Raw genomic sequence first — 284,547 nt, 5'->3', positions numbered from 1 at the left:
CGACTCAGCTTTAGCTCATTGTTTCCAGCAACAGTGTGAGCCCAGAATTGCCAGACATTCCAGGGTTTTTATTTTTTTATTTTTTAATTTGAGAGACAGTGTGAGTGGGGGAGGGGCAGAGAGAGAGGGAGACAGAATCCCAAGCAGATTCTGCACTGTCAGCATGGAGTCCGATGCAGGGCTCGGACTCACAAAACCCTGAGATCATGACCTGAGCCGACACCGGCTCAGTGGGACGCTTAACCGACTGAGCCACCCAGGCGCCCCTAGATATTCCAGTTTTTGAAGAGAAGCTGGAAATCCAGCTGTCCTCAGCTTCCATTGCTGGCGACTGATTTCCCATTTCAGTTTTTTTCTATACTTTTTTGGTGCTTACCTATTCAAAACATTTAACTAAAAAGTCTACTTCTCACCCAAAACATATGCGTGGTTCTCAAATTTTTGTTTATCCTTCCGAAGAATGTTAATGCCTTTCTCACACAGATGGAAGCATATCACACACATTCTCCTGTACCTTGGCTTTCGTATCTTGGTGACGTTTTCATACCAACTCACAAGGAACTCCTCTTTAAGTTTATTTATTTTGAGAAAGACAGAGAGGTGAGTCTTAAGCAGGCTCGACACTCACGTCCTGGAGCATGATTTGGGGCTCAATCCCACGACCCTGGGATTACGACCTGAACCAAAATCAAGAGTCTGACGCTCCTCGTAAAGAACTCATCCATTCTGGGGGCACCTGGGTGGCTCAGTCGGTTAAGCATCTGACTTCAACTCAGGTCATGATCTCGCGATTTGTGAGTTCGAGCCCCACTGTGTGTGGGGCTGTGTGCTGACAGCTCGGAGCCTGGAGCCTGCTTCCGATTCTGTGTCTCCATCTCTCTCTGCCCCTCCCCTGCTCACACTCTGTCTCTATCAAAAATAAATAAACGCTTAAAAAATTAAAAAAAAAAAAAAAAAAAAAAAGGACTCATCCATTTCTACAATTTCATGGGATTCCAGCCGTCTGAGTGTGTATAGATGTACCAGAACTGAACCAATCCCATTCTGATGGACACTTAGGTTCCTTCCAATCTTGTGTTATTTCCACATGTGGAGAAGAGCCTTTCGCATTTATCATTTGTCTCCTGTGTGTGTGTATATTGGGAGGTGGGATCCCTAGAGGTGAAATTACCAGGTTCAAGGGCGTCTACACTTGTCATTCGGACAGGGACCGTCCAGAGACCTCCACCAGAACGGTGTCTCACTGCCCATGCATGAGAACGCTTCTTTCTTCAAAATTTCACTGTCATCAAAAACTTCCGTGTTTGCCAGCCTGAAATCGTGAAAACTGAGGAATTTCAATATTCTTTCATACTTACTGGTACGGATCGAGTATCTCTTCACAGGATTAAAATGTCTCTTACATTTTCTTTTCTGTGAAATGCCTGTTCATATCCTTTGCTCATTTTTCTACTTTTTCTCTTATTTATTTGTAGGAGCTGTTGAATATTAGGGAGACTTTCTCTTTATAATATGTGCTGCACATATTACTTTCCCAATTTGTCATTTGTCTTTTTGGTCACTCGTCTTTCAAATTTGCTTAGGATTTATCATACTGTATGGATTTTTTTTGGTCGAATTTTTTATTTGTTTTTGCCATGCAGAGGATTTAACTCTGGTTTTAAGGCTTCTGGATTTCGAATGATTCTCCAATGTTTCTGCCTCCTCGTATAAATTCATTTTATACATCTAACTCATCCTTAATCCGTTTGGAATTTTGGAAATGTTCCTGGTGTACAGAGTGAGGTATGGAACTCACTTTATTTTTTCCAGATGGTTACCCAGTTGTCTCAACATGAAAACATTTTTAAACAGTTCAGGGCAAACCACACATTTCTGCCAACCTGTGAGCCACCTTCTTGGAACCTCTTGCTTTGACAGACATGAAGTTCACGTCTGCTGGGAAAGCAGGGAGGTGACTGACCAAAGAGCCTTGCTCTTAATGAAAACTTGCAGTGCCCTTTATACTGGCGCCCCACAACAGAACCTCTTCCCTGGCTGCAAACTGACCCCGGCAAGGGCTGTGGGGCCTCCTCGAGCCAGTAGTCAAGGCTTTCCTTTACGTGACAGGACATCAGGTCACCTCTCCCAAGGACAATGCCTCCAGAATATCAGCAGCTCAAAGGACTGAGGTCAGAATTGCCAGCAGGCTCTGTGTCCTGGCCTTCCCTCCCCCCCCCCAGGTGTCCCCAAGTGTCCCTAAAAGCTCCATTTAGCACTACAACTCCCGGAAAACTCGGAATGGCCAATCCTAGTTCATTAGTCAGCTTTCTCCACACATGTTCTCATGCAACCTCTCCCTTCCTCGCTGACGCTGGGGAAAGGGGGGGGGGGTGTCCCTAAAAGAACCCCAGGACAGCAAAACGCAGAGAGGGCTAGTTGGCCTTGCCAACTCTTCCACAGCCTGTTCTTACTCTGAAATTCAAGGCCGGTCCCTAAGGCACTCACTGTTGATGCTCTTGAATGCCAGTGATTGACGGAGAAAGAGCACACAGTCAGCCCTTTCCCCACAGAGCCAATCACCACAACAACGTCACCCATTGAGGTGCTCGTGGCCAGCCCTGAGTCAAGCGCTCACACGGGTCACCTCTTTTCACCCTCACGAACACCCAACGGGCAGGTGCCATCCTTCTCTGCATTCTTGCGGAGGACGAAGCTAGGCTCAGAGAGGGTAAGCAACTAACCCAGGGCCACACAGCTGAAGCGTGCAGGAGATGATGGTGCCACCCAGGCAGGCTGACCTCAGAGCCTATAAGCTCTTGGCCACAGCCCTGTGGGTCTCTATTTTAGGACACTCGGGCTGCTGCGGCTTGGTCACATGGCATTCCCTTTCACCTCTCCCTGGCCCCTGCGCCAGGCTCGGAAAGGAGAAAGCAGCCTAGGCGGTTCCGGCAGTCAACTACTCGGCCTTCTGGAAATGGGTGTCCTCGCCTCTTGCCTGAAAAATTACCTTTCCATCGAATCTATGCTTTCCCTGAGCAGACACAGTGGTGCACAGTGAGTATCTGAGCCTCCTTCATTAAAACCAGTCCCGATCAATACAGCACAGCCACGAGAACGACCAGTCTGCAGCTACGTGCCAGCCAGGGAAGCCGGACACAGAGACGACACCACGTGCACACCATCCACCCATCCTCCGGCTACAGGAAGTACAGACACCAGCAACACCTGTCTCCGTTGACAGATGTCAGGATGCTGTTAGCCCCGGGTGGGGTTTGTGAAAATTCAGTGAACCTTACACCTAGGTGAATTTTTCTGTATACAAACTATACCTCAGTAATTTAAAACAATGTACACAAGTTTTTACTAAAAAAAAAAAAAATCTCTCTATATATAGGTGATATAGATACATATAGATATAGAGATATAGATTACATATAGATATAGATATAGATATAGATATAGATATACTCTACGGAAAAATACTGGCTTTTCTCGGGGCACCTGGGCAGCCTAGTCAGTTGAACATCTGACTTCAGTTCAGGTCAGGGTTCATGAGTTCGAGCCCCACATCCGGCCGTCTGCTGTCAGCACAGAGCCTGCTACTGATCCTCTGTCTCCCTCTCTCTAACCCCACCCCTGCTCAGGCTCTCTGTCTCTCTCGAAAACAAATAAACACTAAAAAAAAAGAAGAAGAAGAAAACGAAAGGAAAACGCTGGCTCTTCTTGAAATAAGATGTCTGCCTACAGCTTTAATTCCAAGAAATTGCCCTAAAATTGTCAAGATGCAGCACTCCCCTTGCTTTTCTACTGCTCTGTCTCCTGATTCGTTAGGTTAGGTTTCCTTGAAATTCTAGTGCGGGTCTGCCGTTCAGCTGGGCGAGTGTGTGTGTCTTCTTGGCCCTGGGAGGAATTCCAGAAAAACCAGAATTATCCATCACCAAACTGAGAAATCGGGAATTTCAGGACAAGAGCAGGAAATTCAATCGCATGAAATCTACCTTTGAAGATCCCTGGAAATCCTATTGACCTCTTGCATTCTTTTTTTTCTTTAAGTTTATTTATTTTAGGAGAGAGAGAGAAAGCAAGCACGAGCAGGGGATAGGCAGAGAGAGGGAGAGACAGAATCCCAAGCAGACTCCTCGATCAGCAAAGAGCCCGACGTGGGGCTCAGTCTCACGAACCTGAGATCATGACCTGAGCTGAAACCAAGATTCCGATGCTTAACCGACTGAGCCACCCAGGAGCCCCACCCATTTTTTTTTTTTAATTAAAAAAAAATTGTTTTTTAAGTTTATTTATTTTGAGAAAGAGAGACAGAGAGCAAGTGGGGTAGGAGCAGAGAGAAAGGGAGACAGAGAATCCCCAAGCAGGCTCCCATCCTCAGCACAGAGCCCTGTGCAGGGCTTGAACTCCCAATAGTGAGATCATGACCTGAGCCGAAATCAAGAGTCCCACGCTTCACCGACTGAGCCACCCAGGCACCCCATGACCTCTCCATTCTTTTCTTTAAAAAAATTTTTTTTTAATGTTTATTTATTTTTGAGAGAGAGAGAGAGGCAGAGAGAGAGGGAGACAGAATCCGAAGCAGGCTCCATCCAGGCTCTGAGCCGTCAGCACAGAGCCCGGCTCGGGGCCCGAACCCACGAACTGCCAGATCATGACCTGAGCCGAAGTCGGACGCTCAGCCAACTGAGCCACCCAGGCGCCCCGTGACCTCTCCACTCTTACTGGGACTCTGATGACCACCGCCGCCCCCTCCCCTCAGGCAGGGCTCCCTGAGGAGCAGAGTGGGAGGGGCAGGCTGGCCTAGGGGGCAGGTGCTCCCTTCCAGAGGACATTTGCACCCAGACCACACATGAGCTCTTGACACCTTTATTGAGATGATTCACAGGCCCGTGGGCACGGGGCTTGGCAGCCAAACTACCCACCACAGACAGACCTGGAGCCACGCACCCTGGTGCAGGAGCGCCCCCCCTCCCACCCCACCCCATGATGCCCACGCAAAGCCGGGCACAGACCGACAGGGAGATCGAGTCCCCGGTCCCGGAGCCCCGAAGCTCCCGAGACCCGCGCGCCCCGTGTCCCAGGACACCAGGCAGACCCGACCCGGGTGGGACCCGCCGGCCGGCTCAGCGCGGCACGCGTGGGGGCTCCAGATGCTTCTCCGAACCCCGCCGTTTCACATGAAGCGAGAGAGGAAACTGAAAAACACAAATGCACAGCGAGAAGACCAGAAAACCCGAGCCGCTGCACGCACGCACTGTCGCTTTCCGACGACCCGACGGCAGAGCTCACACGCGCCTGTGGCGGCGGCGACTGGGGGTCCTGGGCGTGTCCCCCGCGTCCCCGGGGAAGTAGTCCTCCGTCCGGTACAGCGCGGGCAGCTCGAAGGGCAGGGGTGCCGGCGTGGACGGCTTCTGGAACGACAGAAAGCGGGGTGACCCGTGAGCCATTTCAGCGCTCTTGTTCTGTGACCGGAGAAGTCCGGTTGTGGGACCGGACGCATCCTGCAGGGGACGTGGCCCGCGGGATGCTTGGGGGGCACTGCCCGTGAGAGCCAACGCCGGCCCCCACGGACGCGGACAGGCAGGGCCAGGTTGTGACGGAGAGTCACCGAGAAAGCAGGTGTCCCTGGTGCGAGGCGGGGGTCCCTCCACACGTGTGTGCACAGGAGCTCGGTGCACCCCCCCCTTCCCACCCGCCCCAGCCCAGCCCAGCCCAGCCCAGGGCCTGCTGCTGGGCGACTGGGGGGCAGGCTGCGCATTCCTGCACCGGGTCCCCATCTGTGCCGCCTCAAGCTGGTGCCATATGAATGTGTTACTTTAAAAAAAAAAACAAAACTAAACCATTTTAAGAAGTGCTTGCTTATTTCTGGTGTGGATTTTTGTTGAGAAGGGAGGGGAGAAGAGATTTTCCGTCCAGCAGCCCTCCCTGAGCTCTGGTTGGTGAGACCCGTTCTCAGGGTGAAACCCCAGTTTCACCGAGGACCGGGTCAAACAGCGCTTCTCCAACGTGGCCGCACCCCCCCCACGTGGCTGGAACCCCCCGGGAGAACTTCTGCCTGGGGCCCCCCCACCCTGAGTCTGATGACACTGGTTTGGGGGCGTGGCCTAGCACGGGGGTATTTCCAAGCCCCCAGAGGACTCTCCTGCAGAGCTGGGGCTGATTCTATGACGAGGCCTCTGAGCCCTCAGGAGGAGGGGGGCCGGGCTCCGCTGGCAGACGGGCAGGTACGTGGGGCTCGGGGGCGCAGAGGGAGGAGCGGGGGTCCCTCTCACCACTCTCCCGGTTTCCCCCCACACTTCCCTGGACCGTCCGGTCTCCTGGACCCCAAGCTGAGACCCGGCTCGGGTGGGTCTGCAGGTGCAGGGGCGGGGGCAGCGGGTGGGGGCTCTGGCTCCCCGCCAGCCACAGCTCTCCCGAAGCCCGACGCCCGCGTGTGCCCCGCACCACGCTGGTGCACACTCGGCCTCCCCGCACACTTGTTCCCCACAGTGACGCCCTGACCGCCATCCCCATCGTGGAGGCGGGGACACCAAGGACCAAGGGGGTCCCATGTGCTCCAGGCGTCCTCCCGACTCCATCACCACGTCCCGAGCACCCGCACCAGCCAGGCCCCTTCTGCCCACATCCCGGGCTCACTGGCGGGAGAGACAAAGGAACCCACGGAACACCACCGCCGCGTGATGGCTGATGGTGGGACGGCACGGGCACCTGTAGAACCCAGAGGTGGCCCAACTCCTCCTGGGGGGTCGGGGAGGTTTCCAGAGGCTTGAAACTCCCTGCTTCCAGGATGGGGCCTCCAGGCTGAGACAAGAGCATGTCACACGCCGTGGCAGGAGGCGGGGGGCAGACCTGGGGACTCCAGGGGCTCAGTCTGGAATGGGGCCAGGTCGGGGCGTGGACAGCGATGAGGCTATAAACCAAGGCCAGACCACATGGGCTCTTGGAAGCCATGCCAAGAACTTCATCCCAAGAGACCAGGGAGCCATTTAAATCACTAACCGGGAATGTGTGTGTGGAGTTCGGTATGTGTCTTAGAAAGAGCAGAAATGAGGGGAAAGAGGGGACCAGGGAGGGGGGCTGTGGCCAGTGTCCCCTAAAGGTGAGCAGTCAGGCTTAGGGCAGAAGTGGACAGACTCTCATGTCGAAGCCCCAAAGCCCTGAACGTCCCCCCACACCGAACCCTCTTTCTCTGCAGAAGGAAACCATCAAAGTATTTCCAATAAGATGGAATGTGCTCGGGGTGTAAGGACTACCTCCCTCCCTGCGCCACCATACCTGGAAAACCAGGATACGCAGTTCACCTTGGCCAAGGGCCAGCCTCACACAAGGGCAACAGAACATTCTGCCCGGCAGCCCCGGGGCCGCCATTCTTGGCTCAGCCTACTTGGGGGTACTTGGGGCCCAGGCCTATCCCCTGCCTCCTTTCTCTAGCTCCTTCCTGGGACGTCCCCTGCCCCCCTGAATAGGAAGCAAGTCCTCTGATAGCTCTGTGACCAGAGCACAACTGGGAAACGAACCCCAAGATACGTCTCGCAGCCTGGGGGATGCAGTCTGGGGATAGCCCAGAGGCTTAGAATCTCTTCACCCCATTTCTCCTGAGTGCCGGCCATCGTAGTATCTAGAAAATGGGCGAACAATGACAGCTCAAAGACCCGCTCCCTCACCTGACACATGGGGGCCAAAGAGCATTTTGTGATCATGAAGAGATAGGTCCCTTCTCCTGGCCCCCTGGTCGCAGGCAAGGGAAGGGACCCATGAGGGGTCAGTGGCCGAGCTGGAGCCACTGCCCTGACCCAGTCATGTGGCCTCATCCTGACCCCCTATTCTTTTTGAAATAGTCCTACCATTCAAGGGGGGGGGGGTGTTTCTGAATGGGTAAGGCATCCCTGTGAGAGATGGGGCTTCTGTCTCCTCCTTCGGGGAGAGAGACTTCCAAAAAAGGGAGAAAATCAATATAATTAAGACAGGATCAAGGAGAAGTCATCATAAGAGCCTCCCAGCAGCCCTGGACCAAACCCCTGCCAACATCTTGGAGCACGTGGGCAAGTGTGGGACGGTGACTCATAGCTGGTTGGAGAACTGAGCCTGGAGTCACAGGGACGGCCTATGATGAGCCCAGGGGGCCCCGTGTGGCTCAGGGCACAACTCTTGGAGAGCAGGGGAGGCATGGAACGGGCACGGGCCCTCTAATCTCCACCGCCCAGTCTCGATCTTCTTGCCGGTCACTTGTGCCCGTGCCCACCCTACGGCTCCAGTGGGGGCTGGGTGGAGGCCTGACCCACCCCAGGCATGACTGGTGGAGGGCTGAGCCTGTGGCCGGCGGCCGTCAGCCTTGGGACCTTCACTGCTGAGACAGGGATGCTGTCTCTGCTTCCCGGCCCCCAAGTTCCGGAGTGGATGGCTGTGAGCCTGAGGGCCACCGCTGCCACCACAGCGCAGGACCTGCCTGGGATTGAAGCCACCAGGGGAAGCAGAGCTGGGACAAGGTCCTGACGTTATCATTCGAGCACCTGAATCTGTTACTGCCTGAGGCTACAGTTTCCCTGGGACATTTCCCGTCCATGGGCCACGGAAGCCTCTTTTTTGCTTAAGCCAAGATGACCTGGGTTGTTGTCACTTGCAACCAGGTGTCCTGAAACCAGGAACCCCCAGGGGAGCCAGCGGCTTGAATCAGCAGGTAAGGGCTGGAGTGTGAGGCTAAAACCAGCCAGACGCCCCAGCTGCTGCCAGGAAGAAGAGACCACATCCTGGAGGCCAGGCCCCCAATCACAGCCATGTCAGGACGCCACAGAAGCCCAGCCCCTCACACCCATTTTCCCCCGGATTCCCATGGCAACCTGCAAAACCGGGGTCATGCCCATGTCCCAGAAGTGGCAGGAGCCAGGGGACCAGGGAGCTGGAGTCCAACCAGGCCTGTCTAGTTCTAAGCCCAGCCTTTGCCCATCATCAGACAGGACCCAAGTCTTTGGGGACAGAGCAGCAAACCCAAACCCTTGAGAATCTCAGTCCTCGGAGGGGACCTCAGAGACCTCCACCTCCCACCCCTCCCTCTACAGCTGGTAATGAGATTCCCCTCCGGGGGCTTCCAGGTGAGCAAAGAGGAGTGTCCACCTCCTGGCTCCCCAGCTCCCAGCCCGCCGGCAGGAACGTTCCACCAGCCTGGGATCGGTTGGGAGATGCGGAAATCTGACACCGCAGCTCCAAGACTCTGCCCCGCCCCCTCTGAGTCTCCCTCCCTGGTCCCCCGCTGCCCCCAGCGGGAGCTCAGAGCTCCAGCCTGCTGGCTTAAGGCGCTGGGCCTGGCCTGCTCTCCCCAGTCTACCCACATTCCAGAATCCTCACTTCTACCCTGGACACCGGAGTTCTCAAACCCGGAACCCACACACCAGACGGATATGCGCTTGGTCTGCTTCATGATTTTAAAAAAAAAAAAAAAAAAAAAAAAAAGGAATTAATTGCAAACATGTAACAAATCAGGAGATTTCTCATGAAAACCAGACTGCCAGCTTCTCTCGGAAAATCAGATGATCTGGCAGCACTGGGCCCACAGCTCCTCGTGGCTCTGGGTGGCTGAGCTGAGGAACAGGGGGTACACTCTCCCGGGGCCCCAGATCGCTCGTGGCCACTTCACCATTTCTATATCCTGCTGCTTCCAGCAGAAACCCCGAAGATGGCCACCCTGGAAAGCTTCTTTTCTGATAAGCCCACCCCCCCCCACCCCCCTGCCAAATGGCTGCTGCAGCACTGGGTTCAGGGCAGATCATTGTCTTCTAAAGCTAAGCTCACCCACCCCAGGGCCTTAGCTCGTCCTCTACCACCAGCCCACTTGTTTCCAGAAATCCCCACAGCCCCTTGGAAGTCCTGGCCCGCCTTGTATCTCCCTCTTGGGAAGCCCTAAATGCACATTCCTAATCCTGGTCTGCTTTCTGTTCTGGCCAGGGTCTGCAAACTTGTTCTGTGAAGGGCCAGACAGAAAATACTTTGGGCTTTGCAAGCCACATGGTCGCTATGGCAACTACTCAACTCCGCCCTTGTAGCACAACAGCAGCCACAGATAATATGTAAACTAACAGCATGGTTGTGTGCCAATAAAACTTTATTTACAAAAATGGAGGCAGGCCAGATTTGGACCCCCAGTCATGGTTTGCCCCTGAATCAATAGATCAGGACAACAAACCCTTCCCTGTAGCTCCCATTCAATGGGCACTGAGTCACCACGTGGGCTGTAGGACTCAGGGACAGGCCCACCTTGCCCACTGTCCCAGAACTCTGTGCTATTTGGTTGGCTGTTCTTGGGCCATCACTGCACCTCCAGCCTGTCCTGCCCCACCCAGCATCCCCGCACCCCTACCCCCACCCCACCAGAAGCAGCAGACCACATGGCATCCCACTCAGGGGCTGGCTTCTGAGGAACACAGGGTCAGCCCCAGAGCCTGGTCAACCCCTGGGGGGCTGAGGCCCCAGGTTGACCTTGCACAGGAGCTCAGCTGCCCAGAGGCCCACACTCCTCCCCCCAGGTCACCAGGCCCTCCCAGCTTGAGGGCCTTGGGAGAGGTACCTCCCGCTGAGAAAACAATCATTACACCTACTGTGCCCAGGCTACACTCATTGTCTGTGACCCTCACAGCCTCTTTAAGTAGGGCTTTCTCCTTTTGAGCCTCACTTTCCTCTCCGTAAAGTGGGGATAATGCTATCAATTTCACGGAGTCCTGTTTGGAGCACAGCAGTGATGGTGGAGGTGCTGCAGCCACCTTGGGACCATGAGGACAAGAGACACGTGCTAAGAACGGCAGACCAGCAGCCAGGAAAAGCCTGGGTCCCCAGTAGCCTCCCTGAGAAGCCCCATCAGCTCCACTGGCCACTCAGGACTTCTTGTCACATGAAGACCACTTGTCATGTGTTTTGTGTCACAAAACACAAACCCTATTTGGTTAAACCACTTTGGTCAGGCTTCTGAACGCAGCCTGACACAGGCTGCCTTATTCTCATCATCACCCCCTTTGACAGTGAGTCACTCAAGGCCAAGCAGATAGTTAAATGGGTGAGAACAAGACTCAACCCAAGTTGTTTAGGCAATGAAATACAGTGGTCTCAAAAAAAAAAAAAAAAGTGAAAACTGCTAGACATAAAGACAGATAGAGGAGAGATACGAATCTCAAACCAATTCCAAATGACATCAAAGATTTCCCATTGGCTTCTACATGTACTGCCCCCCTCCGGGAGCTCGGGCTTAGCTGGCCCTCCCCTTGATGGGGCTGCACTCAGCCATTTGCTTTCAAAGAGCAGAATATGAAAAGGAGGAAAAGTAACTGCTCAGGAAAAACCTGGCAGACACCACTCAGTCCGGGGGTCAAGGTCAACACCATCAGCGATACATCTTGTGGACAGCATGTGCCCTGGATGTGACGCGAAGTCACCTCACCTCTGTGGTCTTCCTCCCCAAACCCGTAAGCCCAATCAAACCACAAGAAAAATATCACATCAGCCCTAACAGAGGGATATTGTGCAAAATACTTAACCCATATTCCTCAAAACCGTCAAGCTCATCAAAAACAAGGAAAGTTGGAGAAGGTGTCATAGACCAGAGGCAGCTGAGGAGGCAAGGTGACTAAATAGAGTACGGTTTGTGTCTTGGATGCCATCCTGGGACAGAAAAGGACACCAGGGAAAAACTAGCAGAATCTGAATAAACTGTGCAGCTTACTTATTAGCAAGCAATCCATTGACGTCGGTCCCCTGACTGTGACTGCACCACAGTAAAAATAAGATATTAACAATGAGGGAAACTGGGTGAGGGGTACATGGGAACTCTCTGTGTTATCACAGAAACCTGTCTCTAATTCTAAAATTATAGAACGTATTTGGGGGCTGGGGGGAAGCAACGGACAGAAGAAACAGCCCTATCTGCACAGACCAAGCCCCCGGCCTCTCCACAACCACAGCGACCTGGTGTTGAGCACTTTCTGGGCACCCAGCCCATGATGGGCCCTATGGATTCACAGCCTGTCTGTTCTCGCAGCTGCCGACAGAGGCAGGTATCCCTAATTCCATTTTGCAGAAGAGGAAACTGAGGCCCAGAGAGGTACATGCCCAAATATTCAGCTGGGAACTGGCAGAGAAGGATTTGAATCCAGGACCCCCCAGGCCCGGCACGGAGCCAGGACAACAGAAAGTCCCGGGACTGAGTGGGGCCGGGGGATGAGCTCTGAGTGCAGGACTCAGGAGGTCCCTTTATCACCTGCTTCCCAACCTTAGCAACTTCAGGAACCGCCCCCACGCCCCCGGCTTCAACGTACTCGGAGATCGCAAACCGGTGGCCTTTGCTTAGCATCTGGCCCGCAGACACGGCCGGTTTGGCTCGTGCGAATTTGAAAACGAGTTAGCTGCCAACAGGGAAGAGCTGGGATGTTTCAAATAAATACTGAGTTCCTATTTCTCTTGAAGGGAGCGATCTGGCCACTCTGAGCGCGCATTCCTGTGGGGTGCCGTGAGCTGGCCCCTGCAGACAGGGCATGTGCTGTCCGGTTCGCCACCGCCCCCACCCGGCCTGACTCACTGGTCCGCAGGACCTGCCGAGCCCTGGGGGGCATCTGAGCCGGCAGGGGCTCCAAGCTCACGGCACATCACTGAGACACAGGGCTGTCGAGGACCTGGATGGAGAAGGTGTCGCTTCCAGTCCCTTGCTCTGGGCCCCACGGGCTGGGGACCGCCAGCGGCCGCTGCCCTTCCCACCGTCTCCCCGGGAGCTCGCGGAAGCCCTTGAGGCCGGCACTGCGACGGTGCCCGTCCTGTGGAGCAAAGAGCAGGCTTGGAGAGAAGGTAGGTCACACATCCAGGGTCACACAGACGGTGAAAGGCCAAGCTGGGAATCAGAGCGGGCTCCCCTGGGCTGTGGGCACTGCCCCCTGCCACAGCCAGCCCACAGGACGGTCCCCCTTGGTCCCAGCCTCCCTCCTGGGGCCTGGGGCCTTCTGTACGTCAGGCCACGCCTGGCTACACTGCCTGCAATGTTCCGCGTTTGCTCCAGGGCCCCCAGTCTTCCAGAAGGCTCTGACAGCTGTGAGCAGAGCTCCACCCACTTCTCTGCAAGCAGCCCCTGCGTGTCCAATCCCGTCTGCAGCGCTGGACTGGCAGAGCCCTCCCACCCAGCTGGGCCACCAGCCCCAACCCCTGCCAGCCCAGTGACCCAGAGCGGCCGGTGGCAGGAGGGGGCTGCTGAGGCTCTGATGGCAGAGGAACAGGGCTGGAGGCTCCCGCGGCGCGCAGCCCCCACCCAGAAGGACCCTCGCAGCAGGGACCAGCTGGTGAAATCTCGCTATAGGTGATGCTGACCCTGGGCAGCGGCTCTAGAAGGTTCGTGGCTCCCCCGTGGATTCTGCTTTTAGCTGGAGGAAAAGCGTTAACATGGAAACTAGCAGAGGAGGAGCCCCTAGACGTTCTGCCAAGATACCGGCTCCTAAATCCAAACTCACACACAGTCTGGGAGGGGAGACAGGACAGCCGGCGGGAGGAGTCATGTCACGGCCTCCTCCAGAACTAGACCGAACGGGGCGGGAGGCGGGGGTGCCCAGCCCCTGAGCCAGAGTCTGATCTCTCTGTCCCCGGGGCCAGGGCTCCGCTGTTGCCTGCTTGCCCCCTCCTCCCTCCGGCCGCTCCACCCTCGGAGCCCCTCTTCGTGGAGCCCCGGCTCCCCCTCCACTTCATGGTTTGCATCAGAGTCGTCCTGTTTCGACACCGAGTCACTTGGCCTTCGCCGCTCATCATCACACAGCCACTGACAGAACTGTCCGATGACCATCTACTTACACGCGTGTTGTTAACTGAGCACCTGCTCCGCGTGGGTGTCGGAAGGCCCTTGCACGGAGGAGGAAACCGAGGCTTTCAGCGGTCGCGAGACTCACTGTGGGGCCCACCCACTGCCCAGACTGGACGCCCACATCCCACGGGTCCTCAATCCCTTCTGCTAATTCCTCCCAAACCCCTCTCCCCATCACCACTGGTGTCCTGTCTGTGCCACCTCTCAGGGGCCGCTCTGGCCCTTAACCCATTCTCCGCACGGCAGCCTGAGGGATTGTCTTAAGAAACAAATCCGATCCGGGGAGCCTGGCTGGCTCAGTCGGTGAAGCATCTGACCCTCGATTTTGGCTCAGGTCATGATCTCACGGTTCCTGAGATCGAGACCCACGTCGGGCTCCGTGCTGCTGGGGATTCTCCCTCTCTCCCTGCCCCTCCCCAGCTTGTGCCCTCTCTCTCTCTCTCAAAATAAACAAATAAAAATTTAAACATAAAGAATACATTAAAAAAAAAAAAAGAAACTTGATCCTCCAGTAGGTACCTTGTGATGGTGAGAATAAAGTGAGACTCCTCACTGCTGTCTTCAGGCCCTGCCACTAAGGTCACCAATGGGCCCAACCCAGACCCACAGGTGCGTCCCACTTGGCCTCCACTGTGCTGTCTCTTGCTCCTTTGGTCTGGTTGTGTTCCCAAGTTTTTGAATGAAATGCCTCTTCTCTTTAAAAGATGGATTTCAAGCTTCTTGTTTAAAAAAATGGAAAGCTAGGGGCTCCTGGGTGGCTCAGTCAGTTGAGCATCCGACTTCGACTCGGGTCGTGATCTCAAGGTTCGTGAGTTTGAGCCCCGCGTCGGGCTCTCTGCTGACCGCTCGGAGCCTGAAGCCGGCTTCGGATTCTGTGTCCCAATCTCTGCCCCTCCCCCACTCACATTCTGTGTCTCCCTCTCCTCCTGCCCCTCCCCTGCTCACAGGCATGCACGCTCTCTCAAAAATAAATGAACATTAAAAATGTTTAAATAAATAAATAAATATAATAAAGCACATCCGTGGCAGCATATGCAAAGCACTGAGGGAATAGCACAGATAAGAGCTACTAAATAATAATATCAACATCACCAGTCATAATAACAGCCACTGACCCTTATGTTATCTGAATTACTGCTCACGACAATCCTGTGCAGAGGCTGTAACTGTAAATCCCGCTACACAGATGTGGAAACTGAGACTCAGCAGGCTTAGGACCTCACTCAAGGCGTGACACTTGTAGGGGACAGACAGGGCCCAGCTCGTGGGCGTGCCATCCACATAGACACACAGGCCCGCACTTGCTCTGATGCTCTATCGCTGGCCTGAAATTCTTAATAAGCTGTGACAACGGGGCCTGCAGATGTTGTAGGGTCTCTGGGCTCCCAGGGTCGGTTGTCTCCATGCCTCAGAAAGGTCACTCATGGAAGATATTTGCAGAGGACATATCAGATAAAGGGTTAGTATCCAAAACCTCTAAAGAACTTATCAAACTCGACACCCAAAACACAAATAATCCAGTGAAGAAATGGGCGAAAGACATGAATAGACACTTCTCCAAAGAAGACATCCAGATGGCCAAGAGACACATGACAAAATGTTCCACATCACTCATCATCAGGGAAAGACAGGTCAAAACCACAATGAGAGACCACCTCCCACCTGTCAGAATGGCTCACATGAACAACTCAGGCAACGACAGATGTTGGCGAGGATGCAGAGAAAGAGGATCTCTTTTGCACTGCTGGTGGGAATGCAAACTGGTGCAGCCGCTCTGGAAAACAGTATGGAGGTTCCTCAAAAAATTGAAAATGGAACTACCTACGACTCAGCAATTGCACTACTAGGCATTTATCCAAGGGATACAGGTGTGCTGTTTCGAAGGGACACGTGCACCCCCATGTTTAAAACAGCACCATTCACAATAGCCAAAGTATGGAAAGAGCCCCAATGTCCATCGATGGGTGAACGGATAAAGAAGATGTGGTATATATATACCATGGAGTATTACTCGGCAATCAAAAAGAATGAAATCTTGCCATTTGCAACTACGTGGATGGAACTGGAGGGTATTATGCTAAGCGAAATTAGTCACTCAGAGAAAGACAAATATATGACTTTGCTCATATGTGGCACTTAAGATACAAAATAGATGAAAATAAGGGAAGGGAAGCAAAAAGAAAAACAAGGAGGGGGACAAACATAAGAGACTCTTAAATACAGAGAACAAACGGAGGGTTGCTGGAGGGGGCTGCGGGTGGGGGGATGGGCTAAATGGGGAAGGGGAACTAAGAAGGCCGCTTGCTGGGATGAGCACTGGGTGTTATATGTAGGGGAGAAATCACTGGAATCTACTCCTGAAATCATTATTGCCCTAGATGTTAACTAACTTGGATATAAATAGATAAATAAATAAATGCTAAAAAAAAACAAGTCACTCGTGGATGGCTTCGTGGGCAGCATGAGGCCAGCACTCCTGGCTGAGAGGACATCGTGGGGCAAAGGGCACAGCAGGAGCAATGGTGGATTTGAGGGGGGACATCAGCGAATGGATTTGTCTGGAGCCAAGACTGACCCACTCCTGGCACAGAGCAAGGAAGGGAAGATCCTTCCCCGGCCCAGAGCGTCAAAGCAGCTTCCTGTTCCCAGGGGTCTGCTCAGCTTAGCAACCTCCTTGTCAAACAGATTCTCCACCGACCCACAGGAGGCACGGTTGTGTCCGGATTCCAGCCACTGGCGGGTGGTCCGCCTCCAGATGAGTGTCCGTGGCCTGAACCAACAGCTGGCTAAGGTTCCCCAGCTGGCTACTGTCATGTGGGAGCTATACATTTCTCACTCTGATGCCGGTTAGCAGTAGAACCCCGGGAGGTTCCATTGCCTGGCCTTGAAGGTGGCTGGCTCCACAAAAGAATGTTGAAAATAGCACCGGTTATAGCTCTGGGGAGCAGAAAGCAAACACAGCCTCAATTGACCATTTTGTCAGGGTCCCCAGTGTGGGCAGCTGTTCTCCATCAGATACACACGCTGTTCGGAGGTGTCCAGAACCAGCAGGTGCTAAGAAGCCGCCTACATGCCTGCCCCCCACCCCTGCCCGGGCTGGAGAAAGACTCCCCAGGGCTGAGCGGTCACCTCCCGACAGCTGAAGGAATCTGCTTCAGAGGCAAGGCCCAGACTGTCACCTGTGCCCATTCTCCCCCATCCCAGACATCCAGGCAGCCTTGGGAGTCTCCTTTCAATCCACCCTTTCCTCAGACGCAGGTGCTCTCAGAGCTCTGGTCTGGGCCCGCCAACCCCTCCAGCGGGTGGCCCGTGCTGCAGCCACCACACTGATGTCACCCTGTCACTCGCCCTGGGAAGCCCTTTTAGGGAGCTCGCCTCCCGCGCTGTCCTGGTCTGATTAAGACATTTTATCCACTGGGCCCCCTGAGGGTGGCAATGGATGATCTCCAGGGTCTGGAAAAATAATACTTGAGAGTGAGAAAAAGAAGAAAAGCTCGAGATGAAGACAGCAGGGATGGGACAGAGCAGGAGGTAACGAGAGACGGGGTCGGAGACGCAGACAAAGGGAAAGACACAAGAGGGACAGACACACACAAATGGGAGAGAAAGAGCAAGAGAAAATGTGGAAACAAGAGGGGGGAGGGGACTGAGAAAAAGCAGAAATAGATGGAAAGGAGGAGGGGAACGTGTGGTGAATGGGGAGAGAGGGAGAACAGAGATAGAGAATGAAGACGGACAGAGTGAGGGAGTAAGACAGAAAAGGAGAGGGAAGCACGGGGGCCGAGAGAAAAGGGAGGCATGTCCCGAAAGGCGGTGGCAGGGGTGGGGACACTTTGGGGACAAGGACCCGGAGGGGAGGGGATGGTGACAGGAGGGCACGAGCTGTTCCGTGCATTCAGGACCTCTCCAAACCCAAGCCAGGCTGCTGCACCAGATACACAAGAAACCCCCGCTCCGGGCCCCCACCTGCCAGCCCCATCCCTTTGTCAAAGAAATCATATTCTTCCCAAAGGACGGAGGCCATCTCGGGAGTCAGGTCAGTCTTTGTTGAAGGGACTCTATCTCACCTTAGGGGCAGCGCTTTGCCCTTTTCCCATTTTATTCAGGACCCCTGGAAACCCTGGTCTAAACCCTCAACAGGGGCCCAGCCCTCTGGCTGCAAAGAGAGAAAGGGGAGGAAGGGGGAGATGGTGAGTGAACCGCTTCTTCCATGCCCACCGCAGACACCCAGCCCCGAGGCAGCCTCACCCCAGCTGCAGGGACATCATCTGTCTCCAAGGGCTGGCCACATCCCTGCGCCCGGTACACTAAGATGCTTAATCGACTCGCGCTCGGTCATCGACCTAGATCCCCTCTGTCTCCTGGGGTGATCTCGTTCAGCTTCTGGCTCCATGCTGGACACCTCCAGCCCCGAACCCCACACTAGCATCTCCAACTAGGCCTCTGCCCTGCAAACACATCCAGACAAACTCTTGAGTCACGCAGCGACTTGGATGTATCTACAGAGAATAATGCTGAGCGAGAAGAGCCAATCCTGAAAGGTTACATGGTGTAGGGTTCCATTTCTAGAACATTTTTGAAATAGCAACATTTTAGAAACGGAGGGCAGAGTGGTAGCTGCTGGGGATTGAGCAGGGGTGGGATCCCGGCAAGATTGGAACTGTTCAGTGTGGACCCTAGTGGTGGAGACAGGAGGCTAACTAATATAAACGCGTAGAATTTATACAACTGTCTAGAACCTAAAACACCTGCAAATGAGGACAAGCAAAATGGGAGCCCTAAGACCAGCTGATTGCATCAATGTCAGTACCTGGTCATGATATTATTATACTAAAGTTTTGCAAAATGTTTCCACTGGGGGAAAAGGGGCTAAGCTTCCAAGAGATTTCTCTGTATTCATTCATTCATTCATTCATTCATTCATTCATTCATTCTTCCTTCCTTCCTCCCTCCCTCCCTTCCTTTTTACACTTGATCTTAGCCAAAAGGCTGAGAAGCGATGCCCTTCCTTCCTTTCTAATGCTTATTTATTTTTGAGAGAGAGGAAGGGGCAGAGAGAGAAGGAAACACAGAATCTGAAGCAGGCTCCAGGCTCTGAGCTGTCAGCACAGAGCCCGATGCAGGGCTCGAACCCCATGAACTGCGAGATCACGACCTGAGCCGAAGTTGGACACTTAACCAACTGCATCACTCAGGCACCCCCCCCCCATATTATTGCTTAACTGCGTGTAAATCTACAATTTTTGCAAAAAATTTCAATTAAATACCCTGCCCCGTGCACACACGAGGAATAGACCCTGTTTCCCCAGCTCCATCCTGACCCGCCCTGGTCCAGGCCAACAGCATCTCTCCCTGGACCATCGCAGGCCAGATCCCGCCTCAAGCCCTCCAGAGCTGAGTCCCAGCGCTGGCCCCACACCTGCTCCATCCACCCCCTTCACCTCCGACTTCCAACAGGCTGCCCACTCAGGTCTCGCTGCTCCCACAGCCGCCCAGGACCCCTGCGCACGCCCTTTCTACCTCCTTCAGCGAACCAGCCACCTCCCTGACCACATCCTACCCTCAGACACCCATCTCCCTGTGCTTCTTCACTTTTCCATCTCCCCCGGGGCACACTAGACTGTCACCTGCCAGATGGCAGGAATATTTTCTGTTCTCCATGGGTTCCAAGGATACAAAATAGCGAACAGCTCATCCAGGTCAGTGGGTAAGTATCGGTGGGTAAGTATTTGCTGAATGAACGAACAAATACGTGAATGTATGGATGATCAAAAGAACAGAGGGGAGGCCCATGGAGATTTGGCATCAAAGGAGTTAAGCCCGGCCCAGGGACTGGGGTCCTGGTGCAGCCAAGGAGGACTTACAGGGAATGTGGGGGAGGAAGAGGCCAGGGTGGACCTCAGCACAGAGGGGGGATGGGCGGGGCTGTCTTCAGGAGGAAGAGCCCAAGGTATGAGGGAAAGAAGCCCGGGAGAATACCTCGCAGGCTGACCATGCTGGCCACCCCCCAACTTGCTTTCGAGAAAACAAACATCTTGGGTGGAGGCCGAGTTCACTTTCTGGGGCCTCCGGGGGACCTATGGGCCAAGCCTAAGGGGCTTCCTACCATCTAAGGGGCCCATTTCCTCCAAAGTGGCTCATGCTGCCTGGGGAGTGAGGGTGTGAGTGGAGGTGGGGGGGGTCACAAAGGGCTTTGGATCTGCACTGTGACATGCCCTCCGAAGCCCCACGTGGGGCTGCCAGCACTGAAAGCAGGTCCCTCCATCTAGCACAGGAAGCTGCCCATTCCTACATCTCTCAGACGGCAGTGGTCCCCCCTCCCTAGCTGTGTGATCTTAGCCAAGTTACTTAACCTCTCTGTGCCTCAGTTTTCTCACCTGGTGAACAGGACTAACGACAGTTTCTTACTTCAGGGGGTGTTACGCCCATAGAACTGCAAAGTGCTTAGAAAATACCAAGTGCTCACTGAATGCCGGCTAATTTCATTATTATTATGGCCCCCTGAATTCATATTCTTTTTAAACACCGTCAGTAGCTTACAAAGAGCCCAAGCGTACAATTTCGTAACTTTGCACTTTTAGCATTAAATGCATTTCAGTTTCAAAACACGAACGTTTAAACTAAATCACAGTTGTGGGAGCCAATTCTGGGCACTGCTTGATTCTTAATAACAAGGAGCCTCAAAACTTGTACGTGCCGGGACATCCTCCAGCCACTATAAGGCATGGCTCCTATATCGACCGAGGCAGCTGGCTCAGAGAATACTCAGTGGACGCCCGCTGGCCAGTGACAAGTTGCAGGAGGCCACACCAGGCACAAATGCTCTGGCAGCCAGCCCCAGCAGCAGCCCCCGGCGTGGTCTCCCACTTCTCTCGAACCAGTGACTGATGCCATCCGAGCCGCTCCTTTCCCCCCACTCTGCCCCACACACACTCCTTGGGGTATCGCCCGAGGCCTCTGGAGCCTGGTCCACACCAGCTAAGAAGCTTCCAGACACAGGACGAGAAGAGCTGGTGCCAGGGCCACAGCGCCAAGATCCCCAACCCAGGTCCCGGCGGGCACCTCCCCTCCGGTGCTCAATGATGTCCGGCCTGGAACGAGCTCCCTCCCTGCTCGGGCTCCTCATCGCGTTGGAACGCCGGAATTACCCCCTCTGCCTGAGGCTCCAGGTTAATTATTAGGACTCTCCAAGTAACGGGAACTTTGGCCTTGACTTTAGGTCTGGCCGCATCACTAGGTGCAATGGCATCAGCCAGAACAGGCACCTGGATGAATTTACTGCTTAATGGGACGTGCTTTATTCTCCCTCGAAGAAAGCGGGCCGTGAACAGAGCCAAGTTCAAGAGCCTCCCGGGCTCCTTAGGCATCAAAGGGGTCACGCTTCCTCCAGAAGCCCCAACCCCGGCTGCGGGCGTCACACAGGTGCCTGTGCTAACGAAGGGCTGCCCTGCACTCGTCACGTCCCTCAGAACCTGCCCGCCCTCTGCCAGCCGGGCCTCGGCCACGGCCACGCCACTCCCCTGACCTCTCTTTCCTTTCCGGTCACGTGCCGGAGCCGGAGGCACGCAGCCCTCCTCAGATCCACCTGCTAAGAGCACCTGCCTGGGAGCTCTACTTTCTGGGGAGACTGTGGGGCTCAGTTCACAGCTGTTATTACCGACGGCTCCCCCCGCACCACTGCAGGACTCCCCCTGGGTGTGCTTATGTCCCCAAGAACGGCAGGGGACGTCCGCGGTGCAGCCCAGCCAGCGGACGCAGAAGCAGATTCAGACCTCGTGGTCCCTCCGCTCCGCACCTCTCTCCATCTGAGGAGGGTGGGGTCCTGGGGAGACCCCTGGGTGGGGGAAGAGGTGACAGGGAATGGGGGCAGGGGGCATGGTGAGGCGTTGTGCCTTGTGTGCGAGCCAAGGAGAGACGCAGGAGACAGAGGCACAGAGACGCATGGAGAGAGGCAAGCAGAGAGATGAACAATTCGGAGAGGGGGGTCCAGATGGACACAGAGCCTGACGGGCTGACATCTCCACGTGGCAGCCAGTACGGCCCCCAGTGTGTTGAAAGGGGTGGGGACTCAGAGGGGGGACCCCAGATGCCCCCGGTGCCTGTGTCCCCCGATGGCCCAGCCTCACCTGGGACGTGTCCTCGGGCAAGACCTGTGCCCGGGAGTCCCACTCCGAGCCGCCACCTCGGCCAGGCCGGGGGTGGTCCTGGCACGAGCAGGGGGAGGCTGGCCCAGGTGGGACAGGGGCCCCGGGGCAGAGCGAGCTGCCCCATTCAACTCCCGCTGGTGGGATGGGCAGCGGCTCCGCACAAGCTCGTGGGGGTGCGGGCGGAACCCTCGGCCGCTCCAAGGGAAGTTTCTACAAAACGGATCCCCACAGCGCACGCTCAGAGCAGCTGCTGAGTGCCGCCCACGAATCCCGATCTCCGGGGGCAGCAGGCCGCCCCGAACGCGCTCCAGACAGCTGCGGCCCCCCGGGCTGCTCTCTTCCCTGACCACGGGCAAGCGACCTCACCTCTCCCCGCCCCAGCGGCCCTTCTCCAACACGGGCCAGTGATGGCAGCCCGCCTGCCCACGGCAAGCAGGAACTGAGGAAACGAGTACCGAGTTCAGTCCAGGGCACCCAGGACGGGTCCCGCCGTGCAGAAAGTCCTCAGGAAACCCGGCTCCTCCTCCAGTGATAGAAGTCAGTGCTCACGTCACAGTCGGTGCCTGACACGAGTTTGCCAAGGGCGGAGGGAATCCCGCACGCTGATTCCACGGGGTTCGAGCACCGCTACCCCACTTCACAGACGGGAAAGTTGAGACCCCGTTCCAAGGCCACGGGGCTAGTAAGCGACTCCATCAAGGCACAAACCCGGGGCTCTTGGGCTCTAGAACCCATGTTTTCATGTGTTTTTAAACGTTTGGGAATTGTCCGTATTTATAGGAGACACGCAAAGGCAAAGGCAATGATGTGTCCCACACACGATCATCGGTTCTGAGGACGGTCGTTCATCTGGGCCAGTGGTTCCTAACCCAGGGCAATTTTGCATCCAGGGACTTTTGTAATTTCTGGACTTTAATGATGGTCCTGACTGGAGGCATCTGGTGGGCAGAGACCAGGGACCAGATACCATCGTATGATGCACAGGACCGTCCGGCTGCAAAGAACGATCTGGCCCCACGTGTCAGTAGTGCTAAGGTTGTGAAACCCTGATCTGAACCCATGCTCTCAACTACCCCTTCCAAGAACCACGGGAGTTTGGTCTACACTCTGGGGGGGCGGGGGGGATGGGAACTGGGAAGGCAGAATCTATGAAGGGTTACCTGGAGGGGGACAGTCCGACTCCTTCAGTAAACAGGCTCGGACCCCACCCCTGGCCAGGCTTGTGGAGGCCTGTGGGCCAATAGGTCCCCTGAGATTTCTTTGGAGTCTCAGATTTATTTCCAAAATCAATTGATTTCACATAAGTCTTTACTCCCAACCTCTCTTTTTATTTTTTTTTTATTTATTTTTTTTTTTTTAATTTTTTTTTCAACGTTTTTTATTTATTTTTGGGACAGAGAGAGACAGAGCATGAACGGGGGAGGGGCAGAGAGAGAGGGAGATACAGAATCGGAAACAGGCTCCAGGCTCCGAGCCATCAGCCCAGAGCCCGACGCGGGGCTCGAACTCACGGACCGCGAGATCGTGACCTGGCTGAAGTCGGACGCTTAACCGACTGCGCCACCCAGGCGCCCCTCAACCTCTCTTTTTAAAAAAAGACCAAGGTCAGGCCACTCTGAGCCTCTGTTCCTGGCTGGAGTTGAGGGCGCCTGCCTCCTCAGTTGGCCGTCTCTGCCCGGCCCCAGAGCCTCACTTGGGGCAACCTGATTCCAGTGTTTGGATTTTGACCCTTGGAGCACGAAGAACATGGGGTCGAATTCAAATGAACCAACCCCTGGCTAAGTCGAGACGTTCTAGCTTTCTTAAGCCTCAGTTTCCTCATCTGTCAAGGGGAAACGGTAACAGTACGTATGAACAGGTGAGCCCAGCCAGGGCAGGTAAAGTGCTAGCTTTTGCTGGTCCAATGAAGAGCCCAGAGGGCTCGGGCTGCTACTAAGTCAAAGACAAGACAGTCCCCAGCCCCGAGAAACTCTCAGTCTTGGGGAAGAGAAACTCTCAGTCTCGGGGAAACAACATGAAAAAACACAGCACCCCAAGGTGCTGTGCCAACAGGAGAACAGACAAGGGAAGTTCAGAGGAACGTTGCCTGGGGGCATTCAGGCAGCTTCCCAGAGGTGGTAACATTCAACATGGCCTTGAGCAATGAATAAACATTATCAGGCAGGGTACAGGAAGGGTATTCTAGGCAGGGGACCAGCATATGCAAAGGGCACAGCATCTACCAGCATCCCATGGGGACGATGGGGACGCTGCGGTCACAGGGATGCTGCGGTCACAGGGATGCGGGGAGTGGATGCCAAAGTTGGTGGCTGTGTTGCTGGGGAGGGGGGACTGTGTCCCACCGACCACGGAGAAGTTGGAATGCTCCCACATAGGCTTCAGCAAACAGTCCCCCCGAAACAGAAGCCCCTTCTTGTTGAAAGGAACTTTCTTGGTCAACTTCAAAATCTCAACAAGAATGCAATGCTTAAAAAAAAAACAACAAAAAAAAACGGGTTCGCAAACCAGCCTGCTCAGAGCCCTCTGTCCCTCCCCAGCACACAGGCCAGTGTGTAACTCACAGGGCCAGTTTGGTGTGGTGGGGGGGGGGGGGGAGCAGGGGGGCTGGGGACCAAGCGCCACTCAGCCCTCCACTGTTGCGTTAATATTTGCCAACTGCTCATGTTGTGTTTCTACCGAAAGGGATGAAGGGCAGAAGGAGAAGAAGCCAGTTCGGGGCCCCGGAGAAGGAGCCTTGGAATCTCCTCTGCCTCCTTTGTGTTGGTGCCTGGCTCGGCCTCCACCGCCAGATAAAGCCCCAGCCAAGCCTTGCCTCCTTCCGGGAGTCACCCCTCCAGGGGGATTGGGCAGAGGGAGGGGGAGGTGCCCCAGCCAGGCAGAGCCTCCCTCCCTCTACAGGCCTGGGTGGGGAGGGAGCTGGGGGGTGGTGCATAGGGTGAGTGGGGAGGGGAGGAGACACCGAGCCTGGCACTGCTGACTCCTACAGGCCAGCCTGGGCAGGGCTGCTCCGCCCACAATCTCCATTACCTTCTTGAAAGTCCCAGAGGCGGCCCCAAGCTGCAGGGGAGCTGCAGGGGAGAGGGGCAGGACAGGACACTCTTCCGGGGGCTCTCCACTGCCTGGAGACGGCCTCCAGAGATATCTGGGGAGGCCGTCAGGGGCCACGGAAGCCTTACGAGCACCCACTGATTCATATTTACTGAACACCTACTATGTGCTCCACCTGGGTTGGAAGAACAAACGCCCAGAGGCAGGTGCTGAGTGTGGGCAACTCTGGCCGACGACGGTGGTGTGGCAGGAACGCTTCCCAGGAGCCCAGACCTCTGCTTTCTCAAGAGAAAAAAAGTACAGATCCTTATGTGAAATTAGTTTTTTAAATGCTGGCAACTGCAGGGCGCCTGGGGGGCTCCGCCGGTTAAGCGTCTGACTCTTGGTTTCAGCTCAGGTCATGATTTCGAGGTTCATGAGTTCGAACCCTACTCCGGGCTCCGTGCTGCCAGTGCAGAGCCTGCTTCAGATTCTGTCTCCCTCTCTGTACCTCCCCCACTCGCTCTCTATCGCTCTCAAAAACATAAATAAATACACTTAAAAAAAAAAAAAAGGCTGGCAACTAATTCCAACTGAATACACACGCACACAGACACGCACACCCCAAGTGGGGCGAAGACCCTCCGTGGGTAGGGCACATTTGACCTAAGGACCTTCAGTGTGCAACCATGACCATTGAGGCTGAGGTCTGCGCCCTTAGCAGGAGCACAGAGCAAGGGGAGAGACGCGCTGAACAAGGTCAAAGCTGGATTAGATCCTTGCTTTACCACTTACGCTCCGTGACCCTGGGCAAGTAAATAGACCCCTCTGAACCTCCGGTCCCTTCCCCACGAACCGGAATAACAACAGCCACCTCCAGGCTTGTTATGGGGAAGCGGTGACAAGGCACAGAAAGCCCTTCGTATACGTGCTCAATAGAACCGTGATCGTTGGAGCGAGAGCGGACACGCCACTACGAAAAGGCTGAAGGGTCCCTGCAGGGGCTGGTGCAAAGAGGCAAAGAGGATGCCTCCTCGCTCTTCCCTGCTGCCAGAAGCCCCTGGAGAGGTGACGTCTGTGGGGTACAGGCCATCAGCCTAAAACCCAGAGCTGGGAGCATGCAGGGCACAACTCACAGCTGCAGCACGTTTCCCCCCAGCGCTCAACACTTACAAGAATGACTTACTGACTTTTTGACGTCAGAAGGTTCATGTAAGACTCTCGACGGCCACCTTTCTCTGAAATAGGAACATCTGGCCACGGTCGGCCACCACTTCGTTCCCGTGCAGGGAGCTGCGGACGCTCTCTCCTCCTTTAGAGGAGCCCCGGGCTCTGCCATGTGCCTCCCTTCCCACCCTTCCTTACTGGCCCACACCCGGCAGACACGCTCCTTTACACTACTGGCTTGCCCGGCGGGCATCTGTCGGGTGAAGAGGTGGGCCGGGCAGGCTAGGCCGGGCCAGGCCGCAATCTAACCGGGCAGCCCGGCTCTGTGTGGGCGTCAGGCCCCAAGCGGTGCTGCCATTAGCCCAAGAGATTTCCTTGGAAAGCATCGCACTCTTATCCATCGGAAACTTAATCAGAATGACGCCTCGTGAGCAAGATGTTTCGGCTCGGCAGAAAACCAAACAAACAAGTGAGTGAGGCGGTTCTGTGCCTCCGGGCACAGGCGCAGAAGAGCGAGGCCCGGTGCGGTCAGCAGAACACCAGGGGTGGCCACTGGGCCCCGTGCGACCGGGCCTGGGCCAAGGGGACAACAGCGACACCCGACATGGTCTCCCTTGCCCTTCGGAGGCCCGAGCCCCCCCTGGCTCCAGTTCCACCTCACGCTTCCATTTCCACACACGCCGAGAAAGATCTCCGGATGTGAAGGGCCCTGTGTGCCGACCTGGGCTGACAGCCACGTCCTCGGGCGGGGTCTCTGGAACCCAGACACTCATCCAGGAGGCCTGGGTCCCCCACCTGGAGCCTCTGTTCTCTCTTCTGATTGTGGGGGAGGCAAAGATCGGGGCGCTCAGGGCACCACACGTGACGTTTCTAGGCTGAGGACACTCCCCCTACCAACTGAAGCCGAGAGCTTGGAGGGCACCCTTCGCCCCACTCAATTCTCACATCCAGGTCTCAACAAGACAGTGCTGACCCTGGATGCCAGCCCTCGCTCAGGGCAGAGGAGGAGCCCTGGCAGTTCTCCGAGTGAAGCAGGCTTACCGTGACACTCCCCTGCTGTGAAGCCTTCCATGGCTCCCCATTGCCCTCGGAATAATGTTAAACTCCTCTGTGTGGCCTGAGACCCTGTCTAATCTGGCCCTGACCTCATGTCCCCCAACTCCCCGCTTTGTCCATTCAGCCGGCCCACACCGCACTTCTGACCGCTGCTCGGCACTGCGTGTGGCCCCTTCCGAGGCCTTTGGGCCCACGGTGCCTTCTGCCAGAAGCACCCTTTCTCCTGTCTTCAGACTGACTTACTCCCCATCCAGGCCCCAGCCTACATGGCCCTTCCTCAGAGGCCATCCTTGACTCCCTCAGAGCAAGCCGGGGTCCCCTTTCGAGGCAACTATATACTGAATTTTCTTAGGATTTGGTCACTGTGATCTCTTCCCCCTAGACACAAGCATGCTGGGGGAAGAGATCACAGTGTTCTCTGAAGGCAAGAGGGGACAGCGTTAAGAAAGTGGGCTAGTATCCTGATGCCCAGCTGTGTAACCTTGGGTAAGTTACTTAGCCTCTCTGTGCCTTAGTTTGCTCGCCTGTACAATGGGGCTAAAAGCAGCACTCCGGCCTTGCGCGGCGTGGGGAGGTGGAGAATGGTGCACGCCACTGCAGGGCTGGCTCTGTGTCACCATCCCCACGATACCTGCGCCCCCCTGGATGAGGAGGCGGTCTGTCCTGAATCGCTCCATTATTTATAGGCAGCGCTGGCTTTGCAGATCTGCCAATGCCCACAGAACCCTCCTTCGGACAGTCTTCCTCGTCCTTTCCATTCTCACTGCTTCGGTGGAGGCCCTCGTCCCTTCGCATCAAACCCAAACCAGTTTCCCAGCGAGCAGAGCTTTTGTGATCACGCCCGTGTCCGCGAACCAGCAGCTGAGCGGCCCGGGGCTTACAGCGACTCGCCCACGGACCCGCGGCCAAAAGATGCCAGAGATGGGGCTTAGCTACAGGGGAAGAGAGGCGCGATGCTCGCTTCAAATCCACAAGGCAGAATCTTGGAACGCTGTAAGAATCCACGTAAAGGTCTAATGGAAAACGTTCACGTAGCGCAGGATGAAGAGAAGGACCGTGGACCAGAGAAACACGTGCATTAGCATTAAAATCGGAGCACGGACCGTGTACGTTTTTGTACCTGGGCACGGAAGGCCCGGGGCACCAGTCAGCCCTCCCCTCAGTCTGTGGATGGACTGCCTGACCCCACCCCCAGCAGCTTGGGTCAGAGGTAAAAGGCCTGGGGTTCAGGGGCTCGTGATGGAGGTGGTACCCGCAGGCTGGCACGCCCGGGCGCCCTCAGCCAGCCCCGGCCGAGCCAGCAACAAGTCACACGGGCAGGGGGCAGGTCTAGGCCCCTGGTGCTGGGCACAGGGGTGGGGGGACTGTTTCCTGGCCCTGCTCCCGACGCGCTGGGAGACCCCAGCCCGGCTGCCCTGCACCCTCGTCGGGCCTCCCCCCACACACGCAAACCGAGGAAAGAGAGAGAGGGAGGAGGGCAGGACGGAGGGCAGGTGGGGCTGGCCAAGTTAATAAAAACAAGGACCCGTTTTCTCTCCATGCCCCCCTACCCTCCCCAGGAATTCCACTCCAGCTAATGGAATGGCAGGAAGGGTGGGAAACACACCCCCAAAGGCCCCTGCCCAGCTCCAGGCTGAAAGCAGAGGGCCCTCCCTCCTGGGCCCCATGGGGGGGGCCGCCATACCTCCTTGACTCCGGAAGGGTCATGGGGGGGCAGTGATGGGTGCTGGGCTTTCAGGGGAGGGGTAGGAGGCTCACCCCACAGGGAAAGGACCCCTTGTCAGCATTTCCACGGGGCCAAGTGAGACCCAAATACCTCTGCCCCACTCTTCACTCCACGGGGCCCTCGGGGACCCTCGGGGACCCTCAGAGTCATGAGGAGGGCGGGTGAGGGCGGGAGGTGGAATTGGGGGCTGGCGGGGGCTGGGGAGGAGGGAGGCCTCTTGTAGGCTCACTGAGGGAAGTGTGCACCTGAGACAGACACTGAGGGGAACGGGCTTAAGCCCAGCTGAGTGGCTTTGGGGGAACCCATCCTGACGCTCTAGGAGAACCCCCACCCCCCAGATGGAGGTTCCAGCGGCAGAGCGGGGCACAGAAAGGGCGCGGGGCCAAGTGGCGACCCAATGGGCCCAGGCATCACAGATCTGAGTCCCAGCTTCACCACCTTCCGGGTGAACAAGCAATTCGACTCTTTGGTGCCTCAGTTTCCTCATCTGTAAAATAGGGACGATGACCCGACCACCTCACAGGGCGGGATGTCTGGTGCCCGCCGAGTCAGGGCTCCAGCGTGAGTTGCAACGACCATTATTCTAGAAGGACTCCTCCAGCTCACACCCTGGGTGCAGGTGCACATACGCACACGTGTGCACACCCTCGCCTGCACCACCTGCCCCAGACAAAGCCCTCCTGGGGCCAAGATTGATATGCTGGGTTGCTGAATGACTCACCACGGCTGGCTGGGATGCACTTCCTGGAACAGGTCACCACAGGCAGGCCTGGGGCCCCCCCGAGTCTGGTAGAGATGAGAGGGTGCAGGTTCCGGCATGCCCAGCCACACCCAGGTGGGATCCTGCTGCGGGAGGGGGCAGGGGAACCCCAGTTTCAGGGGCCTGCAGGCCTGAGCTCCAACCCCAGCACTGAACTCAGACGCACGACTCACCATCTCTGAGACCTGGTCTCTGCCTCTAAATGGGGACGCTAGTGCCGACCACATGGGGACAACTGCAGAGCACAGAGAAAGACTGGAAAGTGCAAAGACCAAGGGCCTGACAGGTCCCACTGTTAGGATACTTGCTGGGGGCCAGGGGCAGCCACGGTCCTCTGATCTTCCTCCCCCGATGTGCTTCTAAGCCCTCAGTGGGCAGAGCACTGGGTGCTCTGGAGGTTCCTGGGGGCGACTGGGGGTTCCTGTTTACCTGGGAACGGTCATCACATCTCAAGGGAGAGGAAAAAAAAACAACAACAAAAAACAAACAGCTCCTGACTTCATCATTGTTGGAAAGCAGAAAGATAGCATTTCTCTGGAGATGGGGCAACCCTGGAGGGCTTCTGAGAAGAGGTGGCATTAACTTAGCCTCTGAAGGATCAACAGGAGTTTCTAGACCATGAGACAGGTGAGGCCATTGTCTAGCTGTTACTGGCCTTGGGCAAGTCACTCACGTGGAAGCACATGCCTCGGGCAGGTGTAAAAGAAGACGGAGCAGTGGGGTCCTGGCAGGGACTAGACAGCGAAGCCCAGCCAGGCACCCCAAGGCACACTGTTCAAATAACACTGCCTGGCCAAATAGAACGAGTTCACCTGCTCCATTCTGTCCGTGGGCGATAAGACCGCAACCCCTGAAACCTACCAAGTCTCCATCCCCCTCCCTATCAAATCGGAATAACGCTGATGCCCAGGGCACACACGACGTTTGGGAAAGGTAAATGAATCAGCGTGTACGAAATGCCCAGTGCAGCGCCTGGCACGCAGTAAACACAGTGGAAATACGCAGGCAGGCAGCAGACAGAGGCGTGGGAGGGAGGGGGGCTTCCCGGGCAGACCCAAGGAACAGTGAGAAACCCCTGGGGGGGCAGGACAGGGTGGCTGGCTGAGCTGTAAAGGGCGAGGCCTCAGAGAGGGGCCAACCAGGGTCCACCCCAGCCTCGTCACACCAGGTCGTGTGGCCCTGGGCGAGTCCCTTCACCCCACTGAGCCTCATCCTTCCCATCTGTAGATTGGGGGTGGTATAAAGGTCCCTCCTCCAAAGCCTGGCATGGGAATGAGATGCCACATAACCCAGCACACAAAGCACTTCGAACAGACCCGGCAGAAACCGTCGCTGCAATTATCGAACGCGGGGCGTTCTCAAACTAGAGGTGGGGTTTCTCAAACTAGAGAATCTCCTGCCGTGGTGGGGGGGGGGGGGGGGGAAGCGGGGCTGTCCTGCACACCGTAGGGTGTTCAGCGGCATCCCTGGTGCCTAATCACCAGATGCCAACAGCACCCTTCACATCTAGTCACAACCAAAATGTCTCCGGACGTTGTCCCGTGTCCCCTGGACCGGGTGACCAGCACATAAGTTGAGAAGACGGCTGTGTTTTAAACATTGAAGGTCTCCACTGCAGGATCAGTCTGGCCTCAGTTTTTCCATCAGCAAAAGGGATACAATGATCCCTCCTTTAGGGTCGTAGGGAGGATTCCGGGAAAGCAGAGATGTGGAGAGGAGAGGCCTCTGTAAGTCACAAAGGGCCACATGCAGGCTGGCCCTCCGTCCCCAGACCTCCACCGCCCCCGGCCCCTCTGGTCGACTTGAGGCCGACTCGTGCCTCCAGAAGGACCCACCCTGAATTCTGAATGTCACCCTGAGCACGTCCTTATGTGTGCAAGGACAGGACAGGAGGGAAGGGGCTGTCCCTGCTCACTTCGGTAACCCCGAAGTGGGTTCAATAAATAAATGGTGGATGAATACACAAGCGGCCACAGCACTGAAGCTCCAAGCTCAGAGCGAGAAGAGGTGCCCCAGGGACGGACGGAGACACTCCAGCCACCTGGGCCTGCCAGCCAGACACCGTTTCCTGTCTGTGCGAGTGAGACATGCCCTTTGAACTCCCACTTCCTGAGCCCCTCTCCCCTCTCTGGGGTCTGGGAGGAGGCGGGAGGCGGGGAGATACTCACATTCCTGAAGGAGGGCAGCCCCGAGGAGCCCAGCCACCTTCGCAGAGCCTGCGAGAAGGCCCCGTGGTCCCGCTCGGCCTGAAGCACGTGGGCCTCCAGGAAGGAGACGTGGTGCCCAACCATCTTGACGAAGGCCTAGTGGAGAGAAGAGACAGACGGGGATGCCACACTGGCCACGGGCTGGAGCACGGTTTGCGTAGACACCCGGCCCTCCATCACCGCTGCCCTGTGGGCTCCTGAGGACGCCAGGCAGGGCCTGCTCAGCGGGGGCACCTTCAGACACCCTGACGATAACAGTAACGGCCCCACGGGGGGCCTCGCGGGGCCTCTACTTGTGACCTCTCACCTTCTCCCCATAGGGACCCTGGTTTTAGCCTCTATTTTGCAGAGGAGGGAAACCGAGGTTCAGAGAGGTTAGGTCACCTAACCAAAGTCACACAGCCAGTGGGTGGAGGAGAAGGGACTCGGGTGCACATCCGTCAGACTGCAAAGCCTTCTTAATTAAAAACAGGGTTTAGATTAGAATCCAGTTCTGCTCCTTAAAAAACATTTATTAAAGATATTTTTAATGTTTATTTATTTTTGAGAGAGACAGAGCTTGAGCAGGGGAGGGGCAGAGAGAGAGGGAGACACAGAATCCAAAGCAGGCTCCAGGCCCCGAGCTGTCAGCATAGAGCTCAACGCGGGGCTCAAACCCACGAACCGCGAGATCATGACCTGAGCCAAAGTCGGACGCCCAACTGACTGAGCCACCCAGGCGCCCCTAAAAAAATTTTTTTTTAATGTTTATTTTTGACAGAGAGAGAGAGACAGAGACAGAGAGACACAGCATAGGGCAGGAGGGGCAGAGAGAGAGGGAGGCACAGAATCCCAAGTAGGCTCCAGGCTCCGAGCTGTCAGCACAGAGCCCGATGTGGGGCTGGAACTCATGAGCTGTGAGATCATAACCTGAGCCAAAGTTGGACACTTAACTGACTAGAACCGCCAGGTGCCCCTAAAAACAGGTTTTTTTAGAAATTGCCAAAATGGGGGCACCCGAGTGGCTCAGTCGGTTAAGCGTCCAACTTCAGCTCAGGTCAAGATCTCCCAGCTTGTGAGTTTGAGCCCCACGTCGGGTTCTGTGCTGACAGCTCGGAGCCTGGAGCCTGCTTGGGATTCTGTGTCTCTCTCTCTCTCTGTCCCTCTCCAGCTTGTGCTCTCTCTCTCAAAAATAAATAAACATTAAAAAAAAATTGCCAAAACACTCACTTTAATAGTTAGTGAACATCAGAGAGTCTCAAACTCAGAGGCTGCTTGCTAAGGGGCAGACAGGTGACAAGCAGGTAAAGAGGGCTGCGTGGAGACTGGGGTGACCCGGAATGCAGGGTCCAGGCCCAGAGAGGCTGCTCGCTAAGGGGCAGACAGGTGACAAGCAGGTAAAGAGGGCTGCGTGGAGACTGGGGTGACCCGGAATGCAGGGTCCAGGCCCACAGAGGCTGCTCTGCTCCAGGCCTTTGATGCAAAATACCCACTTTCAAAAAAAAAAAAAAAAGAGAGAGAACCTGGGTCAGACTCTCTGGATTAGAATCCAGTTCTGCCCCTTACAAGCTGTATGCAACTTTCTACAAGCCTCAATTTCCTTATCTAGTAAATGATAATAATGATGATATTACTATATGGAATACGAATAATACCAACCTTGCTAAGCAGGTGAGTGCTTACTTAGCACATACTGAGCTCAATAAACGTCAGGTATCATTTCGAAAAGAAAAAAAAACTGCAGATTTTATGACAAGCCTTGAGTTTTTACCCATGTTAGCAATAATTCCCAATTAAAAAAAAAAAAATTCCGTGCAGGCGCAGACACGTCGAACCTGCTCATCTGCAGCCTGTGGTGTATCTTCACCTTTCCCTTCACCCAGCACACGGGTGTTCCCGCACTCACGTGTGTGCGTGTTCACGCGTGCGTGTATTTAAGCGTGCTCGTGTGCCTGTGCTCGTGTGAGCTTGTGTGTTTATACGCACGTGTATTCGAGTGCGCGGGCATGTTCGCGTGTCGCGAGTACAGAAGGCGAAGGCCACCAAAGGAAGCGACTCCAGAGCCACGTCAGACGAGCCACACCTCTGTGGGCCTCCCTCGCTCCCGCTCCCGCAGTAGGCTAGCAGAGATCTTCTCTCGCCAGGAAGAGGAAGGAGACTAGGAGGGAGCCTCCCTCCACTGGAAGGAAGTTCATGGCCCCCCACTGCCTACAGGGTGCCCACCATCCGGCCCTGCCCTCTCCTCCTCACACTGGCCTCCCCTCCTTCGGGTTCCCTGGAAATGCCAGGCCCCACTCACCACAGGACCCTTCCACCTGCTGTCTCCAGGCCAGGCCCTGCTCTCTGTTCTTGATGGGGTGAACGTCGCCCAGCTTTCAGGGCCTGGACTGACAGTCCCCTCCAGAGAGAGGCCTTCCCCGGCCGCCTAATCTAACGCAGCCCCCATCACCGTGGAGACTCCTGCTTTCCCTGTCTCCTTAGCCCTCCTCGCCCTCCGAACTTCTCGTCCACTGCCTCCAGAACGTAGGTTCCAAAGGAAAAGGTGCTGAGTCAGTGTTATTCACAAGGCCAAGACCGGAAGGTGGGCTGCACGGGGTTCCCCTGGACGGCAGGTGCCTGAGAATCCACGCACGAATGGGCACATCCGTAGCAAAAAGACACCACATCGTTGCTCCACTGTGGCCCCAGGGTTCTGGCAGCTGAAAGGCCGAATAAGCCACATCAGATGTGGCGGGGGGGACAGAAGACAAGGGGCCACGGGGCCAGGAGGCTTCCCCTGACCAGGGCTCCAGCCCTTGGGCTCTGAGGCCTCCCTGGGCGGCACAGCTACTTGTAAAACACGGAAGACGGCCCCGCAGTCCCTGTCCGCCAGCCGATTCCAACTGTATGCACCCCCTGTTCCCTCCAGTCTTGGGGGGAGCTGAGGAATGCACGCTCGCAGGTCGGAAATGCCAGCCAAGGGCAGCCCAGGAGAGACCTGGTTCGGGGAGACCAGGAGAGATGCAGCCACCAGAGCGGATGGGGCTGGGGGACAGGATGGTGACCACTCTGGTGGCTGCGTCTCGGGAATAGGGGGGACTCGTACATAGTCTTTTTTTTTTTATTTATTAAAAAAATTTTTTATGTCTATTTATTTTTGAGAGAGAGGGACAGAGCACGAGTGGGGGAAGGGCAAAGAGGGAGGGAGACACAGAATCTGAAGCAGGCTCCAGGGTGCTTGCTGGTCAGCACAGAGCCCGACATGGGGTTTGAACCCACGAACTGCAAGATCATGACCTGAGCTGAAGTCGAACGCTTAACCAACTGAGCCACCCAGGCGCCCCCTACGTAATCTTCCCTACGTGAAAATATACTACTTTTACTAGCAGGAGGGAGGGAGGGAGGGGGGAGAGAGGAAAGCCCCATTGTTTTGTTTTAAAACATATTGGTCAGTACTGACGTGTATGGTCGCTTCGGGCAAAAGGTCCCCGCTTCAGACCGGAGCACTGTCTGCAGAGAGGTGCCAACATTTGGCTCTGGGGAGCACTCAGGAGCAGACTTCTGCAACCCCCACTCTGCCGCTCCCTAGCTGTGTGACCGCGGGCAGATCACCCCACCTCTCTGTGCCTCCCCTGCTTTCTCGGTCGGGTGGGACGAATAACGGGATTGTCCTCCGGGGCGGCCGTGGGCTGGAGCGCCTTCTCCCGAGGAAAGCACTTCGAGTCCCTGGTGCCCTGTGTGTGCTAGTTTTTATTACCAAAACTAAGAAAGGCCCAAGTGCTGCGCTGAGAGGTCACCCTGTGGTCCCCAAGCCCCTCCTGGCAGGTGGCACTGATCTGAGAACAGGGTGGTCCTGGGCACCCCGGGAGGCCCTGACAGCGAGCAGCCGTCCCGGATACGCTCACCCCTCAGTCTGTGGCAACAGCCAGCAGAACAGTGCTGGGCTTCACCGAGCACCTCAGGGACCTAGTGCCAGCTGCTGGCCTAATGCCCCATGATGACTGCCAGGAGGGAAGGCATATTCCCAACTTACAGAGGAAGAAACAGATTCTGGAGGGTGACAGAGCTACCCAAGGGGCAGTTCTGGGGCCAGGGCCACATGGCTCTGGAATCTACCTGTCCCGGTCCAATGCACATCAGGTTCTCATAAGCTCCTAAAGCACACACTTCATAGTGGGAAATATGTATTTTCGCACCGGCTTCTCGTCCAAGACCCCCCTGGACTAGCTCAGTGTTTCCTCCTTTTAACAGAGACCCAGTTACAGAGAAATACCTCTACTCTAAGGAAAGCAACAGCCCAGGGGAGGCTGATACGAGGCAAATGCCACTCAGCCTCAACATTGGGGAGACTCTAGGGCAGAGTGGGGATTGTGGCAGCCTGGTGATCCTAGCCCACTGAAGGGGACGGGTGCTTCTCAGCTGCAGCTGTTGGAAGGAATGGGGGAGGGGGCCTTGGGGTTGGTCGTGTAGCACCCGGTCACTCAGTACGGCCCCGGATCCTGCCGGCATCTGAGTGTGCCATTTCCATCTAAAACTCGTAGTAATCGCTGGTGCGAGCGTAAAATGCCGTAGTCACGTCACTTTGGAACACGTCTGGCAGTTCGCCAAAAGAGTTCTGGTATGACCTAGCATTTCCACTCCTAGGTTTCCACCCGAGAGGAATGAAAATACAGATTCACACAAAAACGCAGACGTGCGTGTTCACAGCATTATTCATAAGAGCCAAAAAGGGGAAATGACCCAAGTACCCATCAACCGATGAAGGATAGACGAAATGTGGCGTGTCCATCCACACACTAGAATATTATTCAGCCAAAAAAAGGAATGAAGATCAGACACATATTACGGCCTGGATGAACCCCCGAAACATCATCCTGAGTGAAATAAGCCAGGCATTGTAGCCACAGGCTGTATAATACCATTAGTGTGAAACATCCAGAAGAGGCAGATCCATAGAGCCAGAAAGTGGATGTGTGGCCGCCAGGGGCTGGGGCGTGGCTGCTGGTGGTTACAGAGTTTCTTCGGGGGACGATGAAAACTTCCTGGAATCAGGTAGTGGTGATGATTGCACAACCATGTAAATACACTCAGTTCTTAGCACGTGTTCGGTGTTCCATGGGTTGTGAATGGAACGCTTCAAAAAAGTCTTTTTGGATTTTCTCGGGGTTGGGGAGGGAATAATAGTATAGTATTTGCAATCACTTTTGAAGGGTCCTGTCGTTCTCACCACGGGGTCTGAACTCCACGACTCGGCCCAACACGGTCAGTCTGTGCCCACCCCTAACCTTGGGCTCTATCTACACCACCCACAACTGCCTGAAAGGCCTTGGTCTTTGCAGCCTTGGGACATCTGCACAAGCTGTCCACCCCCCCACCAGGCTTATTCCTTCATTTCTCAGTCCTTCGTGTGAAGAGACCCCCAGGAAGCGGGTCTTTCTTACAGGTCTGGCCAGGCCCCTGCTTTGCAGGTGCTGACACAGCCAACCTATCTCATCCAGCCCAGGTCCTCACCCAGCACCCCCACAGGCCACTAGCAGGGGACCAGGACGCTCATACCCATATCTCAGGGTAGCTCATAACGAGCGTTCAAGTAATGTTGGCCAAGTAAATACTGGTAAGATTTGGGTTCAAGGGGGCAGCTGGGTGGCTCGGTCGGTTAAGCGGCAGACTTCAGCTCAGGTCATGATCTCACTGCTTGTGAGTTCGAGCCCCACGTCGGGCTCTGCACTGACAGCTCAGAGCTTGGAGCCTGCTTTGGCTTCTGTGTCTCCCTCTCTGTCTGCTCCTGTCCCGCTCATGCTCTGTCTCTCTGCCTCCCAAAAATAAATTAAAAATGCTAAAAAAAAAAAAAAAGAAAAAAAAAGAAAGAAAAGAAAAAAAGATTTGGGTTCAGGAACCTCACTACTGTCACTCCATTTTACAGGGGAGCAGAGACTTGGAATTTGCCAGGGGGGTCACACAAGGAAAGAGACAGCATCAGGATCTGAACCCAGGCAGTAGGACTCTAGAGCCAGGGTTGAGGGGGAATGCTATCTTGTGGGTGGAGACCCGGACGCTGCTACGTCACAGGATGCCCCACAACAGAGAATGTCAGGCCCGAAGCGTCAACAGCACCAACACCCTGCCGTGGGGACTATCCTGTCTCATCAGTGGCTCCCCATCGCTTGGGATGAAGAGGCCAAAATCCTGACAACAGGGCTCCTGCTGCCCGATTTCTCCAGCCCCACTCTGGTCACGTTCCCATCATCAGGCCATCCCGGGATCCTCCCAGCGTCCCCATGTCCCTCCTGCCCCCGAGCTCAACTCCGTCCTGCCTCTGAGCCTCTGCCTGAGCTGTCCCCCCTGCCCGTCCCCCCTCCACCTAACATCACCCCTTCCATTCTTCCTCCAGGGGCTTTTTCCACTCCTCGGGCAGCACCTTCCTCCAGAGCACCTGCCTCCGTCCCTCGGCCACTGTGGTCAGCAGGAAAACGGCCCCCAGAGAGGGCACATCCTCATTCCCAGAACCTGCGAAGATATTATAGGGGCAAGAAGGACTCTGCAGATGGGACTGAGGACGGGGAGATGATGCCGGGTGACCCGGGGGACTACAGGGTCCTTGTCAGAGGGGAGCAGGAGGGTCAGAGCGTAAGAGAGACTGGAAGGCGCTACAGGTGGGGTGGATGTGGAGGTAGAGGCCACAAGCCAAGGAATGCGGGCAGCTTCTGGAAGGTGGAAAAGGCCCCCCCAGAGCCTCCAGAAGGAACCAGCCCCGCTAACACCTCAATTTTCAGCCTATAAGACACATTGGGACTTGCAACATCAGGAGCTGTAAGATATAAACCCACGTCGCTTGACGCCCCTAAGTTTGTGGGCATGTGTTATGGTGGCCACCGGGAACCACTGTGGGAGCGCTTTGCGGCCGGGCCCCTCCTGCTGGAACACGGCCGCGGGCTGCACCTGCCTTTCTCCCCGTGAGAGTCCCGCAGCGCACACAGTAGGCCCTCAGTAAGTCTCAGTGGGCTGACTGTTAAGGGAAGCGCTGGGCTTGAGAGCTGGGCCAGGGCTCCAAACCTTCCCATTTTCTTTCTTTCCTCGGTCAAACGTGTGGAATAAAATTCAAATGAATCAGCGATTCCAAGGGCAAAGTTTTAATTATATTCCTGCCTCATTCTCTGCTGACAAGAATGTTAACTCTGCCAGCTCTAGTGGTGACTGCCGTGCTCCCTTCCTCCGTGGCTCGGAGCGGCTCACGTCCCCTCCGTCCAGGTGACCGCTATTTAATTGCAAGCTCCCTCAAGCCTCCCGGGCTTTCGCTGTGTAAGGAGCCAGGATCCCAAGCTGAGGGCCCCGGTACGGGTAAGAGCTTGGGCTCCAGGGGACGCAGGCTGAGGTCCCAGCTTCAGGGAATGAGCTGTGTGACCTTGGGAACGCTGCTTACCTCTTGGAGTTTATGCTCTTCCTCTGGGAAATGGGACAGTGAGGGTACCGTGCAGCGAAGAGAAAAATGAGCTACGATGCGCTTAGCCTGGTGCTCACACGGGAACAAGGCAGGTGAGGGAAGTCAGCAGTGAGGCAGTAGGGCGTGGTGGGGATTGCGGTATGCTGGAGAACACGGGCCTTGTCTGAGGGGCAGGTGCCACCCGGCTCTACAAAATTACAGCCCGGGGCTTAGAAACGTTCTCCTTCTCAATTCGGGTCGTCCTCACATGGGGGTTTTGTGTGTAAAAATTCACTGAACTATACACGGAAGATGTGTGTACTTCAGGGGCGCCTGGGTGGCTCAGTTTATTAAGCATCCGGCTTTGGCTCAGGTCATGATCTCACAGCTGGTGAGTTCGAGCCCCGCGTCAGGCTCTGTGCTGACGGCTCGGAGCCTGGAGCCTGCTTCCGATTCTGGGTCTCCCTCTCTCTCTGCCCCTCCCTCACTTGCACTCTGTCTCTCTCTCTCTCTCTCTCTCTCTCTCTCTCAAAAACAAACATAAAAAAAAAAGATGTGTGTACTTCATGTATTTACACCTTGAGAAATACAACCTGGAGATTAAAGTATTTAAAGAAATGTGAGCTAAGTGCTATCAAAGCTTTTGAATTTCCAAAAGCAGCTTAAAAGCCAGATCTTTAGGGGCACCTGGGTGGCTCCATCGGTTAAGCATCCAACTTCGGCTCAGGTCACGATCTCACGGTTCGTATGTTCGAGCCCTATATGGGGCTCTGTGCTGACAGTGCTTGGGATCCTCTCTCTCTCCCTCTTTCTCTACCCCTCCCCCCCAATCTCTCTCTCAAAATAAATTAAAAAACCTTTTTTAAAAAGTCTGATTTTTAAATTTTTTTAATGTTTATTCATTTATTGAGAGAGAGAGAGAGAGAGAGAGAGAGAGAGAATGAGTGGGGGAGGGGCAGCGAAAGCCCAACGCAGGGCTTGAACCCACAAACCGTGAGATCATGACCTGAACTGAAGTCGGACACTTAACCAACTGAGCCACCCAGGCGCCCCATACCTGGACTTTTAAGTGGGGTACTTTATATGAATTCATGTTTGTCACAGCTTTTACAATACCGTGTAAGTACGCCCTCTTTCGCCACCAACCCCCTGTACTGGGTCTAACACCCGACGCTCTGGAGGCCCAATCAGCACTTTGGAAGAGAGGAGGAAGGAACCAGAACAGGCCCACAGGTCTCACAAAGAAAGCTCATCATCTCAGACACACCTCTAGCTGGTCCACTTTGGCATAGATGCCACGCATTTCTGTCACTTTGGCCTTAAGGAGTGGGATGTTTTCCTCCAAGATCTGTGAAGTGTCGCTCCTGATCTGCAAGAAACAGAACAGCTCGTCAGGCCCTCTGCCCCGTTACCCCGGCCTCCGGCCTGCCTCCGGGGTCGCCCAGGGTCTGCAGGGACCTCGCGGATGGCCACGATGTCGAGTGGCATCCTGCACAAGGACAGACCCGGGGACAACCCAGAACCCAGAGTCCTGAGTGGGGACCCAGACCGACCCATGTATCGTTTACTGCCGTTTCCCCCGCGAACACCTGCCAACACCAGTCCCAAAATAAGATCTGTTTTCTAAACCACTCAACTGGAGCAAAGGGAAAGACCCAAAATCTCTTCTCCAAACCCAAGTCGGGTAAGTCACATTTTCACTGCCCTGAAATTAATAATACCAACAAGTTAATGATCATTAACATTCATTAATAACGTGAATGAAAACCACAGATCCCAAGTATCAAAGTGCTTCCCATATGCAGACACCGCGCTAAGCACTTCCCGCACACCATCTCATTTAATTTTCAATTTCTTCTGCTTGGAAGGGCTCCCAACGTGGCTATGACCTTTAATGAAGCCACACCTCTCCCGTGATCCCTGAAATCGGACACCTCTGCCTCTGTTTTTGTCCTCAAGAGCCAAAGACCACGCCTAACCCGTCACTGTATGAGAGAGAGAGAGAGACACGTCATCTCCGTGTTATCATGTCCTTAGGATGCGGGAGCTGCTCTCAGACTCCAGGGAGCATCGGGATCCCCCACGGCAACCTGCCCGATGCTGATTCCCAGGCCCCTCCATGTCTGGTTTAGTCTGCCTGGGGTCAGCCGGGAATCTGCGTCTTCAGCTAAGCTCCGAGGCCAGGCTGGAGCTGGAGTGTGAGAGAAGTCGGGGAACACCAGCGGGCACCCTAGAGGCTGGACTCAGGCTGGAGTCTGAGCTGTGTGACCTCGGGCGAGTCACTGCACCTCTCTGAGCCCTCCTTTGCTTATCTGGACGGCAAAGCAGTGACAATGGCTCCAGCTTCCTTGGCAGGCGGTGAGGACAGACCGTCCGGCAGGGTGTTTGGCAGGGTTCGTACAGGCGGCTCCTGACACACTCCCCAGTGACCGCTGCCTCCTGCACAGCCGCTGCGTGACCCACCCCCCACCCCCCGGGACCGTGAACTGGCCCTGGCGATTCGCTTCTAACGAAAGGGACTCGGCCAAAAGGAGAGATGGCACTCTGGGGACAGGGTCACACAGAGGACTGTCATTCCAGTTTGTTCTCTCTCTCTCTCATTGGCTCGCTTGTGCACGCTCCCTCTCCCCCCCCACCTTCCTCACCTGCCTTCTCAGCCACCAGTAAACTGAGGCGACAGAGAGGCCCACGCAGCTGGGGACGGAGGGCAGCCTCCGGCACCCGCCAGTGGGGAACCGAGGCGCACCCCCGCCGACTGGGCCGGATGCGGTCCTGCCCCGGCTGAACCTCGAGACGAGAGCGGCCCCAGCCGACTCCCTGTGGGCAGCCTGTGCGGCAAGGGCCACCGAGCCACCTGGCGGGGCCGTACACACTCCCGACCCACAGGCGCTGCCAGGTGGGGAAGGCTGTCGTTTCACGTCACCACGTCTCGGGACCCGGGTTCAGCAGCGACAGACAACTGATGCAGGGAGACAGCTCAGCACAAAGTTTTCATGTTAAACATGATCTGAAAACCGCATCTGTTCGCCTTTCTACCCAAATACACGAGACCTGCCTGTGGTCCTCCCGGAACCCGCTCCCACCGCCCTGCGGGCTGACACCACCCTCCCTGCCCCAGGTCTCAGATGCTACCCCGTTCCCCGAACGTCCCAGACCAAGCTGTCCCCTCCTGCTTCTCCTCCTCTGGTCACAGCGCTGCCGCCGTGCTGCTTGGGTGCCTGGCTCCAAGCCCACTGTCCTGGGTATCCTCCTGCCCCACATGCCCTGACCCCACGAGGGCACACACGGGCCCCGAGGGTGGCATGTGGCCTCAGTCTTTGCCCTGACCTCCCTGTGCCTCGGTTTCCCTATCTATAAAATGGGTACTACACAGGTTCTTCCCTTCAAAGAATGTTCTGGAGATGAAACAACACCAGCTATGCCTGGATGTGGCCCACAGAGTGAGTTTTGTTTTTTGTTTTTTAAGTTTTTTTAATGTTTGCTTATTTTTGAGAGAAAGAGTGTGAGCAGGGGAAGGGCAGAGAGAGAGGGAGACACAGAACCCGAAGCAAAGCCAGGCTCTGAGCTGTCAGCACGGAGCCCTACGCGGGGCTCGAACTCACAGACCGCGAGATCATGACCTGAGCCGAAGTCGGACGCTTAACCGACTGAGCCACCCAGGTGCCCCTTTTTAAATTTTTTTAACGTTTATTCATTTTTGAGAGAGCATGAGTGGGGGGGAGGGGCAGAGAGAGAGGGAGACACAGAACCCGAAGCAGGCTCCAGGCTCCGAGCTGTCAGCACAAAGCCCGACGTGGGGCTCAAACCCACGAACCTCAAGATCATGACCTGAGCGGAAGCCAGGCACTTAACTGACTGAGCCACCCAGGCACCCCAAGTTTTTTAATATATGACTTAATTTCTAACTTTCCTAGGAGAAATGGCTGTTTCTAGGGCTGGGGCAGGGAAAATATAGTGCCTGGAGAATCTTCTAGTGCCAGAATGTAAGGGAGTATTTATTTATTTATTTAAACTTATTTTTATTAAGTAATCTCTATGCCCCGTGAGGGGCTCAAACTCACGACCCCAAGATCATGAGTTAGGTGCTCCTCTGACCAAGCCAGCCAGGCACCCCTGTAAGGGAGTGTTTAAGAAGATATAGGACAGGGGCGCCTGGGTGGCTCAGTCGGTTGAGCGGCCGACTTCAGCTCAGGTCATGATCTCACGGTTCACGAGGTCGAGCCCCGCCTCAGGCTCTGTGCTGTCAGCGAGGAGACTGCTTCTGGTCATCTGTCCTCCTCTCTCTCTGTCACTCCACCACATGCTTGCTCTCTCTCTCTCTCAAAAGTAGACATTAAAAAAAAAAAGATAAAGGATGGGGCATGTCAAAGGAACACAGGAGCCAACCTGAAAGAGACGAATGGTCAAATCCGGAACAATCTGGACAACAAAACACGTAATATGATATCGGACTATAACCCAAAGCACAAGATGGACACCACAAACGATGGGGAAGCAGAAATGGTGACATCAGCTAGGCGTGTGGGTGCCACGTGCCCCAGACACGACGTGATGAGAAGGCACCTCACCTGTGTGGATTCTCTCTAGAAACCCACAACCCCCGTCTCACCATAAGAAAAACACCGGACAAACCCAAATGGAGGGACCTTCTACAAAGTACCTGACCAGGGCTCCTCGAAACTGCCAATGTCGTGAAAAGCAAGGAAAGACCGAAACTGCCACAGAGGAGGCGACTAAGCAGACATGACGACTTAACGCGATGTGGGATCTCACGTGATCCTGGATCGCGTTCATCCTGGACGTTAACGGGAAACTGGCAAAATCAAAATCTAACGATGGAGAGTAGTGAATAGCAATGCGCCCGTGTTGGTTTCTTAGGTTTTTTGTTTGTTTTTTGGTTTTTTAATGTTTATGTATTTTTGAGGGGGGAGGGGGGAACCAGTGGGGGAGGGGCACAGAGGGAGACAGAGGATCTGAAGCGGCCTCTGTGCTGAGGGCAGAGAGCCTGATGCGGGGCTTGAACACAGGAACCACGAGATCATGACCTGAGCCGAAGTTGGACGCCTAACTGACAGAGCCACCCAGTCGCCCCTGGGTTTCTTAGTTTTGACAAAGGTCCTGTGGCTGACGCGAGATGTTAGCACAGGGGGGAGAAACTGGATGAGGGGCGTGTGGGCACTCTCCATACTATCTTCTCACTTTTCCTGTAAATCTAAAACGATTCCAAAATAAAACACGTAAATACGGCTTTAAAATATTCAAGTGATTAAGTGGGGATTTACAACACGTCTTGAAAGTCAGCCGCTTTGGCAACACTGGGCCTACATCCCCCAGGCACCGAAGGCCGGGCTGAGCCGTGGCTGCTGGCTCCGGGTGGGGCATGGGCTCTCTGGTGTCCTCAGTCACCACCCCTCCCTCATGCCTCGCCCCTGCCCCCTTCACTCCTGTCCAGATCCTGCCTGGCTCCCGCGGGCACATGCGTTTGTTACCCTTGATAGGAAAAAGCCCTCAACATCTTCCCTTGGGCTCCCCCAAGGCCAAACTTCTGGAGACATACCCATCCCTCCACAAGGCTGAACTCTCGAGAAATTGCTGTGATTCAGTAATGCAACAAAGAGCAGATAACTCCCGGCAAGGTCAGAACACAGTAGATCAAACGCAGATCTTTTCTTTCTGCTCATTTCTCAAGAAACGAATCGGGAGAGAACAAGGGCAGTCAGGAGGGCCTGGTCCCAGTGACCCACCCTGAGGGGGTGAGGGGAACACTGCAGAGGGGAGAGTGATGACGTGCGTCCCTGCCTCCCTCTAGCTTCGAAGGAACCCCAGGAAGAGGGGGTCTGTGGCTGGGCAGGCAGTCCCCTCTCCACTTGCTGAAACTGTGGATAATGGGGGGCTGTCTACCCCTGCCCGCATGGCGGTCTGTGCGTGCATGGGGGGAAAGTAGAGAGTAATCCTTGGGGTCCAAAAGGCCCCCAACGCTTCCTCTTGGTTCCCCCACGTGCTGGGAACTGTAAGGCGAAAATGAGGGCGAGGAGGGGCATGATGCCAGCACTCTGTAGGCTTTCGCCTGGTGCTGAGAACAGACCCTGTGAATCAGAAACGATTTTATCTTTAACCTTTCATGGGTGGTGATGCTGCACAAGACGGAAAAACAAAATGAGCCAGCCCAAGGTCGGAAGGCTACAAAGTGGGAGGTGGAAGGTTACCATCCAGGTTGGTCCGGGGTCACCTCTAATACCAGAGGTCTGCAGACGCGTTCTGCCGAGCCAGCCCACATCATGTCTAAAAAAAACCAAAGCCCACCCGAGCGAGATGCCAAGATCTGAAAACAAGGAGGTTTCCCTTAGAAGCCCAGATTTCTAGCTCCTTGTGAAAAATCGGAAGACCGGGCCACCCTGAGACCATGTCCTGTGTGGAGCTGTGACAGCTGTCCCCTCTGGTTAACTGTGATCTCTCACCACTCCCTAGAGTCCCTCGAGCAGGGCGTCTGTGGCCACGCTGTGCCCTTCTCTTCTTCCAGGGGAGTCCAAGGAAAGCAACACATTCTGCTTCTCACACCTACTTTGCATCATCATGGAATCTGAGATGGCACGTTTCGTTCGCGACCGAGAAGCACACAGAGAGGTCAGCGACGAATCGATCCTATCTGAGCCTCTGCCAGGACGAACCCCCAACCCGGCTGATTGGCCTGGCCGACCCTTCCCCAGCCCAGTCTGCCACCACCTCCCCAGAGCTGGCCTCCGGAGCCCAGAAGTCTGGGCAGCGGATGTGGGGGTTATCACCGAGCAAAGACGGCTGTCCAGGATGATTCAGGGCCCCCAGGAAGGAGAGCCAAATGCACTTGACCCAAGAACACACACCAATGCCAAATGCAAGTGCTGGCCCAGGGCCAACAGGGAATTTTCTCCATCTATGTGAGCGAAGAAAGAGTCCGCTCCCTGCCAGGGGTGGGGGTTCCCAGGGCCCGGATGAGCCACCTGAATTCCAGAGGGCACAGGGCTGAAGGCCTTACAAATCCTCATCACTGTCACCACCTCCCGGTGCTTCCGTAATGACGATGTTGACCCCAGGAGCCACCATTTACGCAGAGCGGCATACAGAGCCGGCACCCTGCTAAGCAATTATTTTTAACTATTTTTAATCGAATGGCAACGACATACAGCAAAGTGCTGGGGCCTTCAGTGGGCAGTTGGACGTATTTTGTGAGCACGTTTCCATCTGGGTAAACACCACCCAGGCCACCGTGTGGAACATCCCATCACCCCGGAAGGCTCCCTCCTGCCTCTTTCCAGTTGTGACCACGCCCCCAAAGCCAACCACTGCCTGACTTCCCATCACCACAGACTCGTTCTGCATATTTTTGAACTTCGGATCATGGAAGCCACCACAGCTCGCATTCTGTGCCCGACTCCTTTCCCCGGGCCTCACGCTCGGGAGAGACCTCACTGATGTCGTGTGCAGTTTGTTCCTTCGCGTTGCCGTGAGGGCCAGGGTGTGAAGAAACAACAGCTGATTGCCTCGTTTCTACTGCCGATGGACGCCGAGGTTCTTTCTGGTCTGGGAGCGTCGCGAATAAAGCTGCTGCGAACATTGGGGTGCGAGGCTTTGCAGTCTCTGCTTTCCACTTCTCTGGGGTAATTATCTCGGATGACAGTCGCCAGGATGCAGGGTCAGTGCATGTTTGACTTTCTGAAAATCTGCCGAACGGTTTCCAAAGTGGCTGTGCCTTCTTGCATCTCTGCCAGCAAGGCGACGAGCATTCCTGTTGCCCCACATCCTCGCCCACACTTGCACTGCGGTCACCGCAGGGGAGGGGCAGCGCGTATCCCCACCTCATCCGGTCCGCACGGTAACTCTTGGGAGACAGATACCATTTGCGTAGATTGAAGAGGGCCACAAGTCCTTTGCATTCCTTCTGTGAGCACGCGGGGTCTGTGTCCTCTCCCCTTGGATCTGGGTGCCCTGTGGGACTGGTCTGACCGGTAAAATAGGACAGAAGTGACGCTGGCACACCCAAGCGTCCAGACACCCGGAGGCTCCCACTTCCCATCTGTCAGAATGCCTGCCCTGGGAGGCCTGACGCCATGCCAAGGGAGCCCGAACTAGCCCCGAGGACAGGCTGCATGGGGAGAGGGGACACCAGCCGGTCCCCGGCCATCGGCACTCGCAGCCCAGACGTCAGACAAGCGGGAGAAAGGGCCACGGCGGACATCCCCGCCCCAGCAGGAACCACATCCCCTCTGTGCCCTGCCCTGGCCCACGTAATTAACGGGTGGTCGTTTTACCCCACTGCCTGATGCGGCAACAGACAGAACCACGACCTCCATTTACAGGAGAGAAGAGAAAGGGAGGGAGAGGGCACGTGCTGTGCCCGAGAACCCGCAGCAGCAGGATTCGGAGCTTGAAGTGGCAGCAGCGAGCCTCACGTCTAAGGTCTAAACAGGTGGCAGGCACAGGCTGGTGAATTCCAGTCACACAGGGTGATCAAGGGCAAGGGCAGGCTGGCAATGCACTTAATGCATCAGACAGGAAGCCGGACTCTCGTTCCTAAGTGCCTGATTTTCCCGGAAAAGGCGCGGCTTCTCTCTGGACTATGCACCAGGGAGCCTGGCCACTCTCAGGCCTCTAACTCGACCACTGTTGCCAAAGGCCAAAGCAGGGAGCTGGGGACAACGTCCATGGGGTGACATCACCTGCCCCCCAGAGGTCCCCACTCATCCCTAGCTTGCACCAAAAGAGAAAAGGAGGCCCCGAGCTGGACACCTCTCTCTGCCACGCGTGCAGGCGCACCAGGGAAACTAAGCATCAAGTGTCGGGGCCAAGAGGGTCTCCGTAACTCCGCGCACTGTTGCAGGGGCCACAAAAGCATCGTACCAGGCACATTCTCTTAACGCAGGCACGCTCGTTTGCGTATGAACACAAGAAATGGTCTTCACTCCGGTGGGAGACGCACTCTCTTCCCTTTCTTGAAACACAGGACCCTCTTGGTCTGGTGTCATTTGCCCTTTTTCAGTAGGACGCCAAATACAGAGAAACATACTCTCGGCCCACAAAACATTTGCGCATGGGATAGACGTACCTGGCAGGCGGCCACGGAGTCAGGGGGCCCCACAGGAGCAGTGGCCAGTGACAGGCTGAGAGCTCACACGCTGTCCAGGGTGGGGCGGCCACTACACAACTCCGGCCGATGCTGGCCAGGTGGGACCAAGCACCCAAGGGAGCCAGAACTTTGCTCTTCCAAAAGAAGCCAGAAACCCTGATTTTTTTTTTTTTTTTTTTTTTTTTTTGCATGACATTCTATAAATGTCAGCAGTGAATTCCTTTTTCTTTTCCTTCCAGAAACAGTCAACATATCTGCAGGCGGGACCGGGTCCATGGGTCATGTGTGTGATCTCGGTATTAAAACCTTTGCATAAATGCATCTCCAGGCTTCCAGTTAGAGGAGGGGCTTGTCAGCACACTGCCTGACGCCTTGGCCTCTAGGCGACACACACAGGCTCCCCCACCACAGGAAGCCTTGATGGTTTCAAAGGCAAGGTGGCCCGACCCCTCTCCCGATCCAGGCTGACTCTGGCCCCAAGATCGCCCCTTAGGCAGATCGTGGGTCTCCTTTCAAGGAGGAGGGTGGCTGAGACTTGAGAACAAAACGTCCCTGAGTCACCAGTCCACCCATCTTCCAAATCTACCCCTTTGGCTTTGGGCCCCCCAGGTCCACACTGTGCCCAGCACACCATACCCACGGGCCGGTGCCTCTGCCTGGACACTCACCCTCCCCAGCGGCGGAATTCTTTCTGTTCCTCCTTCAAAGCCCCAAATTAATCACCACCTGCTCTGCAAAGCCTTCCCAATTTCCCAGGCAGAATCTAACGCCTCTGCTTTTCTTTCTTTTTCTTTCTTTTTTTTTTTAAACAAATCAAGTCTTAGGATCATGTGCCCAGTTCCTTCTAGACTCTCCCTCTTCAAAACCTTTGCAGTCTCCTTTTGCACCTTGAACACACCTTCAGGCGAGGGCTGCCACACTGGATGACAGCGCTGGTCACACACAGTGGGCTCCTCTCACAGAGGGAAGGGAGACACGGTCCACTTTCTTCTCATCCTCGGGCTCACCCCGGCACCCAGTCAGGGGCAGGTGTCCAACGGCCGGTGATGAAGAAAGGGCTGTCCGGGCTGTTCAAAGTCTGCCTCATTACCCAGCTCCCACCCGGACCCTCACCCAAACTAGAAAATTGGTTCTCAAGAGCGAAACACACACAGGTCCTCTTGGGAACACTTCTGTCTTGTTCACTGTTGTGTCCCCAAGGGTGGCGCAAGGGAGGCCTATTGAATGAATGGGGATGACGGGGTGCCTGTCACGTTGGCCTGCTTCAAGGAGAAATGGGCTGATACGGGAAATGCACTTTGCACTGTGCCTGGCACCAAGTAGGTGTTCAATAAACGTAGAGGGCTGCCGTGACCGTTCCTCCCCTGGGCTCTCAGAAACACTTCTCCGGACACGTGCTTCACAGGCGCACAAATCTACCCCACTGGGTCCAGCCGAGACACAATATGGAGCTCTACGCTTTGGGCCTTCAGGCCTTAAACCGAGGGTGCTGGGAGCTTCCAGAAAGTTCTATCACTGCTCCTCAGGGGCCCACACCTGGCTGGCAACAATGCTGGGGACACAAGGATCTGGAGGAGATTTTTGCAAAATTTGTAGTGGAGACCTTGTCTTCTGGGCCTAAGGCACCATCTCCCCCACCCAGCCAAGAGGATTTGATCCAACAAAACAGAGTAAGAGGCAACAGCAGAGACGGCAAAAGGATCTGAGAAGGAACCCGATGCCCAACCCTGCCTCGGGCTACAGCCTGGGCAAGAGGCTCCTCCCAGGCCTTGCAGGCCTGAAGCCATTTCCTGGCTGTCTCCATGTTTGCCTGGCGGACCGCGCAGAGCCGAGGAAAGTTAAATATAGTCTTAGCATCCCCGCTGAACGGCTCCCCGCATCGGTGCCCGAGAGTGCCACCTGGTGGCCCACTCCTGGCTCCTCTGTGGAATAAGAGCCATCTGGAGGGGGATGGGCACGATCAAGATGGCCGCCTCAGGAAGCCTTGGTGTTGAGAGACCGTGGGAGAGAGTGCGCGCGCCTGGTCCTGCTCTCACCGTCGGCTGCTGCCCCCATTCCTTCTGGTTGCCAAATCGCCACCAAAATGGCTTCCCCAGAAAACTCCAGGAAGGACCTGGAGTCTGGCCTGGGCCTAAATCCACTCCTCCCGGGCAGACACTCACCATGTCGGTCAGGCTGCAAAACTCTTCCAGCCTGAGGAGCATCCCCTCGATGGTCTCCTCCACCTCCTTCGCCTGAAAAGAGACAATATCCTGGAGATTAGCAAGTGGTTTCCAGGGAGAAAAACGCCCTTCACTTTTTTTTTTTAAATTTTTTTTTTAAGCAAACTAAGGATTATCTGCCCAGTTCCCTTCAGACCTCCTTTCCCTTTGCAAAACGTCTCATAGCCTCATTTAAAGTAGTGGTGATCAGGCAGCAATCGTGACACCTGTGGACAGAGGCCTGGCGAAAAGCCACCACAGCCCATCCACTCCAGGCAGCGTTCAAAGGAGAGGAGATAAATAAATATGAGCAGGACTAGAACAAACCTAGCATTACCATCCCGCTGTTCAGATAAGGAAACTGAGGCTCAGAGAGGACAGGTAACCCTGCTTGAGGGCACACAGCTAGCAAGGGGTGGGGCCAGGATTCCCCGGTAGGTTTGAGTTCACAGCCCCAAAGCGTGCTCTTGACAAACTCTGAGAAATGCCTCCTGGGAAACACGATGGACGGTTCACACAAGATGTAGAAGACGTAGAACGTAAACCTATTCTTGTGATGACACGCAAACAACGTACATGGCTTGACAGAAAGGCCTGGAATGATACAGACCGAAGTGCCCAGAGTCAGGGGATGTACTTACACTAAATGATGATTCAATCTGAAATTCAAATTTAACTGGGTGCCCTGGACTTCACCTGGCAACACTATTAACAGGGTTTACTTAGCCCTGGGGAGCACAAATGGGGAATGGGGTCTGACAAGGGAGACTTGAAGGGTCCCCAACTCGAGGTACTAGGGCTGGGCAGTAACTTAACGAGTGACGTAAGGCAGCCCGCTGGGGCTTGTGGCAATCTGAGGAGCATTTGCCCAAGTCTAGAACAGCCAGCTGCCAGCGGCCATCAGTAGACACGCTCAGCACTCCCAGAGCCTTCCATTTTGCAAGAGAAGCCAGAAATTGTAACTTTAGGGAAAATGTCCCGATTTTTAAATGGTAGCTCAAATTAAAAAAAAAAAAAAATTTAACACTCCACAGGCCCAGCCAAACATGACCGTGAAAGGATCTGCCAACTTACAAGCCCATTTAAATCCCTCGTGTAAAAATTAGTTTGAACCCTTTTTCCCCTCAAGTATTTACTATTTTCATGACTTAAAAATAGCTGGGGTTTTATTTATTTATTTATTTATTTATTTATTTATTTATTTATTTTTAAAGCTTATTCATTTTTGAGAGACAGAGCGTGAGTGGGGGAGGGGCAGAGAGAGAAGGGGACACAGAATCTGAAGCAGGCTCCAGGCTCCGAGCTGTCCGCACAGAGCCCGATGCAGGGCTCGAACTCGCAAGCTGTGAGATCGCGACCTGAGCCGAAGTCGGACGCTTAACCACCTGAGCCACCTGGGCATTCCAATTGGTATGTATGTATGTATTTATTTATTATTTTAATGTTTATTCACTTTTGAGAGAGCATGAGTGGGAGTGGGACAAAGAGAGAGGGGACACGGAATCCGAAGCAGGCTCCAGGCTCCGAGCTGCCAGCACAGAGCCCGATGCCGGGTTTAAACCCATGAACCGTGAGATCATGACCTAAGCCGAAGTCAGACACTTAACCAAATGAGTCACCCAAGTGCCCCTGTTGTATGTGTTTTTAATTACCAGGCATCTAGGAATAAAGTTCATCTAGAACATGGCTTACCAGGCCAGATCATTCTGTGCCAGGGAAGTGACCCCAGACATTTCTGGGCAGGCCTGGTACCTGCCCCCCCACCCCCGACCTGAAGGCTCCCCTTATCACCCACTCGTCCCCCGAGAGATGTTTATACAGTGCCACAGCCTGCTGCCTGCGGCGGGAGCCGTCGCTACCACAACAGCATAAACGAATGTGCAGAAAAACATCTTTCCGGCTGGAGTAAAAATAGTACCAAGTTGCAATTTTAAACTCTGGAACCTTCATCTCACAGCTGGGACTATTTCTGGGCCTGAACGGGGGAGGCTTGTCAGAGAAGGGGACCACAGCAGAGAGAGGACTAAGAGACTCACAGGACGTTCTCTCTGCCCCCCAAAAGGAAGATCGCGGTAAAAAATTGCCCTTAATGCACTAAGAGGGGAAGAAGGAGCCAAGAGAGGCCACAGGGACAGGAGAGAGGCAGGCTGGTCGCTTTCCTTCTGCTGCAGAGGCGAGGGAGAGGGGCACAGAAGGGGGCAGAGGCTCCCTCCAGAGTGCAGGTGTACAAACCCCAGACGCCAGGCCGAATCAAAACCTGCAGAGGGACATGAGAGCCCAGGGCCCGGCTGGATGGGCCGCCTCCTTCTCCAGAGGGGCCCGAAGAGAGGAAGTACATCTCAGCCTATGGCCGAGTGTTCAGGAGGGAGGCCAGTCAGCCCTGGGTTCAGATCCCACCTTCTCGTTTGCCAACCACGTGACCTTAATTGAAGGGCTTACCTTCTGCATTTCGGTTGGCCCACCTGTAAGCCACACCACTCGGCAGGGTTGTTAAGAGGTTAACCTCACGTAATAAAGGTGGTTCAATCGTTTGACAGAGTGCTGACATACAGTAGGTGCATAATAAGTGGCTGCTTTATGTGTCTCTCTCCCTAGATAACAAACGCGGTGGCCAATCGCCATATATGGCTTATTTCATTGGAGGCTCACAAGAACTTTATACAGTAGGTGCTGTCGCTTGCCCCTCTTTCATGGACAGAGAAACAGAGGACCAGAGAGCTCACATCACTTGCTCAAGGTCACATAGCTAATACGTACTGAAGCCAGATCTGACCCTGAGCACTCTCAGTCCAGAGCTGAAGTCTGTAAGTTCCAAGAGGCTCTTTGGAGAGGGGGCAGCGTGTCCCCTTTACGGCCGTCTGTCAGCTGTGGTCTCGACCCCCTCTCCCCCACCTCCCGGTACCAAGGGCAAGCGCCCCAACGCAGGAGAGGGTAGAGAAAGCATTTGGCGACTGGCCAGCTAAGGAGGAACGAGCCCCGAGACGTTCCCAACCAACAGGAAGGAGCTCAGGCTAAGCCAACCCACCACGCCCGCAAATCATTCACGGGACAATTTTCTCTCAAGATAATCCCCTAAGTGGCCTCAGAAGCGAGAGTCCTGCGGGCTGCAGCCCACACGCCTTTTTAACCAGCCCATCAGCAAAATGAATGCCCTCGTCATGCTGTGCAACTCCCTGGGCATAAATCGTCCCCCTCCCAGGGGAAGAAGGGCAAATGGCTCACTCAGAGTGACATTCAGGGCACCGCCGGTGGGGACAGCAGGTGGGCATTGATAACACGCGGGAATCATGGCCTCTGCTTCTTCCTTACGTAAGTCTCCCAAGATGCCAATCGGAGCCTCCCAGCGGGGCAAGGCCCCAAACCCAAAGTGGGGCTGGCTTCCCGCCCGTGAGTGACGGGCGCAAAACCCCACAAACAGACCCCCCGCCGTGGTCTTCTCCAACTCGGCGGAGGCGCCACTGGCCCGTTGCTCAGGCCGAACACCTGAGAGCATCCTCGAGGTCGTCCTTTCTCGGCCCACCCCGTCCACTGTGTGTGCAAATCCTCTCTGCTCCGCCTCCGGAATGTGGCCCAAATCCGACCGCTTCTGTCCACCCCTCGCGCCACCGCCCTGGCACAGGGCGCTGTCCTCTCCCACCGGTCCCTGCTTCCTCTCTGGCCCCCCTTCGGTCTCCTCCCCCGAAAGACCCCGTCAGAACCCGAGCCCTCCCCCGCCGCCGGTGGGGATGGGACACGGGGCAGCGGCTCCGGAAACCAGTCCGGCGCTCTTTCAAAACGTTACACGCAGAGTTGCCCTACGACCCCGCAAGAAAGCCAAGAGAACGGAAATCATGGTGTTCTTACAAAAACTTGGGAGGTATTCACGACAGCCAAAAGGTGGAAATGACTCAAGGCCCATCAAGTGATGAATGGACAGTCAAGACGGGCCATAGCCACGCTACGGAATATTACGCGGTACTGAAAAGGAATGCCAGCCCGACACCTGCTACAACACGGACGGTCCTCGAAAACATTGAAAGAGGCTACACACAAAGGCCAGGTACTACGTGATTCCTTTTCTGGGCAGTGTTTGCAAGAAGCAAACGCACAGAGACCGAAAGGAGATCACGGGCTGGGGTGGGGGGTAGGGAGGGAGAAGGAGAGTGCTAATGGTCATGGGGTTTCTTGGCGGGGGCAGGGGGGACTGCTGTGGAATGAGGTCACGGCGATGTTTGCACAACACAGTGAGCTTATGAAGAACCACTGAACGTACGCTTCAAAACGGTAATTTTTTTACATTACGTGAATTACAGCTTAATTAAAAAGCAGGACTCCTCTCCTGCCCCCCACCTCCCTCAGCAAACACCTAATGGAGGCCTCGTTAGCCCTACGCCACCTGGACCCTCCATCTGTTCTCCGACCTCGCCGCCTACAGCCCGCTCCCCACCAGCCACACCAACCGCGTCGTCACTCCGGGGCCTTCGCGCCCGCTGCTCCCATCACGGACAAAGCTCACCGTGCACCTCCTCCCAGCCTCGGCTCAAACGTCTCTCCTCATCGAGGCCTTCCCTGGCCCTGCAGCCTCCCCCGCTCCCTGTCCCGCACCAACTTCTTTCTGGCTTCAGCCTCCATCCCTGTCTAACATCTTACATGTTTCACCTGTCCTGTCCTCTTCTGCCACCAGAATGAAAGCTCCAGGGGTCTTAGTGCCTCTCACTCACCGCCGCATCCCCAGGGCCCAGGGCGATGCCTGGCACATAGCAGGTGCTTACGCTTCTGAAGATGCCCCCCTCATTCCCTCCCATCTGCATACCTTTGGGCAATCGGACTCCGCCCCCAAATCTGGCCTGGCCCTGTGACTTGCCTTGGCCAACAGAATGGGTGGAAACCGCTCTTTGTGACATCCGGCTCTAGCCTCAAGAGACCCGGCGGCATCTGAGTCACCCTCTTGGAGGACAACAGCCGTGTGAAGAAATCCAGGCAACGCGGCTGGAGAGGCTGTAGGACATGAAGGGCCAAGTGGAGGAGAACCGAGACGCCCCAGGCAGCACCAACCGCCCGACGTGAGCGAGGCCACGTTGCAGCGCAGCAAACCCTCCAGCCGAACGCAGCCCCGTGACTCGGCCCGGCCGGTGCCGTGGGAGCAGACCCGCAAAACCACGCATCCCGCACCATCGTACGGTAGTTGTTTTCAGCCACTAAGATTTGGGGTAGTTTGTTACCTGGCACTTGGTGACCAATACGGTGCCCAGGGCGTATTTGTTGCAGGAAAGGAAAGGGGGAGGGAGGGAGGGAAAATGAGCAAGGGAAGGAGGAAGAAATATGCCCTCCTGGAGAAGCTGTAGCCTGAGAAGAGCAGCCTAGACCACTCTTCGGTCCCACCCTGGCATGTCATGCTGTGTGGTCTTAACTACACTCTGACCATCTCTGTGCCCCGGTTTCCCATTTGAAAATCGGGAGAAAACGAGCCTCAGACTCTGTCTCAAGATGGAAGCAGAGGAGAGTCCGCTAAGTAATTTCCCTGGGTTACTCTCGGTGAGGGGCCAGACCCATACAAAGGACAGTTGTAGCTGGGACCCAACCAGGGTCTCCACACTCAAATGGAATGGACACAAGTGAGGCAGGAAACGAACACACCACACGGGAACATGTTTTCTGCACGCTGTTGACTTTCCGTTTCTCACTTTTCCAAGAGACCTTCTACTTTTCTCTAAGAACCACAGCGGCACAAGCAAGATAACGAATGGAAGTTAATACTCAGCTTCCCGCCAGAGAGACAACAGGGAGAGGTGGGGACTGTGGCCAACAGGAGGCCCCTTCTCCATCGGACGAGGGCGGCTGCTACTTGACCCCAGCAGAGTGAGCCAGGTGGAAACGTGCCAACCCGGTTTTGTTCAAGACAGACAGTGCTCCAGGAGTTGGCGCAAACCAGTTTGAAAATTCAAAACTAACGCCCCAAATTAAAACACACTACAATGGCCAAACAAACCTGTCTGCAGGCTGAATGTGACCTTCACACCTCTGGCCTATTTGTATCTTTAAAACAAGCACATATGGGGGCACCTGGGCGGCTCGGTCAGTCGAGTGTCCAACTTCGGCTCGGGTCATGATCTCGTGGTTCGTGGGTTCGAGCCCCGCGTCGGGCTCTGTGCTGACAGCTCGGAGCCTGGAGCCTGCTTGGGAGTCTGTGTCTCCCTCTCTCCATGCTCCTCCCCCACTCACAGTCTGTCTCTCCCTCTCTAATAAATAAACATTGAAAAAAATGTTAAGCCATTAAATTGTACACTTTAATTGTATGACTTGTATATGGCATATGAATTCTATCACAATAATGCTGTTTACACACACACACACACACACACACACACACACACACGGAAATCCTAGGAACCACAAGGTCCACTCAGCCAGGCCACGGACAGGGCCACTGAAGACCTATACCTTCTGCAGCAACACTTTTAGAGAAGCCAGACATTGGGTTTTTTATGAGAAGACTCCCACTTTTTAGAACGTGGCGACTACCTGCCGTCCAGAGGACACCCACGGGCAGCCCCGCCGAGTTCCAGGTGGGTTTTTCGCCTTTTGCCGACACCAAGAGCCGCTGCCTGCCCCCGCCCCCCCGGCTTCCTCCGAGGTCCCCGAGTACACGGTGGGGGTGAACATGAAGAGGCCCGAGGACTGTGGGGCCTGCCTTCACCCTGGGCACGCAAGTAGGAATGTCACCTCTTCTCCAGAAGCGGTCACGGGGGCCCCTTCAGATGACAGCGGAGTAAAGGTCTTTCCAAGGTGGCTGTCCGCCCCTCCACCAGCCTGACCGGAGGCAGAAAGAGCAGCCTCAACCCTGTGCACAGAATGGGCGGGCGAGGGGGAAGGGAGTGGGGGCCTGCTGCGGGGGGGTGGGGGGGAAGCCCAGGGAGGAGCAGACGAAGGGGTTCTCCAGGCGGCGCTGGTGGGACCTGCAAACCAGGAAGGACCCCCCCAGGTATTTATCCTACAGACATGTTGGCACAAATGCAAAAGGAGTACAGAGATTCCTCCTGCAACAGACTTTGTGAGAATAAAAGGATGCACGTAACCCAAATGCCCATCTATAGAAGAATGGCTGCCTGAATTGTAATCCAGACTGCGATTCTGTTTAGCAGCTAAAAATAATCGGGCAGCTCTCTACGTACTCATACGGAAAGATCTCCAAGACATATTGAGTGAAAAAAGCAGGACGCACAAATGGGAGGTAACAGGTGGGGATGGGAAAGGACCCGTCATGCTGGAAGGGGACAGAGACAGGAACAGAGGTGGGTAGGACGGGGTTCTGTGCCACTCCACGGCCACTGGGACCTGTGGATTTTGTAACATGTTCATATACTTTTATTAATTTTTTTATAGTTTATTTTTGAGAGAGAGAGACAGAGCGTAAGCAGCGGAGGGGCAGAGAGAGAGAGAGAGGGAGACAGAATCCGAAGCAGGCTCCAGGCTCTGAGCTGTCAGCACAGAGCCCGACGTGGGGCTCGAACCCATGAACCATGAGATCCCGACCTGAGCCGAGACCAAGAGTTGGATGCTTAACTGACTGAGCCATCCACGCGCCCCACAAAACTTATTTTAAAAGCAAAACTGGGCACATTTCGCTAACAGTGCAGAGCCTGCTTGGGATACTCTCTCTCTCAAAAGAAATAAACTTACAAAAAAAAAAAAGAAAAAGAAAAACCAACTCCAATTCATTTTTTTTATTTTTTTATTTTTTGTTAAATGTTTATTTATTTTTGACACAGAGAGAGAGAGACAGAGCATGATGGGGGAGGGACGGAGAGAGAGGGAGACACAGAATCCGAAGCAGGCTCCAGGCTCCGAGCTGTCAGCACAGAACCCGACGCAGGGCTTGAACTCACAGACCGCGAGATCATGACCTGAGCCGAAGTCAGACGCTTAACCGACTGAGCCACCCAGGCGCCCCTCCAATTCATTTTAAAAGACCCCACAGGCCAAATTTCCACCACACCTGCACCAAGGGATAATTTCAGAACGCAAAACAGCGTAAGGGGGACCGGTGGTTCCTTTGGACCCCGGGCTCAGCAACTGTGTTTTGCAAAGCAAAAAGTACCATCGAGGGCTGGCCTCACGTACGCAGGTCAGGAAGTTAACCCCGGATTTCTCGGCCTACAGGAGGCCGCGCTGGGGAGTGAGAACTTGTGACCTTCGGCACAAGTGGAGGCGAAAGGCTGAAATCCCCACAGCCGGACACTGTAGAGAAGTGAGTGTGCGACCCGCTCTGTCCCCACGGACAGAAGTGTCCCCCGCGTATTCTCCCTCCCAGCGCCTGGCACGACGTCTGCCCCCAGTACCTGCTCCATAAACATCTGCAGAATGAGGAAGTGAGCAATCGTAGCTGACGTTCCCAGCCTGCTAACTACGGGCCAGACCCCGCACCAAGCGTTTCCTGCAGCTCACCTCATCCGACCGTCCAGCACCGCGGGAGATGAGCAGACAAGGCAGGAAGGGGCCCCGAGCACAGGGTCGAGATCCGACCCCACACCTCGTGGCTTCAGGGCCCAGTTCCCCCCCCACCCCCAACCTGAGCAGGAGGACAAGGGGAGTCCGCACCTCTATAAAGGATGTTTCTTTAACTGATACGTACGAAGTCACTCAGTGCCTCTGGACAAAGGAGCAGGCAGGACAGACAGGGTCCCTCAGGGGGCTGCGGCTGGACACAGGGCATTCATTCACAAAAGAGAGGAGCTGTGTGGGCCCTACCGGGTTGGCCACCGGAATCACCAGGGGAGTGTTGACCAGGCCAGGCCCCCAGGCCCGGGCCTTGCTCGCAGGTGCCCCTACAATCAGCAACCACAGTGATTTTCCAACACACCAATCCATCCAGGTCACTCCGGGCTTAAAACTCTGCTGGAGAGCTTTTCGAATCCCCGTGGGCAGGTGGCACCCACACCAGTGACATTAGAATACTTGGGTGGGCGGGCAGGGGTGGCAGAGGCCGCAGGCATCAGAATCTTTTCTGGAAGATCCCCCGATGACCCCAACCTGTGGCAAAGTCTGGGGACCCCGCGCTCCAACAGAGCTCTCAGCCTTCGCTGCGCCCCACCCAACCCCTGGTGGCCGCTCCAACTTCATTTACAGAGGCTCCAACGCCTATTTAGAGAGGTGTGAAATACGTGTCTTCGCCTTTTAAGCTGTTACACGCACACGCACACCTCCGTGCACCTGGCCTCACTCCCGCGTGAGTCTCCCGTGCAGAGCTGACTCGCTCCGCAGCCAGGACCTGTCCACTGGGCACAAGCATCGCCGTCCACCAGCCTGTGCGACAGCACTGAGGTCATTCCCAATCTTTGGGAACCTCTCTGTCTTCAAGCTTCTCGGCTGGTGCAGGGGAACCTTTAGCCAAGGCTCTGGGCTGACCCAGGGATGGCTCCTTCCACCGCTGGGCAGCTCCGCGGGGAGAAAGGCAGGAACTTCTTTCCGAGAAACACGCTCCCGCTGTGGCCTGGGCTCCTCACACCCCGGAAGGTTCTGATTCAGGGAATGTGGCCAGCTCAGTCCACGTCCACTTGGACAGCCACGTCTGTGGTCTCCCTGCGGCCCTTCCAGCACCTTCCAGCCCTGCAGCCGTGAGTGTGAAAATCGGATCATGTCTTTCCTCTGCTCATGGCCAACTCACCCCCGCTCGTGGCCAGGACCCCGGAATCAAATCCAGAGTCCTCCCCGTGGCCCTAGGTCCCGGTCTACTCCTGCCCACTCCTGCCCTTGGCCGCTGAGGTCCACCCACGTGAGCACCTCTCTGTTTCTCATGTTTCCCCCTCGGGCCATGCCCCTGCCGCTGGAACTTGGCCTGGCTGTTCCTTCCACCCCCCCTCCCCCGCCCCACGCTGTCTCCTTCACGGCACTGATCACCATGTAGTTGTTCCGCTTGGTGGTTACTGGTCTGCTCATCTCCCTGACCGCACCCCCAGTCCTTGAGGGCAGGCACCCCCTGTGCCCCACAGGCCTCTCCGCGGGACCCAACACAGTGCCTGGCACACAGCAGCTTCGCCATAAGGATCCGAGGAGTAAACGAATACAGAACTACATCTGGAGACAGGGCATCTGAACATCCCAAACCTGAAAGCCGAGAGCAAGCCAGCAGCTCACGAGGACGGGACACGCGGTGCATGCAGGCTGGACATAACGAGTATCCTCTGCTCTCGCAACGAGGCAGCCTCTTGTACGTTTTTCAAGAAACTCAAGGCATCTTTGGCTAGTTTATGTTTTTCTTTAGTCGAAACACATGGCTGGGAGAAGCTCTTCCGTTTCCTCCCCATACGACGACAGCAAAATCAAAAGTCCAAGCACAAGGGTAAATGGTAACGGATGCTGGCTTCAGTACAGGAATTACAGGGAGGAGTTGGGGGCGGGGGGGACGCCCGGGTGGCTCAGTCAGTTGAATGTCCGACTCTTGATTTCAGCTCAGCTCATGATCCCAAGACTGTGGGGTCGAGCCCAAGGTCACAGGATTGAGCCCTGCATCGGGCTCTGTGCTAACAGCACAGAACCTGCTTGGTATTCTCCCCCCACTCTCAAAATACATAAATCATCATTTACAAAAATTTTGTTTTAAATAGGGAGGAGTGGAGACTATGACAAGGGGGGCCCAAACTCAGAAACATAGACCTAGATTTACCAGATCAGCTAATATTTTTTTTTATTTTTAAATGTTTATTTTTGAGAGAGAGAGAGAACGCGTGCAAGTGGGGGAGGGGCAGAGAGAGAGGGAGACACAGAACCGGAAGCAGGCTCCAGGCTCTGAGCTGTCAGCACAGAGCCCTACACAGAGCTTGAACTCATGAGCTGTGAGATCATGACCTAAGCTGAAGTCAGATACTTAACCAACTGGGCCCCTTATTTTATTTTTTAAAGTAAGCTCTATGCCCAATGTGGGGCTTGAACTCATGACCCCAAGGTCAAGAGTCACATGCTCTATCGACTAAGGGGTGCCTGACTGGCTCAGTCGGTAGAACATATGATTCTTGATCTTGCGGTCGTGAGTTCAAGCCCCATGTTGGGTGTAGAGCTTACTTTAAAAAAAAAGAACAGGGGCGCCTGGGTGGCTCAGTCGGTTGAGCGTCCGACTTCAGCTCAGGTCACGATCTCGCGGTCCGTGAGTTCGAGCCCCACATCGGGCTCTGGGCTGATCGCTCAGAGCCTGGAGCCTGCTTCCCATTCTGTGTCTCCCTCTCTCTCTGCCCCGCTCCCGCTCATGCTCTGTCTCTCTCTGTCTCAAAAATAAATAAAAAAACGTTAAAAAAAAAAAAAAAAAGAACAGATTGATGTTTTAAATAAACAAGAAACTCAGAATTTTTCATGAAAATTCTCTATTTAAACAACCCCCTGTGGACTGATCCAATCACATCAGTGTTGGATTCGACCCCTGGGCCTCGAGTTTGCAAACCCTGATCTAATCCACCTGTGGTTAAAAGACCCAAATGTTTTGTCCCCTGTCATCCTCTGCTCACTCAAGCAAAGCCCCTGGGCATGAGAAAGTGCTGGCTTGACTTCCTTCCATCTAGGCCATGAACCTCATCTGTGGGCCAAGCCCATCCTATGTCCCAGCACAGGTACCAAACAGGATTCTGAAAGAGCCTGGCCAGGAAGTCATCCGTGGGTGGCTATCGGCACCCAGCCTTTCGAGAGGGCCCTGAGCTCCCTCCCCCCATAAGCCAGAGGGCACCCAAGAGGCAAACACCTCTCCCTGCCATCGTGGAGCAGCTTCTGGAGGCCACCCTGACACCTCCCCCGAAGAGGAAGTTCAAACCAGAAAAAGAAAGTAAGACACAAAAAACCGGGCTGAACAGAATACCCCAAAGGCGCCGGAAACAGTAAAACACTCACCTGCCAACCAGCGTCAACACGCCTCCGCCCTGTAGCAGCTCCTTGATCCCGGCAGACAGAGCACGGTGCCGGGCTCGGCTTCCGCCCTCCTCGCCGGCTGCACCTCCCTCTGCTCCCCCTCCACCTGCTCTTCTGTCCGAGTTGCACCCTGCTTCGTTCCACCCCAGGGCATTTGCAAGTTTTGTTCCCTCTGCCTGGGACGCTTTTCTCCGCTTTGCCTGGCCAACTCCTATTCACACTTCAGGGCTCAGCCTAAAATGTCGCTGCCTCAAGGAAGCCCTCCCTGACTGCACCCCCAACAGAGTCAGGTCCCTGTGCTTCCTCTTCCCTGCACATTCACAGGTCCCAGCTTCCTCAGAGAGACCTTCCCCACCCCTCGTCTCCCCGACTCACGCAGATACCCTCTACCTCACCACCCCATCTAGAGGGGTTGTGTGTTATGTGTCTGTTGTCTGCCAGTGTCCTGAAGGCAGGGCCCCTGCGTGTTTCACTGCTCTCCCCCGCTCCTGGGCCCCGCCGTCCAGTCCTGTTCCCAAACCGGACCTCCCTTTTCCAGATTGCTCACTGGCCCATCTGCAAACAGCCTCAGCGCGGGGAGCTGCCAGTGGGTTGAGCCTTAACCAGAGGCTGCAAGTGACTGTGCTCTGGCAGTTTCTGCTGCTTCTGGTAAATAAAGTTCAGCAAGCACTCTAAGTGGGTTTATTGCCGCTGGAGCTGCAGGGAGTTGGGCTGTTCATTACATCCCTTACAAATGAGCGTGAGCCAGCCCGTGTCTGAGTTAAAGAGAGCCCTGAGTGAGAAAATGAAGTTAACGCATGCAGTTTCTCTCGAAGGCTGTCCCTAATAGAGACAAAATGAAGCTGAGGTCTAGCCGCTGGGCACGACATCTCTCTGCTGAGAGCAAGGGAGAGAAGGAACGAGGACGACGCTCAGGCTTCTTACACCAGTGAAAACCCGGAGACAACCCAAATGCCCATTCCTGGGGGCACGGTTCATAAGTTACGGTACCTCCACGGGACGTCACTTATTCCGTGTGGGCCTCAGTTTTCCCAGCTATGAAATCAACCAAACAAGGGGCGCCTGGGTGGCTCCAACGGTTGAGCGTCCGACTTCGGCTCAGGCCGTGACCTCACAGCTCGGGAGTTCGAGCCCCGCGTCGGGCTCTGTGCTGACAGCCTGGAGCCTGGAGCCGGCTTCACATTCTGTGTCTCCCTCTCTCTCTGCCCCTCTGCCACTTGTGCTTTGTCTCTCTCTCTCTCTCTCTCTCTCAAAAATAAACATTAAAACAAATTTTTTTTTTTAATTAACCAAACAACCTCCTAGCCCTGGGTCACTGCCAGGAGCAACGACACAGTCTGTGAACAGGGTCCGGCACGCTGCTAGCACATGGCATGGGCCCAGGAAATAGGAGTAATTATCATTTAGTTGTGGGGTACGGGGAAGCCAAAGAACGATGGAGCATAGTCTCCAACATGGAGGCCGCCGGCCTCACATGACTATTGAACACTCACAACGTGGCCGGTCCCAACTGAGATATGTTGTAAGTTCAATATAAAAGCCTGATTTTGAAAACCTAGCACCAAAAAAAAAAAAAAAAAAAAGAACGTAAAAATCTCAGTAAGATTTTTACATGGTCATTGTTTACATGTTGGAGTGATTGATATTTTGGAGGAACTGTTACTTTAAATATATTGAGACTACTTTCACCTGTTTCTTTTTCTTTTTTTTTTTTTTTTTTTTTTTTTTTTTTTTTTTTTTGTGGCTCCCAGAATATTTAAAATTACAGGAGTGGCTCATATTTGTGGCTCAGATTATATTTCTATTGGACAGCTCTTACGGATACATTCAGACATGAAAATATGTCCATGCGATTTTGTAAAATTGAGATGTAAGTCACATACCATAAAAGTCACCCTCTACGAGCACACAGGTCTGTGGTTTTCAGTATATTCACAAAGTTGGGCAGCCACCACCACTAATTCCAGAACATTTTCGTCACCCCAAAAAGCCCTGTACTTTATCACCAGCAGTCACTCCCCACTTGTCCATGCTATTTTGAGTGGGGGGAAAAAAAGCCACTTGGAGAACGGTATTACTAGGTCAAGCAGAGTTTTATAAAAACGAATACCTAGTATTATTGATACATGCACACCCGCACTGGCAAATGCATTTTCTAAGCGTTTGGTTGGGGTGAGGTACAACACCACACGGCTAGTGATGGTTATCTCGGGGACCCGGAGTCGGGGCGCAGAGAGCAGGAAGAGGGGTGCTCCCTCTGTATCTGATGTATTTCTGTCCTGCTTCTGAGATTTAAAAAGAGAATGAGTTGAATTGAACCCTTAAATAACTCCTGGTGCACTTGGGTAAATAACTTTCACGGCACTGTTAACAGACTGGCTTCGGCTGGAAGATGAAGGGCCTAGTTTCAGATCTACTTTTTATTCTGTGCTTTTAAAATAGAAAGTACAGATAGAGACGAGGTATTTTCCCTCTTAGCAACAGCAGGACCGAGGAGGCCTGGTACTTCCCCGCACAGACGCAGGCTGCCCGCCTCCTCCCGGGCCACTGGCACCCGGCTCTGAGCGCAGCGGGCCGAGCGCTCGGCCGGGGGCAGGACCGGGGGCGGGGGGCGGCCTCCCCAGAGCCCGGCCGATGCTGGGGGCCCGGGTCCGGATGCGAGGCGACTCTGGGCCCCCGGGGGGCCTTGTGGCCGAAAGAGGGAGAGGCCAGACCTGCCGCGCATCTCTGGGTGGCGCCAGGCAGTCATCTCTCCGCAAGGCGGGGATCCTCGGGCCCTTGGCGCTGGGCGCGCGAGGATGCTGCGGGGACGCCGAGGGTTCGGGTTCGGGTCCCCGCGCGCCGGAGGCCGCACCCACCCTCTCCTCCCCCGGGGTGCCAGGGCGTAGACCGCCGCCCCTCCCCCGACCCACCTCCCCTACCTCCAGCCCCCGCTCCCTACCTCGGCCGCGGGCTCGGGGGTCAGGAAGAGCGCGAGCTCGCGCGCCCCGCTGCGCACGGGCTCCGGCCGGTCGGCGTCCAGGAGCAGCATCAGGAGAGCGGCGGGGTCCAGCTGGCGGAGGCTGCCCGAGAGCCGGTGGCCTGGTCCCGGCCTCGGAGCCCCGCCCCCGACCGGCTGCATGCCCCGCGGCCCGCCTGGAGGAGGCGGGGCAGGTGCGCACCCGGACGCGGCCCGCGCCTCCCCGAGCACCGGACCGAGGGGGGCAGCGCCACCCAGTGGCGCGCGGCGCTCACTGCGCCCGGCCCTCGCACCACCTGGTAAAGCCGAGCTTCTCAACCTCGCTTGCATATTGTCATCACCTGGGACTCTTCAAACTTCCAAAGTCCGGCCCAGCACGCGGTCCCTGAGGTTGGGACCTGAGCACCAGCATTTTTTGAAGTTCGCCTGGGGATTCCTACAGACGGCGGAGTTTGAGAACCGCCAGTATAGACCACCCCTTTTCATTGGAATCCGGGCGGAGCCGTGTCTCCCAGCCCCCACGGCACTTTAGAATGCCCTGGGGAGCTTTCAAAAGCCCGGAAGCCAGGCCTCACCCCGGCGGATTCAGCCGGAATCCCTGGGGGTGGGGCTTGGGCATCAGTAGTTTTTTAAAGCTCCCGGGGTGTTTCCAGCATCCAGGATAGAGAACGGGGTCCTTTCCTTTAAAGACCAAAGTCCCCGCCCCCAGGGCCGTCCTAATTCCAGCATCTTGTTTGCGCCCGGCGGAGAGATCTGGAAATTAGAGAAGCCGGTTGTAGCGGTCCTTTTCCTCGCTGGGGCAGCTTGTAGAATAAACTCCCCAGGGAATCCTTAAGCTCACTGTTTGCCCGCCCCCCCCCCCCCAATACACACACCCCTGGGAGGCTTGTCGAGACCCTCTAGAGGCCGAAGAGGGCGGGGTGCATCCGCCCAAAGCAATGCTAATAAGGAAAATCCTAAAAATGGGGAAGAGGTCCAGGGAAGTCTAGAAATACAATTTTTCCTATGACGTCTTTTTTTTCTTTTAATGTCACATTCGTTTAACAAAATCAAGCTGGGCTTAGGGGTGTAAATAAATGTATGCAACGTCCCTCGTCCCTCGCCCCCCTCCCGGCCCCGTGGAATCTATAGTTTACGTGACCACCTGGGTAGGGGGCATAACATGTCCTCCATCTGTCTTTGGGGAATTCCGTCACTTCCACACCTGCCCTCCGCTCATTGCTCCACACCCCTGCCCAAACATTCAGACCTGCAGGTCAGAGTCGCATTCTGGAAAAATCTTGGCAAAGATTCGGGCCACAGGTGGTTAGTTACGGGATTGGATAGGAACCCACAGAACCTGAACTTGGCTATTCATTACTGTCCTGATTTCCCCGACGCTCAGAGCCCTTCAGTTCATCACACAGACACGCAGGAACCAAGCTCAGACCCTCACTGCTGCAGGCAGGCTGGCTGGGGGCCCTCCCTCTGAAAAGCCAAGAACTGGCTTCAGATTAGCCGAGGAGACCTGGGCACAGCAGAATTCCCCTGATGAATGAGATTCACAAACATAATGCTAAGAAGAAGAAAAAAAAAAAAAGACAGACAAGTTGCAGAAGGCACACTTAGGGCACACTGCCATTACCATAAAGTTTTAAAAACATGCAAAACCACACTCTGTATTGTGTATGGATACAGACATACTGAGCAAGAGTATAAAACTGTGCATGGGGACCGGGCAGGCCACGTTCAGGGAAGTAGTTACAGGGGGATTGAGATAGCCAACCCAGGAGGGTTATGAACAGGGTTTGATGGTATTTATAGTGTTTTATTTCTTCTGCTGATGTTTGTTGTAACACTTAAACCTATTGAATGCCCAAAATGACTCATCAAAAGTAAAAGGAATAAACAAAAAAGGCTGGGATATTATCTAAAAGTGCAGATTACCCAGCACCTCCCCCCACCCCCGCCCCGGCTTTCCCGGGGGAGATGGGGTGTCTGGGGAAGGATCCATACCCTGGGCTGAGTTGGGTAGCCAACAGTCACTTTGTTTTCAGTCTTTTTTTTTTTTTTTTTTTTTCTCCCTAAATGTGTGATTATGCCTTAGAAACATTGTGCTACAAATACAGATGCCCGGAGCCCTCCCCCAACTTGCTGAATCAGAATCTTTGGGGGGCTGAACATCTGCATTGTGACAGCTGTACCAAAGTCGGAGAATGACCCCCATTTAGGGGCTCCCGCTTGCCGCAGGCATTTACCCAGGGATCCCCCCATGGGAGGCCAAATCAATGGTTTTCAACAAAGGGGATTGAAGGTGTAAAAATCTCCTAGCCTCTCAGTGGCGCTTGGCTATGTCCCAATGCCCTGTCCCCGGTCCTTAGCTCTTGGGGAGACCCTGGGGCAGAGGCAGCAAGCCTGAGGCCTGGCATGCAGCCTGCCAGGGCCGCACCCTGCCCAAACCAGTTTGAACCAGCCGCAGGGATGGAGCTGTGGAGCGTCCCCACGAGCTCCCTCTGGCGCCCAAGCCGGGCTCAGCTGCCGCTCTGGTCTCCTGCGTGGAGTCCTCTGCGGGTGCAGGCGGCCGGCCCCAGCCCGGCCTGAGGGTGGGGGCGCCAGTGGCTGGCAGGCTGGCAAGGCCCCCCGGAGCCCTAAAACGAGTGCCTGGCTGGGCCTCAAGGTCACACGCCCTTCCACCCCCCACCCCCCACCCCCATCTGGCTTCACCTCCAGCTACAAAATGGTTGCCTGTCTGTGTCTTTTCAAGGTCAACGCCAGCCCAGGCCTCAGGCATACGAGGTTCTAGATTAGCAATGGTTCCCAAGCTTGGCTGCACATTGGAAACACCTGAGAAGCTTGCGGAACATACTGATGCCCAGCCCCCGCCCCAGAGATTGGGATTTAATTGGTATGGGGTGTGGCCGTGGTTTGGGGAGGTTTAAAAGATCCCCCAGGGAATATCATCTGTTCCTTTCCAGTGCGTGCTTAACTCTGTGGGCGCCGGTGACCCTGGGGTCCCTTGGCACCCACCACTGTCCTCACTGCTGCTGCGTCCTCGGCACTTACCATGTGCCAGGCGCTGTTCACATAGGTGGCCTCATTGAATCTCTGCCACATCCCGTGAGGTAGGCCCCTGCTGCGATGCCCATTGTACAGATGAAGAGACTGTGACCAAGAGAGACAGATTCATCCGCTGGCCCAGGACAATAACTAGTATAGGCAAGAGCCAGGATTTACACTTGGACAATCTGATTCCAGGACCCAACTCCTCACCGGCCACTCACACCAAATACTCTGCCTCCAGCGAGACAACCCCTCTTGGTTCCTGCTCCAGCCTCCCCCCTCTAACCTGGCCCGTTAGGAAAGCCCTGCCCTGCCCTGCCCCTGTGCCAGCCCGCCTTCTTCACTGTCCTCCTGGAGCACATTCTAGTCATCTCCCTTCTTGCTCGTAAACCTTCACGGGCTCCCCAGTGCCCACCGCGTGAAGTTCAAAGACCATACCCCTGGCCCTACCTCGCCAATCTGTTTTCGCGGCTTTTCTCTCTGAGCCCTAAATTACAGATGGGAGCCCACGGAGCACGGCCAGGCCTCGGGTGAGGCCAGAGAGGCATGTGGGACAAACTTTCCAGGGACAGCAGCAAGCGAGGGTCTCCTCACAAGGTGTGCCCTGGGCTTACCTGAGTCCTGGCCCCGGCCATACAGCCTGCTGCATGCGTCCCTCCCCAGATTCCTACGTTGAGCCTCGCCCCCCCCAGTTTGGGGGGTGGGGGGGCCTCCGGGAGGTGATCAGGTTATAAGAGTGGAACCCTTGTAAATGGAATTAGCGTCCTTCTACCCCAGAGGGCTCCCTTGCCCCTTCCACCGCATGAGGACACCCTGACAAGTTGACGGTCCACAACCCAGAAGCGGGCTCTCACCAGAGCTGATTTTGGATTTTCCAGCCTCCAGAACCATGAGAAGTAAGAGCTGCTCATATGTCACAGTCTATGGGATTTTGTTCTAGCGGCCTGAATGGACAGAGACATCTACAAACGTATTTGTTTTGGATAACATTATGTTTAAGTATCTATATCTTTTTTTTTTAACATTTTTTAAATGTTTATTTTTGAGAGACAGAGAGAGAGAGAAAGAGAGAGATAGAGCATGAGTGGAGGAGGGGCAGAGAGAGAGGGAGACACAGAATCTGAAGCAGGCTCCAGGCTCCGAGCTGTCAGCGGGGCTCGAACCCACGAACTGTGAGATCGTGACCCGAGCCGAAGTCGGACGCTCAACCGACTGAGCCCCCCAGGCGCCCCTCTATATCTTTTAATGTGATAGCCTTCTACGGTTCATGTGGACACTCAGACTCAGTGGCTTCTCTTGGAAAGAAAGGAAAGATTAGGGAACCATGAGCCGGCACTGTGGCATGGCCATACTTGGCCAGTGAAGGACCTGTCCCGGTTTGCCAGTCTTCCACACTGGGTCCCAGTCTTGTACTGACCTGTTGGTCCCTGAAGGTGTCCAGGTTCCTGAGCCCAGGGACCCCTGAACGTGTCACATATCTGCCAGGCCCCCCGTCTGTGTCCAGCATTTCCCGTCTGCAATGCCCTAGCTGGGGCACCTGCCCCTGACCGCCACCCCCGCCTTCCGCCAGCCTTCAAGGGCCCTTCTTCTGCCCCTCAAGCACATGTGCCCTGTAAGCTCGCCTTCTGATACCTTCTCCCTTCTGCGACAGCAAGTTCCTGGAGGACAGAGAATATGTCTGATGTATTTGTTGTTGTTGTTGTTGTTGTTGTGGGTGTTGTGGGTGTTCAGCCGACTGCCTTTGCACACAGGAAGTCCTCAGTAAACACATCTATCTAAAATTTGAAGTCGCTCTCCTGCTTCACATCTGTTTCCCTGCTAGCAAAATAATTTAGCACCCATCTTCAAAGAAGCACAGCGAGGGGCGCCTGGGTGGCTCAGTGGGTTAAGTGTCCAAGACTTCGACTCAGGTCATGATCTCACAGTCTGTGAGTTTAAGCCCCGCGTTGGGCTCTGTGCTGACAGCTCAGAGCCTGGAGCCTGCTTCGCATTCTGTGTCTCCCTCTCTCTCTCTGCCCCTCCCCTGCTCACACTCTGTCTCTCAAAAATAAATAAACATAAAAAAAAAAAAAAAAGCACAGTGAAAAACCAGGTTTTGAAATTCTCACACTACAGTGGCAGGAAATAGCAACAACACATTCCCCTTCTTTCTCGGCAAAGGACAGCTTCTGGAAAATTCTCTGCAGTAATTCGATATTTTTTTTTTTCCTACCTCCTTCCCTTCCCGAACAGAGCTACACAAAGGGTCTCAGAGCTTTGGAGGCAAGGGTCAAGGTTCAAACTGCTCTGTGCATGCCAACACTTAGCTGTACAGCGAGAGCCACCCTGGATTTGAGATGTAAGAGGAGAATCACGGGTTTGGAGGAATGAGGACTTCTCCCCCTTCCAGCTGCTGAGATGTGGGTCCTGGGTTGTTTTCTCTGCCTCCATCTAAACAGGCGTGGGGCGGCGGGGGCACAAAGAAGCTGCCAGACGTGAGGAGATCTGCCGAGCCGGCCTTGGGTCAGTGAGGGCTGAGCTTAGTGCTTCCTGTCACGTCTCATCCAGGGCTCACAGCTGCCCGGGACCTGCCGGGACCACCGCCCGATGCTAGGGCGCTGGGGGGCACCGGGTTTCAGAACGAGGTATTGGTGGGTTTCAGGATGCTAACACAGAGCACGCCCGACATCTCAGGGCGACTCCCGGGCACGCGAGGGCGGCACCCCATTATCACACTGGACACTTCTCAGCAACACGTGTGAACGTTCACCTCAGGCGAGTGGATATGGATAAGGCCTTACATAAACCTCAGGTCAATTCAGCCCAGGTTCTGCTGGCCAATGTGTCTGCTGCCCTCATCGGGGTGGGGCGTCGGGAAAGCCGATGGTTTTTAGAGTTTCCTGAGTTGCCAAATCAAAAAAAAAAAAAACAAAAAAACAAAAAAAAAGGAACTGTGGACTCATTTTCCTATTTCCCATCTGGGGAAACTGAGGCTCGGTAGTCCAGACCTACACATGTAACAGCGAAGTGGCATCGAGCTTCGGACCCGCAGGCTTTCTAGGATATCACGTTGAGACGGATCGGAACGTGTCAGGAGACGTCAGAAGGTTAAGTGCCCTGGCAAAAACAGCGTTCTTTAGCCTATTTGGGACATCTGAACACATTTGCTTTCTTGTTTCAGGAACGTGTACCTCTGTTCACTAGGACTCAAAGGTCCTTTTCTGTCTTTGGAGTAAATGGTACAATGCTGTGCATACAGTAGGTACTCCATAAAGGAGATACTGCTCTGTACCTGAGAGCAGCCTCTGGTTGTAACACAAACCTGAGAGCGGCCTCTAGTTGTAATAACGGCCAAAAGTAAACGCCGTGAGACTTCGGGGGAGAAAAATGCATTTATTTATCTTAACGACGATGCCGGAAACCGTGTCTTCAGCAGCGCACGTGACAAACACAGGGCATGTTGAAATTCATCTGGAGTTTCACTTGAGGCCGTGAAATGACACACCCGCTATAGCACAGAGTCCGAAGTCCAACCGTCGGGCTTCGAATTCTGGCTCCCCGCCGAAGAGCTGTGTGACGTCTCTAGAGTTTCTTAACTTCTCTGTGCCCGACTTTCCTAATCAGTAGAGTGACAGGCTGCAAAGATTCAACGAGCTAACCTCTGCCAGGGTCTGGAAGAGAGTCGGTGCTCAGTGGACACCGCCTTAGATGTGGAATATTGACACGCTGAGAGCGTTGCCAAGGGAAGGCACAGAAAACTGACAGGTGAAGTCAGGTACTCCTCACCGAGTAGGCGCCTGATCTCTGTTGGGACAGACCGAGTATGAAGTCTTGTCACGTGACGCCAGTTGGAAGGCGCTGCAGCTGTTTCGCACGGAGAAGGCCTGGATTAGCGAAAGGAAGATCACGAGGAAGGAGGCCGTGAATTCGGCCAGAGACAAAGAGCCGGAGAAACCCCACCCGCAGGCCTGTGCGGGCTGGTCCTCGCCGGGCGTTGGCACACCTCTGCGGGAACGGCGCCCTCTGGTGTTGGCGCTGCGCAGCAGCAGCCGACGGAGGCTGAGTTCTAAGATGGCCCCAAGATTCCTGGCCGCCGGTGGTGCCTGCGCCCCCCGTGTCAATGCCCACGTGTGGCTGGGATCGGTGGAGGTGACGGGATATGGCTCCTGTGATGGATTAGGTTGCCGATTAGCTGGCCTCGCGTGAATCAAAGGGAGATTATCCCGGGTGGGCCTGACCTAATCAGGAGGGCACTGATGGAGGGTTTGGAGGTCAGAGGTGAGAGAAGTCTGAGGGAGCCGCTCCTGCTGACCCAGAAGAAGGCAAGCAGCCCTCCTGCACACTCCCGGGGTGGGGGGGGGGGGGGGGGACACGGGGCGGGGAACCGCAGGTGCCTCTAGGAGCTCAGAGCTTCAGGCCGACAGCTGCCGCAAGCACAGCCTCAACGCGCTTGGATGAGGATCCACGCTGCAGAGGGCCCAGCCGACGCCTGCCTGGTAGCCTGGTGAGACGCTGAGCCAAGGACCCAGGTGACCCGTCATGTTCAAACTGCGTGGAAAGCGAGAAAACGAAGGCGTGTTGTTCCAAGCCTCTAAGACGGTGGGACGTTGTTATGCCAGGATAGAAGTCCAATGCAGGGGCATCCACTCAAGGGGGGCCAGCTCCGCCCGGAAATGAGGGGAGAAGTTTCTGAAGGTGAGACTTCGGTCAGTGAACAGTCAGTTCTCCGAGTAGCAAGGCCCCACTGATGGGACCGTTCGAACCGTTGGACTGCTAGCCGCCTGTCCCTGTCCTTGGCACTTCGGGATAATGTAGATGGGGTTTCTGCTTTGGGTAGAGGGTTGACATGGGCGTAGTGTAGACAGGGTTTCTGCTCAGACGAAGGTCGCCATGTGGATCAGGGCTGGTCACACTTGAAGGTACCAGGGAATGACACATCACCTGGGAATTTTGGTCAAGTGCAGACGGTGACTTAGCAGGTCTGTTCAGTGACCCAGAGCCTGCTGCTCTCCAAGGAACGTGAATTAGAAGCCCGCAGAATTTCTGATGGTCTCAAAATGTGTCTTCCTTCCAGCATTTTCTTTTTATTTTCTTTCCAAGGAGGTAGTGTGGTATCAGGTACAATATTAGCTCCATGAGGACAGGGGCTGTGTTTTCTTGTTCACTGCTAAGACCCCACCACATGCTACACAGCTGATGTGTTTTGAATGAACGAGGTTTACTGAGAGAGAGTGAGTGCAAGCTGGGGAGAGGGGCAGAGGGAGAGAATCCTTTTTTTTTTTTTAATATCTTAAATTTTTTTTAATGTTTATTGATTTTTGATAGAAGAGGGAGGGAGAGGCAGAGCGGGAGCAGGGGAGGAGCAGAGAGAGAGGGAGACACAGGATCGGAAGCAGGCGCCAGGCTCCGAGCCGTCAGCACAGAGCCCGACGTGGGGCCCAAACTCACGAACAGTGAGATCATGACCTGAGCCAAAGTCAGGTGCTCAGCCGACAGAGCCACCCAGGCGCCCTGTGAATCACTATTTCATAGTTTTATTGAACTATAACTCACATGCCATTCAATTCGTGTATTTAAAGATTCAATGGCTTATACTAAAGTCTATTCAGAGTTGCGTGACCATCACCACGGTCAGTTTGAGGACATTTTCCTACCCCAGGAAAGAAACCCCACCCTCCTTAGCCATCACTCCCCAGTCCTCCCATCGCCCCCTCCCCCCAGCTCCCGGCAGCCACCAGTCTACTTCCTGTCTCTCTGGATTTGTCTGTTCTGGACCTTCCATGGAGTATATCCTACGGTAGGTGACCTTTTGTGTCTGAGAGCTTCTGCTTGGCATGCTGTTTTCACATTTCCTCCACGCCATGGTGTATATCCAGTCTTCATTCCTTCTTGTGGCCCAGAGCTACTCCATTACGTGGATGTCCCACAGGCCGCCATTTATTCCTCAGTTGATGGCCACTCGGGCTGGTTATGGATCACTTTTTAACGGCCACCAAGGATTAGTAGACTGTCTTCCACAGTGATGTTTGTCTTTCTTCCCACTATTGTCTTACCTGTTGCCACTCATCAAAATGTCACCATATTAAAGGGTTTTTTTTTTCTTTTTTTCTTTTCAAACAGCCTTTTACACACTGATAAAAGATTGCAAAAGGATGATGTCTGGTGTTGACCAGAATATGGAGAGGTGCCTGGACCACCCAGCAGAATATAAACTCAGCACAACTTTCCTGGAGGGAAATCTAACAATCTGTATCAAACATTTTATAATTTTTGCACAACCCTAGATCCAGGAATTCCAATTCTCCTAAGAATATAATCACGGTTGTGTGCAAATCCTTGCAGAGCTGCAATGGGAGAAAATTAGAAATCATTTCAATAGTTAATGACAGGGGCACTGATAAGATAAATCAGGCGATGCCCATATATAGATAGGCCTTGTGCAGCCATAAAAGAGAAGTTGAAGAAGAATATTTAATAAGTTCAAGAACTGTTCACAACATGTTGAGTTAAAAAAAAAAAAGCAAGTTATGGGACTGTATTGTCAGATCTCACTTTTATAAAAAGAGAAAACTCTATGTATCCACACACAACAAAATGCTAACCGTGGCCATTTCTAAGTAGCGGTAATGCGATTTAAATTTTCTTCTTCTATATTTTGCCTGCAGTGAACATATTAATTTTGCAATGAGAAAACTAAGTGTCTTATTTAAGGAAGTTATTCTTGGGACTCCTGGCTGGCTCAGAGGAGCGTGCTACTCTCGACCTCAGGGTCATGAGTTTGAGCCCCATGTTGGGTGTAGAGATTACCTCAATAAATAAAACTTAAAAAAATAAAGAGGGGCGCCTGGGTGGCCCAGTCGGTTGAGCGTCTGACTTTGGCTCAGGTCATGATCTCACGACTTGTGAGTTCGAGCCCTGCGTGGGGCTCTAGGCTGACAGCTCAGAGCCTGGATGGAGCCTGGATTCTGTGTCTCTCTCTTTCTCTGCCCCTCTCCCGCTCGCACTCTGTCTCTCTCTCCCTCTCTCAAAAATGAATAAACATTAAAAAAAATTAAAAAGGAAGAAAGAAGGAAGAAAGAAAGAAAGAAAGAAAGAAAGAAAGAAAGAAAGAAGAGTTATTCTTAATCATGAAATACCGGTGACATTTTTCTAAGAGGAAGCATCATCACAGTATTATCCTTCTGGAAGGATTATCCAGTTACAAATAGTGAGCAAGCTCTTTACTAAGAAACTTTATATCAGAAAAACCCCAACAATAACTAGTTAGAGAAATGAATGGTTACAGTAACTCCTTCCTAATAGAACAAAGAGCAGTACCTAGAAAGATACTTAACAGAAAGTGTGCAGGAGCCCGAAGAAGGCAACTATAAAACTCTAGTAGAGAATATGGAAGAAGAAGCAAGTGGACAGATACCACATTCGCTGAAGAGGAGAATCCGCGTCCTAAAGCTCTTCTCCCGTAAAATAATCTACACATTTAACAAAGTGCCGATCTAGGCTTGCAATGGAATTTTCCTTCTGAAATGTAACGAAAAGACCCCACTGTCTAGATGAGAGAATAAACACACAATATTTTGCTGATCCTCAAACACGCTTTTCTTTCATATTTAAAATTTTTTGAGATTAGGTGCAGTGAACTAAGGTGTCAAGATTAACCAGCAAAGTTTTGAATAAGAGTCATTGAAATTAAAAAATTACAATAATTACCCCTCTCGTTCCGTGGCAGATCCAGGAGACAGAAATAAGTAAGAAGGCAGGAGAATGTAAAAGTTTTCAAAGCCCTAAAAAATATTTTTGCCCATATTTGACATTTAAAATGTGGAAACCTAGGGGCGCCTGAGTGGCTCAGTCGGTTGCATCCGACTTCGGCTCAGGTCATGATCTCGCGGTCCGTGGGTTCGAGCCCCGCGTCCGGCTCTGTGCTGACCGCTCAGAGCCTGGGAGCCTGCTTGGGATTCTGTCTCCTTCTCTCTCTGCCCCTTCCCCGCTTGCAGTGTGTCTGTCTCTCTCTCAAAAATAAATAAACATTAAAAAAAATTAACATTGATACTTCATGGCCATGTAATCCTGAGTCCCCATTAGAGTGTTGCCAGTTGCCCCAATAATGTCTTTTATATCAAAATAATTAACAGTTCAGTTCATGGGATGCCTGGGTGGCTCAGTCGATTACATGTTCGACTTTGGCTCAGGGCATGATCTCTGGGTTTGTGAGTTCGAGCCCCGCATCGGGCTCTGTGCTGACAGCTCAGAGCCTGGAGCCTGCTTCGGATTCTGTGTCTCCCTCTCTCTCTGCCCCTCCCCTGCTCGTGCGCTCTCTCTCTCTCTCAAAAATAAATAAACATTAAAAAAATTTTTTAATAATAAAATGTGAAAACCTGGGCATACAGTGGACCATTTCCTAGGAAAATATAATTTGCAAAAATACCAAAAAATCAAAACAAACTGATTTCCCCAGAAGAAACAGAGACAGTTGTCAAAGATTTATGCCCCCAAGAGCACCACGTACAAATAGTTTCTTTCGCAAAGGAATCGTATAAAATCTTTAAGGAATAAAACATTCCAACATTATTTGAACCGCTTGAGAACACATAAAAATTTCTTTTCCTTCAACATTATCTTCAAAAGTAAGCATAACATTGATGCCAAAACCTGATAAAAGTTACACAAAAAAGGAAACAAAAATTTTCTCTTATGAATATTTATGCAAAAATGTTACAGAATGAGGCTTATTCCAGGAGTACTAGCTCGATGTTAGAAAAGGTTTTAAGACAATTAATTATATTAATGGATCCGAAGAGAAAAGTCATAATTTTTTTAAAACTGAAAAGGCATTTAATAAAATTTGGCATCCTTGGGGCACCTGCGTGGCTCAGTCGGTTAAGTGTCTGACTTCGGCTCAGGTCATTATCTCGAAGTTCGTGGGTTCGAGCCTCGCATTGGGCTCTGTGCTGACAGCTCGGAGCCTGGAGCCTGCTTGGGATTCTGTGTCTCCCTCTCTCTCTGCCCCTCCCTGACTCAATCTCTGTCTCTCTCTCTCTCTCAAAAATAAATAAATATTAAAAATTTTTAATAAAAAAAATAAAAAATAAGATTTGGCATCCTTGTTTGATTGAAATACACTCCAAACACCCGAATTACACAAATACACACACTAATAGGAATTGTTGGATTTTAAAAAACTTATTAAGGGGGCGGGGGGCGCCTGGGTGGCTCAGTCGGTTAAGTGTCCGACTTCGGCTCAGGTCATTATCTTGAAGTTCGTGGGTTCGAGCCTCGCATCGGGCTCTGTGCTGACAGCTCGGAGCCTGGATGGAGCCTGCTTCGAATTCTCTGTCTCCCTCTCTCTCTGCCCCTCCCTCACTCTCTTTCTCTGTCTCTGTCAGAGGGTACTCCCCATCATCTACAAAGGGTTTCTGGAAACTGATAAGAAAAACACCAAATGGACAAAGTATATGAAACAATAGTTGGAAGAAAAGTTCATTCAAGAAGCTCAGAATCACATGAAAAGAGGTTCGGTTTCACTCATAATAAGATCCGTCCTTCAACCAACAGATGGGTGAAAATTCACAAGATTAGCAAGGTTGTGGGAAAACAGGCACTGATACCCATTGTTAATTGGAGTATAACTGGACACACCCCCAGGGAGGACAAGCCAGCAGTATCTATGAAGATTACAAGTGTGTGTGCTTATTCCCTCCATATTTCCGTTTGGGGGAATTTATATCGATATATTTCAATATATGCAAAAATGACCTATGAGTACAGTTATTGCTACTTAGCTGCAATGGTAAAACATATTGATACAAACTAAAGGTCCATCGCTAGGAGATTGTTTAATATATGAGACTGGTTTTATGTTAGGGAGCTATAGACGTGAATGGGGATTAAATGCAAGGTGGCACCCCAGATTAGATCCTGGAACAGAAAAAAAGGCAGTAGTGAAAAAGTAGTGAAATCCAAATAAAGTCTAAAGTTTAGTCAAGAGTAATGTTCTGTTATGGACTGAATGTTTATGTCCCCCCCCTCCCCTTACACACACACCAATTCATATGTTGAAGAAGAAACCCCCAGGAGGCGGGGCCCTGATCCCATAAGAGTAGTGTCTTTAGTGTCCCGAGAAGAGACGCCCGAGAACTCTCTCTCTCCAACTCTCTTTCTTGCACAGAGGAGAGGCCAGGGGAGGGCGCAATGAGAAAAAAGTGGCCATCTACAAGCCAGGAGGAGAGGTCTCACTAGAAACTGTGCCAGCACACCTTGATCTTGGGACTTCCAGCCCCCAGAACTATGAGAAAAGAACTTTTCGTTGGTCAAGTCCCCCAGTCGGTGGTATTTGCTAAGGTCGCCCGAGCAGACCAAGACCCGTACCATTGGTAATTTCTTAGTTGTGACAAACAGCACCACGTTCTGTAAGATGTTAACATCAGAGGGAGGTGAGTGAGGCTGTTCTCTCTGTGCAACTTTCCTGTAAATCTAGAATAATTATAAAATGGTAAGTTTATATTTAGAAAAGAATGAAAAAAAAAAAGAATGGGGAAGGATTTTATCTAGTGGTATGGAAAAATTACCAAGATATATTAAATGGGGAAAGCAAATGGTACAACAGGGCTGCTGTTTTTATATAATAAGGGAAAATAGGGGCACTTAGCTGGCTCAGTCAGTACTGCACGTGACTCTTGGTCTCAGGTTCGAGCTGCATGATGGGTGTGGAGACTTTAATAAAAATAAAGAAAGAAAATGGGGCACCTGGGGGGGCTCAGTCAGTTGAACAACCGACTTCGGCTCAGATGATGATCTCACAGTTTGTGAGTTCGAAGCCTGCATCAGGGTCTGTGCTGACAGCTCAGGGCCCGGAGCCTGCTTCAGATTCTGTGTCTCCCTCTCTCTCTGCCCCTCCCCCACTCATGCTCTGTCTCTCTCTCTCTCTCTCTGCCAAAAATAAATAAATATTAAAAAAAAGTAAAAAAAAAAAAAAGTACTGTAACACTTGGGATACAATCTGGGTAAGTATTTATGTGATTTTGAGATTGAAGCTATTAGAGGAAAGAATGAAGGGATTTTTTTTTTTAATTTTTTTTTTTTTAACGTTTATTTATTTTTGAGACAGAGAGAGACAGAGCATGAACGGGGGAGGGTCGGAGAGAGAGGGAGACACAGAATCTGAAACAGGCTCCAGGCTCTGAGCTGTCAGCACAGAGCGCGACTCGGGGCTCGAACTCATGGACCGTGAGATCATGACCTGAGCCGAAGTCGGACGCTTAACCGACTGAGCCACCCAGGCGCCCCGAAGGGATTTTACTATAGAGATAAGTAATTTATCTCTATAAATCAGAGATAATTTCAGAGATAAGAGATTCTTGTACAATAAGAGATGCCTATACATCAAATACAAAAACCAAAGATAGACACAGTAAGAAGCAAATGACTAATTAGGAAAAAATGAGCCCAAAGGCTTCCTTAATATATAAAACAACGTGTGTATATCAAGAAAAGGCCACAGCGCCTGGCTGGCTCAGTCGGTAGAGCATGCGACTCCCGATCTTGGGATCATAAGTTCAAGCCCCACACTGGGTATGGAGGCCACTTTAAAAAAACAAAAGGCCAAAAACAAAAGACCTCGATTTGTTCGATGTTGTACAAAGGACCCAAATAGAGAAGATAATAAAATAAATACAAATAAACAATGAAAAAAAAACCCCTTGTACTAATAATAAAAAATCTGCAAAGTAAAATTATGAGCTTCTTTCTCCCCCCTATTAAATAAGGAAGAGCTTAAAAACAAATCTAGTGGTTGGGGAGGGAAAAAGATTCACACAGAACCTTGGTAAGGATGTCAAGGAGAGCAGCCTTTCTGGAAGAAAAGTGGATACTTTCTTGAGCCAGATCTCCTTTTCCAAAAAAAACATGTATGCTTTGACGTGAGGATTCTTCATCTGGGAATTTATCCTAAGGAAATAATGGAACAAAGAACAAAAAGGTGTATTTACAAAGCTGTTCACCCCAGCACTGTTTAGAATCGAGAAAAAATGAAAACAGCTCACAATAGGGAATTGGTCTTACAAAATGACGGCTCATCTATACTATGAAATACGATGAAACCATTATAAATGATGCAGAGCGATATTGACAGAGCAAAGACATTCCCAATATATTGTCCTCCGAAGAAAGCCAACTACAGAATAATTTATATGTTGCTGTGGATCCTGTTTTGGTCAAAATACATGCCAGGTAATATATCTTGATGTGCATATGTACTGAAAAACTTAAGGGTGGTTATCTCTGCAAAGTGATTTTGGGGAAAGGTGACTTTTTTCTTTTATATATACGCTTTTTTTCCCTAAGATTTCTCCTGAAATCATATATCACTCCAGTGGACACACGGCTTCCTTAAACAGTCTACATAAGCAATAGTTATATGTACAAATATATTTTTCTCCTTCCTGGGTACATCTCTGAAATTCTGAGTAAACTCCACACCCCCCACCCCCACCCCAGGCCCAGAAATGACCACACGCAAAACCTTGCCTGCATATGGGTTTTACTTTCGTTTCCTGTTGATGAAAACGACATCTAGGAATGAGTACTTCAACAAGAAAAATTAAAAACAATGAGTCTTAGGAAGAAAGGAGTAAAAATAAGCAGAATGTCAATTTGCCAAGGAGACAGTGGTTTGATGTTCTGAGAAGCCCTAATTGAGAGGCAAGCACTGGGCTGGAAATGAGCACCCACTCAGGGATAAATTATGCATGGCCACTGTTAAATATTTCATCCATCCTTAACCATTATTTGCCTTCACATGTCTAAAAGAGGAAAGACATCATAAGCATTATCAGTCCGGCCATCCATCTGTCCTAGAACGGCCACCAACATTCAAACACAAACTCTTCTAAAGAGGAAAAGCTCTAAACCATGATTAAAATAAGAGACGACTTGGCAGGCTGAACTTGAACTTCACGGCTTGATTAAGGGATGTCAAGGTGACTTCACCTTCTGCATTGTTTCCGTCATCCCTCAAAACCATGGATGTTTCGCTCTCTCCTTACATGCCGTTTGAAAAACAAACAATTATGAGTTCTCGGAGGCGCCCCGGCAAAGGGGTTTTGTGTCCCCTTGGTGTCCACGCAGGGAGCGGGAAAGGACAACAAAGATATCTGAAGAGTTGTCAGCAGCTGATGTAGCCCATTCAGCCCTCCCCAGCCGTTCTGCCTCCTCTCCTGGCTCTCTCCCTGACTGTCCCCTCCCTCTCCCCTGGCCCGGTCTGTTTGGCTGTTGGAGGCACATGCCAGCCCCACTGGGCACAGGTCCTGTGAACACCGGCCAAGACACCCTGGGGGTGCAGGCAGGACGGCCAGGCCAGCTCACTAGAAAAACCCTCTTGTGTCGCAACTAAATTGCCGAGGTTTTACTGTTGCCTTCCACGGGGGACTGAAGGATTACGACGATGGCCATTTTGGGGAGAGGTTTGTTTGGAATCCCTTCTCAAGTATCGTGTGGCACTGTGTGTGTGTGGAATGCATATACCCCATTTTAAATCATTTTATCATTATTATTTTTTTTGCATATACCCCATTTTAAATCAAAAGTTGTGTGTAGGTGTGTTTTTAAGTCAAGAAGCCTTTTGCACGTTTTTCTGCTGTACCGGATAGGAATTCAAAGAAATGAAACCTACATTTCTGGGCACACATTCTATAATCCCCGTGAGGTGCTGCTTCTCAGAGTGGCTGATTGGAGATCCTGACTCCAGGGGACTGTCCGTTTAGCACGTGGCCCGCCTGAGAAGCAACACGGTTCGGCACCGCTGTTCTCATTCGGCCGTCCTCGCTGGCATTACCGGAAGACCCACATTCTGAAGCCGTCTCCAAGCTCCCTTTCCCCACGCTCGGCAGGCATTTACCAAGTTAATGATTTAGTTTCTGAGTCACTAAGCATACAGAGTTTTGCCTGAGTCACCACGGGTACATACCTGAGGCAGCAGGTGAAGGCCTCCGGGAATGTTGGAGAAAACCTGATAAGCAACTCACTAGCTCCCATAGATGGAAGGCTCGTGAGCCTGGCAGGACACGAGGCCTGGGAACGGAACCCCCATGTTCTATAAGAACAGTGCCGTGTGTCATGTTTCGCTGGAGTGTCACCTGCTCCAGGTCTTAGTCAGAAACGACGGGCGCGTGCTATTTCCTCCTCCTTTGCGCATTGCTGGAGCCCAAACGGGCAAGGAAGGAATGCTGCCCAGATCCCATCTGTGGGTTGCTCTGTGAGTCAGGCTCTAGCCTTTTCTAGTTCTTTCTCAGCAGATAACCCAGCGCAAAAATGCAGCCTGAAGTTTGCAGAGGCTGCTTCTCAGCACCCCTGTAACAATCTGTGTGGGGAGTCATGCATTCAGTCCCAACTGCAGTTCTGATCAATCGGATTGTCCTACTTTAGGAAGCAGGACCCTCTGCGGAGGGGGCTGGAGACTGAAGCTTACTCTGCCGAGTGAGTTAACAGCACAGTTTACACAAGAGGAGATGCAGGCTTTTCATCATTTTCGTGACTTTCAGAAGACCCTTGAGCCATGCTCATTAAGACAGTGCTGCTAAGAATGAAGGAGACAGAGAATAACCAGGATCTCAGGGGCACCTGGGTGGCTCAGTCGGTTAAGCGTCCAACTTCGGCTCAGGTCATGATCTGGAAGTCTGCAAGTTCGAGTCCTGCACCGGGCTCTGTGCTGACAGCACAAAGCCTGCTTTGGATCCTCAGTCCCGCTCTCTCTGCCCCTCCCCCGCTCACGTGCGCGTGCTCTCTCTCTCAAAAATAAATAAATCCTTAATAAAATAATAAAATTTTTTTTAAAAATTAAAGAAAAGAGAGAGAATGAGCTGGATTTCAGAGCTCCCCAGACTTTAGCGGGCCAGAAGCACCTGGGGAGAGCGTGTGAAAATGCACGACGCCCTCCAGCGGAGGTTCTAGTCAGTAGAACCGACGTGGGCCCGAGCACCTGCCTTTCCTTCCAACATGCACCCAGGTGATACGATGCTGCTGTCCCGGGACCACGCTCTGGAGTCGCACCGAACGAGGAGACTGCCTCCAGCCACTCACTCAATCCGTTTGGGCCCCAGCCATCTCCCTGAGACATGGACGGAGCAGCCAACCTTGGCTGAGTGCTTCCTAGTCCTCAGGTACCGTCCAAACCCTTTCGCACATTACCTCGCCCTCGCCTCACAGTGACCTTCGAGGGAATAGATTCACAGGAGTGGAAACAGGGCCCCTGGTAGGGTTGGTCTCTGAGGGTTCTGAGACGGGGAGGTGAACTGCCAGCCTGTCTCAGAAGTTGTTTTCAAACAATCAGGCTGTTTCACTGAAATTCTGGATTTCTGACACCTTCTGAAAAGTTCAAAGGGCTGGCAACACTGGGGCCACACATACCCACGTGACAACCGTGGACAGTTTTCTGTGTGTGAGCGCGTGCCTACGTGTAAACAGGGACTCCGGTTTACCAGCTCACTTGCCCTGCCCACCCCTCCCTGCCCCTGGGACATCTCAATTTATCCACTGCTCTAAGACCACGATTCTCTCGTTTCTGTATTTCAAAAATAATAAAACTCGAACTTTTCTGCCATCTGCAATCAAAGTTTCTATTGGATTTACGTATTCTTTTTTCTAATGTTTGTTTTTGAGAGAGTGGGGGAGGGGCAGAGAGAGAGAGAAGGGGACAGAAGATCCAAAAAGTGGGCCCCAAGCTGTCAGCACAGAGCCCGACGCGGGGCTCGAACTCACGAACCACGAGATCATGACCTGAGCCGAAGTTGGACGCTTAACTGACTGACCCACCCAGGCGCCCCAGATTTATGTATTCTTTATATACCAGATTTCTATCAGATTCAAAGCAAATCAAAGCAAACAATAATACCTGAAAACACAAGTCCAGATGCTGTCATCATCAGATTTCAACCTGTCCTTCAAATTCCCAACACGGCCATTAGACCCCAAATCGAATCTCCACCTTCCCCATTTCCTTTGATAGAGAGAGGACTGCTCTCTGTCCTCATTTACCTTTGCAAAGTACTTCATGTTTTCACTCTCTCCCTTGCAAAACCTGAAGTATACCCAAATACTTTACAAACAGAACTTCAAGTGGTAACCACTGTGCTCACTTCCTGTGGTCTCTCCTCTTTCCTGTGGCGGCAGTGCCCAGATTCTCCGCTTCCTTGTGGAACCACCCCTCGCCAACCCCGTCCAGATTTGGGCCCATGACGCAGCCAGAGCCCGTGCAGATTGGCTCGGAGGCTGTGGCTGTGATCAGTGGGGAGGAGGGGCTCCCTTCCGGGTGAGCTGTGTGACACACTGGAGTGGCCGGAGGTCGTTTTCGCCACCACAAGTAGGCAATTGCCAGGAAAAGAGCAGAGGAAAGCAAGAAATGGAGAGAGACTCTTGCCTGTGCTGTAAAATACAGTACCCGCTAGCTCCACGTGGCTACCTTTAAATTACATGAACTTAATTAAAAATAGAACTACCCTACGACCCAGCAATTGCACTACTAGGTATTTATCCACGGGATACAGGTGTGCTGTTTCAAAGGGGCACATGCACCCCAGTGTTTATAGCAGCACTTTCAACAATACCCAAAATATGGGAAGAGCCCGAATGTCCACTGATGGATGAATGGGTAAAGAAGATGTGGTATATCTATACAATGGAGTATTACTTGGCAGTCAAAAAGAATGAAATGTGGCCATTTGCAGCCATGTGGATGGAACTGGAGGGAATTATGCTAAACGGAATCAGTCAGAGAAAGACAAATATATGACTTCACTCATATGAGGACTTTAAGATACAAAACAGATGAACACAAGGGAAGGGAAGCAAAAAGAATATAAAAACAAGAAAGGGGACAAAACATAAGAGACTCATAGATATGGAGAACCAACAGAGGGTTCCTGGAGGAGGTGTGGGGGGGATGGGCTAAGGGCACTAAGGAATCTACTCCTGAAATCATTGTTGCATTATATGCTAATTTGGATGTAAATTTTAAAAATAAAATTAAAATTAAAAAATAAATTACATGAACTTAAAAATTCAGCATGTCGGCTGCATTCGGCACACGTCAAATGGGCAGTAGTCACGTGTGGGCTAGCGAGGACTGTTTGGAACGAGCAAATATAGGACGTTCCCATCACTGGAGGAAGTTTTATCAGGCAGCACGGCTAGATCATATCTGTGCCGGAGTTCTAGTCTTGATTTTTCGGCTATGTAGCCAATAAGTCTTGGTATTTCAGCAATTGGAGTTGCGTCGATTCATAATTCACAGAATCCAAAGGCAGAAGCCTCCAATTAGCATTCTCCAGACACGTGTGATTTGGGTTTCACTGGGGGTGCTTTCCTTCCGTTCGGGTCAGTGCCAGAAAACAGAATCCCTGGGTCCAGAAATGTAGTCGGGCACAGGACACTTAGGGATATTCAGGCCATTTCATGTTTCTATCGTTTTTGTTTTTTTTTTTTTCAATTAGAAAACAATCCAAGATGTACAGCAAACAGATGTTGAAAGCAGAGGTCTTTCCTAAGTACCCGTTCATGTTTATCAGCATAAGAATTATTAGAAGGAGGGCAACACAAGAATGTGAGCGGCTTCTCCCATTAGAAAGTGTTTTGGGGCGCCTGGCTGGCTGGGTCAGCAGAGCTTGCTTACTCTTGATCTTGGGGTTGTAAGACTGAGCCCTATAGGTAGGGTGCAGAGATTACTAAAAAAACCAAAAAAATTGTTTTTACGTCTGCAGTGTTGAACTCAACGGACATGTGCCTCCTGACGCGGTACAGTGAAGCCAGAATATCATATACGCGGTATTCTCGTCCAAAACACATACCGTGGATCTAATGATGAGGAAACAGACAAGCCCAAATTGAGGGACAATCTGCAAAAACAGTTTGTCTTTACTTTTCAAAAAAGTCAACATTACGAAAGACCAAGAAAAGCTGAGGAACTGTTTTGGATGAAAGGAGAGAGAAGAGATGTGACGTCTAAGCAGGAGAGGGGAATTTTCTGTAAAGGTTGTTTGGAGGACGATTGGTGAGATTCTAGAATGCCTCGTGTATTAGATATTGTTGTATCACTGTTACACGTTTTGAATTTGATAAATGAACTTTGGTTGTATAAAGGAATGTGTAAGAGAATATCCATGTTTTGGAGAGGTATGTGTTTGTCTTTAAGGAGTTAAGGGGCTGTGATCTCTGCAACCAAATCTCGGATGTTTCAGGAGAAACTACAGAGAGATAAAGCAAATGTGGGTGTACTCTGGGTGAAGGGTATAAGCCATATTTTCATGCAGCTCTTGCCCACGCCTGAAATCATTTCAAAATATAAAAGCGAGCAATACAATGCTGCTGCCAACTCCCTTAAGAAGAATACTAGTATTTTCTATGGCAAATCTCTTTAAGTGGAAAGCAAAGTGCTTCACAAGTGTTTTTCAAACTAGCGCATTCTGAAATTGTTTGGGGAGGTCCCAACAAACATTTTAAAGAATGGAATAGGAAATCAGAGCATTTTTCACGTAATGAAGTTTTACTTTGTGACACTTGCAATTATATATTTGTTCGACCACAAAAATCAATGCATTTCTTAATGTTGCAGGTTTAAAAAAATGTTTGAAAGCCATCCTACTGTAGTATCTCTAATAGGGTGACTCACGTTACAATTTACCTGGGACACCTCCGGTTCACCCTGATCGCCCTGTCCATAGAGTTGATAGCACACTCACTCACTCACGTGTCCCTATCTGGATTATAAATTATAGTCACTTAGGTTTTTTTTTTAATGTTTATTTGTTTTTGAGAGAGAGAGAGAGAGAGAGCACGAGCAGGGGAGGGGCAGCAAGGGGGACACAGGATCTAAAGCGGGCTCTCTGCTGTCACGAACCATCAGATCATGACCTGAGCTGAAGTTGGCTGCTTAACGGACTGAGCCACCCAGGTGCCCTTAGAGTCACTTATTTTAAATGCTTGAATTCCTTCTTTATAACAAAGTATAGGATAGATAAGTATGCTTAGTGGCCAGAAAGGAACTTCAGCTTTTTTTTTAAAATACAGAGAATGAATTTACCTATTATTCATAAAATGAAAAAAAATTTTTTGAAGTTACCTTTGCTAACACTGTATTAAGTAACTCTGTTATCCACTCCTTGGGATTATAAGGAACTAATTATAATAAAGTAAAAATAATTATTTCCTATTACATGAAGAACATTCACTGGTGTTGTAATGAATACCATTTCCAAAAGAGAGCTTCCTAAAATGAGAAAGCTAAATACAGATTGTCAATAAAATATGAACTCCACTGAATTTTAATAGTAATTTATAAAATACACAAATTTTATAAAATAACATTTAGGAAGAACATTATCTTTTAAAATGTTATCTAAATCTTAACGGTTTTTAGGGAACTAAAAGCTATATACTTATTAGGACTTTGAAGTTACTGAATCTAACCAATTAGTTTTCTATTTACCTTCTAGTAGACAGTCAGACATGCAGCCAATTACAGCTCTTCGGTAGCACATACGTCATCTCACCAGAACCAGGAGGCACCAGTTACCCGCAGGTAACAGCCACCATCACTAAATGATACACTGTCACAGATACAAAGTCAAGACTTTCAATGTCTTCTAAGTAACGCACTCTGTTTGGGAGCTCAGCTGCCAAATCACGACATACACACTCTCAAAGCTTCATCACCCACAATTAAACTTCATCAATCCAAAAGATGGGAAAACCAAATAACCAGTTGTCGCCATTAGCTCCAGCACCTTAACACACGCAATCAGAATAGAGGGACTAATTTTTCCTTGCAAACTTCTATGTTTTTCCTTCAAACTCAATTCTTGACCCAGAACTAGAAACTTGGAAGGGATTTAAGAACAAACAGCACTGGGGTCATATTTTGGGGGGTTATAGGGGTATTTTAGTTCCACACCATTGTTTCATGGACACTGACACCCAGAGATAAACATCACACATTGAATGAAATCGATCTGTACCGATCTGTACCAATCAATGACGTGAAGAGATCTATGTAAATGATTATTGAGTTTTTACTCAGAGGATTTTCAATGTTTTTAAGTCGAGGGAAGGAATCAGAAGGATCATACTCCCCACTGGTTGGCAGAGTTAGCACACATGATCAGCTAAGCTAATGACAGTGATGAATTTGGGATCAGAAAGGGCTCAGGAGGAGGGTCTGATTTATCTCAGGGTTCTTCCATGGTCCAGTTTAAACTGGAATGAATCCAATCTGTACAGGCAGTGCCATATAGGGTGGTAATAAAAAGCGTAACTAAGTGAATTTGAATCTCAGAAGATAAACTGTCCCATTACAAACTACTTTTGTCTTGTTTCAAATAATCTCTAACAATCCAAATGATGACTCTGAATGAGTATCACACACAATGTCTCACACAATCCGAATAGCTACATTTTAAATGCTATCTTCCTATAATCATATGCTCAGACATGGTTGCAGTCAATGTGTATACAATTTGGTGTTTATCTTTTAAACATTAGAAGTTAAGGAAGCCAGAATACTGTTATTAAGCTTAGCATTTTTCTTCCTATTCATTTTATATAGTGAGTGCTTGGTAAATATGTGTTGGGGGACTATTCATATATTTGCAAACAAGAAAGTATCCTTTATACAAGTCTATCTTTATTTGTAAAAAATAATATACAACTAAAGCTAATTTGATTTTTAAAATCAAAGTTCATTTAGTGATAATGTACATTTTATAATAAAATTGTAGTAAAATACTGACATTTGATAGTTTAAACAAAGTATCATTCATGTAAAAATCATGTTGCATGTAAAATTTAATTAGAAAATTCATAGTTCACAAAAGTACATATATTTTTGTTGATAGCTCATGAGAACATCATAAATTTACTCAAGATACAGAACAAAATTCACAGTTAGGCTTGACATTTAGTACTACAAAATTTTATGTGGAGTCCACTGATATTTTTGTTAATTAGGTATACCTGGAATAATTGAGACTGCCAATGATTTGACATTTTAGTGTACAACCAAGGTCCATACTGGCTTTACAATACGTCTAGTCATCAGTTATGTCACCAATAATTTAAATGAGAAATCTACCTTAAAACACCACTCATATATGCCCTTAGCAGGATAATTAAAATAAAAAGCACTAGCAGCTTTGATTTCCATTTTCGTGAATACATACAAGACAAATCTGTACTTTATAGTTAAAATGTGTACAAAAAGTCAAGCCCTGAAGTATTTTTCCCAAGAGAGAAGCTCTGATGTTAAAACTTTGTTAAAAAAAAAAAAAAAGGAGAGAGAGGTAGTGTGTGAAAGGATTTTTACTTAAAATGTTAAACCCCTGCACCGCTTAAAATACGCATGAAATTTAACCTATGTGTTAACATTTTGCCATTCAAGAGTCAAATTTGTATCAACTCACAGAATGTTAGAGCTGGAATGCCGTTAAAAAATAGTGGTATAGAAGCGGAAGAACTCGGGTGACTTCAACGAAAAGGTACAGTGTCACATAATGTTGTGCAGTTGTCAGTTTAGTGGTGCCGTGAGCAACATACATGACGTGTTCTGAGTCCAGCCACCTTCATCTAATGCAGACTTCTTCATGTGTTTTTCCCAGAGAGAAAATATCCTTCAAAACGGAGCCATTTAGTTCTTCATTGTTTCAATAGCACACAGTTGGTACAAAGGTACCCATCTGTCCTAGCCTTACCATAAAATTAATAATAAATAACTCAGAGGAAACTCCGTAAGCCCCAGGGCACGCGTGTGCGCCCCGCAGTCTTCTTACTTGCTACATACAAGCGGTGCTTGTGCACGTTGTCCAGTGGAATCAGGCGAGGGTTGGGAGCTAGCAGCCTTACCTCCAACTTGTCCTAAGTGGGTGCATCGGAAAATAATAAATAGCCTCATAAAATTAATAGCAATAAATGCTACCTGTCCAAGGTGAATACTATATTATTTCTCATAAAGTGTAGGCAGTGTCCCTAGAAATCCCAGTAAGGAAAACCCACGTATCTCATATAAAAAGTGCACAAGTTTGTCCTGTGTGTAAAAATCTCTTAATTTGGGTGCATTTTTTAATCCAAAGTGATTCATACTACTCAAATACGTGAAAAGAGTATAAAAGCACGCCAACAAAACACTAACGACAAAAGGAATGATTTCCAATGAGATGGGAATGAGACAGAAGAGATTAAGGGGGTCTCAAGTATCACCAGTTGATGGAACTGCCTTTGACAACGTAAGTCATACACATATGGAATGAGTTCGTAAATAGGAAAGCTAAAGGATGAACAAACTTTTAACCTGGACAACTGTTACGGTTTCTTAATTCAAGACCATGGCTTCAATGCTTTATGACCTAGGAAGCAATTCCTAAAAACAGTCAATTGGTTCGATTTCTTAGAAATTAGGGGGGAAAGAAGGCATTTGAAAAAATTACTTGTAACAATTAGCAACGGAGGAATAACATTAAAAAATCAAGATAAAATACAAGAAACATAGGAGCTGAGGTCCCCAAGGTACCAAAGGACAGAATCGGACTTCTTCACATTAGAATTAAAAAAATATATAGTTAAAAGAAAAAGCTAACTGGGCTCTGCACAGCAGGTTAAATACACAACCACTTTGAACGGAAATGATCTGGCCCTCTCGTAGTTCTGAGAACGCGCCCTGACATCCAGTTCTCTGTAGACAAAATAGCAAAAGCACATAATTTCATTAGCAAAGGCCCCTTTTAGACTTAAACTCACCTCTGACAAACCCAAGTTTGTATTAACAATTATCAAACTACTATTTTAATAACATTTTAAGCTTGCAATATTATTTTTCTCATGCCTGCTCCAGGTCACTGGTTCAGAGGTATATATGCTTTAAACTACCGAATTTACAAGTCCCTACGGCATCCTCACTCAGAAGACGTTCAGACAAAGGTTTCATAGTGTTATGATCGTCCCGTCTTCTTCTAAGAGTTTTTGATCTGGAGCACGTGTTTCTGTACTTGTGCCACTTGCGACGGGGGCTAAGCTCACTTCATTAGAAGGAATAAAACCATTCTGTCCAGATTCAAAATTGAGTTCTATTTGCGTTAGTGATTCCAGGCTCTCGGTAGCGGGAACAGCTTTCGGAATCTGCTGCGGCACTCCGTCACCTTCAATAATAATGTCGTCCTCATCACTGTCTTCATCCTCTGGCTCAAAGCTCGGCTCTGCCTGCTGGGAATAGCCCAGAAGGCTGTTATCAGTGGACTGGCCAGAGCTGCCAGAAGTCCGACTGTTCCGGACAACATTGTTCCTCTGGTTTGCTGGTCTCACCGTGATGATGAGGTTGCGGCTGTTGGCGATCATCATGTCTGTTACTTGATCAAGACTCTTCCCTGAAACTTCTATGCCGTTGACTTCTAAGACTTCATCATTCACAGCTAACAGTCCTGTGCTTTGAGCCAGGCCTCCGGGGACAAGTCTGGATATAAAGATCCCTGGGACCTTCTCTAAGCCATGAGGTGTTACCCTGACACTGGAGCCATCCCGGATGTAGAATCCCAAGGGTTTCTCAGTGCCGTACTTGTAAAGACGAACCCTACGATGTGTTTCTGGGAGAATATCCACGTCTATAATAGAAGACACGGGTCTGAAGTCTTGGGGCATGCTAATGACTATATGTGGCTTTTTTCTATGGTTGTCAGGACGCAATACGTTGGTTAAAACATTCTTCTTCTTTATTAGTGTGTCTGTACCAAAGGCACTGTAGTCTGCTTCTTCTGTTTAAAAATAAAATACGATAATTATAGAGATACTGTAAAAACACCCACTTATCTACAGTTGAATCTCTACAGAAGGGAGAACTCACATGCATTTGGTACACAAACAATTTAAATATTAGCTTCTAATCAGATCAAAATGTAGTGCAGCGGTAAGACTGCTGTACCAGAAGGAAACCACTAGGTGGCCCTCTCAAGCACACATCACAAAAGAAGCAAATGCTGAAGTTAAATCTGAGCAAGCTCAAAGGCTATTAAGCATTAAGAGGGCAAACACAATTCTGGTAAGTCTTACAAACCATTCTTAAACATCATTTCAAATGCGTTACATAAAATGTATTTTCCCTTCATTTAAGAACCTCCAGTTTGCATATTTCTGATTCTCCTCGATGTAAAACACGACACTTTTGAATCCCAAGGTAAATCAAGAGAATGAACCTGTATGAGAGGCTGACTGGGCAGATAATATGCATTAAATGATAATGTAATAAGAGGAATATAGACCTAGAACTTAGGGATTTTGGTCTTCTGCGAATGTTCTCTTCCAGCTTTCCAGGGGGGAATTCTTCATCTCCCATTTTCCCACTTTGAAAGACGCTGAAGTGGAAGATTTTTAACTTTTTTCTTCACCGTGTGTGAAACAACGGGGGGCAAAGGAACCTGTCTGGGTGGCGGGGACACAACCGGCGGGAGGGAGGACCCTGGCAGCCCGGAGCTGCTGCCTCATTTAACGTGCGGCACGGCCCCCTTGCTGCAGGCATCTTTCTTCCACTAAAGAAATCTGTGTGGCCAAATCCAATTTGCCACGGAGCCTTGTTTTCTTAGGTAAAAAATTTCTCATTTTTAAATGCTGATACCCAATTAAATAACAACAAAAACCAGCTTGAGCCAAATAACATCCGCGGGCTTGAATTCATTCTTCCAGCCAGCAATCTAGAATTCTGATGTAAACTAAGGGAAAACAGGGCACCTAAAACCAGATAGGTATTCTTCAATCACACTGTTGAAGGAAGGCATCTACAAACAAAACATCTCATCAGAGAATGAGGTAGAAAAGGAAATGAAATTGACCACAGGTACAAAACTTGAAATCATGTTTCAAAAATGACCAATGAGAAGAAATTAAAAAATCTTAGCCTCAGCTCCTGCTACAGAGAATAGATCACTGTACTGTGTGGTACAGGGCTTAGCTTCCGTTCTTTCCCTGCACTCTCACCTTCTATTGATAAATATTTCCATCTTTACTCTATAAACCAGGAAATCAAGGGTACAAAATAACCATTAAGAGTACAAAATACAGAGAAAGACTGGACCTGGATTTTCTTATCTGGCCAATACCTTACGCATTCACATAATGAGTATTAAGTGTCAGGTGTGGGTCTGAATATGGAGAACTTGGGTATTTTTTTCTCATGTTGCTTGAACATTCTTTAAAAGCTAGCTGCAGAGGGGCGTCTGGGTGGCGAGTTGGTTAGGCGTCCAACTTAGTTAGGCACAGGTCATGAGGTCGAGCCCCACACCGGGCTCTCTGATGTCAGTGCAGAACACACTTCAGATCCTGTCTGTCTCTCTCTCAAAAATAAATAAACATTAAAAAAAAAAAAAAAAAAAAAAAAAAAAGGCTAGTTGCAGATAAATGTACAAGACCAGGGGTACCTTAATTTTTGGCATTTTTTCCCCCTGGGGCAAATTCTGTCTTCATTTATAAAATATGCATACTATGTTCCTACAGAGACAAATTTATTTATAATTTGGCTTTGGAAATTAACCCAGTGACACAAGAATCTTTTTGGCAACACTTGGCAAAGACTATCAACAACAGTCTTCTACTGAATGTATTTTCCCAAAAGTATCTTTTCATTTTAAAACAATCAATTTAAAAAAACCTACATAATATTTATAAGGAAAATTCCACACTGTACACACTGGAACAAAATTAAGTTGCCTACATGGGAAACCTGACCCCCGCCCTCCCCCCAAAAAAGAAAAAACAATCCTAAATCTGCATAATTTGGCATTGCATCCAGACTGTTTGAATGCTCTCTGCTAAATTCTCAAAAGCAATATGCCCCAGTACAAAGGCACCTTTGTTCTCCCATCTAGCTAATCAGTTTCTAGCCACTGGGAAAAGAAATATTTTGGCAGGAAGCCAGGGTGCAGAGTGTTAGTTTAAAGTGTAAAGGTGACTGTCCACTGGGAACCGGGAGTTCATTTTCTACCTGAGTCTGTGTATCAAAGCACTGAACTCACAATGAGATGGAAAGTTTGCAAACTTGGTTCACAGCAACCTCCCCGCCCCCCACGCCGTAAAAACCCGGGCTTATGCAACAGTACATGATACAGGCTCAACACCTCCCTTATCCCAAGCCCGTCTCTCAGCCACAGCGTCAGCTAACTGCGATCATCACAGATCCACTTGGAATGCCTGCCAGGAGCCAAACTGCGGGTCTCCCTTCCTTACAGAAAGTTCCTGTGCTTTACTTAAGAGAGGAGCCTTGCAGCCACTCCCCGGGACCTCTTACTCTTGCAACAGTTAATTCCGAAAGGCCTGGCTGTCTCATTCCTTAACGGACATTGAGTCGTGAGTCACAGATTCAGAACAGGGGGTAAGGGTCCGCTAGTGACCTAGGGCAGGCACAGATACACGAAATAAAAGCCTACGGTGTTAAAGCAAATCTGGGGGATAAAAAAACCCAAACCCTCCTATAAACCCCATCAGCACCCCTGTAGAGTAAACACAGTAACAGTTCACAGTAATCAAGAAAGTTCACGATGACCCATTTGAAGTTCGATGAGAAGACAGGGAAGGAAGTAATTTCTGAAATTATCCTCCTCCAGGGTCGACAAACTTTTCCCCAAAAGAGCTCTGGAGTAAGTATTTTAGGTGTTGCAGGTCATATAGTCGCTGCTGCAAAAGCCACGATCAGTACGTAAAGGAATGAGTGTGGCCGTGGTCCAAGAAAACTTTATTTACAAAAACAGCCAGCAAGCCTTGTTTGCCAACCTTTGTTCTAATCCAAAATGGTTAAATGAACTAGATCTGGCAGCTTTAAAAGGATTAAATATCACCTAAAGCAACATTCAAAGTATGCAAATCCCTTCACTTCCTAATATAAGCAAACCAATCACCAAACGCGAAGCTGCACTAGGATGTAGCCAGGCCGATCCTGCGACCAAGAGAAGGTGGGGGCTTGTTCTCGTGGTGCTTGCACTCCACAAGAGGGGACTCCACAAGAGGGGACTCCACAAGAGGGGACTCCACAAGAGGGGCCGGCAACCCGAATTTCAAACAATTAGGTTATTAGAAGGAGCCAAGAAGTGTGGTTTGTCTACAGTGCACCGTAGGAGCCTGGCCTGGTTTGCAGGGAGACACAAGGCTTCTCCAGGGAAGTGAGGTTTGTGCTGAGACTGGAAAAGAAGCCAGTAGCTAATCAGGTAGAAGGGAGGGAAGAACGTTCCAGGCACAGGATCCAACGAATATAGAGAAGGGCTGGATGGGGCAGACGAAGAAGTCCAATAGAGAGAGGGGGGGAGGGGAGGAGAAGGAGCCAAGAGCCCAGTTAGAGGCAGCAGGGGCCCTGCAGACAAACAGGGCCTGGGGGGTGGGGGGGTTAAGGATTATGGACTTCAGCCTAAGGGCAATGGGAAGAAAACCAAAGGTTTGGGTTTTTCTACTAAGCTCACCCAGGCTGTAAACTGGAGAATGGCCCTGAGGGAGAAAACGGGGAGCCGTGAAGTGATTTTGGATGGCCCCTGGCCTGGAGCAGAGGTAGTGCTGATGGGGAAACGAACGTGAAAAATAATTAGAACAGTTTTAATACTAACAGGCTCGGTGCCTGAGCAAAAGGGAGGCATGTGTCAAAGGTGACACCCAGGTTTCTGTCATGAGCAACTCGTGTCACAATTTCTTCTTTTTATTTTATTTGACCTTATTTCTTGGGCCACACCTTTAAACCATTTTTTACAATTTACAATTAAAATGCATATCCTTTAGAGCATTTTTAAGTCGAACCCTGATTCACTGAAATGGAGTCTTAAAGCCCATCTGCAGAATAATGTCGAGTGCACAGTTTTAAGAGATGAATGGGGTGCCTGACCAGGTGTCTGGGCCACAAGACCATGTCTTAAGTGAGAGAGTGTGTAAAAGGAGGCCCTTCTAGTGTTTCCAGCAAACTCTTCTGAATAAATCCAAGATAAAAATGCATTTGTCTGAGATCATACAAAAACTGATGATAATAGACCACGAAGTTGTGGTGTGGATATTCTGATCAGATCTGGGGAGGAGTCTGAGCACCACAACAGATCCCAGACTTGGCTGCCTGTCATGCGAGCTGCGAAGCTTTTAAACTCCAACAGGGGATGGGGGCTGACAAAAGATCTGGCAATCTTCTCTGTGAATACAACTTTTAAGATACCAGAGACTTTATCTTCTTTTGGTTCTGCTTCGGATGATAATAGCCCTAGAGATGGGGTCTTTCTTCTAACAACAAATTATTATAAAACATAAAACCTTTCAAGATATGTAACGATAGTTTATGCATTCAACTGTGACCTTTCAATTCAAAGAAACTCTTAGAAGCATCAGATTTTCAATTAAAGATGTACCGTAAAAGACACAGTTTTAAAATTTTAAATGGTTCTGAAGTTTGTTTTTTAAAATCACTTGGTACCATATCAAATGTAATTGCTGCCCTAACGATTCCTAAACTGGGATCAACAAGCCAAGAAAACAGAAAATGTGTTGTAATTAAGCAGTGAAATGTTACTATATGTAATGTCATGCTTTATATTAGTTTCCTGACTTTAATGCTGATTATCATTTACATAAAATCAGCTTTCTACTTACGCATCTGTTGATCTTTAAAAGAAAAAAAAGTATCACCGTGAATCACAGGGCAATGAGCAAGTCTGTAAGACAGACAGTAAAGATAACTAACTTGCCCTTACATAAGGTGACTTCAGGTCTGATAAAGGTGGGAGGGTCAGGGGGCTTTGGCTAGGGTGGTCCAAAGAGACTCCTAGAAGAAAGTTATGTGTGTTAAGATCTGAATGATGAGGAGGGAGCCATGGGAGGAGCAAGGAAAAGGGGAAAAGAACAGCAGAAACACAGAGAGAGCAACAAGCTTTCCAAATCTGAGCCAGAAAGCAAGCCAGCCTGGTGGGCTGTGATGAGGGAGTAGGGGAACAGAGAAAGATGACGTTGTAAAGTCCAAGGCAGGAAGGATGTTATTCTGGGTAGAGTGGGAAGGGAGAAGGGGGGTTATGAAGCAGGAATGACTCGACCAGCTTACTTTTCTGCCTTCCTTAAGTCCTATTTGCATTACACTTTCATTTTAATTTTAATTTTAATGTTTATTTATTTTTGAGACAGACAGAGATAGGATGCGAGTGGGTTAGGAGCAGAGAGAGAGAGAGAGAGACAGAGAGAGAGAGACAGAGAGACAGAGACAGAGTCTGAAGCAGGCTCCAGGTTCCAAGCTATCAGCACAGAGCCCGACGCGGGGCTCGAAATTACCAGCTGTGAGATCATGACCTGAGCCGAAGTCTGACGCTCAACCGACTGAGCCACCCAGGCGCCCCAAATTACACTTGTATTTTTAAAAGCAAAAATGTTCTGTTGAATGCACTGCCTATTTCTAAATCAAATTCTAAGAGCTGTTCACTATATTGGACATTTACTTCTAGGGCAAAAAAAACTTTTGTTCACATAGAAACATATTTAAAAAGCAAATAGCAGAACATAACCTCCCTTACCAGACATCAGGATTAATCCCACAATCATTAAGTGTCACTATTCCAGTAATAAGCACACGTAGTGGTATAATCCAACTCTTAAAATCTAACAAAAAGGATAATCCAACAAAATTTTGTCGGATGGCAGGAGTTTAAAAATAGTCACTCCTCATTTCAATACACATTCCAAACAGCAATGAAGTTTTTAATGAAAATTACAATGGCTAACAAGGAAGGCCTACCACTCAATGATTCAGCTTCTTCTGCTTAACACAAGTTCCGCTTGAATGTCTTGTCTTCTCTCCTCTACTGCCGTTCCTTCCTCTCCAACAGTCTCTACACAACTAGACAAGGGCCCACTCCTGTCTTCATCCCTGCGAGACCTGATGTCCACTCTCAAGAATTTCAATGATCACTTTTCCAGACTTTCAATCTTCTCTGACGAGCCTCTAGATCTCGATCATAAGTTCCAGTCTCCTACTTCCAATTTCCTATATGACACAATTAAAACTCATCAGCCAAATAAGCCCCCCCCCCTTTTTTAATGTTTAGTCTATTTTTGAGAGAGAGACAGACAGACAGAGCATGAATGGGGAGGGGCAGAGAGAGAAGGAGACACAGAACCCAAAACAAGCTCCAGGCTCCGAGTTGTCAGCACAGAGCCCGACGTGGGGCTTAACCCCACAAACTGCAAGATCATGACCTGAGACGAAGTCAGCACTTGACCAACTGAGCCACCCAGGCACCCCCCCAAATAAGCCTTTTTTGTTCTAAAACCAAATCCATTTTCTTTCCAAGTCAATGTCCCTCTTCCAAATTCTGCTTGTTTATGGCACTGTCCCAGCCATCAGACTCAAATCCAGAAACCTATTTATTCTGTTTGAGTCCTCTTCATGTCCCCACCATGCAGTGGGGAGCAGTGACTCTCAAGTACCAGATTCGCCCCTTTCCTCACCTGCCTCCTCCACCGGGGCAGCTTCCCGGCTGCCTCGTCATGCCAGCTACTTGTCCTCTCCTCTAAGACCGCTGCTCACTCCATCTCATCCCCAACAGCCAAATTAATCTTCCTAGGCTAATACTCTAATTGTACTACACCACTGTTAGGTTCCTACGCAATCCATCTCTGGGGTCTCTGGGAAAATTAACGTGTGTGCTTCTAAGTATTTTGTGAACAGCGTAAATGTGACCCTCGGAGGTTTGTCGGTGGACTTTAGTTCCTCCAAACCTAGAAAAGCAGAGCTATAAGACCAGTGCGGTCCCAAAGCCCTGGGAGTGGTCCAAGGCTTATCAACCGATTGGAAATAAAGTTTCACCTTCAAGGGTAATCCCCACCCATTCTCTCAAACTGCTCTCTGGGTTCGTTTATAAACATAGAAAGGCTCTCATTATCCCGCCAAGACTGAGCTTGCTGCTGTCACACTGGCTTTCTAAACCTCTTCATTTACCAAAGACAAAGGAATAAACCCCACACATCAGGCCCATGTGCAGACAGGCAGACACGGAGGAGGCCGTAAAGTTTAAAAAAAAAAAAAAGTTTTAAGACTCAAAGTACATTTGAAAATGCTTGTCCCACAGAATGATTTTTCAAATGTTCTTTTGCAAGACTAATATCAGTGTTTAAATTCCTCCAAAATAATGGCTTCCTATCTAATTTTCCAGATAACTAACTAACATTATTTCTGTGAAAAACATCCTAAGTAAGTAACTTTCCTTCAGGTATCTATTAAGTAGTAAACACAGCATCTGAGAGTTCGTTGCCACAAAAAAAAAAAAAAAAAAAAAAAAAAAAAAAAAAAAAAAAAAAAAAAAAAAAAAATTAGAATGTTTCTCTGATTTCAAAGTCATAGCCTTTCCAAAACATCTTTCTGAATGAACAAAACTCTATTCACCAAAGTGAATATTCAATGCATATCCTATCAATGAGGAAAATAAACTACTTCTGTTTCTAAAACAATTCTTCTACACAGTGGTACTTACCCTTTTTTTGTATAAAAATCCTAAGTAGTGGATTGGCCGTTGAAACAGCTTTGTGATAATTATCGTCATTGTTTATAGGTAGTAAGTCTCCATGGATGTCCGCATAGCCTACTAAAACGTCAACATTGGGTATCTTATGAACATGTTGCAGTAATCCATAAAACTCCTCAAATTTTCCAGGTTTGGATCTTTCCAGTGAAAACCGACGAAATTCCGCTCCAAACTATAAATACAATGAACACATTAATTAAAAACAAAATAAGTAACAGGACCCGATTTGAAAATGCACGCCACAGGAAAATTAACAGGCACGGTACTTCCCTTAATAAACAAGATAGTGGCAGTGACACAGTCCTTGGAACCCTCACAATCTGCAGATAAAACAGCATAAGAAAGGCACAGGAATGTGCCTTCTCACCACTGCATCTCTGAGGGGCACTCCCTTCAGGAGATGCAGGCTCACTTCAACCCCTGGGGTACGCAGGCCTCACTGGGGACTGTCCTGCAACGGTGACTCAGCTCAAACCGGTCTGGAGCCCAGATCTCGACCGGCAGTACTCTCCCCACTCAGGCCGTGTGGTAACAAAGATGCGCCCAAGTCTTTATTTTGGTCATTAGCAAAAAGTACCTAAGTTTCTTCCCTTATAAAAGGGATTATGACTTCGCAGGAAGTGGCAAGAATTAACAGCAACATATAAAAAAGGGGCTTTGAGTTTCTTGGCATTAAGCTACCACACAAATAGAGGTATATAAGAAATAGGTCTAGAGATAAGGAGTATCTTCCCTATGATAATGCTGGAAAAAAGAAGCTTTATTAATACATAAAATGTATATCCTACAACCACCCACATAACTAACACAAGAAGTGGTTATGTGCTTGGCACAGTGCTGAGCCCTATAGATGGGCTGGGAGCAGGAGCTCACCAATTAGTGGGTAAAGAGGACAATGACATCAGCAAGGTCTTAAGGGATCAAAGAAACACCTCTATCAGACCCAATATTTACCTTCACAATTCTGATTTTCGGGTATGTTTCCCTACTCTAGAATCACATCTCTGCTCTCCAAATGCCAGATGATTAAAGTGGCTGTTATTGAACACTAAGGACTGGCTTCATCTAGTCCCTGATAAACAGGATCTATGACTTAATATGGGACTACCTTCCTCAATGTGGAAACCTAGGAAAGGTTCATCAGCCTTCCTCAAAAAGTGTCCTGGCCACAGAAGTCTAGAAATGCTATGTAACTATAATCACACTCTTAAGGAATCACTGTGGAGACCGGATATTACAGACTCAGTTCAGTCCTACAGTTGATTTTTTTTTTTAATTTTAAACAAATGTTTGCCAAATATGTTCTACCACTGAACTTATTTTTCCTCTAAATATCTACTATTAACAAGAAATATTAATGTATTCTAATGTAATGTAATGCTAACACAGCCTTAAGCATCATGCAGAGAAAGTCACCGTCAGAATAATTTGAGAGGTTACAAATGTGTCAATTCATCTTCCCAAGGACCTATGGGATATCTGAAGTCACTGTCCTTATTGTATTTAAGAAGTTCATCTGCTTACTAATACCCACACTGCTCACTAGTTTTAAATTAAGTTAAAAACTCCCTAAAGCTGACTCTTACCTCTAATAAATAATTTAAAAAGTTTCCAAAACACATTCTTGAAACACAAACACCAGCATTTGTCAAGAATATAAGGTGACTCATACCTAAAACTCTCAAAAAGTTTAGTCACACCTTCATGTTTCAAGGTAAATAAAAACTGGGCAACACCCTTCATATCAGAGCTAGTCTTACGATGTTATCAAAAGTCTGTTTCTCCTCCATTTTCTTTATTCTGGTATCATAAGGCAGAGTTGCTAGTGTTTTCTGATTCATGCCAGGGTTATCACTTCTCCTGGTACATGTATAAGAGTAACATCTAACAACTGAACATTTCAGGGCTCCAATGTCTTTGCTTTTGCTAAAGCTTTTGGGTGAAAAGCTTCTGCTTAACATTTTTTCTCTTCCTTAAATGTTAGGATAAAAACAATGAAAAACTGTATGGCTTCACGGCAGCTGTGCCCTTTTGCAAATGTTAGCAGAAAACAAAACCAAACAAGAGAAACTGTTATGCTTCTTGCAGAAAAACAGGACCAAGAGAACGTTTGACTACGTGAAGAAAAATACTAAGAGAGAAAATCAAGACCCACTCAACAACTATCCACTATGTGAACCATTTATAACCCTTTTTTAGCCCAGTCTACTTTGTCCTGGCCACACAGAATTTGGCCTTCTCCCCTGGGAGAATGGACACCTTCTCTCAGCATCTGTTGGTACATCCGAGAAAAGCAAAGTTAATTTTGATATTGTCTGCCCACGAATAACAATCAGAAAATGTACAGCTCAGGAGCTGTCCCAAGGTTATTAAAGGATACCCCCTTCAATACTGATTAAGAACTCTCCTAGGTCCGCAAAGATAATGAAGTTGACACACTGTTTTCTACGCAGAAGTAAAAGAGATTCCCAAACGCGGATCTGCACATCACCTGGTCCTGGCTGCAACCTCTTGAGGATCAGTTTTGTAAAAAGCTCTGATATCACCAAAGCAGTGACAAAGGGAAATACTGTTTCAAACATCTGTCCAAATATTTTTTAAATGATGAGGACAAGTGTTTAATTTAATCCACTGAAAATAAGTGTGTCAACAATATCTATTTAAAACACAAGGTGTCACAGACACATTAAAAACAGGACCTAATGCTGTGTCTATTCATCGACAGCTAGAACAATGATGGAGCCACACTTCACTTGGTGCGGGTTCTCAGAGCGCCTTGACTCTAGTTAAGAGAGGAGGTTCACTAACAGGGCAGCCTGGCAGGTCAAATAGGTAACATGTAGCCGACATAAGTGTGGGAAAGATTCACAGATCAGCTGACAGCAGAGAAGGGGCAGAAAGCCTGAAATTCCAGTCCCCCAAATGCTCCAGGTTTCTAGTCCAAGAGATAAATTACCACTTCACTGTATTTATCAGTGCACGTAGAATCTCGACTCATTTTTCCTAGGATAAAAAAATTAAAGACTTGCTACCAAGATTAGGACCACAAACTGAATTTTAAAATTATGCAATATCATAAGTGTTTTTCTTTTCTTAACCTCAACTCCCACAGGCGCAACCTAGATTTATAACAGAAATGCCTGAGAAAGTTCAACCACTGGGCACAGAACCACTACTGCCCCTATGCAGCTCAGGAAAAACGTCTGTGTATCTGGAGTCATCTTAACCCTTAGCTTAAGCATGTCCCTCCAATTTGCTATGACAGTTCCATGGAGGACACAGGGAAGAGTGTATTCCTTAAACTGCCGTAATTGCATTTCTGTCCCTATTAAACAACGGTTTTTGCAACTAGTGCCTATCCTGATACACAAGTTAAGTCACAAATAGCATCGTTAAATGAGGTTACAAAAAATTCATGCCAATATTCTTGATGTCAGGATCTCAGTTACAGCAACCCACACAACTCTGCTTATCAACTCTAGACAATAAAACCATTCTATCCACGGGCTCCCTGATTTTGTATTTGCCCTAAGTAGTCTTACATTCAATGACGTTTCATTATTTTTTAAGTGGATACGTGCTGTACTGTTCTCCCAGGCTTGTACCCCCGTTTTGGTTTTCTCAACTCTATTTTAAACGTTCTCATAAACATCTGTATTCTATGGAGCGTAGAAGTTACTCTGTAAAAAGGCTTTCAGGTTTTGTCATGAAAGCAGAGCTTGGCGAAGTCATCATCTTCCTGAGCCCTCTGTTTTCTCCGAGAAGCAAACTAGATTAAGCTCTTTTTGACTCTTCAACTCATGGAAATGGTTTTGCTTGAAAATGTGGTTGCCGAACACCTCCAGGTTCCAGCTCAAAACCCCCTTTTGGAAAGCATGCTCTAACTAATCCCTACAGACTACCCTGCTCAGGGAGCCTTGCGATTCAGGAATTCAGTGGACAGGGACGGAATCCTCAGCAGACGGGCATACCGCTCGGTCAGGAATGAAAACACTTGATGTGAAAAGGTAGCACGATGGAATGAAAAGCGCATCCAACCTCAAACTGTAAAGTGCTACTCAAACGAAAGGTGATAGTGTTAATTTTGTAGATTAAACGCCTACCAAAGTTAGTGCTGGAAAAATCCCTAGCAGGAAGCAAAGCTAACTTTAAAAGGGCTCTTGACTTCACTGGGCTCTCCCTTTCACCAACTCGATGCACCCTTGAACCGCAGAAAGGGTAACATTTTGTGGCCCCGCGGGCTCCAAATACTTTGGACTCACAGACCAGGAGCTAGAATTCCCCCCCAAAGATTTCCTACCACCCAGCGCTCCCATCCCCGCACAGGAATGAGATTTAAGGAACGAGATTAAGTGCTCCACTGGTCTTCCCACCTGGGCTAGGGGCAAACCCAAGCCCCACCTTCGCCCCCTTCTCACCAAGTTTTCTCTCCGCTACCTCCTGCCTCCAAATCCCACTGCCGCACCCCCCCCCCCCCGCGGTTGCAGACAACGGGCAGCCCCCTCAGGCCGCCCCGGCCACCCCCCTTCCCCTGGCCCCCATCGGCCGGCGGCTCCGCCCAGCCCGGCCCCGCGCACCTTGCTCTTCACCTCCATGGTGCCCAGGCAGCCGCTGCCCGCTCCGTGCCGGTGACTGCGGTTCATGCTGAGGCCGGGCCCCGCGGCGGCCTCCTCCGGCCGGGCCGCCCCTCGGGAGCGCAGGGAGCGAGTGCGCGGCCGGCGGGCTGGGGACGCGGCTGCGGCCCGGGCGCTTCCTCACAGGCACCTGCAGAGGGGGCGGCCGCGGCCCGGGTCTCCGCGCAGAGCTCCGCTCGGCTGGCTCCTCACGCGGCGAGACCAAGGGTCCGACTGGCGGCGCGGCGGGCGGGGACGCGACTCCCTCCCTCCGGGCCTCGGCGGCGGCCGCGACGGCGGAGAAGGAGGAGGAGGGGGCGGAGCAGAGGCGACAGGCGCCGCAGTCTCGCTCTCGGCCGCCTCCCCCGCACGCCCGCGCGCGCGCGCACCCGAGCCTGGCCGGAGCGGAGGCGCGTGAGCGCGCTCACCTGCAGTCGCCGCAGAAGCCTCGGCGGCTCGCGCTCCGCCCACACCCAATAGGAAGCGCGCACCTGCGCCCGCGCCGCCAACCAATCGATACCCGCCTCGCGAAGCGCGTGGGCGGACCGCCTTCTCGAAAATCCCGCCCACCGCCCTGCGATTGGCCCCGCGCTGCGAGGGAGGGGCGGGATCACCTGAAGCTTTGGGCCTCCTCCCCGGACCTAGCAGGACATCCATAAAGCGCATGCGCGGGCTCCGGCGTTTCCGCCTCGGGAAGGCCGGCCGGAAGCGCGAGCGCACCTGGAGAGGAGCTGGGGCGGGTGGGCCTTTTGCGCAAGCGCAGGCACGCGCCCGATCGCCCAGTCCCGGCGAGAGCGCGCCCGGCGCGGGGGTGTGCTGCGCGGCCCAGCGGGCTGCAGGAGTGGGGTGGGGCTGCTCGGTTCCCGCCGTCCCCGCCCCTCGTCCGCTTTGGGATGCTGCACCCTGCAGCAGCGTCCCTCCACCACCCGGTTGGGTCGTTTCGGCGTCCAGCTGCAAGTCTGGTTACAAAATAAAAGTTTTCTCGCCTCTGCAACAGTTACTAGGGGAGAGCATCAGGGCTCTTCAGGCTTGGTTTTGTCCGTAGAGATTTTTTCCTGCAATCCGTCAGGTCCCACGAGGTCGAGAGGGCGCCGTGAGGGAGGGAAAGAGAGTCGAGGACCAGGATGGCTCCCCTCCGGTGCGGCTTCCCTGAGGACTTCCAGACCGGCCTTCCAGGGCTTTCTTTTTTCCTTTGCTTATTTCGTACTTGTTTATTTTTAACCACTGAAGTCTTTCTCTCCCTCCTCCAGCCATTTCTTGGCCATTCGCTCTTTGCGCCAATGACAGCCCCTGGACAATGTCCTTTTCTCCCACCGGAGTGATAGAGCTGTGTCCCTGGTAAAAGACTGAACCCTTCCCTCCAAATGCCCCAGAGCAGGTTTCTTCTCAAAGGGACGCTGTTAAGCACTGGCCATGCCCAGGAAGTGGGCAGAAGACCCTCAAGTCCCCGCCCCCTGAAGAAGGACCCACCAGGGACCGGCTCACAAAGAGCTGTTGACCCCTCCCCTGCGCCCACCTGGGGCTGGGGGCAGGAACGGTTATACCCTGCCTAACCGTGGCCAGGACGAATTGCTTAGGGTGCTTGGTTCCACCCGAGTCCTCAGGGCCTTCCCCTCACCGTCTACCTACCTCAGATCCCGTCTGACACCTTGTACATCCTTGTCAGCACGTGTGTGGCAGGTTTCGGGTTTTTTTCATGTTTTTGGAGTAATCTGGCCCCGCCCCAGGACGAAAGCAATGAGGAGGCAGGGACCACATCAACCACGTCAACTCACTGTTCAGCAGGTAGCAAGGTACCTGACCCAGATAGGTCTTTGCCCCGGGCCGGCGTGGAGCGAGTGTGGTTTCCCCGTGCTAACTTTGCCCCACCTGGGCTCCAAGGTGAGAAGCCCATCTTTCCCCCTGGCGGTGGGGGAGGGGGTTCGGTTCACCATGTGTCCGTGAGGGAATTTAAGGTTTTTATGGTCACTTTGGGTAGAAGAAGGGATGGAAAGGATTCCACCCCAAGCAGAATAGTAATAAGGCCTGCCACCTCTAATCTGTTCAGAAGCACCTGCTACGTGACTCAACGTGCGCTGGAAATGAGGTGGGCAGCTCCACAGTTTGGTCTCAAGACCCATTGACACTCTTAAAAATTATAGAGGCCCCCAAGCATTTTGTTTATGTGCCTCACGTCTTTTACTGTTCATCGATGTCCAAACACAGGAACACAAAAGCACACCTTCCAACAGTCATCAGGGTGATAATCATCACATGTCATGCCCCTTCAGAAGACACCACTGTATATACCTGTGAGACAACGAGGGTGACAAGAGGAAGTGACTGTGTTAGTATTGTGAAAATCGTGTTGGGTTTGAGAAATCCCCTCAAAAGGTCTCAGGGACACCCAGGGAACCCACTTTAGGACCGCTGAAGAGAAAAACCTGTCACAGCCTTTAGGAACCTTTATTCTCAGCTGTCACCCTCCTCTCCCCAGTCGCCGTGCCCTGGAAGCCAGGGCCCCAGTTCAATGTGAGCGATTATTGGGTGGCTGGCTGAGCTTTATTCCTGTTATCCGTCCTGATTTATCAGGCCCTTTTCAAAAGGAAGTTCGTGGATGCCAACACACCTGCGTGGGCCCTGCATTCCTGGAGGTATTGTCACGTCCTCTCTCCCCTCCTCTGGGTGTGGCATCCCTCTTGGACTTTCCTTTCTAGAAGGGAGGGCCAGGCCAGAGCTTCCTGGATCTCCTGAGCGGAATTTGCTCTGAGGCTTGCGTCATAGGTGCGCCTGAGCTGTGTAAGGAAGGAATGTGGAGGATAGTTTGAATTTGATAAACGTGTTGTGGAGGAGGGGGACCCCTTTCATTCCAAGAGCTGTTGTGGCCACAAGTGCGTTGTCGGGGCCTGCATTTCAGCCTTACTTGAGAAGCATGAAGCCCAGAGAAACAGCACAGAGGGTTTATATTTCTGTTTCTTTAGTTCCAAGACTGAACCCTAATCTCATTTCTCTCCATCAGCCCTCCCCACCCCCAAATCCTCAAGCCAAAGCTGCTCAAGACTTACGTGTGGAATAAAAGCTGGTCCCATGCGTCGGAGAATTAGTACCCAGTGAGTTAGCAAGACAAGTAAGGTATGACACAAACTCGATAAATTACAGGTTCTCAAAATCATTAGTTGGCAATCGGCTACCGCTGATAATCACAGCCACACACTGTGTCCTTCCAGCCCGTCTCTGCCCTCTGGAAAAACCAATGAGGGTTACATCTCTGTTTCATCTTCCTTTTCAGTACTTTCTGTCTTTAAGGTCGTCTCCAACTTAACACGACTGTTTTCTTTTGGAACCTACCTTGTGAGGTGGAAAGAGTCTGTACTTTTCCACGATTAGTTTTATTGATTCATGTTTTATACAATAACACTTCTTTCTTTCCTTCATCCTCCAACTCTTAGGTGGGGCGGGGGGGAGAGAGAGGTGCCAAGAAATCATATATACTGGTGTTAAGATTTTATTCAAGGGGCGCCTAGATGGCTCAGTCAGTTGAGTGTCCGGCTTCAGCTCAGGTCATGATCTCACAGTTTGTGGGTTCAAGCCCTGCGTCGGGCTCTGTGCTGACAGCTTAGAGCCTGGAGCCTGCTACTGATTCTGTGTCTCCCTGTCTCTCTGCTCCTCCCCCACTCATGCTCTGTCTCTCTCTCTCTCCTTCAAAAATAAATTAAAAAAATTTTTTTTAAATAAAAAAAAAGATTTTATTCAAGACGTTTCTCTTGCCTGCTCTTTTTCTCCTTGATTGCTCAAGTTCCAGCTTTGATGGAGAGGGAGCTGGTTAATAATTCTCTGAGAAAGAGTTGAAGTGTATGTTTATGAATCTCAGACTACTCACCAAAGCATTTTAAGCCTTTTAGCAGAGGTGGAATGAAGTCACGTGATCGGTTTTCTGGTTACTAGCTTCTAACACTTTGGTACTTTGTGTGGGGGTGGGGTGGATGTGCTCAAAGCTCAGGAAACTGATGAATTATCTCCTGTAGCCTTTAAGAAGCTAGATGCCCTTGTCTTCAGTAAAAGCCCATCTTTGTGGGAGGTGCTATGTGCCAGGCACAGTGCAAGAGCCCTGCTCTTGAGAAGTCTGCCCTCTGACTTTTTCCCTCTCTAGGACTCAATTTCTCCATCTGTGAATGCAGGCACTGGATGAGCTCATCTCCACAATCCCTTCCAGCTCTTAACATTCTATGGCACCCCAGGGATAATAGAGATTGATCATCATTTCAACATTACCAGGGATGAACTAGAATGAAAAGTGTAATCTTTCCATCAGGCTCAACAGGCAGGCTGCAGTCATCAGCTAAAATATTCCAGTTCCTAGGAGGTGTTGAGAAGACGATCAAAATTAACATTTATGAGGGTCCTACCTGGTTCCAGGAGCCGTGCCGAGTGCTTTCCCGTGGATTATCTTATTGACTTTTAAGTAACACCGGAAGAGCTTTCTATTTGGAAACACTCAAGTCCTCAGTTTTTCTTTTTTTTTTTTTTTTTTTTTTTTTTTATAAAAATTTTTTTTTTCAACGTTTTTTATTTATTTTTGGGACAGAGAGACACAGAGCATGAACGGGGGAGGGGCAGAGAGAGAGGGAGACACAGAATCGGAAACAGGCTCCAGGCTCCGAGCCATCAGCCCAGAGCCTGACGCGGGGCTCGAACTCACGGACCGCGAGATCGTGACCTGGCTGAAGTCGGACGCTTAACCGACTGCGCCACCCAGGCGCCCCTCAAGTCCTCAGTTTTTCAAGTGATAGATGTTAACTTGAGCCCTTGCTCTGCTCCTCACCGGCTGGGTGACCTTGGCCTTGTTCCTTTAACTGCTCAGAGCCTTAGATTCCCCTTCTATGAGAGACGGCAGTGGCCACCTCATCACATTGTTGTAGGGATCAGATGAGAAACTGTACGTGAACTCTGCCAACCATCAAATACAACATATATACTGGTGGTTACTACTTAGCAAGTAATGATGCCTACCTACCAAAGCTTTTGGAGGAATTTCAAGAAATCCCTTGAAATAAAACAAAAATGTGTAATAAGCCACTCCAGTTTTCACACAGGTGGCCTTTTCATGGATCTCTCTGAGAGAGGCTGGGACGCAGCCTAGAGTAGCTAAGCACGTGACTCCTAGGTGCCAACACTCAAATCCTACACTCTGCTATTTCCTAGCTGTGTGACCTCGGGCAAGTTCTTAACCTCTCTGAGCTTCCATTTCCTCATCTGTGAAATGGGGATCATAAGAGAGTTAGTTAATTGTCTTCACTCCTGTGCCTTTGTACACTTAGGACAGGGCCTAGCACAGACTAAGGGCTTCATAAATGTTGCCTATTATTGTCATTATTGCTAATTACTTTTACTACCTATGGCCATAACACAATTCATTAGTGTAATAAGGAAAGCCTCTATGTATAGGACACTGCTTCTCGCGTGGAGATAAAGGATAAAAAGTGAAGATACGATTCCTACCATCTAGCATTTCACAGTTCACGTAACAGATTGGTTCAGCAAACATCCTTGGGCACCAACCACAGACCAGGCAAGGAAACACAAATACGAATAGAGTTCTTGCCTCCAAGGACAAGGCAAGAGTTCCAAGACAAGGCAAGAGTTCCAAGGACAAGGCAAGAACTCCAAGGCAAGAGTTCTTGCCTCCACGTCTAACTGAGAAGTCAGGGATGGAGAGATGTCTTCAGGAAGCGGTGGCCACTGCAGCTAAGGGCGGTGGTCGGCTGTTGGGCGTGAACCACCCAGAGATCACATTCGGCTCAGCCACCAGCCCTCTGTGGGACTCACCTTGATCTCTCTAAAGGCCACTCCCCTTGGGAATAAACTGAAGATAGTCATGAGATCTACCCTCTTTGAATAAGTATTTATTGAGTGGCTATGACGTGCCAGGCACTGATTCTAGGCGGTAGGCAGGCAGTCGTAAAGGAGACACGACAAAATCCCTGCCCTCCTGGAGCTGACGTTCCACGGGGTAGAGATAGAATACACAAATTAATTAATCAAAATGTGTGTGTGTTAGTGAGAGGAGTCAGGGAGAAAATTAAAGCAGGGAAGGGAGATGGGGAGGCCTGGGGGTGGGGTAAGGTGTGGAAAGAGAAAGAAAATTTAACATGGGGTGGCAGGGATGGCCTCTCAAGGAAGCTGGAGGGAAGAAAGTGATCCCCTGTGTCTGGGGGGGGGGGGCGCTGTAGGGGCAGGGGGGTAGGGGGGAGGCTTCCTTCCAGGCAGGGGCTCAGCATGAGCGTGAGGATTAAAAGCGATAAAGCTCACTCTGTGCCTGGCACACGGCAGGCACTCTGAAGACACCAGCTGCTATTTTGAGCCATTACTCACGGCTAAGGCCAGGGTATGAAGGGTGGGGGGGGCGCTGCAGAAAAGACTGAGTGACTAAGTCAGCCTGGGGGGCTCTGGAGTGTTTCACAGTGAGGTGACTTTGGTTAGAGCTAGGGCAGAAGAATGAGTAGGAGTTTGCTAGAGGCATGGGGGGGGGGGGGCGGGTGTGGGACGGGGGAGGAGGCATTCCAGGGAAAGGGAGCTTTTGCTGCAGAGTTGTGGGGGTGGGGAAAGAACATGGTGTGTTCCCTGAGCCATTGCGTGGGGTGTGGGCGTACTGGGTGATGGCCCTGTCGTGAGGTGGGGGCTGGAGAAGTAGGTGGAAACCAGATGAGAAGGGCCTCAGATGCCTCCGTGACAGTGACAAGTTTATGCTTTCTCCAGTTGGTGCCGGGAGACTTCTCAAAAGTTTACAACTGGGCGATGAAAGGATCAGATTTGTATTTTCATAAGCTCTATGGAGGAGGGAGGCACCGGGGGCAGCAAATTAATGAGTGATGCAGGGAAGGGGATAATTAAATGGCAAAATGAATGGTATGGCTTATGGGACACAGGGAGGAGGCAGGACATCCATCCATTCATTTACCCATTTAATCAGTTGATGTCTAGTGAGGTCCAGCTAGGTGTCGGGCACGGGCGAGACGCTGGGGCTGCACCGGGGAATAAAGCCATCTCTCTCCACAAGGCAGACAGATGATAAGCAAGCGAGCCCAACTTGGGAGGGGGGCAAGGAAGTGTCGCAAAGGCGGTTGTTTATGTCCCAGGCAGGTAAGTGAAAGGGGTGCAGGGCCTGGGCAGGCTTGCAGAGGCCTCCTGCTCCAGCAAAGGGCTCACCTCCACTCTGTGTGGCTGTGGGAGAATGCGGGTTCTGTACGGGCAGCGCTTCCAATTCGTTAAGAGGCTGGCCATTTTTATGTGAAACTTCCTGATTTTTGTTTTGTTTCGTTTTTTAATGAGAGAGAGAGAGAGAGAGAGAGAGAGAGAGAGAGAGCATGCATAAGCAGGGGAGGGGCAGAGAGAGCCTGACACGGGGCTCTAACTCATGAACCACAAGATCACGACCTGAGCGGAAACCGAGTTGGATGCTTAACTGACTGAGCCACCCAGGTGCCCCTGAAACTTCCTGATTTTTAGGTGTTGGCCATTGACTGAACAGAGTGTGGTGACTGAGAGTAAATGAAGTGTGTGTGTGTGTGTGTGTGTGTGTGTGTGTGTGTGTACTCTACCTAGGATGCGTTGTAGGGAAAGCTCTAAGGGAGTGATATTTAGTAGTATAAGGTGTTGGTCGCGGGAAAAAGAGCATGTGTCAAGGATCCAGGCGGGGAAAAACGTGGTGTGTCTGAGGAATTACAGGGAAGCCCGTGCCTGGAACTTCACGGCGGCCGAAGGAGACCGGCTCCGAATGAGACTGGGTGCCGGAGGTGGGCCGGGCCGGGCCCTGCAGGGGATGATGCGGAGTCTGGGTTTTACCCCGAGTTCACTGGAAGCCTGTCTCCGAATAATCAGAGACAACTTTAAGGTCTGTGGCAATCATTCGGATTCTAGATTCTAGACTTAGAAGCGGGAGGAAATGCAGAGCAGTTTTAGGGAGGAGAGCGGCGAGGCCAGAGTCGCTCTCGAGGTACGTAAGCATCCTCGTGTAGGGGGTGATGAGCAAGCTGGACCGTGAGGCACGCCGCACAGAGGGCCTGGAAGGCCTTGGGAAGTGACATTCGGATAGGAGGTTGGTGCCATGGTGTGGAAATCGCTGACCCAAGATCCTTGATCTCGTCTGGATTTTATCTTGTGGGCCAGCCTGCCCCCAGTTGTGCCTGAGGTTAAGAATCATCTCGGGTGTTCATTAAAGATGCAGATTCCTGAGGCTCCCTTTCTGCAAGCCCATTTCTGGAGGTCCGGAGCCGGGCCAGGGAACCTGGAATTTTAACTACCGTCTGTGGGATTCTGACCCTCAAATAAGTTCGGGAAGTGTGCTCGAGGCATTGGGTGTCGTTGGGTGTTTCTGACCCGGGAGTCGGAAGCTGGTGGGGTTTTTTTTTTTTTTGTTTTGCTTTAAAGATTTTGTTTTTCAGTAACCTCCATGCCCAAAGTGGGGCTCGAATTTACAACCCTGGGATCAAGCGTCGCACCCCAGAAGCTGGTGTTTTGAGCCAGCCTTGCGGGAAGACAGATGGCAGGCAGGGAGACCAGTGAAGGGCAGGCAGGCCCTTGCATTTGTCAGGACACGAGCCTGTGAAGGTCTGGCCTTGGCTTGTGAAGTCCCAGGGCTGCCGTAACCAAGTGCCACTGACGAGGGGGCTTCCGCCAACAGAAGTCTGTGCTCTCACGGTTCCGGAGGCCAGAAGTGCAAAATCAAGGTGCTGCCGGGGGTGGTTCCTTCTGGAGGCTGCGAGGGAGAATGGTCCAGGCCTGTCTCCTTAGCTGCCGGTGGCTGCTGGCAATCGTTGGGCGTCCCTTGCGTATGGACACGTCACTCCCGTCTCTGCCTCTGTCACCACGGAGCATTTTCTCCATTTTAACCTGCAAGTTAGATGCTGCCTGAGGGTTGAGGGAGATAAAGATTTGCTGAAAAGCTGCTTGCCTGGCATATGATAAATTCTCTTGGAGCTTGTTCTGCGAACGGCAAGAAGCATTTACTGGGGACTTGGGGGGTGTGGTATCAGAGGTGTTGCAGGCACACAGAAGGCCCCTACAGAGCGGCTAATAAATAAACGAGGACCGTGGCAGCCGTGGCTGGAGGCAGCCGTGAACAGTAACTACGGGGCAGCCAAGACTATGGGGCAGCAAACGTGCAAGAGTTTGTTCCTAAGGCATTTAGACCGTACTCTCATTTCATCCTGGGGTGATCAACTCACCCTGGTCTGCCTGGGACTTCCCCGGTTTTATCCCTGAGGGTTCTGGGAAGGCCTCTTGGTCTCTGGCAAACCCTATCTTGTCTTCACGGAAACATGGGTTTAGGCACTGTTACTGTTATCACCCACGTTTTACAGATGAGCGAACGGAGTTACAGGGAAGTTAAGTAACTTGCCCAGAATCACACAGACAAGGGGCAGAAATGGCAGTTGGGTTCTGGGGCTCTCACCCTTCTCTGTGGCCTTCTATAGGGTCAAGTGAATTTCAACTGTTGGCCCCAAAATCTCTCTTCCTTTATGAAATACATAATTATGCTTGGAAGCAGAAAGCATGCCTGTGTCCTTTTCCCCTTGCCCTGAGATAATCCAACAGGTAAAAAGTCACTTAAGAGTCAGGTTGCAAGACTTGTTGCCTTCTAGGAGCCTTCTAGAAACTTGATACTCCCCAGGGGATCTGCCCCACAGCCCCGGCATCTGATCAGAATTCCTCATGGGATTTTTTTCAGCAGAGGGAGAGTGGTTCACTATGGAGAGGAGTTTCCAAAATGAAAATAAACCAACAAACAACTCAACTTGTTAATGGAGATCCAGTGACTTTGCCTTATTAAATTCAGCATTAAGAAGAGAACTAAATCACTTATGGAAACCTTCCCTGCCCCACGCCCCGGGGACATTTAAGAACTCAACATATTTTTTAAAAAAATTCAAGGGAATGCCAAGTTTTTGTAAAATCATACCAATGATGAAGGCTTGAGAACAACAACAAAGCTAGCCAAAGCCGATGCCCACGATCTCATCCCCAGGAAGTCAAGGGCATGAGAGCTGGGTGATGATCGGGAGCACAGCTGGGGAGGAGCCTGGTTCAGTTCCTGCCTGGCTGCCTCTGGGCTGGTGGAGCTGGGACAGTGGACCCCACAGCTGTCCAAGTCCTGAGTCCCCGTCTCTAAAAGGGGATACTGAGTAGCTACCTCGGAAGTTGTACCAAGAATCCCACCAGACTGTAAACGTGTCACTTAACATTGTTTCTGGCCCAGGGCCAGGGTTGAATAAATGGCACCTGTCACTGCCCAAGACTCTTTTGGGCTTGCACTTTGGTCCGTGATTAGAGAGAGCCCCGAGCTAGTGTTGGTTGAAGACTCGCGCCATGTCAGGCCTGAGCGAACTGCGCTACGCACATTCTCTTATTTACTCCTCGCGTTAACTCGGGTCCTGCAATCATTCCATTCGCACATGGGGAGACCGAGGTGAGCTGGGGAAGATAAGGGTCTGTCTAGACATTTGCACCCACAGAGGAAGGGCTTAGGACTCGGGGCCATTCTGACTCTGCTTTCTGTTGCACGAGCAGATGTCATTTTTCTTAAAAAAGTTTTTTTAAATGTTTTTATTTATTTTGGAGACAGAGAGAGACAGAGCACGAGTAGGGGAGGGGCAGAGAGAGAGGGAGACGCAGAATCGGAAGCAGGCTCCAGGCTCCGAGCTGTCAGCACAGAGCCCGACGCGGGGCTCGAACTCACGAACCGTGAGATCATGACCTGAGCGGAAGTTGGACGCTCAACCGACTGAGCCACCCAGGAGCCCCCAGATGTCATTTTTCTAGTTTCAGGTCTCTAAAGAGAGTATAATGAAGATCTATTTGTTTCTGGAGAGCGCCTGTGGGAAATCTCAAAATGGAGCAAGGTGTACCCGGCAGCCTTCTGGACTGGGGAGTTTTTGCCCATGTTCTGAAGCAAAAACTTCAGGCTGAAGTTGTTTCCCTCACAGTTGAGCCTGTGCCCCAGGGTGGCACCCTGCCCACTCCTCAATTTCTTTGCCCTGAGGTAAATGGTCCAAAAGTTTCCTCTTAAACAGCAGTGCTTAAAATAAGAGTTTTGTGCATGTGGCTTGTGTTTCCTGTTACTTGTTCAGGCTGCTAAGGAGAATGTTTATCTTAGTCTGCAAACTTCGTCTGACTTTATAATCATGAGCAGTGAATGCTGCTTTTTATTTGTGCGTGGCCCTCACCTTACTTTTCCCTGGTGGGTCATTTCCATGCCCTGGGGAAAAAGATCTCCCAGCTCCATATTTAAAGTCAGGAGAGTGAGGGGCGCCTGGGTGGCTCAGTCAGTTGAGCGTCCGACTTCGGCTCAGGTCACGATCTCACGGTTCGTGAGTTCGAGCCCCGTGTCGGGCTCTGTGCTGACAGCTCAGGGCCTGGAGCCCGCTTCGGATTCTGTGTCTCCCTCTCTCTCTCTCTCTGCCCCTCCCCGGCTCATGCTGTCTCTCTCAAAAATAAATAAACATTAAAAAAACAAAGTCAGAAGAGTGAGCATTTAGTGATGCTCCTATCAAGTCTGGCCATGACCTTGAAGTCCTAAGCTCTCACCCTCTGCATGGTCCTCTGCATGGTCCTAAATGAGAAACCGAGATTCTGGGCATTTTCTTCCCTGTGCCTTATTATTGCTCATTCACACACACATTCATTCAGCGATCTGCTCATTCAGATGCCAAACATGGAGTGCCTGTGACCGTGTGGACAACTCTCTTCTCTCCAGCAGCCCGGTGCTTCTCAGAGATATTGCCGAAGGATCAGCTTTAAAAAAATTTTTTTTCATGTTTATTTACTTATTTTGAGGTGGGGAGGAGGGGAGAGAGAGAGAGAGAGAGAGAGAGAGAGAGAGAGAGAGAGAGAATCCCAAGCAGACTCCTCGGGGCTTGAACTCACGAACCGCGAGATCATGACCTGAACCAAAATCAAGACTTAGATGCTTAACCGACTGAGCCACCCAGACGCCCCCAGAAGGACCAGGTCTTAAAGAATTTTCCAATCACTGCAGATGCATATTTTTGTAAAATATAATAAAAATGAATTGCCGGAAAAAGAATGAAATTAAAAAATCCCAAAGACCTATAAAATGTAAGCCCCAGTTTTTTAGTTAAGGTTCGGCAGAGGCCCCCTTTTGAAGAGTGTTGCCCTTGAGCCCATGATTACCATACAGTCTGCTAAGTGTCCTCCTGGGGATGAGACCCCGGAAGACGGGAACATAAATGGGTTTGTAGGAATCCAAAGGGTTCAGTCCTGTGTGCAGTAGAAAGAGCCTCGAAAATCAGTCTGCAAATCCTCCCCTTCCCCACCTGTCAAAGAGGGCCACCCCTCAGGTTGGCAGCTGTAGCTGATGCGTAAAGCACTGGGCACACACCTGAATCTGTGCAACACTGCAGATCTCTCCTCGTCGGGTTATTCTGGCAGTTCAAGAACTTGAACGCTTACATGAGTCCATATGAGACTTCCCTTTTATTACGTACACTACTCTACTGAGTAAAAGATTTTAAAATAATTTTTATTATGAAAGTAAAGCATTCCAGGGGCGCCTGGGTGGCTCAGTTGGTTAAGCGTCTGACTTCGGCTCAGGTCATGATCTTGCAGCGTGAGTTCGAGCTCCGTGTCGGGCTCTGTGCTGACAGCTTGGAGCCTGGAGCCTGGTTCGGATTCTGGGTCTCCCTCTCTGTCTGCCCCTCCCCTGCTCATGCCTCTGTCTCTCTTTCTCTCAAAAGTAAATAAACATAAAAAAAAAATTAAAAATAAAAGAAAGTAAAGCATTCTGTAGGTGAAAAATAAGTTTCCCCTTTGCTCTCCTCCTAGATCTTTCGTTATACATATACCAATGTGCACATACCACATTTTTTTGGACAAATCTTTCTTGTTTCACTCATGAATATATCATGGTGACACTTCATTATTACTTACATTCCTTCTTCCTTTTTTCCAGGCTGCGTTGCCATCCAAGGTGTAGGTATGCTGTAACTCGTTTAGACAGTCTTGTGATGGTGGACACTTAAGTCATCATTACTCAGTGTTTCAGTGAACATCCTAAGCATCTGTCTCGTGCACTTCTGTATTTCTTAGACCCGTTTCAAGAAATCAGTGGGTGTGCACATTTAAATGTGTGGGGACTGCCAAAGTTGCCCTCCTGAGGGATAGTGCCCATCGTCATCAGGTTTTAAAGGCGGAAAGTGCCCTGTTGAACTTACCCCCTCCTTTTGCTGATCAACAGGCCGAACCAGGGAAGAGCTTGCTGGAAGTCACACGTGAGTTCAAGACGAGGCCAAGAACACCGCTTCCTGACTCTCTGTCCAGCGAGGTCCCCCGGTTTTTTATCAGCCTCTAACGGCGTTACAGTTTTTTACCTTGACTGGCCTGGGGCCCTGCCCAGAACCAGGAGCAGAGGCTTTGAACAAGCGTATTTGTCTCAGAGTTGAACCTCGGTCCTTAAGACTGGGTCTTAAGTCGCGTAAGAAAGGGACTGTGACTTGGGTGCCCTGGTGGCCCCTTTGGGAGGAACGTCCGGTCCCACGTGACCAAGTCATTCTTGTCACCTCCAGGGGCAGCTGAGTCTAGTGAGTGAAGCACGGAACTTGGCCTCCAAGCTTAGCTCTGCTCCGACTGAGATTTGGGGCACGGTGCTCAGCCTCTCTGTGCCTCCGTTTCCCCACCTTGGAAACAGGAGTCTCTCGAAGAGCGATCGCGAAAGTAGGATGGTAACTGGATGGGAAAGGCTGGGTGTCCGTTTTCCTTCTCTCGTGGAGTTCAGGGACCAGGATGTGCGGCCGAGGCGTCCATCAGAGGGCAGTCTGAGCTGGAAGCGTGCGGTCTGTCCACCCAGAGGAGCCCTCGCCAGCCGCTCCCGGGGTGCTAATTTGTTCTCAGAGTTGAGATTTAATTGAGGTCAGAGTCATTCGTACTTATCGCTGGTGAGCTGCTCTGAAGAGGTGATTTAAGGACAAGAGGTGGCCGCATCCCAAAATTCCTCGGACACTCCCTTTGCTCTCATTTCTCTCGGAATTCCTCGTCTCCTAAATATGATCATCTGTCTTCGCTTCTCTGACTTCGGCGCGCTCCGTTTCCATTCACGGCATCACTACCCTCTCTGGCCATCCGAGGCCAGAAGTCTGCTGTGAACCCTGTCTCCCCGTCACTCCCCACCTCTACGCGGCTGCCTCATTCAGGACGAGTAGCTAGAGGTGTAACCCCCAGGGCAGACCTTCCGGACAGCCTGCAGGCACTAAGCCCCACACCCAGGCAGGTCTGGGAAGGCCGGGTCTGAGGGCTGCAGGGGTGGAGTAATCTGATCTGCTCCTCTGCAGCCCCGGGGCCAGAGACACCCCTCCCCTTCCTTCACACAGCACCGGGCTCTCCGCCCAGCCCCGCGGACCCTCTGCCTTCTGTTCCCACAATAATGGCGGCCATTCAGGGAGCGTGGACTGTGTAAAGCCAAGGCCTCCGTAGGCCTGATGTCATTTCCTTCTGAGGAGGTGGATAGGAACCCTTAGTGTCTCCCGTTTGTGGACCAGGAAAATGAGAGCCCGCTGAGTGTAGGGACCTGTCTCTAGTCCCACAGCCAGGAAGTGGTGACACAGATCTGGAGCCCCGAGTGTCTTAACTCTTTCCCACACAGGGGGCCCTCACCCAGCCCAGGGGTGCATTACGAGGGCCCCATGAAATGTCAAAGACGCCAATGGCCATCTGTCCCAAATTCTACTTTAAAAAGAGGAGTAATTGTTTTTAAATTTCCCTTAAAAGGTGAGCCCGTGTGGGACCTTCCACCTGCCCGGCGAGCGCGGAAGTAACGGGCACGCGCACGGCCCGGCCCCTTGCTGCGTTCTAGTGACGCCTGGGTGACTGGCCCCCATTTCTAAATGCTGAGACCCCCAGGGCTCAGGCCTTGGACCTCTTCTCCTTAGGACTCTTCCAGGTCAGCCCTCAACGTCACGGCTTTAAACACCACCTACGCACTCGTGGCCTTCACGCTGTTATCTCCCCGTCTCTCCCCTGAACCCATGCATATATTTACTTGCCTGCCTGGTCCCTTCATCATTTCTATCTACTAGGCATCTCGAACTTCATGCAATACAAATCGAACTCCTGATCTCTCCACACGCCTTCTCATCAAGGTTTGTCTGCCCGTGCTTTTGGAGCTTGCAGGTGACTACTGCTGGCATCATCCTTGACTCCTCTGTTTCTCTCACACCCACATCCCGTCCCATTGGCCTGACGTCCAAAATATCTCCAGAAGCCAACTGCTTCCCACCACTCTCCTATCTCCTCCCCTGGACCAAGTTGCCGCCATCTCTTCGCTGGACTCTTGCAGGAGCCTCCTCCCTGCTCTCTCTGCTTCTCCTCTTGCCCCTCTATAGCCTCTTCTTGACTCTAAGCCAGAAAGCTTCCGGAACAACCTGGGACCACGTCCCGTGGCCGGTGGCAGCCCCCTGAAAGCTTCTTATCTCACTTAGAGTCAATGCAAACTTCTCTCAATAGCCTCCAGAGAGCCTCTATCTTTCCTCCTTTCCCTAACCTTATCTACCAACACCCTTCCCCTCATTCAGGGCCTTTGACGTTCCCTCTGCCACTCCCTCCCTTCTTCCAGCTCTGCTTCCAGTAAGAAAGGATCAGATAGATTCTGGACCTATCTATTGGCTTTGTTTATTACTTGCCTCCCCTGTGACCGTGTGAGCTCCGTGTAGGCGTGGGCTGTGTTTTTCCTACTTTAATTCCACAATCCAGAACCGTTCTGGCCCAGAGTGAGCGCTCACGGGGAAACGAGGGTGATCAATCAAGATCTATGTACAGTTGACCCTTGAACAATGTGGGAGTTGGGGGCACCGGCCCTGCGCAGCTGGAAATTCATGTATAGCTTCTGCCTCTCCAAAAGTTAACTACTAATAACCTACTGTTGACTGGAAACCCTTACCAATACCATAAACAGTGGGTTAATACGTATCTTTGCGTGTTACAGGTATTATATATTGTATCGTAACAATGAAGTCAGCTAGAGAAAAGAAAACGTGATTAAGAAAATCGTAAGGAAGAGGGGCACCTGGGTGGCTCAGTCGGTTAAGCACCCCAGTCTTGATTTTGGCTCAGGACATGATCTCACGGTTCGTGGGATGGAGCCCCGTGTCTGACTCTGTGCTGACAGAGCGGAACCTGTGTGGGACTCTCTCTAAATAAATAAATAAATAAACATTAAAAAGAAAAGAAAAGAAAATCCCAAGGAAGAGAAATAAACTTGCAGTACTGTGCTATATTTGTTGAAAAAAAAAAAATCCACGTTTAAGTGGCCCCATGCATGTTGCTGAAGGGCCAAGCTCAGTTCTCAGAGGCGCTGACCATCTCAGACTGAACCCAAGCATACAAACGCTACTCCCCCTGGTGAAGGGTCGGCCAACGGGGTGGCAGCGGCAGTGTCACCAACGCATGAAACGGGTGCGATGTACTGATTAAGGTTCGATCAAGATGCAGACTGGCTTCTGCAGGGACTGCCACCACTGGGCACCTCCTGAGATGGAGGTTAGAGAGGGCGACTTTGCAGAGTTGTGCCTTACCTGGAACAGAAAACGGGAGGTAAGCAGGTAAGAGTGTGGACCAGGTGCCAGCACGCTGCTAAGCTCATCACCTGAATGCCAATTAAATCTTCACACAGCCCCACGGCTGGGTGTTCTTCCTGTCACTACTGTAAGATGAAGAAACCGAGGCCCGTGTGAGTTGAGGAACTCGCCCATAATTGCTCAATTAACTGTCTCTCCTGGACATTCTGTCTCACCGGGTTTGGGATGGGGCCCTTAAACCTGCCTTTTTTTTTTTTTTTTTTTTTAATTTTTAAGATTTTAAGTAATCTCCACATCCAATGTCGACGCTCTACCCAATGAGCCAGCCGGGCGCCCCAAACCTGCCTTTTTAAAGAGCACCAGTGGCTGTTTTTGCCGAGGCAGGTAGGGAGACACTGCACTTTCTGGAAAAGCACGGACTAACCTTGGAAGGCAATTCTGCTGTTGTTAGTGCCGTCACCCTCTTGTGCACTGCAGCCCCCTGAGGAGTCCTAGGGTCACTCCTGCCCCACAGACGGGCTCCCTCTGGGTGTCCCGGATTGTATAAACGCTCAAATGGAAAGCAAGCTGATTTTCCTTCCCTTCAGAAGTCCTGGTTGCCTCCAAAGAGGTTGGTTTGCACCAGTTAAGTTTTGATAACTGTGCCTTCTATCTCTGTCACCTCCCTCCTGCCCCACCTCTTTCCCTTTGAAAATATGTCAAGACTTTTTCCATGGCTGTTAAACCGTAAAGATTTAAGTACCTTTTTTTTTTTTAAAAAAAAAAAGCATCACATAAAAGACACGACTGTATCTCAACACCTGGAATCCAAACAGAATGAAACAGAACTTCAACAAATATGTATTTGTTTTTGGTTCCTACTGCTCAGAGCAAAGCCAGGGAGTTTAAGCCACGGCTTGCGTCGGCCCATGGACAGAGCGTTCACAAGCCACGGTTTCTCGGACGCTGAAATATACGTGCTGCACATCCCGGCGTATAGGTGTCCAGAGTCCTCAGGCGTCTCCTGTGCCGCAGCGGGTTACGTTCTCCGAACCACGAGCACAATCTCTCCCTTAAGGACACTTGTTATCAAAAGATTCGAGGGACTGGAATGTGTAATTCAAAACAGACGTGCAAAGACGACGAAGTTTTATGGCTTAAGAAGAGAAAGAATGACTTTATTGCCTATAAAATAAAGTCCACATGCTACAAGTTGGCTTGAACCCACCTTGGGCAGCTTCCCCCCCCCCTCCCCCCAACAGAACTGAGATGAAAGGCCAGGCAGCCCCTTCGTAGCCGTGGGACTCGAGGGGTACGTCAACTGTCTGAACCTCAGCCTCCTGCGAGGAGGGAAGTTGGGAGACGTGGCCAGATTGTGCCCCGGAGGGCTGGATCATGTTAGGCAGAATTAGGACTTAGTCATTGTCTTTGTTAGGAAATTAAGCATGGTTTAAGGAGATGCACTTGGCTGTCAGGTTGACGCGGAGCAGACTCACGATAAGAGATTTTTGTGTCTGCGTGATGGGGTAAGGGATGCCCAGAGCGCCGGTAAAACATTATTTCTGAGTGTGTCTGTGAGGGTGTTTCTGGAAACGGGGAGCACGTGAATCAGGCTGAGTGAAGATCGCCCTCGCCAGTGCAGGTGGGCACCATCCCATCTGTTTAGGGCCCGCACAGGACAGTAGAGCAAGGGCCCATGTGCTCTCTGCTTGAGCTGGGATATCCCCCTTCCCCTGTCCCCAGACATCGGCTCCCCCGGTTCTCAGGCCTTCGGACTCGGCCTGAATCACATCACTGGCTTTCCTGGTTCTCCAGCTCAGAGAGGGCAGACTGTGGGACTTCTGGATCTCCATCACCTCATGAGTCAATTCCTATAATAAATCTCCTCACATACAGATCTTTATATTTCCTATTGGTTCTGTTTTTCTAGAGAACCCGAATAATTTTCGTCTCCCTTCTTACTTGGCCAGATGGAACCACATTAAACCTTTGCTCATTTGCTTCCTTTTTCCAAGCGGTCCCCTTGAATTTCTGCATGGCCCTAAATCAACCCTACAGAGTTCTGCTCAGATGCTGCCTCTTCCAGAACCTCCTCCCAGATGCCACCTTCCAAAGCCGTTTCTCCCAGCGTTGACTGTGCCGGTGACAGCGGTCCCCACACACTGCTTTTGCCACGGCTGTCCTCCACCAGCCCGCTCCAGCCTGGGGCCAGGACCCATTCCATACACGGGCTCTCCCTCGCCCTTCGAGGCCATCCCCTGAACCCACCTCCAGGTCACTCTTCACAGAGAGCTTTCTAAAATGCAAACCCGAAGGGGCGCCTGGGTGGCTCAGTCGGTAAAGCGTCCCACTTCGGCTCAGGTCATGATCTCGCGGTTTGTGGGTTCGAGCCCCACATCGGGCTCTGTGCTGACAGCTTGGAGCCTGGAGCCTGCTTCCAATTCTGTGTCCCTCTCTGCCTGCCCCTCCTCCATTCGTGCTCTGTCTCTCTAAGAATAAATGAAGCATTAAAAAAAAAAAAAAAACAATTTAAAATGCACACCCATGTTGCCATGTTGGTGCCCCAAACCTTCCGTTAGTCCGAGGCTGGAGACAGAAACTCCTCAGCGTGGGCCACAGTGCCCTGAATGGTGTGGCCCCATCTATCTCTTCAGCTTCATCTTTTTGTTTGCCTGAAATATAATTCAAATGCCATAAAATTCACCCTTCTAACGTATACAATTTAAGGGGGCACCTGGCTGGCTCAGTTGGTAGAGTATGTGACTCTTGATCTCAGGGTTGTGAGGTCGAGCCCCACACTGGGGGTAGAGATTACTCAAAAATAAAATCTTTTTTTTTAATTAAAAAAAAATTTTTTTTACATTTATTTATTTTTGACAGAGTGCGAGCAGGGGAAGGGCAGAGAGGGAAGGAGACACAGAATCCGAAGCAGGCTCCAGGCTCTGAGCAAGCTGTCACCATAGAGCCCAATGTGGGGCTTGAACCCACAAACCGTGAGATCAGATGCTCAACTGACTGAGCCACCCAGGTGCCCCTACTTAAAAATAAAATCTTGGGGTGCCTGGGTGGCTCAGTCGGTTAAGCGTCCGACTTCGGCTCAGGTCATGATCTCATGGTCCGTGAGTTCGAGCCCCGCGTCGGGCTCTGTGCGGACAGCTCACAGCCTGGAGCCTGCTTCACATTCTGTGTCTCCCTCTTTTTCTGCTCCTGCTCTGCTCATGCTCTCTCTCTCTCTCTCTCTCTCTCTCAAAAATAAACATTAAAATTTTTTTAAAAAAATAAAATCTTAAAAACATATACAATTTAGTGGTTTTTAATATACACACAGAGTTCTGCAACTCTTACCACTACTTAATTCCAGAACATTTTATTACCCACCAAAGAAACCCCACACCTACTACCAGTCACTGTCCATCTCCCCACCCACCTTCGCCAGCCCCAGGCAACCATGAGTCCGCTTTCTGTCTCTACCCATTTGCCTATTCTGGACATTTTGTATAAATGGAATCATACAATCTGTGGCCTTTTGTGTCTCGATTCTTTCACTCAGCGTCATGTTTTCAAGATTCACCCACGTTGTACTGTGTGTCAGTGCTCTGCTCCTTTTTCGTGGCTGAGTAATATTCCACCGTATGGACAGACCCCATTTGTTCATCCATTCACCAGTTGATGGACACTCTGCTTTCGGCTATGACGAATAATGCTGCTGTGCACATGTGCGTTCAAGTGTTTGTGTGAACACACGTGTTCCTTTTTCTTGGGGATACGCCTTGGAGCAGGGTTGCTGGTTCAGATGACGTTCTAGGTTTAACCTTTGTGGAACTGCCAGACCGTTGTCCATGGCAACTGCACTATTTCACATCCCCACCAGCACCGTATTGACGATCCCGATTCCCCACCTCCTCCTCCTCCGGCCACATCTTGTATCATGCAGCCCCTGGCTCTCTGGGCGCTAACCCCACAACTACCAACGTAGTTCTTATGCTGGCCTGCTTCCCTGTCCTCCGGAAGGAAGGTCTTGAAGACGCCTGTGGCTCCCACCTTATCAGACTCAGTGCCTCTTTGTCACCCCTGAAATGCAATTTCTCAATAATATAACCTACCTAGCTGGACCAGGAGAACATGTACATGGAATTCTCAAACTGTAAAATAAAGGAGAGTAGAAAGTAAGGGACAACAAAATCATTTCTGTCGTAAGGCTGGAAGTCCTGGTGAAGTCTCCAGGCACTTGAGCTCACAGGTAGGTACACTGTGATGGTGACAGCTACAGGTACAGGTGGATCTAGGTGTGGGGTGCTAGCCAGCCACGTGCCATAAGCATGCTGAGTTTGAACTGTTGCCAGAGCTGTTCCTGCAGAAGGGCGACCAATGTGAATTCCCAGGCAAAGCAAAGTTCAGTCTTCTCTCAATTTACACAGTGAAAGCATCCCAGGAAATTCAGTATCATAAAAACCATGTAAAAAACAGTTTGTTTGGGGCGCCTGGGTGGCTCAGTCAGTTGAACATCCGGCTCTTGACTTTGGTTCAGGTCATGATCTCGTGGTTCCCAGGTTCGGGCCCCACGTCGGGCTCCGGGCTGACAGCATGGGGCCTGTTTGGGATTCTCTCTCTCCCCTCCCCTGCTCAAGCTTGCTCTCTCTTTCAAAATAAATAAATAAACTAAAAACAAAAAACAAACAAACCCCACTCTGTGTTTGTATGTAAAACAAAGTTGGGCTCCAGGATTACCTCACTAACCCAGCAAACCTTCTGGGCTTCCTCTCACCAGGCGAGCTCTCTTTCTGGGCTCCCCATGCTATTTCTTCACGGCAGCGGACACCATTTGTGCCCATACGTTCACATTTTCTTTTTGTGAAAGTCCGTGTCCCCCGCTAGACAGGGACCCCGCGAGGTCTGGGTTTGTGACCTTCTCATCTCTGTGTTCCCAGCCCCAAACGTAGTGCCTGGTACTCAAATGTTTCCTGAACGAATTCCTGTCTAATGGCGTTCTCGTCCACTTCCTCTGTTGTCCTGAAAGTTCTCAGAACACCGTGCCAAACTTATCTGTGTTGCCAGTGCTAATGAGGGTTCCTTTCTCACATGGAAAACAATGATCAAATATTTAAAATGCAGACAGAAGCGAAATTACCACTGGGCTACCAGTGTCCTCAGAAGTGAGCTGAGGACATGTTACGACACACGCTTCCACGAATCTTCCAGAAACTGCTGTGCTAGAGACATGGTCATGGGAATACACTTTACAGCTGTGGTTTCAGTAAAGAACTTTCATTTCAACTGTGTTAACAATTATTTCCATTCTAGCTGCTATGTAACAAACTATCCTGAAACTTAGTAGCTTAAAGCAACAAGTAAGGTGGTCGTTTCTCCCTGTTCCGTGGGGTGGCGGTCTGGACAGCTGGGCCGCTGGCCTTCCCGGGCTCACTCGTGGGGCTACAGTCATCTGACAACTCGACTGGGCCTGGAGGGGCCGAGGCGGCCTCACCCACACGTCCAGCAATGGTCTGTCAGCGGAGGTACCGTGATGCCCTTCCACACGGACGGCTGTCTTCCAGGAGGCTAGCCCAGGCCTCTTCGCTATCTGTTGTCTCGAAATTCCAAGCAAGTGAAAGCAAAGGCAGAAAGCACAGCGGGGAGGCCTGGTTCCGAAGCTGGCGGACCATGACCTCCATCTCATTCTGTCAAAGCAAGTCACGGTGCCGCCCAGACTCAAGTGGGTGGAGACACAGGCTTTTAGACGGAGTGGCATCAGTGCCCTGCAAAGGGCAGTGGACCCAGGGAGGCATCCTCACCGGGGGCCCTTGCTGTCATGACCCACCACGGCGCTCTCCCCGGCGCGCACTCTTCTTGCTCCTGGCTCCGGAATCCGAAGGGCCGCGCCGGCTCTCTTACTGAGGGAGGTCCCCTGGGACCCCGGGTCTCCCCTTGGGACTTGGCATCTCCTTCCCTGGCCCTGGAGACGGAGGTGCAGAAGGTAGAGGCGAGGCTGAACGTATTCTTTTCCAGATTTTGTGTGGTTTGATTTGGGGAGCGGGGCCTTATTTTTGCTTTGGTTAGGTCCTGATATCATTTTATTCTCTTGCCACTTGCCTTCTCTTCCAACTCAACGGAAACAAAAAGTCGAGTTAATGGAGCATCCCGGCTAGCGGTTCCGTGGATTTTACTACAAAAGTTACCTACGGGTTGAGAGCTCTGATTCCGGAGCAAGACCCCTCGAGGGTGAACCTTGGCTCTATTACTTGCTGTGGGACCTTGGGAAAGTGACTTCATCTTCCGATGCCCCAGTTTCCTCCTCCCTGACATGGGGATCATGACGCCCAGGATGAGGCCGTGGCAAGGGTGGAGCGAGGTGGTCCGTGCAAGCCGCTGGACAGCACCAGGTCAGGGCCCTTGCACACAGGTCAGCCTTCTGCCATGGATGGGCTTTTTTCGAGGGGTGTGGGGGAGGCGGAGGCTTAACTGAAAAAGCCGTTTATAATCTTAGTACGTCCACGAAAGAGTAAAGCCAACATGTGCATGCCTCCTGCTCATAACTGCGCCTCATTTTAGCCCTATTACGAGGTATTTGTGCTTTCGGTATAAATTATAAATCTAAACACATGCAGGGTTTGTTTTTCCCCCAAAGCAGATTCCAACCAGCATGAAACCAGCCAACCCAAATAAATTGTGCACTTAAGTCCATTGTTTCCAGCAACATGTAAACTGTTGGGTTGTGGAGATTTGCTTTGAAGAGGGTGCCCCATTAGTGCTCCTAGCATCAGGGTTCAATTTAGGCAGCGCATATTTGAAGAGTTTACTAGAAGTTTGTGGCAAAGAAAGACACGCACGGTCGGGGAGGGGGGGCAAGGGGTTCTTATCAAATTGTACAGGATGCATTTAGGCGGTGTTGTCGTAAAAGCACAAAACAAAGCAACAGCCCTGAACTCAAGGAGACTCAGAGAATTCCTCAGCTGGAGAAGTCATTCTGGGAATGCAAAGATCGCTTTCAATGTTATGTTTGTAAGGAAATGACAGTCACCAAGTGGAGAATGTCAGGTCCTCTGAGAAACCCTGTGGGCACTCACGTGCAGAACACTATTTACTTAACTGGAGTTGGTTCTGAAAATATTTGACTCTGGAGGGTCCCAAAGGGAGTGTGCAGGGTGTCTGGGATTTTCTTTCAGGTCAGGACTCGGCCTTTGCTAATCCCCTCAGCTGATAAAGCTCCGGTCTTCAGGGCGAATTCATTCCTCTGCTGAACCGAGGTTTATGGCCCCGGCCGAGGCCAGAGCAGGACCCTGTCATTCTAAAGGTTTCCCCAGCCAAACAGAGCCGCCGCCGTCGTCTATCTGATGAACTGGTAGTTTGTCACAGTGGAGCAGAGGTGCCTGGAGTGAAGAGGAGTGTGGAGAAGCCTGGGAATGAAGGATCTGGATATTTATCTCCAGGAAGAATCCAGGAACCTGACATTCTCATCGGTGCTAAAGGTTGACAGGGCTGACAGAGCAGGGGGATTCTGACGTCACTCTCAGGAAAGTGATGGCTTTCACCAAGCAGGATGAGTCTGGGGGTTTGTTCTTTCTGTTAAGCTCACATCCCCACTTCCTGAGCGGGAGACCCTTTCACCACCCCAGATTTTGTCCCTGCTAACTTGCAGGATGCCGGGGCATTGATGGCAGTCATGAGTCCAAAAGGGCTCAGACAGGAGTGAGACCACCTGGGCCCCAGTCTGGCTTCTTCCTGAGACCTGGACAAATGGCTGAATTCAGCCCTAAGTCACTGAGCACCTATGACGCTCTGGGCACTAAGTATGTAACGGCACAATGGCTGTCCTGGTCAGGACGGGCCAGGTGGAGAAGGATGACGAGACCGGCAACCTACACACTTTCCGCATAGTGTCTCATGCTTCCCAAGTTTAACATGCATGTGAATCACTTTGGGGCCCTGGGAAAATGCAGGATCTGGTTTGGGAGGTCTGGGGTGGGACGTGGGACCCTACTAAGACGCTCTAGTCTGCTGGTCCCTAGACTGCACGTTAAGCAGGAAGGTATTATTTCAGCTAATCCTTAGAACAACCCACTGAGGCAGTATGGTTGTTCCCATTTTACAGATGAGGAAATAGAAGCCTGGGGAGGTTGAGCGGTTTGGCCAAGGCCACGTGTACAGCTGGGAACGGAGGAGCCGCGACTGGACCCCAGGGCCTGCGTGCTGCCATAGCTCTGCCATGATAAGGCAGTAAGGACAGCACCGGGAGGGGCTCCGCACCCAGAGTGGGGGCTCAGAGAAAGCTCTGGGAGACCGTGCCTCTTGGCGGGTGCCAGCAAGGAAAGGGTTAAGGTATTAACTAGGTGACAGCCAAGGAGGGCCGATGAGAGAAGCCCAAGGGGAGAGAGGACTAGGGAGCTGGGGGAACCCGCAGGACAGGGCTGGCACCTTAAGAACTCTGATGTGTATTCTGTGTATTCAGGCACGGGGGCAAAGCAGGAGAGGGCTAGGAGGCTCTGCGGTGCACGTTTTGGCTTTACCCGGAGGGCCCGAGAAGGAAGGTTCTCTGGAAAGATCACGTAACCTCTCTGTTTACTCATCCTTCCCTGGTGACACACTTCCTGGGGGGCATCCCCTTCTTTCTCAAAGGCACTGCCCCGCCCAGCACTTACTACCTGGGCTGAAATTAGCACTTGGCATCTGGGTTCTATTTACACATCTGCCTCCTGCTAGAACATTTCCTCCTTATTCGTCTCTGTCCCCGAAATACTCAGCCTGAAAGTGGGATGGTAAACACCTTGAGGGGAGCACGGACAGCGATGGAGAAAGAGTTGGAAGGTAGTGGAAATGCTGTACCAACTGGAAGGCGTGTGCCCACAGAGCCTGTAGAGGAGATTCTGGGACTGTGGGTCCGAGACTTTTCTGTAAGTTTACTTACTTTTTCCCCTTTTCAAGTTGATTTATTTATCTTGAGAGAAAGCATGAATGGGGGAGGGGCAGAGAGAGAGAGAGAGAGAGAGAGAGAGAGAGACAGATGGAGCCAGAGAAAAAGAGAGAGAGAATCCTAAGCAGGCTCCCCACTGTCACCACAGAGCCTGACGCAGGGCTCGGACCCAGGAACTGTGAGATCATGACCCGAGCCGAAATGAAGACTTGGGACACTCAACCGACTGAGCCGCCCAGGCGTCCCACCGTATGTACATTTTTAAAAACAGCATGGCAGAGTCGGGGTGGGGGCAGGCTCCTGGGTGGCTCAGTCAGTTAGGCATCTGACTTCAGCTCAGGTCATGATCTCACGGTTTGTGGGTTTGAGCCCCACGTCGGGCTCCGTGCTGACAGCTCAGAGCCTGGACCCTGCTTCGGATTCTGTGTCTCCCTCTCTCTGTCCCTCCCCTGCTCATGCTCTGTTTCTAACAATAAATAAACATTTAAAAAAACCCAGCATGAACTTATTTTTATCTGAGCCCATTAAAAATATTTAAATAAACTTAAAAAAAAATAAACTTTAAAATTTAGGATAGTATTAGATTTATGAAAAGGTTGCAGAGAAAGTACAGAGAACTCTTACCCCGCACCCAACTTCTGATTGTTTCCCTTCTCGCTGACATTCTACATGACTGTCGTACATCTGTTCACAACTAATGAACTAATATTAATACGTTATTATTAACACTACTCCACGTCCTATTAGGATTTTGTCCGTCCTCCATTATCACTGGCCGAACACCATTCTAGCTAGATGCTGTTGGCTGCTGAATGACCCGAGCCTGAGGCCTGCTTTCCCTGTTAAAAAGGAAAATCAGTAAATGTTGGAGAGGTGGTCGAAGCTGAGACTTTCTCATAGGCCAGATGGGGTTGGAAGAACACTGCCAGAGGAGTAAAAGGGCTTTCCCACCATGGGGTTCAGCATCGTGTCCTGCCGGCTGTGTGTCTCCTAACGTCGTCTTGGGCAGCCCCGGGCATGATCTCCCTATGCCACTCACTCTGACAGCTGGAAACGCCGCGTCTGAGACCGCGGGGCTCAAACCTGGAGCTTCCTTCTGCACCGGAGGGTGACACCAGGGAGCTGGGTGCCCCTGGCTCGGAGATGGGCAGTACGTCTCACTCGTGTTCTCTGCAGTGACTCTGCTGAGTTCCCACAGCCAAGCAGGCACATGACGAGAATCCCACCACCAGCATGAGAGGTGCTCCCTGCATGGGACATGAGGTCCGCTTGCCTGTCGTGTCCACGAGACGGGGCCCTGCGTGTCATTGGTGATGGGGGAGGCGACCGTCTTAAACTGACAACCGCCTGCTCAGCGGCCTTTTCTTTCCATAAGGTCTGGATTCATCCCCGTCAGGTGTTTCAAAATGGTTTTCGTGTTTTAGGAGTTGGAGTCGGTGACGTTGTTTCCTGAAGCCAAGTTCCACACTTTCGAGTTCTTTCCTTTCGAATACGTATCTGCTGTCCTCATTTCCAGGAGACCTAAGCCCCCTCCACACTCACTCAGCTCCTCTGCCCTTAAGGTAAGTCACTGCTGGCTCAGGGGTCCCCGATCGAACTGGAGGTGATCACACTTGAGTGTTTGCAGAATTGCTGGGTTCGCTCCTCAGCACTGTTGTTCATTTCTCGGCTGGCGCATTATAGAATTTTGAGTTAGTCCAAGGGGGCGCGTGGTTGGATGAAATCTTCTCCGCATACGGGTGTGGAAGAGGACGCTGCCTGGGACACAAGTAATACGTGAGTCCCTTTTCACAACCCAGTTTGGTTCAAATCCTCTAAGACTGATTTTCCAGGCTTGCTATGTGTTTCTGTAGTAATCCATTTTCAATTGTTTCCTATGACAAACTTTTTTTTTTTTTTTTTTTTTTTTTTTTTTTTTTAACAAACCTCTGCGTGCACGCCTCCGTAGGCACCGGCCTAAGTTATGTTCTGGGTGGCGGCTGTTTGCTTATTTCTGGTTTTTAAAGGTCTTGGCAAATCCAAAGTACTCTTCGGAGTATGTGTGCGTGTTTGTGGGGAGGGGTGGCAGTTCCTGTTCTTTGGGAGCTGTTTGTTTACTCCCGGCTCCTCGCTCCTCGTCTGCAGCGGCTGCAGGGGGTAGAAGGGAGCCAAGGGGAGGCAGAGAGAAATTCATCTCTAGGTGTTACAGGCTGGATGGTTCCGCAGGGCCAGGCTCCTCTGCAGGGCTGGTCAACGGGGGCTTTGTTCCCGAGTCCGTTCTCCGAGCGGAGTCCGAAAGCTGATGTGCCAAGGTGACAAAAGGAACCCGCCTGTGTGTCTGTCGTGTTTGGACCCCACCCCCTGACCGGGACACCATCAAGTCTGTAGGAGTCGTATATACACATGTAACAGGGGCGGCAGGGGTGGGGGCAAACCCTGAAAAGATTAGGCTGGAGAAAAAAAAAAAAAAAGGAAAAAAGGGAGTGAAAGAAGCGGGCCACTAACTCTAAAGACATAAAGGGAAAGGGCCAAGCTAATTTGCACCCTAGGAGAAGTGGGAGGTGCAGAGGGGACAATGGGACACCCGGGAAACGAGGAGCACAGGAAGGGGCGTGTGCAGGGTCAGATCCCACAGACAGAGGGGGTCGCATGGGGAGGAGGGAAGAAAGGAGGAAAAGGAGAGAAAGCGAGGAGGGGACTTGAAAGTGGCAAGGTAAGAAGAGGAGGCAGAGGCAGGGGAGGCAGGGCAAGGCTGCGTCCCTGTCTGTTTGTGATTAGCACACAGCCCCGGCGCAGAGTGGAGTAAACAGAAACTTCCAGGCGTCCCCACACCCCCCTCTGAGGCAAAGCAGAAATCAGATGCTCCGTGATTAATCGTGGAGAGCTCAGGACACGACCACAAGCGCTGTGCTGTGTGGACTTGAAATTAGCTGCCTTTTCCCGTCCCCTTGCCAAGATGGGAGTGGGGGGTGGGACGTGAAGGGGTGGGGGCCCCGCCTGCTGGGGGCCAGCATGGAATCCTCCGTGGCAGAGCTCAGTGACACTGACGGGCAATCGGCTACATCCACGGCAGCAGGCAGCATCCGGGGAGAGCGGCCGGCCGGGGGGGCCCCAGGCGGGCTTCCTGGAACCCCGGCTCCGGCTGCCCGCACCCTGACACGGGCCAGATAAGAGCCGGGCCGTGCTATCGGAGCCCTGCGGCGTGCCGTCCCACGTCCTGCGGCACCACAAGGAAGGCTGGGGGACAGAGGGCTCCTCGGAAGCGACCTTCTGAGTGGCCAGTCTGGACTGGCTTCCCCGGGTCCTCGCTCGACTCCAGCCCCGGATGGGAACCGGCAGCCGACACTCGCCTGGGCGGCAGAGGAAGCCAGGCTGCCTGGAGGAGGACGCGTGACCGGGCCTGAAAGTCCGTACCTGCTCCATGGTGAGTGCTGGCGTGTGGACCAGACGCTAGAGGGAGGTGAGGTGTGGAGGGCGGCCCCCCTCACACTCCGCCCTGGTGCTCCACCGGGGAAGGGAGGCTGTGAGGAAGAGGCGGGATGGGATTGCAGGGGCCGCTGTGTGGCCTCGGGCAAGTTCTCTCCCTTTCCCGGAGGCGGGCCTCCGTGTGTTCCTCGCTGACGCGGCGTGGGTCGACAGCTGATCTTCAAGGGGCTTTCACTAGGACCGTGTCTCTGGTGTTACCTGCCAGTGTCAGGCGCCGTGCTTGGCATTTGCGAAGCTCCAGCCCAGGAATCGCCATGAGCCTCTGGTGCGCCTGGTAGTATTGCCCTCGTTGTACACTGAGCAAAGAGAGGCTCAGAGAAGTGAAGTGACTTGCCCAAGGTCACACGGCTGGTCAGCGGCAGAGATCGGAATGAGGTCTCTGTCTTTCTGACTTGCACTTTCTGCTTCCAGTGGGCTGTTTCCTGTTCTAGGGTTCTGTGATCTCCCCAGGAAGCAGGGGTGGAGGAGGAGGGGGTGTCAAGGGGAGCATTCCCTGTAGGAGGGGGGCAGGGAAGTCAGAGGAAGCCACAGGCTGAGCAGGCTGTACCTCCGGACGGTATGCCCGCCCAGGGTGGGGGCCCACGTCCTGGGATCGGCAGGGGCCCCCGGCTTGAAGGAAGAGTGCCCGCCACCCTGCTCCCCTGCCGTGGGAGGCTCCTGGGGGCAGGACAGGAGGGTTAGTATCAGGCAGGGGTGGAGAGGGCTGGGCGTGGGGAGAGTGGCACATGCCTCTACTGGGTTTTGTTCCAATTTTATTCTGCCTTTCCAAAAATCTGTTTCGAATCATTCTGGGCCCCCACTCCTCCTCTGGATGGAACAGAATTGTGAAACACATACAGAGCTTTCCACCGCCTCCCCTGGGGGAATCACATATTAATATTATCGGCGGCTATTTGCATAGACATCCCCACAGCTGTGGCAGCGGCAGCCAGAGATAAGACACAGATGAAAGTCCCAGAGCGTCTCCCTGGCACGGAGGGACGCATGTTACAATGACACAGCCGGCAGGTGGGAGATCCCACGGGGAACAGGCCTCCGGGCGGAGCTGGAGATCCCAGCACCACGATGTGGCCTCCTCTCCTCTCTTCTCTTGGAAAATTCCATCTTGCAGCACCTCTGGCTCAGGCCTCCTTCCTTTCAGCGACTGGCTCAGGCCCTCTGTCTTGGGCTCCAGTTGAGACCTGGGTGGGGGCCCGGCAGTCCCCTCGGTGCCGGGCACACAGGGACGATAGGTCACCCTACCCACTTCTGCCCTGGATTTTTCTTGTAGCCCTGAGCAACTCACGTCCCATCTCTGGGCCTCTGTCACCTCCCGTCTCTGGGCCTCTGTGTTCCCTCATCTACAAAACGAGGGGATTATTTTAGGAAATCTCTGCAATCTCTTTGTGACTCTAAAACTCTGTGACTCTGGTTGGAGGGCACTTAAGTGCTCAACAAGCTTCTAGGAGAGGACGGTCTCCCTCAGAGCCCTGCCACCAGGAAGGCGCCGGAGGCTGGCACAAAGGCGGGCCTGAAGAAGAGACCGATGGCGCAAAGTGCCTCGTTACTGACGTCAGCGGTCACAGGCCTTTGGGAGCCGAACGGGTTGCTTTTGTGGGGAGTGATTGAGCCCAGATGCGTGCTGGCTGGGAAGCCGTCACCTACCCCTCAGCGGAAACTCAGCACCGCCCCCAGGACCCCCCAGATCTTTCTGGGGAGCTGCAGAGTGGTGTCTCACATACGCCCACCGACTGGGCTCTTGCCCTGCTTGTCCTCTCCGGCTTCCTCTTGCCTCTGCCCCCAAGGCCACTGTCCGTCTGAGGTTCCCAGAGCCCCTACCCTTTCCGTACCCAAGCCGCTCTGGGTTCTGGGCAGAGACGGAGGGAAGAGCTTCCTCCCCAACCCGGGACACTCTCTGCCACGTGCTCCCTACACGGCGGTGTGTTGGAGCCAGCTTGTACCGGCTCTGGAAAGCCAAGTGTCAGATTTTCAGAAACCTGGTGAACTCGCCAAACAGAGCCATTATTAAAAATTAAATTTCATGAGCTTGTAACCAAATAAATGATGCTGCAAAGGGAGGAAGTAATCAAAGCCCATCGCTTTCCGTTTCTGAAAGGACGCGTCGCTGTTAGGAATGTTCCCGCCGTACCTGTCTGCCGCTGCATGTCTGTCCCCAAGGCCGGGCGGAGTGACTTCTAGTCGGCAGCCTGAAATCGGCCACGGCGGGAGTCGTTACGCCACGGGAACTGGTAACAGTACAACTCAGGGCTCGATCTGTTCACTGTCTAGATTTGAGAAAGGAGACAGGAAACATTAATGACGCAGATTAGGCATAAAAGTGGCACCTCCGCGGCCGTTTCTTGTGAAGAAAAACGAAGGCACTTGCTCCCTTTGCTGACAGATGAAGCAACTCCGATACGCTTCGTTGTATCAGTTTGGTCTTATTCCTTAAGGGGATGGAAGATCCCAACCAGCTTTCCTCACTCATCAGTTGTAACTGGTGTTTTTCCAGACGTAATTTCCAGAATTGCCCTCACTCATCAGCTGTGACCACGGGCTGATTACAGGTACAAGAGTTGGGGGCAAAAATCAACAAAACCACCCTGGGTGAATCAGTTGAGCGTATGAAGCCCACACATCTTATCTGTATTTGTAAACTGTGTGCGACTCATCCTTTACTTCAGTACAATCTGTAATAAACCTAAGTGTGTATGTGGGTATCTAGGTGCACACACGCACACACACACACGCGCAAGCACACTCGATCTCCCCTGGAGGCTGGGTGTTAACTTGACCAGCACACCAATGGCCCCGCAGCACATATGCTTGTGCTCAGGGTCTCAGAAATCCTGTCCTGGGCCATCCTCAGCCCTCACTCCATGAGAGTTAAGACTCCAGACTCGAAGCCAGGACACAAATGCTTCAGCTTCCTCCTCTTGCCTAGAACACACCAACAGTCCAACTCCTCTCCTCCCCTCTGAGCACTGGAATGGATGCAGAGACTGGGTAGGGTAGAAGGTGTCGTCTACACGGGCAGTGGCAAAGGCCCCGGGCTCCTCGCTGCCTTCACTGGCTCCGCATGTGGGGGCATTTCTGGCGACCCCTCATGGGTTAATTCCATCCGCTTAAGGGCTCGCCCCCACCGCACTTCATTTTCATGCGCAAAGCATGATTCTCTAACAGAAACAGCATCTTGGAATCAGTAGAAGGAACAGCTAAGCCAAACCTATAGGAAAGTTAAGACAACTTTCTATTTTTAGAAACCCTGGGAGCCAGGTGGGCCTTTTCCAGATCTCCCAAGCCAGCAAGGAGAGGAAAGTATTTCTCATTCCAGAGTTCCGTCTCTTACAGTCGAGGCCAAGGAGGAGGCCCAGGTGGGGTCATGGGCTAAGGGAAGCACAGCTCTGATGGCAAGAACAGAGCCATGCTCGGTGCAATTTTTTTTAATGTTTATTTGTTTTTTAGAGAGAGAGAGAGAGAAAAAGAGAGTGAGCAAGTGCGGGGGAGGGGCGGAGAGAGAGGGAGGCACAGAATCCGAAGCAGGTTCCAGGCTCTGAGCTGTCAGCACAGAGCCCGACGCGGGGCTCGAACTCACGAACCGCGTGATCATGACCTGAGCCGAAGTCGGACGCCCAACCGACTGAGCCACCCAGGCGCCCCTCATTGCAATTTTAAAGAGAATTAAAAGTGGGTTTTACACTTATTTTATTTTGTGTGGTCCGGAGGTCGATCCTGAGCTTAAATCCCAGTGGCCCCCCTTCCCGGTAACCACAGTGGAGAGTCATGTGTCTATCCTTCCAGACCATTCATTCACCCATTTTCACATCTTTCTTTTTTTTTGTAATTTCAATTTTCAAAAATGGGATCTTTCTATCTATTCTATCTTGTATCTTCCTTTTCTCACCCGCCAATATACCCCGAGTGTTCATCCATGTTAGCTCATGGAGACCTCAAGCATGCCTTTCAAATTTTCTAAAGTTTATTTATTTTGAGAAAGAGGCAGGAAGGGGCAGAGAGACAGGGAGGGAGAGAATCCCAAGCGGGCTGTACGATGTCAGCACAGAGCCCGACGCGGGGCTCGAACTCATGAATTGTGAGTTTCGCGAAACCAAGAGTCAGACACTTAACCGACTGAGCCACCCAGGCGTCCTTAAAACATTCCTTTCAATGCCTGCGTATCAGAAGCCCCAGGAAGCTGGAAGAAGGGATCCATTTTGATAACCACATCGCAAACTTTCTTGACCCCAAAACACACAAGTAGAACCCAGCTGTTTCCACTTTTCAGTAAAAAAGAAATTCTATTGGCTTTTCCTTTAACCGCTTCCTGTCCCCACTCTGCCCTCACCCTGGTTCAAGAGGCCATTTGTCTCTGGACTGTGGTAGTTACCTCCCCATTGGTGTCTCTGCTTTTCTTGCTTCTCTGACAGTCTGTTCTCTACCTGCAGCCGGTGGGGTCCTGTTAAAATGAAATCAGATCCCGTCCCTCCTCTGCTCAGAACACCCTGTGCCTCTCAGTTCTGGTCCCACCTCACCTAGAGTAAAAGGCCGAGGCCTCACCATGCCCACAGGGCCCAGCAGGATGTGACTTACCCCCCCCCCCCCCCCACTCTCCTCCTTGCTACATTTGCTGTTCTCAGTTGTGCTAGGCACAGTCCTGCCTCAGGACCTTTGCATTGCTTTCCCTTCTGCCTGGGACACTCGTTCTCCATATGGCTCACTCCTTACCACTTATCATCATCTAGCATACTATATCATTTTTTTTCTTAAATGTCCCCTACTGGAATGTGAATTTCCTGAGGGCACAGGTGTTTTGTTTTGTTTTTGCCTATTTTGTTCAGTGTTATACTCTAAAGTAGGCACTCAATAAAGGCACACAGTGGGCACTCAATTAATACTTGTGGAAATACCTGCCTTGCTATGTTGCCAAGGGTGTCAAGGCAGTCGGATTTTTTGGGAGACCCCTGAATTAGGGTCACCAGGAATCTCCAGCCACACGCTACATTTCATTTATGGATACCACATTCTAATAGCCTGTGCCAACTTATGAAGTGGCCGTTCATTTGCATAACAGTGAGAGTCAGCTGAATTGTACATCACTGGATGTGTTGTCAGACCAACCCCAGCTCACATTCTGGACTCTTCACGTGGCCCCTGTGCTCACCCCTCTCATCTATCTCAGGTGGGCACGGAGGGCCCTGTGAACAACACCATCTCCACACCTGAGTGCGGACACGCTGGGAATCAGGCAGAGTATGGGATTCTGTTGTGGCCAGGGGGCTGTCACCGGGCTATCCCCTGAGCTGGACCCACCATCCCCGCCCCTGTGTGGCTGGGAGCCCCCCTCTGAGGAGCATGCCCAGCACTGCCTTCCAAACGAGTGAGGGGGCAGGAATCCGCTGCAGGAGGAAGCATGTGGCATACACATGCCCTCGAAATGCACCACCGGTGTCCCCACCCACCAGGGACCAAAGAGTCCCATGCCTGGTTCACACCAGAGGGAATGGCTGAAGGCCTTGCTCACTGGTCCAGCAGCCGTTAGACCCCTGGTCCCGAGAGCTCTCCTCGACTTATAAAGCGGACGTCAGGTAGAAGCGAGTTAATCATAACCTTCTCAAGACATGCTGAGAGAGGCCCTGGAACGGTCCCACCCCCTTCCATCAAGCAGTCTCACTACATTTATTTATAAAAACCCCTGTATATTGGGGCGCCTGGGTGGCTTGGTCGGTTGAGCGTCCGACTTCAGCTCAGGTCATCATCTCACAGCTTGTGAGTTTGAGCCCCGCGTTGGGCTCTGTGCTGACAGCTCAGAGCCTGCAGCCTGCTTCGGATTCTGTGTCTCCCTCTCTCTCTGCCCCTCCCCTGCTTGTGCTCTGTCTTGCTCTCTCAGAGATAAATAAACATTAAAAAAAAAAAAACAAAAAAACCCCTGTATAGCCGCCATCCAGCCCAGGAACTAGAACTTTCACAACTATTTACATCTGCTTACATGCTCCTTCCCGCTGTAGGAGGTATGAGCTTAAATTTTGTGTTTACCTTCCTATGGTTTTTTAAAAAAAATTGTGGCGGGTCACCCAGGGGGGCTCAGTCGGTTAAGCGTCCGACTCTTGGTTTTGCTCAGGGCACGATCTCACCGTTGTGGATTTGAGCCCCACACTGGGCTCTGTGCTGACGGCTCAGAGCCTGGAGCCCGCTTTGGATCCTCTGTCTCCCTCTCTCTCTGCCCCTCCCCTGCTCGCACTCGTGCGCATGCTCTCTCTGTCTCTCAAATCAACATTAAAAAGGTTTTTTCAATTAGTGCAAAAATACACATAAAATTTACCACTTTAACCATTTTCAAGTTTATAATGGCATCGAACACACTCTCAGTGTCATACAACCGACAGCACTGTCCCCTTGCAGTGTTTTCATCATCCCGACTTCCCTTGTTTAGAAAAAAATTATACAGCTTCTGCGTTTATACAAAAATGATACATTGACTTTCACTAATTTTAAAGGTTATAAAAAGATATATGTTGTCTTGCGCCACTTATGTTTTCATAAAGCATCTGCCACTAAAATTTATCCCCGTGATGGCACACGGCTCGTTTCTTTCTTTTCTACTGTTGCGTGCTATGACGCGGCACGTCGCCACTTGTGTTCCCCGTCCGCAGGCATTTGGGGTGCTTCCCACTTGTCTGTCTGCAAAACTGAAAGGCGCTGCTTTGAACGTTCTTGCACCTGTCCCGGGCCGTGCACGCCGGCGTGGGTCTTACGCGCATTCCCAGAAGCGTGACTGCTGGGGTGCAGGAGACGGGAAATAACGTCCTGAACCATTTCCCGGCGTGGCTGTGCCAACTCACACGAGCCCCCTACCACAGGGCATTTGTCTGACGTCTTCCTTTTTGCCACGCGACCGGGTGGCACCTCCCCCCGCTCTTTACCACCACCACCGCGGACGGGCCCCGCTGCCACTGACTGTGCATCTCTGGGTCTAAGAATATCCAAAAGCCTCGACCGGGCTGCGGGTTCGTGATGTCTCACATCTTTGCGGTGTGGCTGTTCCCGGAGAGGAGCCGAGCCCGAGAGCCGTGCTACAGGGGGGAAAACGCGGAGCAGGGATCACAGAGCTTGCCCGGACAGCATTGCTCTCGCCTTCCTCCCCTTCTCTAGCCGTTACGTTAGTCGGTCTGGCTCTTCCCGTGTGGGGGCAACAGAGTGTCGCGGGTGGGGACAGATCCTCACTCCGTGACAGGTACAGTTGCTCATACCCTACATGTACTGCTGTTAATCCATTCAACCCTCAGAGCCCACAGATAGAGGTGCTCTTTTAGGCCCCACTTCACGGATATGGAAACTGAGGTGCGGAGAGGTTAAGTAACTTGCCTGAAGTCACACAGGTGGTAACCGCAGAGATGGGTCTGAATCCGTCTTGTCTGGCTTCCTCGCGAGGTTACGCCACCTCTTGGTAGAGCCTAGAAGTCAAATGTCAAAAAAAAATCCTCAATCCTACAGACCTGGGTTCGTATCCTGGATCCCCTTCTACTATGCTGTGTGCCTCTGGGTAGGTTGCTTCGACCTCTCTGCACCTCTAAAAATGGCAAGAGCTCTCTTCTCTAGAAGCGTCATTAAATATTCCTTTTTGTACCTTATTGTTTCTTATTGGGGTGTGTGCCTATTCCTAAAAATTTCCTGGAATCTGTTCACTGGCTTACACCTACGAGGGCTCAGCCCCGGAGCAGAGAGGGGATGAATTCCACCCAAACCAGCGTCTGCAAATCAGGGCATGAGGTATCCCACAGCCAACTGCTGTTTCTAGGAGGAAGGAAGGGGTACGGGGCAGCAGGAGAGCAAATGTCCACTCCGGGCTGGGCTGGTTTGGCCCACTGGCCTTTGTGACCATCCCGTTGAGCACAAGGCTGACCAGGCTGAGCCACGAGCAGTGCAGGCCGCCTCTGGCCTCGCCTGTGTGAGCCGAAGGGCCGTGCAGTTGCACACAACATGTCTGGAATACCTATTCCAAAGGGTAATTCCCAGGGATCAAGCGTGTTTATACTTTTTTGGGGGAAAAGATTCCATTCCTGTTGCCAATTAGTTCTGCTCGAGAACAGCTTTTCTCAACACCAACACGTTGGCCGCCCAGCCTTGAGTTCTGTTGATTAGCTCAAAAGTGGGGAAAAAAGTGATTTTTTTCTGTCCTTCCTCCACCCCCAACTGTGAAACCCGGCTGTTAGTGATGAAAGGGGTCCTGTGGCTCGTTTAGTTTTCCTTGTCATGACTCCAGGAAAGGCTATAAAAATAACCAGTGGGCCCCCGCTGGCCATAATTGACTGTGGAGAGAAGCTGGCTACCACCGCGTCCGAGTTATCACAATCTGTTGCAGACGAGGGAGGCTTCAGTCAGGCTCCTCTGGTTACACCTGCTCCCCCAGGCCAGCGTGGGCCGGGAGGTGCTGAAGGTCACCTGTGTGGTTCTCTCCTCTCCCAGGTTCCGGGGAGTTCCCGGCAGAGGGGCCCCTGGGACAGAGGAGCCAGGAGGCCACGCGGCAGGGTGCTGCTGAGCGGGGCTCTGACACGCACTGCCTGCACCAAGCCCAGCTGTGTTGCTCAGAGCCGTGAGCGGTGGGCAGGGGACTCGACCTCTTGGTGCCTCGGTTTCCTCACTTTAAAGTGATAACGGTCTCTCCTCCTGAGACTGACGTAGGGTCAAATGAGTTAACGCACTCGGGAGAGGGTCAAGTCCCTCATAAATGTCAGCTTTTAGTATTTACTCACAAGCCTCCCGCTCTTCCCCCGTGGACACCTGAGTCGTAGGTGATCACACCAAAGTATCTTAACCTAGTCCCCTGCTGATGGACGTGAGACTGGTTCCAATCTTTTGTGATCGCAAATAATGCTGCGTTGAATAACTTGTGGCTCTGTACACCCACCCCTCCCCTAAGGTATGTGACCCCCACGATAACCTTGGCTCTGATTTTCCTTGCTGGGGCCTGCAGAATGAGAGGTCTGTGGGTGAAGGGCCAGCCCTGGCCTGGCATGCAGACAGGCCTGTGGGAGGCGGGGTTAGGTGGGACAGATTCCTCTGGAGTCCCTCAGGGGAGTGAGGCGCCACGAAGTGAGTTTCAGAAGGTTGCGGCTGGGCCATCCAGCTCCCAGGTTCCTGACAGATGCCCTGAGGTGGTCTGGAGACAGGAAATCTGTGCCATGCAGGTTCTGCCCATCCTCTGCAATCCTCTTCCTCCAGGAAGCCTGCCGGGATCTGGATTCCAACACCCTTGTCTGTCTCTGTACTGATTGAGCACCAACGGTATCCAGCTCCCTTGAGGGAGGCAAAAATGAGTAGTGACTGAGAATCTGAGCTGCGGAAGAAGGCTGGATTTGGTCCTAACTTTCTAGCACTCCCACCCACACAACCCCCTGGACTTGTGTGTCCTCATCTGTTTAAGCAGGATAATAATAATAATAACGGTAACAACTTCTCAGGAAGGTCTTGGGAGGTCTTAGTGACATAGCACTATGAAGTGTCTGACACTATGTCAGACATGAGAAGTACAAGCTTGTGTTAGGAATGTCTCATTATGGGTGGGTCTCATCACTGCACTGGGCTGTGGGCGCCTGCAGGCAGTAATGACTCATTTGGAAGCAGGGTAGAAAGGGAGTCCAGACTAACCGTGTGGACTTGGGCAAGTCGTATTCCCTCCGAACGGAGTTTTCTCTCAAAAACCGGGGTTCTGATGACACCGTCTTACAGATGTGCTGCGAGGATTAAGAGAGGCAAAGCACGCAAGGCTTTGGATCTAGCAAATGCTCAATAAACAGTGGCCATTGCTGACACTGTTAATCAACAGTGTTGACAACTGTAAATATCCTCCCAGAGACGGGCACGGCATCGTGCATGCAGTTGGTGCTTAGTGGATACATACGGACTGACTGCCAGGGTCAAGGCGGCTTGTTATAAAGTGGGGGCTGGGGGAGGCACTGAGAGAGGGACTCATGGCTCATGCGGTTGACCTCTTTGGGAGAACAAGAGGAAAAGAGCCCAAGAGGACCTTACCTGCAGTTATGACATCTGCTAGAGCTTAACTCTGTGAGCTCAGGGACCAGGCATCAGGCATCACCACCCCCATTTTACAGATAAGAAAACCAGGGCCCAGAGAAAGGGGAGCCTCTCTGGCTCCCCACGGCAAGCGCACAGCAGGGCGGTACTCGTCCTGACTCTCCCTGCAGGGGTCTTTGCCCTGACCCTCAGCCCTGTGCAGGAAATGGATCTCGGGGGCGAGATGCAGTGTCCCTCTGTGGCCAGAGCCCTCGTGCATTTCTCACATTTTTGTATCCTGGGACAAAGGGTGAACAAACTCACATGAACTGTTCTTGTTTCCTGGTGGAAAAACACTCCTGACCCAGCGGAGGGGATCTTTGCTGTTGGGACGGCACCATAACGGGTGGTCTGGCCTGCATCCTGCCCCGTTCCACCCTACACCCCGACTTAGCAGCAGCAATGATAGCAAATCCAGATCGCAGAAATCCAGGGGTGACCTCAGGGGTTGTTTGAGGGTGTCGAACGGGCCAGAAGATGCTGGTCCCGGGTGCCGGCCTCGGCTGCTGTTGGACTTGCCCCGGACGGGTCAACAAATGAATAAGCATCGATTCACTGGCTTCACGTGGCCTCCTTCCCCTCCTAAGGACACCGATCATTGGATGTGGGGCCACCTCCGTCCAGTATGACCTCATCTTAACTAACCACATCGGCAAAACTCGACTCCCAAGTAAGGTCACACTCCAGGTCTCTGGGTAGACATGAATTTCTGGGGGGACACTGCTCCTAGTAAACATTAGCTATTACTAACACGTCTCTCACCACACAGTTTGTGCAGCACATACGAGGTGCTGAGCACTTTTCTGTGCCCTCTTCATTCCTTCCCCCGTTTAGCCCGTCTCTACAACCTTGTGAAGCGAGTTCTAGGATTATCCCTGTTTGAGGCCAGAGAGATGAACTGCCTTGCTCAAGGTCACACAGCTGCTAAATAGCAAGTCTGGGAGCAAACCTTTTCTTTCTGACTCCAAAGCTGGCAAGGTTCTGAGACCCTCCAACCCCATTCCAAGGGCTTCGAGTCACTGTACTCTCTCTCCTAGAATCCCAGCCATCTGAGCTACGCTGTCTCCTGGCCCACACCTCTCTCCACTCTCTCCAGACACATCTCCCACAAAGAGGCTATAAAAGGCGGGTGGGGGGGGGGGGGTTGGCTCACGTCTTCACGTGAAGTTGCGTTCTGCCTCAGATCGCTAGTGCCCGTCTCTCCTGCGGGTAGGAAGCAGGTAGGAGGCGTGCGACCCTCACGCGTGCAGGAGCGTGCCGGAGGCATCCATTTCATCCTTGACATCTGGTAACATTTTAGGAGTCCTGACTTGGGGTTACAGATTGAAAAATGGTCCATTAAGGTGTGATTTATTCGTCATCGGGACAATGCTGTTAAATACTCACAAAGTGATTCCCTCTGTCAGGTCCTCAACCCCCGACTTCTTGGGCCGGGCCGGGCCGGGCCGGGCCGGGCCGGGCCAGGCCTGGCGAAGGCCTTTGCAGGCAGGATGAAGCTGTTTCTTTGACAGCTAGGGGAGCGCGGGGTCCTGGCAGGGCCGGAATGGGGCCTGACAGAGACAAACGAGTACACCGCCAGACGATGTATGACAGTTTACCTTTTAACACGCCTGTGTCACGGCCACAGAAATAACTTGCTTTGGCTAATGGGAGACATGTGCAATCAGGAGCTCCTCGAAGCCATGAGCTGGGAGCCACGAGGAAGGATTGTAATTTCCAACAACTGGGGCTTTGGGCCCGGGGAAATAGCCACTCTGTCAGCAGGAAGAGCCAGGAGCCTTCTCTTAGCCAGCAAGAAAGTTGGAGGCCCCTGGGCAGATCAGGGGCTCTCCAAGAACAAAGCCAGCCAGCCTGCAGAACTTTGCCGGGGGGGGGGGGGGGGGGGGTGTTAGCAGCTGAGAGAGTGGCTGGCAAGCCTGTAGGAGCCAGCCACATCACAGAGAGCACTGTCCCAAAGCCAGACTGCCTGGGTTCAAATCCTGCCTCTCCCACTGACCAGCTAGGCCTTAGACAGCCCCTCTGTAAAACGGATTATAGCAGAACCTACCTTGGGGGCTTATGGGGATTTCTGGAGCTAATGGCACAGAGCAAATTCTCCTCTGCCAATCGTTGTGATGTACAGTATGGCACTGGTAGGGAAGACGCAAAATCAGGACGAGAAGCAAGGAGCCCTGTGCCTTCTGGCCGTGGGTCAGGGCCAGGCTCCTAACTTGCTCACACACGCTGTGCAGGAGCTTCCTGCTAGTACCTGCCCCTCACTGGGAGACCAGGGCCCATGTTGGCTGTCACCCAGCTAGGCCAGAGGGGGGGACCCTCCTCCCCTGGGTGGGGAGGACCCAGGAGGAGGGATGGGTCACCACAAGCCACTACCACGGGCTGGCAACCAGTCTCCATGCCTGTGAACACCAAGGGTCTGATTCGCATCCCCAGCTCAGGAGCGAGAGCAGGACAGACAATGGCCATGTGGCCTCTGTGCCCCTTCTGCCCAAGTGGCTCCAACCCCAGATGAGATGGGGAACAGACGTACGCATCTCTGGGCACTCAAAACTGGGGTTCAGAGGTGGGCACCATGACGGGTCCAGCTCAGGTCTGGGGGTGACACAGACCTGGGACAAGGAGGGCTGGACATATTTGTTAAGACTCCCAGGCCCTGTGACATGTATCCAAGTCTAAAGTCTGTTCTGACTTGGAGTCAGGCATCCGTTGCCACGGGAAGGCTAAAGCCCCCGTCACCCCCAGGACCGATGCCCAGGAGCCGTGGCCAGCTCCTGGGACTCATGCCAGCTGGCTGCGGCTCTCCCACGGGGGTCAGTTTCTAGAGCTATCAGATGCTATGGCTTGTTTGTCTCCACGGCGCCGAGCCTGGCCAGCTTTTGGGCAACAGCAGCCCCAAGGGGAACATACTCCCCGAAGAAGGGATGGCAGAGCCCAGGGTAGGGATGGCTGGGTGGAGGGCGAAGGATGCTGGGCGCCCGGCCACAGGCACCCCTGAGCACTGGTCCTTTCCAGCCCCAGGAGAAACCCGCTGGGACAAAGTGAGGGTGGGGGTGGGGCTTCACTTTGGTGAGGGACCTTCCTGGGGGCCCAGCTGGGCACTCGGCCTTGTGGCAGCTGCCCGGGGTGGGGTTGGGGGCTCTTTACAGCTTCATTCTGTCCCACCCCTCAGGCTTCATTTCCTGATTGTGTAAACTCACTGCTCCAGCCAGGTGTCTCATTCATTCATTCATTCATTCTCTTAGTCCTTACAATGAACCTGTAAGGTGGGGGTGCAGTTACGATGCCCCTTTACGGATCAAGGAACACACGTAAGGTTAAGTAGCTGGTTCAGGGGCACAGCGCTAATGAGGGGCTGGATTAGTTATCTACCCTGCGTAACACATGTCCCCACAGCTTAGCGGCTTAAAACAACACGCGTCTACGATCTCACAAGTTTCTGCGGGCCGGGGTGCAGGCGCGGCGGCCGGATCCTGGGCTTCAGGCTTTGTCACAGGCGCGTCGAGGTGTCGGCGGGGCTCCGGGCGGGCGTCTCAAGGTTCAGGGGCAGGATCTGCCTCCCAGTTCGCTCGGCGGTGCGGGCGGGACTCACTTCTTCTCGGGCGCGCGGCCCTCCGCTCCCTGCCACGGCGTCCCCGTCTCCAGCGTAGCGAGCCGGCCAGGAGGGCGCGTGCGTGCGCCTGCCCGTGGGCGTGCGTGCGGGTGCAGATGCGCATGCGCGTGGGCGTGCGGGCACACGTGGGCGTGCTTAGGGATGTGCACGTGTGTATGCGCCCACGTGGGCAGGGTTGAGTCCCCAGTGGTGGAGGTGGCGTCGCGTCACTTTGGTCACTTTCCCTCCTTAGAGACAAGTCAGTGGGCCCGCTCGCGCTGAAGAGGAGGACGAAGGCCAGGCGGCGGGACCCCCCTCTACCCCCTTCCCCCAAGGAAGCCGAGAAAAGAGTTCCCCCTCCCCCACTCCCAGACACGGGCCACCTGTTGGTCGCGATCAGAGTCAGGATTGAATGGCACCCTCGCTGATCGAGGGGGTGTTTATGGAACGCCTCCCACCGTTCCGACAGGTGCGGTTCCGCCCCCAGGAGCGGCATCCTGGGGGACTGACATGGAGGCTGCATCTTAGGCCACGCTATCACGTGCCTCTGCAGAAAAAAGTGTCTTTTCTTTGTATCCTGTAACTGAGCTGAGATTTCTCACCAACCCCAGATCCGGGGCAACGAGGAAGAACGCTAGACTTAGTCTAATCTGGTCAATTTAATCTGATCCACTACTTTAGGTCTTTAGGTCATGCTCGCTCTCAGATTTCCTTCTCCATCCTCAGCCCCCCTAAGGTGGCACGGGGTCTGGAGACCCAGGACAGTCCCCGAGGCTCCCAGGCGGAGGTGGGGAGGCGAGGTCTCCAGCCACGTCTGTTGCCGGGGAATCACTACTGGCCCTTCTGGCCCTTGAGGCTGAAGCTGGCGGCTGGAAGAACGCACCGTCTAGGCCCCGAGCCCTGCCTGGCTGACTTGTCCCTTCCCTGGCTCAGAGCCCTCACCTCCACCGCATCTGGACCCATCGGGGCTGCTCACGACCCTAACAAAGCGTCTCCCCCATGAAAAGGAACATCCAGAGTCCCATCCCGGCCACGGGAGGACTCGTGTAGCCAGCGAAAGTGCAACACTGGGGAAGGCTTCCCTCCTTGCAACTCTGCAGCATTTTCATGATCTCCCAAATTAAACTGGTGGGCAGTGGCCTCTCTGCGACTTCCTCCTCCAGCCCCCAGAGGATCAGTGCAAAGCTCTGCCTTTGGAGCTGGCTCTACTTACATTAAACAAATATAATAAGTAAATAAATAATGAAGCAACTGATACTTAGAATCGTTATATATCGGAGTCTATACTAAGCAGTAACTCATTAGATATGCCTAACAACACTGTGAGGAAGTAGCCTGTGTCCTGTTTTATACACTTGATCTTAGCCAAAAGGCCGGGAAGCGACGTGTCCCGTTTTATAGATGAGGAGACTGAGGCACGGAGAAGTGAAATAATTTGTTCCTGGTCACGGAGCTCTTGGATGGCGGAGCTGGGATTTGAGCCCCAATAGCCCCTGTGTCCATACCCTGTGCCACCACCCTCCTACGTGCCTCTGCACTCGCTGGGCTGAAGCTGAGAATGAAGCTGAGATGAAGTCCTTCATCCATGCGTGTGTTCCTTCTGCCGTAGGGAGCAAGCCTGGGGGCATAGGTGAAGGGAGACCTCTATTCTCTTGACAGTTTGGGAAAGTACTGTGCCTTTGCTATGCTAGTTGGTACCTAAAGGACATTCAATAAATGTTTTCTCACCGTGGTGGCCTTTAAGTCTACTGTCTTGTGGCAAAATCTGTTTTGATTTGTAAGGAACTGAATATCGCCACGATCCTGCTTTTTGTCCTCTGGATGGATGCACATCTTCCCCAGGCAGATGGAGAGCCGAGGACCAAGGGGAAGGACTGTTTACCCCAAGAGGCCAAGAGGAAAGCACAGTCCCATTTCTCAAAGTGTTACTTGTTATAGAAACTATCACGCACTTAAGTCGTGAGACTTGTGGCAAATGTGCCGAAGGAGAAACATTCAGAGCAGTGAGTGACAATTGTCTTAGTCTGTTCGGGTGCCGTGTAACAAAGTACCACGGAGTCGGTGGTCAGAGCCTCTGTCACATCTCAGTCCCTGTCTACAGACAGACCTCAGATGCCTCCTGGGGAACGAAGATCAATCCCTCGCTTTTGAAAGAATGGGGCAGATAGATCTCCAAGGGTGACCAGGCGGAAAATGGAGAGTCTCAAACCGGGGCGGCCGGGGAGCGCAGGTCGTGACCCCCCGGGGCCGAATGCTGCAGAAGTTGCTTGCCATCAGTCTCCGTCTCTCTGTGTCTCTCTCTCCCCTCCATCCTTCTTCATTTCTGCCCTCAGCCAATCTTGTTCCTGGTCACAGAGCTCTCATATGGCAGAGCTGGGATTTGAACCCAGCGGAACCCACAGGAAGATGTGCGTCCACACGGAGGAACAAAACTCGTGAGAATGCCACGACTAGTAATACAAGTGCTCCCGTTGATATTGACTGTGTCAGGCTGTGCAAGCGTTAGAATGTCGAATTCTCCGAAACAGCCCTCCATAGCGGGTGGTATTATCATCCCCGTTTTGCAGAAAGTTGAGGCTCAGAGAGGTTAAGCAACTTGTCCGTGATGACACAGCGAGAATGTGACAGACTAGGTTTTGTCCCCGGATCTGTTCGGTACCAAAGCCTTTGCTATGTTCGCACCGCTGAGGTTCCTGAATGGAAGGGCGGGAAGGGAAAGGAAGAATTTGCCCCGGGAAAAAACTTCAAGAGCCAGACTCCGGAAATGCCCAGAGCTGTTAGTTCCCATGCCAAGGTCCCTGCCTTCCTCTCACTGTGGAGGGGCCCGGCCAGGAGGCTGAGCTGTGGCGAGGATATGTTAAAACTTACAGCAGGAGCCCAATTCTGAAATGTTCTAGGACAGGCAGGGAAGTTTCCTTTGGGGACAAGGTGGAGAGGTTCCAGTTCATTTAACTGGAGGAGACGGGTGGGGGTGGAGGGATGTTAATGTTGCTGGTTGCCGGTTAATGTTCTTTCCCAAGGGTATTTATGATTTATGCCAATGTGTTTAAACAAAATTCAACCAAGCTGGATTCCGTGCCCTAAGAAACTAAGGAAAAACCATTCACGAAAACTACATTTTGAGGCGAATAAAAAGATATTCCAGACAACTCGGCCCCTTTTCGGCTCTACTTGTCCAAAGCTGAGGCTATCTTATCACAAAGACCGCTCAGCAGGTGTCTCCCAGTCTTCTGCATTTGAAGAAGCTGGTGTCCTTTCTCGGCATTCTAGGCCTCTTGTTTGGGTGGCTCAAACGAAAACAAAAGCAAAGCCCCAAACGTCCTCACTCTCATACTAGCGAAACCCTTTTTTGGTCCTCATTTTGGGAAAAAGAAAGAATCTGTGCATTAGGACCCTTTGAGTTACGAATGACAAAGCCCCGATTCATACTGCTGAAGCAAAAAAGAGAATGAGTTAGCTCATGTAACTTAAAAATCTAGAATTAGGTTTAGCATCAGGTATTGCTGGATCCATCGGGGTGGGTGGGAGTAGGGGGTCGCAGGGCTGATTTTCAGTGACCCGGCTCAGTGGAAATTTCCTTGGTGGAATCCATCATCGTGGCTCTAAGGAAGTGGTGATCTGGACGGGCCTCGGTGATGGGCACTGAGAAGTGTGGTGCTGTTAGGAGAAAGGCCAAATCAGCGGAGAGCTCTCCTGAGGTTTTGCGTGATCCGATGAGATCTTAAGACTGAACCATTTCGGGCTTGGAGGAACCTTACAGAGCCCCTAGCCTGGGGTGCTGAGTACGTGGCACCAAATACACCCCCCTTTCCGTCCTTCGGTTCTTGGAAGACGTTGCTAATCGACCACCACTCAGTGAGCCCAAACACAGCCTCAGAATCCACCCCGAGGCTCCACCAGAAGCAACCTGTCTCCTCCGCCAGTGGGTATTGAGGGGGTGTTTATGGAGCGCCTCCCACCGTTCAATTTCTCTAACGTGAGCCGAGACCTACCTGCAATTTCTGTTCTCGGCCGATGGAGATAAGGAAACGGAAGCGCTGAGGGTTGGCCAGTGTCATGTAGGAACTCAGTGACCGGACCTCCCGACCCTTGGGCAGCCTCCTTTCCTGTGGCGTTCTCCTGATTCTAGCAGAGAGGAGGCCCGTCCCTGAGTGGAGATTTCCACTCTCGACCGCTGCTGCACAAGGCAAACAAAGAGACTCGAGGTCAGAGGAAAGCCAGAGAGCTTAGCCGCTGACCTCTCTTGCCGAGCGCTGTCTGGAGACGAGCACAGCGCAGGGAGCAGCCGGGCAGGGCGAGTCCCGGGGAACCCACGGGTCAAACCGCTTGTCCGTCGCAGATGTCTTGCTGGGCTTTGGGATGCCCTGCCTTCAATGCCATAAAACCGGGTAACGTGCTCCACTAGGCTCACAATCTCAACTGGGGGTGATGCTGAAGGTGTCTTCCTTTCTGGGGGGGGGGGGGGGGCGGGGCGGTCTTGGAGGGGAGGACGAGTGGCTGGCAGCCAGTCTAGGGAAGCCAGAGGAAGCAGAGAGAAAGTCTTGACATAGCCAGTTTTCTTCCCCGCTCGGCCGCGCCCAATCAGAGGAAGAAAATAGGTGCCCCAAACCGGCCGATTCTTTGCAGGAAGGTGACGGGTGTCCTGACCCCAAAGAGCCTGTTGCGAGATATGTGATGCACGAACTCAATTAGCAATTTTAGCGGAAGCCAAGAGCTCCGTATGCTGTCTTAATGGAAATGCACAAGGCGACCTTAGGAAGCAGAGGGGGTTATTCCCCAGGAACAGATGCTGAACCGGACGCTTGGAGAGAGGGACCAGAGCTTCCGTGGCCGCATTTGAGTAAGGGCTTGAGGTCGGGTCCGCCTGACCCTGGTTCTGACGGAGCTGCACTCCACGGGCCGTGAAAAGGAACAGAACGGAGAGTGGGAGTCATTTGAGAACCACGAAGAGCGTCGTTCCCGGCAGCGGCTTCGTGCAAGGTGCTGGGTGGGAACCGAGAAGCAGGTGGGCTTCCTGCCCTCGGATCATTCCCAGAGAGGACAGGGTGTGCACTTGGGAAAATGTCATGCTGGAGGCTGAGTGGCATAAATCAATGCCCGTCATGGCTCCCTCGGTTGAGCCCCCGGCCCGCAGACAGGTGGAAACTTCTGGTCTACAACAAGACCCCCCCCCCCCCCCCCCCCCCGCCCAAGGTCCAGGTGAGAAAACTGAGGCTCAGCAAGAACGGATTTCCCCCAAGTCACACAGCCGGTGAGCTGCGGGGCCAGGACTCAAATCCATCCCGGATTCCCGTGCAGCTGACTCCTCCGGGAGCCGGCGGGAAGCGCTAGGAACCGGACGGTGGAGGCGGTGGGGCATCTGAGAGGAGGGTCCTGGGTGGACCCCCTGGACGGAGAACCACCCAAGGGGGCTGTGCCCGGAGGCCTCCAACGGTTCCCGCAGGTGTAGGACCACCGCGATTACGGCAGCACCTGTGACGTCCACTCCTGGGCTTAGACCCAGGCCCAGCGTCTGGCCCTTGAGAAGCACCCAATTTCACAGATGTGGCCAATTATTATTGCTGATTTCCTCTTGGAGACCTACTTTTAATTTCTCTGGCTTTTCCCTTCTTCAGGGGGTCTGGTCCTCATCAAGACAGCCCTGTCTGACGACAAAAGCAGAGGCTTCCAGGTAGGCTGGACGCACCCACGCCTCCGGTGGGTCTGGCAGAGGCTGGAAGGAGAGTCAGGTTTGTGGCCAATCCTTTTCCTCATCAGCAGTCAGCTCCCTGGAGCCCCTCAGAGAGGCTCTGGAGGGGCTGCTGATGGAGGAACCAGCTGGAAGGGAAGCGTGAGGGCAGATGTGGCCGCAAAGCTTCACTGCAGTGAGTTGGAAAAGGTGCCCCACTTGGAGCCATGAGACCCAGGCCCAGATTCCGGGGCCACCACTCACTGCTAAGCCCTTCTGCCTCGGTGAGACTCAGTTTATCCCCAGTAGTGCCTTGCGCCCGAGGCACTGCCTGTCCAGTGGATGTCCCTTGTCCCTGTTGTTGGCTAACCTCACTGCGGACAACAGCTGTGCTGTGGGGGCCCAAGGGAAACGGAAGACATATTTCTGCCCCAGCCCCAGCCTGGCCCTTCTCTCTCAGGCCCCGGAACTGCCCTTAGCCTCAGGAGTTCCTGGCTTCACCCTTTGTCCAGGACATTCGGAGAGATTCTGATAACAGCAGTTCGGAGGCTGAGAAGTTCGGGGACAGCATGTCCCTGCAACAAAGTCCTAACCTTCTTCTCCCTCCTCCAAGTGCTTCAGACCAGAAGAGGGGAACTTGTTACTTGGGACATGCAGGGACACTGCTTGGAATCCTAAACTCTGCCAAAGGCTTTCCGCCTGCTTTGGTGTGGTTCCGTGTCATACGTCTACTCTAACAATTTCAGGTAAAAATGGGACGCATGGGAAAGTTATAGAGACGTTCCTTTTGATCATAAAAGAAAAAAAAAAAAAAAAAAGGAAAAACCCCAGACAACCTAACAAGAGTAATTTGAAGAAAGATTTTGTCGGCTTGTGTAATGGCAAAGTCAGTGGTAGGGTGGGTTTCAGATAAAGTTTGATCCAGCCACTCAATACTTACACTGGGATCCAGAGTGCCCCAGCACCAACCCCTTTTCTATATACATCTGTGTGCATATGCCCCCCAGAATGGTTACCCCGACCCCCAATATCCATGACCTTTCAGCTCAAGTGTCTGGTGTCCGAGGCGTGTTCAGATATCGGTGGCCGGACCACAAGGGTCACGTGTCTGTTCCACTTCAGTAGAGGCAAGATGTCTGAGAAGCCATCCCAATACCTCCTGGAGAAGTGGGGGCTCAGCCCCGGCAATGCCCCCCCTTGACCGGAGACTATCCGAAGAGTCTTGTTTTGTTCTTAATTAATAACTTCAGGAAAATTTTAAGTTTGGTTCTGGTTAGAATTTTCTTGTCTAGCTACTTCCTGAGGCTCTGTTTCTTGTTCATTTAGGAGGAGAAACGCAGACTTGGGCTCTGCTACGTGTCTGCACTGCCAGTGGGTCCAGGGTCACCCAAATGGCTGCTGACAGGTCGGGGGGGGTGGCTTTTCCAAACAAATCTGCATTATTTTATTACTTTCATACCAGGAAGGAGGTTTGATCTTCCGCACCTGCACTTACGTCATCGATTAGGCTGGAAGAACTTGTTTGGCCAAATTTAGAACCCACAAGAAGGTCAGAGGATAAATTTAGAACTGAACTCTGAACTTTGAGGGCCAGTCTGGCACTGCTAATTCCGCCTGCCCCCTTGAGTTGGGTTGGTTTTCCCTCTGACTCCTGTGTCCACAGAGTGCTTGTGGCATCGCAGGCTTGAAGAGTAAGACCTGGGATCTAGGCCTGTCTCTACTTCTCAGAAGCTGTGTGACTCTGGGAAAAGCGTTCAACCTCTCTGAGCCTCAGTTTCATTATCTTGTAAAGAATGAGGGTGGCAGTGGGTAATAAAAACATCTACCTTGGGGCGCCTGGGTGGCTCTGTCGGTCGAGCGTCCGACTTCGGCTCAGGTCATGATCTCGCGGTCCGTGGGTTCGAGCCCCGCGTCGGGCTCTGTGCTGACAGCTCGGAGCCTGGAGCCTGCTTCAGGTTCTGTGTTTCCTTCTCTCTCTGCCCCTCCCCCGTTCATGCTCTGTCTCTCTCTGTCTCAAAAATAAATAAAGGTTAAAAAGAAATTTTTTTAAAAATCTACCTTACAAAATGCTACGAAGATTAAGATTTTTTTGTTGTGGTGGTGGTGAGATATACATAACATAAAATGGACCACATTACCCATTTTTATAATTTTTTAAAAAGTTTATTAATTTTTGAGAGAGAGACAGAGACAGAGAGAGTGCAAGCGGGGGAGGGGCAGAGAGCGAGGGAGACACAGAATCCGAAGCAGGCTCCGGGCTCCGAGCTGTCAGCACAGAGCCTGACGCGGGGCTCCAACCCACGGACCGCGAGATCGTGACCTGAGCCGAAGTTGGACGCTCGACCGACGGAGCCACCCAGGTGCCCTTATAATTTTTTGTTTAATGTTTCACATTACCCATTTTTAGGTGTGCAGCTCTGTGGCGTTAGGAACATTCACGTTGCTGAACAACAATCACCACCATCCGCTCCAGAACTTTTTCATCTTCCTCAGCTGAAACTCTGTCCCCATTAAATGCTAACTCCTCAATCCCCCTTCCCCAGGCCCACCCTTCTTTCTGTCTCCGTGACTTTGCTCCCAGGACGTCATCTAGGAGCAATCATGCAATAATCGCTCTTTTATGACCGGCCTACTTCATTTTGCACAATGTCCCCAAGGTCCGTTCACGTTGTAGCCTTCCCTGTAGAATTCGCTTCCTGTTTAAGGCGAACAGTATTCCGTTGTGTGGCTAGGCTGCCTTGTATTTATCGATTCATCCGGTGATGGACACTCGGGTCGCTTCCACCTTTCGGCCATTGTGACTAACGTTGCTGTGAACGCGGGTGTGCAGATGTCTGTTCAAGTCTGGGTATAAACCAGAAGTGTGATTAAAATATTGCCCGCAGAGCCCTTAGCGCGTGCTTGGCATATAGTAACCATTCAGCCCTGTAGCCGATAAAGCTAGCGTTAGGAAAATAGCGGGTGAAATGTTTTGAAATGCAAATTAAAGAACGAAATGTCAAGTGAGCAACAGCTAAAAAGTAATATTCCTCCGTGCAGTTGGGGTCTAGTGGGACGTGTAATGACGTACCAAAATGATATAGATTCCTCCCGTAAAATAGGTACCATTTATGGAGCACTTACTATGTGCTGGAAACTCTGCTAAGCTCTGTATACATTTCCTCTCATCTCCTCCTCCCACCCAAAGGCGCGGGCCTATTACTCCATCTGACAGATGAGGAAACAGAGGTTCCAAGTGGTAACATGACTCTCTGGGTCACGCGGCCAGCAAGGGGCAGAGCTGGGATTCAAACCCCGGCCCTCGGCTCCAAGAGTAGAAAAGCACTGGAAAAAAGTGCGCAGTAAAGGCTGATCGGCCCCTGGGAAGGATGGGAGTGCTTACTTTTCTCCTCACATTGGTGTGTATTTTCGCCCCAAACCAGGGGGGAGAAAAAGCGTGTATTAAATTGGACACACGCGCGCACGCACACACGCACACACACAGCCCAACACAGGAGAAGAGACGAAGCCAGCAGTAGCCAAAACTCTGCTCGATCGATGCAGACTGTTACAGGCGCAGCTTTCCAAAAAGCAGAGCTCAGTGAAATAAATATTTTTCCTGTGAGAAGAGGCTTAAGTTGGCGATCGTAACAACCCCCCAATTCATTCCAGATCCGCTCAGAGTGGCTGGCGTCAGGATGCCCATCTTGATGTACTTAGCATCACTTAGTAACTGCAGCGTGCCTGCGTGTCTGGCTGGTTTCTCCCAGGCAGCCGTGTGCCAGGGTGGCTGGGCAGGGGGGCAAGAAGGAGTTTGTCTCTGGAGAATGCTCTCCCCACTCCTCCTGAGCTCCCACAGCTCCTTGGGGTCCCTAACTTTCTTTCCCTGGTAAAGCAGCACTATTTGATCTAAAGTGGAGGGCCTGAGAATCCAGCCTCTTTTCTTGGCAAAGGCTCCGTTCTTTCGGTCCTTGGAGACAGTCTGTGGGAGGAATTTAGAATCAGGGACTTTGAAAACACATACACGTGAAGAAGCCTGGGTTATCTCAAAAGCTGGGAGCTTTACAACCCAGACAAAAATTCATTGATTGACGGAGTGATTCATTCACTCAGTTGCATGCTCAACAATGCTTTATTGGGCTACCTCCCAAGGGTTAAGATTTGGTACAAACTTAGTATAAGACAGTACAAAGCTTCTGGAGGTACAAGGTTCATTCATTCATTCATCCATGCACTAACCGATTCGTCCAGCGGGTATTTACTGAATGCCTCCTAGGTTCCGGGTCCTTTCCTGGTAGTGCTGGTCCATTAAGAGCGTGCACTCTAGGTGGGGTGACAGCCAGAAGGCAAGGAAAATACAGTGAATAGGATATCTGCTGGTGTTCGGTGCTAAAGAGAAAAACAAAGGAGTGATGGGAAATTGGGAAATGGGAGGGCAGGGCTGGTCCCGCTTAGATGAGGGGCTGGGAGAGGCCTCACTGGGAGGTGATATTTAAATCCCAAGCTGCAGGAGAGGAGGGAAGATGATTCAGGAGGGGCACATATCACGTAACAGTGACTCACAGATCATGTGAGTCCCCTTTCAATTATCTTTCAGTCCCGATTAGGCCAAAGAGAAAGTCTTTTTGTTGTTCGTACGTCCTTCGTGCCTCCCTAAGACCTACTAATCTCCCCACTTTGAAAGAACAGGCTTAGCAGGTAACGTGCCTACCTGCACTTGAACATGGCCCTGGGTTCGGTGTGAATATTTCCCACTTCCTGTTTATGTTTTTGTTGATGGCAAATGATGCAGGCTCTTCTTTCACAGTTGTGATTCAATTGTCCTTCCAAAACAGCCTTCGTTTTTGAAAAGCGAGTTGATTTTTTAAAAGGTATTCAGGGGCACCTGGGGGGCTCAGTCGGTTAAGCGTCTGATTTCGGCTCAGGTCGGCTCAGGTCATGATCTTGTAGTTCATGGGTTCGAGCCCCGCATCGGGCTACCTGTTGTCAGCACAGAGCCTGTTTGGGATCCCTTGTCCTCCCCCACCCCCCTGACCGCCCCTCCCCTGCTCTCTCTCTCTCTCTCTCTCTCAAAACTAAATACGCTTGAAATAAATAAATAAGTAGAAATAAATCAATAAGTACCAGAGGTGGTACTGCTGTGTGGGGAAATCGTAACGGTGGTAAATGCATGAAATTTGGGACACACTAAGCAACACGTAACCCTTCTCCTCGAGCTGCTTGGAGCCTGGCTCGGGAAATGAAATCTTTTGAGTGGGATTCAGTCTGCCAAAGGGACTCTCTCTGAGGGCCTCTGGAAGAGGATGGAGCTTCCCATGGCTAGGGTGGATCGGGGAAGGGGGCTCAGAAAAGGTGCTGCTGGGGGCCTGCTTCGAGGCGAGGGCCAGCGCTGGACCCGCCCACGAAGGACCAGCAGGGCATTGCGGGAAACAGCAGGAGCACCGTAAGCCAAGGTCCAAGGTCGAGGGGGTGGAAAGATGAAGAAAACCAGCCAGGCAGCATGCGGATAAGGGAGCAGAGTTGCTTGAGGAGGCAGACTGTCCAGAAACCGCCCCAAATTTATGCTAGTCCAGTAACTAATCCTAACACGAATGCTAAAACGTCTCTTTACGGAGCACTGCTTTCTTGCGTTGTCTTATGCAATCTCAGCAGACCCGCGACGGAGTGCTGTTGTTATGGCCCCGTTCTACAGATGGGGAGCTTGGGGGCACAGGCCAAGTCACCTGCCCAAGGCCGCGCGGCCAGCAATGACCTGTCGAGACTTTTTTTAAGCCTATTTTTAAAAATCGAACTAGAACTCACGTACCATGAAGTTCACAAAGTGCGCTGCCCCCCCCAAAAAAAAAACCCATCCCCATTAGCAGCCACCACCCCCTCCCGTCCTTCTCTGCTCCCAGCCTCTGGCAACCACTAATCTATGTTCCGTCTCTATGGATTTTTGCCTGTTCTGGACATTCCATAGAAATGGAATCATATATTATGTGGCCTTCTGTGTCTGGCTTCTTTCATTCAGCGTAATGTTTTCAAGATTCATCCACAGGGCGACATATATGGCTGCCTCATTTCTTTGTACGGCTGGACATTAGCCTGTTGTATGGATATACCACGTTTCGTTATCCACTCGTCGGCTGAGGAACATTTGGGTAGTTTTGGCTCCTGGGCCATCAAGAGTAGAGCTGCTTTGAACGTTCGAGTGCAGGCCTTGCGTGGACATACGTTTTCGTTTCGCTCGGGTGCACGTCGAGGAGTGGAATTGCTCAGCTCGGTCCTGTAACTCGGTGCTTAACCACTTGAGGGACAGCCAAGCTGTCTTCCAAAGTGGCCGCACATCTTACGTCCCCGCCAGCGGTGTCCAAGGGGCTGACCTCTCCACGTCCTCCTTGGTGCCTGTTGTCCGTTGCTTAGGTTATGGCCATCCTCGTGGGGGCGGAAAGGCATCTCACTGCGGATTCGATTTGCTGGGGAAGAAGCCAAGTGACGTTTACTTAGAAACTTACAGCGTCCACCGCTGGTGCTGCCCAGCCGGGTCCAAGGGAACAGAGAGGCAGGTGCACTGATTGAGTCTGGGTGTGAGGGTGGGTGGCCAGGGTTGGGGACCACTCGGAGGACCGGGCCACAGGAGCAGTTGGAGGGGTTGCAGGGTTCAGAGCCTAGCAGAATCTGGGGGTGCGGTGGGGTTGGTGAGGGCACGTTGCCAGCAACAGAACTGGGAGACTGGACCTTCCTGTCTCCCTGGGTCCCGGATCAGCCTCTTTTCAAGGAAGGAGGGTTGGCCCCAGGCTTCCTTTACCCAGAATGAGACAGGAGCTGAGTGGCAGATTTCCTCCTCGGAAAAGCCAGCGCAGAGGGGGTCTCGAGGAGGGAACTGCATCAGGGCTCTCTGTGCCCCCGAGGATGTCATGCGGTACCACCTACTGTCTCCAAAGTTGTGGCTTTCAGGGTCCTGATTCCCCAGGGGAATCCTGTAACTCCCAGGACACTGGGTCAGGGCTCATTCCCATGTCCTTGGTGTAGGGGACAGGGCTCTGGAGACCACAGGTGCGCTGTGGTTAGCTCTCAGCTCATTTCTAATCATTCACACGTTCAGTGCTCGTGTTTCTTGAGCATTTCCTATGTGCCCTTATGACGTACCCTGCTCCGAAGCTTCATGCACATGTAATTTCCATCCCCGTTTTACAGATGAGGAAACAGAGGTTCTGGGAGGCAAGGGAGATAGTGTGGCCAAAATCACACAGCCGGTGAACGGTATGGTCAGGATTTGAGTCTCATCTCCAACCACTAGGCACACGGCGAGCCTTCCATTTTAAGGCTTCCCTCGGCAGAGTTTGTTGGTCTCCTACCGCCGTGGAACGGGCTGCCACAAACCCAGCAGTTTAACACAGTCCCCGTTTAGGAGCTCCCGGTTCCGGAGGGCAGAAGTTGGTGGGGCTCGGGTCTCTGCGGAGGGCATTGCAAAGCTGGATTCAAGATACCAGTCAGGCTGGGTTCTTGTCCGGAGGGGTCTGGGGACAAATCCGCTTCAAGATCACTCTTGTGGGCATTATTTCGCCCCATGTAGCTACAAGGACTGAGGTCCCTGCTTCCTTATTCGTTGCCAGCTGGGGCCACCTTCAGCTTCTAGAGGCCCTCAGGATTCCTTGCCCCACGGCCCCCCGTCTTCAAAGCCAGCGATGCAGACTCTCCCTCACACCGAATCCCTCCCCTACTTTAAACATCTTTCGGCTAGAAGAGCCAGTCCTGTTTAAGGGCTCACCTGATAAGGTCAGGCCCACCCAGGATAGCCTCCCTTTCGCCATAGAAGGTAACACAATAGCCCATTATATTTACAGGGTCCATCCGCACTCAAACGAGAAAGGATTATGCAAGGTCAGAGGTCACTGTGGGCCATCTTAATATTCTGCCTGCCGCAGAAGATCTTAGGTTCTAATAATGATGATCACAATAGCTACAGTTATATCGATACATCTTCTCGTTTGTTAGCGCTTCATGGCTCTCAGACCGATTCTACATCTGTAATCCCGTTGGAGCCCAACAGCAATGCTGTGGGGTCTGTGCTTTTTCCCCATTTTACCCACCGGAGAGAGGAGAACGCCTACCTAGCCCAGCAAGGGCTGACGTCCAGATTTCTGACCCCCAGCCCGGGGCTCTTGGCGCCCATAGTACCCCCGCCTCCCATTAGAACCCCCAGACCTCTTTGCTGTCCCCGGAAGGGACGAAGCATCATTTCCAGGCAGCCCAGCCTACAGGGAGTACGTCCTTGTAAACTCGCCACATTGGGTCATCGAAACTCCAGCTTTTACAGGAATTGCCACTGGGCTGGGCAAACCTCACCTCATTTAGCAGGAAAAAACCAATAAAGCCAGAGGGGCGCAGAATCAAAACAGCATGTGTGCAGGAAGGGCCCAGCTTGGCAGGGGCCCAGCCTCCCCGCGGGGGAGGCGGTTTGGCCGAGGCTGTGAGGCGCTGGCCAAAAGCGAGGGGCCACGCACTCCAGGGGACAGTGTGTCAGGTAACAGCCATCACTGCCCTGTGTCAGCGGGCGCCAGGCATTGGGATCCCTCAAGCGTCAGCCCCCAGAGGCCCACATCTTCTAGACTTCCTGTGGGGTACCCCCTTTTATATTTAAACCAAGGCCCGAGACCCCAGTGAGAAACCCAGGACCCTGGCCCCTACCCTCTCCCTCACTGCCCCCAAGGATTCTTGAGGGTCTTAACATCTCTTCTAGGTACCTTTGTGCTGACACGTTAATTTTTAAAAACCCTCCACTCTTCCAAAATTGCTGTCTTTTTCCCCTTTATCCCACGTTGGACACTGCTCCAATTCTTTCGTTTTTCCTAAACTATTGCTGACACAAGCCTGCCGGGAGAGCGGACTCTAGAGACAGCTGCTGTGAGCCCGTGAAAAGAATCTGGTGAATTTGAGCCGAGGGGGTCTCCCAGAAGGTCACCGGGGGTGCGCACAGGCCTGGAATACAGTAAATGGGCAAAAACTACGTCCTCACGGGGCCTGGATGGCTCAGTCCGTGGAGCCTCTGACTTCGGCTCAGGTCATGATCTCGTGGTTCATGAGTTCGAGCCCCACATCAGGCCCGCTGTCGTCAGCCTGTCAGTGCAGAGCCCGCTTCAGATCCTCTGTCCCCCTCTCTCTGCCCCTCCCCCACTTGCGCTCTCCCCTCCCATAAATAAATATTTAAACAAGCAACTAAGTCCTCAGAAGGAAAAAGGGGTGCCTGCCATCAGGAGGAGAGAAAGTCTACAGAATTCGGGGTAATGGGAAGCCAGGGGGAGCACACTTGGAAGTAAATTTCAGAATCCCCATCCCAAAATTTCATTGCCTGGAGAATTTCATGTCTCATTCCCTCCCATCCCCCAAAGCCCTCCCCTTCTCCAGCTGTCAGTCACCAACAAGCACATTTCTGTGTTTTCTCATACTGAACTAGTGTTTTTTCTCCCACCCACCAATGCTTGGGGCCCATCTTGACACATCTAGAATCCCCTTAGCCTGCTGCATTAAACAAAGTGTTTTCTACCCGTTGTGGTTGAAGTGTGTCCCCCCCCCCCCCCACCGCCCCAAAAGATCTGCTGAAGTCTTATCCCCTTGTACTGATGCATGTGACTTTCTTTGGAAATAGGGTCTTTGCAGATGTAATCGAGTTAAGATGAGGTCACTAGGGTGGGCCCCTGTCCAGTGACCGTGTGCTTAGAACAAGAGGGAGATGCCTTGTGAAGGCAGAGACCCCTGGGAGGAGGTCACGTGACCCAAGAGGCAGAGACTGGAGAGGTGTGGCTAGAAGCCAAGAAGGCCCAAGGACAGACGACCACCAGTAACAGCTGGGAGAGGCAAGGAAGGACCATTTCCTAGAGACTTTAGAGGGGACAGGGCCCTGCCGACACCTTGATTTTGGACTTCTGGCTTCCAGAAGAGACCATACATTTCTGTTGTTTTAAGCTACCTGCTTTATGGTCCTTTGTTACAGCAGCCACAGAAAACTAATACACTTCCTCAGGTCTCTAACCCTGTGGCACAAAGCAGTAGACAAAGCTATAAATCAGGGCGCCTGGGTGGCTCAGTCGATTAGGCCTCTGATTTAGGCCTATTGATTTAGGCTCAGGGCATGACCTTGCAGTTCGTGAGTTTGAGCCCTGAACTGACAGCACAGAGCCTGCTTGGGATTCTCTCTCTCTCTCTCTCTCTCTCTCTCTCTGCCCCTGCCCATCCCCTCTCAAAAATAAATAAATAAATAAATAAATAAATAAATAAATAAATAAATAAACTTTAAAAAAAGCTATAAGTTATAGTTTGGTTTTTCCTTTTAATAAAGAGAAAACTGTAAAAGGAGTAATGTAAGGTAATGTCGATGATTTTATAGATGAGGAAACCAAGGTTCAGAGGGTAAGTCACAGAGCCAGAAAGAGGCAAAGTCTGAACTTGAACTTGTTTTTTTTGGACCTCAAGACTTATAATCATCACCCTCCCTGTGGATCTGTGGATGTATATCTCCTGGGTTAGTGCAGGGTCCCCAACTCCTAGTCCCCAGATATCACCCTTCTTTATTACATGAGCTCAAAACTTAGGACTATCCTTGTCCTTATGGGAACCACCTGTTCCAGTTACATCTTCTGTAACATGAGCCCGCTTTCCCTGGTGATTTTCATTACAAAATTGGAGATGCGTTCCCACCAAACTCATCTCCCAGTAGGCCAAGCAGGAATGTTTGGCAAAGAAGGAATTAATTGATAAACAGCTTGTAGTACACAAACTCCAGAGTCTGCCTGGAGGGTTTTGCAACACTTTTGGAAACTCCAGGATTACAATTCCAGCACAAACTGTTTATTTCAGGCTGTTAAGCCACATACATATCCTGTATGCCTGAGAATCCACTGGCTTCTCTGTGAACAGAGCCCCTCTCTTCCTTTTCTGTGGGCATTTTTAGTGGCTGGTAGAGCAGGGCTGCAATACCTGGGGAGACCAGTAGGGGTCTTTTTCCAACAGGAAATGGATTTAAGGCTGAAGATTCTTGAAACTGAAGGCTTTGGGTTCTAGAAAATAAGCCTGTTCCTTTGGGAGGAAATCCACTCTCCTTACACTGTGGGTTAACCACCTGGCATAAAGTCACTCAGTCCTGAGAACGGGGCAAGAAAAGTTGTGAAAACATCTGACTTTTCCTGCCTCCCTGTCCCAGGGTGGCACTGAGCTGGGGTCAGGGGGCCTGGGACAGCCTGTCTCTGCAGTTGGTACCAGGGGGAAAAGGAAAGTGCACATGGCACCGTCGAAAGAAAAACCAAAACGGCAGGCTGGCTTGCTTTGTCTCTTATAAACTGTTTACCTTGGGATGACCAGATGGCTCATCTCTCGTTGAACCCTTGACCATTTCCGGTGCTGTTAACAGCCTCCATCAGCAAACAGTCCCCGTCCACCAGCCCACGCGCCTGCACAGGAGTCCCGGGACCCGCTGGCGGGGGAGCTCGGGCATCCAGGAGGCTGACTCTGCACCGCTGGGCCATGCATCTCAACCAGACGCAGGGACTGGGGTTACAGGCAACCGTGGGGTATAGAAGACACGTGAACAACCGCAGTGGGGGGGCTTGAAATGTTCATACTCACCGGGCTCCTCAGTTACAGCCCCTCACCCACCCAGGGTCCTCCAGTGTGGTCCCTGTGCAGCCTAGCTCCTCACCTGTCACCACTTAAGTGCTCAAAATGTGTTTGAATGCCAGTATTTCCCCCCTGCCCACCCCGCCCCGGCTGTGTGAGTTTGGCAAAACCCTTTGCCCCCTCTGAGCCGCAGCACTGCAGTTGTCAACAGGGTGGGGGGATGACAACTCGTCCCGCCTGCCCTCCAGGCTGGGTGGGAATGGGTGGAAAAAGGAGGGATGGTGAGTGTCAAGGCTTTGAAAGTCTTCCCCCACTCCACCCCCAACCTACCCCCTGCCTTTTCTAGGACAAGCCCCAGTTGTGATTAATTTTTTAGGGCGCGAAAGGGGCACAACAGGTGCTCTTGTCTTCCTGGGCAGTGCGTAGGGAGCTCCTGACCATCCCGATCTGGGTTCCATCCTTAGGCACTGCTGAACGAGGCCTCTCTGCAGGCGGGTGCCTCTTCAGAGCTTTGTGGGCGCAGTTCCGGGGGTGAGATTTTAGTTAGATGTGTCCAGAAGCTGCAAGCCTGGGGAGGGGTGTAAGAAACCTGATGGACATTTTCAGGTGGAGGCAGAGGGTGAGGTGGAGGCAGAGGGGTGATGGGGGCTTGGCCCAGGGGGAGGGGGATGCAAAGGAGGGGACGGATTCAGGGTGTTTCTGAGAAGCAGAGCAGACAGTGAAAGCTCTTGGCCAAGGGCCTCTATGGAGGAGGGAGATTCTCTTGAGGGCTTTACAGCCTGGTGAGGGAGACACAATTCTCACCCAGGGAGCTAGACTTCAGTGGTCTAGAGAGTAGAAACTTAATCTTAGAGGTGGAGAAAGAAAGTTCCAAAGTCTTAAAACATAGAAGGACAATGTTGACAGATCTGGTCACATAAATATTTGAAGCTTCTGTCACACACACACACACACACACACACACACACCCACACCATTAGGAACAAGTTAAAAAGCACATGAGGGGCTGGGAGAAAACTAGAAGAGTCACTAAGAATAGCTAGGTAGCTGGATAAAGGATTATGAACTGAGAAGTGGAGAAGAGGAGATTCTAAAGATAATGAGCATATAGAAATACTCGATCTCATGAGGAACCAGGGAAAGGAGGGTGAAAAGCCCACTTGCCCACCCCCCCCAAAACAACACTCCGAGTGAGGTGGGAGAAGGGAGGGATCCAAGTTGATAAGAAGAGGAGAATCTAAACAGTGCTCAGTGGGAGACTGGGGGTGGTGGTGGCCCAGAGGCTCCGTGATGTCAGCCGGGCCCCTGCCCACTCCAGAAACCTGGCAGTTAGGGCCTGTGGATAAGAGGCTGACCTGGAAGCCAGGCTGCCTGGGTTTGACCTTCCAGATCCCAAGGGCCAGAACAGGACAAAGTGGAACCTATGGCATCACGTTTTGGTGAGGGTCAAAGGAGCATATCGAGGTCAAGTGTAAGGCCCCGCCTGGCTGCTCTCTCAGCCCCTCTGCCTGGGCCGGAGGAGCAGGGAGGGTGGAGGGTAAACCGGAGCAGGGGGAGGGAGGAGAGATGGGCTCGCTGCATCTGTAAAATAAAGGTGTGGGTGGGAAGGAGCTGGGGAGGGAGCCTGTGGGCTGGAGATGGCAGGATTGTTCTGGAGTCAGACAGGTTCGAAGGAGGGCGAGCAGAGGGCAAAGGGCAGGGCCCGTGGCGACTTTCTTGAGTCCCCAGCACCTTGGCCTTCACAGGACTCTTCCTGTATAAGAAATATTAAATAGTGTATTTACCACTGAATTGGCCTAAGGATGGGTAAAATACACGCTATTAATATAGAAATAGTAACACATATACACTATAATATAAAACATTCTGTTTAACCTAAACATTCATTTCTTTTTTTTTCAAGGCAGTTTTTTTTAAAGTTTATTTACTTATTTTGAGACAGAGACAGAGGGAGAGAAAGAAGGGCAGGGGCACAGAGAGAGGGAGAGAGAATCCCAAGCAGACTCCATGCTGCCAGCACAGAGCCCAACGCAGGACTCGATCTCATGAACCTGGAGATCACGACCTGAGCCGAAATCAAGAGCTGGACGCTAAAAAACAAACAAACAAACAAACAAACAAACAAACAAACAGTTGGACACTTAACCGACTGAGCCACCCAGGCGCCCCTGAAAGTTCATTTCTTATCTTCTGATTTTAAAAGTAATCCACCCATTTTCGTGGGCCCCGTGCACGAGTCCCCGGTGCTCTGGGAAAGGAACCTAACTGCAGAGGTGAGCAGAGACAGCAGTCGGGAATGGCGTTCTTTCTCTGTCCTGACGTTTAGGAGAGGTAGCTCCGATGTCCAGCTGTGCGGGTGAGTAGCAGGGAGCGTCTGTGTCCCCAACCGTGGAGAATTCGGGCAGATCATCCAGTGCCCGAAGCGGAGTGGGTGACCGAGGCGGCCCTTGGGTTTGAATCCAAGTCCTGCCCGTGCTAAGTGGCCCCAAACCAGTGTGTGTTCATCAATGGTCGGGTGCTTTGGGACAAAATGAGCAGGTTGCCTTAGGGTCTCTGTTCGCTGCCAGGCGGGGGTTGCGAGGAAGGCAGGTGTCATTCAGAACTCTGATGTTGACAGCAAACACCCCGAGGGGCCACCAACCTCTTCTCCGAGCTCCAGCCCCCGCTCTGAGGCTCCAGGCCCTTGTCCGCATCCTGGTGTGAGTGTGCAGGTGCGTGCGTGCGGGGGCTGGGCTGGCACAGGCCCCATGGGAGCTGCAGCCCCGGGGCCCCTTCTGAAGATGCTGGGCTGCTGGGCCCCCCAGATTCCTACCCCCCATTCATGCGAGGGGGGAAGTATTTGCCACCCACGGAAGGTCGCGCCTTCAACGCCTCCACTCTCACCCGTGAAAATTACCCCGAATGCCCGCGACGCTAATTCATGAACCCTCAAGAGTTGAAGAGCTGCTTTAACCCAGTGGCTCCCACTGGAGGTGATTCTGCCACCCAGGGGACACGTGGCAGTGTCTGTGGGCGCTCTTGGTTGTCACCATTGGAGGGCGTGGTCCTCCTGGTGTCCAGGGGTTAAATACACAGGGTACCCCCCCCCCCCCCACCCGGGCCAAGAATGCTCTGGCCCAAAGTGTCAGTGGAGCTCTGCCTGAGACCCTCCCGTAACCACTCTGGAGTGAGGGCTTCTGATGGGGGTCCCACACGTGTTGCTCGGTCACCCCTAGGACGTGGATGAGGGGCACGCACACCTGTGTCACACTGCCCACACGCAAGTGTTTTAAGGCGAGATGTCGAAGATGGGACGCTGCCACTTGCTAGTTCTGGCCACCTCAGCTCTACGAGCCTCAGTTTCTCAGTCTGTAAAACGGGGGTGGGAAGAGCGCCCACCTCAGAGGCGTGCTGTGGGGGAGACGTGCCGTGTCCAGCTCTCGGCCCGGCGTCCGGCACGCGATAAGGGGGTGCCGCTCAGAGCGAAGCCGAGGCCAGGCCTGCCGGGGACCAGGAATGAAAGGAGCTGGTTCTTAGCGCAGAACGTGGCAGAAGCCGGTTCTCATTAGCAATATTGCCGGGTTCCCTCTTTAGCGTCAAACAGAGGCACTTGGCCAAGCACCGTGACCACGGTGTGGCCTCACCCCGACCTGCCGGGAGGGGTCCGTCTGCACCGTGCCTCTGGCTCAGTCCCTCCCGCCCCACCTGTGTGAGAAGGGGTCTGGCTGCCCCCCCCCGATCTCTGTTATCCCGCATCGGGGCTCCGTCTTTCCAGCCACGTGCCCCCAGCTCCACAGGCTCCACGCTCCCCCGCCCCCACGGCGGCCCCAGGAGGCCCTGTCCCCAAAGGGGTGCTGTCTCTTCCGGGTGACCCCCCTCCACCCCCCGCGGTGACGTCCGGTGAGCTCAGAGCGCTGAGGGGGGGGCATTTAAATCAAAACACCCTCTGGATATTTCACAGAGATTCATGAGTCACCTTTACCTCGCAAAAGCCCCCTGGCGTTAGCTGGGAGTGTAGATGATATTCGTGGACCTTTAAAAGTTTGTTTTTCCTTCTTTCTTTCTTTTTTAAGAGAAAAGCATCTCTTGTGACCCCAGCTTCATCCTGAAAAGCATCGTTCTCTAGGTCGGAGCCCACTTGGCAGCTTGATTACTATGCAACCAGGGACACGTGACCAATCTTTCTGTTTTCTTCAAATCAACTTTTTTCTTTTTTTTCTGATTGTGAGGGAATGCGTGCCCACGGTAGAACGCTGGTAAGGCATTGATGGAGAAATAAAACGGAGAGCGTGTCGTGTATCGTTGACATCTCGGTCTCTTGTGCTCAACATCTTACTTTCAACATCTTCTATCTTCCCGTGTCATTATTCCTCAAAACCATATTCCTAACTCCTGCCACGGAAATTTCCTCCGTATGGCTGAGCCCTTTGGGCTCCCTCGCACTTGGCCGTTGGTGGCCTCGCGCAGGGTTTTCGGCCGTGAGATGGTCACAGGTGCGCCGTGAAGCCTGATGAGATAGCCTATCTGTCCACTCACGTGACTGGTCCTCTTGTGCCTCCCGGCCTGAGCTGGGGCGGGTCGCGGACACCTCCCAGGGCTGCCCTGGGCAGGAAGGTCACAGGGGACTGTAGACTGTGTGATAAACTGAGGCAAGGGGCCCTCTTGGATCCTGGGTCCCGACCCCCATGCCTCGTCTTGAACCGCCAGGCAGTTTCCACTTGCCCTGCAGCCCTGGGACAATGAATTCTGGGGGGACAGGGAGGGCTCCCCAAGATGCTGCTTCCTCTTCTTTTCCACTAGAAACCGGTGCTGTCTGCTCATCTGACTCTGTCAGGCCATCTGCAGGGGCACACCCAGGTGTGCCCCTCCCCCCCCCCCCCCCCCCGTCCCACTTCCACGGTGGGACCCAGAAACGTGGGCTTCCAAGAAGCTGGGTTCCTACCTGCCTACTTAAACCAAGCAACAAAACACCTGATGCGATCTGAGCGTGTGCCTGGCGCCAGCTCTGAACTCGGCTGAACGGGGGGGGGCAAGTGTCAGATGGCTGGGGAGCCAGGAGAGGAAGGGGGCGAAGGCAAGAATGACTCTCCTGCCAGGTGAATCACAGTCTCTACTATGCATTCCTCACCTGGCTCAGATGGGCCTGCGCTTGGGGGACCCCGAATTCTAGCCCAGCCCTCCCCCTTTACAGACAGGGAGACAGAGGCTCAGAGAGGAGGGAACTTGTTCCAGATCATATGCAGAGATCCCCTGGGCACGCTTCCCTGGCTCAGGAGAGGTGAGCAGATTCCTTGCAGCGGGTAGAGAAGCATCTGAAAGCATCTGGTAGGGGCGGGGCCCCAGGGGCTCCCAGAGAGAAGGGGAGCCCGAGTTGGCGGGTGTCAGAGCTAACGTGGCTTCTGTCCTCTGTGGCTCGGCCGTGGGATTTTCCCTCTCAGGGACCATCAAATGTCTGGGTCTTGTTTGTGGCGGAAGCAAGGGGTGGGTGGGTGAGGGATCGAGTGCAGGGGGCAAAAACCCAGGTCAAGCTGGTGTAGGCCGTACAGGGTATCTGAGCTTCCCCCAGACGGCAGTCAGTGCTGGCCCAGGAGACATGGGCCTTGGGCCAAAGGGACAGAGGCGTCTCCAGTGTGACTGCCCCTAGCCCCTGGACGGAGGTGCGGGGTTCGACGGCCTGGCATGCAGCAGGCACTCATTCATCGTCTACGGAGACACAGCACTGTCTGATCAGGTGTGCAGTAGGGCATATTCAGTAAGTGAACGAACTCAAGGGCGCCATTACCAAATCCAGAGGGTGCTGGAGGCCTGTCCTGCCTACTTCTCCCTGGATGCAGCTTAAACCCCCGTCCCCATAGAGGCCTGGTCCCCACTCAGCCCCTCAGGGATCCTCTTTTGTACCTGATGCTCTAGCCACACACACTGTACTAAGTTCATCTAATTGCATTTCATCTAGTTGACCCTATCTCTGAGCCTTTGCACATGCTGTTCCCAACACCTGGCACACTCTTCCATCCCATTCTCTCCCCCTGCCAACTCTTCCCCCTCCTTTAGATTTCAACATATCGCTTCCCCCAGGGGGTCTCCCCGGTCACTCCCCTTTGGCTGGGTGAGGGACCCTTGTCTGCCCCCCACGCCTCTAGTTCCCCACCACAGTCCAGCCTCATACCCTAATTCCTGTCTCCCACTGGACTAGTTCACAGCCGTATGCCCAGTGCCTGCATTCAGTAGGCACTCGATATGTGCGTGTGTTGAATGAACAAATCAAGTAAGCGAGCCCTAGACACAGGTCTGAAGAGATGTCCTTCAATCGTTCAGTTATTCAAGCAATCACTTACGGACCAGTACTTACTGGGGTCCCCTACTTGGTGAGGCCCTGGGACACACGGCTGTGAGCAAGACCAAAAAGCCCCGGTCCCCACGGAGCTTGGGACTCCTGTGAGGGCCACACAATTGCCAAGCACCTTGACAAGACAATTTGGGACGGCAGTGAGTCCTCTGCAGGATTTGAAACAGGGTGAAGAGTGAGGCCGCTGTCGCCAGGGGGCACCAGAGAGGCCCTCTCTGAGGCGGTGACCTTTCTGCTGGGATCTCAAGCCGGGAGGGATCCTCCCGGGAGACCTGGGGGAAGAGCTTGCCAGGGAGGGAGAGGACACGGCCTGGGCAGGGGCCTGGAGGTGTCTGCAGCCGCGGAGCTGGCAGGGGGGAGGGGCGTGGATTCTTCTGGCCCTTCCATTCACCTCTGGGTGATCCGCGCAAGTCACGTGACCACTCTGGGCGTGCTCGCCGGTGAAACGAAGGAGTTGCCCTCCATCTGGTGTAGACAGTAGTCTGGTTCCCAGAGCGGCCTCGGCGGGTCGCCCATCCCTCTTAGGTATAAACTCACATTCCTCATCCTGGGCTATTTTACCATTTCCTTTCGTGCTAAACCAAAGGGACTATTTTGGAAACTCCTATAAGCAAACTAAGCCCTGCCTGGCATTTGAGCGGATATAAAAGAGCCCTAAGTGAGGGACTCAGGCATAAAAGCCACCCAGCCCTGAGAGCCCACGCCGCTAAATTTAGAAGCATCACCTCCAAATGAGGTGAAATTGTAGGTTCCCTGGGCTGGCGGGCGGTTCTGGCCAGCAGTGAGCTGGCCAGATTTAGCGGAGTGGGCTCGGGCTCCCTCCAGCCGCGCCTCGGGGAGGAGGTCCCGGACGATGGTCCCAGTGTCTGGGGAGCCGCTGGCTGTGTGAGAAGCCCCTCCAGGTGTCCTGGCCCCTGCTGCACTCACCAGCTGTGTCCAAGCCATCCGTCTAAGCGGGTGCTGCCCCAGGGTACCGAGCCAGCGAGAGGCAGCGAGGGACGCACGGGGACGAGGCGGTCCTGTCTGACACCAAAGGTTTGGGACCTGCATGACTTCTGTGCCTCTCTCCTCTGCTCAGGGGTCCAGCGAGGTCTCTGGCTTATCTCTCTTGCCCCGCAGAGTGCCAGCTATATCCAGGGCTGTCCTGAGCCTCTGAGTGCCGACCTCTGTTCAGAGTGGTCAGTGCCCCTGCTGGGTCACTGATTAAACGTTGAGAATATCAGCCTTGGTCGAAAGTGACCAGCATTCACGGGGTCTTGTCAGGGGCTGCCCAGTGAAGGCTCCTGAGATCTTAGGGGTCTCAGCCTGGCCGTCCCAGCCCGTCTACCAGAAGAGAGATGTTTTTGCAGCAAGAAACCCAGCTGGGTGAGATCGCAGGGGGCCAACCAGTCAACAGCCAGGATTAACCCCATCAGGGCCTGTGGGGGAGGCTGGGGGTGGCCGCTGGCCTCCCTTTTGGAGCAGCTGAGCTGATTGGGAACTGATGCTGGTCCCCAGAAGCCCCCGGGGACCCGGGCTCCCACACCCTGAAGCCTGCAGGGGATGGGGTTGATTTTTCTTGGCCACCCCCAATGCTGGGCTTCTAGCTTGGCAGGTCCCTTTCGTGACCTGCTTCCATTCAGCCTGGGTCTGGCTCTTGGGGGGGGACATGTCCTCAGCACAGCCCCCCGGGGAACAGGTGCCACCTTGAATGAAGTGACCAGGCTTTTAAGGCCTGTTATGCCTGGGTCCAAATCCCAACTCTGTTGTTTCCTACCTGTGTGACCTTGGATGAGTCGTTTCCTCTGCTCTCTAGCCTCGGTTTCTTTATCTGCAAAATGAGGATAATAATCGTGTTTACCTTATATAATGTCGGGAGAATTAAATCAGATTTTAAGCCCTTAGAGTCGGTAGCACGGAGGGTGCTGGGCACCCACGGGTCAACCATTAATAGCTGTGAGTACTGTTTTATGGGAACGTGGCCATGCTCATCATTTAAATAATGTCTGTGGCTGCTTTTGCTCTAAAACAATAGAGGTAAATAGTTGTGGGTATTTAAAAGAGTATATGGCCTGCAAAGCCAAAAACTTTGGCATCTGGTCCTTTACAGAAAATGTTTGTCAGCCTCTGCCTTGGAATCTAGCACTTAGTGGAAATTCTTATCCCCATCCTTATCTCTATCCTTAGCCTGAGGCTTCCACTTATCTGGCACCATGGGCTGCACAGCCTGGTACGGTGGCAGCAGTAGGCCCAGCCTTTTAGGCACTGTTTCTGGTCCCATAAGGATGTGCTGTGAATCTTCCAAGCACCAGAGAACACTCTAGCCCCGCCTGCAGGTCCCTCTCTGTCTGATGGGGGAGCAGAGAAGTTGCCATCCGCAGTCTACTGTAACTGATGGAGCAGGGAAGGTAGGGGAAGGGTGTTCCAGCCCGCAGCCCCCAGTCCCCAGCCCGCAGCCCCCAGCCTCCAGTCCCCAGCCCCCAGCCCCCAGTCCCCAGCCTGCAGCCCCCAGCCCACAGCCTCCAGTCCCCAGCCCGCAGCCCCCAGTCCCCAGCCTCCAGTCCCCAGCCCGCAGCCCCCAGCCCCCAGCCTCCAGTCCCCAGCCCCCAGCCCCCAGTCCCCAGCCTGCAGCCCCCAGCCCACAGCCTCCAGTCCCCAGCCCGCAGCCCCCAGTCCCCAGCCCCCAGCCCCCAGTCCCCAGCCCCCAGCCCGCAGTCCCCAGCCCCCAGCCTGCAGCCGCTAGTCCCCAGTCCTCAGCCCCCAGCCCGCAGCCCCCAGTCCCCAGCCTGCAGCCCCCAGCCCACAGCCTCCAGTCCCCAGCCCGCAGCCCCCAGTCCCCAGCCCCCAGCCTCCAGTCCCCAGCCCCCAGCCTGCAGCCGCTAGTCCCCAGTCCTCAGCCCCCAGCCCGCAGCCCCCAGTCCCCAGCCTGCAGCCCCCAGCCCACAGCCTCCAGTCCCCAGCCCGCAGCCCCCAGTCCCCAGCCTCCAGTCCCCAGCCCACAGCCTCCAGTCCCCAGCCCCCAGCCCCCAGCCCGCAGTCCCCAGCCCCCAGCCTGCAGCCGCTAGTCCCCAGTCCTCAGCCCCCAGCCCGCAGCCCCCAGTCCCCAGCCACAGCCCCCAGCCCACAGCCTCCAGTCCCCAGCCCCCAGCCTGCAGTCCCCAGTCTGCAGCCCGCAGCCCCCAGTCCCCAGCCCCCAGTCCCCAGCCCGCAGCCCCCAGCCCCCAGCCCGCAGCCCCCAGCCTCCAGTCCCCAGCCCACAGCCTCCAGTCCCCAGCCCCCAGCCTGCAGTCCCCAGTCTGCAGCCTCCAGTCCCCAGCCCGCAGTTCCCAGTCCCCAGCCCGAAGCCCCCAGCCCGCAGCCCCCAGCCCGCAGCCCCCAGCCTGCAGTCCCCAGTCTGCAGCCCCCAGCCTCCAGTCCCCAGCCCCCAGCCCCCAGTCCCCAGCTGCAGCCCCCAGCCCACAGCCTCCAGTCCCCAGCCCCCAGCCTGCAGTCCCCAGTCTGCAGCCCACAGCCCCCAGTCCCCAGCCCCCAGTCCCCAGCCCGCAGCCCCCAGCCCCCAGCCCGCAGCCCCCAGCCTCCAGTCCCCAGCCCACAGCCTTCAGTCCCCAGCCCCCAGCCCGCAGTTCCCAGTCCCCAGCCCGAAGCCCCCAGCCCGCAGCCCCCAGCCCGCAGCCCCCAGCCCACAGCCTCCAGCCCACAGCCCGCAGCCCCCAGTCCCCAGCCCGCAGCCCCCAGTCCCCAGCCCGCAGCCTCCAGTCCCCAGCCCCCAGCCCGCAGTCCCCAGCCCCCAGCCCGCAGCCCCCAGTCCCCAGCCCTCAGCCCCCAGCCCGCAGTCCCCAGCCCCCAGCCCGCAGCCCCTAGTCCCCAGTCCTCAGCCCCCAGCCCGCAGCCACCAGTCCCCAGCCCTCAGCCCCCAGCCCCTAGTCCCCAGTCCCCAGCCCCGAGCCCCCAGCCCCCAGTCCCCAGCCCCCAGTCCCCAGGCTGGCACCAGAGTATTCTTTGCAACCAGTGACCCCAGTGATCTCCCTCCCTGTTACCCCCTCATTCCCTTGCCCAGCTTGGCTGGGGGCTCTCAAGAGTTCGAGAAGGTCCCCGGTGCCACCCTGAGCACACACCGCTAGTGGTGGGGCAATGGTGTACAGATAGATGCTCACTAACCTGCAGGGGAAAAAAACCACAAAAAAAGCCCAAATTTGTAGCACTTGCCGACATCCAGGGTGTACACATTCCTGCCGTGGCTGATTTCAAGCTACCAAAATTCCCAAGAAAGTAACGATTGACGCTCAGGGGCTGGTCCAGGCTGGCAGCAGCCTGGCACAGGCGGGGAGCGTGGGGACCTCCCTGTGGGGCTGGGACATCTAGAGGCGGGACGGGGACGTCTGACTGCGCACAGTCGGAAGTGATGGCGTCTGCAGCCGCTCGCACTCAGGTTCCGAACTTGTCTCATTGCTTCCACGCGGGCTTCTTGGGCCAGTCTCGTCCCCTCTCTGGGTCTCATGCCGCCATCTATCCAAGTAGGTCAGCAACAGCTCCCAGGCCTCAGGGGCTGCGTAGATTTGCTAAGATAATTTCCGTGAGACATTTAGCGCAGGGCTGACTTAGTAACAGCACTCAACAGACGGTGGCTCCCGTCAGGGCCGCTGTTCATGGATCCACAGCATGTGACAGTCCTTGGTGCTGGGGCTTGCCACACAGTGGGTGCTCAGCAAACACTCGCCAGCTTCCCCCGGCAGGGCTGGAGGGCGCTCCCCGGGCTCGTCCGCCTCTGTAGCCCCCTGCGGGGCGGGGGCCTCTGTCGGCCAACGGCACAGAGACAACCAGCTCTTTCCCTTCTGTGTTGTGCACCCTCAGCGCACGGTCTCCTTGGTCCTTCTCTGACTTTCCGCTTTGCAAACGTGACCGCCGGGGCCCGGAGCCGGCGAGTGGCACAGCTGGGGTCTGAGCGCAGGTCTGGCCTTTCGGTTTCCAGTCCTCAGAGCGATGTACAGCACAGTGTGGGGTGGGGATGGGGGGAGCCTAGGAGGAGGGGAAGTCTTGTGGGGGCCGCACGGATCTGCCAGGGGGGCCCTGGAGCCTCCCCTGGAGTCACGGCCCAAACCACAGCTCTTCTTTCTGTTTCTGGATTACGCCGTGTCCTCTGTACCCCCGGGCCTTTGCCCATGCTGTTCCCTCTGCCTCAGATACCCTCCCCTCCCTCTCCCTTCTCCTTCTCCCCTTATCAGCCTTTCCTTCTCAGCAGTTGATCGCCTCCTCCATGGCTAAGTCGAGTACCCCCTGGGTCCCGCCATAACTGGTGGCTCATTAGCCTCCCTGCCAGACCGGGAGCCCTGGAAGGCAAGGACTCTGCCTGTCTTGCTCAGTGCGTGTCTCCAGCACAGTGTTTGGCACACAGTGTTCCATGAGTGTTTGTGGAGGGGGGTGAGGGTTACTGGAGAGGAGTAGCTGAGAAGAGGTCAGGTATGGTTTCAGGAGGAGCTGACTCCCCCCTGCCGGAGCCTCAGCATTGCTCAGCCATTAAGAACCTGAGCACAGAGTACAGAGACCTGGGTTCGAATCTCGCTCCTGCTGCCAGCCCCAAACAGTTCCCTAGCCTCACTGAGCTTCATCTGTGAGCTGGGGACAGTACCAGCTGCCCCCTTTGTGGGGCTGTTGTAAGGACCTTGGGGACCACGGTGAAGGGGGACCAGCCGCGACCCGCACTCGGCAGGCGGCAGTCCGAGGCTGACTCTCCTGTCCTCTCCCTGTAGGTGACGGCCATGTCGGTGAGGTTGCGGTTCCTGTCCTCTGGGGACGCGGGGGCCGTGGGGGTCGTGGGCCGGAGCGCCTCCTTCGCGGGCTTCAGCAGCGCACAGAGCCGGAGGATCGCGTAAGTTCTGCCCGTGAGGAGGGTACAGGGCTGGCTCGTCTTGTGCAGCCTGTGACCCTGAAGCTCTCTCTGATGCCAAGTCTGCAGCCCAGGACAGTGTGTGTGTGTGTGTGTGTGTGTGCGTGTGTGACACTTGGTGCTGGGAGAAACCTGTAATTTCCTTGAGACCCGAAGCCGTCTCATCTCACATGCTCCTGGCAGTTGGTCCTGGAAGTCACCTGCGTGAGCTTATCAGGCCCACTTAGCAGATCAGAAAACAGGCTCAGAGAGGTGGAGCTGCTCACCCAAGGTCACACAGCAAGACTGGTTCCTTCAGCCCTGGAACTTAGTCTGGGGGCGGGGTCAGGATGGAATGTTCTTCCTGTTTGATAGAATGGGACGTGGGGCCACCTATCCCAGTTCTGTGACCTGGGGCAAGTGACTTCACCTCTCTGAGTCTCGGTTTCCTCATCCGTGAAATGGGGATCACGAGTGTCCCTCCCCGACAGAGTTGTCGTGAGCGTACGATGAGGTGACACAAGGCAAGCAGCCGGCACATGCTGGCACACAGTAGGTGCTTGCAGGAAATTTTCAAAGGAGGAGGAACAGCAGAGATGGGCCTGGGGTCAGGGCTGCCCCACTGGACGTGAGTTCATGGCTGTTCCACGAGTCTCCTTCGGCTGCAGGTACTTCCCAGGAGGAAGGTTCGTTTCCATTCCTGGGGGCCACAGACTGGTCCTGGGCTTCATGTCGGGCACTGTGCAAGCCTGGGGAGCTGCCCGCCCAGGGGTGGGGCAATCCCTCAGGCATCGCGAGTGGCCCAAGCCCGAGGGGCCCAAACATCTGCCTGGCTGAGCAAATGTGGGGGACAGGCAGGACTCCCAGCCAAGCAGGGTTGGCCAGGGCTCGTCACGGCCCTCTCCTGCCCGAAACCTGCCAGGGGTTCCCATCTGCTGAGAATGCAATCTGGACTCCTCACGCGGCCTAACAAACAGCTCCCTGTCACACTGGCCGCTCTCTCCTCCGGGCCCTCCACCTGGCCCCTCCTGTGACTCCTCCTTACCTGGCCAGGGGCTGCTTAATCTCCTTTGGGCCTTGGCTTCACTGCCGTGTCCTGAGGTGGACCACCCGTGCCCCAGACCGGGCCTTCCTGTGGCTCTTTCCCTGGGGTTCAGCTGCACACTCGCCCCCCCCCCCCCCCCCCCCCAGTGATGCCTGGTCCCTGAGGTCCAGCTCTCCCAGCTCGCCCACTTGTCTCCTGGCCGCTCAGTGCCAGCACGTGCCCGGGAGGAGTGGGTCTCAGGGCTGAAATCCTGGAGGGTCTCAGCTGGAAGCGTGCTTAGGAATCCCTGATTCGTTCTCCAAATATTTATGGAGCACCTACTCTGCCCAGGCCCTGTCCCGGGCTCTGGGGACGGAACCGGGCCCCGCCCTCCCGTCAGGGCAGCGAACAATAAGCCGACAATAATCCAGATGGATTCAGCTGGTGGCACGTGAAGGAATTAAAACGGGGATGTGGGAGGGTGGCAGGGCTCTCAGAGGAGGCCCTCAGTGAGGCAGGGGCACCTTTAAGGCCAGAGAGAAGACAAGTTGATGTTCACGTGCAGAGAGCATGCAGGGCTGGGGACGTCTTCCAGGTGGAAGGGGCAGCCAGTGCAAAGGTCCCGAGGTGGGGATGAGCTTTGAGGCACAGAAAGTGGGTGTGTGGCTGTCTTGGGGGATAGAAGTGAGAGAGGGAGGCCTGCGGGGCTTTGTGAGCCACAGCAAGGACACGCAAGGTGCAAGGCGGCGGGGGGGGGGGGGGGGGCAGTAAAGAGCTGAAGCACAGGAAAACACAGCCCCAGAGAGAGTGAGCACCCAGTCCCTCTGACGCCCAGCCTCCAAGAGGAGAAAACGTGGATGCCACCGCAAGGAAGGCATACATTAGGCACTCCATAAGTGCGGCTGAGAAGGATTAAGTCAACTGGCCAGGGAATGATCATGTTCCTTAACAGAACCACTTTTGAGCTGCCTCTTCTGGGCGTCACCAGGCCCCCTACACCATGGGGTCTGTAATCAGGGCTGCTAAAGACAGTTGCACAGGTCACCCAGCCAAGGGGGCCATCCAGTCCATGTAACCCTCCCAAGCTGTGTGCCCTGGCGTGCAGCTGGCCCACCCAGGGTGGGGTACCTTTCTCTAACTCACACAGAGGCACTATGGGGATTTTGTTACCATGGTCTGGCAGTGGGGGGCGCTGAAGGGGGGGTTTCACAGACCCTGGCAGCCAAGGCCAGCTGCGTGAGTATACAATCAGTGTGCTCACTAGGGCCCTGTGCTCACGTAATGCTCTGGTGTTGCCATCTAGAAATTCCTTTTTTTTTTTTTCTCAATTTTTTTCTCAATGTTTATTTATATATTTTGAAAGAGAGTGCAAGCAGGGGAGGGGCAGAGAGAGAGAGAGGAGGGAGAGAATCCCAAGCAGGCTCTAGATTGTCAGTACAGAGTCCAATGTAGGACTCCAGCCCACGAACTGTGAGATCGTGACCTGAGCTGATCAAGAGTTGGATGCTTAACCGGCTGAGCCACCCAGGCACCCCGCCATCTAGAAACCCTTACTACGGTTTGAAAAAAGGGCCCTGCATTTTCTTTTGCACTGGGCCTCATGAATTCTGTGCCTGGTCCTGCCTGCAGCTCTCCCCCTGCCAGGCCCCTGGGGGGCTTCTGGACTTCCTGCCTCCATGGGAATGTTCCCACAGGCCCCAGTCAGGAGCTCTGCCCAGGTAGTGTCCCCAGGACTCCTGAGGTCAGCACTCTGGGCGGGAAGAAGACAGAGAGGTCTGACCCTGTCCCGCTATGGCTCACTGGCCATCAGCAAAGACAAGATCACGTCTGGCAAGGTCTGCATCCTGGTCTAAGACAGATGACCTTGATGGCTGTAAATATCCCGGAATAGCCACTCTCCTGGTGGCTCCTTCTCCTTCTCCTGCTCTGAGAATTCTGGAGAATTCTGGAGCCACCAGCCTGGGTGGGTTCTGAGGTCCCTGAGTGGCATCTAGTCTCCTCAGTGCCCTTTTCCAAGGGTAAGGAAGAAGCTGCCCACGAGGATGGGGAAGAGCGCATCTATTTTTAACTTCCTGTCTCTGGCCAGCTCCCAGGAGTCTGGACCCTTGGCTCCCAGGAGTCTGGACCCTTGGCTCTGGGGCTGGACGGCCTAGATTGGGTTTCAGGCCTCACCTTCTGGCCTTATTTCTCAGGTAATCCAACCAGGCTGAATCACAGACACATTGCCAAGGCACCCAGTGGCTGGGGCAGGGCAGGTAAAAATAACCTCAGATAGGAGAGCTGGGGATTGAAGCTCATTGATGTCCCCTTTGTCCAACCTCTGCCCCTGCCCTGGAACCTGAAACCCTTTTGACTCTGGACATGGCTTTTTATTCCATAATCAAAGAATTCACCTGAGGAAGTGATCTATCTGGTGGGGAAATTTTATACTAAGGTGTGAATGATTGCTATGAATGATGCTGTCCCATTCTGCCCCGATTCACAGGCGTGGCTGCTCTTACCCCCTTCCGGTCACTCCTCAGCCAGGTCTCCTCTCCCCCAGGCTGTCAGGAGGGTACCCTCCTGAGCTAGGAGCCCCTGCCAGGTCCTCACCACCTCAGGAATTCCTCTGCTGAGAGGAAGTGGGGGTGTGAAAACTAAGTAGTAAACCTTTGATTTTCAAGGAAAGGAGGTTGGAGAAAGGATATGGTGGAGGTGCTCTCCCTGCTCTGCTCTGTTCCTCATCATGCCCACCCATCCAGGGCCACCAGGCATAGAGACAGGGTTAGCTTACACCGTCGGCCCACTGAGTCCTCGCCCGAAACGTGTCCAGTTGGTCCTATCGTTGCCCCCCGGCCACACCCAGCCCCGCCTGCCCCCAGGTCCCGCACTTGCAGCGGCCGTGCACCGGGCCTCCGACAAAGTGTTTCCCCTGGACGATCAGGCAGAAAGACCGTCCCGGTGGCCTCACGTGAGGGCTGGGGCCACCGGGTGGCACGTGTCCTTCCGGAAGCTTGTCTGGCATGCCAGGGGCTGTTTAATATTTACTGAGTGCTCCCAGAGCCGGTGAGACACCCGCCCCCGGAGCTCGCTCTCTGCCCTGGCGGCTGTATCACCGGGCCAGACACGCAGCCCGATTTCGCCATCTGAAGGCTGCACTTCCCCGGCTGAGCCAGCAGCCCGGCACCGCGCCCGTCCCGCTGAACCTCAGACGAGAGCACTGAGCTCAGAGCTTCCCCGGGAGTCAGTGAAGCCAGGCGCGGCCGCAGCGGTGAGGGTGAGGAGGTCTCCGGGTAGATGGCAGCGGGGACCGGCAGAGGGTACGCACCCCCCGGGGGCCGGGGACCCCTGGGAGCTGGCAGGTGAGCTGGGCTCCTGCGCGGCACCCCCCCCCCCCCCAGAGTTGCTCGCGCACCCCACCTGCCAGGGGCCTGAGCCCGTCCGAAACCCGCCTCTCCGAAGGCTGCAGCCCTGCCCGCCTCTGCCCGCCTGGCATGTCAACTTTGTGGACGGCCTGCTCGAGGAGGTGGGTGGTGTGGCCTCAGGCAGGGGGAGGGTGGAGGGAGGGCAGCCCCTTCGAGGGCCTGGATATTTATTATCTTACTGATTTATTTATATTTTAAATTTATGTATTTAGTTTGAGAGAGAGCGCGAGCAGGGGGAGGGGCAGAGAGAAAGGGAGAGAGAGAATCCCAAGCAGACTCTACACTGTCCGTGCAGAGCCCGACGCAGGGCTCGAACTCACAAATCATGAGATCGTGACCTGAGCCGAAGTCAAGGGTCAGATTCAACCAACGGAGCCACCCAGGCGCTCCTATTGTCTTCTTTAACTTTGACACATACGGAACCCTTGTCCTTTGCCGGGCACTACTCAAACCCCTTTACATTTATTAACGCATACAGCAACGCTTTCCCCGGGCCCTATTTTACAGATGCGAAAACTGAGGCACAGAGAGGTTCGTTAACCTACCCAAGGTCACACAGCTTGTAACTGGGGTTACCGAATAGAGACACGGGCACCTAGCTGCAGAGCCTGTGCCGGCTGTCCCACCGCCTCCCCCAGCTGGCATGGCAGCTCGCGGGGACACAGCTTTTACTTGCTTTGGTCTCTGTTTTACCTCCAGCCCCTTGAATGCTGGTTGGTGTGCCGTAAGTGCTCAGTAAATGTTTGTTGAGTGAATGATGGTCTCATGACTGGTCTATGGGGTAGGCACTCTTCTCTGCCCTTTACAAATGAGGAAACTGCGTCTCTAGGAGGTTAAGTACCTATGACCCCCGGGGCTGGGATTTGTCCATGGGTGGTTGACCAGGAGCTTGTGTCTCATGAGACGACATAAGCTCCCAGCGTGGCAAGTCCCCTGCTCCCCCCGATCCTTCCTTGCTGCAACATCCCCTAGGACCCAGTTCTCAGGGCGTGGGCAGGGCCGGGGATCGCTATTTCTGGATCGTTGGCATGTAACATGGCGAGGATTCCCGGGGTAGGGAACCCAACCGGAGGGGCGGCCGGGGCAGCTCCTCTCTGCTGAGTCAACAGCAGGTGTCTGTATCTGTGTGTGGAATGTGCCACATCTGGCTGGGCTGGATGTACAGCCTGGCTGCCCGTTCAGCCTCTTGGGGCTCCGGAGTGAACTTGTCAGGCCTGCCGAAGGAGCTGGAAGCTGTGTCCTGCCTGCCCCCTGCCTGGCTCTCCAGACCTCAATCCTCCCCTCTTCCCGGGGACGGGGAGTCTTCGAGGGTAGGACCCCAGGCCCTCGGCTCCCACCATGGTGCCTGATTCGCAGAAAGCCCCTCTGTGAGTGTTTGAGTGAGTCGGGGGGTCCGGTTCCCTTGATTTGGGGCCGCAAAAGTGCAGCAAACTCTGAAGGGCTCCCGGGGAGATGCATACCTGGGTTTCCAGCAGGAGGATGTGCCCCGAGTGAATCCCCTAAGACGGTGGTCCTCAAAGCGTGGTCCTTGGACCAGCAACACTGGCAGCACCTAGGAACGTGTTAGAAATGCAGATTCTCAGGCCTCGCCCCAGACCTGCTGAACCTGAGACTGGGGCCTCTGCTGAGAGGGCTCGGCAATCTGAGCCTGGGTCCTCCAGATGATTCTGAGGACCCTGAGGGAACCCTGCCCCTTGCCCCCAGAGGGGTGGTTCAGATCCCGGGCTGGGAATCTGCCCATGTTTGGGTTTGGGTCCCAGCTCTGTCACTCACGTGATCTGGGGCAAGTCACTTCTCTGAGCCTCCGGTTCCCTACCTTGCAATGGGGTTAAAATCGATGTTTATTTAAAGCTCCTACAGCAGGGGTGGGAAGCAACAGACACTCAGGGGGCACCTTCTATCCGGGCACCGTCACGATGCTCCCGGATTGTCATCGTCCAGGTCTGTGAAGCTGGGAGCTGACCCACTCCTCCCCGCTCCCCCTCCTCGGCTCCCACAGGGCGGGAAGGGTCTCCTCACTCTGTTTCGGTCAAGCCTTCTCCTTGCTGTCCGCCCAGCATCACACACAGACTGGACCGCGTCCTCCCCTCCACCCTGACTCACTGTCCCCCGATTCAGAACACCCTTCTTGGGACGACCCTTCATCCTGTTCTTCCCTTGAGGTCCCGCTGAGCCCTTGGGCTCCCCCAACTCTCTCTTCTCTAGTCCCCACGACACACTGTATTTCCCTCATCCCGTTCAGTTTTTACTGAGCACCTACTGTTTTCCAGGCTGTGGGCGCAGGGACAGATACAGATGGGATGTGATTATCATAACGGTAGCAAACATTTATTAGGCACCCACTGCCTCCATTGTGCCGAATGTTTCCCCTGGTGTCTCAGAGAATTCCCAGCACTGCTCTCTCATTTAGGGTCTATTGTTTTCCCATTTGACAGATAAATAACTGAGGCTTGGGTAGTACCTCAGTGTAGAGGTGAAGTACATTTGACAAAAAAACAAATAAAACTGGTTATTCCCCCCTGCTCCCCTCCCCCCTTCCTGCTCGTGCTCACTCTCTCCCCCTCCCTCCCTCTCCGTCTCTCCCCCTCCCTCCCCCTCTGTCTCCATCCCCAAGGAACCTTAGAGCACAGGTTGAAGCAGGCTCCTCAGTGCACCCGAGAGGAAGACAGGGAGGGAGGCAGCTGGAAGGAAAAGCTAGAAGCTTCTTTGAGAGACTGACCCAGACGTTCGAGTGTTATTTCCACTCTTGTTTCTCCCGTGAGAAGGGAGTCCTGAAGCCACGTCTGGTGCAGGGATACCTGGGAAACAATGTCTTTAAGAGGACGGACGGAGGCAGCCCTGGTCTTGCACTTAGTGGACGAGGCATAGGATTCTAGAAGGGGCTTAGGTGCCAGTGAAACCAGCCCGGGACTGTAACCCTGTACTACTGTAATCAATCCTGAAATGCTGGTGTACCCCTCAAGGGCTGAGAGACACAGCTGTCACTGCTGGGAAACATCAGTTCTTTTTTTTTTTTTTCCTTAAAAATTTTTTTTTAGTGTTTATGTTTTTAAAATCTTTTTAAGTTTATTTTTTTTTTTTTGAGAGAGAGAGACAGAGAGAGTGTGGGGGGGGAGGGGCAGAGAGAGAGAGGGAGAGAGAGAATCTCAAGCAGGCTCTGCACTGTCAGCACGGAGCCTGACGTAGGGATCAAACTCATGAACCATGAGATCGTGACCTGAGCCGAAACAGAGTCGGACGCTTAACTGACTGCACCATCCAGGCGCCCCAAATGTTTATTTATTTTTAAGAGAGAGAGACAGAGTGTGAACAGGGGAGGGTCAGAGAGAGAGAGGGAGACACAGAATCTGACGCAGGCTCCAGGCTCTGAGCTGTCAGCACAAAGTCTGACGTGGGGCTCGAACCCACAAGCTGTGAGATCACGACCTGGGCCGAAGTCGGATGCCCAACCAACTGAGCCACCCAGGTGCTCCTGGGGACATCAGTTTTTAAGATCATTCAGTCCCCAACCCCAACTCCAAAAGGCTTAGGCAGAAAAGAGAACCAACTGGTTCATGTAAGTGAAATTCCACGGGCAGGTCTAGCTTCAGGCATAGCTGGATCCAGGAGCTCATGGTCGTGTGGAATTGGTCTGCCTCCACCTGCTCCTCCCTGTGTTGCCTCCATTCCCCCTACATGATGCAAAGGAAATGGCTGGCTGTTCCAGGTGTATGTTCCCCCGGAATAGCAATGTCAGAAGAAAGAATCCTTTTCCTGTCTGTGAATCTGGAACCAAACTCCTGGCAGGGTTACTGGACAGATTTGTGTCCTGTGCCTCTCCCTGAGCCAGGGAAATGGAGTATGTTGACTCCAGGCCTGAGACATGCATTTGCTTCGGAATGCCTGTGTATGTGTGTGCAGGTGTGTGTGTGTGTGTGTGTGTGTGTGTGTGTCTGTGTGTGTGGTGATTTGTCAAGCCACCTCCCTCCAAACCACATGCATGAACAGCGGAGTTGGGGAGGGGCCCCGGAGGAAAACTGGGGTGTTAGTAATAGAGGGAGAGGCGTGGGTCCTGTGCAGGCAAAGCTAGCAAGTGCCCACCCACGGGAACGTCCCACGGCTACGATTTGGCCTCCCAAGTAGTTTTGTCCGACGGACAGACCACACTGAGCCGAAAACACTGGCATTCGGGCTGGAGAGTCCCGGCCACTTTCCTGAGCTCACACGGCTCGGCGGTGGCGGGGCGGGACTCAGCCAGGCCTCCTGACCGCCCCGGGCTCTGGCCACCGGTCCCCCCCCCCCCCCGGCCGGGGAGGGCTTTGTCCGGATCCCAGCCCTGCCCCTCATTCCTTCTCACAGAAAGTCCATCCACGGGAACTCCGTGAGAGCTCGAATGCCTGCCAAATCCTCCAAGATGTACGGCACGCTGCGGAAGGGGTCCGTCTGCCCGGACCCCAAGCCACAGCAGGTGAAGAAGATCTTCGAAGCACTCAAGAGAGGCCTCGAGTAAGGACCAGTGTTTGTTGCCCCTGAAACGTGCGTTCTCTGCCGCTTCTCCGCTCTGCCTCTCCTCAGAGAACACGGTCGGGTCTTGTCTGCCAGAGGCCAAGGAGGGAGCTCCTGCAGTCCACAAGCGCGTCCCGGGTGCAGCCACGCGCTCAGGCCCACCCTTCGGCGCTGGGGACACAGTGAACGCCGCGGGGGGGATGCTGGCCTCAGGGAGCTTATGGTGGAGAGGGGAGATGGCCAAACAGAAGTGACGTAAGCAGTAACAGAACTCCCAGCAGCCCCGAGTGCGCGGAGGAAGGCGATGGAGAGGCAGAGGAGACCCACCAAGGAGGTCCCGACGGTTGTGCTGGGCTCTGGGAGATAAGCGTCCCAGGCAGGGGGAACAGCGCGGGCAAAGGCCCTGAGGTAGGAGAATGTAGGGCAGGAGGCCCAGGTGGCTGGATTTGAGTGAAGGAGAGAGTTGGGCTGGCTAGCTGGGCAGAGGCCAGAACAGGAAGATTCGGTCACTGACTCCACCTATTTTTTTTAAAGTGTATCTGTTTATATTTTGAGGGGGGTGGGGAGGAGCAGAGAGAGAGGGAGAGAGAGAGAAAATCCCACGTAGGCTCCACACTGTCAGTGCAGAGCCCCACGTGGGGCTCAAACTCACAAACTGTGGGATCACGACCTGAGCCGGAATCAAGTCAGACACGTAGCCGACTGAGCCACCCACGTGCCCCACTCCATGCGCTTTTCTTGAGGGCTAACGGAGGGCCAGGCACAAGGTGTGGGAGTGAATAAAACACGGAAACCCCTGCCCCCGTGGAGCCTCCTAATGGGAGACAGACAATAAACAGGGCAGAAAAGCAAAATACAGAAATAGGTCAGATGGTGGGAAGTACCATGGTAGAAAACAAATCAAGGTAAGGTGTGGAGCTGATTTTGAATAAGGGGTTCAAAGAAGGTCTCGTTTAAGAAGGTGCCATTTGAGCAAAAACCTGAAGGGGTGAAGGAGTGAGCCCAGCAGGTAATGGATAAAGAACATTCCAGGCCGAGGGAGCCACATGTGCAAAGGCCCTGGGGCAGGAGCATGATCAGAGCATTAGGGGCATAGTGAGCAGGCCGGCATGGGAGCTGAGAGAGGGAGGCAAGGGTGAGGAGGTCTGGGGGCAATGGGGACCAGATGACATGGGGCCCGTGAGCACTTAGTGTTCACTCTGGGTGAGCTGGGTTCTGCGCGGGGGGTGGGGGGGGGGGAAGGGTGTGGTCTGAGTTCAGTTTTAACAAGACTCTCTGGCCGTACGTGGAAAATGGGCTGCGAGGGGCGGGGAGGCCTGTAAGAAGGTCACTACAAGGGTCCAGGTGGCAGACGATGGCGGACTTGACCAGGTGGCAGCTGGGTGGGTGGGCAGGGGACAGGGTCAGTTTCAGGATACATTTTGAAGGTGGAGCAGACGGGATTGACTGAGGGAGGGACTGGGGGGAGAGAGAGGAGAGAGAGAGGAGAGAGAGAGAGAGAGATCGTCCAAGTGGAGATGAAAAGAGGTAGTTCGGGCACAAACCCGAGGTTCACGGAAGAGGTCAGGGCTCGAGAGAGAACTGTGGTTTCAGTGCAGTGTTGCCCCGTGAATAAGTCACATGGGGGGGCCGCCACGTAGCCCCTCCAGGTTCCTCGACTCCGTGACACCCAGTCCAGGGGCCTCCTCTCTCCCAGCAGCCCCCTTGCTGCTGTCCCAGCCCCGTCCCCACCGACCCCTTCTCCACCTGCCACCCCTGCTCTGCTCGTCTCTCCCATGGCTCCCTACTACCCTCGGGGGGGCATTCAGGGTCCTTTCTGACCTTCAACCTTTCTAGACTCTTCTATTATTCACTCCCCGCCTCCACTGGTTCCCCAAATGCCCCATCTGCCCTCCTGTACCTGTGCCGTGGCCCTTGCTGAGCAGCTCCCGGGCAGGGGAGCGTCCGCGGAGGCTGCCGCGCCCCAGGTTCCTCGTTCAGCGCGCATGCGCGTGTCCTGAATCGCACGCCGCCGTTCCTTCCGGCCGGAGGCCTGTCCCACCCTCCGCCTCTTGCGATCCTGCCCTGTTTCTCACTAATTAATAGCAGTGACAACAGCAGCAGCGGCATCTCGCCATTGAATCCCTGAAGAACGCTATCAGAGAGCCTCCTCACCTTTTCCCGGAGAGGAAACTGAGTCCCAAAGAGGGGACACAGCTCGTCCAGGATCCTACGGCCAGGAAGCAGGGAGTGGGGCTCCGGGGCCAGTGCCGACCCGCCCTCTGTCCGCAACCCTCCCCCACCCGCCCCGGGCTCCGGGGAAAGGTCACCTGCCCCCCCTCGCCAAGCCCTGACCGCCAGCCCAGGGGACATCTGTCATCCGCCACCCACGGGGCGCACCGCACGCCCCACCTGCACTGGCGCGGAGCGGGAGCTGGGGCCGGGTGCCTGGAGCCTGTCTTCAAGGGGCGCATCTCCCAGGACCGCTCTGGTGATTCCTGTAAGGACCTCACGTTGGAGACCGGTCTGGGCTCACTCAACAGCACCCCCTTCTTCCTGGGGAGCCCACCCCCTGAGTGAGCTGCGGCCTGGCAGATGGTGGTGCAAGTGGGCCCAGAGAGGGCGAGTCACCTTCCTGGGGTGGCCTAGTAAACTCTGATGAAGCAGGACGGGGCCTCACTGTGGCTCTCGTGTGCAGACCTCACGCTTCACATCTAAGGCTCTTTGGCTGGAAAAGAACGTGAAGCGTCCCCTCCAGCCACACAGCTCTCTCTGTGCGTCCCAGAATGGGTCTTCCAGCCCCTCTCTGGTCCTTGGCCCTACACAGGCCGACAGCAGGATGGCCTGTCTTCGTCCGTGAGGGAGGCGGGCTCTCGCTGACCTCCCCGTGGGCTGGGGTGAAGAGGGCGGCCTCCGGAGGCCACTGCTGCTTTCAGACGCGGGTTCGGCCTCGTCCCTGCTGTGACTCTGCGCTTGAGTTATTTGCCAATTTTCAGGGTCAGTTTGCCCATCTCTAAAATGGGCATAATAACAATAGCACCTGTCAATGGAGAGGTTCCTCATTCTGCACAGCGCTGGGCACACAGCCCCCAGCGTGTGGGGTCTGCAGGTTGAGCGAGCTGGGGCCCGGCTTCCGGTGGGCGAGACGGCGCGGCCCCTCTGACCGCTGAGCCGGCTCAGAACCACCTCTATTCTCCGAGCCGGCAGCTGGGGCTGCCTCCACTCCGGAACCCTGGGCACCGGGCCGTGTCTTTCTTCTTCTTCTTTGGCTACTTTGCAAACTCCTCTTCCTCGTTCTCCTCGCAGGGAGTATCTGTGCACCCAGCAGGCCGAGCTGGATTACCTGTCAGGGCGCCACAAGGACACCCGCAGGAATTCCAGGCTGGTGAGACCTCTCCCTGCCCCTTCCCGCCCGAGCAGCCTCCCTGGGGTACAAAGACGGACTCTCCCTCACCCCCCCTGCCCGCATCACGGGTGTAAATCTCAGTCCCGGAATTTAACCTCACAGACTGTTGGGAAGCTTCTGCCCTCCCTCCTCCCCCCTCCCCCTGCCCCCTGCCTCAAGATTCAGGAGTCCACAGTCTCGGGCAGGGTCCACCTCCACTCTCTGGCTCTAGAAGTAACTGTGAGGTGGGCAGCCATATAAAGGCTCATCCGTTTTCGCTACTCCCTTTTCACAGATGGGCACACTGAGGCAAGGGAAGGCGTGGCCGCCCTGGGGCCGCACAGTGGGCTGACGGACGTGGGGTCCCGCCTCCCTGGACGCTGCTGCTTCTTGACTTTTCCTGCACAGTTACTTTTCTTTCCAAAGCCTCGGGAACTTCCCCATTTCTTTATTTCTAACACGGAGTTTTCCTCTCATAACCGCACATGTATCGTTTCTCATAAATGCATTCGTGGGAAAGCACACACTTCTGGAGGGTTTGATCCCTCCCTCCTTCCAGCCTCATGCCGCTCTCCCCTCAGTCTTCTGTGTCCCACGCTGTTCGACCCCTGAGGACAATCTGGTGGTTCACCTTCCACAGTTTCCTCCCCGGTCCCATCGTCATGTAAACATCCATACGGGAAGCGCATGGAAGGTTTGGGTCAGTGTTAGAAGAATGAAGTCACAATTCTCCCCGCTCCCCCACGTCTTGCTTTTTCTCCCCGGTGAAGCTCCAACCTTGTAGAAACGCCTCCAGGCTCAAATAGAGTGATTTCAGCTACTCGGGCGAGCTAGGGCCTATTTGGAAATAAAGTTTATCAGCACGGGCCACACCCATCACTGACATGTGGTCTGTGGCTGAGTTCAGACTACCATGGTGAGACCATGCGGCCCCCAAAGCCAAAGTTTTATTGTCTGGCCCTTTACACTGAGATTTGCCTGGCTGGCCCCTGGCCCCTGGCGTGGCTGGACCAGTCTGGATTTGCATTTCCCAAAGCCTGAACCCCCAGGCTTTGGGGTGGTGGTGGGGGGGGGGGGGACGCTGGCTGCCTCCTCCACCCCCACTGCTTTCGGTTCTTCTGGCCATGGCTGAAATCACCCCTTAAACAATCAAATCACAGTGACCCCCATTTTGTTGAGGGCTTACCTCATCCTTTGCCCTTCACAGCAACCCTGCGGGGCAGGTGATGTGTTCTGTGGCCACTCCATTTTCCATGAGGAGGTAGAGGCTCAGAGACGTTGAGTAACTGGCCTGGGACACACGGCTGGGAAACACAGCCAGGCCCAGAACTGCCTCACCCAAAGCGCATGCGTTTTCCACTCTTCCCCCTCGGCCTGGAACAGTCTGGAACCGGGCCGCTGACTGCAGGGCCCAGAGGAGGGAGTGGCTGCTGGTTTTCCTACCTCCGAGCTCAGGTGCCCCTGGGATGTAGCCACGTGGGTCGTGGAGGAGCACCCAGAGCCCTGACACCTGTCTCTCCCCACTCTCCTTCCCACAGGCTTTCTATTACGACCTGGACAAGGTGGGTGAGACTTTCTGTCTGCGGTAAGCAAGGTGGGCTCATGGGGGACTGATGTCATTGCCCGCGTTTCGTCCCTCAGGCCATCCTACAGGAGGTTTCCTCCCCAGTTGTAAAATGGGGAAACGGGCTCAGCCACGAGGATGCTGAGGGGCTGGCCTGGCTGGGAGCCCAGTTCTGTGTTAGGACCCGAGGAAGGGGCAGGAGGTGGGGGCCGGGGAGGGGGTGGCCCAGGCTACTTTCAAAGTACCTTCTCTTTTTCTGGGAGAAGCAAACACGCTCTGTGGAAAGGCACATCCGGAAGATGGAGTTTCACATCAGCAAGGTCAGCCTGCCTCCTGGATGTCACGGGGCAGGGCTGGGGCTTGCTGGGCGGGGGGGGGGGGGGGGGGGGTGGCCAAGGAGGCCCAGGAAATGCAAGAGTTGGGCCCTGAGGCAGGGGGTGGGGGGGGGTGGGTCAGGGGGTGGCTGGGCTCCCCAGGATTGTGGGGTTTAAAAGACCGCATTCATGCTCCAGCTCACAGGGTGAGAGACTGAGTCCAACCACCCCACTGCAGAGATGGGAGAGTACAGGCCCAGAGAGGGACAGAGACAGGCCCAAGGTCACACAGCAAGCCCTTCAAGCTTTTACCTACCAACTCTTCCATGTTCTGGCCGGGCAGGATATCACAAACCCACCTCCCCTGTTTTGCAGCCCAAAAGTGGGGCAGGGAGAGGGGAAGCGATGCCTTCGCCCAGCCGGTTCGTGCGCAGGCGTCCACCGGGCGCCGGGCACAGGAGTGGATGAGCGATGTGACCCCTGCCCCCGGGGGCTCACACTCTCCGGGGCAGGGGACCCAGGGCAGCGCGGCCTCTCCCGAGGGTGAGAGTGGCAGGCAGGCCTGGGGCCCCCGCGCCCACCAGCCTGCGCGCCCCCCGCAGGTGGACGAACTCTACGAGGGCTACTGCATCCAGTGCCGCCTGCGCGACGGGGCCTCCAACATGCAGAGGGCCTTCTCCAGGTGCCCGCCCAGCCGCGCCTCCCGGGAGAGCCTGCAGGAGCTGGGCCGCAGCCTGCAGGAGTGCACCGAGGTGGGGGGCAGTGAGGGGGGCAGAGGGCTACGTGTGTGTGTGTTGGGGGGGCTGGACCCCGAGGACCATTGCCATCTGCTCCCTGGGGCCTCCGGCTGGCGGGATCCGTGGGCCCCCCCTTCCCCCACCTCACCGGGCCCAGGGGCCGGCCGTGAGCCGCCTCGTGTGGGGCTTTGCAGGACATGTGGCTTATCGAGGGGGCCCTGGAGGTTCACCTGGGAGAGTTCCACATCAGGATGAAAGGTAACAGACGAGGGTCGGTGGGCAGAAGCCAGTTTGGTGGGGGGTGGGGGGTGGGGGTCAGGCCGTCTTGGGGGTCCTGGGACTTCTGCTGAGGTTGGGGGTTTGGTCAGGGTCCCAGGGGTCCAGGAAAACTTTGGGTTTCCACTCACGTGACTTGTGACCTCAGCCAAGTCCCATCCCGAGGTGGACATGAGGGCCCGGGCCTGTCCGCTGTCCGTCATGACGATTTATCCCTCCCTGAAGGTGATACCCACACGTGGGCAGGGGATCCCCCAGGGAGGACCTGTGGTCCGTGGGGCAGGGGCAGAGCAGGGCGGAGAGATTAGCCTGTCTCTGTTCTAGGCTTCGTGGGCTATGCACGCCTCTGTCCCGGAGACCAGTACGAGGTATGGCCACTCGGGCGTCAGTCCTCAGGGCTTCCCATAAGGCCTTTGGGGGGCGGGAGCTGCTGAGAACCAGGGTCCCAGCTGGGCTTTGTCCCCATCCCCTCCCAGCTAGCAGGAAGGGCCTCCAGGCAGGTGGCGCGGGGGAGGGGCTCCCTGGGGCTGCTGACCCGCCCCTTCTCGGGCCCACAGGTGCTCATGCGCCTGGGCCGCCAGCGCTGGAAGCTGAAGGGCCGGATCGAGTCTGACGACAGCCAGACCTGGGAGGAGGAGGAGAAGGTTTTCATCCCCACGCTGCACGAGAACTTCGAGATCAAGGTGGGTGAGGCGCAGGGGCGGGGATAGGGTGCCCAGAGGCTGGGCTCAGGCGTCATCCACAACTCCCACCCCCTCAGGTGACAGAGCTGAGGGGCCTGAGTTCACTGGCCGTGGGCACAGTGACCTGTGACATCACTGACTTCTTCACGACCAGGCCGCAGGTGATCGTGGTGGACATCACAGAGCTGGGCACCATCAAGCTACAGCTGGAGGTGCTGTGGAAGTGAGTAGGGGGCCGGCCTCCTCCCCAGGCCCCGATGTCCCTCCCCGAGGCTGGCCCCAAACTCCCACCTAGAGGGGACTCCCACCCAGAGCAGAAGGAAGAGGGCCTCGCTGGCTCCTCTGGTGGCCTGACCACACCTTAGCATCCACTTGTGGGCATTCCTGCCCTCACTGGGCCCCACGGCCAGGCTGGAGCCTCTGCCCACCCTCCCTGCCCCCGCCCCTCTGAGTCTTAATTCCCTTCCTTCAACGAACCGCCTATGCTGGCCAGGACCCTTTCCGGTGACCTCCTGGGCTGGGTTCCAGGGAGGAGCCTTGCCCCTCCCCAGGAGGGCTCTCCTCACTGCTCCCACCACCTCATTCCCCACTGGCCCCTGCCGTCCACCAGGCCCCGTGGACCCCAGACCCCACGGATGGGGACGCTCACGAAAACACGTCCTTTCCAGGTTGGGGGCTCTCCATCGGGCATCACAGGTGGCAAGGGGGAGTGCCCATCTGGGGCGGCCGACTCGTCACCTTCTTGGGCCGTTCAGCGAATGCTGGTGGTCTCTAAAGGCTTTGTTTTTCTGTCAGTAGGGCTCTTTTGCCCCAAATGAAGCTTTGTGTTTGGAGAGAATTCTCTTTATTCCCCGAGGCAGGTGCAGCAGGAGCTAAGGGGCTGGGGCACGCTTCTTCCGTTCTGGAGCTTGCTCTGCCCAGTCTCTCCATCTGGCCTGGGGCCACTAGAGGCCGCTTTCTTCCCAGTGAGCCGGGTGAACCCCCAGCCTCAGTGTCCTCATCCGTCCAGTGGGGGCTGCACACTATTCTTTCCAGGGAAGGCCCTCAAGTCTATAGGGTCGCGGGCGGCCCAGCACCATCCGATGCGAGGCTGGGCAAATCCAAGGACACAGGCGTCCTGCTGGCCTGAAGCGTCTAGAACCCACAGAGCAGGAGCCAGGCCTTTGTGCAAAGGAGAGTGAGCCGGTGTCCGTGCGGCAGGGAGGTTACCCAGACCTACTGGCTCCCAGGGCAGGCTGGGTGAGGGCCAGGCTGGAGCCCCAGCTCCCCTGGGAGTATTTCACACACCCACCTTGGCTTCTCAGCCTTACGTGTGACCATGACCGACAGAGGTCCTTCCATAAATGATGGCACCCCTGTTACAGATCGGGATGAGAGGGATGGTGACGTTGTTTATCCAGAAAATGGCAGAACGGAGTGTCCACTGTGCCTCCGCTCAGCTTCTTGAGGGGCCCTCTGAAGGGGGTGTCATTCACATGTCTGGTGGCCAGTCACTGCCCCCTGCCATGGGGCTAAGGGCCCTCAGGGTGGTGAGATGTTCCCAAGGGGGTTGAGAATGTGCACCTGGAATCCCTAGGCTGTGACTGTGACCCCAGGCGAGGCCAGGCCCCTCCCGAACCTCCATTTCCTCTGAAGTCCCCCGAGGTCTTCTCTGTGCTGCCGCGTTCTCCCAGGCACTGACGACACCCCGGCCCTCTGTTCTCTCCTCCAGCCCGTTTGACACCGAGAGCTTCCTGGTGTCGCCCAGCCCTACGGGCAAGTTCTCCATGGGCAGCAGAAAGGGCTCCTTGTACAACTGGACACCCCCAAGCACGCCCAGCTTCCGAGAGAGGTACTACCTGGTGAGTGAGCCTCACCAGGGCAGGGATGCTGTGGTCACCCCAGGACCGTGGGTGGGCGCGACTCCCCAGGGGCCAGCACGTGGGGCTGGGATCGGCAGCCGGGCACTTCCGGTCCCCCTTTGGACTCGTGCTCCCTGGTTTGGGGATCATCCTGGGTGGTGTTCTGTCCTGTTTTCCTTCCTGTCAGCCCTCCATTCTGGGGGCCTCTGGACTTGGTTCGAGGCCTGGCTGGTTCTCCTGGAAGCCTGGAATGGGGTTCTCTGTGTGGTGCTACCACCCCAGCCATAGTCTGTTTCAAAATTAAATTTAATGTACGTTTCCAGTAGGTAATACCTTGACATGGTGTCCAGTAAAACATCTCTTTCCTGTGACCTCCGGGGATCTGGGCCCCTTCCTTAGCACCAGCTACTGTTGTCAACCTCTTCCGTATTCTGGCCATGGTGCGCCCAGCATATTACAGTCAAAGAAATCATACGTGGTCCAGAGTCTGGCTTCTGCAGCCGGAACGGCTGGGTTCAAATGCTATTTATGCCTCTCACCTGCTGTGTGACCTTGGGCAAGTCACCCAACCTCTCTGGCCTTCAGTTTCTATATCCGAGAACTGAAAATAACGGCACCACTGTGGTGAGGTTTTGCAAGGATTAAGTGAGTTAATGAATGAGAAAGCTTTCAAAGAACACCTGATAAAAACAGATGGTGCTTTGGAACATCAGACATTATTATTGGTCTGTCTGGTAAGGGGAAGGGAGGGGGTGCCGCAGAGCGGGGCAAGCTTGGTGTCAGCTGTTCGCTCATTCACAACTTTGTGCCAGGCTCTGTTCTAGGCCAGCTGGGGACAGTGTCCTCAGGGAGCGCCGGCTGATCAAGGGCCTAAGGACCACGGGAACACAGACCAGGGAGGGAGAGGGGACTTCTGGGGCAAAGTGGGAGTTGCTATTGAAAACAGGGCGTCCAGGGATAGGTCCCCAGAAAAGGTGCCATTTGAGTAAGGACCTGAGGGGCCAAGAGCATGACCACAAAGACATATGGGAAGAATGTTCCAGGAAGAGAGCAGTCATTCTAAAAGGCCTTGGGACAGGAAGGTGTGGAGCCTGGAGGATGTGACAAGCAGCAAAGTGGCCTCAGGGGCTGGAAAGGGGGGGGGTTAGAGGGGGGATGGGGCTGCAGGGTCCCGTCAACACCTCTAGTTCGCCGATCACCTTGGTGGACCCCAGTCACGTTGACAATGCGCGTGTGCGGGGCAAGTCTTTATGGAGGGAAGCCCCGCTGGGGTGGCAGGAAGTCCCTGGTGCGGCAGTCAGGCTGGTCCTGTGTCCCCCTCCCCAGTCTGTCCTGCAGCGGCCAGCGCAGCAGGCTTTGCTGCTGGGTGGGCCAAAGGCCCCTTCCATCCTCGGCTACCTGTCCGACAGCGACCTTCGGGGGTCCGGCCTGCGGAGCCGGAGTCAGGAGCTGCCCGAGATGGACTCTTTCGGCTCTGAGGACCCCCGAGACACCGAGACCAGCACATCGGCATCCACCTCAGACGTGGGGCTCCTGCCCGTGGCCATTGGCCCCAACACCTCCATCGAAGAGGAGGCCCAGGAGGACCCCCAATCCCTGGGCCTCCTGCCGGAGATGGCCCACCTGGCCGGAGGCTCATTTGTGGAGCAGCCTGGCTGGAGGAATTTGGGAACAGAGGGCCCCAGCCTGCCACGGGGCTCCCCATTCCACAAGCATACAGTCCCGGGTAGCCAGAAAGACGATGACGAAGGAGAGGCCGAGGACGGAGCGGATGGGCCTGGGGTGACCCTCGAGGGGCCGCTGCAAGAGGTTCTGGATTTACTGAGGTCCATGGATACTGCCCAGCCCCAGCTCCGGGAGCTGGAGTACCAGGTTCTCGGCTGCAGGGACCGGCTGAAGGTGGGTTTATTCCTGGAGGGCCAGCAGCCCCGCTTTACTAGCGCCTGACGACCGGGAGCAGACTCTGGGGGCAGCCAGCCTGGGCCGGCATCCTGGCCTCGTTCCCCCGTGACCCAGCTGGGCAACGTCTCCTCTCTGGGCCTCAGTCTGTTCATCTGACCAGCGGGGAGAACGATGGCCTTCACTGGCCGGGAGGACGATTAGAAGTGGAAGTCGGGGACCGGGGTAGAAAACCTGCTCCCTGTCTGGCCAGAGAACCTGGCCCCCTCTGGCATCTTCTGGCCCAGGCAGGCGGGGCTGAGGTTGGGCGTTCAATTCCCAGACCCGGGGCGTGTCTAGGGTCAGAGCTGGTGCCACAAGAGGCCTCGAGCAGCCACACACCCTACTCTGAGCTTGTTCCTCGACAGGGCCCGTGGCAAGAGCTGCCCTCGGGTGGCTCTCAATAGTGCTGGCCTGGGCAGATTTATTCGATTTTTCTGATTACATAATTTTATTTTAGTATTTAAAAATTTTTTTGAATGTTTATTCATTTTTGAGACAGAGAGAGACAGAGCATGAACGGGGGAGGGTCAGAGAGAGAGGGAGACACAGAATCCAAAGCAGCTCCAGGCTCTGAGCTGTCAGCACAGAGCCCAACGCGGGGCTCGAACCCACAGACTGTGAGATCATGATCTGAGCCAAAGTCGGACGCTTCACCGACTGAGCTGCCCAGGCGTCCCTATTACATCATTTTAAATGTATGGACAACAAAATGTGCAACAGTGGCAGCTACTTAAGCATCAGTTACTTGCTGAAACCGCTCTCTTGTGTAGGCCACACACACACCCACCTCCAACGTTCAGCACCAGTGACAGAAAGTTTCACTTTGTATCTTTAAAAACTGAACTTCAAAACAAAGTTGTTTATCACTGCTACGTTCTTTTGAAAAGGAGCTGCCGGAGAATTTCAAGAAAAAAAAAAAGTCACTTCTTTTGTATTTCTTAACAGCCTTTCTGTGTGGAATGATTTGAGGCTGCAACATGCAGCTTCTGTCACATGGCTGTATTTTGAAAAATCATACCTCCTTTACATAAAAGCCTTAAAATAATATTGCAGTAAGGCAATACTTTTATTTTTTTATTTAAAAAATTTAAAAAAATGTTTTATTATTTTTGAGAGAGAGAGAGACAGAGTGTGAGTGGGGGGCAGAGAGAGAAGACGACACAGAATCCGAAGCAGGCTCCAGGCTCCGAGCTGTCAGCACAGAACCCGACGCGGGGCTCGAACTCACCAACAGTGAGATCATGACCTGAGCCGACTGAGCCCCCCCCCCAGGGGCCCCCCAGGCAATACTTTTAAACGTACTTGAGGAGCTTTTCTTCTTGTACCAAACCGAATTCGAAGAATAAAAGTGAGCATAGGCCATAGTTTTTAGTTTGATGTGTATGTGTATAATGTGTGTGTGTGTGTGTGTGTGTGTGTATATACACGTAGTCGGTCCTCACCATTCATGGATTCTGTGTGTTTCTCATTCATCTACTTGCTGTAAGGCTTACCTGTAACTCCAAAATCAGTACTTGTGATGCGCTCATGGTCATCTGCTGGCACGTGCAGAGTCACCTGCCATGCACGTGCCCGGCTAGGGCCGAACCAGGGGTTCACTTGTTCACAGAGGGTTCACACACTCTGCCTTCTTCTTGCTGCCCGGTCCCAACGCGTGTGCCCTTTCTGCCGTCTAGTTTGTGCCGCGTGTTTCACGTTTTTGCCCTCTCTTTTGGCGATTTCAAGCTGTTGGATGGGCCCGACCTCGTGAAGTGAGCCCAGGAAGGCTGTGCAGGGCCTCACTGACAAAATCCAGGTTACATAAGCCTCGTCCAGGTGTGAGTTCAGTGTGAACGAATTGTCAGTGTAAATTAAATAAGGTGTCTTCGGGGCCCTTGGATGGCTCAGTCAGTTAGGCGTCCGACTTCGGCTCAGGTCATGATCTCAGGGTCCGTGAGTTCGAGCCCCGCGTCGGGCTCTGTGCTGACAGCTCAGAGCCTGGAGCCTGCTTCTGATTCTGTGTCTCCCTCTCTCTCTGCCCCTCCCCTGCTCACACTCTGTCTCTCAAGAATAAACATTAAAAAAAATTTTTTTTTTTTAAATAAATAAGGTGTCTTTAAACAGAAGTACTCATGAAATGAGGTTCTGTACTGATGGGTTGATAAAAATGTGACCGGAGGCTAGTGGTCTCTGCATTTCTCTTAGGAGCAATGGTTTGGTACCACCTGGAATAATGAGAACTGGTGTGTGTGTGTGTGTGTGTGTGTGTGTGTGTGTGTGCGCGCGCACGCACATAAATACACCAACGTACTTTTTTTTTTTTTTTTTTTGCTGGAGGAAAGATCCGCAAGTAGCCATTGTTATTCTCTAACAAGAGAATAACAAGGTTTTCTCCGCGGGCTCAACTCTTAGGAGCCTAGTTCTGCTTCTCAAGGCGGTATCTGCTCAGGCTGTGCCTTGGGTGGCTTCGTGTGGGACGTGGCCTGGGCGTGCCAGGGATGGGGACCGAGCAAGCCCTGGGGTCCTGCCCTGGATGGAGGGGAGACCAAAATCTCCAGCAATGGATTTCTAGATCCCGAGGAAGGGATCTGCCTTTGGGGGACTCAGCCCGTGGCAGGACCTGTGGCACCAGCACTCTCCTCATCCCTGCCAGTCAGGGGGTGCCTCAACCATCCTCTCCTTCCACATCTCCCTGGGAGAAGAGACCCTGAAATCTAGAAGCTCACCGGGCAGCCTTTGAGCCTCCCTTTGAGCCTGACTCACACCCTATTTTTACAGTGATTTGGGATTAGCTGTCAATGTTCAAAAACTAGCAGGTTCCCACAAAAATCTAGGTTTCCAGCTTTTCTTAGAAAAGTGAACGGTCTGGCCCCACATTCCCAAGCAGCAGGTGGCAGTCTGGCCTCTTGGGGGAGGACACGTGTTCTCGGGCTCCCCCCACCCCAATCACTTGCCCGCTCACTCCTGTCTCTCGCCCTGTCCCTGTGGGCGTCTGTGAGCCCAGGAGAGGCTTTTCGGGTCTGTGTCCCTCGGGCTTTGGAGCCGTACCTACCAGGCTACTCGGGGGCGGGGGGGGGCCTCGGGGGATTCCACAGCCCTGTGCCCATCCTTGATGTGGGGGGTTGCACTTGGGCTCCGAGGGGCGGTGCTCATGACCTGGACCCGGTGGTGACGGTCTGTGGCCTAAGGTCCTGCCGCTCTGTCCACAGCCCCGTGGCGCCCGCCAGGAGCACGCCTCTTCCGAGAGCCTGATGGAGTGCATCCTGGAGAGCTTCGCCTTCCTCAATGCTGACCTCGCCCCGCAGGAGCTGTCCCTGTGTGGGGGCTGCCAGGGTCCCAGGTAGGCGCCCTCCCCTCCCAGCACCGACCCTGGCGACGGGCCTCAGTTCCGCGCTTCCTGTCGGCCCCTGCAGCCTCAGCCTTCCATCGCCCTGGTCCCGACTGGTACTTACTCTGTTCCTCTGCTGCGCCCCCCCACCCCTGCATGCCTGCCGCTGGGCACAGAGCAGGGGCGTGCTGACCACTGAGTGCACGACCACCCCCCAGCACGGTCCTGAGCTGCGGGCAAGGGCCTGGTTGGGTTCTTCTCTTACAAAATAACAAGGGACACAGTAGGACCTCTGTCCTCTACCAAACGGGCAGCAGGGACATGGGCCCCCTCTTCTGTGCAAACTTCCACCCCCACCTGCCCTGCTCACGCCCGGCTCCTGTACCCGAATCTCAGCAGCACCAGACAGGACACACAGTACATCTCGTCTTCTCCTCTCACGATCCCACCCAGCATCCCGGTGTCGCGTCCGTCCTTCCTCAGGCCTCGGGCTCGGCCTCCACCACGAGGCCAACGTGGTGCCGGGTGCGATGCTTGCTGGCAGGCTTACCCTGACCCCTCACTGCCCGGAGCTGGGTGTGCCTGTCCCCACTTCACAGATGAGCACGCTGAGGCCAGGGGGGCAGGCCCGTCCAGAGTCACAGAGCTAAGGATTAGCTTGAACCGCAGCCTTCTGCCTTCAGATCACACATCCCGGAGGTGGCCCCCCGCGTCCCCCGCCCCAGTCTCCAGGGCCCGTGCCACCCCTCGTTGACGGCTTTTGCCTTTTCTTTTCTGTTGGTTTTCTCCTCGGTGTAACTCTATCTGCCTGGGCCCTGGAGCGGGCCTCCCTGATCGGAGCTCCCCGGGGAGGGAGGGTCCCCTCTACCCGCGGAGGGAGCTGAGCCGCTAACTGGCACGGTCACCCAGTTCTTCTCAATCCAACTCAGAAAGGACAGGAGCCCGCCCCCGCTGCCAGCACGGACAGTGTCACCTCGGGAGCTGACGGCCGGCACCCCGGAGCTGGACATGTTGCTCACCGTCCACCTCCACGTCTGCAAAACTCTGCTGCAGGTGTGGCCACGGGCTGTGGGGGGTGGGGCGGCCTGCCGGGAAGCTGGGCTGGGGGGCGGGAGTCCTCTCTGCGAAGATCTGATCTTGCCGGTGGTGGGGAGCATGGTGCAAGGAAGAGAGCCAGTGAGACTGGGGAGGCTCCTCTGTGGAAGGTCCAGGCCTGGGTGAAAGGTCACGTGGCTCTCCTGAAAGTCCAAGTGCTGACCCCAAAGCAGCGGCTGTGGCTTTCTGCGGCAGCTGCCAGAGCTCCGATCCAAACTGGCTCAACCAAAGGGAACTTTTTGGCTCATGGAACTCAAAGGCCCTGGGGTAGGCTTCAGGCCCAGGTGGATCCAGGATTTCAAAAAACATCGTAACTGGGTCTCTCTCAGCTCTGCTTTCCTGCGTTGGCTGGCTTCACTTTCAGGCAGGCTGGCCCTTTCTGGTAGCAGAGGAGGCCCCCAGAAGCCGCAGCCTGCATCCCATCATCTCGGCCACCTTGGGGAAGCAGGAACCCCCAGACGGGAGTCAGAGAGCTACCACCGGCACAGAAAAGCTGGGGGGAGGCAGGTGGGGGCCGTGGTCGTGATCGGCGGCCTCAGAGGGCATGTTTGTGCTAACCTGGAGCATCGTGGGTTGCTTCCCAGAAACTTGCCTCTCCTAACCTGTCGAGGATGGTCCAGGAATGCCTTCTGGAAGAAGCTGTGCAGCAAAAGCAGGTTCTGGAGATGCTCTCTGTGCTGGATTTTGAGAAGGTCAGCAAGGCAGCATCCATTGAAGAAAGTAAGTAACTGCCCGCTGCCCACGGGCCGCTCTCGTGTGGACGGCACGAAGCGATGGGCTCTGGAGGGCAGGGGAGCCTCGTCTCCCGTCCTGATGCCCAAAGCTCACTGGCGCCCAGAGGGTACGAGCTGGGGTGGTGGCGGGGCTGTGCTCAGACGTACACGCTGTGGGGCGCAGAAGGGAGGCCACACAGCCTTGGAGTTAGTTCGGTGGGCTGTGTGGCTCTGGGCAAATGACTCACCTCTCTGGGCCTCAGCTTCCCCACCTGTCTAAAGAGGAGGCCACTGGGTAGTGTCGTTCCGTGAGGTAATCGCCAGGACGCGTTCAAGGCACACGGCACGCACTCCCAGAAACAGCTGTGACCCCCGCTCTGCCTCTGCCCCCCACGGAGCCTCCCCTTGCCCGTGAGGAGAGGCTGGTGGCAGCAGCTGTCCGAACTGCGAGGACCGCGGTACGGGCCCAGGGAAGGCATCCACGGCCGAAGCCGCCGGTCCTTGGCGTGTCAGGCTGCGATGTGGGAAGGAAAGCTGCACGAAACCCTGTCGCCCCTGACCTCTCAGGCCTCAGCGGAAGGAAATCCTGGGGCCACCCGGTTGCTCGGCCTTCCCGTCAGTCGGGTCCCGACCCGGGCTTTCAGTTGTCCCCCAGGCCACACGGAGGAAGGGGTGCCTGAAGCTGTGGAGAGGGTGCACTGAGCCCGGCAGGGTCCTGTCCTGTTCCGGCACGACGCTGCTGAACCAACTCAAGAAGACGTTTCTGCACAGAGTCCGAGGGAAATACCCGGGACAACTGGAAATAGGTACCCCCTCCCGCCCCAGGGCCTCATTCTAGCCCCGTCTTTGTCTCTGTCTCCATGGCACCAGAGGGAGGGCGCTTCTCAGCTACACGTCACCGCCTCTTCCCGGGACAGGAAGGGGTCTGCGAAGCCCTGAAGTTGCAAATGTTAGCCTTTTGGCACATCTGTCTGGGGATGGACTGCACGGCTTCCACCAGAACCTTAAAGGGGTTAGGAAAGAACGCTTCTAGAAAGGTCGGCAGGATAAAGGTGTCTTAAAGTGTTGGCTGGACTCTTCCTCGGAAAGCAGAGCATCTTTCTCTGTTGACAGCTGACAGCCGTCCTCCCTTCCAGGGCCTCTGGAAGCTCCAGCCAGCAGCATCCGGCTGCTAGTTGGCCTGAATACTCCCAGTCCCCAGCCTCGGGCATGGAGTGCACCCCAAGAATGACTACATGTGGGGCTTGCGGACCCCAGCCGCAGCGTGCTCCTTCTCTTGGGCACAGGAGGCACAGTGAGGGACACCCGTCCGCATGCCGTTAGAAGGCCTTTAAACTGCCCCAGCCATGCCCGGCGGCGGAGCTCCACGGGGCCCAGTCTCTCCTCACGGCCTTCTCCTGTTTCGCCAGCATGCCGAAGGCTCCTGGAGCAGGTGGTCAGCTGTGGTGGGTTGCTCCCCGGAGCCGGGCTCCCCGAAGAACAGACGGTCACCTGGTTCCAGTTTCACAGCTACCTGCAGAGGCAGGGGGTGTCTGACCTAGAGAAGCACTTTGCCCAGCTCACCAAAGAAGGTAGGGGCTGGGAGGGAGGGCGCCTCAAAGCAACGCCAAGAACGAAGGAGTGTCCGTCCGTGGGACCCTCTGTCCTGGCTCTTTGGAAGCCAGTGTCTTCGAGCCACTGCGTCTTTCCCCTCCGGCTGTTCTTTCGAAACCCCAGATGGAATTAGATTGTACACTCAGCCCACGCAGGGAGATGACCTCCGAGGGAAGGAGGTTTTAGAAAGCACAGGGCAGAGGTCAGAGCTGGATAGGAGGGTGACGGGTGGCTGGCCGGAGTCCTGAAAAGTACGGGCTGAGGTTTTATTAATTTTCAGGGTGATTTGACCCCTTGCCGGAAAGCATTCCTAGAGATTCCAGGAGGCACCCCCTTGAGGCCGACCCAGGCTGCGCCTTGGTGATCGTGGGGGCCTGCCCTGGGATCTGCTTCCCGAACACGAACACGGCGGTGGCCAAACAAACGCGCAGCTGTACTGCCGACCGCAGTCAGAGGGACCCTGGGCCCGCTCCTCTCTTCCAGTAACACTTGCCGAGGAGCTGCAGTGTGCGGGGCAAGTCAAGACGATCCGGAAGCTGCAGGGGAAGCGGCTGGGCCAGCTCCAGCCCCTGCCCCAGACGCTGCGGGCCTGGGCACTGCTGCAGCTGGACGGGACCCCCCGGGTGTGCAGGGCGGCTAGTGCTCGCCTGGCCAGCGCGGCACGGAACCAGAGCTTTCGGGAGAAGGTGCGGTGGCGGTAGGCGGGGAGGCGGCAGCCCCATGGCTACATGTGTGACAGCCAGGGGGACACAGGCTTCCTCTCTCGGAAAAATAACAAGGGATGTTCTGAAGGGGGTGGCCTTCGCTGCGAGGTTTTTTTGGTTTGTTTTTTTAAAGATTCTACTTTAAGTAATCCCTACACCCAAACTTCCAACCCAGTCACCTGCTCCACCTCCCGAGCCAGCGAGCCAGCCAGGTGTCCCAGGATGTTTAGACTTAGGGAGGTTCCCTGGCTCGTGCATGCATGCGGTCCTTCTCAGGCCATTGCCCTGGGCGACGCCAGCCCTGGGGAGGGACCTGGGGTTGCTGGCGGCAACCCGAGGGACCCACGGGACCTCACGTCTTACCGCCTCGTGCATCTGTGCCGCCAACGCCAACATTCCCGTTTGGTCTGAGATGTCGCTTGCATGGAGAGCGTTTCTTCCTTAGGGTTCTGACGGCCAGCCTCATCTCAGCTAGTACGTGTGGCTGGCTGATTCGTTGGGTTCAGTCCGTTTGAAAACCAAGAAACCGGACCCCTCTGCCCTTCAGGTTCCTGGGCCTGTGACTACTCTAGATTGACGGTACCAGCCCCCAAGGTAGAGGAGGGCAATACCGAGGCCTGACTGTAGTCTCGGGCCACCCAAAGGCCGGGTACCTTCTCACACGCTTCCTAATTAATCTGCAGAGTCTCGTGAAGCCCATGCAGCTCTTTTCTGGCGGATGTGGCAGAGGGGGTGGGGTCATTGCCGGGACCGGGGACCAGGGCTGAAGGGAAGAGGTGCTCGGCCTTCGGGCCTCCCTCTGCACGTCCAATTCTTCGAGTGGCCCCGGCCAGACATCGGATCGCTCCGATGCAGCATTTTATCTAGATTTGGAAAATACTATTAGATGAAAAGAGCTTTCTTCATTTTGATTACCATCAGCCCAGGGACCAGTGTGTTTATTAGAGAGACACCAAACGCCGCAGCATACGTCTTGGGACTGGGTGCGCCTGGCCCAGAGATGAATAGATCACAGCCCGATTTTTGTTTAGAAAAGGGGAAGCAGGGCTCGAGGAGCCCTCCAGCATTAGAAGGATTAGCCACAGGCAGCATGGCTTCGGCTGACCCCCCATTCACGGCAACCTTATTCTCCAGGCTCTGGTCTTCTACACCAACGCCCTGATGGAGAACGATGGGAAACTCCAGCAGGCCGCGTGCGTGGCGCTAAAACACCTCAGGGTGAGTCTGACCTGTCCTCGCCCGTGACGGAGAGAAGCCTGCTTATGGCTAATGTTCCAGTTGGTTCATTTCAAAATTATTCCACTGGGAATACCCCTCCCCTCCCCCCAAAACTACCGCCAGCAAAAAACAAAAACAAACAAAACAAACAAACAAAAAAAAAAAACGCCCCTGAAGAGCTCGTTTTAGAGCAGACCTCAGTGCTACCAGCAGAGGCCCCTCAACAGTAGTCAAGGAGCGTTTGCTCTGGCTCGGCCTGAAGCAGCAGGTGGCCCTAGGGACTCACTTTGGAAGTCTAGGCTTGTGTTTTAATGGCCTCGATTTAATATTTTCTAAAAGCACAATAAGCTCGTTATAGGAAAGAAAGTGTAAAATTCAGAAATGTAGAAGTCACCCTTCATCCCAATACTTAGTAGAAAGTACCGTTGGCATTTTGCTACACTTCTTTTGTGGGTGTGTGTGAGTATTTAAAATTGTCGATCATGCTGGGGGCGCCTGGCTGGCACAGTTAAGCCTGTGACTCTTCGTCTCGGCTCAGGTCATGATCCCTCTGCTCACTGAGTTCGAGCCCTGAATCGGGCTTCTGTCTCTCCTTCTCTCTGCCCTTACCCCACTTGTGCTCACTCTCTTAAACTTAAATGTCTTTAGATTGTTGATCATGCTACATATATAGCTTAAAAACAGTGAGCAAAACAGAAGCTCTTAGTGGTAGACTGGCAGTGCTTTAGAAGTCTCTATGAAGGGGCCGTTGAGGGTTTACCTTGACAGATCCCCCCCACTCTTGTGTGGTAGAAAATTAAGCTTTGTCATCTATTTATTACTATAAATAATATCATTATGAGCATCCTGGCATGTAACGCTTTTAAAAAATAGAGAGTTCTGAATTACTTCCTTAGGCTGGACTCTACAAAGTGTTACTCCAGACCGGAGAATATGAAACTTCTGGAGACTCCAGGTACAACTCACCCACTTAAAGCAGATATGAGAGGATGTCCATCTTGCCTCAAACCCACCTGCATCTGGAAGTCTCATTTAAAAAAAAAACCATCGCCAATTTGCTTGATGAAAAATAGATTAAACTCACCCCGTTCGTTCTGAAAAAACAAACAAACAACAACAAAAAAACAAAACCAAGGGAAGTTCTAGGAGGACCATCTGGTTATAATCGAACAGCCAAGCCAGTAAGGGGGTAGGGGTGCTCCGGAGGAGAGGCCGAAGTGCACTCTGGTCCTTGGCCCTGGAGAGCAGCCAGGGTCAGCTGTGCCCTCCGACTGATGTTCTCACGGCCTGCCCAAGAGGGTAGAGTTAGGAGAGCAAGGGGGAGGTGGGAAGGTCCAGAGGGAAGCAGGGCTTCCCATTTTTCAAGACAGACCTTCTAGAAGGAATCTATCCATAAAGCTCTGCTGATGGCCTGACTCAGCAGCAGGTGTCAGAATCGAAAAGGTGGGGGCCCTTCTGATGAACTTGAGGCTACATAAGAAACCTACAAGCCTTCAGAAAAGGAAGGGCCTGAGGCCCCAAAGACCATGCCAGGGCTGGTCTTACAGAGCTCAAAAAAGTAGATTCCACCTGCTACCTAAAATGTTTCCTGATGGGTCCTCTTTGCCCTCACCTCAAACAGGGCATTGAAAGCATCGATCAGATCGCCAGCCTGTGCCAGTCGGACCTGGAGGCCGTGCGAACAGCAGCCCGGGAAGCCACGCTGTCATTCGGTAAAGTCCAGCATCAAACGTTGTGTGCGATACAGTGGGGTTCGCGACGACCTTTGGAAGGTTGTGCTAGAGGGGCCACGGTCAGCCCTCAGAGATGCAAAACAATGCAGAGGCCGAGCGCTGTCGGCGACCCACGTAACTGCACTTGGCCAAGATGGGTTTCCTTCATGGTTGAGGTGGCATGAAGTGCCTGATTTCTCTCTTCAGCTTCAGTTTATGATCCTTGGGAGTGAGAGCCAGGTGCGAGGCAGGAATAAAGTTCAGCAAATTCTGTCTTGAATGTAAGGGGGAGGCACCGGGTCCCTCCACGCGAGTGGCCAGCAGGAGCTCCCCAAATGCCACCCGCCTCTGCCACTAAAGCCAGCTGGGTTCACCAGAGCAGGAACGCTGAGGTGGGGGGACAATCCAGTGACCGATCACCTTAATATTTCAGGGGAGAAAGGACGCTCAGCTTTTGAGAAGATGGACAAACTCTGCTTGGAACCAAGAGGAGAAGCCTTTTGCCAGGAAGCGGATATTGAAATCACTGTATTTTAAGAAGCCTCAGCTGGCACCTTTGTTTTTGCTGCTGCCTTGCCTTGACCCAGGGCCAGAGCTGTGGGTGGGGGTATGCTCTGTGCTCCCTCAGTCCCCAGACCAGTCACGCAGCCCAGGGGCACAAATGGGACTTTGCATATAGGAGCAGGAAAAGGGGACGTGCGGCACTTTGAAGGCTGTTGGACTTGAGTCAAACGACCAGCTTTCAGTTTTGAGAATCTGCCTGACCTTCCCCGGCCAGCTGCACCCCGAAGGGGCCAAGGCCAGGCGGGTTGAGGCCTGGAATCAAAGTCTCCCTGCCGGTTGGCCTGCTCAGCACTGCTGGTTCAATAAAGACGGGCAGTGAAGAGACAAGCGGGCTGACTGACCTCGCTAAGGAGGACGCAGTGGGTCATTTCCATGGCAGCAAGCCGTCACCTTGGCAAGCCGGGCAAGGTGGGAAGACAGACAGAGCCAGGGTTTCCACGATTCATGCTCTTAACCCAAGCAGTAGTCCAAACGCCGCCGTGGAGCCTGGTGGCGGCCTGCAGACCGTGGACCTTATCGTCACTGTGTTCAACAGCACAAGGAAGAAAACGTCATTGGCCAGGAAACCTTGTGTCGTGTCAGTAAAAGCATTCACCGTGACCTCACTCATCAAAATGGAATCGAACTTTTGAACGGAAGTCAACTTAGGGCCGATTTGATAAATTGTGTCAGAAGCCATCAGCCGGTTTGAAGAAAGATTTCACTGAAGAATGTATTTAAAGAAAGAAGATTCGTTTCTTATTTAAGTCTGTTAAAAAAAAAACCAAAACCCTCAAATGTGTCCTGAACTGTTTTTGTGTTGAGCCGCAGAGACAACCTGGGGTACGTGACTCCTGACAATGGCATTGGGGATTCTGTACTCTTCAACCTTCTCATGTAAACTTCCTGTATATATTCTGTGCTTTTCGGTTTAACTTCGTATTTATTTGCCTTGTTCCTATGTTCAGTTTTTTGAGTTGCAATTAAAATGAATTTTATCGGTGTCTCACTTTACCTGAAAAAAGCACAAAGCAGTGGTTGCTTCCACAAACCTCCCAGGGAGGAAAAGAGCAGCCCCTCCTGCACCATGTGCAGCCCCGTGGGCCGGGTTCTCCCGCACAAGCAGGTGAGGAGGGAGGCGGGGGGCTGAGGCCCCCTATGCCCCCCGTGCGGCCGAAGGCTCCCTGAGCGCCCGCTCCTACACGGACACTGAGCCGCGTGGCCCTTCCTTGTCCAGCCTTTGGCCTCATGTGATTTCTGCACCAAAGTTACAGATTCAGCTTTTTTCGCTACACTGGCATCCCACCGCTTCATGACCGCTTTGATGCCCTTTTTGTATCTGAAACAGACTGAGGTGACAGTGGGTGTGACACCGCAGTCCCGTGGCCACAGTCCTCTGTGGGTGTGCCACAGGTCACATGACCATCGTCTGTTTTTACCCCCCAGTCCCGTGGATCCTGCTGGGAGCCTACAGCACGAACCGTTTACTCAGCAGCAGGCATCCAGTCACACAACCTCGAAGGACAGGGAATTCTCGAACGATTTTTACAATATTTTACCAACATCTTAGGAGTCTGAAGTTACTTCACAACAGAAAGTCAACAGATCACTTTCGAGGAGATTTAAAGGCAGACCGCATACATGAGTTTTCCATCCCGTTGCCTCTGCGTCACCCGTCCGTCACGCGTGGCTCACCAGAGGCGCTGGAAGCGGTAACCGCTGGGTCTCCCAGGCAGCCGGACAGGGGATGCATTCTTGAGCAGGTCCTGTGCACGTCTGCCATGGTAGCCAGGGGCTTGCACATTCAAAAGGTGGGTGGTGTCGCTGTCGAAGAAGCCGGGCGGAGGCCCGGAGTGCCAAATAAACTCACCAGGAAGGGAGCGTTCCCCCAGCCCAATGGCGCGCACAACCCCGGGAGGCCACAGGAGGCCACAGTGACCCTTGGCCACCCGATCCACGGCACCTGCTTCCCGCGGGCGGCAGCAGAAAAGAAACAGGAGGTACCCGTCCTGCTTCAGGCCCCTTAAACAAAGGCATGGGAGGCACCCCAAATCCGTGTTCTTTAGAAAAAAAAATTTATTGTTGCAACTAAAACGCAAACCCATCATTTATATGGCAAGTTGGAAAACTGTACAATCTGATAGTTCTGTGAGGTCACAGGACCCTGAGACGCGCCCCCTCCCTCCCCCCATCATGCAGCCGTGTATACATACACCTGAAAAGGTATTATACCAGAACGCCTCGCTGTTTTCGTTTGTTTTTATTTTCGTACAAATGGTTTATTCCACGGCCATTGTAAAAAATAATGACCTGATGAGTAAATATTGACTTAAGGCATATAGCAGAGCAGCTCGCTACTTCTCTAACATACGTGTAACAAGATGGAGAGCCATCTGTTTTCCAAGGACAGGAGCTTAAACCAGTTCATCCACTTTGAAATGCTACTATATACACACACCCAAACTACTACATACATATACAGGACTTTAAAAACAAACACACAAGCCCAACTCAAAAATGCTGACAGCCTGGCATCTCAGCCTCACCCGCACCTCTCCAAGGCTCTGCACAGTGATGCCGCAAACGTTCCCACCACAGAATTTCTCTGCACGGGCTTCTGACACGTGAAAGGCAACACGTGAAAATGCTGGCGAATGAGCAGCTCGTGAGCTACAGCTGCCTTGTTTTTTGTTTTTTTGTTTTGTTTTTCTTCTTCTTCTTGTTTAAAAAAGCCACTTAACGTGGAGGTCTTAAGTTCCCTTGCAGGAAGAGTCGTGAGCACCATCAGTCCCCAGGGTTCAAGGGCGGGGGCAGACGTGGCTCTCAGCAAGGCCCCTGGACCGGGATGGCGGCAGGCAGACTCCGAGGGCCCGACACCCGGGTTGCTTCAGGAAGTGCGGTTTCCAGCAGTTGCCTTGGTTCCGAATCATGGTCTGCTCGAGAAGAGCGTCAACTTCTGACAGTGGAGGCTGATCCCCAAGGTGTCGGGGAGGGGGAGCGGGGGGGGGGGGGTAACGGGACCGTGCTTGCCTAAACGTCCAGAGCGTGAGGTGGGACTATGGCTTCCCATATCCTTGGAATGTCTGAGTTACAGTGGGACCCAGCTGGACAAGGACAGGCCGGGGCCTCACCAGGAAGTCACCAGAGTGCCATGCCAGGTATTAGGCAAATATCTGTTACTGAAAAGCATCACCCCATTGCGGAATGGTGATTATTTCAGCAACAGCCTTAGGAACCACAGCCACGTAACGATCAGGTCATGCAAAGGTAGACTGGACTTGTACACGGGGCACATTAATAAGCAGAGAGCTAAGTATTTCAAGCACGTGGTACTGGATCAGGACACAAGACGACCATACATGCATATTCTAATACACACAGGGAAAGCAGTGATTGAGAACAAGGTTCTAGCAGATAACTGGGAGGGGGTAACTGGGACAAAGTAATCTCACACCACGTTATCTTAAATATCCAAGTGTTCGTTATATATTATCCCATGTCCTATAAACATATGCCAAACCTCTTCTCACGTTACCCACAATGCCACGAAATATGACTGCTTACAACCGTCCTCCTTCCTAGTACTGGTCTGACGCAGCAGGCTCATGGCAAAATCTAACGTTCCCAGCACTACCTGAGGATTCATTATTGTACTTTTTGATAAAGCCCTTGATGCAAGGCTGACATCAAAAGTTCTTAATACATTATTGGTTTAAGAAAATGCTAGTGCACTACGGACGCCTTTGGGGAAAAACCAAACAATAAATATGGAGTGGAGTCTCCGCAGAGGTCCGCGGGAGGACAGCGTATGCCCGCCCACCCGGACGCGCCGGCCACGCCGAGAGCACGCTCCGGGCAGGGCGAGCCTCGCGACCCGCACAGGCCACCGGCCCCGTACTCTCCTTCGTTCTCCTCAAAAAACGGGTTGCGGATTTGGTGCTCAAAGGAAAGGGAGGGGGGACACCGTCAAAAGGGGTAAGACCAACAGCCCGGGGAGGGTGGTTTTAGTGCAGAACAAACGTCCGTCCAGGTCACGGCCGGCTACGCTGTCCTCGGCCCTTACCTACCACGGCGTGCCTGCTAGGCGGGCGCGGGCTCTACGCACGGAGGCGGACAGTGGGGTGGAGGTGGAGTGGAGGAGATTATGTGCTGCTGCTGAACAGGAACTGGAATGAAACCAAACATTTTCAGATGAGCCCGGCCCCACCCCCACGGAGCTGCAGAGCCCTGCACGACCCCGGCCGCCCCAGGCCGCCCCCCCGGCCGCCACGCCACGGCCCCCAAGCTGGCCTCCAGGGAAGGGGGTTTCGATTTTCTTTTACAACGGCCCCCTTCCCAAAATCACCCCTAAGGAAAAAAATGGCTTGCGCGTTGCTAAACCGTCTGATCTACTCAAAGACGGTCGCTGGGAAAGAGGATGTTCAAAAGGATTTAAAAGTGTCTTGGGAGGTGATTTCCAGGAGCAGTGTCTTGAGGCCAATCCTCCCTCCTCCCCTCACTTTATATTCCGAAGGAAGTGGAAATTGCTCCTTCTGGATCTCAAGGGCAGGGTGCAAAGCTGGTGGCCACCCTGCTGTGACCTCTGACCCTGAGGCAGGGGCCTTGAGAAACCCCGTCTATGGAGGCGGGGTGACGAGGGCGGGGCATGACCCAGATGGCTGGAACAAGAAGGGATCAACGGAGAAATGAACAATGGAAAACCGGCGGGGACACCCTGAGCAAAAGCAGAAGCTGGGTTTTGTTTTCCAGAGATGGCCTTTTGTTGTTTGTCTTCTTACGACAGGAAAGCTCGCGGGCACCGTCCAAGCTCAGTATGCACACAGCGGAGGAAGCGACTGAGCAAGAGGGTGCCCTAAACCCTTAAACCCTCTTCTCCAAAGGAGTTTACATTCGGAAAAGTGTGGGAGACTTTCCCTGGGAAATCAAATATAAACTGTGTATCTGGTTACACCACCTAAGGGTACAAGAAAGTTTTGTAAGTGCCTAGTCTCTTTTTTTTTCCAGAAATAACAAAAGCTGCTTTTTATAAAGGTTAAAAACAACAATGTGTTGTAATTCTATTTTTTTTCAAAAACAAATAATAACACACGCAAAAAAAAAAAAGAGAGAGAGACAGAGAGAGAGAGACAGAGAGACACGTATTTGGCATTTTCTCTACTTACTCCTGAATAGGTTAAGGCCCTGAGATTAGACTCGTATATTCTTGGGACCACAGGGCTCCTTAAAACCCCGGTGCATCAATCCTCAATTCTCTCGTTAGCCCTTCACAGTTCCAGACTTTAAAAACCTCTGCTCTGTTTCTTCTGAGACTGGCTCAGATCCTTCCACAGCACTGAATGCTAACGCCGGGCTGTCGGCCAGTGCTTTCTGTACACGAGGTCTTGCCAGCACGTCCATCAGTGAAAACATACCCTGTAGCAGAGGTACGCGCCGGCCGTGAGGACCGTGGCCATGCACATGTTGACCAGGAAGGGCTTCCAGGGAGTCAGCGCCTGGTCCTGCTCCTCCTTGGGCGGTGATGGCTCCCCCTGGGCAGGACCTGCCCCCGTGACCCGCCTTCTGACTTCAGTGTCTGGACTCGTGCTGAGGGAGGAGAGGGACGGACACCGGTTACCCACTCTAGGGAAAACGATGCCGAGGACGCTATGATGACAGTTGGAATTCTAAGAAAAACACGAGCCATGTGTAAAGAAACCTTGGCGATGGGGACACCGGCCTGAAGCCCACTTGGCACCCCCACAGCCACCCGCCCCGAGACCCAGGCGGTCTCCATCGCCAAGGTATGGTTCCGGAGACCAGTGGACTCCTTGGTGATGGGGGTGGGTAAGACTCCGAGGACAAATACAGCCACTGGTGCAAAGACAGGTGCTTGTTTGTCCTGGGGTTTGCTTGGAGAACGTTCTGTTCTAGATCACAGAAGGCAATGGTGTGGCCCGCACTCTACCACCCTCTCCCCAGGAGCCTCTGTCGCTGCTGGCTGACCCGGGGACATCACACATCCCTGTGCCCCTCAGCCCGCCCTGTGCCAGGCTCGCGTCCCCAGCACCAACCCAATCCTGCCAGGACCCTGGCTGCCCTTCTGGTGGCGAGCCAGAGACACCCTGCGGGGACGATGTGCACGGTGTTCTCGCTCCAGGGCTGTCTCAGAGAGGCCAGCAGAGGCCCCTCTTCTCCTCACCACCTCCTCCAGGCCTCTCCCTTTCCTCCACCCTGGCCTCCCTCGAGAGGCCCTGACCACAAGACGTCCTGCTTCTCACAGGCCACTCCAGGGTCTTTCTACCCCAGCAGCATCTTGTGTGACTGGCAGGACCACCCTGAGGCACCCCCTTCCCAGGAGACAGGAGGCGGCGGTACAAAGCACCCGCTTTCCGGCACGCAGCCGCGAGCCCTGGCCGCGGGGCCCAGGTCTGTGTGCACGCGGGCCCCCACTGCTGTCCGGAGGCAGGTACGTTCTTAGCATGGCCGCGCTTCCTCCTGGAGCTCTTTGGCTTCTATCTTCCCAGATCCGCCCTTCCCTCCCTACCACCTTCACATACACAGTGTGAAAGCCACCACTCTTCGCCAGTCTCAACCAGTACAGGTGACAAACTGGACACCAGTCACGTGTCAGCTCTCTCCTCTCTCACCCTCGACTCTCAGCAGGCCCTCAGATGCAGCACACTGGCCCGCCCTGAGAACGTCACCAGAGGCCCTTGGAAGCTAGGCACAGTCTCCCTGGGGGACCGTCACCGAGCTATCGCTCTGCACGTCACCTGGACCTGCTCTGGGAGGCCCCGCTGCACAGACCTTCCTCAAGCCCTAGAACCAGATGGGATGTTGTTGTGACAGGCACCCAGCTGCAGGAGGACCCTGGTGACTCAACTTCATAGGTCAGGACTGGGGCCTGGCAACCAGCATTTAGCAAGGTGCCCAGGTTAAGATTCTGATGATCGATGTAGCCAGAGGACCACTGGGGCACCCACCACGTACAACCTGCTTTCTTGAGTATAATTCCCGATCCTGTCCTTTAACAGTTCCAGAACATCCCTAGGTAGGAGAAAGCACAACTTATCAAATCCCTGGATATACAACTGGCTCAGCTCTGATTCTTCACCACTGCAAACGATGCCACAACGAACACCTCCACCTGTACATCTCTTGCACACCTGTCTGCGAACTGCCACGCGCTAAATTTCTAGACGTGGACAGATGCTGGGGGCACAGCACACACTCATCCAAAAATCAGGGACCAAGGGCACTGCCTCCAGAGGCTCTGGCTCAGGCCTGCCTCCCTTTGTTCTCCAAGCTTCCACGCCTCACGTGGGCAGCCTTCCTTGAGCACCCGGAGAAGGCTGAGCGTCTCGCTGCTAAGGCTGACCGCCGCAGCTTGCACTTCCGTCTCCTTACTGTCCCCAGGCTCCCAACCATAACCTACGGTCTCTGTCCCCACAAAATCTTCTAGAACACAGACCAGGGGCCATGTTCTAGCGATCTCAGTACTTCACGTGTACCAATAGGTACTCAATAATCTTGGTTAAATGGCATTAAGTTAATCAAGAGCACACGAAAAGGTGAAACTTCCAGAAGGACCATTTGGGGGCTGAAAGTGTAGCGGTCTGACCTGGATATCACGTTTCAGGACTGGCTGGAAGCCTGAGGGAGGGCAAGGTCATTTCCGAGCAGGACTGTCCTGCGAATCTCTGGTTCCAATGGGTGCCACAAGGTGGTGCTAGAGCCCCACCGAACTGGGTCACTTCACCGGACCAACCTGTGGCTGGATGTCTCTGGGGCCTCATTCTTCAAAGACACAGAAGCTACGCTTGCCAGGAGGAGGCTGTGTCCACAGGGTTTCAATGGCAACACGCGTCTCTCAACTGGAAGGTCACATCCCCTCACCCCAATAAGCCAGGCCCCCCTCGCCTTACCTTTCCACGCTGCAAGGGACGTTTAAGGGGGTTCTGGTTTCTTCCTTGACGGGGCAGTCTTCTTTATCCTCCCCGGTTTCGTCCTTTACCCACTGGTGGTTTGGGAAGAATTCCTTGCACTTCCCATTGTGTGGCTCCAGGATTCGTTTGGGCGGCCGGGGAGGAGGGGGGACGTGTTCGGGTGGGGGCTCCAGGTCCTCGTGGGAGAGCTCCTTCCATTGCTCCTGGAGAAAGCAGCGAGAGAAAGTTCCATTCGTATTCACACTGGGCTGATGTGTCAGGAAATCTGCTCCCCTTTAGGCGAGCAGAGGTGAGGGGCTTTCTCTGCTCCTTGGGGCTGCAGACACATATACTCGGAAGGTGAAATCTTTCGAAAATAAAGTCTACTCTCCCCATCAACGTTCTCTACGTCAACACGTCAAAGGCAGAAACCGGAACGTGGTGAACGTTTCCGCAGCTTTCTAGCTTTTTAAACACGAAGGACAGCTATTTCTTCTGACACGTGCTAGGGTTTGAACTTTCACAGCTGACAGCCTCCTTCAGAGACAAAAGTTCGAGATCAACACACCTGGATGAAAAGCGGAAGCAATGCTTACCTGTACTGAAGAGTCTCCCATGATGAATTTGGCACCTTCGATCACAGCTAGGTAGGAGAAACGGAGCTGGTCTGCTGTCTGGATCAGTCCCATCCGAAATTTCCTCATTTCTAACAGAACTTTCTTGATATCAACAGAAGAAGGATCTTTCCTCTTGTCCATCTGAAAGCCAGAGAGGAGACACCCCGAGTCAGCTCCGACTCTCAAGTACAATGTGATTTTTCCATGTTCTGGAGGAGTGCTCTGGTTTCTACTCAGCCAAAAATGGCCATGGGGAGGCGGAATTGGAGACAATGTGAGTAAATGCAGCAAAATGGGGACCACCAGAGCACAGGGGAAAGAATGAGAGAAGAGCATTCTTTGGACCTTCCTCGATTCTGCAATTCAACTGAAGAATATCCCCCTGAACAAAAGCTTCTTAGGGTAGAGCTACTCTCACAGGAGGGCAAGTGTTAAAAATGGAAGATCGTTGCTAGTTCACTGCAGAGACCATGGCAGAGAAGCCGTGGGCAGAGGCCACAAGAGATGTTCAATGGGTTCCCTTCTCTTCCCAGGGTCTTCAGGGGCCTCCTCACCAGCAGGAGGCAGGTGTCAGCCAGACAGAAGGTCCCCGACCTGCCGATGCCCGCACTACAGTGCACCACGATAGGGCCATGCTCCGTGCTGAGTGACCCTGACTCGCGGACTTTAAAAAGGAAGTTCAGGAACGAAGCTGGCGATTCTGGGACGCCAAAGTCAGGCCACGTGGTATAGTGGAAATGTAGGATCTCTCGAGTTTCTTGAGACTGAAAGAAAAACAAAAACAAAACCAAAAAAACACCTCATGCCAATTCTGAGACAATCATCTGTACAGAAATCACTGCTTCCGAGTAAGCACGAAGAGTCGCCCCCACCAGGCCCCCATCTCACTCTAAGAGCAGCTTCACCTCTCACATTTCCGGATCTCCTCCCGTCCACTCGCCGAGTCAAGGAATTCCAAGCACTGAGGTGCCCGACACTGGACACCTGCCTTGACGTCCCTTCCTTTAGCATATGGAACATCCTCACCCACATCTCTCCTCCGGTGCCCCTATCACCTCTGCCGTCTTCACGGTTACAAGTGATTTCTCTCTGCCCCACGAGGCACAATGATGCCGCGTCGCCGCCCACGGCGGTCCTGTCCTCGAGCCCTGTAAGGCTTCCCACGAAAGAGGAAAAACGTAACTCTGTGCATGTGGCACCAGCTCTGGGTCATCCCGGGCTTCTTGCCATTTTAGAGAAAAAAAGGAACCAGCTCCGTCTCCAAGGCTCGGTGGCTGCCACGTGTGGCTCGATGACCCAGCTGAGGAGGAAGGTGTCGACCCCACCAGCCCCAACCCGCCCCACCGCGTTCTAGCACCAGACGCATCAGCTCACTGAATTCTCACGTTAACCCTTTGGGGGCGTGTACGCCCACTATTCCCCTCTTCTTGGTTAGGAGACTGAGGCTCGGAGGCTGACCCTCCATTAAGTGAGGAAGCAGGAGTTTCAGTTTGGACTCCAGAGCCCGTGTTCAGAGCCTGCGGCAGGAACTTTTGCAAGGAAGACCCTGGTCCTCGTCCCCAAGTGTTTCTCCCCTGGCCCAGTCTGCTCCCAGTGCAACAGCAAGAAGAGTGGCCCTCTGGTGCCACTTTCAGCTCTGCTCCTCCTTCTGAACCTACAAAGAGTCCACCCCCAGGGTGGACACCTGGCCTCCGGCAGAAATGATCAAAACGTAGTTCTCAGTGGGAGGAGAGCACTCAAGATTTTGCTCGGCGAAGGGCACACCATTCACGGGAGCCAGTCTTACTATGGGGTAGGTACGCCCGCCGGCCTCGCCAAAGTGGGCACAGGAAGAAGACATGCAGACAGGAACCACACCGCCTTGAGCATCTATCTATCTCCCTGCCACGCAGTGCCAAGGGCCATGTCAGTGCCTAGGTCACCTGGAGAGCAGCTGGCGGCAAAGGCCTGGGCCTGGGCCAGAGGCCTGCTCACCAACAATGCCATGCCTCCCCTCACTTAACAAAATGTGCCCAAAGTGCCTGCCATGTGCCAGCCATGTGGCAAAGACACTGTCCTTGCCCTCCCAGAGCTTAGCTTTAGTTGTGACCGCCTTCCTGGGGCTCAGTGGGATGAAAACGTATGAGAGAGCCTACAGAAAACCCCAGTGACTTTACATCAGCAACACATATACATATGTAACCCTGCACCAGCTCTGACACACAGACACCCTTCTGCTGAACTGGAAGAATCTGCCGGTGACATGAAGATGATTTATAGAACCACACTAGGCAATGCCATTTTCTTCCTCCCTAGAAAATGGTCTCCTTGGGTGGCTGAAAATGAGAAATGCCCTTTCTGGTTTTTAGGGAAAGAAAAACACTTAAAAATAGATTTAAAAATGGGGGGGGGGGGGGAGAAAATATACCAAAAGCAAGTTCTTTCTTTCAATCCTTAAAAAGGGACGGTTATCTCCTGTTCATCCCCTCTCGCACACCTGCCCACCTCTTTCTCAAGGAATCCATTCTAGACCTGTGTCTCAACAGACACACGGCTGAGAAAAGAATTTTTCAAAACAAAGTCTGTTAGAGCGACCAGATCTTCTCAACATCAAAACCTCCACACTGCTGCACGTATTCTGCAAACACAGCACGGGCCGCTTCTGCTCGGTCAGAATTCCATTTCCCTCAACGAGCCGGAGATATCGTCTCAAGAGTTTACCAGAAGTCGCGCTTCGTGTTAGGCTTGCAAAATTTAAAGAGCATGCAGAAGAAAGTCCAGTGCATAATCCTCCAGGCACATTCCAACACGCTGCCAACATTATTCCTGAAAATCCTCCGTCAAACCCCTCCATAAATCACAGCCCTGGAGCCCGCGTGTGTGGCTGCAGCAGGATCACGGCTGCAGAGCCGTCACACAGAGAAGAGACAGCACTCGGGAAGTGCCCCGCGGTGCTCGCGGAAGCCACGCGACTTCAACCTCTCCTCTGCTTCGTGGTCACCCGCGCGGAGGGCTAGATCTTGTTTCAATTAGCAATGCAACAACAGGAGTCATGTGCACTGGAAAGCAGGAAGTTTAAAACTGGCACGTGAATAAACCTCGGGGGCAGACTCACCTCGGCGCAGCCCGGCGAGCCGCGATCCCGCCTGCCCTTCCATCTGTGGGTGCGCGCTGCTCCCGGGCCAAACCCGTTACCTCGACTCCACGGTACCTGCTGACCCAGTGCTGTTCTACCTCTTCCCCTATGTTACCTTCTGAACCCTTACAAAACCCCCCTCTGAGCGAAGGGGAAACGGAGACACGGGGAGACACGATGCCCCTCCACCCGAAGGCTGACAGTCTGACACGGCGGGGCCAGGAATCCACCCCACGCAGCTACGTTCCAGAAGGTGGTGGCTGGCCGCCCTCGCTGCGGACGTCCCCGGGAGCTGCTGGGAGCTCCCACCCGCGGCTGCGAGTACTGGTAGAGGGTCCCCACAAGGCGAGCGCTCCTGCTGGGCTGTTTGGAACCCCCACGCGGGCCTTGTGCGGTACAGCTTCTCAGCCCCGCGCCTTGGCCCGTTTCAAGACCAGCTTGCAATGACAGCCAGCAGCTGGTGTTATAAATTCTTCCACAACGAGCAAACCCAAGACCTCATCGACCGTGAACTCAGCCCCAGAAGGGCCCTTCTTCCCTCGCTTCGCGCTAAAGAGACCGTGGACGACAAAAGAGGCAGCGGCTGCTACGTGACATGCAGGCCACCGTTTCAGTCCCTCTGCGGTTGCAAAGACAGGAACGGAGAAGTTTTAGATGAGAAACCCCCCTTTCCCTAAAAGCCGTGATGAACTGGCGTTCCAGTTTAGGGAGGGAGCTCTGTGGCGAGGGAGGGACCGGAAAAACCGGGGTTAGGCAGTATGACCCAGGTGAAAAGACATCTCAGCCAGGGCCCGTCCGAAGTACGGAACAGCACGCGATACTCACTGTAAGGTCTTCCAATTCTAGCTGCCGCACCGTGTAATACGACTTAATATCTTCAGAGATCAAGGTTAGTTTCAAATTTGTGTCTTCAAAGATCATTTCTTTTTCTTCTTTCTGAGGCCAGTACTGCGCACATTTTAACTAGAAGAGAAAAGGATGCATTACTGTGAGCCACGGACGGTTTTCCTATGAAGGGAGGTACAAGGTGCCTTCCACGCGCTTTAGGACAACCCAACGGGGAAACCGGGAGTTTTCTGACCTTGGAAGTCACCGTCAGCACAACCTGCCTCTTGGGGAGACGGGAAGGGGGTGAAGACCCAAACCAGGACTAGCTGGGCAGAGAGGGCTCGGACCTCCAAACGCAGCTGCTCCCTGGCTCTCCCCACCATGAGGCGCTCCAGGGGTCTGGTCCTTCCAGACCATCTATGAAGCGAAGTCAAACCGTACAAAAGCTTTAGTCTCTCACAGACTCTACTTGCACAGCCATCTGGAAGACTACCAAGAACTGGTCAGTGCCGTTGGCACAACGTAGACTCCTTACCCTGGGGAAAATAACCACGTCTAGAGGAGACAGTGGAACACGGTGAACAGGCTGGATGTTTAGAGAAGGCAGGAGACGGGCTCCTCCGGGGCTCGGGATCACCCACTGCTGTATCCCACCCTTTCATTCTGGTTTGGGTGGGTGCTGAAAAATCCTTTTGATTTTCTAGTTTAAGAATTTCAGGAATAATTTCAGGTCTTCATTTAAATGTAGCTCATGAACTTTTTCTTCAAAGTAAGCAAACCCCCCAAATTTGGTTTTATTTAGAGTTCAAGAAAAAATTGGGACTCAAATTTAGTGGCATACCTTCAACTAGGTTTCCACGGCAGACATTTCTGTTTGTTGGTGAACATTTTGGACCAAAACAGCTGATAGATGGGGGCTAAGCTGAAGGTCTATGAACCACAAGGTCAGACAAGGTGCCCAGAAAGAGGGAACCCCCAAAGACATGATTTCCGCCACATGAAGTACCAGTGGACGTAAACAGCTCTTTGGGAAATGGCACAAATCCAAGCCAGTTGCAACTGAACACGCACTGGCCCACTCAGTACCTTCTCCGAGGCACAGGGTGCTGTGTCTGAAATGCCACAGGAGGTGGAAGGAACCCTGCAGGGCCAGCCTGCCGGTCAGGAGAGAGACTGTTCGTGCTAAGCAGTGACGAGGTGGTGTGGCAGGAGGAACCCCTGTGGGCGTGCAATGGGAATTCAGAAGAGGGGAATAATGTTCCAGGCCAGCTGAGGTTACAGGAAAGAGATCAGGGAAAACCATACGGAAGGAGTGGCCTCTGACAGGGGTGCACTTGGGGGGATGACTGGGGTTTCCCAGGCAGTGACTGCCCAGAAGCCAGTGCCAGAAGAGCAACAGGGGGGCAGGGACAGACCACGGTGACTCTGGCAGAAGGCCCAGGAGCCCACGGTGTCCCCTGGGCAGCAAAGAGCCAGGATGCTCCTCAGCAGACCAGAGACAGAAGCACGAAGGCCCACCAGGCCTGCTCTAACGAAGCCGCACGCGGCCCAGCTGCAGCTGTTCTGCAACCACAGAAAAAGGAGAAACACCCCAACAGACACCAGATCGTGATGTCAGCGTAGCATCGACGTCACTGTTCCGAAACAGAAGGCCCACACGGCTTTCGAAAGAGCCCGGACAGGGCCTGTTTGAAAGACCCGGCCAGTTTCACCCAGATCACCTCCCTGACACTGAACGCCAAAGATGAACCCCCGGAACACGGCCAATCTGTCGGCCTCAAGGTAATTCTGCCGCTCGGGACGCAAAGCATCAGCGACGAGGCAAGGCCCCCTGCTCAGCCAAAGTGGGCAGGGCAGCCAGCACTGGCAACAGAAGAGGTTTAAAGGATGCATTTATTTCCACGCTTCCAACCATCAGGGCCATGCGGCTCCTGAAGAGCCCAGAACCAAAGAGCCTGCCCTGGCGGGCGCAACACCGCATGAGCTGGAGCACGCACCCAGGGCCACGAGCGAGCAGAGAAGCGGGAAGGCAGAACGGCCGGTCGCTGCCAAAGAAGAGGCCAATGCTTTCGGGTCTCATGGGCAGGGAAGAAAGAGTCTTTCAAATTTCACCTCCACACAGCAAACACTCACTTTCAAAACTGCATATAAAGCCTAAGAAACCTCCGCGATCAGGTACAAGCCCGAGATTCTGGACGCCTACTACCTCCAAAGAAAGTCCGCAAGAAGTGTGCAATCCTGGCACGCACGAAGTATGCATCGAGCGGTGTTTATTTTTAAGAGCTCTCAGGCATTCGCGGTAACATGCCATGCTCTGCTTGCTGTCATTTCCTGTACGAATTTTTGTTTTAACACACAAAATAAAACAAAACAAAAAACTGAAGCACGAGATCACTACTTCCTGCTAGCCTTTAAACTGACACACACCAACCCGAGAAGGAGATTTATCTTACTCGAAAGCAGTCCTTCACCAGGATTCGAATCGTGCCACGTCCTGGGCCGGCACCAAACGTCACCGTGGCAGCACCAACACGCCGGTGGCTGTCGTGGCTGCCGTTACCACCTGGAAGCTGGATGGGCGACAGAGGCCCCGGCCTTCCAAAACAGCCAGGCACCTTTAGAAAAATCCATGAATGACACCTGGGGTGACCCTGTGACGGAGGAGTCGGCTTTCCCAAGGAGTGACAAGCCAGAGAGCTAACTGAGCAGACGGATGAAGCCTGAAGTTCCCGTGATACAAATCCGGAGCGTCTCGTGTGCAAAAGCACTGAAATCAAACAGCACCTTTAGCTGGGGTTTCGGGAGAGAGATACAGGCGGTGCTTCTGGTTAAACAGCACCTTGCTTGTCCGCCCTGCCTAAACAGCCACCACCCCTGCCCTTCCCCACATACACACTCTTCACGGACACGTCTCCGCTCAAGCTGGAAATCGAACCGAGACCTTCGGGTACCTGGATGAGCGCAGTCTAACACACATTTCCCGCACTACTGTTTTCCAGGAAGCACAAGGTCCCAAAAGGGTTAACGGCCAGCTCTGCCAGAAATAAGAGGGGCATGTCCTACACTACTCAGAGAAGGAAGGAAACCAGAAAACAAACACGCATCACACGGAAATGCTCTGCAAGCTGGTTCGTACCGTGGGATGGCTGCACGGTTTATAATTAGATTAGCTAAGCAAATAAGGCACTGCAGCCTCTTACAATTTTCCCCAGTCAGCTCTAATGGGGATGATAATATCGACGCTGGACTGAAACTGCTGACCCCAAGAAGCTTTAAGAACCTCAAACCATTCACCACTTTCCACGTCGGTGTGCATGACCCTGAGCGGGAAGGACAGTTACAAAGGAAAACCGAGACTAACGTCACACGATCACAGTAAAGTACGAGAGAATCAACTAGCCAGGTTTCCTTTTTTTCTTTCAACGGCCAAGGGGAAAAACTGTCAGAGGATGGATGGTCCATTTACGGTCAGCCTTGGACGGCGGGCAACCAAGCACAGGCCCGGTGAGCAGCACGCAGTGCCGACGTCACGACAGCGCCCCTGCGGGACTGTGCCAGCGGCAAAGAGGTTTCGCCCAAACCTTCAGTACCAAATAAAAAGGAAACGCTACCATGTCCAATGATTTCTGGATCAACAACTCGATTTAAAATTCCCTACCCTTCAGGGCGCCTGGGTGGCTCAGTCGGTTAAGCGTCTGACTCTTGGTTTTGGCTCGGGTCGTGACCTCGCGGTTTGGGAGCTGGAGCCCTTCATCGGGCTCCGCGCTGTGTGGAGCCTGCTTGGGATTCTTTCTTTCCCCCTCTCTCTGTCCCTCCTCCACTCACACTCGTGCTCCCTCCCTCTCTCAAAAAACAAACAAACTCAAAAAAATTTATAAAAAAGAAACTTCCCAAGCCTCAATACCATCCAGAACAGTGCTTCGCAACTGGGGGCGATTTTGCACAGATTTGGACAATGTCTGGAGACCTTCTGATTGCCGCCGGTGGGGCGGGCAGGCTAGCGGCATCTCGTGGGTGGAGGCCAGGGCCGCTGCCCAGCAGCCTCCCGTGTCCTCCCGTGTCAGCGGTGCTGATGTTTCGAGACCCTGGATGCTACCGGGTGCTGAACGTGTGGCCAGGCCACCACGTTTCACTTTCCCTTGCAGAGAGTGTATACTGTGGGAACCTAACATTTGTCTCTTTATTCTAAATTGCTGACAAGAGTGGTGACAGGTGGGAGGTGGCTCCACATTTGTAACTTCACATTTTACTAATCAAGCCACTGAAGCAGAAAACATGAAAAACCACTTTCACTGAAAACAATTTTCTAAGAAGCAGGATTTCATTCTTTGAACGCTCAGGTAAGTTCTCCATCTGTTGTTATCGAGCAAATAAATACTTTAAGATTAAGGGCGCAGAGGCAAAAAGCCTGATTCTCAACATGCGCCGTCGTGCCGTGGGCTGTAACTACGAATGGTTCTTGGGGGGGACGGGGGGGAGGGGGGGGCTCCGTGGGGGGTGCTTCCCTTTGTCTCACTGCTCAAGTCCCCTTCGATGTTACTTCTCTGCACTTGTATTTTTACCCTCTAGGGCCACGAGTGTGCTTTCTTTGGAGGGTCGGCTTCTCTGGAGCCTTCTGCTCTCCTGGCAAGCCGGGACCCGAGGCGGCCAGGACAGCTGTGAGCGCAGTGGCCCGGGTGAGCCCCAGAGCACAGGGCCGGCTCCTGGCAAAGCCTGGGCACACGCCGTTCTCTGCTCCTGGCCACTCATTCCTACTGGTGTCCGCATTCCTCTGCTCGCTTTCTCCCAGGGCCTCCACTGCCAAGGCTGGAGAGCCCCCGGCCGGGAGAGGAGGGAAGGAGCCAGGTAGCAGGGGTGTGGCGTCTATTCGCTACGTTGACGCCACTGTGCCCCGCACACTATATCACCTCGCACGGGAGACGGGCCTGTAACGGGCAACCCACACGATGAGATGGGCGGGAGAGCATGAGCCGTGGCTGACTCGAGGGAAGCCACTGGAGATACCTGCAAGAGGGCTGGGGTGGGACAGTGACTCAGACTGGTCCAGAGAACTGAAACAACAGACGTGTGTTCTGGCTGGAGTCCGGGGATGGATGTGGGAAACCGGGGTCCCGGTTAACTGGTCCTGTAGCCACAACGGGCACATCCCAGGAGGCGGTGGGAGCCCCACAAGGGTTTTCAGCTGGGAAAAGGGGTGGTGACACTTGGTCTCGGTGTAGGATACGCTGAGGAGAACAAGTCGAAAGGCCAGGGCGGTGACTCAAGGGACAGATGCACGCAGGCTAGGGTGTTCCTGAACAAATATGAACACACTCTGGAGAGAGACTGACTGATGAGTGAGGGATAGGTCAAGGGCAATTGGGACCTTTTCCCCTCTTCTTAATTCATTTACTTTTCTGACTCGTTTACAATAAACATGCATGTGTATATCACTTCTTTGAATTTTTCTACTAAAAAGGACATTACGTAAAAGAAATACAAAAGCAATTTCAAGAAATCGACTCAGACAAAAATGACAACTTCACGGACCGGCACGCTTACGGACGGTAACGTAAAGAGCAGATAAATCCGTCACTTACCGAGCCTTTCTCCATCACTCTGTTGAGCATGACCACGCCCCTGCTTTTCTGCTCCCACACCATCTCCCAAAAGTGACCACACGTGTTGGGCAAAGGGCCCTGCAAATACACAATCCACAAAGTGTGCGTGATGTTACACTGACTCGCTCCACCGAGAGCTCACCACCGGCGGTCGGCCGACGACAGTGCCCTTAGGCACGAGGGCAGCTGAGGCTGGGACAGGTGCCACCCTCCCTGCCTAGTGGTGGTGGAAGGTTGTATCTGCCTCTCAGGGCTGGTTCCGGGCTGACCAGCAGAGGACAGAAAATGCGGATTCTGCTTTCCGGTTTGAGCTGGCTAGCAGAGGGGCTCCACTGAGGCCCCTCTTGACGGTGAGTGGAATATGGCACAAAGCTAGTGGGTGCTGGGAAGAGGCAGTATGGGGAAGTGATCATCGGTGACACTTCTGGTGGCTTCAGTTCAGCTCCAATCACTGATCGTCCGCGTGACCTGGGATGAGTCACTTCACATCTCTATGCCTCAGTTTCTCCACCCAGCTCACTCAACCAATCATAGTGCTTATTCACAAGGCTGTGAAGGGAATATTAACTATATCCGTTCATGTCAAGGTCTTACCGTAGCACCTGGAACATGGTACACATCCAGTGGAATGTTAGCTATTATCACTATTACTAACGATGAGGGGCCCCTGGGTGGCTCAGTCAGTTGGGACTCTGTCTCTCCCTCCCTCTCTGACCCTCCCCCACTCGTGTTGTCTCTTTTCTCTTTTTTTTCCCTTTTTAATGTTTATTTATTTTCGAGAGACAGAGAGACAGAGCACGAGTCGGGGAGGGGCAGAGAGACAGGGAGACACAATCTGAAGCAGGCTCCGGGCTCTAAGCTGTCAGCACAGAGCCCGACGAAGGGCTCGAACTCATGAACCATGAGATCATGACCTGAGCTGAAGTCAGACACTAAAGTGACTGAGCCACCCAGGTGCCCTTGTCTCTCTTTCAAAATAAATAAGCTTAAAAAAAATAAACAATGATGAACCCGGAGCACCTGGGTGGCTCAGTCGGTTAAGCACCCAACTCTTGATTTCGGCTCAGTTCATGATCTCACGGTCTGTGGGATCGAACTCCACGTCAGGCTCTGCACTGACAGCATGGAGCCTGCTGGGGATTCTCTATCTCCTTCTCTCTCCGCCCCTCCCCTGCTCACACATGCATGCTCTCTCTCAAAATAAATAAATAAGCTTAAAAAAAAAAATGATGCCTGACTACGGACCACCTTCATCCTTGGACCAAAGAACATAAAAGATGTAGTCACAAATGATCAGTTAGGTAGCCCAAGGGGTCCAGCGTGGGCACCGGGACATGGTGGGGTACGGGCCGACTGGCAGTAGGCATAGGTGTTTACTGGATACAAGAGTATGGACGCCTCCAGTTTGTCTCAACTGTTAGTACTGCCTGGAAAGGACATCACCTTTCACCTCCGTGACAGAACGCATCACCTCCTCCAGCCAGCACCACTTCTAGAATGGTTTCCAGTCTCACTTATTTTCATCCAAATTCTCCTGATTTTTTGCCTCCTTTCCCTTCAAGTCTCACCACACCTTTGTTGACCACATGAGCCCTCAGTGCCCACTCACTTTCCTGAACTCCTCTTCCTCCTGCTGCCTAAACCGGGCACATCTGCGCTCCAGCCAGAGCCTCAGACAACAGCCCCAGGCCTCCCGGCTGGCCAACTAGGTCTCTCATCCTGCAAGTTGGGCATGAGGGCCAGGCCTCACAGGGGCGGCTCCCACCAGGTCCCAGCCTGCCACCTTCCCCACCTCCCATCACCCTAGTTTAGGATGGGTCTCAGGGACTGAAAAATCATGTAAGTGGGGCACCTGGGCGGCTTGGTCTGTTGAGCGTCCGACTTCGGCTCAGGTCACGATCTCACGGCTCCTGAGTTCGAGCCCCACGTTGGACTCCGTGAAGACGGCTCAGGGCCTGGAGCCTGCTTCAGATTCTGTCTCTGTCTCACTCTGCCCTCCCCTGCTCATGCTCTGTCTCTCTCCCTCTCTCTCTCAAATATAAATAAACGTTAAAAAAATTTTTTTTAAATCCTATAAAATCTGAAAGGAGACACAGCAACTTAGCCAACACTTCACTGTGAAGGTAACAGAGGCACCTTTGCCATCATTCTCTATAGTTCCACATCACTGGCCTAAAAAAAAAAGACTATAGACTTGTATTATTTGCATCATGAACACTGAAAATAAAAAATGGGCAGGGTTTTCTTGGTTTTGTAGCTTGGAAAATGTTTCACTCCTACTGTCTAGAGGTATAACTTTGGGGCCAGGTTACTTCAGTCCCTTTTATAAATCCCAGGGCAAAGGGTGACGTGCAGGCAGCTAGATATGTCCATGGTACCACCTGACAAAACAGAGAGACCTTCAGATGTGCCAAGTAACTGCTAGGGCACGGGGGTGGGGAAGGCAGTGGTGTAAAAGTTTCCATGGTGATATCCTGGCGCTCCATTTGACTTTATACCCCTATCTATCTTTGCTTTGGACTGCCTAACCCCACACCAAAGTTGAACGGCTGAAATCAGGAAGTAAAAAACTTGGCTTCTTCTAAAAAGAGAAGTTACCAAGAAGCTGCTTTTCCCTCAACCTCTTCCCGCCAGCTTGCCACCACCAGGATCTCCTTCCTTATCACTCTACCCCAACCACCCCAGGGGTGCTGGGAAGACTTTGACCTGAGGCCTTGTAAAGGCCCGCCCCCTGTGCATACACCAAGAACTTCCTGAATGGGTCCCAGGACTGAACACAGCATGGCTGTTGTTCTGTACACTGGGAGGCACTCAGACTGACTGTCCTCATGGACAGAGAGGAGGGGAACAGGACAAGACAGGGCAGTAAAGCAGGGCCACGGTAGATTTGCTCTGACCCAGCTCCCTGCCCTAAAGCAGCCTCTGTTCATATGCTTTCTGGCTTCACCGTTATTTTAATCTCTAAATGTTAAACAGAAGTACGATGTTCAAAATCACCCTATATGCCAAAGCCATATAAAAGAACGATAAACTGGGACTCCTGGGTGGCTCAGTCGGTTAAGCGTCCTACTTCAGCTTAGGTTATGATCTCGCAGTTCGTGGGTTTGAGCCCCGTGTCAGGCTCTGTGCTGACAGCTCGGAGCCTGGAGCCTGCTTCTGATTCTGCGTGTGTGTCTCTCTCTCTGCCCCTCCCCTGCTCACGCTCTGTCTCTCTCACTCTCAAAAATAAACAAGCACTAAAAAAAAATTTTAATAAATTTTTTTTCATGTTTATTTATTCTTGACAGAGAGCGACAGAGCATGAGCAGGGGAGGGGCAGAGACAGAGGGAGACACAGAACCCGAAGCAGGCTCCAGGCTCCGAGCTGTCAGCACAGAGCCCGACGCAGGGCTTGAACCCACAGACTGCGAGATCATGACCTGAGCCGAAGTCGGAATGCTCAACCGACTGAGCCACCCAGGTGCCCCCCAAAATTTTTTTTTAAAGAATGATAAACTGATATAGAACGAGAAAGCAAAAATTATGATTAAAAAACAGAGAGAGAGGGGCGCCTGGGTGGCTCAGTTGGTTGAGCTTCCAACTTGGGCTCAAGGTCATGATCTCGGCAGTTCATGAGTTCGAGCCCCGCATGGGGCTCTGTGCTGACAGCTCAGAGCCTGGAGCCTGCTTCGGATTCTGTATCTCCTTCTCTCTGCCCCTTCCCTACTCATGCTCTCTCTCTGTCTCTCAAAAATGAATAAACGTTAAAAAGTAAATAAATAAACACTCCAGTAGTTTCCCCTTGCTGTTTGATTAAGACAGTGAGTAACATAGGGGCACCTGGATGGCTCAGTCAGTTGAGCATCCAACTTTGGCCCAGGTCCTGGTCTCACAGTTGGTGGGTTCGAGCCCTGTGTCGGGCTCTGTGCTGACAGCCCAGAGCCTACAGCCTGCTTCAGATTCTGTGTCTCCCTCTCTCTCTGCCCCCCCCCCCCCCCGCTCATGCTCTGTCTCTAAAAAAAAAAAAAATGAATAAACATTAAAAAAAAATTTTTAAAAAAAAAAGAGAAACACAGAGTGTTTAGAGCAACTTACAGGTAACAGACTAAGACTTGAGAAAATTAAGTAAAAAGAAATTTCTTTATCGTCTTTCCTAGATACCCGTGGTCTTGGGGTCATATGCCAGTAAGTGTTTCACAAGAAGATCAAGTGTTAGATCATTTTTATGATTTGTTCCCATAAAAATGTCAAAAGCCAATGGGAATTTTGAACGGTTTTGCATGCTTGTCCACATAATCTAAGGATGCTTTTTTTTCTGGGCCAAAGAATGAGGACCATGCTGAGAAATTCTGAGTAGCTACCTGGGCAGAGATTACTGGTCTACTGCTAACCCTCTTCAATTACGGAATCAACACAGGTACGGGCGCTTCTCTTGCCACGGCTCTGCTGCCTCTATCAACAGACCACAGGCAGTTGTGGCATTTCGTGCTGTTTTCTAGAAGCCCAGCAAGTGGCATACTTCCCAGAAAAGACGCGGGTGACAACCAACCTGAATCTCTGAAGGAAGATTCTTTTCCTTCCTCGTTGCTGTTTTGGATTGCGTAAAACCTGACCTTTGAAAGGATGCGGTGGATCTTATTTGAGGTATAAATGACAGTACTCTAAAGTTCTTAGGCTGATATCAAGTAAGGCCAAGAGCCATTAAAAAAATGTGGACAATCCATTCACCTGCGTAAGAATGTAACTCCTTTGGGCTTCGTCCATCTTTATCAAACTGGCATTGATGTAGTCATTATCTTCTTGATGTAGTTTAATCCGACTGTGGTCAACTGAAAGGCAAACCAGAACCCAAAGGTTAGTCCTGGAGGACCAAAGTGTCTACACAGGCAGCGCACCCCATGGGGAAAGTGAAAAAGGTGAGTTGGTGGCATTAAGGGCGTTCACACTGGCTGAGGCCATGGTGTTTTAATTGAGATTAGTCATCACTACGGGGACAACTTAGTATTTTGAGAAAGGTTTCTGGAAGTGTTTCAAAGCTAATGCTAAATAGTAACAGACAAACTACATTAAAACATGGGTTATGTCCTAACTGGGCAACCTGTTCTTAGGTCAGATCTTCCTTATCACTGCGCCACAAATCAGGAGATTATGGGGAGAGGGTGTCAAGGGATCTGTTCTCAGATGCCTAATATATATTTTTACTAGGTAATCAAATATAGTGGCTTCAGTCTTTAAGAGAAAAAAATCCACCAAAAATTTCACCTAGCCCCTACAGCTCTAGTTGGTACAATGAGCTGCAGTTGGTAGGATTTATGATCATTATCTCCACCTACCCTGTGTCTAATGGATTGAAGATGAAAATGACCTAAATATAGAGTGGTGTGAAAAGTGATATCTTTAATTCCTTCATATAAGGTTTTTTGTTTTTGTTTCTTTTAAGTTTCAAGTGTAACATATACTTAAGTGATTCTAAATATTTCAAATTCAGAAACCGTCATGACCAAAGACATTTAAAAGAGAGTTTTTCACTGGAAAAACTAAACCCTGAATCCAAAACTCTGAAGGTACATTAAATGTAATTGTCAGAATAGGTTTTTTTCTCATTTAATTTTTTTTTTCTGCGGTGGGGGGGGGGGATAGAAGGCAAAGAGAGGGAGAGCGGGAGAGAGAGAGGGAGGGAGGGAGGGAGGGAGGGAGGGGGGGAGAGAGAGAGAGAGAGAGAGAGAGAGAGAGAGAGAGAGAGAGAATATCCCAAGCAGGCTCCATGCGCAGCACGGAGCCTGACACAGGGCCTGATCCTACAACCCCAGGATCACGACCGAGCCAAAACCAAGAGTCCAATGCGCAACTGACTGAGCCCCCCAGGCGCCCCCCAGAATGGTTTTTAAAAAGAAATTCTCACTTGGAAGTTCTGCCCCAGGTTACTGAAAACACATGGCCACTTTTTTCCCCCTTTTACCATGACTTTGTCCCAAAAGCAGTGCTTCCCTGAGGCCACTTTCCTTATCCTGCCAGTGCAACTAACAAGAGCAGGTGGGCATTTTTATTTCTGGTTTGACACGAGGGATGATGAACTCGGGTGACCGCTCATGAATAGTATCTTTTCTTCCCTAGCCCAATGGGAAAGGACAAGTTAACGGGGACACATGGTTTGGGGCTTTTTGTTGTAAAAGATTTCTAAGAAGGGGTGCCTGGGGGGGGGGGGGAGGGGGGCAGTTGGTTAAGGGTTCAACTTCGGCTCAGGTCGTGACCTCACGGTTTGGGAGTTTGAGTCCCGCATCAGGATTTCTGCTGTCAGCACAGATCCTCTGTCTCCCTCTCTCTCTGCCCCTCCCTTGCTCACGCACTCTCTCTCTCTCTCTCTCAAGATTAAATAAACATTAAACATTTTTTTAAAAGATTTCTAAGAAATGTTTTGAAAAATTAGCCACCATTTGGAAGAATGTTTCTCATCAGAGAGGAGTAATACAACTTGGGATAGTTCGGTAGCATTTAAGTCATGGAGACAAAAGATCCCCCAAAAGGCTATGAGACCATACAACTCCTTGGTGGGTTAGAAGACTGGGCTCCCACAGCACCGGGTGACCCTGGAAAAACAACTCCTCTGAGAGCTGCTGGGGCTTTTTCAAAGTTGCCAAACGGAAGACAGACGACAAGCTCACTTTCTACCTTGACTCATTCTCCCCCGATCCCCCATGGCCCTAAAAAGCCAATTATCTGTCCTGCTGGATAGTGGAGGTGGGGGAAAAAAAGAAAAACTGGGAGGGACACCGGGGTGAAAAAGCTGCGAGCTGTTTCCCGGGAAGAATATTTCAAATGCTGTGTTTTCTCTGTGGAAAACTGGCTCAGGAATCCATTTAGAGGAGTCCTGAGGAGAAAGCAGAAGAGGAGTATTAAGACGACATTACTCCGTCGTACTGCAGAGCAAAGCTGGGGGGGGGGGGGGGGGGGGGGAGGTGTCCTCGCTCCGCGTGAAGGACGCCGACAGGACTGCTTTGTGACACACGGCGCAGCTGGCCGGGACCTCACAGCACCGTCACCGGAGGAGAGCGCTGTTTCTTTACTAAAGCCCACTAGGTGCCACGGCCGCGACACGCTTAGCCAAGGGCGTCGGGGGCTGGAGCGCAATCACGTGCCACCTGACGCCCTCCGCCGCGGCCGCCCCTGGCGTGCGCCTTCCGCTCGCCCGTCAGCAACCGCCTCGAGCGCAGCCAGCCTTTATGAGCGAGACACGGGGCCAAGCGGCTCGTGCTATTCTAGTTCACCTTCACGGAGTCCTGAGACCCGCGCGGCTCCCGCTTTACTGAAGACCGGAGAAGGGAACCGTTCGCCCGAAGCCGCACGGCTTGTAGGCGGCAGGCTGAGACGCACCCCCGGGCAGGGAACCGGGGCAGCGCTCACGGGCGGACCGCGTGGTGCCAGCCTAGGCGCACCTCCGCTCCCCTCCCCGGAACCTGCTGCTGTACAGTTGGGGGGCGGGGGCGGGGGGGAGCGCTGCCAACTCCCCTGGAAAGCACTGAGCAGCGGCACCCACTGCCGCGGGGCAGGCGTGACTTCGCAGGCATGCGGGAAGTGCCAGCGTGAGCGATGACGGCCGGAGTCGTCCGTGTCCCTGGCAGATGGAAGGGACCGCCACGGGGGACGGTGGCAGCCACAACCCTCCCTGACGGACAGGGTCTAGAAACCCTGGAGGGGAGGCAAAAGGTTCTGTGGGGCCTAGAGGAAACGGCAAAGGTCGTGCTCTTTACTCAGCTCCAGTTTTTCTCGCTTTACCCAAATTCTAACACGGTTAGTTCTTTCCTTTTGAGAGAGCAGCAGATTCAGAGCCGGTCACTCCGAAGGCGGAGGTTGTCAGAGGCAGGCACAATGAGAGCTAATGGCAAGAAAGGGCTAGAAGACCGGTGCTGGCGGTAGGGGTGGGACGTGAGGAGCAGAGCTGTCTTCAGTGGAGGGGGACCGGCTCCGGCTCCTTAATGCCCGGGCGGGGCATCGTCACAGTTCAGTATGACGCTCACTCGGGGTCTAATAACGCTGTTGCTGAGTCATCCAGAAAAGGTTATATTGTGCCCACTCTACTCTGCTTCAGCTGGTAGGAAAAGGATTCATCATAAAAATAGTCAAAGCTAAAAACGGTGCTTTGAACTCAGCTGCATTTTCCAGAAACTGAAATCTTACTCCTTCTACAATCGTGGAAAAAATGAACCATCACTATAAGTCTCTAATGCCTTTATAATAGGAAACAATCAAGTCATAAACCTCTACTGCTATCAATCTGTTGCCAAACCCTGGGGCTCAAGGGGTCCTGACTGAGAAGCCGACGCAGTGGAAGCAGTGAGACTGGTAATGGCGATGTGAATACTTACAGGGACTGACATCTCTGTACCTGTTTCGGTTCTTGTTCTTAGGAAGCTTGGCCACTCTACATGGGAAATCACTGGCTTCGTGTCGGATATCCTGCAAAGAAAAAAAAAGTTAAAGAAAAAGATAAAGAGTTCTTTTCTGAACTCTCTCGCACCAGGAATCCATCCAGACGTTTGACCGAGCACGGGCTATGTGCCAGGCACTGAGAAGACCCAGTAGAGAAACACACATCAAACAGAGCTGGGCAGTGTGGGAAATGCAAGGTGATAATTCAGAGGCACGTACAAGGTCATGAGAGGAAAACAGAAGAGGAACAACCACATGGCCACAGTGGGAGGAAGGCGTGGGGCTGGGAGCTGGAAAGACGCGGAAGACAGCAGGGAGATGCAAAGGAGCGGGGCGGGGAGGGGAGGGGGCGCATTTCGTTCGGGAACATCCGGCCCAGCGAAGGCTGGAGTGCACATCTTCTGCAAGGAACAGTGAGGGGGCTGGCGGGAGCAACGACAGACGGCTGGAGCACGTGGGTGGGTAGGCCAGATCGCGGAGAGCCTTGAACGTCATGCCTGGGAGTTCCATCTGTAACCTTGTGTAAAGCTACAATTGTTGAGGGCAGATAAAATGCACCTTTATGCCAACAACTATTCGACTGCTTTCCCAGGAGACGGACAAATCCCACTATACCAAACGGGTCGGAAAGAGAGTGTCTTGATTAACAGCAAGCGTCTGGAGTAACAGAAGACCCAAAGTATGCCTCCTGCTGATCACACACATCTAACTTTGCTTTCCTAAAACACCACTATACTCCCATTTAGAAATCTTTTCTTCTTAACTTGTATTTTATTATTATTAAAAGATAAGCTCATACAACAATGTACATGTACTTACTGCCACTAAACCGTACACCTAAGAATGGTTACAGTGGTAAATTTTGTTAGTATATTTCACTACAATTAAAAAAAAAAAAAAAAAAGACAAACTCACAAGGGAGAACAAGAGAAGACAGCAACAACAGAATTTTGGAAGCTGGGAATCTTATTAGTAGCTGGCAGGTCTGAGAAAGCTCGATTACAAGCCAGCAATGGGGAAAAGCAGCGAACCACCCTGATTTCCAGCACAGACTCCTGCAGAGGCTCAGAAGTGCCGCCTCTGGATGGAAGGATGGGATTCGCCACAGGGCTCAGGGCTGGGGCTGTCTGGGAAGAAAGGGATCTCCACCAACCCCGCCGTACCCCTTCCGCGCTGCTGGGTGACTGCCACCACGCACCACAGAACTCTGGAGAATCATTTCTTGGAGGACGTAAATCAGGAGGCAGAGTGCTTTCTAGGTGATGTGAGCAGACAAGAGGAAGGACCGGAAGATACTATCACCAGGGCACATAACCAACAACCAATCAACAGCCCCGCTAGAGGGCTCGCGCCTGGGTCAGGGATAATGAGCCCCTTCCACCTGTCAGAGCTCTGAATCTGCCCTGTGAGCCCCGACTCTTCATCACGCACAGACAACCACTGATTCTAAGATTTAAGAGGAAAGCCTCTAATATCAAATAGATTTACAAGAAAAATGACAGGGAAAAAAGCCCCTTGGAAGAAATAAACTGCAGAGAAAACAAACTTTAAAAAAGAGATGAATATATTCAGTAAGATAAGAAAAGATATTGTATCCATGAATTAAGAACAAGATGTTAGGTAAAGGTAGAAGAAAATCCTCCCAGAAAGGAAAGCACCACCTATCCCCCAAAAACCCCCGATAGAAAACTAGGCAAAACAAAATACAAAGAAAAAAAAAAAAAACAAAAAACGAATAGTTCAAGGAAATCTTCAGACCTATCAAGTGTTCATCATAGTAAGAACAGATCTATACTAAGGCACATTAATACGTGATTCCAGAATCTCTCAAAGAAAATGTCCTATAAGTCCCTGAAAAGAAAAAATAATGCACTTTCAAAGGATAAGGTCATCAGAATGACTTCAGACTTTGCCAGAACACTGAAAGCAAGACAGCAATGGAGCAATGCCTTTAGAATCTGAAGCAAAATGATCTCCAACCTAGAATTCTATATCCAGCCCAACTGTCATCAAGTGAGAAGGTGTAATAAAAACATTGCACAGAGGCAGATGTCAAACACCTTACCACCCATGCTTCTGGTCCTCAGCAATCCACTGAGCATCAGGTCTTCCATGTGAGGGAAGAAATAAGCCCAGAAAGAGAAAAATAGAAGATGTAGTAAAGAAAAAACAAAAAACAACCAAAAACCTGACACAAGAGCAAAGGCAAAGGCAATTTCCAAAGAAACTGTGGAGGGAGGTGTTCGCAGGATGATGAGTATATACCAGACCTCGGAGCAAGGGGGCCAGACTGGAGCAGTGTGACTCGAGAGACTGAATGGGTCAATGACATGCCTTTGTCCACTGTACCCACCATGACTGAATGAAACCACCAGAGAAAAGTAAGGAGAAGACCTGAAATCCAGGAAATAGGGAATCCAATCAAGAAAAGCAGAAGGAGTTCCTAAGATGACAGCTGTGTGTGTCAGGCCCAGAGACCAAACAATCCAAGAGAATGGAGGTGTCTGTCCAGTACAAAAGCCTCTAAGACAAAAACTAAAACCAAGAAATCAGCTGAAATTGCTCTGTCCACTACAGCAGCCACTTCCTGCATGTGGCTCCTGAGAGCATGTAAATAGTAGCAGTCTGAAGTGCATGCACATCAGATTTTGATGACAGTATTCAAAAAGGAAACTAAAGTATCGTAAGTATTTTCAGTGGTGTTCGTTAAAGTAACATTTTGGACATCCTGGGCTAAACGAACTACTATTAATCTCAGCTTCTTTTTACCTTTTTGCCACTAGAAAGGGTGAAATTATACATGTGGGGTGCATTCCTACTGGTCAGTGCTGACTGACCTGGTGGAAAACCGTCCAAGAGGCTACAAGAGGCATGGGAAGAATCAACAGGCAGAAAGAACGCCACGCGAATCAAAGTACATACGGCAATTATTAACTACGGGAAAACTTTAAAGAGGAAACTACAGGACAATGCTACCTGTGACTATGTGTGTAGGCAAATAATGGAAATGAATATCGTTTTAACCAAAAGGTGTAAGATACTGGGAAAATGGGGAAGGGGAAGCAAAGGGGAGGAAAAAACAGAAAGGATGGCTGTTCAAGAAAATGAAATCCTCTCTGCCTGTGTAAAGGTCTAAATGAATGAATCAGAAAATAAACATTTTCCTTGGAAATAGGGAGACATAGACAAATGAGACTCAGCAGAGTTGAAAATGGTTTCGAGCAAAGAGACTGCGGTAATGGGCTGAGGTGTGGGCAAGAGAGCAACGGCTTTTATCACAGACCTATTATGGTCCTCTTTCGCTTCTCAGATCACGTGTAGATCAACTTGGATTAAAAAAAAAATCCCCCATTCTGCTATTCTACTTATTTAAAGAACTGCAAAATGGCGGGAGGTGTTTTTGAGTCACACTACAAATGAACTAATAATTTGAAAAAGCATGTTTACGGATTATAAACCTATCTGAGATTAAGCAAAATAACCCAGCAGAACACACTCATCACATCATTTGTGGATGAAATTAAGCTTGCAGGGAAATGCTATACAACACAGACAAATAACTCAAAGGAGTAAAAATCTAAGTCTCAAATTTGTTGTTCTCTTTAACTGGAAGCACGTAGCAGCAGATACAAATTCGGCCTTGGGGGTGGGGGGGTGTGTGTGTGAAAAAACTTGGTCAATCCAGCTGGTGCGACTGAATAAAGACCGAAGAAATAACTGATCCAGTTACACCACTGAACCAGCAAATATTCACTCTGAGGAAATAAGGGCCAAGATATGAGTAACTGTGGGCAACTGATTTTATTCAGCCAAAGGATTATATTAATATATACTGTTTTGTTGCCTGAGGAAGAGGAAGTAGAATTTGGAGTGGTCATTTGGTCAAGATGTTGAGAAAATAAGAGGTATTCATACAATACTTTTTTAAAAATTGATTTTAAAATGAAGGTAAACTCATAAGAGTGAAACGCACAGATCTTAAGTGCAGTAAAGTTTTTCTAACCAACTTTAACCTACAAATAAGAAAATATACCCATTTAAGTGTTTCCCTACATTACAGTATCTATCATATGAGAAATACATGCATGTTCTGAATACAAGCCATTTACGTTTCATTTAGTAAAATAAAACGCCAGGATTACAGTCTTAAACTTGAGGAGTGATAAAGTACCTTTAAAGTTAAAGGCAACTAATAACAGCAGTTTGGAAGTAAAATGGACTGTACCAAAAACCTTCACAGAATTAAAGCAAAATAAGATCTCTGTAATGTAAAACCGTAGTGAAGGTAAGCTAACTTTCCAACAGCTGTAGAAAGAGCAGAACACTGACTAATGAACAAGTTTAAGGAGACTTCCATCGCTAGCATAAAATATCCTTACATCATTTACTATGCTGACCGACATTAAGTAATCTTAACAAGTGTGTAAAATTTCCACAGAGAAAATAAAATAAAATAAAATAAAATAAAACCCTTAAAGTGGATGATGAGAAGCTGAATGCCAGGGGAAATGTGGGAGCCAAGAGGGAAATAAAAAACTTGCCATTAAACAGGTTTCCAGAAGCATCCCTTAAAGAGAAATGCCAACATTTCCAAATCAAAGTGTACCTCAGCATTTTAAATGAGACAGGATCTCATTTCATGAAATATACCAACGCAGAACAAATAGATTCTTTACCTACCCTCACCCTCTCTTAGCCAGTTCTTTACTGGCTTTTCAAGAGCCTACTTCATATTCTTAGTGTAGATTTCAGAAATGTGACAGAAGACAACAGCATGTGTAATAGATGTCCAAGGTTCATGCTCTCCTAGAGATAATGCGATAATGGGTTACCGAAGCAGGCTCAAGTTTGGTCAAAGCTTACAGGTAAATGACTGAAATTACATTATCATTTTATACAGGCACTGGGCACTCAAACTGATCTGAATCATCTCCATAGTGAACTATTTTCATGAAGAAAATTAAATTTTTCACGAGAAAAAATTAAATTCTTCCAAAAGTATGACTGAGCTGGGCTAGAAAGTTGTGCTACAAATGCTTGATAAATGATAAACAAAACATCTGCTGAACCAGAAATTCTACACGAGGCAAGGAAGGGAACAGGACAGAAAGTAACATTACCTGAATAATTTCTAAGGCTAGTTCTTGATTCCTATCCTGCCCCACTCATTTAACGAGGTAACCGACAACCTCCCAGTGAATACGAAGGACTCATATACTTAGAAAGCTCCAGTAACAGAACGAATTAGGGCCCAGAGTGAATTGATTTCTGTATGTACTCATGAAAGCTCACCATCCATTATTCAAATACCTCCCAAATCCAATTAGGTGAAGTAAAACTTGGGTGAAAAGCTGACATTGTTTGAGATTTCTAATTTTTATCTTAAAACACACAGGCATAAAAGCCAGCCCAGCCTTGCAGACATAGTTTCCTGTTTATAGTAAGCACATCATTGCGTTAAGTACAGGTTTGGTTTTAACACCCTTTTGTCTTCAGTCCCACAACTGGGTGTCCCTTACTGGCTCCACGGTAAAATGCATTAGTCACTTTTAAACTATTTGACATGTGACGAGGTAGGCAGCATGGCATCCATCAGCAGCTGGGAGGCTGACAGAAGTGGCTGGGTCCTTGCCTCTCCACCCCTCCTAAGCCCAGGCCCAGGCCCAGGCCCAGGCCCAGAGGACTCAACTAGATTTTGTGGACTGAATTAACGAATGGCCCCAAAGGCTCCCAAAAATCAGAGTCCTTGCTTCTACACCAAATGCTTCATTTCATCGTGGGACAGAAATGTACTTGAAAGGGAGGCTGTTTAGCAAATGTCTGATCCAATCCTATTTTCAATCATGTTACAAAATGAAAGTTACTAGAGTAATAATAATTATTATTTTGCTTTGCAATTGGGACATAGAGTCTTACGATAAGATAGCACTGGAATAGCTACTAATACATGGATTCAAAGCGGAAAGGGCTAGCTTTTAATGGTTCTGACAGTGATCTGTTTTAAAAGCCTAAAGGAAGAAAAACCTCCAGGAGTGCTGTGCACTCATCACCAGGACTGAGGTGAACTACCAAGTCCCTTAGCACCTTCAACATCTATATGCCCCCCTACCCCCACTATACAAACGGCGGCCTAATTTGGTTTTTCGAGCTGTTGCCTAGTACTTTATGGAGGTCCTGGCTCTCAGAGATGGACAAGGCAAGCTAGATTGAAGGGAAATGCTGACGCGCAGTAAAGGCAAGAATTTAAAATGCAGTAAGTGAGCATACAGGGGTGTACGTTTCCTGGACACTTGCTGCGGCTGCCAGCTGAACAGGGAGATATATATAGAAGCAGGGGGAGGGGGTGCCAGCCTAAAATTTTAAATACCAAATCTTCAAAGGAACATGTGGGACAAATCTTGTTAATCATCAATCTCATTATTAAGGAGAACATAAGATTTCTGTCTGACAAAGTATAGCGTTTCTGTGTAACTCTAAGAAATATAAAAATCATCCAAGTCAGAGGCTAAGGTATTTCGAGTTAAAAGCAATACAGTATTCTTTATATATGGAAGTTACTAGAACGATATTATTTACTACAAAAACCTTAGGAAAATGTCTTTATTATATTTACCTTTATAAAATTGACATACAAGAAACCATATACTCAGTATCATTAAATTTAAGGACAAACTACAACATTTAGATAACAAAGCAAGAGCTTAAAATTTAGCTAACCAACACCAAGGCTGTTTTGGTTTAGGTTTTAAAATGACTTTGTATTAGATAAAGAAAGATGCTGAGAAGTAAACCCAGCACCTCCGAATCTTCAGCGGTGCCTGAAAGAGAGCCAGAGAAAGGAGGGAAAACTGGTCAGCACGTAAAAGGCAGCAAGATATACAAAAATCATCCCTGCCAGCATCTGAGGCCGTGTTGGGTCGCTGGTCTGGGGCAAGGTTAAAATAATGGAGCTACAAATCATGAACAGAACAATTATGTCCATCTGGAAAACGACATGGAAAAAAGCAGAATCAAACTGCTTTACAAACCACCACCAGCGCCCCCCCCCCCGCCCCCCCAGCAAGGGGATAAGGGATGGGGGGTATGGAATACCCTTCATCAAGTTGGCTAGGGGAACAATCTGGTGGAGAAGGTGGAACAGATTCCACGTGTTGATGTACACCCTCTGCTCTGAATACAAAAAATGGTCAATTACATATAGAGAAAAACACAAAGGCAGAGCTCGGCTCAAACACAGAACAAGAATGAATGCAAAGGAAACAAAAGCCCTCCCACTCAAAATGGCCTGTGCCACAATACCAAACACACAGAATAGTAGTGGTTCTGAAAAAGATAAACCAACAAATCGGCTAGAAAATAAGTCCATCCCACGTGAAATTTATTATACACCCTGTCAGGCACTTCATAGATAAACGTATTTGAGACCGGGGATAAATGAAGGAATCATTTTTTAAAAAGATGTCATGAGTAAAAAGAGGGAGAAATGAAACCAGAAGAAGTAGATAGGAAAGAACAAATGAGAAATCTTAGAAACGAAATTTAAAAACAGAAACAAAACACAAAACCTCAACAGTTAATAAACGCTATATTGCACACGGTCAAAGGAGGAGTGAATTGAAAGCCAGGAGGGAAGAACAGAGTATGAGAAATAGGACACGTGAAGGAGCAGTTTAGACAGAGGAGGACGGCCACAGGGCAACCTGAACAGTAAGTCAGTACCCAGACGCGGCAGGGTCGGGGTTAAGCTGCAAACTATTAAGGATAAAGAATCTTTAAATTAGAGTATCTTTTGGGAGCTTAACAGAGCTTTAACATTATCACTCCATTTTTAACAACTCCATGGTTACATAGCCATTTAAAGTAAGAGATCTTAAAAACATAGAAAGGGACCGCTGTCACTGATGATGACCCTCGGGCATTTACAAAAGAACAAAGTCACTTTATGTATTTGTGGTTCATAGCTATTTTTGATTCTGTAAGGTCTTATGCAGTTTCAGAACTGAAAATTATTTTCCAGCTGCAGTCATAGGACTCATTTAGAAATGAAGGATCTTACCTTTGAGAAAACCTTGTGATTAGTGAGACCATATTGACATGGTCTTCTACTACTGAAAACTTTTGACGCAGATAAAATTAATTCCGAAACAACACTGAGTTCACTATAGGAAGCTACTGCGACCTTTACGTTATTTGTACATGAAATAGAATCATTAACAAAGAGGTATAAAAACTGCTTTTTTAAGTGTCACGGACTCTAAACTTCATTTTCACAGTCCTAAGAATACTTTTTTTTTTAAATCACTTACGTTTTCTGTTAAATGTCATGACTTTCACCTTGGGCAGAAATCAATAGGCAGAAAATGAATCAGACTTACAGTAATTGATGTCAATAAAACACACTGGAACCAGTACCTTTTTAAATGCTGAGAACCACAAAGCCATTCCTGTAAGAGAACAGTCTCAAAAACGGAACCTACTTTCGCTTCTGTTTTGTTTACCTTCTGCTTTCCATAAGGACAGTTTAAGTACTTCACTCAGGCCCTGGGGTTCTGGCACTCTGCTGGCGGACAGGGCTACAGTTGAGTAAGGACACAAGTCCTGGCAGACACGTGAAAGCGGAAGGCTCACACCTTCCTTTACAGGGAACCAGACTGCCAACCACCAGCTTCCTCCCTCCCTGGTTAATTTCCCTAAGCTCAGGGGTCACAGGGAGGGACCTTAGGAACCCAAACAATATTCCCACTCTGAAACGACGGAGAACAACGCTTATAAAATTGCTAGGATACTCCCGTGGATAATTGAGGAGTGTGAACAGGAGGCAAACACAACATCAAAATGAGAACAGCGCTGGTTAAGAATTTCTTTAATATTCCAAGTTTCTGTTGCCTGAATAATGCCAAGGCTTCTGCATTATCATCACCAAACAAGTAAATTTTCTAAATACTTTCTAGATGTAATATGCTTTTCTAGACACCATTATGAGGATCAGGATGAAGAAGGAAGGCACTACCAATGCCTAAAAGCACTATGAAGTGATTAGTTCTTCAGTGAGGCCATAAAAATAAAGTGAGAATTTGGGGAAGAGAGGAAGCAGGTAACCACGCTCTCCCATATGGCTTTCCAAAGAACTCTGTGTAAGGATTAAGGAAGCAAGGCTTAGATTCACTATGAGTCCCTTCAACTCATCTAAGTATCTACTGAGTACTGATTATGTGGCAGTACATATAAGGATGTACTAAGGATATAAAGAAGAACAAGAGAGGCAAAGTCCTGCCATCACGGACCTTGCATTCCCCTAGGGAAGACTGCCAGATAAACAGATGCTCGATTCGAGCTAGGTGCTGTCATGTGGACCTCTCACAAACACATCTGGGACGACTCATCAGGGGTATACAGGATTAACAAGAACACAGGCAGATTAAAGCCCCCAAGCAATTGGACGTTATTCTACCTACCCCCCCCTCCCCACCGTCAGGGTCTGAACACTCTTGGGAAGGCGGAATGACTGGCTCAAAAGCCCCTGCCTCTACGGGCACCTGCATCTGTCTTTTTTGCTTCTTCCTGTGGATTAAGTTTAGGGTTCCAGCACTGAAATGTGCCTGAGAGCAACAGTACCACACTACAGGTAAAAAATCACATGCATCAGGGGCGCCTGGGTGGCTTGGTCGGTTGAGCGTCCGACTTCGGCTCAGGTCATGATCTCACGGTCCGTGAGTTCGAGCCCCGCGTCGGGCTCTGTGCTGACAGCTCGGAGCCTGGAGCCTGTTTCAGATTCTGTGTCTCCCTCTCTCTCTGCCCCTCCCCTGTTCATGCTCTGTCTCTCTTTGTCTCAAAAATAAATAAACATTAAAAAAAATTAAAAAAAAAAAAAAAATCACATGCATCAGACATTATGGGCAATTTAAAGATAACCTGATCTAAGCACAGATTTCTCATCTTTTTTCTTTAGACCTTAATTCATAAGTGAGATGCAACCCCACAGACATAAAGCTAATTTAAGGATGTTGCTACACAAACAGCAAAGGTCCCCAAAACTTCAGGGCTTTAGGAGAAAATCTCCTCAGGCCAATTTGTTGAGAGAGGACCCACTGACAAAAACTGAAGTCATCGGTTTGGCGTCTGTTTACTATTTACCATATCAAGACAAGCTAGTCTTAATATGGGGTTCCAAGAGATAAAAACCCATGTGAGCCCACAGCCCGCAGTTTTGTTTTTGTACCATGAAGTCATGCAACATGCAGAGTTACTTGAAATCACTACCCAAGAAAGCAAGTAACACCATGGGAATGACTTTACAGCCACTTTAACGCAGTTATTTTAAAGTCCCTTATTCATTACATCAGCACTGAAAAGTCGTTAACTAGTGGCACACGTCACACGCACCTACTCCCAACACATCTGGACGAGCAGCACTGGCACATTGCTATAGGCCAGAGGAGCCCTTGAAGCGTTTTTGGAGAAAGGTGCACTCTTTGCTTTGTCAATTCTAGGAGTTTTGACAAATGTATGATGGCATGCACCCACCATTACGATATCAAACAGAGTATTTTCACTGCCCTAAAATCCCCATGCTCTACCTAGTCAGCTGGCCCTCTCTCCCCACAAACCCCCGGTAACCACTGATCTTGTTACCGTGCCGTAGTTTTGCCTACTGCAGAAATGTCATATAGTTGGAGTGACATCCTGTGTGGCCTTTGTCCACCTCGCTTTATTAGGCTGTTTCTTAATAATATGCAGTGTTCCTGATGGACTCTGGGCACAAGTCCCTTGGTGGTCATATAATGTCACAAGTATGTTCCTCTGGGTCATCTGGCTTTTGCTGTGGATCAAACTACCCCAAAACACAGGGCTTACAACAACTGCTTATTTGCTCATGATTCTAGAAGTCAGCCATTTGAGCTGGGCTGGCTTGTCTCTGTTCCATGTGTTACTGACTGGACTCAAATATGCACTTGTGGTCAGCTGGTGGCCCAATGGCCTCACTCACATACAAACCTGATGCTTGGCTAGCTGCTGACAAGGGTGATAAGCAAGAAGTAAGCCACATGTCCTTCATCATCCAACAGGCTAGCCTGAGCTTGTTAACAGAGTAGTGATTGTAGAATTGTCGAAAGCAGCAAGAGAGGGCAAGGCTCAATGTTCAAGTACTTCTTCAGGCCTCTGCTTGTGTTGTGACCACCAATATTCCATCGGCCAAAGCAAGTCACACAGCCAAACACAAATTCGAAAGTGGTTCTCTGCCTCTTTTGGGGAATCACACTGGGAGGGGCAGGCAGACAGGGGTGGGAGGAATTTGGGGCTACTTCTGCAACCTCATGGTCGCTTTCGATGCACAGAAGTTCTTAATGTCACTGAAGTTCAATTTATCAATCTTTTCCTTTTTATGGTTCGCTTTGTGGGCTGTCTTAAGAAATATTTGCCCATCTCAAGCTCATAGATACATTCACCTACCTTGGTTTTTGAAAATCAAATGAAGAAGAAATACGTTGTCCACTCATTTTAATTTGTATCTTGATTATGCCTCAGAACGTTGGCATAAAACACACAGACAACAATGTCACAGGTCTATCCCTTGCAGCAGCTGTATGCGTGCCCAGGAAGCACAGCTCTCACAGCAGGTGCTAAGGGTCCGCTGGATGATGTACACACAGTGATCTCTGTCTTTTGCCTACCAATCTTTGAGAATATTAGCATTTTTCTTATTCATACAACCTCAATGCATATTTCATTTTTTTTTTTTTTAATTTTTTTTTTTTTTTAATGTTTTTATTTATTTTTGAGACAATGCAAGAGACAGAGTGCAAGCGGCAGAGGGGCAGACAGAGGGAGACACAGAATCCGAAGCGGGCTCCAGGCTCCGAGCTGTCAGCCCAGAGCCCGACGTGGGGCTTGAGCTCACGAACTGTGAGATCATGACCTGAGCCGAAGTCAGACGCTCAACCGACTGAGCCACTCAGGCTCCCCGCATATTTCATTTTTTTAATGTTTGTTTATTTTGAGAGAGTACGTGCACACACGCACATAAGCAGAGGAGAGGCAGAGAGAGAGGGAGACAGAATCCCAAGCAGGCTCAGAGCTGTCAGCAAAGAGCCCGACGTGAGACTCGATCACGTGAGATCACCCACCACCTGAGCTGAAATCAAGAGTTGGACACTTGACGCACTGAGCCATCCAGGCGCCCCAACCTCTTTACATATTTTAAAGCCATCAATTCTGTCAGTGCTGGAAACCACTTTTCCAATTTACTTGTACATTTAAAACCCTTTATGTATGGGAAATGAAATTTAAATGTGGGAGGATGATCAGAAAACTGTCAATATATTAGCAATACAGCAGCTACTGCTAGTTGGCAAGATGATGAATTTTTTTTTTTTTTTTCCTATTGCTTTCCCGTATTTCCTACAGGGAATATGCATTGCCTGTGCAATTAGAAGTTTAAAAGTAGTTTTACATTTGTATGCATTCCAATCTATTGACCTTTTCCTGTGCAATTTCCTCTACTGCTCGTAGCAGTAGAAAATCTTTCTTCCTCAATATGGTAATGTCACTTTTTAAAAAAAACATTTAATCTTAATCTATCTGAAGTTTATTTTCCTGCTACAATTATCAACTACACCCATTATTAGCCCTTAAACTTCACACTGAGTCTGGTTCAGTCAGCTTACCAGCTGCACCGCACTTAGTGCAATCTGTGCTTGTGTATTACAGCAGCTCAAATTGTACATTACAGAAAGCTCCTCCTTCCTCTTCCTAAATTCAAACAGTAACAAAACACAGCTGCATTTGGTAATTCTGACTTCAGAATGAACAAATCACTATTTTTCAGAGATAGACGAACCATTACAATTAGGTAGAGTTGTTCTTTAAAGATGGTGATGCAGCCTAGACTCATTTTTTGCAACTATTTAGCAAACTAAAAATCAAAAGGAACATAAGAGATTAAAATAATAGGGAGTTTTTAAAACCTACAATAGTAGTTCTGTAGTTAGAATGAATACTGTTACTTCGTTCTTCTTCCGTAAGGAAAGAATGGGCAAGACGGCTCTGATACAAAAATCCCCCCCTCCCATATTTACCTAGTATGCATTACCATGCATATAAACTTGTACCAAATATAACAATTTAAAAAGTTATTTCTATTCACCATGTTCATAAGCAGTTCGATTACAAACAAAATGGCAAAACATAGCTCATCATGTCAGCTGCTTGACTTCTAACTCTGGTCAAAGCAAATTTTACTTTATTTTACTTTATTAAGTGTATTTCATTAAAAAAGCAACTTTCAGATAATATCCAAGTAGCAGTATCTTAGCAAATTAAATTAGTACATCTTCCCACCTTTTCAACATATTTAGTGAGATGAGGTGTTTGTTTGTTTGTTTGTTTGTTTTTTTAAAGGTTCTATCCCTTCCTCCTCTCCAGTCAAAAGCCTTGGGCTTTTGGGTTCTCCCTTCTTAGAGCTGAATATATAAAAAGTACATTCTCTACACAATGGAAAGAGGCAGTAAACCTTTGCTAATAACATATGATCAATTTTTAGAAGCTTTTGAAGGCTGATGGATGCCCAACCATTCCTCAAGAGGGTTTGCTCAATATCTTAATGCCACAACTAAAACTATACAGAAACCAAAATCCATACACATATTGCTAGATACAAACTGGAGTCACTATGATTACATATATAACTGAAAGCTACTGGAGAGGTAATATCCTTTAAAGATATTACAATTAGCTAGATATTCTTTCTCACAAAATGACTAGCAGGAAAACAAATCCAAAGGACCAAATGGATCAAACAATCAGGATAAATAAAGAACTTTAGGGGTGCCTGGGTGGCTCAGTTGGTTAAGCGTCCGACTTCGGGTCAGGTCATGATCTCACGGTTCATGGGTTTGAGCCCCGCATCGGGCTCTGTGCTGGCAGCTCAAAGCCTGCTTTGGATCTGTGTCTCCCTCTCTCTCTCCTCTCTCTGCCCCTCCCTTGCTCGTGCTCTGTCTCTGTCTCCCTCTCTTTCTCTCTCTCTCTCAAAAATAAACAAACATTAAAAAAAATTTTTTTTCAAATAAAGAACTTTAGAGACACTAAATCTAGTGACATTTTCATGTAATAGCACTATATAAACTCAAGCAAATCACTAGCAGAACATTTGTTTCCCTACTGTGCCGAAAAGCAATCTTGGCAAGACTACTCAGAGTGAACAGTATAAAATTTTCCTAAGATACATTCACTAGATGGCAGGATAGCTAAAAGGCCAGAACCGTAAAGTTCTTTTAAAGGTAATTGGCTTTGCCAAACAAATCTACTCCTTAAAGCAAACTCTTACACAAGACACCAAAGTCAAGTTTTGACAACGACTTTCAGGATCAAGACCACAATATATCATTGTACTTGCAAGCCCAGTTTTGCCCTTCCGTTTCAAGTTGTGCCAAATGTTGATGAGGCAGGTGGTTAGGTCGCGGTCCCTTCCTCAATGAATTTCCCACTGAGTGGGGTTAGAGCACCTGTAGTCACAATCAAATACTGCAGAAAGTACTGATCAGACGGGAAATCTATTCCAAAGGAAAAGGGGAAAGACACCAAGGCTGGCTAGCAAAAATGGGAACAGTAAATTCAGGAGTAGCTAACGGCGGAGCGGCCAGACCTGGTGCAGAGGAAAGAGCTCGCCCTGGCTCTGCGGACCAGTCGCCTCTCCTTGCAGGCTTGGACTGGCGTCAACTGGAGGAAATAAATCAGACGGTTGTATCCAAGCTGTTTTGCCCAGTATGTCCCAGCGACGTTGCTTGACAGGAAACCTTGGCAACTGAGGCCTGGGGTGCAAAAGGGATGACCATTCTTCCTCAGAGCAACCTCAGAAGTTCGCCGCCTGGGCCACTGACTCAGCTCCTGTAATCACAGCAAGGTCAGAAAGAAGAGGAGGCCCGTACCACACTACAGCGGCCTGTGCCCCACATCGGTGTGCCCAGGGCACACACAACACTTCCTAAACTTCCTGCCTGCATTCAACGGGGCTGGAGAGGCTTTCCGGGAAAGATGATACAGAGGTCTCCGCCACTCAAAGGAGCAGACACCAGGTCGAGCTTGTTCCCCAGCACAGCACGATTCCTGCAGCGGGGCCCTCAATAAGGAGTTACTAGGTGAGTGTGCTAATGATAAGCAGGTCAGAACCACCAAGGGAGAGCTATGAATCCGGAATTGAGAAAAGAGCAACAGCATGAGGACAACCGTGGAATACAAAATAATGACTGCAGTAAGAAAGTAGTGATGACCCAACTAACTTCGAGAATTCTGCTCTCTCTTTGACCTCCTCAGCACAGGGCACAAGGGTGGTTTTCCAGCAATGAGTAATTTCCTGCTAGGATACCCAGGGAATGGCTGGGTGTGAGAGAAACATTTCTTGGAAGGATGTGCCTCTCCCCCACCCCCACCTCCATGTCTCCTGCAGGCAGAACCATTTTCTGATGGGATACATTCCCGGAGAAGGATACGCTCCATCAGAATGTACACCCTTCCCTCAAATCTGGGATGCAGCAGGGTCAACGGCTGGGACGACAGGAAGGATTTCACAGGGAGCTGCCAAGCCAGGCCGGGGAGGGACTCAGTGCAAAGCACTCCCAAATCACGACATACGGGGACCCTCCGCTAGCAACACTATTCAGGCAGGAATGGGAAGCACTGTCTTGCTAGCTCCTTGTGCCCAGCAGAGCTTCCACCGTGACCAGCCCCCCAGAGGCTGTATTCTGAACACATTTCCAGGCCGACGGGCATCTGGCCCAGACTCCGGATGGTATCATCGTCTCCTTTCACTGACAGTTCATCTTCCTCTCCGAGGCCAAAGGAGAGGTGCTTCTGGCTTCTCCTATCCCTGAGTACTCAATTTTTGGTCTTCTTTTTTAAAAGAAGTATTTGTTATGATGCTAGGACTTACTTCAAAACCTATCAGGGCTAGGAGGGGTTAATGGGGTGGGGGGTGGGGAGTTTAGATGAAAGAAGACAGGCCCTGAGTTTGTAATTTTTCAAACCAGGTGACAGATAGGTCAGGGCTCATTATACTCATCTCTCTTATTCTGTACGTTTGAAACTTTTCACGAAGAAGATTCTTAAGACTCAGTTTTTCCAAGTAGGGGGATGACAGGCTGAGATGCAGGTTTCTGAGTGCTTACTCTGGTTTTACGATCTGGGAGGTGGTAGCCCCAGTGACATGGTTTTCCCTTCCTCCTGAGCCCTCCACACAGAGACACGAAGCGACAAGGGCAGATGACTAACTCGGACAACTAAGACAAAACCAGTGGCAAGGCACCCTTGCAGTCCTGAAAGTACAGGACGCAGGGACCAGACACTGAGAGCCACAGTGGCATAGCACCTGTGTGGGAGGAAGGAGACTCAAGACCCCAGAGGGTTCTGACAGCTCTGGGATCAGCGGAACCCCCAGGTCACCAGCAGGTGCTCACCGCAAAGCTTGTCAGCCAGTCTGTGTTAGCGGCCAAACTGGAAACAAATTCTGCGGGTTCCAACTCCCGGGCTGTGCCAGGCTCTTCCTCCACCCAAGGCGCTGGGGCATCCAGGTCCCACAGACTCTCAAAACTGAGCACAGAAAGGCCCTTCTAGGACAAAGCCCTGCACGGAGGAGAAACGTCTAGGACTAGAACAAAGTGAGCAAGATATGGGGAAAAGGGGCTAAGGAAAGAGAAGGCTGAGATAAGATAAGTCAGATGGGAGGAACAGGGGAAGCAGATCTTAGAGAAAGTCCAAGGTCGGTTTAAAATAACTTCACAAAGGCATCTCAAGAGGGAGCCGGAGAGCCCTGAGCTAGAGCATGTATGGGACCCACCCCTTCCTTCCTCAAACTACAAGGAAACCGTTTGCTTAAAAATGATCTGAAGACAAGGAGTAGTTGAGCTTCTCACACAGCATCACTGGACGAAAGAGAATAAGGGACACAGCAGTATCTCCGAAGAAAATAAAAGCCAGCTGGAAAGACGCCCAAGACAGACGAAAACCAAGCCAATAAGCCAACAGAGATTAAGAGAGCAGTAGAAGCTATAGAAGAACAATACAGACGAGAGTGAGGAATCAAGAATCAAGGTGGCCGGAAAAAAGAATGATTTGAAAAGAGAAGGAAAAGAAATCAGGAAAGAATTAAAAACAAAACAGAGATATAGTTTCAGAAATGAAGACACAACAAGGAGGACCGCGAGAGCAAACAAACATGTTTAACGCCTTAAAAGAAACATCAGGGGGACTTGAATACAATTTTTTTTTTTAAAGAAATAAAGACAAATAGGTTTGTTGCACTATTACTACAATTTTTTCTGTAAAACTTTTTGAAATAAAATTTTAAAAATTAAAAAATTGTATTTAGTAATTTTTTTTAAGTAATCTACACCCCTAATGTGGGGCTCAAACTCATGACCCTGAGATCAAGAGTCACATGCTCAACTGTCTGAGCCAGCCAGGAGCCCCAATAGTTTTTTATTTTTTAAATAAATGATGAAATATTTAAAAAGTTTTTGAGAGAGAGTGAAAGAAACAGATGATGGGTAAAGAAGATCAAACAGAGACATAACAGGCTAAGTCCCTGAAAAAAGAAACCAAAGCAATGTAACAAAATACTGAAAACTCTAATTCAAGGCATTCCCAAGGTTTATTTAAATAAAGGAAAGGTTTGAAACTATACATTGAAAAAACACATAGATTTGGGGGAAGAATGACTGAAATAGCTACCACCATGGCATGACTTAATAAATGAATCAGACTCTGAAATAAAAGGTTAAAAAATCCTTTGAGAATCTAGCAAAAAGACCCAGTTACTTTTAAAGGAAGGCTAACGTGGCTGTCAACCATCCACAGCAATGCTTTTGCTCCAGAAGATAATGGAGTAACACGTTTAAGTTATGTAAGGAAATAAAATGTGATCCAAAGATTTTTATATTCAAAGTGGCCTTCAAATATCAAGGCTGCAGACACACTGTTAAGAACATGCACCATTAATTCCATAAACCTTTCCTGAGAAGTCTGGTAGAGAATGAGCATCAGGCAACCAAACCGAGGAGGGAAGCTTAGGGAAGAACGGATAGTGAGCATTAGTATTTACTAGATTTCAGACACAAGGTCAGCGGTAAGGAGGACAATGTACTGTGTCATAATGTAGAGAACAAGTATCAAAAGGGAATGGGGGAAGCAGAACAGGAAGAATTTTTATCTTTTTTCAATTATTTTTTTACATTTATTTATTTTTGAGACAGAGACAGAGTGTGAGCGGGGGAGGGGCAGAGAGAGAAGGAGACACAGAATCCGAAGCAGGCTCCATCCAGGCTCCGAGCTGTCGGCACAGAGCCCAACGCGGGGCTGGAACTCACGAACCGTGAGATCATGACCTGAGCCGAAGTTGGGCGCTCAACCTATTGAGCCACCCAGGCATCCCAGGAAGAGTTTTTATCTTGCTGATCAGTTTTATGGGTATCAACTGAGAATCTTCAAATATCACCTGAGAGTACCTCAAATCAGATGCCGGGGAAGAAAGAAGAGAACAGGAATGACCACTACATAATGTCAATGCTGCTCACAGAAGGGAAACCCAGTGACAGCCAAACACTCAGGGTACATAATAAAGATACTGGTATAGAAGGAATCATTACAAAACACAAAAATTCTTAAATACCAAAGGACTTAACCATTTATAAAGTCCCTCCTCAAAAATTATAAAAATAACACGTCCAGAGTAGAGAATACAAAGCTATAATTAAAAAACTTAACCAAGGTTAACAATCTAGTAGTGTCTGCTCTTCCAAACTTCTCTTCAAACACATGCAGACATAAATCATGGATTCTTTCTGCTGGTTTTTACACACAGGCTCACACTACACACGTTATCTTAGAATAAAGAGAATCTCGTAATCCAGCCACCTCACCTGCCTTCGTCTACTCGTAGTTTGTTTGTTTAAAAAACTGCGTTCTCCGGGCATATCGATCACGTTAGCAAATAGACTAAATCTGCTTCCCCCAATATTTTTGCAATAATTTAATTTTCTTGTCGTATTACTTTACCTAGAACCTCCATAACAAGGTTCAATAAGAGCTGGATTGATTAAAGCAAAACTTGAGCACTTTAACAGGTTTGAGATTTAGGTTCTCGTAGCTTTCTTCTATTCTTATGTTATTACATTTTAATTATTAAGAGCTGCTGAACAAGGCCAGCTAGAACTCAATAGTTATTTTTCACCAGGGAGAGCCTAACCTCTGTCCTTCTGGACAGAAAAAGCTCTCTGCCTTCTCTCACTGCCCAGACTCTAACCTCACAATCATACCTAACTAGTTTTTCTCCTCAGGCTTTTCCCATTTGCTTGGATAAAGACACTAATGGCTGTTATCCCTGCTTTTACATTTTCTCGAGTCAACTATCTGCCCGATGTGCTTTCGAGCTAGCCCATACAACTGGGCAAGCAGTATCAACCATCCCGATGGCTTCTCTCCTGCTCTCGTCATGCTTTCTGAACTCAGTCACTCTAAAACAACTTCCTTTTCACCCATCTACTGTTTCTTTCCTTTTTACACCCCCCCATTGAAAAATCCTCATTTAGAAAATCTGAACAACATTGAAAACCAGATGACACGTGAAAATCATATGACCACTGAAAGTCAACTGCCCGTATCTGTAACAACGTGGGTGGCGCATACCTTTTGGGTTATTTGTCCCACAGAGCAGCAGTCATGGATCGTCAGATGATCTGTTACCACCTGAGAACATTCACTCAAGAGTGACAGCAAAGATTCTCAAAGCCTCCTGTATTACTGGTACTTTCCCTATATGTTTTCTCTTCTACTTTTTTTTTTTTTAATTACAGGCAACTTGACATTTCTATCACCGTTGGGCCTTTTTCAGACATGTTGACTTTAGTCCATTCCGAATGGCACTAAATGGTTCTCTCTCGGTTAGAAACAATCCAGAGGATCTTTCAGCAGCCAGGTCAGAAACTATAAGCTAGCTTAACAGTCCATAAACAATCAGCAGGCTAGTAAAGTACAACCAGATGGACGATTCTGTTTCCGACCTATTTATTCCTCTCACAGGTAACTGCTTTCTTAAACAGGTTTAGAGAAAACACATGAGCATGACAGGGATATAAGATTAGGGGGAGGGACGCTCTTAAGGAGCAGAATAAAAAAGTAGAAGTAAACCATCAAAAATAGCTTTTTGCTGATACAAGAGTCTATGGAAAACAATACAACTGAGTACAAGTAAAACTGAGGAAATCTGAATAAGATGGGCAAACTGTATCAATGTCACTATCCTGCTGACTGTGACATAGTTTTGAACAATGCTACCTTTTGCAGGGGGTGCTGGACAAAGTGTGCAAGGCGTTCTGTATTATCTCTCACAGCGGCACACAAATCTACAATTATCTCCATAAAAATGATAATTAAAAATATGACTGACAGGGTGCCTGGCTGGCTCAGTCAGTAGAGCATGTGACTCTTGATCTCGGGGTTGTAAGTTCGAGCCCCACATTGGGTGTAGAAATCACTCAGAAATAAAATCTTTAGGAAAAAAAAAAAAAACGGTTGACAGAATTAGAGACAAAATGTTTATAGTACTTATATTGTACAGTGATAGGGATAAAGATAATTTTTACTCTTTTCTTTGTTTTCCATAGTGAACATATTACTTTATAATGGAATCCAGTATAAATTAGAAATATAATCATTCTTAACAAGGTTAAAAGGAGATATTCAAGACTTCAGACTTTTAACAGATACTTTATAGGGGTGCCTGGGTGGCTCAGTCAGTTAAGCATCTGATTTCAGCTCAGGTCATGATCTCACCATCTGACTTCGGCTTAGGCCACGATCTCACAGTTAGTGAGTTCGAGCCCCGCATCAGGCTCTGTGCTGGCAGCCTGAAGCCTGCTTCAGATTCTGTGTCTCCCCTCTCTCTGCCCCTCCCCCGTTTGCACACGCTCTCTCTCAAAAATGAACACTAAAAAAAAATTTCAGGGGCGCCTGGTGGCTCAGCTGGTTGAGCATCCGACTTTGGCTCTGGTCATGATCTCGCGGTTCGTGGGTTCAAGCCTTGCATCGGGCTCTGTGCTGACGGCTCGGAGCCTGGAGCCTGGAGCCTGCTTCGGATTCTGTGTCTCCCTCTCTCTCTGCCCCTTTCCTGTTCGCACGCTGTCTCTCTCTCAAAAAATAAACATTAAAAAAAATTTTTTTTCAAATACCTTACAAAATCTCAAGGAGTAGAAGTGATATGACTTCACAAATCACAGGCTTCTAGTACGAAACAAATCCTTAATTTCTAAAATCTGTATAATCCAAGGGACTTTCTAGCAATAAATAAACCTCCAGGAATCATTACGTCAAGAGACGACATACTCTAAAGACCAATACCCTGGCCACACATGCCTCCCCTGTGTCCTTGCAAACTGCTAAGCCACTTCTAACCAAAGGGCTCACCACCCCTTCCTTCAGGCCTCGCTTAAGCATCCAGTGACCCCTTCAAACCAGCTGAAAGCCCCAAGCTTCAACACTCTCCTGGCACCTCTTACTTTTCTCCCACGGCACTTCCTCCACAAGATTAATCATCGGTGTGACTGTTACATGCCGTCTACCCCCTGTGACCATGAAAAAGACCACAGGTCTACGCTCCTGATCACTCCCGTCCTCGTCAGTGCCTAGCATACTGCCTGGCAACCAGAGCTGCCCAATTAGGCTGTGATGAATTTCGCGCCAGCATGACTTCGATAAATTTGCATTAGACCGTCGTAATGGTTTCTAGGGAAATTAGAGGACCCTTCTGGGCAAGAATAACTGTTAGGTAGAGTACTCTCAAGCGCGGAGTCCTTCATATGGTTTATTTAATTCCACAACCATTTCTGAACAGCAACTAAGTTCTATAGTTAGCAAGAAGCGAAACTGCATGCAATTAAGGTTGACCTGGGAAAAAATACCGTAAATTGCCAGCATAGAAGCCATAGATATTGTAAAGCTCAGATCTTAACCTCTTTTGTTTCTCTTTCAACCGTGGCCTCTCTTTCCCTACACAGGATATCACGGTGTAGTCTGACAGGACAATGTGGCATTTAAAGGAATTTCTCCCTCTCTCTCTTCTTCCACGGGGGGTGTGGAGGGTAACGCTGCGTACGGTTTAACTACGGAAGGTTAAATGTGGGTGCGATACAAGTCCACGAGGCGATGTGGGCCACACACCAGAGTACTTGAGGTACTGAGGACACAAAGATGTGAAGACTCGAGCCCAATGTTCTTAGAGGGCTCACATGCTAGCTAAGAAGAAAATAAATATACATGAGGAACAAGAACATTACTTCATATAAAATGTTGCTAAGTATAAAAAGGAATAGCGTGCTGCAAAAAAACCACTACTTGGCACATCAGAAGCTGATGAGGTTCTTTCTAGTGGCTTTCTTTCTATAACCAAATCCTGAATTTCCCCTAGGCAGAGGATTCCTCAGGTGGACCGGGACAAAGAGAACAAGAAACCAGCTGAAGGCCACTGTGAGAGGCCAGAGACCAGGAAGGCCTGGATGCCGTCAAGGGAAGAGACGAGGAAATGAGGGCAGTTCAGACATACGCCTAAGAATGAAGGCGGAGGGGCGCCTAGGGGGCTCAGTCGGCTGAGCGTCCGACTTTGACTCAGGTCATGATCTCGCGGTTCGTGGGTTCGGGCCCCACATCGGGCTCTGTGCTGACCGCTCGGAGCCTGGAGCCTGCTTCGGACTCTGTGTCTCCCTCTCTCTCCGCCCCCACCCGCACTCATGCTCTGTCTTTCTCTCAAAAATAAATAAACATTAGAAAAAAAAAGAATGAAGGTGGAGTACTGGGCAACCAGCTGGATGTAAGGGCAAGTCAGAGAGCTGGAGATCAGGTTTTGAGTTAGTGTGACTAAGGACAGATACTTGTAAGTATCTACTGATTTTATAATTACCCAATGGATTTCTCAATGCAGAAACAAGAATGCTTAGTGGTTAGAAAAATAACCAAGGTTACAAGACAAGATAAAGCAGTCATTCTATATTGCAAAACATATCCTCAAAAGGCAGGCAAAAGTCTACAGAAACCTATTTAACACAAAAAGAATTCGAAAATGTATAAAATCTTAGGGGTAACCCATGGCTGATATATTTTAAAAGAACGCAGCATATTTGCACAGGTAGAAAAAAGACTTAAGTGCTTGAGTGATTTTCTGGCAAAAATAATTACACATTTTCAGAACTGCCAGTAAATCAGAGAAAAATGTAAAGTCTCATTTGGATAAAACTTGCTAAAAGCAAGATGTGCTATTTAAGAGGACAGCCTCTATGACCAGACAACCTCCTCCCCCTCTTCTCTGCCCGTGATTTAAAAGAAAAATTTTTTTAATGTTTATTTATTTTTGAGACAGAGAGAGAGAGAGAGAGAGAGAGAGAGCGAGCGAGCACGAGTGGGGGAGGGGCAGAGAGAGAGAGAGAGAGAGAGAGACAGACAGAATCTGAAGCAGGCTCCAGGTTCTGAGCTGTCAGCACTGAGCCACCCAGGCACCCCTTTGCCCATGATTATTAAGGGGGAAAAATAATGCCAGAAACTTCCACCACACGACACCAGAACGCACTTGTGACCCCATCTGTAGTTCTGGGGAACAGCCACGTTCCTCCTGCGGCTCCACCTGACCCATCGTCTTGATCACAATGATGCCAGACTGCACCTTTCAGAAATGGTACATTAGGCCTTCCTTTCTGGTGTGCGCGGTGTCCCTGTCTGCTGAGAAGGGAAATGGCAGCCATCAAATCAGGGACAAAATTTGTGTGTGAATAGGCAGGGAATCTCCAGCTCTGGTCTCCACAAGCCCATTTAAAAGTGTGAGCCGTTGGGGTGCCTGGGTGGCTCAGTCAGTTGAGCGACTGACTTCGGCTCGGGTCACGATCTCGCAGTTTGTGAGTTTGAGCCCCGAGTCGGGCTCTGTGCTGACAGCTCGGAGCCTGGAGGCTGCTTCGGATTCTGTGTCTCCCTCTCTCTCTGCTCTCCCCCACTCACGCTGTGTCTGTCTCAGAAATAAATAAACATTAAAAAAAAAAAAGTGTGAGCTGTTAAAGGGGGACACTCAGGCTCACCCTCTCCTCCAGCTAACAGCCAACCCACTGGCATCCTGGCAGTGTTTGGTTGAGGACAAAAGCGAGGTACAGGTTGAGTGACTACGGGATGGGGGGCGGGGGAGGATATCTGCAGGAGAGGAGAGCTCTGGAGCAAATGCTTTTCCACAACACTGCCAGGGCCAGGCCCTGCCATGCCATTCAGTCCTTCCCTAGGCCCGGCCTGCACACCGCCTTACGCTGCCAGTCCCTGCCCCAAAACGTCAACTGTCTTTACACCTTAGGAAACACAAATCAAGCCCTAAGAGACCCCGGACAAGGGGCGCCTGGGTGGCCCCATCAGTTAAGCATCTGACCGGGTCACGATCTTGCAGTTTGTGGGTTAAGCCCCACATCGGGCTCTGTGCCGTCAGCGTGGAGCCTGCTTGGGATTCTCTCTCTCCGTCTTCCCTGCTCTCTCTCAAAATAAATAAACTTTAAAAAAAAAAAAAAGGAGAGAGAGAGAGAGAGAGAGAGAGAGAGAGAGACCATAGACAAGCCCCACCCAAGGTTTATCCCATCCTGGCAGCAGACAGCTTGGACTCTGAAATACTGCGGCGACAGTTTTAAAGGCCGCAAGTAGGAAGTGCACTGCAGTGTCCTGTCTTGGCCTGGCAAGGTCTCCTGTGAAAACGAATCAGAAATCAGAAATACAACCGAGGGAGGCAATGTTAATTATAATCTTTATTATTTTTGAGAGAGAGAGAGAGAGAGAGAGAGAGAGCAAGCAGGGGAGGGGCAGAGAGAGAGGGAGACATAGAATCTGAAGCAGGCTCCAGGCTCCGAGCTGTCAGCACAGAGCCCGACGCGGGGCTCGAACTCACGGACCGCGAGATCGTGACCTGAGCTGAAGTCGGCCGCTTAACCGACTGAGCCACCCAGGCGCCCGGCAATGTTAATTATAAAAGCCGTTATTTTCTGCAATGGGATACACAATAGAGGAGAACGAGAATGAAATACATGTAGTTTATGAAGTTTAGTCATTTGGGATTCTATAATTTCTCACAGCAGAAATAACATGTGATAACTCTGCTGCAACACTTAATTTAGAAAACCTCAAAAAGACTATAGATTTCTTTCAAAAGCAGGAGACGGACAGGGGATTCAGTTATAGACCAGAGGCAGAAACCCTGCTCAGAAGCAAAAAAAAAAATGGCAACCAAAGCAAAAACAGGCCAATGCCTGGGGACCCCAGAGGAAAAAAAGGGGTAAGGAAGAGATTAGGCCTCAACTCCAGCCTAAGTGTGTTCCTCTCAGCTTTCATCTACCCCCGGCAACCTTGAATCCAGTCTGCCTCCAAAGGCCACAGGAGTCCATACTTACATGGAGGTGAGGAGAAAAATCACTCTGATTTTTCCCAGCGTTGCAAGGGAAAGGATGTATCAATACATACCCATCCCCACCCTCCACGCGTGCATGCGCACACACACGTGCACACACACACACACACACACACACACACACACACTACCCCCTAGATGGAATCCAGAATGGGTTTTTACTTGTGAAATCACTATCATGTGATTTTAATATTAAGTAGTATGTAATCATTATCATGTACACCAATTCAATGGGGAAATTATCTGTTATATTAATAGGAATATTTCAGATGTACTCCAGATTAAAAAGGTTCCATGGGTGAGCTTGGAGCTTACCCACTATTTATAACACTGCCTCTATAGAAAAATACGTTCAGAGTCCCAGACAACCAACTTGCAAACTTCCGAAGCAGACACATCTGTGTATCAGGGCCCGTCTGTACTTTCATGCTTGGTTACCATTTTGAGTCTCTGCCAGCCAGAAACAGCCATCTGAACGTGGTTCCTGCGTACTGACCCAAATAAGACTGAAGGGGACGCTTCGGAGAGGAACACCTTTCGAGGCACTCTCGAACACATGTGACTGGCAATGGCTTTTCCCTAGGCCCGTCGACTTAAAAAGGACTCTACGGGGATATTAAAAAACCGAAAAACCAAACTCACAGAATTCTGCCACAAACCGACCCTGTTCTTCTTGACAGACACTGCAGTCGATTTTCCGGCTTTTGATGAACACCCCTCCCAACCCGCTGAAGCATGTGCTTGCTCCTATCGTCTTCTTCAACTGGCACTGGCAGATTCTAGATGCACCCTAAATACAGAGGCAGCAAGCAACGGCAGATGATCAGACGGCGGAAGGGGCAGCTCACTGCTAGCTTTGCAGGCAGTCAGACTCACGAGGTACACGGGAGGGAACCCACAGAGCTTGGTTACCATGTCTGTAGCCAACACCACAGGCCCTGTATCCTTATAGGGAAGCGGCCTCAAGATCCAACATGTCGCTAATTGCTAGTGGTGGCTGCGGCAGCCACGGGGGGAGAGGGTGGCGAGGAGGGGAAGCAAGGAAGGGGGAAAACGAGACCAAGAGGACGACCGTGGGTGGGGACTCAGCAACACACAGCCTGCAACGTGGGGACTGAGTAAGTATGCTCAAACCCAACACAGTGGAACACAAACGCTTACTGCTTCCCACACAATCTTCGACACGTTTTGTGAGACTCCTGCCCACGACCCCGTCTTTAAAGCTATTTCTACTCTGCTCTCAACTGTTCTACCTCTGGCCTTCAACCTTACCTATGGGCATTTTCATATGTAACAAAAATCTCAGTAAATAGGGGTGCCTGGCTGGCTCAGTCCGTAGAGCCACTCTTGTCCTTGGGGTCGTGAGTTCAAGCCCCACGTTGGCTGTAGAGATTACTTTAAAAAAAAAAAAAAAAATCTCAGTAAATAACACTGACGGTTCAGATCTGCTGCTCTAACTGAGATAAGCAGAATGAAGGCAGGCAAGTGCTATAATCTAACAGGAAATCTCCATTCTGTTTAGACTCAGTTACTCTGACAAAAGGCAATCCCGGGGCTCCAGGAAAGTAACACAGTGGACCAGGAAGAACAGGATTCCCTTCTGGTCAGGGTCAGAGATCTGCTCTGTGACCACTGAATCACACTGGGTCTCAGTTCACTGGAAGAACAATCCTTGCCCCAACCCGTTTACCATAATGACCGTGTTTTAAAATAGGTGCTCTGCGGGACACCTGGGTGACTCAGGTCACGATCTTGTGGTTCACAAGTTTTGAGTCCTGTGTGGGCCTCTGTGCTGACAGCTCCGAGCCTGGAGCCTGCTTCAGATTCTGTCTCTCCCTCTTGTTCTGCCCCTCCCCTGCTCGCTCGCACGCTCTCTCTCAAAAATAAATAAACATTTAAAAAAAATTTAAAGTAGCTGCTCTGCAAAAAGTGCTCTGGAAATTACAAAACTAAGTGCTTTTATTCTAAATTTGACTACACTCACATAAAAATTCCAGTTTAAAAGACAAACCTAAAGAAAAATCAAATACAATAAGAAGCCAAACCAACCCTAAATACCCCTGCTTCACCAGACGAGGATGTGTCATTGCGCTCCAAGCTATGAAGCCAAGCTTGCCTAGGCAAGAACAAGACTTTCACATTTATTTTTATTCCCTTCCTCCTCTTCTCCATTCAAATAATACCACTCGTTTCGTAAGATCCAGAAGATGAGGGAAAAGTTGAGATCCATAAATAATAGAATAATCTTCAGGGCTGAACCAAGGATAATATGTTAAGAAAAAGTTTTGAAAACAAAAACAGAGATGTCATTTCAAATGCAAATGCTTCACCTGCCCAGAATTTTTTTTTTTTTTTTTTTTTGCGCTATGAACTTTCTGGCAAGATCAACATCTCAGGAAATTCCAAACAAATGAAACTCTAAAGGCAACTTACTTAGGAAAAAGGATCTAACTTTAGAGACCCAAGCACACAGCCCCCATTCTTGCCTCCTTCTTTACTTTTACAGAGTTGCACCAAACCAACCACAAAATCATATGCTAACAAGAGCTTTGCTTCCTGCAAGTTGACAACTCTCTGGCTTTTAATAAATGCCTCTATTTCCTGTCAGCATTGGTCAGTCTCAGCTACCAAACCTATGAAATTTGAATGAGGGAGACTTTCATACCACAGCTGTCGCTCATACTTGGCCAGCATGCTGGAACACAGCAAGCTGCTAAGCCACAGGGAAAGTGCCCCTCCGGAGTGGCAGGGTCTGTGCACGGCACAGAGGCAGGGCCACCCGAGGAAGACAAGGACGGATTACAGAAGAGACTTCGTTCCATTAAGTGTACTGCATATACGTACACACGTATTAGTACGTACGTATGTACATGGGATCAAGCCCAGTGAAATGAAGTCCAAGGACATACAAGGCACTGTGAGGGGGACACCAGGAATTACACACGGTTGTCACTCACAAGGGGCTTCTAATCTCACTGGGGAAGGGGGGGTATGTCAGACGCAGAAAACTAACATAAAGTGTAGTAGAGAAAACAAAGTAACGCGTGGTTCGTGCGATACTGTAAGCTCGATGTCTCCCTACCAAGCAGTTTCAAATTCATGAACCTTCTAAACAGCATAGCTCATCTATTGGGTCGGGAACTACTTTTGAGTACTTTCTATACATCAGGTGCTAAAATGGGTATGAAAAGATACAAATGACTGAGACAAAAGCAGTCCTGCCCCTTTGAAGACTTGACAGATTACATGAAAATAGGCAAAGCAATAAGCAAGCAGCTACAGAACCATGGATACAGTCACAGTACAATCACCCAAGATGCTATGAAAGGGAAATACAGGGGCCACGGGAAGACCTATGAGAGGTTCCTAACTCGGATCCGGGGAAAGGGGAAGTCAGGGAAAGCATCCAAAAAGAGGATGCCCAAGATGTGACTGAAGGGAAGAAGTAGGATTAGCAAGGGAGAAGGTTCTAGGCAGAAGAAACAGTGTATGCAAAGGCTCTGTGAGAGACAGAGAGCATTACCATTTCAGGAACTAAGGGGATTCTGAAAGGCACACCAGAGTGCAAGAATGTGTGTGTGCATGCCCCGGATCAAGGGCCATTACTACTTCCTGACTAACTGAGACTGCCCCCGGAAGAACAAGAGTCAGATGAAGGGGGGGTGGGGGAGAGGGAGACACGGGACGACCCCCTGAGGAACTTCCCCAGTAGAGGATAAGAGGAGCAGCCCCAGAGGGAGCGCCAGGACTAGCTAGAGACAGAGAAGCTATTAAAAGGAGAGAAAAAGGAAATAAGACAGAGTTATGGAAACAGGGATTAGAGAACATTCCAGAAGCAAACAGGTCAGCCATGTTAAACAGTACTATGATAAGGATGCAAAGACTCCACTGGATTAGCAACAAAGAGGCTAAGAGTGACCTTCTCAAGAATTATTTTCGGGGCGCCTGGGTGGCTTGGTCGGTTAAGCGTCCGACTTCGGCTCAGGTCATGATCTCATGGTCCGTGAGTTCAAGCCCCGCGTCGGGCTCTGTGCTGACAGCTCAGAGCCTGGAGCCCATTTCAGTTTCTGTGTCTCCCTCTCTCTCTGCCCCTCCCCTGTTCATGCTCTGTCTCTCTCTGTCTCAAAAATAAATAAACGTAAAAAAAAAAATTAAAAAAAAAAAAGAATTATTTTCGTGGCCTGGCAGGGTGGGGCCCTAACTTCCCGGAGTAGTAGTGCCTGGAAGGTGAACAATGGACACAGTGACCTATTTATTTCAAACATTTCCACTGGAGAAGGAAACTAAAGAGCAGTGGCTGGAGGGACAGTCCCAGCTGAAGAAAGCCTCAGAATGCTTAGAAGTAAGAAGAGCAATAGAGAGGGAGGGCTAAAGTGTGACACTAGACCATTAGGGCAAGATGCCTTGACCAGGTGACAGGGGAAGGTGTCAGAAGGTGTGCAGAGCACAGACATGAGGGTGGCCCCAGATAGGAACAAAGGCTCCTTGACCTCGTGAGACAAATGAAGTAGAGAGGATGGCGGCAAGTCTCAGACCTGATGGCCCGGAGCTGAGAGAGACAGGCCTGAGGCTGACGACGGGATTCCTAGTGGCTCAACCTCTGAGACCAGGTCCGTTTCCCCACACAGATTTTCTTCAGTTAGCACTTAGGAGCCCGGGCACAGGGAGACAAAAGCTGGTCCAGGGCTACAGCTGGTCACGGATGCCAATGGCGAGCAGACAGGCCAAATTGGAGGGACAACTCCAATAATGACAACTATGTAAGAAGGGAAGAGAGAGCTTGGGGCTGGGGAGGAGCACCTGGAAACCAGATGAAGGAGAAAACCCAGAGGCAGAGGGTGTGGAGCACAGGAGGCTGTGACTGCAGAATGGAGGGTCAGAGTGGAGGCTGTGACCCCCACAGGAGGGTCTGGGTTGGATGATACGTCTAAGGGAGAGCAGATCCCGAGGCCCAGGACCTGCCTACCAGAGGAAGGCAGTGACAGGAGAGGGACATGCAGTCCCCACGGATGAGGTAGGGATGTCGGGGGGACCGCCCAAATGAACACTGACATGGCCCAGGGGAGACAGCAGCCTTGGAACGGAAGACATGTTGTGACCCAGGTAAATTAAGGGGAGGAGGGAGGGATGCAGAGGGACCCATTTAAAATACAACTAGCATAATAAAGGCAAGTAATTAAACAATTCCCCAATATGGCCATTTATTGACTAGGAGGAAAAAAGCTTGAAGGACTCCTACGATTAAGACACACACATGGGGCGCCTGGGGGGCTCAGTCGGTTAAGCCTCTGACTTCGGCTTAGGTCATGATCTCACGGTTCGTGAGTTTGAGCCCCGCGTCGGGCTCTGTGCCCACAGCTCAGAGCCTGGATGGAGCCCGCTTCGGATTCTGTGTCTCCCTCTCTCTCTGCCCCTCCCCAACTTACGCTCTGTCTCTGTCTCTCAAAAATAAATAAATGTGAAAAAAAAATCCCCCCCCCCCCCAAAATACACACACACAACCCCCCCGCCCCCAAAACTTCCCCTCCAACCCAAGTGTTTTCACGTTCCTCGGCAAATCTGAAGACAAAGCAAAATCAACGAACCAGGGGTCACATCCAGTGTCCAGACTTCTATATAAAGAATGCCTTTTTATAATTCTTTCTCATTCACATCTATCTTAAAAATGGTTGCTTCCCTCCCCCTGCCTTTCAGTATTTTGGTCATATAATGGCTAGATCTTAGTGATTCTGTTGAGAGGCTTGTGAACTATTCTTTTCACATTCCATACATCTACTTCTGCTCTGTACATTCTACATACATGTACATGATTCCAAAATAAAACAAGAACGAACACACACACACACACACACACACACAATCATCCTGCTCACGGTTAAAGAAAAAATAGCCAAAATGTCTTTTTATTCTACTCTGCCATCTATCGATAAAGGAAACGGTCTTCTTCTTTAAGTAATCAATAATTATTTTTTATCAAATCCAGGACTACTTCTGCACGTAATCTTCACAGCTAGAATTACAAGAAGGAAAAGAGGGAAAAGGTTTCACAACCATGATGGTTTGCAGATACTAATTCTGACCGCTTCTATAGAGCGAGAAGGGTGTAGTAAGTGTGTGAATGACAAACAGGCAGCAACCAGTAAATCCCCAGAATTTCTCAACATGATCGTTTTCATGTTTAAATTTAAGCAATCGTAGTCTCACAATTTGTAATCACGTCCAAAATGTTTAAATGCCTAAAAATTAAAGCCTACCACTTAGCCATTTAAAAGGAGGATAATTACCAGCAAATTTATGTTATTTTATAAGGTACCTGACTTGAAAGAAATCACCCAAAGCCATCTGTGTACCAAAAACTGCTAATAAATAATAGACCACATAATGGGATGAGCCAGCCAACATCATTAAAAATATCCTTTAAAATTCACAGTGAAGAACCGAGACCTTTATTCTCATAGTATCAGCTGCAAATCAGGGGTCTAACCACGTATTTTCCGTTTATTCTTAGTGAGTCAGGCCCAGACTTAATTCTTCTGAGGAAGCTTTATTATGCCTGTTAAAATATATAATAATTCTGCTCTTTATACAGACTGACGAGGCTCTGCATACACTCTTTACACCAAAGTTACCCATCACTGCAGTGAACGCACTGCATTTACCTGCCCACTAAGCGCAGCACACTGAGGCCAGTGCTCTCGGGCTGTAAGCTGATGGCAGGCAAACCCCACCCCACCCCCACCCCGAGGAAGGGGACTTCACTACATGGTGGCATGTGGTCAATGGCATGATGTAACCTCCACTATTCCACCCTATTAGAAGGGTTCAGAGGCGATTAGCACAGTCAAGGTAAGAAGTAATGGCACAGGAAACAGAACAGAAGGGAGAGAGGAAATATATGGGGGGGGGGGGTGTGTGGCACACAAACGCACATGAATTGTGTGTTGGAGATGGAAGGAGGAGGGTTAAAACCGAAGAGGAAGAAAGTTAAACATGTTCCCATGCTTTCAAATGTAGGTAATGTAATACTGAACGGGAAGGAAGGGCAAGAAGGAGTATGCCCAGATTAGGGGTCGGGAGGACACACGGGCTCACTCCTGCCTGCTCTTGGGATCTCCACTTAGACATTACTTTTATCTTTTATCCTTGCCTGACAGCTCCTCCATCTGTGTTTTCCTGCTCTCAGTCTGGATTGGCTACCTCTTCCTGAGCGTGGCCTGGGCCTGGGTCAGTGAGAGCTCTCATCGCTCCGAACTGGGATTGTCCCCATTCAGCCCCTTTGCTGGCTGGACTATTAAGCTTAAGGGCAAGAACCAACTGTATCTTGGTCAGTGCTCATCCTCACTGTCTAGTGCAGGCCCTGGCACCTAGGAGCTGTTCATGTATTTGTTTAATGACTGAATGAATGGACTCTGCCTGCAAGGAGCTTACAATCTAAGAACAGAAGAGGAAATGGGGGTGGATGAAAAGCTTTATGGAGAAATTGGCCTTCGGGTTACTGATTTTCATTTCACGAATACAGAAAAGTATAAAATGGCTAATGCCATCACGTCATATGATTTAGGAGTGCTGAAACACTGATCTGGTCTTGGGATCTCCTTTTGGGATTCAGCTTTGGGGGGAAAGGTACAAAACTCGGAACGAAGGCCTTGACTGTTTCCGAATGGTAAAGAATCCGAATGGTAAACAATCCATTGCTTGGTCTAATTCGGCCTCTACAACATACCTCTACGGAGTAAAAAAGATGCTCGAGATGGGTCACAGAAAAAGCATGACGTACAATACAACCTGTCCTGCTGCTGCTGAACAGGGCTAGAGCCCTTAGCAACACACCTTCTTTGTAACCGTTATATTTCTTTTACTTTTATGATGGCTGCCATTTATTTCATCCCTTGGTAGAGAAGCCATCTAATCATGAGTTCAGACACATGATAAACGGTATCATCCCTATCCAAGTCACAAAACGAGTCATTAAAAACACTTCTTCGATTTCTCAATGCAAGCATATTTGGGCAACTCATTCTTTTTATCAAGTCCCATAGGAACCACCCAATTTCCAAGTTGCTCATCAAAAATAGTTCGTGGAAAGAGCTGAACATGGGACGAAAATACACTTACATTCAGTCACCCGAGGTGGAAAAAAGTGGCAGCTCCCAACTTCCTCAAAATAGCAGAAGGGGGCTAAAGATGAAAAGGGAAAGAGGAAGGGCAGGATGAAGCACCTGCTTTAAGATTTTAATGTCAAGGGCACCCTCCTGGGCATTTTCCCACGAGTCATCAAACTTTATCTCTGGCTAGCCTTCCTGTGCTTTGATCTGCACCTAATGATAATGTACCAGCTACTCGGCAAGGCTAAACTTTTTAAATCATCTTAATTCTAATACCAATATCAAATGCCAAGAGAAAAAAAGAGCTAACCAACTTGGACTAGAGGCCGCAAACCCAAGCACCTCCAAGGACTGGGTGGTTCATATAAGGGAGGACAGCGTGACCTGCCGTGGAGCTGCGGTCATCCGAAGGACACACACGTCTGGCCGGCGGGAGTGGTACCCCTCAGCCCAGCAGGCCACGGCCAAGGTAGGCTCAGACAGTGTAGTCTTCAGATTTTTCAGGAGAAGACCAGAAATTCAGATTTGTATGTGACTTCTCCTGAGTTAGAAATAATGACAAAAATTTTAACTTTTTTAAGGAAAAAACCACTGTGTGGACCAAGCAAAACAGGGCTGTGGGTGGCTAGTTTGTGACAGGTAGGCAAGAGGACAGAAAACGGAGTAACGGTCTAAATCTACAGACTATCTCTTCCATGTCCTAACAGATCAGGAAGCTTCGCACAATTCCTCGTCTCTCGTGGCAGCCGTGCGCCAGCATGAACATGGCCACGAAGCTGCTGCCAAGCTGGATACGGGACACGGGAGATCCGGCAGAGAAGAACATCAAGGCTCCGACACCTCATTGTCCTCCGCAAATGTTTCCTGCTATTAAAGACCAACTGGTGGCGTGCCACGTACGGGACTGCACGTAAAGCACTTTGCACGCTGCCTGGGGCACATAACAGAACCCAGTAAACGCTGGCTATTCACGGGGTTTTATTGTGAATGAGGAGAGAACGTGGATCAGACGGTGCGATTGTCCCTTGGATGGGCGATGTTAAGTCCAATTACAAAACCCGATAATCCTTTTTAGACACAGAAAGAGTTTCTAAGGAAGCAGTTTCTAAAGAAACGACATTCATCAACGTGGTAAGCAGCAATTTTATAAAATAATCTGATTTACGCTCTCACAGGGCGTTTCCATTACTTTTAAAGACGTATAATAGTGGATTTTTAAAGTTTTAATTTGAGCAAATATGAAAATTTAAAGATCCATCTCACCATTAGGTAAAGGGGAGCACATAACATATAAAGCTGCCAAATCCGGCAAGAGTAGGACACGAAGCCCCAAGTTTTCCGGAAAAGTTGCCCCATTCTCCTGGCTCCTCATGTGACTGTGCGGTTGTAGAATGCCAGCTCCCGGTCATGCTGTAGGGCCATCCGGTCTAATCACCACATTTTACAGATTCTGCGTGTACCTCTGTCAAGGCCCCACAACAGTCAAAGGCCTACCGAGAACCCAGACCCAGGCGTCTTTTTCCATTACCTCACAAATCCCGGGGGAGATGTATGTTCAGGGCGGTTGGTTAAGGGTGGGCAGCAGGGCAGCTTGGGACTAGAGCTGGGAAACACAACTGTTCTGTGTGAAACCGACCAGCACGGGAGGCAGATCTAAGGCCCAGCCCTTAGGAGCAAAACATCCTATCGACCACGGGGGCAGGGTGGGGAAGGCTTCCGACAAACAGCCACTCGGAGCCGTGCTTGCCTAGCACATCTCACAGTCCGTCGTGGTCTTCTGAAAATCCTCTAACATTAACTGTGCCCTTCTGGCCACCGGCTTGAAGCAAGAGCCCCAAGCCTCTATGAAAGAATCTAATTCACTCACTGGAGAAGCAGAGATGTATGTCCCTAAGCAAAGGAATCAATGATTTTAAATAATGTTACTAGGCTTCAAACTGTCCAACTTCCAAAGTCCTGAGAAAATGTTTTGTGAAATGCAGGCCAGTGGAGAATATAGACTGTGTCCTACATTCAAAATGTGTCTTTCTAGAAAGCGTGTTTTAATGTCAAAGGATATAAAGCAAGCTGTGAACAGAGACTAAAATTAGCTCAAACCACAAATAACCTAACATACTTATCACTTCCTTATGATCAACCTACAAAAATCAAACACTAGAAGCATTTACAAAACTAGGGGTGTGATGCTAATTTACCCCTTTAACTCCAGCTGTATCCTTTCCTCCTTCTAAAACAGCCCTGACTTGTAAACATGACTAAAAAATGACATTTTATTAATTTGAAGGCAAGTACGAGGGAAACCATTCGAGCTAAGTTTTGCCCTGTAAATAAACCAGCAAGTACCGAGCTGTTCTTAAGTGGTTAGAATGGTAACCACCTCCTCAAACTGAAGATAGGAAATTTTAGATGACGGACCACACCCATCTCCAGCTGCCTTTCACACCGAGAACTAGGGACACACCAGCTCCTACTTCAAACCAAAGCTTGCCTCCATCTCCCAAAACCACTTATTTCCTACTTTCAAAAACAACAGCTTCCAACAAACAAAGTCGGTTGGGAAACACAAAAGTTTCTTGTCATCAAGTAGTGGAACAAGTTGCAAAAGGAAGCGTAGTTGACAAATACACATTCGCAAAAAAAAAAAAAAAAAAAAAAAAAAAAAAAGGACTCGGTTACATTTCAGCTTCTTTTACGGTCATCCTCTCTGCACGATGACTATGCTCTGGTAAGTTTTCTGGGGAAAATACAAGCTCACAAAGGATGGAAACAAGTGGTCAAATAAAGGTGAGTACAGGATCTGCCAACCACCTCTGTCTGAGGCGCACTGAATACACTGTCACCCAAAGCCCCAGGAGCATTCTCATTAGCAGGCAGGATGACAAGGGAAAGACCTGGGCAGACCCGCAGCAGGGACAGATGAAATAAAATACCACTGGTGATGCTGATATTCCCAGGGTATATTGAGAAAAACTGTCAGTAGGATGTGAAGGAATATTTAATACATTTGGAAACAGTACCATGACGGGCACACAAAGGGCTCATTAAAACCCAGCATCACAGGGACGTGGGTTCTCAAGGAAGGCGTAACAGACATGACCAGCTTATCCCTCAGTGTGGCTACATCACCTGGCGTACTAGGAAGAGATTGCTCCAGAAATGTGGCTTGGGGCTTGAAACCTGACCTCGCACCCCTGTGCTTCACCCCTTCACCCCACCTCCGAGGATGATCAGAACGACCCTGACAACAGGGACGTGGGTGTCCATGTCGTGGAGAAGAATAATGGCAAGGCTCCTAACTTTAAGACGCCATTAAAAGGCAGTTCAAATCAGAGGAAAACCAACGGGAATCAACAACCAAGAAGCAACAAACAAAATCTCCTCCCCTCAAGAAGACCACAAAGTGTCTCCTTAGAGGCACCTTCTCTCCAAGCCACACAAATATCTACGATATTTATGGATATTTATGACCGAGTGAAGGCATTTCTTTCCTTCACCCTTGCGGAAGCAAACGAAGCCCTCTTTGAACGCTGAAGCGGTACAAAATCTAGAAGATAAGTATAACCGTGACAAATGTTTAACCATCAAGGGAATTTAAAGCTGATTTACCACATTATGTTAAATGCAGCTTGCCTATTTGCTCTCTTGAGTGAAGTTATATTCAGAAATGATTTCACCCACGGACATTTTTAAGTAACCTCCTGTGCTTAAGAGAACTCCAACTTTTTGGAATAATGACTTGATGTCTGCTTTCCTGTAAGCCATCTACGACAGTGTATCATTTTCTGAGTAATCAGTCCTCATCAGAATAAAAACTAGCTAAGCTGTTTAGTGAAACTTACTGTGGCAATTTTAAAATGAGATTCCTCAAAAGGAAGAGATACACCAGTAAGAGACCCATTAGGTAAGAAAAGTCGGGGGTGGGGGGCCATTTCATGAGAATAACAGCGATCAGGAAGACTTTTTCCTTCTCCAATCACTAACTAATACGTTTTAAAAACCCAATTTTGGAAACCTAGTTTTGCTATGCTCATCTTATCTTTGCAAGTGGTGTCGCTTGCCCACAAAAGCCACAAACACAGTCGAGGCTTTTCCTTCTTCATCTGTAAAAGAAAACATGTCTCACCCAGTCTTTGGGAAGAAGCTTCTGCAAGTAAGAGAAGGAGCCCAGGACACAAGCCAACACGGGCCCGAAGGTTTACTTCAGCAAGTGGTTAACCCTCAATTAGGATCCTGAATTTCCTGGCACAGTACCAGATTAAGAGTAGTAAGGAATACATGTACGTTTCCGGAGAAAATACAGCCCTTAAGTGTCACTTTGCTAGCAAGCCATGTGTACTTTGTCAGTGCACATGGCAGCTTGAAGCACCAATTCTACCTAATTACCAAGGACTGTCTGCGAAACCTACTGCCTTGGGTAGAATCATAAGCCTTCAAGAACTACAAACTGAATCATGTCACAGTTTTTTTTTTTAATACCAGAAATCATTTATCAACAGTTACTATTTTGTCTGCAGTGTGACTCGTCCGCCTCAATCAATGGATTTGGGGAACTGGACTTTTCCTTGGCTGTTTATTTCGAAGAAAAAAAAAAATCTACCATGTGAAACTGGAAAGGTCCAGTTTTCAGACATTCACAATTTACAAACTGTCAGTAAGACACTCGTGATTATGTCAAGCTGCCTAGTTAAAAGGGCAGCAGCTAGGAAACCATGAAGCCCACTTCTACAAAGAATTATTTCTAAAACGCTGGAGACTTAGGTACTTTCTTCTCCAACATGGCAGCTGTGTAAACTATCATACTATTCAAATGAAGTTTAGACCACATGTAGGTTTCTTTCTAAAATTACATCATAAAGGGCAGCTACTCTTCGCGTACCTAGCTGGGGTTGAATCTTTCGTAAATTCTCAAGAATCAGTTCCTCTATCTCTTACAGGAAAAACCACCCAATTGCTACTTAGAGAAAAACTGCAAGCATATCTCTTGTGTCAGGTCAAATGAACCTTTCTTATTAAAAGTGCTTAATACCTCTTGGGAAAAAAACAAAGACTAAATTCTTCTGAAGCTCCAGCTATGCTAACAAAACTCCTATAAATTTTTGAGCCTAACTGTGCTCACCAACACCCACACACCTTACAAAACCGAGTAACCACTGCAGCGTTTACAAGGATTACTTCGGGAACGCTAAATTCTCTTTGTGAGTACACTGAAGACTTTTATTACTTGACATGAACTCAGATCAGTTAGGCCAGGATCATTTTTGACAAAGGAACGGACTAAAGAAGAAAGGAAGGAGCCCATTTAGCATACTTAGTGACAGAGCTGGGACCAAACAGAAAGCAAAAGATTAAGCTACTCTCCCGGGCAGAAGGGTGGTCTGATCAAAGACCAAGAATGTTTGCCTTTACCATTTACACTTTGAAAAAAAAAAATCAAAGACTTCATAAGGGATGTTACTTTATGGAGAACCGTATTTTATATGCCATAATCAAAAATACTTTACAAACCAACTACATGCACAGCCCTTCTAGAAGGCACATGAGAACAAGTCAACAGGGAGGAGGACAGAGTAATTCAATAAATGTTAGATATTAGCACCTCCAATTTTCCCATTAAGTTTGCCTGAGGGCAAGCGCAAATTCGTTATTAAATGTAAAGTTCCTGCGAAAGAAGCTGGCGGTGTCCGCTCCTCCTAGGTAAGAATTGAAGCCCTTCTTCCAAGCCACCACCACAGGCAGTACTAAATTGCCTCAGGAGGCCGTACCTTAAAACTGGTGGTTTTCTCCAAGACTGACCTCTGCTCCTAGTACTAGTGCGGATAATCTAATTGTTTCTATCATTCCTTCCCCACCTAGAATGGGAGCTGGGAAACATGTGTTGTTCAGCTTTATATTTTGCCAGGGCCTGGCAAAGTGCTGCCAACCAATTTAATCCCCACATTTCTTAGGCACTTGGTGCCAGGTACAGACGATGCCAAGAGGAGTGAGAGAGGGGAAAAGCTGACCTCAACAGCGTGGACTCCAGAGGACACAGGCCCGGATAGAAAGGAACAGTGGCTTTAGATGAGGCACGTACGAAGCTGTCTGGAAACACACACACACAGGTGAGAGAGCAAAATCCAAAGCAAGGAGGCACACGTTTGAGCCGGGCAGCGCAAGCCGGACTGTGGGAAAGGCAGCCTGGACAAAGGGGGAAGTCAAGACGCACGAGCGGAAGAGGAGTCTGAAGGACGCTGCACTCCTGGCGTGGCTACAATAGAGGGGCCAGGGAGAGGATGGCCGGAACCCGGCTGCCATGCTACGCAGTCTAGACCTTACAGGGGTCAAGAAAGCCCAAGAAGCAGTTATGCAGAGTGACAGGCTGGGGTCTGTTTTAGACACAATTACTCTAGTGATAACTGTGAAGAACATACACGGTCGGGACAGGGGCGGGGAGGAGGTGCAAGGAGACCATGTGGGCACCGTACCAATTCATGACTGGTTTCCCTCATTTCTGCAGTGTGAAACTAGAAACGACAGGAATTATTATAGGCAAAATTTGAGAACTCAGACCACTGGGATAGTAGGAAGGACGCCACGGTGACCAATCCACGCGATGCGGTAGAGGGAATCGAGAACTGTCCCCAGCATTCATGGATATTCAAAACACGCACATCAAATGACTGGTACCAAACTACATTGTCTTGGAAACAACAACCCAGCTAGACTTCCCATTTTCCGGAAGAAGGACCCAGCGAGGCTTCCCATCTTCCAGAACGTGGGCAGCCGGAGGAAGCACACCCAGCCTACTAGTCAGTATTGTTGGTTACAAACTAACAAATTGACAAAGTAACAAAAATGAACAAATAAACATGAACACCGGGGAGGACTGCCAGCTCGTGCAAAGATATGCATGGGCTCAGGCAGGCTGACAAAAAAGTACCTGCAATTCAAACCACGGCATAGGACATAAATCGCCAAAAGGATTTAAATTGCAATTTAAAGGTCAGAAAATAGGCCATTCAAAAAGTGGGGGGAAGGGGGGCATGAGAGGGGGGAGAAAAGGCACAATTATTTCAACACTGGATAGTCTGAAAATTTCTTCGAAGACATTTTTAAATGTGCCTTTATGATGAAATGCAGTATACACTCAATTACATTATTGAATCCTAGGCATTTTTACAGGTTTGGGGAAGCTGCTCATGTTGAAATGCAAATGCAGTGCCCTCCCTCTCCCCACCCATGAGAGATCACGGCAAATGAAACGGCCGTATTACCGCGATGGCCCAGCTGCCTTTTCAGAGCCTCCTGATACAGTTTACATACTTCCCAAAGTACCAAAGTATACCTATAGACATGCCAGGGATGCCAAAGAAATAATGATCACAAAGCGTCCTCCCCTCCACTCTTTCTACTTGTGCTCCCCGTTAGTTTGAGTCCAGACAATGACAAAGGTTTTCACACCATTTCCAAAGTGGTGATCAGACACCTAAATTTAGTTCACTCAAACCAGGGCTACACGAGAACATTTAGATCTGATGGGTCACTCAAGATGACTAGAACTTCCCAATCTCTCCGTGTCACTTCCGTTTGTCTTTTTTTTTTTTAAGTGAGTCATAGCGTATAGATCTTTCTCCTCTACACAAAATACAGTTTTTCCCTGAAGAGAATGGTATTTACATAAAAATTATTGGCAAATTTTAACATTCATCATTTTGGAATTGTAACAACATAAGCTGCATACAGCAGTAGGAATTTTAGTGAACTACTGTTACAACATGGTTTTAACCTAGTCAGGCATTAGATCGCATTTCATAATGAAAGCAGCTATAAAAACAAATGTCAACTGGAAGAGTGGCCCATTTTACAAAGCCTGCCTCTAACATGGGATAAATCTTGACTTCAAGTCACGAGCTACTGTTGCAATCTTCTTTATCTGAAACAATCAAATCATTCACGCCGGAAAATGGTGAACAGAAATGGTGTCAGAGAATCGAAGAACGGGAGAAAAGACACACGGCAAAACACCTGACCCAAACCTTAAACTACACACGGAGGACAGCTTCTTAGCCGTTTTCATTCATTGCAGCCCTCTCCCCTCTCATTCGAGCTCCCAATACCAATCCCTTTTCCCCGTCTGCAGTCTCTCTGCTCTTCCGGCCAGCCAGCCCACCTCAAACTCCGGGCTCCCTAAGTCTTACGTCCACTGTTCAAAACAGACAATCGCTTAAATGACAGACAACACGTTTTAAAGCCATCTACATAAGCGATCAAAGCTGATTTTTTATAGATACTAAATGCTTATTGGTACCTGTGCTGTCAGGATTGACAATTAAACACTCATTTCTGCTCAGTTTATCAGGTTGAGCAGCACAGAATCCTTGCCTGAGCATTTGTTCTCTGAGCAGCCACATTCCTCCACATTCAAAAGTCTACTTCGCCCTTTGTTCTTTTCCCAATTGCTTCCAAGTTTTTGCATCTTTTGTTTTAGTTAGGAAAGTATAGTGAGAAACAACCGCACTGCCTCACTTACAAAGTTTTAAGCCAAAATTGCATATTACTTTTCTCATCACAATAGACCAACAAGCAAGCTCAAAATGACTTCGTGTAAGGCTACCCTCATTGTGCCATGCTGTAAAATATTAATTTTTTTACTTCTATTTTCTACCAAACAGTAAATACATTTTTCTGAATGCTTGAAAATAATGGCTTTTGGTAAACTGACACATACTTTGGGAACTTTGCCACTGGAGACTCAAGGTCATTTGTATTCTATGTTTTTAAAAATGCTACAGTTGCCCAATAAAGAGCCGCCTCCAAACTCGAAAAGGAGCGAAGATTCTGATTTCAATTTTAGAAAAGAAAAATATCTGTCTGGTATAAGTGAGAAATCCTATAGCAGACAATTCTCTAAAATAAAAAGAAACCACCTCTGGGGCGCCTGGGTGGCTCACTCGGTTGAGCGTCCGACTTCGGCTCAGGTCATGATCTCACAGTTCATGAGTTCGAGCCCTGCGTCGGGCTCTGTGCTGACAGCTCAGAGCCTGGAGCCTGTTTCAGATTCTGTGTCTCTCTCTCTCTGCCCCGCCCCCCACTCATGCTCTGTCTCTGTCTCAAAAATAAATAAAAACATTCAAAAAAAAATTTTTTTTTTTTTTAAAGAAACCACCTCCAGGAATGTGCAATCCACCAAGATCCTGGGAGAATCTCCACACGATGCCATTTGACTAACTCCTGGTGTTCAAAAGTGGTAGGCTAACATACAAACAGGGAGGGAAATTAACCGAAGACCAACATGCTTCAAGCTGGTGGCACGGATAACACAGTACTGACAATGCTTGGGTGATGGGTTTCCCACTCTGCCCTAAAACAGTAAGAAATAAAAATCAACCAAGAACTTTTTGTAACATAAATCTGTCGTTGCCAACCCAGTTCCACTACAAAAGATTTTCCCCAGCGCTTCCCGGAGGCCACCTTCACTCGTGATGGGCTGTGTCACAATCAACACTTAAACTAACAATTTTTTCATTTAAAGCCACTTGGGATTCTACTGTATTAAATCTGATGCAGAAAATCTGTCTACACATTCTCAAAGTCACTAGTGGAATTCATTCAATTAACTCAGAGACCAGACAGAATACAAATTTTATATATTGATTCCTCATACTTATATAGATTACAGTGGTTGGAAATATTAGTCTATCAGAAGTTAGTATCCATTACAGTCCTAGTAAGAAGAATCCTGTCAAATAAGCTTGATGCAAATCCACATGAAGCCCAGCCTGCCAAAAAAAGGCTTTTGTTAGTCAAGCATACCAAAGCACTGCTTAAAGCTTTTTTCCTTTTTAAGTGGAGCTCAAAATAGATTTTAATGCTACCAGCTGATGGATCTTACAATTTGCCCTTTGAGCCTATAAGCTGAAAGCAGAATAAAGTGCATTCTCCCTTTGCACGAGTAACAAAATCTCTCCATTCTGTCCATCGCTCAACTTAAAATGCCAAGTGTGGTTTTGGTGAATCCTCGCAACCCCCGCAATGACATTTAATCGGGAGCGCGTATTTTCCTTACAGGATCTAGCTGCTTGCGGAAGCAGGCCCTTTCGTGTTGTCAATGGGGTGCTGCAGAGGCAGGTGAGATCCTACCTTCCTAACCTTCATTTATGGACCGCCCAACCCACAAGGAAAGGAGGACCGGGAAGACTCAGCCGTGCCAAAGAGGAGAAGACGTCCGTTGGGGAAAGAAGCGGTTTTAGAGAGGGCAACAACGCTGCCCTTCCCTGCCTGGAAAGGTATTTCATTTTGGCCCAAGAGGAGTGGGTATTGCAGGCCTTCTGGCTGCAAAGCGCTTTAGCCAGACCATCTCAGGGTTTGCCGCTGCTTCTCACTCGGCTCAAAGCTGGTCTGCTCCTCGGACAGATCGCCCCTGATCCCCTCCGAGGTAGCCCACCCACCTTCCGCGCAGCGGCTCTACCCCGGTATGCGGTGTTGTTTCCTTCACAGCACTGGCCGCAACCCGAAATTATTTGCTCGTGTGTCTGACGGCCCTGTTCGACTCTAAGCTCCGCGAGAAACAGGGTCTCGTCTGTCTTGTTCTGCAAATACTACTTCCAGGGCCATGCCCGGCATGGAACAGGCACGTCAATGCATGTCCACTAAATGAATGAACGGGAAGGGGGAAGGGGACTGTCATCCGTGGGACCTGACACACACCGAGACCAGGGGAAAGGAAATGCGAAGGAGGGCGGGGGGAGTAACCCTTTCCCCCAGGGAGACAAAGGAAGAGAGCCTGGGGTGGTCCGGTCTGGAAAAGGAAGTCGTGGGGGTGTTCCACCAACCCCAGGGGACAAAGAGTGGCTAAGCAGGGGGGCGGGGTCAGGGTGCGAGGGATTCGCGCTGAGAACCCAGACCGGCGGCCTCCAGGCTTGAGAGGTCAGCCGGGCAGGAGGATATGAGGTGGGTGGGGGGGATCAAAGGGGTTTGTGAGGCCCGGGAGAGACGCAGGCCCACCCGAGGGACAAAGAGAGAGGCGGCCGGCCTCCGTCGCCGTCGGACCAAATCCTCAAGCGGCAGGGCCGAGGCGGAGGGCGAGACCCAGAGGGAGGACGGGGCCCGGGGGTCTGAGGGGAAGGTTCACGCGGCCTAAGCGAGGGGTCTGCCGCGCCCCGGGGCGCTACCCCACCTGGTAAATGGCCGCCCAGCTCCCGGCCTTGTCGATCTGTTCGAACTCCTTTTCCATCTCCATGACGGGCCAGGGCGGCTGCTGCGCCTCCTCTTGGGCCCACTGCACGGTCTGCCGCTCTAGGCCGCGCCGCGCTCTCAGCTCCGAGCCCCGCGGCAAGCCTCGACTCCCGCCGCTACTGCCGTCCTGGTCGCCGCTGCTTCTTCATGTCAACCCGGCAGCCGGAAGTACGCACCGCTCTGCCGCAGGCTCCGCCCCTCGCGTGAGAGAGCCAATCAGCACTCGAAAATCTCGGCAAGCACTTCCGCGGGGCGGAGTCGGGGGGAGGGGCTGGGGAAGTGGCCTCAGCCCCGCGAGATATCCAGCAGCGTGCGCTCCCTCCTCCCCACCGCCCCCCCCCCCCCCCCCCCCCGCCTCCAGACCTGGGGCTCGGGGCTTGGGCGTGGCGTGCGCCCGTTGCCTAGGCGACCCCGGGAGTCCCGCCCACGGAGCGTGCGTTTGCGAGGCCCCAGTGGAACTTGGGTTCAAGTCTCCACGCGGCCGGTTGAGTCAGAATGACCTTGAAGTAGTCATGCATCTTTCCTGCAGCGCCAAGGCCCTGGCCTTAGTGCTGCAAGCTGGAGTATGGGACGAGGGCTGCATGCCTTCCATCTCTAGGCCAGATGTCTGCCCCTTTTTCTGAGGGTACGCGCCTTGTCTGAAACGCAAGATTTCTATTTGAAGTCTCCTAGCCTGGGCGCTACAGAAATGAATGGATTGGGGTCTTGGAATGATTGTCAGTATTTCTCAAAGTAGCAAGGAACTCCTGCTCGAACTGGACTCGGTGGAGCACAAATCCCATAGTACATCCACGCGTTGAATAATGTAGATTTCTGGAATCACCTTAAAAGGATTCAGATACCAGGAATCTGTATTATTCACCAGCAACTCCAGCTACTGTACCTGTGATCCTTGAAGCACGTATGAGAAAGACTTCTCAGGTTGCCTTCCCGTGGGTTCTACTTTAAGTCCTCCATTTCTGAGCTTGGCACATTATGTGAAGATGGTGAACTCCATGGGGTCAGAGAACCTAAAGAACCAAATCATCTTTTGTTCGTCGTTCCCATCTCCAGCCTGCCCAGAGAAGCTGCTTGATATCACTGGTTGAATTCTAGCTCCTTCCCTGACTGCTTTGTGGCAGGCAGTGTGTGGCATCCCAAGTACACATTCTCATTTAATCTCTACAGTAATCCCACAATGTAGGCACTATTATTATTCCCATTTTAGAGACGAGGAAATTGAGGTGCACTGAGGCAAAATCACTTGTCCTTAGCAGCGTTGCACATTGGCGCGGAAGCCAAGGTTCTCACCAGGTCTCCAGGGGAGCGTTTGCTTTGGAGCCAGGCTGCCCAGGTCCAAATTCCAGCTCTACTAAATCCTCGCTGTGCAATTTGGAGCAAATTATCTAACCTCTCTGCTTCTGTTACCTCCTTTGTAAAATGAAGATAATAGGGGTGGTGTGAAGACGGAATGACTGTATATAAAACACACAGTATAGGGGCGCCTGGGTGGCTCAGTCGGTTAAGCTGCCGGCTTCGCCCAGGTCATGATCTCGCGGTCCGTGAGTTCGAGCCCCGCGTCTGGCTCTGTGCTGACAGCTCAGAGCCTGGAGCCTGTTTCAGATTCTGTGTCTCCCTCTCTCCGACCCTCCCCCGTTCATGCTTTGTCTCTCTCTGTCTCAAAAATAAATAAACACTAAAAAAAATAATAATAATAAATAAATAAATAAAACGTTAAAAAAATTTTTTTAAACACACAGTATATACATTGCTACATATACCGCTTTTAGTATAGTGAGTGGATCAACAAATAGCCCACGTTATTATATACTTACAAAGAATAACAAATGGCAGAGGTAAACAAGTGGTTATTGAATAAATGCAATTGATTTCATAGCCAATGTCTTTAGAAACTGAGTATTCCATGGGGGAAAATTAATAGAAGATGCCCATTCTGGTGAAAAGTTTGGGAACCCGTACATTTGGAAACTGCCTGATTTAAATCTTGGCCGTTTAGGTGACTCTCCAGGCTCCTGCACTCTCCCTGCCCTTATTTATTTGAGTGCTAGTTTGTCTGGAACTCAAAGAACTGAGAGCTCCTTGGACGCACAGAGAACAGAGCTGGTTCATTCCTGTCCTCCCGAGCTGAGCTAAGTAAATAAGTCAAATATCACTCTGGAGTCTAGGTGGCCCAAGTGCCTGCAGGGAGTGCCAGCCAGTTACTGGAACTGTCTCAACGTGGATGGATCCAAAACTATGTACAGGTTCTTTGTGTGGGGGGGGCGGCGGGGGCTGCGGGGGGCTGCAAGAAGCTAACATTAGCAGGGTCCAAGTTTGGGCTGTTTAGTGGCTGTATTAATTTCCTAGAGCGGCTGTAACAAATGATCACAAATGTGGCGGCTTCAGACAACAGAAATTTATGTTCAAACAGTTGTGGAGGCCCAAAGTCTGAAATCAAGGTGCTGCCGGGGGTGCTCCTTCTGAAGCCTCTTGCAGCTTCAAATGTTCCATGGCTTGTGGTGTCTCTCTGGCTTCATCTGTACATGGTTTTCTTCTCTATATCTTCTCCTCTTCTGTCTGTCTAATCTTGCTTTGCCTCACTCTTACAAGGATACCCATCATTGGATTTAGGACCTACCCTACTCCAGGATGATCTAGCAATCCCAGCTAATCCAAAACAATCTCATCATAAGATCCTTAAATTAATTACATCTGCAAAACCCCCTCTTCTGAAAAAGATCATATTCCAGATTCTGGGGGTTAGGACTTGGACATATTTTTTTGGAGGCCCCCCTGAACCTATTGCAGTGGCAGAGGGTGCAACTTTGTTACAAATATTGATCCTGAATGAAATCCCTAATTTCAGGTATCTGCTAATCCCATTATATCCATTCATTCACAAAGAAGTAGCCCGATAGAGCTTTTAATGTTTGGATCATAAAGCTCTTCTTGGTAAAACCCTCCAATAGTTTCCCATCCTTCTTAGAAGGAAACCCAAATAAATCCTAACCCTGACCCATAAGACCCATGTGACCTGGCTGCTTCCCACCTCCCCATATTCTCCCCTCTTCTACTCCGGTCCAGTCCTCGATACATCAAACTAGTTTCCACCTCAGAACCTTGGCACCAGCTATAACTTCTGCTTGGACCACTCTTCTTACAGATCTTCTCACCCTTCAGGTCTCAGGTCAAATGTCACCTCTGTAGACAGGACTTTTCTGACCACTCTCTGACCCATGCACCACGGCATTCATCTCTGTCTAAAGTTCTCCTGTTTATTTATTTGTTGGCTTGCTTCCCTCTCCTGCCCACCACTATAATGTTCCATGGGGGCCGGGACCTTGATTTCTTGTCTGTGTCCTAAGCACTTGATATTTGGTCGGGCGGAGGGACCCAAGGTCTTCTGTGGCTCTCTGAGGCTTGCCTCTCGTCTATAAAGCTCTGCCAGTTCCTGCCAAGGCCTGGCCTAGAACCAGCCAAGTCCTGGTATCCCTCAGAGATTTGATGGTGATGATTGGGAATCTTTTAGTGATGACTGTTTAGAAAATAAACAAATGACCATGTGTCATGACAGCTAAAACCTTTTCCCGGCAAACATGCCTGAGGAATGGGCTCACACAATTTCTTGGGCCTTTCCTTTGTGGATTTAGCTAATGAAGGAAATCAATGACCCAATCAGCTTTTTTAAAAAGTCCTAAAGAGTTGTCAGTGGAGAAGGATGGTTGTTTACCAAGCCTCCAAAGGATCATTTGCTCCTAACTTGGCAGTGAGTTTCCTGATAAAATCTGTCCTGGTCATTTTTCTGGGAGATAGCCCAGGGTTAAGAGCTTGGAATCCAGAGCGAGACCAAATTGTACTCTGATGAAATGTCACTTCCTCAGAGAGGCCCTTTCTGATGCCTTCTAATAAATGATGTCTCGTCACTCTATCACTTTTCCCTCTTAGCACTTACTAGGCATTTGAGGACATATTTTCTCCCTCTGCTAACGTGTGGTTTTATGTCCTATATTGTTTTATGTGTTTTATGTGTTAAATGTAAACATCATAAGGTAAAGAGACTACGTTGATTTGGTTCAATGCTGTCTTTCTTGAGCAACAGGTCATTCCCACATGAACACACAAATCCTTGGAAGGTTCCGGAACAAGATGTTAGGGCTTATCTCTACTTTACAGACTCAGAGCTCAAGAGTCCTCAGGGTCACCCAGGTCCCTTTGTACACCAATGAGGACACAGGGCCAGGAAATGAAGTGGTCCTTCTGCCTGAAAATCACACAGGCAGTTGGGCACCTAACACAGTTGGGCACCTTGACTGGACGTATGGCTAAACACATCCCTGAGACTGAAGAGCTAACTGGGAACAAAGTCAAGGTCCACCCACTGGAGACTGGATGCGCAGCGTTTCAGTCTCCAGCCACAGACAGCACTACATAATAGTGTGATCTTGCATTTTATATTTCCCAGCAGCCCTGCAAACCTGGCATTATCCCATGTTACAGATGAGAAAATGGCTGCTCAGGGAGCGTAAAGAGGCAAAATCAGTGAATACCCAAATACAGAACACTGGCCTGGGCACAGCACATTAGAAGCCTTTAAATGCTGCCTCTCCTATTTACTTGCTCTCAGGCCTTGGGCAAGTTGCTTAACCCCCCGGTGTCAGTCTGGATGCTTTCCAGTGAGAAAAACCCAGCTGAAAGTGGCTTTCACAAAATGGGGAGTTATCGGCTCATGAAACTGAGAAGTCCAAAGGTGGCTTGCTTCAGGTATAGCTGTATCCAGGAGCTCAAGCCATATTGTCATGGCTGTCTCTCCAGCTCTCTCATCTGCTTCCTGCTGTGTTACCTTCACGTTCAGACTCTTCCCCTGAGGTCATCAAGGTGACCCAGCAGCTCCAATGGAAAGAGTACTTCTTTTCCCTGGTGGTCTCAGCACAAGTCTGGTCTTGAATCTCCTTGGTCAACTGAGTCTCACATGCTATCTCTACATCAATCTCTCTGTCCGAGGGAAATATTGGCAAATGACGAAACTGAGGTCCAGAGAAGCCAACTTCCTAACCAAGGTCACACCGCTATCAATAGTGAGGTGGGATTTAAATACAGGCAGACCGGTTTCAGCACCTGTGCTGTCAGCCATGGATGCTGTCCCGTCTCTCAAGAACTCCCCTGAGCTCTAAACAAATAATCATGACAACGAAGAGGTAATTATAATGATAATAATAGTCACTTACGACAAGACAACATGGTGGTGTGGTTACGTGGCTGAGAGAGGGTGGAGCCAGGATTTGAACCCAGGTTCATCCTCTAGATGCTGCTCCCACGTCTGAAATTCTGTCAATAGACAGAAGTTGTACATGGTTTCAGAATTCGGAGCAAGGTTCGCACTCCAGAAGCTCCTCACTCACATCCTTACTGGGCTCTTCCCCACCCTTATGAAGACTCCCCCCGGAAAATATTTTAGACTTTACCCCAAGCCATTAAAAATAAAAACAAAAATAAATACATAAATCTGATCTGGAGCTGCCTGTCCGGCACAGGGCCCCTGCCCAGCGGGGGGAGGGAAAGGCGCTCAGGGACAGCTAGGGGAATCACGTGTGTTCTGGGAAAGGAGGGTCAGAAGCAGGGGGGAAGGTTCCAGGAGGGAAGTTAGACCCAAGGATGGAAATAGACCAGGCCCCATGCTTTCAGCAAAGGAGGAGTCGGAGAGGGTTTCCAGAGGCCACTGTAACTTCCCCTACCCTCCAGTTTAGAGGGGTGGAGGTTGGGGGGGAGGCATTTTTATGGCACAGGTAGTGGTTCTGGGCGCAGGTCCTGGAATCCGGCTGACTTGGGCTTGTGTGCCCTTGGACGGGTTCCTTATCCTCCGTGATCCTCGGATTTCCACCTTTGCCATTCGGGCAGGGATGTAACGGTCAGACGAAATGGTGCCAGCCCAGCCTCCAGTTCACAGCAAGGACTTAATGAACGTGGCTGTTGCTATTATGACTGTGTTCTGAGTGGAAAAAGCAGGCTGCCACGGGCTTCGAGATGTCTTCACACCATGGTTTCTGCTTTCTTCCATCTCTAATTTTTGTCCTGCTTCGTGGGTGTGCAATCTGTGTGCATCCTGATGAAGATTTTGAACTTCCTAATAATTTTTGAACAAGGGACCCTGTGTATTCATTTTGCACTGGGCCCCCAAATTATGTAGCTAGTCCTGGAGGCGAGGTCTAGATTTTCAAAGTCTTTTTTTTAATGTTTATTTATTTTTGAGAGAGACAGAGACAGAGACAGAGCGCAAGCA

General features: G+C 51.6%; 4 protein-coding genes and 1 long non-coding RNA gene across 9 annotated transcripts; 2 read left to right on the top strand and 3 right to left on the bottom strand.

The window, feature by feature from the left end:
* Window positions 1–4,840: 4,840 nt before the first annotated feature.
* BCAS4 (breast carcinoma amplified sequence 4) lies at window positions 4,841–65,704 on the bottom strand. 3 transcript variants are annotated; one of them, XM_060620229.3, is made up of 6 exons: window positions 65,383–65,704; window positions 50,535–50,606; window positions 40,540–40,641; window positions 31,856–31,990; window positions 29,649–29,773; window positions 5,308–5,399 (listed from the first exon to the last, which is right to left on the bottom strand). In XM_060620229.3, coding segments are annotated over exons 1-6 (615 nt in total). In that variant the 5' UTR covers window positions 65,563–65,704; the 3' UTR covers window positions 5,308–5,398. The 3 variants fall into 3 exon arrangements, with proteins under 3 accessions (XP_060476202.1, XP_060476212.1, XP_060476221.1); XM_060620238.3 differs by having other exon boundaries at window positions 29,649–29,770; XM_060620219.3 differs by lacking the exon at window positions 29,649–29,773 and having other exon boundaries at window positions 4,841–5,399; window positions 65,383–65,676.
* Window positions 10,319–14,265, top strand: LOC145715377 (uncharacterized). Its single transcript, XR_014137477.1, has 2 exons — window positions 10,319–13,341; window positions 13,600–14,265. It is a non-coding gene; the product is annotated as an uncharacterized LOC145715377 (long non-coding RNA).
* Window positions 65,705–89,715: 24,011 nt separating the features above from the next.
* PARD6B (par-6 family cell polarity regulator beta) lies at window positions 89,716–105,982 on the bottom strand. Its single transcript, XM_060620182.3, has 3 exons — window positions 104,534–105,982; window positions 99,906–100,128; window positions 89,716–92,195 (listed from the first exon to the last, which is right to left on the bottom strand). The coding sequence occupies exons 1-3, from the start codon at window positions 104,597–104,599 to the stop codon at window positions 91,372–91,374; spliced, it is 1,113 nt and encodes a 370-aa protein (XP_060476165.2). The 5' UTR covers window positions 104,600–105,982; the 3' UTR covers window positions 89,716–91,371.
* A 27,329-nt stretch (window positions 105,983–133,311) lies between these two features.
* RIPOR3 (RIPOR family member 3) lies at window positions 133,312–207,114 on the top strand. Of its 2 annotated transcripts, XM_078443953.2 has the most exons (22): window positions 133,312–133,418; window positions 176,410–176,528; window positions 185,292–185,438; window positions 188,724–188,802; window positions 190,341–190,364; window positions 190,633–190,686; window positions 191,283–191,432; window positions 191,612–191,675; window positions 192,018–192,061; window positions 192,251–192,376; window positions 192,454–192,599; window positions 194,088–194,217; window positions 195,544–196,116; window positions 199,347–199,477; window positions 200,395–200,518; window positions 201,145–201,280; window positions 201,918–202,079; window positions 202,683–202,844; window positions 203,350–203,552; window positions 204,705–204,788; window positions 206,410–206,500; window positions 206,934–207,114. In XM_078443953.2, the coding sequence occupies exons 1-22, from the start codon at window positions 133,416–133,418 to the stop codon at window positions 207,035–207,037; spliced, it is 2,856 nt and encodes a 951-aa protein (XP_078300079.2). In that variant the 5' UTR covers window positions 133,312–133,415; the 3' UTR covers window positions 207,038–207,114. The 2 variants fall into 2 exon arrangements, with proteins under 2 accessions (XP_078300079.2, XP_078300080.2); XM_078443954.2 differs by lacking the exons at window positions 133,312–133,418; window positions 176,410–176,528 and adding an exon at window positions 180,594–180,890.
* Window positions 207,115–209,101: 1,987 nt separating this feature from the next.
* On the bottom strand, window positions 209,102–278,463 carry PTPN1 (protein tyrosine phosphatase non-receptor type 1). 2 transcript variants are annotated; one of them, XM_078443955.2, is made up of 10 exons: window positions 278,233–278,463; window positions 233,450–233,540; window positions 229,815–229,915; window positions 225,087–225,185; window positions 219,505–219,642; window positions 216,119–216,328; window positions 215,544–215,705; window positions 214,948–215,171; window positions 212,455–212,626; window positions 209,102–211,209 (listed from the first exon to the last, which is right to left on the bottom strand). In XM_078443955.2, exons 1-10 carry the CDS (start codon window positions 278,293–278,295, stop codon window positions 211,186–211,188), a joined length of 1,284 nt encoding a protein of 427 aa, XP_078300081.1. In that variant the 5' UTR covers window positions 278,296–278,463; the 3' UTR covers window positions 209,102–211,185. The 2 variants fall into 2 exon arrangements, with proteins under 2 accessions (XP_078300081.1, XP_078300082.1); XM_078443956.2 differs by having other exon boundaries at window positions 233,470–233,540; window positions 278,233–278,350.
* Window positions 278,464–284,547: the final 6,084 nt, after the last annotated feature.

This window comes from Panthera onca, chromosome A3, assembly GCF_046562875.1.
Source record: "Panthera onca isolate mPanOnc1 chromosome A3, mPanOnc1 haplotype 2, whole genome shotgun sequence".
Lineage (NCBI taxonomy): Eukaryota > Metazoa > Chordata > Mammalia > Carnivora > Felidae > Panthera > Panthera onca.
This window is presented reverse-complemented; position numbering and strand designations above follow the sequence as displayed.

Coding starts and splice junctions, on each gene's coding strand:
- PTPN1 (XM_078443955.2), bottom strand. CDS start 278,295: ATGGAGATGGAAAAGGAGTTCGAACAGATCGACAAGGCCGGGAGCTGG. Junction 212,627..214,947: donor GTCCCTTGCAGCGTGGAAAG/GTAAGGCGAGGG, acceptor CTCCTCCCTCAG/CACGAGTCCAGACACTGAAG. Junction 211,210..212,454: donor GCGCGTACCTCTGCTACAGG/GTATGTTTTCAC, acceptor GTTTCATTCCAG/TTCCTGTTCAGCAGCAGCAC.
- RIPOR3 (XM_078443953.2), top strand. Junction 192,062..192,250: donor GTCCCGGAGACCAGTACGAG/GTATGGCCACTC, acceptor TCGGGCCCACAG/GTGCTCATGCGCCTGGGCCG. Junction 202,080..202,682: donor CCCGGGACAACTGGAAATAG/GTACCCCCTCCC, acceptor CTGTTTCGCCAG/CATGCCGAAGGCTCCTGGAG.
- BCAS4 (XM_060620229.3), bottom strand. CDS start 65,562: ATGCAGCCGGTCGGGGGCGGGGCTCCGAGGCCGGGACCAGGCCACCGG. Junction 50,607..65,382: donor CCCCCGAGCCCGCGGCCGAG/GTAGGGAGCGGG, acceptor GTCTCTTTTCAG/GCGAAGGAGGTGGAGGAGAC. Junction 40,642..50,534: donor TTTGCAGCCTGACCGACATG/GTGAGTGTCTGC, acceptor TGTTTCTTGCAG/ATCAGGAGCGACACTTCACA.
- PARD6B (XM_060620182.3), bottom strand. CDS start 104,599: ATGAACCGCAGTCACCGGCACGGAGCGGGCAGCGGCTGCCTGGGCACC. Junction 100,129..104,533: donor CCATGGAGGTGAAGAGCAAG/GTGCGCGGGGCC, acceptor TTGTATTTATAG/TTTGGAGCGGAATTTCGTCG. Junction 92,196..99,905: donor GATTTTTATACAAAAAAAGG/GTAAGTACCACT, acceptor ATTTTTAAACAG/AAGAAGCAGACTACAGTGCC.